Genomic DNA, 207,769 nt, shown 5'->3' on the forward strand with positions numbered 1-207,769 from the left:
CAATCCAACAGGCTCAGGGTGGGCACCATGGAAGAGACGTGGGAATTACAGGGAGATGACAGGGACACAGAGGAAAGCCAAGCTGATGTGACAAGCAGAGTCTAGAAGGTACATGGAGGAGCTGGTTGTACCATGGGACCTGGAAATGCAGCCCTGGGATTGCTAGACTGTAATGGGAGCATCTAACAGGACATGGGTAGGAGATTGGGATCACTGTGGTGAGGAGATCATAAATCCCTGGGGGAAAAAAGCATCATTGGTTGTGCTGCTTGTGAAACAACTTCTATCAGTGTTGCATCATGTACTTTAAGATGTGATTGGGCACCAACAAAGAACCCAGCACCCATTTGCACTCTTGGGTGACAAAGCACACAGTCCTGGCACAGCCAAAAGAGCAGATGCAAAGTCCATATGGGAACACTAAAGAAGTTAAACCTAGTGTCCACGCTCTGCCACAGAAATACAAAATACCTCTGAGCACCTCACCTGCAGTGTGGCACTGCCCATCTGCTCTGCTCCGAATGGGATGAACCCCACTCCACACAGGATGGAGTCAGGATGCCCTTGGGGGGCTGAGGAGGCAGGGACACGTCAGCTGCTATTCCCTGCAGCCAGGGCAGCCCAGGTGCAGTACATGCAGGCAGCCACGGGCACCTCGCAGCAGATGGAGAGGAGACAGGACAGCGGCCGCGGGGAGGGCTCGGCACCACGGGCTCGGTGAGAGGGACTGAGCAGGGTGGGGAGCACAAAGAGCTCTCCCTGCACTGCAGGCAGGCTTTAACAGCCAGCCCAGGCACAGACCCAGCCCGTCTGCCCGGTGATATCTGGGGCAGCAGGGCCTCAATCACACTGCCCATACTGTCACTTCTCCATGTCTCACCCACTGCACTTCCAGACCAGGGGGATGTGGCCCTGCTTCCTCACATGTCTCTGCTGCTTCGTGGTCGTTCAGGCAGCTGCACTCGCCCTTGTACAGGCAGCTGAAGGTTTGCTCAGCCTCAGCACAGCCAGGGCTCTGCTGTGGCAGGCTGAGCTCACGTGAATCACTGCCCACAGACACCACACTGCCACCCCACCTGCCTTCCGAGGCAGGGTACAAGGCATATTACCTCACCCACACACTGCGGACAAAATCCATATATACTGATTCTACCACTTTGGTAGGACACCAGACACGCTCCTCCAGACTCCTTGTCCTCAGTGCCATGCCTCAGAGGTCTTCCAGTGCCTCATCATTTCTGCTTCCTCAGGGGAACCCCACCCCTCTTTTCATCAGCAGACTTGAGCAGGGGAGTGGCACTGATCTCCTGTGCTTGCACCAAGCAGCATCTCTCTGAGCACAGCACCAAGCATTTGGGGAGATGGCCATCAGCCCCCGCCCCTGGGTTCAGCAGGACCTCGATCCTCACTGTGGTTTCTCATTGTTTTGTCCTTCACAGTAGCTCAAAGGGGCATAAAAATCCACCAGCTCCTGGAGGAGGCACTTGGCACTCACTGCATTGTGGGGCCACTATGGCTGTGCACTCAGGGTTTACATGCCCATGCCCCAAGAGATTCACACTGACAGAAAAGCCAACCCCAGCAGGGAAAATGAACAGATGGATAACCACCTGCTGAAGAGGAAAATGTTGAGACAACTGGGTGATATGGCAATTCATACCCTTTCTTTGATCTCAGCAGTGTCTTTGTACTGCATATAGAAAGCAAAGAGGAGAACAATAAAGCTTTATGCTAAGGCAGTGACTTTCTCAAATTCACTTTCCTGCTCTGTAATGGGAACAGAGGATTGAACCCCAGCTTTTATTAATGAAAAAACAAACAAAAGCAGAACTTCATAAATGATGAAAGTTGCACTTCCAGCCATTTATTTATTTGCATTTGCCTCTTAAGAGCCTATCTATGCATTGCATAGGAGTCTGTTGGAAGCACCTCAGTAAAAGGTAAAAGTCTTTAGTCCATTTGTCTAAACTCTTATCATGATAAACAGCAGGAAGAAGCAGCATTTCATCAACTTGGCCTCATTACCACCTCCTCACTTGCTCCCATGTCACATTCTGGAAAAACTCAGAGCACTTTGGCCCAGAGTTCAGGAGATTCAGGCCCTGTTAATCCATGGCTAAAAACAAATTTCAGAAGAAAGGCCCTGGGAAGGTGATCCACCTGCAGCCCTCCAAAGACTATTTCAGTGAGCACAGATAGAGCCCTTCCTTGTTTTTTTATCACTCCATGTACATCCTGCAAGGTAAAATGACATGGGGAGTCTTGCAAAGTGCAACCAGATCCACTGTTTGTAGCATCCCAAGGAAAGCTGATGGCTGAAAATATGATGGAGATTGAGATGTACCACTTTCCACACTGCTGCAGACAATCTGTGCCATTCTCCTTTCTGAGACAGAGGTCACCTAGACTGTATGTGACCTCAAAAGTGGTGGCATGGCTGAAAAGAAAACTTGGGTAGCCAGTAACTTTCCCAAAAACTAAATTTGTAGTGTCCTTCCTCCAATGCATCCTTGGCCATTTCAGTCTCCTGTGTTATGTAGGGGAAGGCATGGTTTACCCAGACACCCTGAGAGGCTTGCAACAGGGTTCAGGACACACACTAATGTTGTTAAGGCCAATCTTTGTGGGGATGAAGAGCTTCACAGTGTGTAGCCATGCAGCTCCCCCAAAGCCATCCTGCCTTCCACAGCCTCTCCAGGCCAGGTGTTAGCATGGGAATGCGGGCAGAAATCCAATCTCTCTGTTAAACCCCGCTTTTGAAGTAAAGTTACAGAATGACTGCTGAGGATCAGCGATGTTTTCCAGCTCAGAAACCACACTTCCTTCTCACTGCACAGCAGTACCCCCAGTCCTGAGAGAGCACCTTAAAGAGTTTCCTATGCAGCACAACAACTTTATTTCCAGTGCCTGCTGCCCACCCCCAGCACTGACTGCAGGCACTGGGGCACAACTTGCACAGGCAAACCAGCAGCACTGGGAAAAGGGTGCTGCTTCTGACCCTTGTTATGTCAGGGATGCCAAGGCAGGGTGGGAGTGATGCTGCATTTTCCTTTTCTGGGACTCCAGGTCACCTATTCCATGACTTAGCTCTGGCGCCGCAGGTCTAAGGAGAGCACAAAGCTGGTTTGTTTTGCCATGGCCCCCTGCCAGGCTTACCCTGCCCATGGCTGTTGCAATGCCAGCCCTCCCTGGCCCGAGGGAAGCAACTCTGTGCCTCCTTCACCAGCCTCAGCCAAGTTCCTGCACCACCAAAAGCAGCTCCAGGCCTGCTGCTGCAGGGCCCAGGGCCATGGGCTGTCCCAGAGCCCCATGGCCCCCGGGGGCTGCCCACCCTCGGCAGTGCCCTGCCCACACAGGAGCTCCAGGATGGGAGTGTGCTGGAGGTTTCTGCCACAGCAAAAAACACTCAGGAATCATCCTACTGCAAGGCTAAGGCTGAACCAGAGCAATGCCACCCCCCTGCAGAGACAGGGATTTTGAGGAGACTACTTAATATTCCCCCTTCTTGCAAAACCAGTGTTTTCATCCAATGCTAAGGATTCCATAGAGAAAAATAATTAGGTCAAAACTTTGCAAACATTTGGATGCTGAATGACTTCTTACCCGGAGCACCTCCTCACATAATTGCAGTTCCAAGCAACACTGGGAGACTTCCCAACACATAGGCAGCAGGAAGCTCATGTAAGGTTGCCTGGTGTCTATCACATGTTTAGCATCTCCAGTGACATGATTATTCAGCGTTAAGTGAATCACGCTAATATTCTGACTATTGCACACCAGTTCCATAGCACCACCTGCAGGCAAACTCCGTCCTTCGCCCCGCTTGGCGGAAACTGTGCCTGCAGATCCAGGAAAAGGAACGGCTCCAACTCCTCTGGATCAAACACTCAGCAGAGATCCAGGTGTTTGCTGCTCTAAATACACGTTGTGGTAGAGTCAAATTGTGCAAGTTTGGTTGTTTGCTGCAGGCTGAAAACTGTTTAGGAACACGTGTTTCAACTTAGTAAGCTGCTTCTAGTCAAAAGCCAGAAGAGCTGTTCTGATCAAAGCAGCACAAAAACCTCTTGACAACATGGTTTTAAGAAACTGAGGAAGATGAGGTGAAGGAAAACAAAATTTTAGGATGGGGCATCACTTACACTGCAAGCTTTGGCCCCTTCTCCCCTCTGAGGTCATGATCTAAGTTAATGCTTGTGTATTTTCTTCATTGAGCTGGTTAAACTCCCCATAGTGAGAGAAAAGCTCCACTTCCTTAGTGGCCGTCAGAACAGTTGGGTGCTATATAAAACCCACCTCATTCAATTGCTGGTTTATAATCAACAAAGTTTTGATCAGTATTTCACAGGCCCACATTGACACAGGTGCTGTGAGCACCAGATTCAGCTTTAGGACACTGGACAACACAGCTGAATCCACAGAGACCACCTTGAATATATCACAAAACTGAGCTTTGTCTCCCTTTCACATCCTGTGTCTCCTGATCCTGAGCAGTCAGAAGAGTGAGTCCTTGAACTAAGACCAAACCCAGGCTTTTTGCTTTGAACACAATTGAGAAAATAAAGTATTTTAAAAATCCAAGAAAATCCATCTTAAAGCAGCCAAGATCTTAGCAACTATTACTCTATACATGGGAAAGGACAGGAGCAGAAGGGCTGTAATTCTTTCCTTCCAACTGTATTTTGAAAAGATGCTGCTTCTGCAGCACTCAGAGTCCAGCCAGCACAGAATACAGAGAATGTCCATCCAGCTGGGTTTTTTAATGGCTCAGAAAGGGATGTGCAGTCTGCCAGTTTTAACAGGAGCTTTCTTATCATGACTGGATCCACAACTTGTGACTCAGTCAGCAGAAACAAGGAGTGAAGGGGACATCAAGCACAGTACAGTGGCCATCTCCCACAACAGGAGCAGCAGGCAAGCAGTCTGAGAAACTAAACTGACAATTTTATGGTGCTCTCCTTTACAAATTATTTGTTTAGAGACATGAGAGATGCAAAGGAACAACGTGTGTCTTTATCACATTCACGAGATTATTACGGTGCACACCAAAGGCCTTTGAGAAATTCCCTATTTTCATCCTATCCAGCTATATAACACTCCTTGCTTCTCGAACTTATGTGAAACTCCACTTTAACACAAGATGTTGGTTTTATTAATTACACCACAAGTAATACTTTCTGCAACATCATATATTTCAGTTTCTGAATCTATATCCGAATAAAGTGCTGAAGTTTAGGGAATACTTTTAGTGCATTCTGTGTAGTCACTTCTATAACTTCTCCAACTGGAATTCCTTTAATTTTGGCAATGTATTCAGCAGCAATGTAAATATTCTTGGGTTCATTTCTCACCTGAAAAACAAATAAAACCAATCAAATTACACACCCCTAGAGATCATAAGTGTTTCAGATTCCCTACTTTCTGACACAACTTCAGCCACATTGTGGCATGTGTGGCATAAAAATGACATGTATCTATTCCTCTTGGATTAAGTTCCCTTGGTAGCCATTTTCCTCTCTTGTAACCACACTTAAGACTACTTCACTATGCTGTGCCAGTAGCTGACCTCCACAAGGTGTGGGTTTGGATACAAATACACAGAAGTCCCTCCCTCCCATCACCTACGTGTTTTTCAGGCCCCAGTGCAGGAGAATCAGTTTCCAAGCACATATTTTCCAGTGGCAGCTGTTTCACTAGCTTCTGCTTCTTGAAGAAAATAAGACAGCCATTAAATGCTTTATGCACTTAAAACTGTGGGGAAAAAAACATGAAGGGAGAATATTCCATACATTTAGAGGCAACATCAAAAGACTTTGGTGTCACTGTTTACATTTTGTCAACAATTTCTGAATGGAAGCAAGAACACCAGGAGCTGCTCAAGAAGTCCCTTCAAATTAGGGTTCTTCTGTTCTCTAAGTATCCAAAGTACTATTATCTCAAAGCTGAATTCATTGTTATTTATTAAATCATGCAGCTATATTGCAGTTATAGAGCTGCCAGTGCAATTCTAATTTGCTGTTTTCTGTGCATATAATATTTGTGTACCTTTTCCTCCTCTCTGCTTTACTTCTCAACCCCAGTTTGTTTTCCTTCCTCCTAAATACCAACCCTCATCCCCATTTATATCCACCCCTTATGCTCCCTCCCTTTAATTCAAACTTTTTCCTCTCTTACATTTTCTGAGCTTATCACAGAAAGCAGTCTTACCACAAAAACTACTCCTTCTCTACATGTCATGTCCCTGCTGTAAAACAGTGCAGTGACAGAATCTTCTGAAGAATAGTTCACTGGAAACCACAATAAAATGAGAAAAACCCCCCCTTGTTTCTCAGGAATAGCTGAGCTGTTTTAGCCAGAATTCCCCCTCCAAAGTCCAGCTAAGGCAAAAGCCCCAGGCAGAAGTTCAGCCAAGTAAAAATGTGCAATACATGGAGAAGGAACAGACCCCAGCCAGAACAAAATGTTACCTGTTCACTCCTTATAATGGAAGGAGGAATGGAGAAGTAGTATCCAGCTCTCACCCCTTCCATGGCTACAGACGGCTTCCCATCAAAGGCATGGAGCAACACCTTGGTAGCACCTTGGAGAAACAAAGCAAACCACATCACCAGCAGGGTTACAGCAGGGCTGCCATGTCAGCTTCCAAAGGCACCTTGGTCCCATACAGAATTAGCACAGAAACTCTGCACTATTGCTCCTGAGTTAAACACACACAAAATGATGTGAGGACATGGCACAACTGGAGAAATCCTGTTGGCAAAAGGCATGGCACAGGAAATGCATTAAGAGCATACCTTGTTCCTTCAAGAGATTAATGGTTGGTCTTCCAGCTGAGCGAGAATGAACATTTCTGCACAGTAAGGAGAAGCCCAGCATTAGGAAATTTAGCCAAATACCCTTTTCTTGCAAATACAAACAAACTAACGGTATCTTGGGATGAAAATAATTAATTTACAACTTGTATCAAGAAAAAAACTCAGGGATGTATATATTAATCTTTTCAGCTGTGGTGAAGATATAGGGACAACTTAGCATAAACAGGGAACATAAGATGTCTGTACAGAAGTGCAAACATAAGGAAAATTCTACAATTTAATCTCAAACTGGAGATTGATAGAACACTTAGGCCAGTTTAATCCATCTAAGGAAAGTTCTGTGGGCACCTAATAATCATAAATCCTGGGAAGTATTTTGACATGTTACTGAGACCTGGCAAATCCTCCTTCTGGTATAAACAAAACCTACAATGGCAAATCCAGTCTTCTTGCCAGCTCAATCTGCTTGATCAAAACCTGTCTTTGTCCTTCCTTCTGTTCATCGGTGCTGGCAAATCTGGGAGTGAAATCTAGTCCAACCTACAGTACAAGAAGAGAATGGAAAAGTTTTACAGTCCTAACACTTAACAAAACCATAATTGAACATACAAAGGCATACCTTGCTTCAAAACTGCAAAGCATTTCAAAATATGTATACTAGAGACTGCAATTAAAATGAGCTCAGCTGCAGCTAAACTCAAAAAAAGAATGCATTCTCAACCACAAGCTTTTCAACTATGAAAGCATTTGTGGGCAGACAGCTACTAATACTAAAAAGGGTATTTAGTCTGTAACTGGTTTTCTGGGGGTTTACATTCTAGTGAATATTATGTCAGATTAAGTCTCAAATATGGATCTCCAGTATAAGCAAAATTTCTGACCTGAACCCATAGCTTTTGTCCAATCTCTAGCAAAAATTACCCATCAATACTTTTTTGATCTAAACATGTTCAGGCAAAATGTAATGTTTGTCAAAGCAGTCCTATTCACAGTTAGATGAAGAGAAGTTCTTCATACACAGTACAACTTGGCAAATTTAGCTACAAAGCTCTGCCAAAACCCGCTTTTCCTAGGCAGTGCAGAACCTGTAAGTCCCTCTGCTACTAACACAGTAGCCAGAAAGTCCCTCTGGTACTAACACACAAATTGAGGCAGACTCCATCCTAAAGCCTCAATTCATTTATAAACAAATGTAAGACAGGAGACAACAGATGGATACAGACAGATGAAGGATTAAGAAAAAGAACTGTACAAGTCACTGTGGTGTACTGAAATCACAGCTTAGCCTAACTTGGTCAGAGGAGAAGGCAGGAAGGACCTGCCTTTGGGTATAACATGAGAGAGCATAAGTATGTAACCTTCCAACAACTCCAGCAGCATAAATTCCATCTATTTTTTAATAGCAATAACAAAGGAAAAGAAGGAATCAAGCAAAGCTATAAAGGAAAGCACATTAAGAGAACTACCAATCAGACTTAGTGCTTGTTCAGACTGATAGCAACTCTTATCACATACAGAAAAACAAGCATTGACTCAGTTTTTGTAATTCCAGTGACAGCTGCTGCTGGAGAGGTTTAAACAAGTTTTAGAATTCCACTCACTTCTCCAATCCCCACCAATTTGTCTTTGTAAAGTTCTATAAGAGGCAGCGCAGCGTCCAGATCCTGGAAGAATAAAAGATGCAACTCTCACTGCCCTTACAAGAGGAAAGGGTTATGAACCCAGCATTATGATTAAATTGGCATTTCCTTCACTGTTCTGAAACAGTACACTGTTCTGTACTTCACAACTTGCCATTACTGTGAGCTGTGCAGATTTTAGAAGTCTGAAGGATTTATCTTCTTTACTTAATAACCATTTCATGACATATATTCATTACACATTATTATTACATTCTATATCTATATCTGTCTCTCTCTCTCTCTCTCTCTCTCTCTCTCTATATATATATATATGTATATCTTGAAACCTTATTCTAAATTCTCCTGAGCTAACTTTTCACAGTAACAGCAGAGGTAATTAAAACAAGGCCCAAAAATAACTTGGTAACATTAAATAGATGCAGACAGCTCCCTGAGATTTTAAGGATAAGGCCACAAACAGTTGCCTTCCAGTTCCCATGTTAACAAAGGAATATCTGCACATGTTGTTTGCTGTAAGCAAAGCACGCTTGGGATTTCTAAAACCATTTCACTGCAGTAACACAGCCAGATGACTCCAGAGAACAATTGTGCTTTAAGAGCTAACAGGGACAAATGGATATGCTGAGAGAGCTTGGGATTTGGTCCACTGGGTCTCCTTGCATGACAGAGGGCAGAAAAACCACTGAAGGTAAATCAGGCAGACCGGAGCATCCTGTCGTCTGTCCTGAAAAGTCCCAGCAGTATTTCAGAGGCCGCGTTTTACCTTCAAAGTAACACTGCGTTGCTCCTCTGGAGAAATCTCTTGAACGGGGTGAACTCCCAGGCATGGCAAGACAAATCCTGGAAATCTAGGCACGGAACAGATAGCGAGAGTGTGAAAGACCACAGAGAACTTAAGTCTAACGCCAAGAGCCCACAGAGAGCGCAGGTTTAAAGACAAGAAGGGCCTGACTGAGGGGGGCAGCGCATGCCCCCGTCAATCCCCAAGGCGCGGACCCGCGCCCGGGACACGGGTGGGCGCCAGGATCCCCGCCGCCCTCGCACCTGTCGGACAGCTCCACGACGCTCCGGAACTCGCCCGCCTGCTCCGACACCACCACCAGCGCCGACACGGCCGCCTGCGGCACACAGAGACCCCCGGCCCGCTGAGACCGGCGGGGCCGCGGGCAGAGGGTCCCCTCAGGCCGCCCCGCCTCACCTGCTCCGCCGCCCGCACCACGGCCGCCACGTCCTGCAAGAGACACGCACCGCCTCAGCGCCGGGGCCGCGCTCGGCACTCCCCCCGCCCGCCCGCCGCGCCTCACCGGCTGGAAGCAGGCCGCGGCCAGGTGGCACTGACAGTCCACGGGCCCCGCCATGCCGCGCCCGGCGGGAAGGCACCGGGCGGCCGCGGGTTCCGCTTCCGGGCCGGCATTTTCCCCGCGTCCCGGGCGGGAAATGGAGGCGCCGCCGGAGCCGGAGCCGGCGGGCGCGGGGCCGGGGGAGGCGGGCGCGGGGCCGGCGGACGCGGCGCGGCGGGACCCCCGGGTGCGCTGCTGCTCGCGGCGCGGGCTGGGCGCCGTGCTGGAGCTGTGCGCGCCCTTCGTGCGGGCCCTGGCGCAGGGACAGCCCGGCGGGGCTGCCGCCGAGGCAGACGTGCTCTGGGTGAGCGGGGAGCGGGAACGTCCCGCGGCGGCACAGGGCCCGGCGGGCCCCGCTGGCAGCGCTCGGCCGCCGGGCTGAGGGGGCGGCTTGACCCGGGGTGGCCCCCGGGCTGGGCAGGGCGGTGAGGGGGGACGGGCTCTTCCTGCGGGAGGGATGGATGGATTCACGGATGGACCGGTGGATTCTCAGTCTGCTCCGTGCCTTGCAGAACTTCGAGACAGCGGTGCGGGAGAACGTCACCATTAACGGGCAGCCCTGGGAGGAGGCCTCGGATGACTCCCGGCTGCTGAGCGGTAAGTGTCGGTTTCCATTCGCTTCCCGCTGGCTGGGTTTGTTTTGGTTTGGTTTGGTCCAGAGGCAGAAGGGATCCGATTGAAAGGGGAGCTTCTGACTTGATGTATGGAAGTAAAAACTCATTCTTAGGATAACAGAGCATTGGAAAAGGCTGCCCAGAGCTTGTCTCCAGCACCGGAGGCTTCCAAAAACCCTCTAGACAAAAGTGCTCTGAGCAACCTGTTTTGAAATGGGTTTTGACACTGCTGTGACCACGAGGCTCTGGAGGTCCCCTCCGGCCTGAGTGTTGGGGGCAGTCACCAGGATCTATCAAAAGACCCTAGGAGACTCTCTGTTGCTGCTATTGAATATACAGATGTTGAAAATTATTGCTATGAAAGTATATGTAATAGAAACAATGTATTTATAATTACTGTCTTTTGAATAGTAGTGGAGATTCTTGGTAGTCTGGTGTCCAAAGAAAATTTCAGTGTGGTTCATTCAGTTACCTGTGTTGGCTTTAGGTGGTCTTTGCCTGCAATTTAATGCTTTTTGCAGTTACTTAGAGCTGAAAATACATTGAGCTAACTACGGAGCTGTTGAGCTCAAAACATTGAACAGTTTTTTGGTCGGGTTGCTCTGGGCAGTGTGATCTAGTTGAAGATGTACCTGCTCATTGCAGGGGGCTTGGACTAGATCACTTTTAAAGGTCCTTCCAACCCAGGCTATTCTCTGATTCTGTGAAGTGTCTGCAGTTGTAGTTCTAGAATGATAAAACTCCAGCTACTTTGACTACAAGGTCAAAAATGCATGGAACTCATGATGCAAAATGCAAAACTGAGACACTGTCATCTGCCTACAGCTGCATAAAGCAGGTTTAAGGACTGTATTGTGCTTTTAATTTGATATAGATTTACTCATGTGCCTATCGCTGATCCAGTTTGAGTCACCAAGAGATCTGTCAGTTTGTGCCTTCCATATTTATGTTGATCAGTGGCTTAAGTCTTTCCTGTCTGTATTTAAATGGTTTCATGGTGATCTTAAAACAAATAACCAAAACAAACTCACAGACTCCTAAAACTTTGGCTTTTCCTTTCTGAGTTTTGCAATCACTTGATTCTGCACAGAGTGACCCAGAGAGGGTGCTCAAAAGCCATTCTTTACCACTAGATTGAAAACATTGCATGGCTTGCAAGTTGTACTCAGCACATTAGTGGGAACAGTGAATTCAAATGTTAAACTGCTTATTTTTGCACTGTGTGATGTAAAATCAGTTAGGCTTCCAATTACTGTTTGTACAGTTGGAGTTTGTTTAATGCTTGTAAATCACACAGATAAAACCATTTTTCTCCTTAAAAGATAGCTATTGCTTCATGAGAGTTTCTTCACAGATTCAGCATTCATAGGGAAATACGTTTTTTATTTTTTTTCCCTGGATGGTTCTCTGCCTCTACCCACCCCAGATCATTTAATTCAGAATAAGTGGCCAACATCAAGTTATGCTCCAATCTCTATACTCTCTTAGCAAGGAGATTCCAGACATACATTTATTTCTGTGTTGATAATCATGCATGATTTTTTTTTTTTTTTGAGATCTTTTTTCTTGATAAGTTTGTCTCAAAAAAGAGAAGGTCTGAAAATTCCGTAGTCACTATGTGTGTTTGTCACTTTCAGATTCCAATATTAAAATTCTGGAGGATGAATTTGATGAATTAATAGTAGAGACAGCAACTAGGCGTAAACGGTGGCCTAAAAAGATCCTGGTGCATGCTATCCAAACCATGAAAGCAGAGCAAGAGATGTTGGTGAGTAGCCCAAGACTTTCAGAAAACCTTTGCATTAAGAAATCAATCATCCAGTGTTGATCTTTAAGCTCCTTCCCATGGTTGCTTTTGATTCTTTATCATAAACTGAAATAGCTTTTTTTCATTAACTGGTTCTGCAGTAACTAAGGGTTAAACTTAGTAAGTTTACTAAGGATTGCTACAGAGCATTGTGACTGTATCTGAATTGGGTCTGTGGCACAGAGGAACTGGAGCAGATTGCCTCAGCCTGGTGACTCAAGATTTACAAAGCAGTAGGCACCTATTTATCTTCTGAGTTGCTGAAGTCCTTGCCCAAGGGCTGGACTGGTTGAGGTTGAGGTGCTAAATGTTACACTACATACAGATAGTATCACGTGCAGTGTTCCACTTAAAAAATGTCAGTGGCTTCCTAAGCTCTTTTTTGGAGCTTGTAACTACATTGAGTAATGACTTTCAGTAAAGCATGGGAAAAAAGGCAGTGTGAATTAAGGAATCAGCACAGTCAATTCTGTGGGATTTTTGACACACAGTGTGAAGTAATTACTGGCATTAAACAACCCAGTCGTGTCCTCAGCTGATGGATTTCTTCCCTGAAGTTATGTTAGGCCTCCCTTTTGCTTACCTCCTGATTAATTAGGATTCCTTTGGCAAAAAACAAGAGGCTGAGACAGAGTCAAACACTGGCACAAGCTGCCCAGTGAAACTGTGCAGTATTCATCCTTGGAGAGATTAATAGAGATGCTCAAAAGTTGACTGGATGAGGTTCTGAGCAACCTGCCCTAGTTGCCCCAACTTTCAGGAGGGTGTTTAGAGGTCCTTTCCAACTTCAGCTATTCTACACTACTTCAGCAGACAGGGAATTTTTTTAGGAAGTTGTGTAGGAGCCTGCATTGTATTTCTGAGGACTGAAATTGACAAATGTTATCTCTCTGCTTATCCAGGCAGAGATGATTTACAGCAAGGAAAGGCACACGGGTGCACTTTCATCTTACATCTGAGATATTTTCTGATATATATTGCCTTTTGTGATCTCTCTGTTTTGTCAGTATATTAAGTATTTAAAACAAACAAAATCAACTTAAATAAAATATGTTATTGAATAACACCAAGATTTACCAAGGCCTTTTAATGTTTCTGCTACCTGTGCCACCGTGGATTAGTTATTTGGAATGCCTCTCATGCTACTTTTTTTCTCTTGCTGATCTCTTCAAAGTTTACACCACCACAGCTAGATGATTATTTTAATTAAAATTGTCTGCAAAAGTTTAGTTTGTCCCTGTAAGAATATGTAGAATATATGTAAGAAATATGGAAAGCTTACTTTATCTCTGTAAATGGTCCTTTTTTTTTCATCTCTCAGCTATTTCTGCAAAGGTACCAGTGGTTTCTTTGGTTTTGGTTGAGGATTTCTTGTGTTCTTTCATCATCATAACTAAATGAGTGATGCTTTCTGAGACATAAAGAGCAGCCATGAAGATGTGATTTATCTGGAGAGAACCAGTCATTTATTGTGGTGATTTCCTTGTAATTGCCAAAACAGGAGATCGTCCTGTGGGTTTTCAGTCAATATGGTCTGTAGAGTTTGAGGCTAATGCAAGCCATGTTTGTTCTCCTGCTTGGAGTTGTTACTGCAAACTTGCTAAGTTGTGTGAACTGTGAAAAAATTTCTCCCAAAACTACAACAAGGAATAATTAGCTTTCCCCTACTTGCTTTTGCTTGAAGAAGGTTGGGGGACAGCTCCTGAAGTGGAGAACACTAACTTGCAGATGATCTAACTTCTGTTCCCTTGCCTTGCTTTGTTTCCTTCTTCCCTGTTAGCTGCTTCTAATTCCACCTTTAATGGAACTGAGTATGGGTTGTATTCAGTTATTACTAGTTTACTTCATGTCTCAGTTAAATGATATAAGGTCACAAGACTCACAGTTTGTGAAGCAGAGTGTTCTTAGTTCTGTATAAGTAATTGCAGGGCTAGAGTTGTTTAAGCACTTCTCTTTTTCTTAGCTTTTTGTCTTAATGTACCTTTTGTTGGAGTTTGTGGCTCTGTAAAAGCATGCTGGTTCTGTGAGTGGCTCTTGAGAAGCTAGAGCAGCTCTTTTTCCTCAGTCATGCAGCAGGTGGCAATGCTTCTTCCAAAATGCCTGGATGTTAGTTCTCATGCTTTAATAATGAGAATTCTGCTAACTAAAGCAGATTTCTGGAGATGTCTTTACAGTGAGTATAACCATGTTAACCAGAATGCTGTTTTCAGTAACTAAGTATCTATAATCTGTACCTCTAATACATTCTTGATCTCAATAATTTCACCACAATCTCCATTGTTCTGACTGATATATATATATTAGATATCTATTAAACCAAGGGGGTATTTAACTTTTTTTTTTTTTAAATATGCAGAAGCTCTACCAGCCTGTGGTAAAACCAGCAGACATAAGACCTCAGCCTTCTCAAGGTAAAGATTTTGTGGGGAGGGCAGCTGTACTGAGGAAACACTGCCTCACTTACTGGCTAACTGTAAATGTTTGAAAAGTTTTCTTTAAACTTGTTTAAAATTGGCTGTTTATAAATTAACTAAAAAGCTAGAAGTTTGTCATAAGGGAATGTATTGCTGCCTGAGTTTTACTATGTTCATTTCTCTCATTCTGAGTGCTGCCTGCAGTTAGGTGCTGTTCTTGAAGGCAGAAAGCTCTGTGTGTGTGTGTTGGGGTGAAATTGTCACACTTCTTTCCTTCATCACTGGTGGAGGCTAGGTGGGGAAGTGGATGGATCACTGGCATTGTACTTCGTCTGTTCTTGTGTTCATTTTATACAAGTACTAGAAATGCTTCAGCCTCTCTTCCTAATTAGTAATTTCCTTCAGGGAGTTGAAAGCTGTTGTGTAGGACTCAGTGGTGGCAGTGTTGATTCTCCTAACTTGCCAAGTAAGACACAGATTTCATCCTGCCTCTGTCACTTGTGAGGGTTGATGAAGGAACATAGCTGCAAACAACGTTGTAAGTTTGCTGCATGGTTTGGAAAGATGCCTTGTAGAGACTCCTTGGAACAAGGTGTTAGATTTTGCAGTGGATGATTGGGATGTCCTCTTTTGAGGCTGGCTTTAATAAATGTGAAGTTTTGTGTTGCCTGTTGTTAAGTATTGAAAAATTACAGAATTCAGCAGTGCAGTTCTAATTTGAAAAGTGAGCACCCTCGCTATGAATTACTGCACATGATGTAACAAGCAGTGGTGCTCAGAGTTTGAGGAGCTGAGCTGAATCTTCCAGTTCTCACCCTGCTGATCTGACTTCATTCTAAACATCATTTCCTCTTTGTAGATGTGAGACATAGCTTTTAGCAGTGCCAGGCTGTGCAGCAAAGCAGCCAGTAGGAGCAGTACAGTGGTCACTTTGTATCTGAGTTCCTTTTGGTTTCTAGTGTCCAAATCCAGGCTTTTCTCCTGTCAGTCAACTACTTGCAAGTTAGTAGCAGCTTGCACTATGATATTGTGGTTTTGGGTTTGGTAACAGCAAAGTTGTAGCAAAGATACCATGGAGTTTATGGAGCATTTTGGTATTATGTAGTCTTTGGGAAGTTTATGTATCCCAGTTTAGCAAGTACAGTGGCCAGAAACCAAAAATGTTTAGATTACTCAATACCTTTCATTTCCTTGTTTCATTTCCCTATGTTTTGGAAAGCCTTGAACACTGAGGAATATAATGCCATCTATGTCAAGCCAAACTCTTGCAGGCAAATTTCATTTAACTGTGTGTCGGTCTTTCTGTACAATATTCCAAATAATTATTTCTTCTTTCACTTAACTCCATCCTTACAATTTCATAAGGTCACCGGCCTCCTCGTCCCAATACTTTATTGTAAGAATGTTTCATTGTAGAGATATCCTTCTTTTAGAGAATGCCCTTCCATAGGGCTCTGAGAGGAGTTTAAAGAGTTTGCTTCTGGACTGCTGATTCTTCCAAACTGAATGATGGTGCATTTTAGTGTCCATGTTCATGTAGGGATCATGTGTTCCTAAAGCAGCTCTGACCAGCACACTGGATACATGGACAGTTCAACAAGCACGGTTCCTTGATGGTTACCACGTTTCAGCAGGGAATCACTGTAACCCTGAGCTAGAGTGCAGTGGCTGACTTCTAAGTACCTTCAGCAGCACTAATAAGATTGACTTCAGAACAGAATGCTGTGTTTAACCCTGACAGGGTTTAGGGGTGTGTGCACCACCTGACACTGTGTCCTACTGCAGGTACTGGTGAAACCCTACAAAAAACTATTAGTAGTGGAGGTGAGGCTCCTTACTTCCCAGAAGCATGCTAGTCTGCTCATTTTAAGTTTTGTGGATGGAGAACATGCAAAACAGTTTCATAATAGGCTAGAGGTTAACTCTTGAATACAGAATTAAAGTATTGGTGATCTTATCATATTGCTGTTACAGTCAAATATATGCTGGTGTTCTGCACCTGCTGCCTGCTTCAGTGTTCCTGAAAGCTGGGTTTTTTTCTTATTAGCACAGCAGAATTAATACAGTTCATGTTATTTATGCTTTGTTCTTTTTGGTGTTGATGTTTGATAAGTTAAGCCAGAAGGAAAAAAAACAAAACCATCCTTTATTGTAAAAGCCAACTTGTCAGAGACATGGGAAGATTTATTTGCCCTCCTGAAAATGGGTTTTCTAAATCTTATGTTTCCCACAGTGGTGTCTATTCTCTGTGTTCTGTGTGAGTTTTATCAAATATAATAGGAGCTTAAAAGTTTTAAAAACAAATCTTTCTGTGTAGTTATTTCTTTACAACTGTTCTCTTATTTCAAATACTGGCTTTGTGTATTTTAGGTAAGAACTTTGGGGCTTTTTGTAGTTGGGACTGCTAGCCTCTACTGCAATTTGAGTGATACAGAGTGAGACATACCACGCCAACTCTTGTTCTCAGTGTTACAGTGAAAGCGATGTGCTGCAGGTTTAGGCTTTATATGTGACTTTACTGGTTTTCAGTCCATTTTCTGATAGTGAGTAGTGGGGGAAAGAGTTCTGTTTGAGAAGTTGATTTGGGCTGTGTTTGTCTGTAGATGCTTACATCGCAGATCTGAAGCAGGTGACGGAGGTGGCATCCAAACAGATCAGCGAAGCAATGCAGGTGAGACCTCCGTGCGCTCCAAGAGAAATGTGTTTTATCTTCTTAATCTGGTAATATGTCACAAAACAGGAGTTCTAACTCATCTTCCTTATAGTTTGGTAGAAAAAAGCCTGTGTGTGTACCTAGGAAGCAGGTAAAGCATTGTGTTTGTAAAGCATTTCCCCTCATGTGGTAGTAAGGGAGATTACTCAGGAAATATTTCTACTGAGATTTTGGAACCTGCAGCATCTGAAAAGCAGAACAGCTTTTGAAGACTTGTATGACTTCATGTGGAGTATGACTTTTGTTACTTCAGTACCTGCTTAGGCATCAGCTGTGGTGTTCCTGTGATATTGCCTGAGCTTAGTGATGTCACGAGGGAACACTTCAACTTGGCACACTCATAGTTTCTGAGTGCACACACCTCACTGTTGGGGTGGTAGCTCTGCATTCACAACCCTCACCCGCCATCCTGAGCATCATCTCTGCAGGCACTGAAGCTTTTGTGCCTGTCAGAATCTCATTAGCATATTGCATGCCTTATAACCATTGTTTTTCCCATGTAACTTCAGATGCTGGGGTTTGTTTTTGCAGTCTATTCCAGCACTCATAGAAAAAGCAGAAGGTTTTTCCCAAGCATTGACTTTGCAACCAGCCTTGGAACTCTGCAAGCTGCGGCAAGAAGTCTTTTCTGGTTTCAAGGTGAAGGAGGAAAATGATGTCCAAAGTTCAGTACCACCAGGAGAAGTCACACCAACAGGAACTGTTCGCAGTAAAAATCCTTATGTTTTGCTGAAAAGAAGAAAAGCTGCAGATTCCCCTGAGAGAAGGCGCTACCCACTGCGGCGGAGGAAGATCACTCTCAGTGCTTGAATTTCTCATTTTGTGTTTTCACATTGGAATCTCAGTTGTACTTTTGTTCCATGTGTTCCATTTTTTTCTTAGAACTCATCTCCCCTCAGTGCTATGCATAGGAGCTTCTTTAATTTGTCTTTGACCTCTTAAATATTTCTATTTTTGCTGACATGCTGATGGTGTATGGTACATGTACCAGTAGCATCCAGTATCCAGCAAGTGTATTAGCCATTTAACTCATTTTTTGCTCTTATATTGCAGTTTTTAGCTTGAGTCCTTGTGCTTCTCAGAGTTCGTGTGCATGCTTTATGTATGTGGGCAGTCTTTTAGGAAACCACTAACTGCTCATTTATATTCAGCAGGTCTCTAAAGAGGTTGGAGAATGTCTAGTTCTCCTAATGCACCTTTATTAATTACTGAGGCATGTGGCTTTTATATTAAGGAATTAATTTACACTGCAGCATATTGAAATCACCAAATCTGATGCGATGTTGGAGTTTTAAGGAAGTCCATGCACACATGTGACATTAGTCCTTGCTATTCTACCTTTCCTGAATGTAGGTCATTTAGGCTTATTTATAGTCATGTTTGTTGAAACTTGGATTTTTAGTAATTGTATGTATTTACTTGCAGTGTGCTCTTCTGAACATGAATTCAAGCATCAACATCCTAGGGTCTGATATATCATTTCATGTAATCCAGTTATGCACCTGAGGTTTTCCTGAGCAATATTTCTACCCAAGAAAGGATCTGGACTTGGGTTATGTTTGCATTTTGCTGTTTGACTAAGCTTTAAAGATCAGTAGAGGCTACCAGTTAATGATATTCACTTGAGCTAGCTTACTTTTGTTTTCTTCACTCATTAGTGCCTAGAATATTGGAAATTAGTACTAAATTGAGCATTGTGCCTTAACCATTTATAACTTTTTCTAGTTTGTGGTTGCATGTGCCTGCAGTAAATACTACTGTGTAGTGTGTAACGTATTTGTTACACAGTAAATAGAGGGGGGGTTTTAGAAGCTTTATTAATGACATGTTTGGTGCTAAGAAAACAGATTTTAGCATCATTTATTTTGTAAAAGTGAGCATCTGTACTGAGACTTTGTATATGTAATCATATGTAAATATTTTTCCTGACCTTGTATATAGAAATGTGTGTTTTTATATGAAGTAAATTAAATCAATTAAGGAAGATCAAAGCTTCAGATAATATTGTCAGTTCTAATCCTAGAATGGATGGTGGCTGAGCAGTGAGCGTACTTCAGAGGACATCTGTGTTAAATTCTGGCTTGAGTAACTGAAGTAGTTCCATTTACTGCCTTTGAACTCACAAGTGTTATTAATCTCGGGGCTGCAAAGCTTCTCGTGTGAGAGAGGACAGGATGTGAGGGACTGGAGCTGCAGGGCTCTGGAGCGTGTGGCTCAGACAGCTTCTCACACAGCCACTTGCTATTTTGAGTGCCCGCGCTCTGTGCGGCGTTGGAAATCCCTGCTGCAGCTTTCTTCACACAGATCCTGGGTGATGCTGGGCTAAGGTGAGCCCTGCAAGATTCTGCATGGCAACTATTACAGTATTTGGCCATTTCCTCTGTTAATAGGAAGATTCTCTGCTCTTTGCAAATGATAGGCAAGTACAGAAAATAGCTAGGAATAGGTATCCCCTTGAAGAAATTCTGCCAGAAATAGCTGGGGTCGGACAAACGTCATAAGAAATAAAATGGGAAAGCACTGTGGTTTAAGACTTGATAAATAAATTCATAGATTCACACTACAGTGCATGTTTCTGTTTAGAGACCAGGGGATAGTTGGCTTGCACAGGATTTCAGGTAAGTGGGAATGGATGCCCTGAGTTAGAGCAGTTGGTCTTCTGTTCCATAGCCCGTGTTGCAAGTGCAGCTGGGTGGAAGAAGAAAAATGCATCTGGAAATGCTGGCCAAGTGGACTGTGTAAGAAAAAAATAAAGCAATCAAGATTCCAAGTGCAGTGTATAAACTAGGAATTTAAAAATGTGATGGCTACTTTTGGCCAAGCAGCACTGGAAAGAGAATCTTCCTTTAAATGCAAGTTCTGTGATGAGTTAAATTTAACATGAATGTTCAGCAGTTTTTCCAATGGTTATTAAAAAATTCTACAGCCAGTGATACCTGCAACTAGCTGTTCTTCCCACTGGCAGAAATGCATAAAACACTTCATTTTTCCCCACTCCGGTAGCTTTTTGTCCTTCAGTTAACTTTTCGTAGGAATTGGCAGTGTTGTGCAAGACATGTCTAATCAGGCTTCTACTGAAATGTCACAACAGCCAAGCTTCTTATTTTTAACTTGGGGTGAATTGGTATTGCATCAAGAAATGTCTGGTAGTTTTTCTTTATATAGCCTCTGAATTTTGTAAGACAGCTCAACAGTGATGGATGCTTGGGTTCATTTGCAAACTGAATGTTTGAATTTCTTGGCTTTTGGGGGTGAGACAGAACATCTCACTGTTTGTTAGTGTGTCCTGTCTGCAGTGTGCTTTTTGCTCATGAGGCTAGGCCATCCCCAACCAAGAAAAACTTGCAAACTGGAGCAGCATCCACGCATGCTTTTGCTGTGTGTGCTTTCTGAACAAAGGGGATTACAAACTCTGAAGGGGAAGCTCCTCTTCCAGAAATCTTCACATGGACCCTGGCATCTGTTTGGAAGCCTGGGTGCTCTGAGACCCAGTTCTGACACGTGCCATTCTCCAGAAGAGCCATGCTGTGCTAAGCTGTGATCAGAAACTAGTCTGCATGTGTGTAGGCTGCTTCAGTGCACACAAAAATCACTGATAAACTGCCATTATAAAATGTAAGCTAAGCTGACTAAGCTGCTTTCTGGGCTGGTTTTCTCTCCTGCACAGAAAGACTCTGCCTTTACTGCTACACTACCTGGAATTACTGTGTAGGCATTTCTACAGATGTACCAGAGATAGCTTTAATACTAAGTAGAAACTTGTTCCCACAAGCAAATTTTGACTTGTCATTTCCTTTGTCATTTGTTCTGAACAAGAACAGACTATTCAGGCTCAAGGGTACTGTCCCCTGGCTTGTCGCATGCTCGTGTTATCCTGGAAACCTTATTCTGCTGCTGCTGGGAATTACTCAGTGAGGTGGATATTTACTCAGGACTAATAAATTCTTGGTGAGCTGCTCATTATTTGATGCTGTCAGGTAGCTGGTGCAGGTGCCATTTGCAGCAGCATTGCTCCTGCAGCATGGAGTTCAAAGTCCCTCTGTGGAAGGGGACTATCTTTCCCACAGATCACTCCAGAGGCTGTTGAGGTGTTTTATCCACACGGTTCATAGCAAAAGAACATACCTGTTCCCTGAGCTTGTGAAAATACTGGCTTCTAGTCCTGTTTATTTCAACTGAGCTTAAGTTTCAAAGGCAGCAAGATCCCAGTGCTCTCTTTTTAAGCAACTAAGTGTCTGTGCCCTGGTGTACTGCTTCCCTTTAAGTGCATGAGGTGTAGTCAATGCAAGATTAGGCTGTTTCAAAGGAGCAGTTGAGAGCAATTCTCCCTGTAATAGCTCTCTGCCTGGTGGCCAGGGCTTCTTTCCAGGAGGTGCTGGTTTGGATCCCGTCAGCTGGAGAATGGCACTGAACCCACACCTTACTGCTGCCTCCATGAGCAGCCCTTGGTGAACATCCTGCTCTTGGCACATTAGATGACAAAGGGAGAAAGAAGCAAGACTGCTTTTGAAGAAACCAGGGAATGCCCTGTGAGATGCTTGGGAGACCCAGCACAGTCTGGGGCTGCAGGTTGGGTCAGTGTATATTGGCCAGAGTGTGCTTCCCAGCTGTGGTCACCAGCCACCTTCCCAGGGCTGTTAGGGTGGCAAGACTCACAGGGACTCAAGTCCTCCAGGGCTGGAGAAGCTCTTTGAAAAGGCAAAATCAAATAAATTCATGGATAGCCTGGAGGGTTGAGACACAAGCTGCTTTGAGGTGGAACAACTGGGGAGAAGCACTTCAAACCAAGGAAGTCATGCTCAAGTCTTTTAGTCACAGTCCCAGAGCCTACCAGGAAACGTGGCAGAGCACAGGTTTGACTCTTGGACTCCAGGGAACATGGTTCCCTCACCTTTAGCATGAACTGTTAGCCAGATCTTCCTGGAAGGATAGTCTATATTTACTCAGTTTGTCAACTCTATAACCTCATCTAAGCTGGATGACTCAAGCTGCTGAGGAAACCAGAAAAAGAGGGAAGTATCTGATTTATGGAGATACCTGGGGCTTTGTGACTGACTGCCCTGCAGTTTGGGGGCACATACCCTCCTCTCATGGTCATGTGTTCACTTCTGTGAGTTGAGCACAGCCAGGAGGGTACAAATCCTTTTGCAGAAGAGCAAGGATGTTGAAGTAGCTGTCAGTACAAACATTCCCTTTCAGAGCCCAAGGCCAACTGCAACTAAAATGCAGGAAGGTGTTCGGAGAGGTAAAAGAAACAGCGTTCTGTTAAAATACTCTCGATAGAATAATGGAAGAGAAAGATTTTTGTCTGCAGCAACTGTATTCCCAGCATTCTTTTTCTGGCTTTGCCTTTACAAGAAGTCTGTCGCATTTCCTTATTATTTAAAGGAACAGAGTAAGTAGCGAAAGTGAAAATCGCTTTATCCCAGCACGGATGCCGCGTCCTCACACCCACGATCCCGGGCTGAGCTGGCTGTCTCCCATGTGGAGCTGCCGCCGCTTCAGAGAGCCGATGTCTCAGGAGCGCGGCGTGCAGGAGCGGCCGGAGGTGAGCGGCGGGAGACCCACGGGGCGAGGCTAGCTCCCGGGGCAGCCTGGAGAGGAGAGAAGCTGCGGGGAGTTTATTTCTGCAGGCGAAAGAGCGAGTCGGGCCGCCCGGGGGGGCGTCGAACCCAGCCGGCCCCCGGGGCTGGGGCTCTCCGGGGGGATTTTCAGGCAGCTCTTGCCCGGCAGCGCCGTGACCCGGACTTTCCCCCGGCTCCCGGCGGTTGACGAGAGCCGGCGGTCCCGGGGGGCGGTCCCCGCGGGGGAGCAGCGCGGCCCGGGGCGGCCGGGTGGTCCCGGGTTCCCGGTGCAGGCGGGCGCCATGTGACGGCCATGTGGGCGGCGGCTCCGCCCGGGGCCGCTCCGGCACCTGGCGTCGGCACCCCCGGCCCGGGGCGGCGCGTCCCCTGCCCCGGCCCGCCCCGGCCCGCCCTGCCCTTGTAGTCCCTTCCCTCCGCTCCCCGGTAGTCGCACCCCGCGGGCCGGGGGAGCCCTGCGGGCGGCTCGGCGGCGCCGGGATGTCGTGCGCCGTCCCGGCGGCGGCGGGGGCCAGCGCGCTGTCGCGGGGCGCGGCGGCCGAGGGCAGCCAGCAGGTAGGACCGGGCGGCGGTGGGCGCTGCGGGCGGGCACATGGGGCTGAGTCACGCCGGGCAGCGCCGCGGCGGGGGCGCCCGCTGCCCCTTCTTTTCCCGGGAGGCGGCCGCCGTGCTGGCTCTTCCCAGGTGGGAGCGCGGGCGAACCGCCGGCGGCGCGCGGAAAGCGCCGGGGCACGGCTCGGGCAGCGGCTTTTCCCCAGCCGCGGGCAGCCCGGCGTGACTTCCCTCCGGGAAGGGAGCAGGGCTTTCCTCCCCGCTGCTCTCACCTCCGCCCCGTCGGCCGCGCTGAAGCGAGGCAGGTGTAAAGTGCTGCCCGCCGGGCAGAGCGGGAGCGCCGGTCCCCGCTCGGGTACCCAGCTCCCCCCATCAGCAGCAATGCCCCCGCCCGCGGGGCTCTGCGGCATCCCCCAGGCAGCCTGCCGGCTTCCACCCCTCCGCTTCGGGTCCGCCTGTGCAGCGGGGCCGAGGGATGCGCTGCTCTTTGCAGGGACCATGCGGTCTCTGGGAGACCGAGGATCAGCGCTGTAAAATTGGAAGTGTTGGTTCTCAGAAAGTTACACACCCGACTTCGGGCATCTTCTGTGTGCACCTTGCAAACTAGCGAAGTATTTCTGGCTGATGTCTTCCAGAGTCGTGAAGAAGATGACAGAAAAGTAAGAAGGAGAGAAAAGAATCGAGTTGCTGCACAGAGGAGCCGGAAGAAGCAAACTCAGAAAGCAGATAAACTTCACGAGGTGAATGGGTACTTAGAGCTTTGCAGGCATGGCTTGGGTACCAAGCACGGGACTTTGCAATAAACAGGATTTCTTAAGCAGGCGTGGGCCTGTCTTCACATAATCCTGCTCAGAGAGCTGTGGGTGTGAGGCACAGAAGGTGTGCTGTGGGATGCCTGGTCCAGAATTTGAACTAATGCTGCTCCTGGACAGTGCAGCTCTGCCTTCAGTGACACTGCTAGGAAGTGAGAGACATGGTCCAGCCCTTGCCTCATCCTCCCTCTTTTGCTCTTCCTGTGACCACCCAAAGAATGGGATCACAGGGCTCCTTTGGGCTAAACCAGAACCATATTCTTCTGTAACAGTGTTAAGCTTGTCACGTTTGCTGTGACAGTGGATGAATTCTTGCTGTCTTACAAGGTAGAAGGTGATGGAAGAGGAGGGAACCATGCAGTGGCAATGCTGGCTTAAATAAATTCTAGAACTGTGGTGTCAGCACTGCCACTCAGCAACGGGGTTCCCAGACATACCCAGTTGAAAAGGCTTCTAAGGAACTTGGGGACCTGCAAGTGTGAGAGCTCGGCTTGGCTAGCTGTTACACTTGTATACTTTGAAAAGTAGCAGTGGGTGTTCAAACAGATGAAATGAAAGTAATTGATTCTTCCAGAAGCTCTTAATATCACAATGTGGTGTGCTTTTCTTGTGTCCCCAGTGCAAACACTGGAGGACAGGGATCCCTTTTCTCTGGTTTTGGATGCTACCTCACAACACAGTGGTCTTGTAGCCAGGAGGCAACTTTTGGGGTAAGCGTCAGTTTTGCAGCACAGTGCCACTGTGGCTGAGTCAGTTGCTCAGCTCTGAAGGTTCATCACAGGCTTTTTTCTTTCTCACTGTGGAAGGATTTGCCAGCAGTTAGCAGAGACTAAGAGGGACAGTGTGGGGAGTTTTGGGCTTGGTTTTTCCCAGATCTCCTCTGAGTCAGCACCTGAGAAAGCCAGGTGCAGGGTAGTTCTGAAAAGGGGTAACCCCTGGCTTTTGTGGAATCACTTTTGGGCCCTTGTGCCATCCTGCAGCCTCTCTGATGTTCCTCCTGAACTTGAGGATCTTCCTCATGCTGGGAATCTTCATTTTGAGGCACACAGGTTTTGCCAGCTGTAGGCAGATCTAGTTGAATAGACATTAGTTCTTAGCAAGAACAACGTGACAGTTTCACCCCTGAAAATGAGATTGCGCAAAGGGACAGCAACATTTATTCCAAAACCCAGGACCATGGGGTTTGGGGCAACAAGAGATGAGCAGAATGACAGTGGGGGGTCGGACAGCTTGGTTGGAGTTTGGCTCCATTGCTGTGTTAAGAGGACTGTGCCTGTTTTACTCTGTGAGAGGTGGCTCAAGGGTGTGAGGGGGGGCCAGGAGCCCAAAGTTCTGCAGCAAAGGGGAGCAGAGGCAGTGCCAGGCTGCCCAGAAGAATGTTGCATGAGAGGCTCTCCCTGCTGCCTTTTCAGGCACGTGTAGGCTTTGAAGTTTGCTCTGAAGCTTTCCCAGGGAGGTGAGATTGAGTGGGTGGATGTTGAGCCTTGAGCCAGCAGCGAGACATCCATCTGCAGGTTTTCAGTGGGCTGGCTCTCAACCTCTAGCTCTCTGCTCTTTGGGATGGGAGGGCTTATAAGCAGGGACACTTGAGACACACAGTTATCAAAAAATGTGACACAGGAGTCTTGCATCCATCACATGTATGCTGCAGAGCAACTCAAAATTCCTCTGCAGTTAACAGCAGCTGATTTATTGCCAGAGAAGCCTTAGCTCAAAGGCAGCCAGGTCAGGGATAACCAAAGGCAGTGGTCTGGCCTTCTGGTGACAAAATGAGTCTCAAGCTGGCATGATGCTTCCCTCCTACTGAGTTCTCATGCTTCTGAGAAGGTGGCTACAAGCTCTGGCAGGCCTGGAGGAGAGCACTGGACATGCTGTGCTAGCCTGGATAAATGGCTTTTCCCTGCACTGCCCTGGGGCAGGGGCTGCCCTTCTCTCACCAGCAGTGTCAGGCACAGGGTTTTCCCAGCACCTCTCAGCAGTCAGTGCTTTCATTTTCTCTGATCTCACCGTGCAGAGTCCATTTTGGCCCTTCCCATCAGAGGCAGCCCAGGGTGGAAGAGACCACCAGGGGCCACAGCCATCCATGCCTGCAGCCCTGGGCTCCTGGGGAACTCTGAGGGCAAGTGGCACCTCCTGGTCTCTAGGGCCATGAAAGGAATCCCAGTGTGGTCAGGGCACAGGTTGTAAGCACTTGCCCTGTTCCAGCACCCAGGCTGGGTCTGTCTTTCCTCTTAGCACTTTGAAGGTTGTAGTAAGAAACCACACTGTTTTTCTACTGTTATGTGAATGTACTAAAGGTGGAAGCACTGAAAGGAGTGTTTTGACTGTAAGTTGTTGGGTTTTTTCTTTCCCCTCCTTCCAGGAATATGAGTCTCTCGAGCAAGAAAATACCTCCCTAAAAAGAGAAATTGGAAAGCTAACAGATGAAATGAAACACTTGAGTGAAGTGTTGAAGGATCATGAAAAGATCTGTCCACTATTGCACTGCACCATGAACTTTGTGACCATACCAAGGCCTGATGCACTTGCCAGCTGCCTACCAAGATGAGTGCTCTCCTCAATCACCTCTCAATGTGATGTGTGCAAGTGCCATTAACAGGAGGTTTCAAGAACTGCCTAGTTCTTTCATTGAAGAGGGCTGGGGTCCACCACGCAGCTCTACTCCACGCTGAAATGTTACAGTCTTCTGAATCTCAGGAAAACACCAGTATGGAAAAAAAGACAATTTGAACAGCAGCTTCTAACTTGGTAGACTCTTCAAGCCATGGTTTTGCCTTTGGAAATGTCAAAGTGCAGTGCAGCCCACTATGGAGTGATGGAGTGTAGACAGGGAAAAGTACCGACCTCAGCCTGGGATGCCTTTCTCCCACACATCCACTGCCAGTAGCCCTTTGTCACTTGTCACCCATGCATGTCATGATCTGGCTGCTGGGTTTTATCTCTCTAAACAGTTTTGGTTAATAAAAGCAATGTCTCATCTCTATAATGTTCTCCACCTTCTTCAGTAATCGATGTCTTTGTAGCATCTCTGCTTTTCATTTGCTGGTCTATGCCAAAGTCTAATGCTAATCTTCCTGTTAGTTCTATTTTGCTTATTGCCTCTTCATTGGTTCCTCTTTTGAAATGTGTGTAACAAAAGAGTTTTCATAGTCTTTAATATTCCAAATCATCAGCCCTGCTAGCATTAGTCCTTGGAGTGTTTTATATCCTAAAATACGGCTTGGTCACTTTCTGATGGTGATTGTCTGCTCTGTGTGGAAGAAACAGAGTTTGATGGTTTTAAACATTGTTTTAAAAAGCAGATTTTAAAATTTACTCTTTTAATGCACCCACTGGAAATGAACAAGTTTCTTCATCCTTCCTTCATCTTGCTTATTACCTCTGGAAGATTATGTCTGTGGATTGAGTTTTTGCTAAGCATTTTGTACTATGTCCACACTGAAGGTGTTTGATAATTGCTTGAAAGAAAAACATTCTGTTTTCTTTTTAGTTACAAAAGGGAAGCACGATTGCAATGTTATTGAGAAATACACAGAAAAATGTGTTTACTTTCTCTGAAGATTCCTTATAGTGTCAACCTCTTGAAATGTGGATGCTGTAGCTTGGGAACCAGCAAAGAGTCTTTTTCTCACAGTATTTCACAGTTAAAAAGCACCTTTGGATAATAAAAATCTCCTCCCCATTGCCAACTCTCTCACTTCAGCATTTGGATTTTTTTCAGATAAACTCATGGGATTAATTTCTCCCCTCACCAGGATCACAGTATTTATCAGCAGAATATGATTTGAAATATCTGGATTTTAATTTTTTCAAACTTTTTGGTTTTTAGATTCTTTAGTAGAATGGTGCATTGCTGATCACTGCCAAGACAGAATTTGGGAAGCCGTGTTGTCAGCTCTGCCTTCTAAAGGACCCTCTTGTACCACTGTCTTAGGCTAGAAACTCCAGATGAGCTGTTGGCTTCTTTAAATTATGTGTTAGGTTGTTCCCAGGAGAATTTCCAGAATTTGCATGCTGTCTTCAAAGTTCCTTATGGTCCCATAAGAACTGGGTCATCTCACAGAGAGAATCTGCTACAGTCCCTCCCCAGGAAAACAAAAGTCTCAGTACAGTTCAAGATTCGCATTTTGGGAAATGTCCTTGAAACTATTCTGTGTGTCACTCTTAATAGTGGAAGCTATCCTATGAATATTCATCCACACACCCACATTGCCTCAGGCACTGGATGCCACTGTGTAATTTGGGCAGAGTAGAGATGTAATGGAGAAGGAGTAGCATGGTGGAAATGAACAACATTCACTCTGGGAAAACCTGTTGCACTTAAGGATGAAGGGAGGGAGGGAATGTTTCATATCTCTTATCTAGGTATGTGCAGCTGACTGGAAAGTGTCTAATTGAGGTCAGGACTGTACAAAGCTGGTCTCACATATGGAGCCCTGTGGACCCTCAAAAATGGGAGGAAAGATCAACTAGTCCAAGACAGTGACTCCCACAGAATCCTTCTAAAGACTTTAGATGCTCTCTTCTAGAAGTAGAAATCTAGTTCCCTGTGTGAAATCCTCCTCCTTACACACGTATTCTTCTAAACATCTCTCTAGAAACTGACTCCAGCTCATCACTTGGTGTCATATGAAAGTTCTGTGGTAGACTCCCCATCAGTAAGCCCTGTTCTTGTTCTGCAGTTGAAGTTTTAATCCATGATGTCTGCACTGGAGTTCATTGCTTTATTAATTGTATAATGTTTATGCAGAGTATACAGGGGAAGACAGCAGAATTGTCAGCAATGTTGTGTGATGGAGCCAACAGTCTAAGTCCAAGAATATGTTGCTGTTCCTTGGAAGGGCTGGGAGCCCTGTGGGAGCCCTCACTGTCCCCACGTTTTTTCCACAATCTCAGGGTACAGCTCCAGCTCCTTCCTGTGCATCATGTCCATTAGTAACAGTAGGGCATGGGTTGCTTCTTCCTCCATCTCTTGCATCACTTTTTTTCCCAGGAATATTTCCAAAGGGCTTTTTGCATCATTCTTCTATTTGATAGAGGCACTAAGGCACTTCAGCAATCAGTATGTTGTGGGACTAATGTTCAAAGGCAGCTGGGAGCCTCAAGTAAAAGAAGTGAGCAAAATTAGTATCCCAAACCACTTAGGGCCAACATTCTGATATATTTATAGAATTAATGTGATAGCTGAATCATGAGTTGACAAAGACCATGAGCTGTTAAAGCAGAGGCTTCTGTGTCCCTACACATGCAGGGATTACGCTTTTTGCACAAGCTGTTTGTAAGGATATTGATTTACAGGAACCTTCAGAACAGAAAGTATGTCCTGGAGCCTGGGATAATTTTTACATGAATAGGGAACCAGAAAGGAGAACAGAAAGGGAAAAGCCCATTTGTTAAGGAAGCAACAGAAAATTCTTTTTCAGATCCAAACCTCTCCTTTTGCAGCAGTGTTACACCATGAAAAAAAAAGTTTCACATCTATATATGGCTAAAATCCCACTTGAAGTACTGTAGCTTCAAAAAGCTTTGACTTGTTCCCCACAAAAATGTGGTCTGTATCACATGCACATGATTTTCAGATGCAGGTAAATAGGGAAGATCTTTTCTATATTCAGATCAGGGTTCATGTGAGGTGCACTGTGATCTGCAGTCTGATTTGTGGATGTGTCATGTAGATGAGGGCTGCTAACAAAGCTGGATTTTGCTTCCTAGGTTCACAGTGAAGGTTACAGTTTGTCTAGATTCAGTGTGGATTTCTTTTTTTTTTTTTTTTTCATTTTCTCAGAGTCTAATGAAGAAGCAAAGTGCTTACTGCAAACTTACAGACAAAAGTATTTCTTTTAGGAACAGACTGGGTCCAATTCAGCTATTTATCTATTATTTTCTTTTGGGTTTAGTTGGGTCAGATTGAAAATGATTATATTTTAAAAAGTAAATTTTAGCCTCCAAAGCTAAAAAAAAAAATCAACAGAAAGGCAAGGTCAACCTTCCCATTACTGCTCATGTAACAGAGATCAATTGTTATACCTGAAGAGAGCTTGTTAGAAAGTCTTGCTCCTTCCCACTGGTATTTTACATTCCTGCCTGTGAACATTTATAAGTGCCTTCATGTACTTATCCAGTCTCACTGAAAGTACATCAAAAAAAAAAAAAAAAAAAAAAAAAAAAAAATTAAACCTGCCTCTTCTACAGACTTTGTGTTCTTTGCCCTGGTACCAGTTACTGTAGTTTGGTGCTCCTTCTGCAATGCCTCCTGATCTCATCTGCATTTGGTACTTTCACTAGCCTTTGTAGTCTCATTATTTCAAATTCCACTTTTTTTTCCTTCTTTTTCTTCCTGTGTCCTTCTGTTTCTACACAGCTTGGTGAAACATGCCTTAATGGAATCAGTTTTAGAGGACCAAGGCTAATCTGTAGGGCCATATAGAAATTGCACTTCATTTGTATACCCTGCATGTGCTTAAAGGCTCTGATGTGTGCTTTGTTTTGTCACTCAAGTATTAAGGAAGGTGTCTGTGCAATCTTTTAAAAAGTACTTAAAGGTGGCATAACCTTTACTGTAGCCTATCAAACCCATACTGTTTCCTGTCCATAGATGAATGCTTTGCTGCATGGCATTTGGGGTTTCCATCTGTGAATCAGTCTTGAATTTCTGTCTCAGTGAAAGTGATAGATAAAACAACCATTAAAAAAAATCCCTTTTCTCTTCTTCCCATCAGTGCAGTGATACAATTCCTGTTACAGGAAGGAAGCATGGCTGATTAGCAGGAGAAGTGGGGGGTCTATCTTCTGTCACAAAGACTAAATGTTATTCTCTTTACAGGAGGGTAGGAATTTTCTGTTTGTAAACCCTGGGTTACTGTCAAGTGGTCATTGGAGAAACATCTTACACGTACATAGAGGACGGGGTATGGGCACACATCCAAAAGGGAGTGAAAGAATTTGGATTCATTCTTTGCAGAAATGTGGGATTTACATTGACTTCACTGGAGGTAGAAAGGGTCCTACAGCTACCTCAGAGGACATGCAGTCCTTTGCTTACTCGCTTGGGTAATATTTAACTCAAGAATAGCTACAGGCTCACTGGAAGTGGGTACTTCTTAATAAAGAAACTGTAGTAACAATCATCCCTGGGATTGCATGCTCCATTTCTGGCATTCATTCAGGTATTTTTTCCCTACATAGCTCCTATGGAAAAAAAACAAACTGTAATGATAGAGTAGGAATCTTTTCTCACTGTAGAATTTTGAAATCATGACATCACATGTATTGTGAAAATACCTGGCATAGCTTTTGCAAATAACTTTTTTCCTGCTAATTATGAGTTTGGTCTGCTGTAAGGGAATCATTACTGTTCTCTTTAGAAGTGGAAAAACTTAACCACAAAGGTCTTGATGTAGAATAAAAACATTGGTTCGTGGAGTCAGTGCTGAATGGCTACCATGCTCCAGTGTCACAGCTTATCTCTTCCTGAAGCAGCTTCTTCATGGAGCAAAAGTGAAAATGACATCTCTAAAACGTGTGTTTGCTTTAAATTTGCAGTGGGAGAGCTTTTATTGTATGTGTTTAGAAAGTTCTACAGACTGCTGGTAGAGCTGGCTACACCCATCTGGCTGCAGGCCAATGAAGCCTGCCTAGACCATTCCCCTGGAACACAGTGTGGGTACATCTCCAGTCAGGTGGAAAAGATTTCTCCTTTAACTGTCACAGCATGAGCTTATTGTCATGTTTTCATTATTCTTAATTATTAAAATATCAAAGCTCTTGACATTCTCAGCAAGGGTTGTAAATAGTCTCTCTTGGGATAAGCAGATTATTAAAATTTGTCTTCCCATTGTAAACTGAATCTTGAGAGTACTAATTTATTGTCTGTCTCAGGTAAATAATTGACAACAAGGAATAAGCAGCAAGACACTGCTTCAATATTTGATGCAATGCCATATAAGATACAATTGCTTCAGCTGGAGAAGTCGTGCAAGAATTGAAAAATAGGACTAGCTATTGACAAAGTAGAATTAGCTGAAGAAAAATGGCTAAAGTTATTTTTGAAGAGCAAGCTATTCGGCTAAGAAATTGCTTATAAGTGGAGGTTCTCAAGGACTGATCACAGACCTCTTGTTTAGTATCTTTGGTAAAGACTCTGGGTACAAAGGGACCATTACTACAGAAGAAGACTGAAATATCCTGCAAAAGAGACTGCATGACCTTGCAGAAGGGAATAGAAATGCCATTATTCATAGAATCATGGGATTCTATTGGAAGGAACCCTGAAAGATCATCTGCTCCAGCCTTCTGGGGACAAGGGAACCTAGATGAGATTATCTAGCGTCCTGCCACAATGCCAAGTGTACAGTCACACACTTGAAGAACAATTCACAAGAATTTCTGTCACAATTTCTGTCTCCTGAGTTGGAAATGCCAACAGAAGGAACGAGCAAAAGCACATTAGCAACTGATGCTGAGGCAGCAGTGCAGTGGAGCAAAAAGAAGGGAGAACAGGCACTCAGATGCATAGTGATGAGGTTATTTCTTTATTTGTGTATCTGTGATCTTAAAGAGAGAAATATCGATGTAATTATGTGAGACCCTGACCAGACCTCATCTGAAATACTGCATACATTTCTGCTCAACCATGATAAAGAAAGGTGAACCAAAACTAGTACAGATACAGAGAAGGGCTACTGGGAGGGTTAGTGTAATAAAGAATCTTTTTTTTTTTTCAGAGAAAAGGTCTGAGAAGTGGTGGGATCATTGTCTATGTAATAATATCAGAGTAAAGGTCATGTAAGGGCTGTCATAGAGAAGTAGTAGTGCTAGTAGAGGAATAAATAGGTCTAACCTGTTCTTGTTTTTGAGCTTTATACGTGAAGAAGTTTCTACCTGTCAGAAGAAAGACATCAGAAAGTCCTCCCGCAGAAATGATGCGCATGAGCAACTTTGTGTGCAGCCCACTTAGTTATCCCACTTAGTTTTGGGATGAAGGTCATGTATTTCATGTGGGATGAATTGAGTACACTGCTGATCCAAAATAATTCTTCTTTCCCCATGTCCTTATTCTCTTTGGACAAGGCTTGCAATTCAACTTTAAAAGAAAGCAGATCTTAAAACAAACAAAGCAATCCCCTAAGATTTCTTTATCCAGAAAATAATTTTCACAGGAGGTCAGATGTAAGGTTTTGTCAGAGGCAGAGTCTCTTACCAAATTGACTTCTTTGATTAGATCCATATAAGGAAAGAGCAGAAAAAAAGGGAGTTTTCTAAATGCCTACCATTGAACCATGATATGTTCCCAGAAAAAAAAAAAAATAGAACACTGTTCACAGAGAAGAGAAACAAAATCTACCAGGAATTTGGGGAATTTCCCAAGCTGTTTAGCTGTTTACTTTAAAAGCTGAGTTACTCCATCTCTGCAAATATGCATTTCACAGAAGATTGCAGGCCATTTTTGTTTGTCTTACATCCAGTTCATTGATTAAATATATAAACAGGATGTCTTTAAGAGCAGAAAGTTTTAAAACAGGATTTGATACTAAGCAAGAGCTTTTTTAGTTCCCTTTTAGCTATTTGAGTTTCATCTTTGCTTATCAGAGCTGTTTTAGGGCACAGTAATTTCCAAGTGCACTATTGGGTGCGAGGTAAATAATCTCTAGAGATGATTTTTTTTTTCTTTCATTTCTTACAGTAAATGACAATAGTACATAAGCTAGAAATTTCCCTTGTAAATTCTGGTCATCCCATTTGTTTGCTAAGTTCCAGTATGGACCCAGGACCTATTCTGTCAGTGCACTAAGAGGTTAAGCACCCTTGCTCATCCCTCTCTGGGGGTAGCTGATTCATCAGCTCTGTTTAAGGACTTGATTAATAGCCAAGAGCAATCAAATTTGAAAGAGTCCTTTTAATCATACAGGTGAGGAAATTACTGACCACAACTTAGGTATTGTCCTGTTTTCCAGGTGAAGAAATTGTTGAGGGAGCCTTCCTGTGTGTGAACCTTTGTCTTGCTGGTACTTCCACCCTGCTTCCGTCTGGGGTTTCAGATCAAAGTCACTGCAGTCAGCCCACGCAAAGCAGCTTGCAGCAAGAACAGGATCTTCCTGTGGACACAGTTCAAGTAGAGGAGCAGAAATGGGGATATGGGTGATTGAGGGCTGTAAAATAAAGGTACATAACCAGTCAGGCTTTTTATGAGAAATGCTGAATGGCACTCACACCCCAACACGCCTGTATTTTTACCATCTTGTTAAGAGACTGTGTAATCAAAATATTTTCACTCTAAATTATTAGATTATCTGCTTTTTATATAATTTTGGTTGATATTTTGCAAAACTCCATATATTCCACTTAATTCATATGAAGAACAATTCTCACAGTTTCCACTAATTTGTTCTCCATCATTATTTGTTCAGGGTTTTCTTCTGTACACCTCCAACTACAAATTCACAAAAGAACATATATTTGTAGATATTTACTTTGATACCAAATTATACATTTATAATGTTCAAGAAAATTAAATTATTTTATTTTTTAATTGCGTGGTGTATATATTCAAAAGAAAAACCAGATGATGTGTTTTCAATTTCACTTTTATCTCAATATCTGATATCAGATGCATATGCAGAGACTCTTAGCTGTCATTTTCCTGGTTTGCTCTCAAAAATTTGAGGTATATACTATCACAAATGGTAACACAAGGATATTAAACTGTTGCATAAATAAATTAGTATTTGTTAATTATTATTAAGCAATATTTCTTAATAAAAATATAATTGCACATCTGCTGCTTGTTTTATACTGAAATAGTGTTTTATATGAAAGAGTAACATTTCAAGAGCAGTGATTCAGTTACTGAATGTAAATTAAAAATAGTAGTGAGTAAGAAATCAAAAATCTATCCTAAGTCGATATGCAGAGTCTTTTCTTTCTGTGCACAGGAACATTCCAATTTCCCTAACAAATTGGACTGACTTTTCTTTTATTTTATGCTATGCATTTTCAACTCCTGTTTAATAAACAAATGTTCTTCATTTAAGCCCACTGTGCTTCACATGGTGCATTTCTGTTTGTCATTTATCAGGTTAGATACATCTCTTCCCAGCACCACCTGCCCATTTTGCCTAGTAATACAAGTTCCTCAAGGCAGGGGGTTTGTTGCACTGAGTAGCAATTCAGGGAAATGCTCCTGTACTTTCCTGGTTTTTCCATGCCCTGATACACCTGAACAAAACTCCTCTGCTTTTACTCATGCTTTCTCATGCAATAATGATGATTGTGGGAACATCAAGCTGTATCGTGTAACCTGGACAGGTTGGTTCTGTGTTTCATGGACTGAGGCTTCCTAATAATTCACTGATGCCTTCCAAAGCCTCTTATCTTTTTATCAGCCATATGCCCTGCCTGTAACAGCTGATCCCCTCTATGAGTGTGCTTTGATTTATTTTTCCTTACTATCCCTTAAGAATACATAGTGTCTGTTCATGCTTGGCTCAGGCTGTGATATTTCAACTGTAAGAATTCATTGGGATTTTGTTTTTTCTGTACTGAAATATTTTCTTAGCTACAACAGAATCACGTCCATATTATGCACAAATAGTGCAAATTTCCTCAAATTACCTCTGCTTTTACTTGGATCCTTTTCCTTGGGTTCAGCAAGACTCTCATCAGCCACATGGCACCCAAAAGGCAGGCCATGGAATATGGCATCTCATTTATAGAAACTACCACGTGTTAAAAAATGTGGCCAGTCCTGCAGCACATTGAAGAAACTCGGCACATCCATAAGGTATTGTGAGACCTACTGCTCTGTTATAGCAGCAGAGCCTGGTGGGTTATGCCTTAATGTGAGAAACAAAAAAAATGTAATTTTCTACTTTGGGGTTCCTTTTTGTTGTTTAGAGGCTGGATTTCCTGCATTATATCTCTTCTCTCACAAATGATTTTATGGCATGCAATGTTTGCCAGCACAATATTAAACGGTCCCCAGACACCATTTAAACTCACTCGTCATATTTTCTGCACTATACCTCACTTTGTAGTTACTGCCTCCCACTGCCAATAATTCATGCCCTCCAGAAGGCCCTGTTTAGGTCTGAGTAATAAAATACTGAGAGTTTAATATTCAGTTGATGACAGATCATTTAATGCAACTCTTGACAAAGCTCTCCAGCGTTTAGGAAATTGGCAGAACACGGCTGATGGCTGCTTTCTGACGTCATTCAATTAGCAACCCAGGGTTAGCTCTCTGGGGTTATTCTCTGGAGTTTAACGAAGCAGACTTCTTTTCAACCTTCAGTCCACTCAGGGAGTTGTATGAGGCAAGTTTAATTAATGTATATTTGGCAGGAAAGTGGACTTTCTTAGGTTGCAAAAACAGATTTGCATTACTGTTATAGCACTGCAGTTAGCAAATTTAAATATTTTAATTTAATTGTGTGCTGGTATTCCCAGAGAAGGCGACAGAGTTTGCATGCACAGATTCATATTCAGGCTGTGAAGCTGCACATTGCAGTCTAGATTTTCTCAAAATCTTGGGGGAAATTGCAAACAGCTGTGTATGTTGTTAAGTGCTTGAATGATTTGCCTTGCTGTTCTCAAAACCATGGTCCTACCAACTTAACTAATAAAATGAAACATCACTCCTGCTTTTTTTCCCTATACCCCACCTTTATGCCATCTTGGCAGTACAAAGGAGTTTTAAAATGGATGTGGATGACAGCTAGTTTACAAACTGATTTCAGTAGGGATGTTTATGTAGGTACATTCCAGCTGAGTAAGAGCACTGAGAAATAGCTTCTGGTAAGTGCAGCTGCCACAGTTTTGACTGCATGGATGTCACTCTGCTCCTCTGCCCATTGATTACCAGAACTGACAGAAAGGGACAAACCTTTTCTTAACCCACTTCAGTTCTCACTCAGATGTCTTGGTTCCTTTGAAAGGCCACTGAGGCTTTAAGGTAAGCATACCACAGTATGCTTACTTGTGGTTTACTACTGGTGCAGTCAAAGAGAGAGAAGTTTTGGTTTTAATCTTGTGAGAAACGCCAGGGTGAAACCTGCTCCTCTCCATCTCTCAGCTCAGTGGCATTTGCCATCAGGGAATGCCTTTCTGCCAGGGTTTCAACCAAGATGCTCTGCTCCTACTCAGAGTGGGGAGAGAGAAAGGGAAAGGGAAGAGACTTCAGCCATCCAGAGGAAAAAATGAACTTTGTCTCTGAAAACTACCTAGCCTAGAATTTCAATCCTTTGCATGAGAGAGTAGGTGCACATGCAGTTTTCCAGGTGGCAACACCAGCTAAAGCAGGTTTTAACCTCTCTCTCCCACCCTTCTCCCATATTGCTGCTCTCCCCCTGTTGGCAGCACACTGTTTATGGGCTGTGTAATAAACTTGGTCATTGAACCGTAGATGGCTGAAAAGAAATCTTGTGAAAAAAGAGCCTCTTTTGAGCAACAGTTGCCTGATTCTGTTTGGAATGACTTGGCAAACAACAGACATGGCACAGCTGAAAAGGGGGAGATGGCTATGGCAGAGAGACAGAAGTAAAGGCTGTGGAATGTCTTGAATTAGGAGGTCATGCTTGCTACTGAACACATTGTATTATGAACCCCTTCGCCCTCATTTGGCATCCAGCATTTGTGTACATAAACTGGACAGATCATCTGTCATTTGATAGCTGCACAAATATCTCAGCTGGCTTGTTAACAAGCTTCAGGAATAGCTGAACTCTTGGGTGCTGATGGGCGGCCGTGGTGCTGTCACTGATCTCCTGAACTGCCCACTTTGACACAGAGCACTGAATACCCTGAGCTGGAAGGGACCCACCAGGATCATCCAGTCCACCCCCTGGCCCTGCACAGGACACCCCAAGAGTCACACCATGTGCATTGTCCAAAGGTTTCTTGAGCTCTGTCAGGCTTGCTGCTGTGACCACTTTCCTGGGGAGCCTGTTCCAGTGCCCAGCCACCCTCTGGGTGAAAAGCCTTGTCCTGATACCCAACCTAAACCTCCCAACCTAAACAAGTTTTCTTGAGTCCTGTCGCTGGTCAGGAGAGTGAAGAGATTGATGCCTGCCCCTCCACTTGCCCTCATGAGCATGTTGAAGACCACAATGAGCTCTCCCCTCAGTCTCCTCTTCTCCAGGCTGAACCAGCTGGTTACTCAGAGCTATGTTCTTCATGATCTGTGTTCCTCTGGAGTCTTTTAAATTCAAATGTAATAACCTGTAAAAATTCCTTTCCTTCTCCACTTTCCTTTGGGAATAAGCAAGGTGGAGATTTGGAAGTTTTCCTGTGGCTAGAATGATGACTTCTTTATTTCATATATGGAGATATTTTTCATGGTCGTGTCTTCTTGGGTAAGCTGTGAAGCTTTGGATGTCAAACACAGCTTTATTTTCAAAGAAATTTGTGCCTTCAAGAGAAAGCATGAAGTGATAAACCCTTTTCACCTCTATAATAATGCTTGCTATAGCAGTACAATTGCAATACTCAGAGATTACCCTTCACAATTGTTCATGGCATTTCAAAACTCTAAAGTAGCCTTTGCAGTAGTGTGAATGCAATATGCACACTGCATATGAGTCCCATGAATTAGGCAGGATAGGCAGCCCATCCATATGCCACTCTGCAGAAAGGGTTTGCCAGCACCAATAAAATGGAATAAGCTCATTTGGAACTCAGAGCTTCTTGCAGTTTCCTCACACAGTTTTTATTACAGAAGAAGTTGCATAATGCACAGTGGAAAAATCATGTCTTACACAGCATCTGATGTACAGAACAGTGTACCCAAGCAATGAGTCAGGGCTTCCAGGTGAGACATGAGTCTGTGTCATGCAGGAATATGTTCCACACTATTCCCTTGGGAGCTGCAAAACATTAAAAATTTTCTCAGGTGACGTTTAGCTCCCCAAAAAGGCACTCAGAATACTGTTTTTACAGAATCATGTGTACTTTCCCTTACATATCCCATATTTCACTTCTCTCTGATTTTTTTCAGGGACATTCATGTACAAAATAAAATCATTTGTCTAGTATAAATTCCTTTAGGGCTTGGCCTCTATAATATTGTGTAAGGGACTGCAGCAATCACATGGAAAGCAGTGCCTAGGGAATCCTTCCAGAGTTTACACCAAGTTTGCTGCCTCGGGGGACAGTGCTTTAGCCCCTGAGTGTTACTCTTGCTGACTAGGTGTGATCAGTGCAGCCCAGGATCTGTGTCTCTCTGAGGGAACTCCAAGCATTGACTGAAAAGCAGTGAATGAAATGTTGGCTACAGATTGTACAAGTAGCTGTATGAGTAAAATACTAAAAACATTGAGATAAAGCTGTTAAAAAATGAAATTGCACTTGATATGAAGTACATTCTGCTTCCAAATGAGAGAGAATTATTCGGGGTAATGTTTTTTCCATTTAACCATTGTTTCAAAAGCAGATACATATTCCTTTGGTCATAATTTCAAAGACAATGTAGCTTAAGTTGTGGGAGACCACTCCCCTCAAGATGACTTTGGAGATGTTTGCTGCTCCCTTCTTGCCAGAAGTTTCCAGTTCTATAGCAGAATCAGCAGACCAGATTACTGTTTAGTTATGACCAAACTATTCCTTGAGCTGCCTCCCAATCTTTGTACTAAAGTGACTACCGAGGCATGATGTGATTTGTTACATACACTCTCTTCTGTGTTGCTCATAGAATCATGGTGCAGGCTTGCTCTCCGAGTGCACCAGAAAACCCAAGCTCAAGTGTGTGTGGCACAATGCAGTGTGCAATAAATGAAAAACCTCTGGGTGGGAAGCAATGCAGATGAATTGACAGGATGGGGTAGTTAGCCTTGCTGAGCAGCAGAACTAATAATAAAGGTTTTTTTCTTATTCAAGGCTATATTGGAACAGTGCTGGAGCACTGCACAACTGTGCAGTGCTTTCAGTTTTGTGGCTTTGGCAAGATCGATGTGCAGCAATCCCTGTGCTGTTAGAGTCGTTGTTTCCTCTGATGGCCATCCCACTAGGGGGATCTGTGCCGGTGCTTCTGTGCGTGCTCTGAGGACACACATTAAAGGTGTTGGCTCAGGCTTAGCAATTATTCTGTAATTCTGGCTCACAGCTTTGTTCAGCGTGTGCCCGCAGCACTGGCTGTGCAGCTGTCATTGGAGGTGCTCAGTGCCTCACGAGCTGTTCTGGTATCTCACCCATGCAGTGGAATAGGCTCCATGGACACTGAGTGTTTTGCTGGCTGCCACCACTGTCATCTTCATGTTCCACTCTCGTTAAGGCAGCTTGCCGGGCAACACCTGAAAGCCTTCAGAAAATCCCAGTGACCCAGTGACGATCGTTAGTCACAATTATACAGTCTATAAATTGCCCTCGGGGACTCTCCATCCAAATAGCTAGCAGGCTCAGAATTTTCATTTACTGGATCCGGGCTCGCTGAGACGAGGGGAAGTCCCCGCGTGTGACATGCCTGGAAGTCCCTGGCTGGGAGGCGCAGCCCGAGTCCGTGCGCTCCCGCACGGCTGCTGCGGGTGTTTCCCGGGCACGACCAGCTCAGCAGCCTCGGGACACCCGCCCAGAGCCCCTGGCAGGCGCAGCGGGGTGACCGGGCCGTGGTGGCCCGGGCGGGAGGCGACAGCAGCGCCTCCAAGCCCGCTTTCCCCTCGGGCTGACGGAGGGGCAGCAGCCCCTTCCCCGGTCTGGGGCTGTGCGGGGCCGCTCGGGGCCCGTGGTGCGCCGCGGTGGCCGTGCCCGTGCCCGCAGTGTCCCCAAGCTGTGCCCGCGGTATCCCCAAGCTGTGCCCTCAGCGTCCCCAAGCCCTGCCCGCGGTGTCCTCAAGTGGTGCCCGCGGTGTCCCCAAGCCCTGCCCGCGGTGTCCCCAGGCCATGCCCGCAGGGTCCCCAAGCCGTGCCCGCAGTGTCCCCTGGCGGCGGCGCGCCCGCCGGGCCCCGCGGCAGCAGAAAGCGAAAGGCTTTCGGTGCACGGAGGGAGTTTCGGAGCCACGGTGAAGAGCTCGACACCGATCCCGGCTGCATCCAAAGCAGTGAGGGCAGCGGGGCAGGGAAGGGGTTCTGTCCCTCTGTCTGCTCCGCCCAGACCCCTCCCGTAGTGCTGCACCCAGCTCCGCAGTCCCCAGCGCGGGCAAGACACGGACCTGTTGGAACGACTCCAGCGGAGGCCACCAAGTGGATTAGAGGGATGGAGATCTCTCTTAGGAGGAAAGGCTGAGAGAATTGGGATTGTTCAGCCTGGAAGAAAAAACCAAACAAACGGCTTCGGGGTAACCTGATTGCAGCTTCTGGTACCTGAATGGAAGCTACAAAAACGATGGAAAGGGACTCTTTACAAGAGCATGCAGTGGCAGGACAAGGCAGAATGGATTCAAACTAAAACAAGGGGGAATGGCTTCAAACTAAAAGAAAGTAGGTTTAGATTAGATGTTAGGGTGAAGTTCTTTGCTATGAGGGTGATGAGGCACTAGAACAGGTTGCCCAGAGAAGCTGTGACGGCCCCACCCCTGGAAGTGTTCAAGGCCTGGATGGGGCAGCCTGGTCTAGTGGAAGGTCCCTGTCCATGGCAGGAGGTTGGAACTAGAGGATCTTTAAGATCCCCTCCAGACCAAGCCACTCTGTGATTCTATGATCCAAATGCCCTTTCCTTCTTCTACCATTCTACAATGATAGAATCAAAGAGAGGGAAAGCTTTGGCCAACCCCTGCCACCCCAACTTAGGGGCAGAGGGTCTCCCTGCCAGTGAGGGAGGTTAGCACATCCCTGAGCTGCTGTAAGGAAACCTGCTGTGGGATTTGGGCCAAAGTAACCAAGTTTTTATTATTGGATAAAAATAGAAAATGTATAAGCCGCCTTCCAGCCCAGCCAGTTCAGTCTGACTTTTGGGAATGTGTTGAGCGTTAATGATCTGCTTCTGATGATTCTGCCCAGCCTGCTGCAAGCAGCCAAAACCAGCACTGTTACAAGAGAATAATCCTCATTCCAATAGAAATTCCAGGAGCCTTGGTGTGGGTAGACTGAGTATCTGCTTAATGTTGGCTTACCATTAAAGAGCCAAACTCCTCACAGCGTACTGCATGCAATGCTGTTTCAAATTAACTAAAACACTAGAATCACATCCAGATGACGCAAAACAGACTTATATTTTAGTGCCAGAAATATGTAAAGGTCCTGCACAAGCCATGCATAATAATTGCATCTTTTTGGCGCCAGCACTTGTACTTGTCATTTGCTGACACAGTGCTGAGTTCATCTGAGAAGCAGAACGCTTCAACGTTTCAAAGAAACGTTGTTGTTTGGAGGATGGGAGGGGAAACGGAAAGGCTACTTACACTTGGATATTAAGTGTTAATGTGCTGTCCTATCTTTAGTCAGTGGGGGAGAAGGAATGGGGCTGCTGTGAGTGAAGTGCACTTGAAAACTTGTTTCACTTCTCCTTGGTGCTGCTCACTATGCAAGCAGCGAGTATCTGGTTACCGTCCTTGAGCTGTTCACACAAGCTGATCTGCCAATGGTTTGATTGAGAAACACATGCTGGAAACGCCACATTTCATAGAAGGAGACTGTGACAGAAACCCTGCGTTTGGGTTCGATCGTATTTCTCATTATCCTTACTAGAAATGAACCAGCCCACAGCTCTGTGACTCAGTGTTGTGCTGCTCATTGCATGCTCCCAGCTTGTGTTGAAGCAGTGGAAGTGCCATGCACACATGTGAGTTAAAAGGTCTCTGTGTGAACCAGGCATTTCTGGGTTTGGGTGACCAAATACGCACAAGAACCAAGCCACCTGCTAGAGGATCAGTGGAAGATTAGGTTGCACAAACTGAATTTTGCCTTTTGTTGTATCTCTTGAAATCAGGCATCAGTGTCATTTATGGAATCTTACTAGGAGCAAAAACCTGCATCCCTCATGTTGTCTATGAAAAGAAATGATTCCACATTATGTTCTGTCCCTCTAACTGTCCACAGTCCTTAACACTTCCTTTCCCTGTCTTCGTTCCTGTGGATGGTGACTGTTTTCCTTAACAAAGTCAAAGGAGATGCAAGAAACTGTCTTCTTCCCCAGACTGCATATTCTGATCCATGATTTATCAGAAGTGAGGATATTTCAGGGAAGTGTCCCAGAATCATCTTTCTGGGAATGGCAATTTCTGGGGGGGGGGGGGGGGGGGCCTGAAATAATTTTTCTCTTTCAATATTTTCTCATATATTTCTGTCTGTAGATTATGTTACTGTTAATGTCTGTTCCTATTTAAAAAACAGATGAATATATTTTCCTCTGCCTTATATAGTCTCACAGCTTTTTGGCACAATTTCCCATCTTTAGCAGCTCAGGATTGTAGGATATAAACCCCAGAGCCAAACTTCAGTTTCTTGAATCTTTCAATCTAATAAGTATTTCTGGCATTTCTCTGCAGGGGATGTTTGCCATCATTTGTCTTGTTTTTTTATTCTGGTTAAATAATGTTCTCTGTTTTGCTGTATTAGGTAAATGGAAATTCACAATGGTAGAATCAAAGAGAATCCTCTTGACTCTCTCTTTATGAAGAAATGTCTACCTCTGAGCTTTTTATGGAAAACAAATCCAGATTTTCAGGGACTGGGACAATGAGGAACTTCCTGCTCTAGGAGAAGTTCTTGTTCAAGACCATCTAAGGAACCTGATGGTGCACAAGTCCCTGGGAGCTGATGAGATGCATCTGCACATCCTGAAGGAAGTGGTTAAGCACTATCCATCATACTTGAGAAATCGTGGCAGTCCAAACAAGTCCCCACTGGCTGGCAAAGGAGAAACATAACCCAAATTTTAAAAAGGGAAGATCCAGGGAGCTACAGGCCAGTCTGCCTGACCTCCTTGCCTGACAAAATCATGGAGAAGATCCTCCTGGAAGCTGTGCTAAAGCACATGGAAAATAAGGTGATTTGCCACAGCCAGCATGGTTTCACCAAGGGCAAATTTTGCCTGACAAGCTTGGGACCCTCTGCTACACGACAGGCCAAGAGGGCTGGGGCTGTTCAGCCTGGAGAAGAGAAGGCTGTCGCATGCCAGTACCTAAAGGGGGCCACAAGACAGCTGGAGAGGGATGTTGTGCTGGAGCAGGTAGTGGTAGGACAAGCAGCAATGGCTTTAACCTCGAGTACCCTGTTCAGTAAAGCAGGGCTCAGTGAGGTGGGGATCGGTCTCTTCTGCTGTACCTGCACTGAGGGAACAAGAGGCAATGGCCTTAAACTTAAAACCAGGGATATTCTGTGTGAATATTAGGAAAAACACTTCACTGTTTGGGTGGTCAGGCCTTGGAATATGTTGTCCAGGGAGGTGGTGGAGTCACCATCCATGGAGGTGTTCATGATGTGCCTGGATCTGGCACTGGCTGATGTGGTTTAGTGGTTTCAGTGTTGCTGGGCAGACTGGATGATCTGGAAGGGCTCTTCCAACCTTCATGATTCTATGATTCCATGAAAGAAGATGGCCTCAGATCAGTTATTAGGAAGAAATTCTTTACTGTGAGGGTGATGAGGTGCTGGAACAGGTTGCCCACTTCCATCCCTGGAAGTGCTCAAGGCCAGGCTCACTGGGGCTCTGAGCAACCTGGTCTAGGGGGAAATGCCCCTGCCCGGGGCATCGGGGTTGGAACTAGATAATCTTGAGGGTCCCTTCCAATCCAAACCATTCTTTGATACTATGAACAGTTTACTGATCAAAATTTATTATTTGAGCTCTATAGTTCTGTGTAACTATCTAAAAACTTACAGTCAAGAGAAAGGTTCAGATACATACTAGCAGGAAAATACCATCACCTTCTTGGGGATGAACAAAACCACAGATGCTCCAATTAAAGCCCAGACTGATCAGAATTTTTGTGAAAGGCTGAAGAGCATAACTTTGCTTTGGTTTGTTTTTTATCAGGTTGATGAAAGATGAGGTAGCAGGAAGCTTTCTGTCTTTTCCAAGGCTTAAGAAGCTGAGCTCGAGCTCAATGGGCTGCTTGCTCCTGGTGAAGCCTTGCATTACAGGGGTTTGCTCACCCGTGTCCAGTGGGAGCAGTCATGTGGCAGTTAGACTTCACTGAAAACTAAAACTGGTATTGGAAAACAATAGCAATAGGTTTTTAGTGCCAGAAGTTCGAAACAGACTCTTTTGCTAATTACTTTTTTTTTTAATGAGTCTTTATTTTCCTTATTTAAAAATAAAACAGTTTTCACTCTTAGTTATGAAATGTTCTACTGAATAAGAATGTGTGGAGTTCTATAGATCTCCCAACAAGCTTCTTGTGCTGGGCTTCCTGTCCATGTAAAATGGGAAAACTACCTTGTGACTGAACTCATTGGTTCTCACTCATAAATTGGGAATTGAAGCAACTCTCCGTACCGTGTCTGGTTTTTTCTAGACTTGATTTTAGCTCTTCGAAGAATGGCCCATGACTTTGTATTTGTCTGCTGTTTGGTGGCATAAGAAAGCAACAAATTTATGTGTGGTTTCTCAGCGGTGTTTAGCACAATGAAGACAGAGACAAGCTTAACAATGACTTATATCATGGTGTAAGTTTCTCATTGTCTGTAAATTATTCCTAAAAGAGGAACATGTGACAAAATGCAATAACTGCAGCTAATTCAGCCCTCAGTAAGCATGCAAACAAGTGTACTGGAGATGCTTAAGGGGAAGAAGTGAGGGAAGATGCCCTGTATATTTGGGGAGAACAATTAAATCTTAAACTCTTCTGTTTGTCATCCACGTCACCACAGGCTGGACATCAGGTGCTTTTGAAATAATTGCTGGTAACCATGAACTCGGCCTTCCTGCAGAAGCTGAGGAGCACGTGCTCAGAGCAGCATCCCTGGGAAATGTGACTGAGTTTGAAGGAGCTGGTTACACACTAGGCTGAGTGGGAGTCTTGGGAGCTGCAGGAAAGAGAATTGGTTGATAGATGAGTGGATGGTTTGTGTTTTGAGTAGGGAGGAAGGGGGCCCAGAGTAGGAGGGTAGGCTACCATAAAGCTAGGGCTGAAAAAGAGCCAGAGAGGGAAAACTGTAGTTTCCTAATTTCTCTCATCCTTTACTGTAATACTTCCAAGTTCTGCTTATCCAGAAAGACAGAATGTAAAAGAAATGTTTTATTTCCCTCTTGGCGTTCATCTTTGTCTGCCAGAACAGTTTTTGTGGCATTGTTGTAATGAGACAGAATTTTTTTCAGCTTCAAACTGCAGTTTACCTGCTGAGGAGGGTATATATATATAAATATATAATAGAGAGTTTGAAAGGAAAAACTTCCAGCCCAGTGTCACAACGCTTGCTATTGAGGTTGCTATTGCCATGGATATCATTGCTCTCTGTCATCAGGCAGATAATACTGTATTAATTTTATAACCTGTACGTGTTAAATTTGTGCAGTTCACTCTGCTCAGCACCTATCTGTGAACAGTTTGTTGTCTTAGGTTGATTCTCATCTTACATACTCTGAAGAATAACCACTGAAGTTGATGATTTGCATTTCTTGGACACCAGCATTGTAGTTTGTACCACTATTTAGTCACTGCTAAATGTGACCCATGCAGTTTTTGGAGATGCATATTCCTACCCTGCTTCTGAATTTAGCTTGCTGCACTCTTACTAAGTAGAAGTCTGGAAGAGACAAAAAGAGACCTCCCTCTGAAATTTAATCCAGATCACACATGTGGTGTGGTACGGAGCAAGAACCACAGAGACCTCTGCCAGCCCTAGATCTTATAAAATCTAAACACACCAATAATCACTGAGGTTATTTTTAAATGTTTAACACGACTCTCCAAAGCACATACACATTTAACATCTGTATCTCTTTAAAGAGTTATTTATTCTAATATATCACAGCTCTGGCAGTAATTTTGTGTTAATTGCTCAGAACAGGCTGAACTTCAGAGGGTTATAAATTTCAGTATGACATGTACTGTGGGTTTGTTTTAGTTTTGCTTTTTTTTCCCCCCAAATTTACATATACTGAATAGCCAACTAACCTGACATCATTGGGAGCTCAGGATGGTTGGTGTCTGTCCATTTCACTCCACAAGTGTGGATTTATGGCCATGAGTCATGGAAGTAGAATTACCTTTTCATGAGGTTAGCGTGATCTGTCTTTCCATATAAGATGCTTCCATGGTAATGTTGATCATGTTACTAGGGTGATGTAAAAACATTAACCAAGTGTTTTACACAGAATTCATTTTAAAGGAAACTGGGAATTAACTTCTGTTCCCTTACTAATGCATATGCTTATCCATACTTAGAAATACACTTTAGTGCTTGAATTTTAGTCCGAGCACTAAAGTACCTTGGTGGCACTGAAATCCCCAAAAAGATTTAAGCCATAATTGCAACTCCCTGCTGCCTAACCCCAAATTTCTGTTCTGCTTCTGCCCATGCACAAACATAAGGATTCATCACTTGCATTTTCATTCTGTGTGGTTGCACGCACCCGCAGCTCTAGGAATGTGCTCTGAGTGGGAATCTGCCTGCCTGTCTGACCATCAGGATCTAACTTGGCTTTTATTTCAACCACACACACATGTCATGAAGCCATGGAATGGTTTGGATTGGAAGGGACATTTGAGACCACCTAGTTCCAGTTCCCCTGCCATGGGCAGGGATACCTTCCACCATACCAGGTTGCTGAAGGACTCAGCCAGCCGGGCCATGAACACTTCCTGGGAGGGGCATGGAGCTGTGCCACGGGAGCTGTGTGTTTATTTAGAGGGCTTGCTTAAAAAATTCACACTCCAATGGTTTTTCCACCCTGCTTATACGGATGGCACGTGCTAGTCAGAGGGCTGTGGGTGTCAAAATCTCTCTTTAAAACTCAAGGTTCTTTATCAGCTCTGGCAGGGTTTTTTTTGGCAGGATGTCTTGTCCAGCCCCTGCATTCATATCCTTCTTTCATTTGCGTGCACAGGAGTAGTACATTAATGCTTTACTACTTAAGGAGCAGTCTGGAATGCCAGACATAACTGGATAGCCTCTCAGCAGCTACAACGCTGATTAAATGTCTGTGAGCAGCAGAACTAGAGGCTTGGCAAAGAGAAGAGGATCCTACAGCGTGCTCAGTGTCTGTGAATATTTAGAGTGAAGGGGTCAGTTGTGAAAGAATTTAATTTTAACATTTTTTTCTGCTTTTGCTTGTGGCAGGTTGGCTTTCAGAAGGAATCCATTTCCCATATTTGCATTGCTGTTTCTGAGCAAGTAGTTTCCAGAATGACCTTTCCTGTGCTTTAGGAAATTGTTAAACAACAATTGTGAATGCTGGTGGGGGACTGTGCAAGCAATTTGGATAATGAAACAATGAAATGCATCTTAAATTACCTGGAAAAAACCACCAATCTCTAAATGGCTTTAAAGGATGGCACTATATTTTTGGGAAGAGATAGAAAATGGTTCTCCATCTATGTCCTGTGTCCTTCTCTGGTGCACTTATTGCTGTCCATGGACATTGTACTAGGTTTGTGTGGCCAGGTTTTGGTAGCATTTCCTCCTTTTGAATAAGTGTTTGTGCAATTTAATATCTGTTTTAGCTTCCTGTGGAACAGTTTCCCTTCTCTTTAAGGGAAATACTTTGCTGTGTGCTGCAATCCAGTTTTGTAACATTCTGCTCATCTGAGTATCGACTCCTAGAAAGACAGGAAATGTCAGTGCAAGAGGGTAGGAGGGGGGAAATGCTGTGAAGAAACTCAGATAAAAGTAACAACAGATAAACAGAGTGCTTCTTGGTGCTTTTTGCTAGATGCAGAGAAGGATGGTATTACTTGAAAGGTGGGTAAATTTTTAAAAATAAATCACTCCTTCCTTTTGTTACTAATTTTAAGGATTTCTTTTTTTGAACCCAGTATTGGTAAACCCTTCAGATATTAGAATTAGAGCAGATAACTGGTTTCTCTAACCACCTTTTCCTCTGTCCATAGACAGTTTTACTGCTACAGGGAAATGTGGTGTGGCCAAGCTCAGACATTCAAACAAAGACACCTGACACAAACCCATGCACAAACAAACAAAGCAGAACCTTTGATTCTAAACATGAAATGTGGACAGTCTAATACATAAATTTATTTTCTTTTCTATTGGTTTCTGAAATTAGTACACACAAGTAATTTCTCTAAGTCTTTTTCTACAGTCATGAGGAATGAGGATGTCACAACATCAGATGTGGGGCTTGGAGAATGGGTGACAGACCCACGGGGGTTAGCAGCAAATGTGGGAGTTACAAGCCCTGTGTGATCCAGTTTCCATGGTTGTAGTGGACTAAAATAAGAGGGGAAGTTCTCACCAGAAGCAGAGGACTGTGCTTCCAAGGCAGGTGAGAAAGGATCCCTGGTTTTAGCCAACAAAAGGTAGCAGCACTTCATTCAGCAGAGAGGTTATTGTACATTTACTTGTTCCCAGCTAATTCCTGTTCTCATCTCTCCTCTCAACCAAGTAATTTGGAGAGTTTAGACTGTGGTAGTGGTTTGGATAGCAGCATCCAAGGCACAGAAAAGTGTCTTCTGGGTGTCCAGGAGAACTCCGACTGAACTCTTTCAGTTCTACACATGGGCAATTCTGCGTGTAAAAAAAATCCTTTGGAGGCAGGAAAATTGGCCAAATGTACATTTTCCACTTAGGTTACAAAATAGCCTGTAACTGTTCTGTAACCTGGGTGTCTGATATTCTTTTTGTGTTATGCAGAGGATTCTTTTGTCTTTTAATGCATATTTGGTTCACAGATTGTTTACACTTGGGGTGTCGATATTGCTGGTAAAGATAGAAAGTGTAAAACATAATAACAACAAAAAACTCCCCACCCAAGTTCCCAAACTCAATCAAACAAATGAACAAAAAAGAATAATAAAAGAAAACAAAACAACAAACAAACACCATTCCCCTCCACCAAAAAGACCATAAAACACTGTGAGTTTTCCGGGGGTTGAGAGGAAACCATTAGTTACTGGTGTTTTGGATGGTTTCACTTGGCTGTCAGTGATAATCACACGGCATATTGCTCTTTATTTTACTCTTCTGTTCAGGAGCTTTCTAGTGACTTAGCACAATTTGTGAATCTTCTTAAGGCTTGATCAAAAGACTCGGCCTTCAAAAGTAAGGGATTTTATTTTCCTTGGGATGAAGAAAGGTTAGAAAGAATGGTATTGGTTGTTTTCCTTGTCTTTCAGATGGAGGAATTGAGGCATTGGGTAGTTTGTGTATTTAAGTCACACAGCATGGCAGGAATTAAAATCTGATAATTAGATGTGTAATGACTCTTTAAAGCCACAGAAAATCTTGGAGTAGCTGATAGACTCTAAAAGCTCCAAATGTTATTGAGGATGATGAAGACCCCATTGCAGGGGACATCCAGGAGATGGCACTTAGGTCAGCAGCCTGTCAGAGGGAAGCTGGAGAAATAGAGCAGCTAAAGGAACTGAAAAGAACACTGAATCACCCTTCAGATGTGTTGGTAATAATTAACCTGTTAGAAAGTGTAGCATTCACATTCTCTGAAAAAATCCCTTCGCCCAGGATTTTTCTCCTGGGAAAATGAGAAGCCTCAGAGAAAAAGGAAAACAAATCTTATCTCATTTGCTTCTCCTTTGTTTTGCTCATGTGGAATGTGTTTGGAGATTGTTTACCCACAGGTGACTTGTTTCATTGGGTTCTGTGTGAGCTGTTTTGACTCTGGGTAGAGTCACGAGTTTTCATTATCAGCTTTTTAGCATTCTGTAAGTATCCTTTCTGTATTCTTTAGTATAGTTTAGTTTAGTATTCTTTAAAATGATATAGTACCATAAAGTAATAAATTAGCCTTCTGAGAAGATGGAGTCAGATTCATCATTCCTCCCTGCCACCGGGGTCGCTGCAAATATAATAAGAAAGTCTAGTGAGAACTGATGATGAGGGTAAAAGGGAACATTCATAGGGCTGAGAAACTGAAGAAATAGAGAGAATTCCCCAGCCAGAACCCTCTCCAGGACAGGACAAAGTGAAGAACACAAGCAGAGGATCTTTCTGACACTGAAGTGACTATAGGTTGAGTTTTTGAGAAGAATCAGCATTAACCAAGTGAGTTTTCAGTAAAAGGCTCAAACAAAATGGAAAAAGAAAATTGCTCAAGTACTAAAAATTATGCATAACACTCACTGTCAGTCTGGCTTTGTTGTCTGAGGACTGGAGTGTGGCAAATATGCCACCAAACTTTATGAAAGGTTCCAGGAGAATCCAAGGAACTATAGGTCTGTAATCTGAACAGGCAACTTAATGGGGATTAAGATAAAGGAGCTATCAATTAATAGGTACCTAGAGAAATACTTGAAGAGAGTCAGAATGGATTTTATAACATTTAATTCAGGCTTACAGGCACATCTGGAGTTCTTGGAAAGAGTTGGCAGATATGTGGATCAGGGATCTTCAGTAGGTGCATTTTATGACACCTCTAAAAAGGTTTCAGTACATTCACTCAACAAATAATTACTTCAAGAAATGGAATAGTTATGAATAGAGAAAATGCATATATGTGATTAAAAGGTAGAAAAGGGAGTAAAACTAAGCTATGAACTCTCCCATGAGGGGCAGCTCATCCAGTGATGTTCCAGAGGAAACTTTACTGGGACTTGAGAGCTCAACACTCTCATGAATGATCAGGTAGGAGTGTGAGTAAAGTAGCAAGAAGGTTGATGATGGTGCAACTTTACTCAGGACAGACAGGAGAAAGGCAGTTTCAGAAGACTGGAAGGAAGACTTTATATTTACATTTTGGAAAAGAAAATGGCAGATAAAATTCAATGTAAGTAAACATGAGGTAGTGTATATGGGAAAAATCAGTCCTAGCATCATCTATGAAGAGTTGGGCTTGAGTTTATCATTGCTACTCAGGAAGGAGATCTTGGGATTATGATAGATTGTTGGGTTGTGTGGGACTTGATATTTGCTGGGCAGTCATCAAAACTGCAATCCTATTGGAGATCTTAGGAAAGGGACAGTGAACATCAAGATCCTTCTGTATCAATCCATGGCTTGACCTCAATTTGAAAACTGCATGTAGTTACAGTTCTTTTATGTTAAAGAGTGAGGAAATGGTTAGGGCAAGGGTTTCTTTTGTCTTTGGAAAAGTCACGATATGGCTGCCAAAACAAAAAAAAAAAAAAAAAGAAAAGAAAAGAAAAGAAAAAGGAGAAGACTGCTTAGGCTAGGACAAGCAGAGTTACTGGGAACAGGGTCAAACAAGAAGTTTTCTTCTTCTAAGTGGTGATAGCCCTATGGAACTTGCTGCCAGAAATTACTGCAGATGCTGGTACTGTGGATGAGAAAGTGGTCAAAACATTAGACAAAAGATCTGTGGAAGGGTGCTACCTAAAGAATTCATGGAAAGCTTGTGTGACTCACAAGCTGAAAATAGTTGGTGTGGGAAAGCACCCAGGGGAAGCATACTCGCCCTGTTCTTATTCTTCCTTGGACAGCTGCTTTTGATCAGAGCTGTAGGAAGAGAACTGGGCTGGGTGGGCCCTTGGAGGGAGCTGCTGGGGCTGCCCAGCAGGAATGCAGGCAGCTACGTGCTGTGCTAACCTGGGCAGCAGGACGAGAGCCCAGCTGGCTCCGGCTGAGCCCCCTCAGATGGCAGCAGCAGCCCCAGCCCCGCTGCACGGAGAGCTCATCCAGGGCTGGCCCCCATCAGCCTGAGCTGGGATTCCTGCTGTCATCGCTGGGCGTGCCCAGCTCTGGGCTAGCTGATATAAAATATTGCTGTTCCTCGCTGCTATTTGCTGCCTGGGCATTCCCACCAAGAGGGCATGGTCGTGCACCAATTATTTCGGTGGAGTCTACAAATATAAAGGTGCTAAATACTCAAAGGAGGAGAAGTATTCCAGCTTTAACTCTCTCTGTTTGTTTCCATTTTCTATTTAGTCATTTCATAGATCTAATGATTTTTTCTGAGTGTTAGCTCTAGTACATTTACATTGGGGTCTGAAAATCATTAGCTTGGGGTTTTTTTTGTTAATGGATCACTGTCAACAATAGTAAATATTTGCAGCCAGAACTGATGCTGTATTAAGAATAGATTCCAGTGTATTCTCTTTTTAACTGTGATGGCTTTGAAGATCTAACAGCACTGAAAATTAGCAAATAACTATTTTTATCCCTAGAGTCAGCAGTTCTGACTCAGAGTGTCCATTAAGGAAATGAATTTTAAACAACAGGATTCTTAAAAATTATTGTCACTCATTATCTTAACTACACTTAAAAAGGAATGGCATCTATTATAGAAATGAAAATATTCTATTGGTGTAATTACAAACTAATGAAGACCGTCAGAAAGTCATGATGTTAATTAATATCATCGCACATTTAATCCCGGGATGATTCTCAAGGTCTCCAGCTGGGGGCACTGGGCAAACACTGAAATCCTGGCAAATGCCAGCGTGAGTGAGGCTCGCACCTAGACCACAACTGTGCTGGAGGGGAGGAGGGAGGGAAGCCAAAACCACCAAGGAAAATGGATGTGAGGTGCAGTCATCACCCCGGATTTGAGAATTTTCTAAGATGAAATACACTTTATTTTCAAAACTCTTTTGTTAGTGACAAACAGTTGTACGCTTTTCATTACTCGTAAATCATCCAGATTCTTTAGCAAAGCTCTCCCTTTAATCAATAACTTCAAATTCTAATGGACCCAGACAGAAAAATTATTGTAAATTTAAATTTTTTGCCATTCAGTTTCATTAAACATTTCCAGCCTTGTATAAATCATTGTCTCTACTTACCTTTAATATTTCTATTTATTCATTTATATCAGGAAACGAGCTAGAAAAGAAATAGAAGATGCCAGTGTGAAGCCCAGCGTGCTTTGAGGTCTACATGGGCCTGGAAAGAGAGATTTAGCATCTAGAACAAGACCTGGGCAGAAGGTGTGGCATATAATTGCTCAAGGAATACCAGCTATGCTATTAGGAATATGTCAGAAACCAGTGGTGGTTTCATGCTTTCAACACATACCATTTAAACAAAAAATTACAAAATATTAGTTTGGGAAATCATAGCCCTAATTTTGTTGGTAAGGTTCTCCAAAGCAGGCCAGGCAGATGATTTTTAAGTGAGCCAATTTAGTGTTGAACTGGGTACTCAGAAGCAGAGTTTGATAGCAGCTAGAGGAGAATGTATGAAAGGGTGAATATACTTATGGGGACTGCACAACTGTAAATGGATGGACCAATAAGGAAAGCAAACATTCAACATTGCCAAGCTCAGAGTAACCTAGATCTTCCTTCCAGATATTTTTAACTGGATTTTGCAATAGAGCAATGGATTTCCTGATCCCTGGAGCTCCTGGCCTTCTATTTGGCCTCTGTGTTACAAGTTATGACTGCTTGCAATGGATTGAAGCCAAAAGTTTGTGTCCACATCACCGGCTGTCAAAACACAGGGACTTCTGTCTGGGTGTGTAGATACTCAGTTTTGGAAAAGCAGGAGAGAACATTTTGTTCATCTTTCCTCATGTTTCTCCCCAGACACACCAACACGTAGACACAGAGAAAAAACCAAAGCCCTCGTCATGCCACACTTCCTTAGTATCTTCCATGTAATTATAGAAAGCAATCTAGAAATATTAAGGCTTCAGAGTAGCAAAAGCATTAAACTCATTAAGGGATCAGAAAGCTGAAATAACTATCAGCTGGTTGGTTGCAAGGTTAGGAAAGGTTTAGGAGCTCTGTTTTCTAGTCCTTTAATCTAAGCTCTAGGCCACGAATAAATTAGCTTGGAATTCACAATCAACCTTGCAATAACAAAATTTTGTTTACACCTCTACAAGCAGTGAACAGTACCGGTTTCACTTTTTTAAGATGCTCATTGTTGCAAACCTGTAAAGAGTGTTTGCTTTTTAATATCTCAGTGTTGTTTCAAGAGCATGAAGTTGCTCTTGGACCTTGACATGTAGAATGAATTAAATGACACGTGAATAAATATATATTAATTCTTTTTTATTAAAGTATCAAAACAAACTTGAGAATAGAAAACAAACTGCTTTTTAATGCATTTTAAGGGTTCTCCTGAATAAAGTATACTTTGAGAAAACTCATGCAACATACTGTGTAGCTGTTGAAACACTCTTTTCCTGGGCACATCAAGTGACCCTGAGTACCATCATTTCCAGATCAGCGTGCAGGAGCACGCACACACACACACATATACAGAAGGAATACAGAGCAGCTATGACTGCACACGTAAAGAAATAAAAATAAATTCTCTTCTGACAATGGTAATGGTACCATGTTAACATTTGGCATGCCGAGTAAATAAGATCAAGCAACAAAAGCATGACGCCTGCGTCACCGGTGATATGGTTGAAAGGAACCATACAAATTCCCTAAGGGAGACACACGAATTCTGTCATTACAGTCTCTGTGGTAACACTTTGTAACCAATTATGAGACAAACAGCCCTCTCTGTTGGTATTTGAGAGGCAAAAAGCAAAGCCAAGGTGCACGATACTGGGGCGATGCCTTGGTTTTGTATTTCCACATTACAGAAGTCAAATTATGAACATTGTTTGAGAAGTTTATTGTACACACTCCATGTAGATCTGTTGTTCTGGTAAACAGCTGGCCCAATTACATGTAGAACTTGCCCTTTAAACCAGAGAAGTGGCCACAGAGGCTCCAAACTCTGCTTACAGGACATGGGAAAACTCTCACTGAAGTCAATAGAACCTCCTTCCAATATACAGAAAGATCATGGATTCTTAAGACAGAATTGGACCTAGAATGTCATCTTTGTAACACATTCACTTTTCAGATACATGAAGTACATACCCTTGACACGTGATATAGGACATTACAATATATCCAGATCTTAGGAAATGGTACTAAGTAGTTCTGTTGCAGAATATAACAATCATATGAGGACCAGGTACAATATGTGATGGACTCATGCCAGACTTGCAGGGTAAGAAGCTCATGGCTGAGGTATCTTCAAGTTTAGCCTTTAGAATAAAAACACAATTTCAACACTGCAGAACTGGTGTAAAATATTATGCACTGTAAGCTCCACTTGTATTTTGTTTTGTTTAAATTGAGACATTGAACAGTCAGACACTGCTGATGGAGGTACAGAATCTTGCAAGGTACATTATCTGCACCCAATCATTCAAGACACTCAGTGCCTCATCTTCAAAAAAGATGAAGGATAAGTGTTTTTAATAGTGGTGTCTCAAGTACAACTGGTGAAGTTTAGGAATATATAATATTAAACACCAAGAGATAAAAGTAAAAAGACAGCGCAACACTTGTGTTTTCAGTTTTATCTTGCTTGCAGTATTTATTAGCTCTACTCATTATGATATTAGTGATAAATAAGGATAATACTTTCTTTTACAAAAAAAATTGTAAGGGTATATTTTATAGAAATAAACAATCTGAGAATTTCACAGAAACATCAGAATTTCAGCACTCATAGCTCCAACTGTTTTGTCCAGCAGCTCTTCTACCAGTTCAATAACATCCAAGGTTAGTATTTAATAAAAAAATTAAACAATTATTCACTACATCAAAACTCTTGCCTCCTTTAGATTCTAAATAACACTTTTTATCAACTGTAGTTGCCACTCAAATGGTAAAACAAAAGTAGCTACAATCATAATTTTTCCCTCTGAGTCACCTGGCAAAAGGAAGTAATCCTGACCAGGATGGAAAAAGCCTTGCCAAGCTCCTATGCCTGTAAGAGCTATCTGCACAAGCAGACCCACTGACATCCATGGAACCTCTTCTGTGACTGAGGGGTAATAGCATGAATTAAGGCTTGCAGGATTAGATCCTAGATGAATTTAAAAAAAAAAAAAAAAAAAAAGTCAAGGTTCAGGAGTCTGGGATTCACTCCTGCAGTTCTTTACTTGAGCAAAACCTCTATCCATACCCCATGCACAGTTAGTTTCTTCTTTCCAATTCAGTGGGCTCAAGTCACTAAGTCAGTAAGTGATGGTAAAGCTGCTCTTCAGCAATTCAAGGAAATATTGTAGTCCCCAGGGGGTAGTATCTGGGGTGATAGCTCATAAAATACAAGCTAGGCTACATAGATGTTTTGCAAGGAACTTTTCTTTGTCACACTTACTAGGCCCTTCAAATTCGCTGAGATGAGTCACAGAAAAAAACCCACGTGAGTGCTGTGAAAAAAAATGACAAAGCTTGGTTGGAACTACAGGGTTGGTGTTTTTTTTTTTTTTGTGTGTGTGTGTTTTAGGTTAGAATGCAACATTACACATCAGTACATTCTGCCAGAAGCCATCCTCCCAGAAATTCAAAACCACTCAGTCTTCTTTCCCTACCAGCAACAAGGAAGAGTAGTGTCCATCCAGCAGAGCTGTCTGTACCCCGTGCATCGCTGGAAGTCATAGTGCTCTAGCACAAACCTCGTGAGTGCAGATACTGTATGCTAGCAGAGCTAAAACTTCAGAAGCTGTTGTCTGTAGCTCCTAGGAACAGCAAGTATGACAGGTGCAAACCCTACATTGGAGGCAGGAGGCTCTTCAGTTTGATTGAGACCAGATCTTCCAAGGGCAAGGATCGCTGTCAAGCCAAAATGATTCTTTCCACTCATGAAAGCAATCTGCCCTTCCTAAAGGCTCTTGACTAATAGAATCCTACACATTATGTCAGACTCCCCCACGGATTCTGGTAGCTGTTAAAAACACTCTAAATATTTCCACCTTTGCCGTATCACTTAACCTTGTAACGTGCCTTCTTTGATCTGTTGAATAAAAAGATTTCTTTCATCTTCAGGTGTCCTTCCGTTCTGCGCACGGACTATGCACGTGGGCCTGTGCAGATTGAGCATGTATATCAAATGCTGCTTCTCGTTCTTCAGCTCCTCGATCTGGGCTTTCAGCTCCGCATTGATCGTCTCCAGCTTCTCCGATTCCTAGCACAAAGGACACACACAGTTTTACACTGAGAAGTTCAAGCAGTAAGTCACTGGGTTTTTTTCTTATAGTTGCTGTGTTTTATGGGTGGGAAAGCGTATGGCTGGCAGAGAAAGGAATCACGTGTAGTTAGTGTGCTGTAATGATGAAGCTGTACATTCCCCAGTCAGTCATGGCCTGAAAACCAGATTGAGAGTTACCTCCTTAGGCCTCCAGAGAACGTAATGGAAGTTGAAAAGCAAAATTCAAAGTTGTATTCACTTATGGTGACAGATACCAAAAGAAGTATTGCCATCTTCTGCAAAATTATTCCGAGCTTTTTTGTGTCAAAATTTGACCCAAAATTATCTACGCTGCTTCTTAACTCCCTGGAACATCAGCTCACATATCTATAAACCCATGTTAAGCTAGCAAAGTGCAAACACAGCTTTTTCTCCCTGCCCCTAGATACAGGCCTGGTGCTACTGAAATACAGTTTTATACCACAGCACAGGGGGTGAAGATGTGCCTGGGCTCCTAGGGCAGAGAATTCAAGCTTCCTCACCACTCTGTTCATAAAGAAGTCAGAATTACTTGTAGGTGCTTGTGGGCTCTCCACAGTGAATATTTTATGAAACATGACTTGACTTCTTTTTGTGCGCAGTGTACACATTCAAATTAATGTTATCCCATAGACAAGATTGGTCACTGAAACAGCAATCTCTTTTCACTTCTACCATGCTTCCACTTTATGCCAGTTTCAACCAGGTTTTGATTTAATATATGGCATGTTTATTTTTCGTAACTACTGTTTTTAAGGGTTTACAGAGTTTTGGGGGACATCTTTCTGATTTCCTACTATGACAGTAACCTATGCTATCTGTTTGGATCCTGGCAGGATGACAGATTAAGAACAATTCTAGCCAGTCACTTACTTTTTGCAAACATTCTGTTTTTTCCTTCTTTTTGTTTCGGCACTTTGCCGCAGCAATTTTGTTCCTTTCCCTTCTTCTCTTTTTTCTTTCATCCTCTTCAGGAGAAAACTGTCACACAAAAACAGATACACACAATTCATAAGATGTTGTAAACACGTGAACTATTTTGATAACTTCTGGATTTTTAAAATCAACATGGAGAGTGCTGTCAGTGCTCACATCATGAGTTACCCACAAATGTGATTCTGACCTTGTTTGCCATACAGTAGAAGGGCAGAAACTTCATTAGAATTGGCAATAAAAACTTGACTGGAGCGGGGTTGTATGTAATCTATATGATGGCTCACTTAAAATCAGTGGTGCTCAAAAAACTTACTGAATGTCTCCCCAGGCTCCCACACCTCTGTCTCTCCTCCATTTCCCAGGGAGGAAAAGGAGGAGGGGCACAGGGAGCAGAATGGAGGATGTGTCAATGAGTGAGGCAGCGAGGAGTGAGTGCATTAAAGGCAGCACCAAAAAGGGCACACTGTCACACTTCCTTCTGTTTCCTGAGGAAGCTCAGATCAAGGTGTAACTCTTTCCTTAACCAAGGCTATTTCTCCACTTTCAAAGAGCAATGTTTTTCATGGATAGTGTCATCTTTAAGCAAAAACATAGTGTGAACATAGCAGGTCCGTCCCTTAACACCTACAGGTTCTGCTGGACTGTCCTCAGGGAAACAGAACTTCAGCAGTGACTTATTCCAAGTTCAGCCACCACTGGGCAGGGAAACCAGATTAGCACTTGCTCTAAGCACTGTAAAACATCGTCTTGTAGTTCATAACTGAAAATCAAATATCCAGCCATGAGAATTACCAGAGGGTTTGCCCGAAGCACTCAACAGAAAGCCAAGCAGCTGGCTTAAGAGGAAACAGGTATGGTACAGGGGGCTGTCTATAGTTAATACAATTAGTGGTCTTATGGCAAAACTTTGTTAGAGAAATAATCATCCACACCACAACTCTGTTTAAAGAGCCCTACCTCTGTTTTCAGCATTGATGTTTCAACAGGCCTTTCAGAAACAGTCACCGTGTCCAAAGTGGAAGACATCCTGTGGAACTGACGCTTGTTCTGAATGGCAAACCTCAGTTCCTCCTTCACCAGGGGTGTTAAATTTGTGAAATCATCAAACCCCAGTGACCCTGCAGGGGACAAAGTGGGAACAATTGCGGAGGCGCTGACTTCTAATGCAGATACCTGGCCTGAGTGTTGGACCATCATTTTGCTGAAAGATAAAAAGAGACAATATTGATAGTCTTTCAACAACTTCAGACAGGCAAATAATATCTCTTAGAGGTATATTTCATACTGTGAATAATACTGTAGTTACATTGCTTCAGTCCCCATTCCTAGTCTAGCCCAATCTCTCAAAAGAGACAAGCAATTAAGAATTTGGAACTCAAAAAACCTTCAACTTTATGTTAAGTCAAGGTTAGTATTTAAAAGTAAGAATAGTATCTGCACGTGGCACAATTTTTTAGGTCTTTCTAAAACTTAATATTTAAAAAATTGTGTGCAAGTATGTATACGGTTAAGTTTTAAACTGGTAGTGTGTGGCAAATGAGAATTGAATGAATAGGAAGAGAAAGGAAATAAGAACAAAAATCAGAAAGCAAATAAGTAGTATTATTTATTTAAAACATAGAAGGAGAGTAAGAGTATCTTCATCTTCAGAGCTATACCACCACAAATCCCAGCTTCAAATGGACAGAGCAAACCTTGTTCTCAGCTACACTTAGCTCAATGAGTTTTACTCGAAGCTGAAACTTGCTAACCACAACAGGATCTTCACAAAGTTATCACACTCAATTTTACACACAGTTGTAAATTTGGCTATAAACTCCAAAAAATTAGTTAACAATAAGAGCTGACACAAAGGCAAAAGTCTCTAAATGGTCTGTGGCTCCACAGCACAGGCTGAGTTGGAGGGATTGACTCATGAAAAATGTGAAGCCGTTTTTTTCATTCCTTTGCTCTTGTAAAATTCGAAACTGTCCTTATGTGCCCTCTACGAGAGGCTTGAAATTCTTAAATATTTATGGCTGGATCTTCTGCTGACATAAAACAGTGTGATTGAAGAGTCTTTAGGGGAATTATGTAAATGTAAACCCATAGAGAAACCACATTTCTAGTAGGTTTCTGAAAAAACAAACCTATCCAACAGCGCTCTCTACTTTTCTCGTTTTAGTCATTCTTATTATTTATTTTTAGCCAGTTTTGAAGGGAGAGAGGCCCCATGTGCTCTGTGAAAACTGTGGCTGCACTGAGGGAGAAAGAGGCAAAACCCAGCGGTCAGTCATCCAAACACAGTGGGTTTGCTGATGCATACATCCCTGCAAGTCACAGCCCATCTCTCACCCAGCAGAGGTGAGATAAGAGGTCTGGAAGAAAACTGAGCACCTTTTGCGTATGATCCAAGGGACAAAAGGTGCAAATCCACAAGAAAACAGATTGTAATACTTCCCTCATTCACAAAGTGACTTGTGTTCAATTGGATTTTACTATGTTGGTTTTCCAGCTATCGTTGGTACGTAGATTTTTGTTGTTGTTGTTGTTGTTTTGGGTTTTTTTAAAAAGCGGTACGGATAACTACAGTATGTAATTATCTACTCTGGATTAGAACCACAGTAATTACAGGAAAGTCAATTGTAATTAACTTAGTGCAGGTAAGCAAACAGCTGCCTTGGGGTAGCAGTGTGGGTAAGCTAAATTTCCACATGGTCAACCCAGAACTGCACAGTTCCCTGTACGTTACTTCTGTAACCCAGCAAGAAATGTTTGGGGTCATGTGCCTCGAGAAGAAGATAGAATTTGCTCAGAGATATCTAAAAATACACTGTAAATCCACACTGGTGCAAATGAGAATAGAACCTGGTTCATCGCTGTGAGGCAAACGTAAAAATCAGAGGAGTGTGAATTGCCTGTTGCTGGAAAATATCAGGTCCAGCTGCAGTCTTCCTCACTTCTTCCTCACCCAGTCACCACAGAAGAGCTGAACATTTCCCAGAGTCTCCAGGTGAAATCCTGACCCAGTGAAATCAAAAGGACTTTTTCTGTTGACCTCAATGGGGCCAGGATTTCACCCGTAGTTATTCAAGATGGGGAAATTATTTGGAACAATTTGTTATTCAGAAAGACCTTGGGAAATTTATGTAATTCTCTTCAGAAAGCCCCTGCTCATGAGTCACATTTAAAGTACTGATACAGTTTAATCCTATAATCTCAGAAAGCTAGCAGTTACTCTTTTCCAGCAAGTCAGAAATGGCCCTATTAATTTCCAGCTGAAGTCCTCCCAGTATTATTTACCATTTACCAACATTTAACCATTCAACTAATTTAAACAGGCTAATTCCAGATGACACTGAACCCCTCACTGCCAGCAGAAATTTCAGTTATTTTCACTGACTCAGTGTCCTTGAATGCTGATGATGCCTTCGTTCAACAAAGTTAATTCTGTATAATTCAATCCAACCAGGATTCTTAAAGTAACAGTAAAACTGTTTTTCCAACCTCCAAGATAATTAGTTGGGCTAATAATTTTCAAGCTCTGCTGGTTTATTCAATTATTTTTCGGTTTAGGTGAACTTTTAATTAAGGTCAGCAGCAGCACCAGAGGAAACCAAGAATGTGCCTGAGAAATTGTGTTAATTGCGGATTTCTAGTAGTTAGTGCTAAGTGTACCATAAACACCACCAAAACCCTACTGTAATGGCTTCAGGTCCTCTCACCCACCTGTCACTAGCATGTAAAAGAGGAGTGGTCAGGTGCCCAGAGCAGGAGAAAGTGGAGAGGAGTGGTCAGGTGCCCTTGACCGTAGGAACTTGCTGCTCTCCTGCCCAGACAGCTCACTGCCCTCCCAATCATCCTGAAATGCAACTCTAGTTGCTCCAACAATGCAGATGTTTGGCAGTTTCTGAGGAACAAATCTGTTTTCAGAAATGTTTTACAAATACGAAAATTAGATTTTACTATTAAAAAAAAAAAAAATGCAACAGGTTGCCCTTTCTTGTACAATTTGTCCGTCTGTCCAAAACCACGCAGAGCACTATCTCGTTTCCTCTGGGTTGGGGAAGGCTGGGGAAACAGTAGGAATAAGAGTATCAAGCCTTAGAGCATGATTCCATCGTGGCCTCTCTGATACAATCTCTGTTTACCGTGTTAGACCACGCACATGTCCTGCAGTTACTGCCGCTGGAGGTGCTGAACACTTCTCAGCCCTGCCCCGCTCCCGGCACAGCTTGTTCCCGGGCTCAGTTAATGCTTCATTGCTTTAGCCTTACTTCTGGAATTCTCAACAGTTTTACCCTCCCAATTCAGGTAGGTTCAAACAGCTCTATTCATTCGTTCTACCCCTGCTTTTTGTTTGTTGTTTTGAAGATGATTCTTTTCATCTACAATGAACTTTTACATCTCCTCTGCCAAGATTTTAAAATCCAAACAGACTTCCTAGCTGCGCTCTTCTATTATTTAAGGATATGATTGTTTAATTTTAATATTGAAAGTGACTACATTCAGTATTTTTCTTGTTTAACAGCAGATGGCTGACTGTGCTTCTTGGTTTTATTTCTTCATATGAATTCCTTTTCCTCTGGTGCTGATGCAATAAACCTTGATAACCACCGAGGTTAATCTTAAACAGCATTAAGAGCAATTACAGTTCACAACCTCTGTGCACGCTAGTTGACCTTAAGCTTTCTGACATCCCACATCGCTCCCGAAGCATTTTCTGCTGCCTTTCAGTTTCTCAAATGCTGTTACTAGGAGGAAAATCGATTTCCAGCAGGAAACCTGTTCTCTGAAAGAAGTTGTCCGTTGTGTCACGCCTGATTTGCTTAGGCAACAGTTCAGCAACTGATCTACTGCGCGCCAAGGAGGGACACCGGGACAGAAAGGAGAGCGGATATCCCTGGCTGTCACAAGAAGTTCCCGGTCCGTTTACGGGAATATCAGAGATAACTCGCGGCAGTGCGGGTTTGTCATCGCCTGGGCTGTCCCGCCGCAGCTCCCCCGTGCCTGTCCCCGCGGTGCCGCCGCCGGCTGCCCCCAGCGCCGGGCGCGGCCGCTCCTCCCGGGCATCCCGCGGCTCCCGGGCTGCCGGGACCGCGTCCCCGCCGCGGCCGCCACCGCGCGGTGCCGAGCGGCGCTGCCGGCCCGGGGACAGCCGGTGCCGGGCGGGCTCCCCCGGCGCTCACATCTGGCGGCAGCCTGGACAGGGGTTCCCCCAGATGTGAGCGCCGGCACGGGGCCGGGCGGCCGAGGGGCTCCGGCGGAGCTCGGCGGGGCAGGAGGCTCTCCCGGAGCTCACGGCCGGCGGCGGCACCGCCGCGCCAGACTTAGCCCGGGGCGGCGAAACTTTTGCCGGCGACGCGGCGCGGGTCGCCCTGCGGGCATCCATCCATCCCTCCGCGGCGGGACAACCTCCCGGAGCTCAGCGCCTGGTCCCGAAGCTCGGGCAGTCCCGGCCGCCCCTCTCCGGCTTCCACCTACCTTCCTCCCGCCGCCGCCGCTCTCCCGGCAGGAGGGAAGGGGCTCCGCAGCCCCGGCGCGCTGCGATCCGCGGCGCTCAGCCGCCTCCCGCGGGAGAGCAGCTCCCTCTGCTCCCCGCTCCTCTGCCGCTCGCCCGGGTTGCATCACCCCCCTTTTATAGCCGAGCGGGCAGCGCTGGTATTTACTCTGGCGGCGAGTCCCTGGCTGATGTCATGCTATTAATAGCCTCTCCGAAAGAGAGGGAGGAGGGAAGCGGGCCGTGGCGGTGATGCAAGGCTTCCCCGCCGGCACGGCACGGCACGGCACCGCACGGCACGGAACGACACCACCGCGCCGAGCCGAGCCGAGCCGGACCGGGCCGAGCAGCATCCCTCGGCACCCCGACAGACCCCTTCGCCTTCCCTCTTCACCACTCTCCCCTTTACTTAATTATATATTTATTTATTTATTTTTGTTAAGACTCCGAGAGTTTCGTTCTCCGGGCCATTTTGCTTCTGACAATAAATCAAAGTCCCTCTAGCGACCAAAAAAAAAAAAAAACAAACCAAAAACAAAAACCAAAACAAAACAAAAAAAAAAAAAAAGAGAGAGAGAGAGAAAAAAGGGGGGCAGTTGTGTATTTTTCGAAAGGACTGAAAAGTGCGATCTTTCTGTAGAGGAAAAAAAGTTGTTCATGTCTCCCCCGCCTCCCCCGTTTCTACCATTCTCCCTCCTCCTCCCCCCGCTACTTTAGATGACAGCTAAAAGCTCATCTCACATAAAGGACAAAGCTTCGTTTTTTACTCTGAGGAGGAAAGACCCGTTTAATTAAATTATAGAAAGCTAAAAATAGCACTGTTTGGGGTTTTTGTTTGTTTTGTTAGGGTATTTTTAAAAACTTTTCTTTAAAACACAACAGCATGCGATTTCCTTATGATCTCATGAAAAAACAGGGGATTCCTACAGCAGAGAGGGAAATATGGTTGTGGCTGTGGTAAAGGGGTTTTTGTTTGGTTCTTGTTTTTCCCTCTGGCTTGTAAACAGATAGAAATTCCCTGCTAACAGCCTTCAAAGTGCTAGAAAATATGACGTTAAAAATCCAAAAAACAAAAACAAAACACCAAAACAACCATTTAGCTGGGGAAGACACAGAAAGCTTACAAAGACAGATGCATGGGATTATTCAGTAGGAAAATAAATCATATATAATACATGCAAACTTGTTACTAAGCCAGTCTTCAAGTGTCTGTACTTGACTTGGAAAGACCAGGACATTTCATGCCTGAGTACATTGTAACTAAACCAACATAAAATGTATATAAAATGTATATCCCAATCAAGTGATCCAAATGGTTGATTATTTTATAATGTTCAATATGCCAGTTTTGATAATAGGTAGTAAGTCTTGAGTGGTATATTCTGGGATATTTTAATTACTTGGAACATTTTGTCGAGAATACAGATTAGTAGTAGAATAGTACTTTACAGAATTAGTAGAATAGAGAATAGCAATTTGAAAGTTCCTCTGTATCTCCCTTCTGTGTGCATGAGGTTGTATGGACGTATATGTGTGTGTATAGATAGACAGATGATATAGATATAGATGATATAGATATAGATGTAGATATAGATATAATATTGGCCACACAGTCTGGAGTAGTAAACTTAGGGTTTTTTAATGTCCAAGTGCCAGTAACTTTGCAAAGTTAACACTCCTATTTCCCATTTAGGTGCCTGCTCTTGAAAGAAAAGTACCGATGTGGTGGGAAAGGAAGGAGTCTGGAACAGTGACGTGGGTTTCCCTCCTGTGGAAGGTGCAGTCGCACCCTGTTCTCTGCAAACAAAGAAGTGCATTTTGTGAGGGCAGCAGCAAACTCCTCTGACCTACCTGGCAGTTCTCCATTTACAGCTCCTTTGAACTGCAAGCTTTTTTTCTTTTTCACTCACCTATAGATAAATCATTCTTAGCTCTATCACAACATAGTTATTGCTGCGTTTTTATTAATCTAGCTAAATCAATGTCAAGTGTAATGCCAGGCAAAAACTTCGCTCTTGAAGGGTCTAGAGCAAGCTTTTTATTTCACCTTCGTACAGCCTAAGAAATTCTTTTTACTTCAGAGGCACAATTTTATAATTCATGCTGTGCTCAAGGACAGCCAGCACAGTTTTTCTCAAGCCTAGAAGAAGAAAAAAAAAATCTTCTCAAGCAGAAACCAAATGTGGAAAATTTCTTCCCAAAAGATAGTTGGTTGGAAAATTTTAAGCACTGTGTAAATGTGTTAGCAACATCGGTTTTAGTGGCCAAGAACAGGTGCCTGCTGCAATTATGACAGAAATTTAGCAACTGTCTGTCCTTATTTATTTAGGTAGCTGTATCAGAAGTGGGAATGTATTTAGAGTGTTTTTAGCTAAACAGAGCAGTGTTGCAGAATAATGGGAAAAAAAGCAGCTCTCTCCTTCCATGTGGGTAGAAGTACCTTGGAAATTCAAGTGTTGTTATCCAGTTGTGGATGGTCACTGACATCTACTTGTTTGCTACACAGTGCTGGTCCCGTTAGTGCCCATGAGCTGCAGCCAGCACTGAAATCTGACAGCAAAGCAGTTGTGTTCATTCTTGAACTTCTCCTGAAGTGAGGCAGCTCCTCCCTGCAAAGCAAACAGAGAAACTGTTCCTGTGCGCATTTGAGATTAGGCCACTGAAACATGTCCTGGCTTGAAACTCTTCAGTGAAAAAAGAAAATGAAACCATAGTGAAAAATAAACCCAGCTCCACTGGGTCATATAGGTTTTATCCAGATCCCTTTTGAAACCAAAGTTAAGTTAATCTCATTTGGATCACACCCCAGTTTAAAAAAATTAAATTAAAAACTAAGACTATCAGGAAGCTAAAGTAACACCCAGCACAGCCACCAGATGCTCTGATGTTCTTGCAAGTTTAATTTTCCATCTCATAAAATATCTTTCATTTGCCTCCCCCTGAATGTTTACCAGTCCTTTTCCAATCCATCTCTCTTTCCTCCCAAACTACAGGGACAGATCCCCTGCAACAGCATTTTTTTGACAGAGGTAACATCCATGTTCTGAAGTTCAGTTTCCCTTAAGCCAGGTACACAGTTCATCACTCAGACTGATGGGCACTGGGTTCTTTTCCCTCTGCAGAGAAATCAGGCTGAATATCACCCCATGGTGTGGTCCTTGCAGTCTCCAGAGTGGAGAAAAGAATTCTTTCCTTCATTTCTTTCTGACCAAGTCCTGCCTCCACATCCCTTGACACTACTTCCCACACTGTGGCTATTTGATTAAAATGAAAATAAGGCTGTCTCATTTTTACCATCATACAGAGGAACACACCCCCAGTCTCACAGCAGAAACTTTCTCCTGTCCTAACATTTATGCTACTGCAGGACATCAGTCAGAGCAACACAAATAAAATCTCAATGTCCCATCCAGATCCTGTGCTGGTTTCTGCTCACACAGTTCCATTAAACCTGATCAGTCTGATGAAAATACAATGAGATGTAAATAAATCAAATGTGCAGTGATAACATGAGTAAAACCTGCCTCTCTGTGTTTTGTGGTTTGAAGTGTTTAAAGTTTTGAAATTACTGTAACCCTGACAAGACAAATCTTTCCCTGCACAGCACACATAAGAGAAATAGGTTTCCATAATTCAGAGCTATCAGGTGGTAAAATCTGCAAAGAATCAGGTTTTCTAACTCTGCCTGAAGTATTCCTCTCTACTTCTGCCATGGGAACTAACCTTCATTATAACTTTTGCTATGTGGTACATTCAGGTCTGAATCTATGTGGCAGGACTCCCCTGTTCACCAAAACATCCACTAATTTTGAGATCATTTTCCCATCTGACTGGACTAACACCAGGGGTGAAACTCGGGACTAGTTTTTCCAGCATGTGGGTTGGTGCTGCTGGAACTATGGGAGCAGCCAGCAGCAGAAGTAGCAGCAGCCACCTCCACCCAGCCCAGAATTTTTCAGCAGCTGTCTGGGGGCTACTTCCAAGGCTTTCTACAAAAAGTGAATGAAAAACCTCCAAGCCTACAGTAGCAAGGACAAAATTCACTCTGGAAGGGTTGAATTTTTATGGACCTTAAAAGGTCCAAAAATGGGAGTTAAAAATCACAGGGTTAGAGAACTGACTCTCACTGAGACTGTATGGCAAACCCCGCCACTCTCTTACATTTAATACCTCTCAAGCAGATGAGCAGATGAATATATGTTTTGTGGAGGGAAATAGGTGCTCTGTTTTGACAGCTTTTATTCTTTAACACTGAAGATTAAATTATTTTGCTCCTTGTTTTTCTCCCCACAGTTTACCTTTCTTTCCTTACTGCCTTCTCCATCACAATCCCTCTAAATCCATTTACTCTTCATTTATTCTCTCCTTTAAAAATCCCATTCCTTGGTCTCTTTTGCTTTGTGTCCATAAGTTACATTTCCCATTTCTTTAAAACAGCAGCTTCTCCTTTTATTTTGCCACTTCCCTGTTTCCACTCTTCTCACTTCTCTCTTTTCCCTCCCTGTATCCCTGGATTTCATCATTCCCCTTTTTTCTGTTCCTTTTTTCCTAGAAATCTTTTTTTTTCCCATTGATCCTTCTGGTTCTGCCTGGAAGCTTCCTAAATTTAACTGAGTAATTTTTAATTTCTCTTTTGCTTTCTGTCATTTTCATTTTTGCTTCCCCCTTAACGAGATGAAGGCACTGATAACAAAATTACCACCGGGTGCAGCATGTACATTTCAGGACCAGGTTCTGGGGCACAACATTACCACGAATTTTAGTGCAACTTTACTAAATTAAAGTTCCAGAAGGTTGTCAGTCATTGTTATAGGCAGTGTTTCAGAAGGTGCAAGCTCTACAAACATCCATTCTCCCTAAGTGAGAGACAGCTCTGACACTGGCCCAGCCAAGTACACCTTTAGTTCCCTTTTGCTGAAAGTCTTCAAGGCTTTTTTTTATTAGATGGACTTTGTGCACCGGCTGAGAAGCTGGCCAAACATAATAACCTGCAATTAAAACTTGTTCTCTTTGGATACATCCAGGCAATAAACAGCAAGAAAAATGGATCCCACATACGGGAGAAACACATCTTAAACCAGACTGAACATAGCAAACTCCCTGACTGAACAAGCAAAAGAATGGTCAGGTATATTAACTGCCCTCAGGCAAGTGCAAATGGTATCTCCTAAAGCTCCTTTATAGTCCCTTCCATTTCATGGCAAGAAAACTGCTTGTTCACAGATCCTGCCCTCCATCTCCCTCTCCACCTCGAAAAAGCATCCCAGATTTTGTTTGAGATCAGTTACAGGCTCATTCTGAACTTCATCAATGTCTTCACACATAAAAAAATGATCACTGATGAAAGCACTAAGACCTGATCCAACTGTTAATTACGTCAATGGAAAGATTCCCATTGACTTCAATGAGAGATAAATTTAGCCCCCAGGGACTATGAAAAATCAGCATTCAGTCACACTGGTTCTCAGCATACAAAACTCTCCTCCTGAAGTAACCTGAAAGAAAGGCTAGGAATTATTTCCTGAAGGTGTATGCTTCCCTTGGGTGGACTAATGTAATTATGGTTTGTGTCCCTGCTGTCTTCCAAGTGCACACCAAGGATGAGAGGAAGTAAGAGAGAGAATATATCTATTTTTACTGTGCTAAGTTACAAGCATTTTGGACACATTATGGAATTAATCATGCTGCTTCACACAAATACAAACACACACACACATACCCCCTATAAAATCCAGTTCTTCCTATTGATTGTCCTTGGAACTGTACACATATATAAAGAATACTCTGGAATTTAATATCATTTATGACACTTTAAACAGCTCTTCTCCTCTATCTGGTAAATATGTAAATTACAATTTGTCATAATAATTACAAATGAACATTTTAAATTATTAAACATTGATTCCTACATAAATACCATTTCAAATAAAAACACTGTATGGCACAGATTGCAACCTACAGAAGACAGAAACAAGGCTACCACTGCAGCTTTCACTGTGCTTATCATTTGTCCTCTCACCTACTTCACATGTGCCTTGCCATGAAAGGAGCACATGAATGATCATAACGTTCATTCAGCCTCTTATCTTCCTTGGTTTATTTTTTTGGCTTTGACTGTAAAGGAACTTGCCCAGAAAATGAGAACAAAGTGTAAATAAAATTAAACCAATAGAGCTGCACCCAGCTTTAAAATGAGACTGCCCTGATTGCAGTCACCAAAGCACCCCCTGAACCCAACCCCTGACTGCTCTGTAGGCACGTGAGGCTGCTGCTGAGGCACCCCAGCAACAGGGGAAGTGCAGGGTGCCCCTACACCCACCTGGGCTTCCCAAGTGATGCCAGTCCCGTGGGGAATGCTACCCATGGTGGGGTAGGGTCCACCTTCTCTGCAGTGACTCTCAGAAGCAGAAGAGTTACAGAGAGAGAAAAGAGGACTGCGGGATGCCCCTGGTCCAGGGCATGTCCTCACCACAGGGCTGAAAATTCAGGCACCATCTGGTTCCCTCTCTAATCGGCTCGAAACTTCAGCACAGGACAGCTTGAGAGAGAGACATGCAGAGTAAGAGTCCCCAGGCAGCACAGATGATCAGAGTGGGCTGAGATCATCTCTCCTGAGAAAGAGGAGGCACAAGTTTCACCGCACACCGCCAGCTGTGAGAATCTAACTCGGGTCTGTCTCTCCAGACGCAGTGTTCTTGCTGATGGGGTTTTATGAAAAGCCAAGCCCAAGTTTAGAAGGGAAGTTTGGGGCCATGAATGTCCTGATTCACAGCAGTGGTCGACTCCACCTTGCAGGTTAGATGGTTACATGGGGAAGAAATGGGAATTTATTTTCACCATGCACAGCCTCCTTCTGGGGAGCTGGGCTTTAGTCCTACACTGGAAATAACATCAGCATAGCTGGGAAATGAGAGGGTTCCTTATTCACCATCTTTGTGAAGATAACCTGATGATCTTCCTTTTGTTCTGTCTCCCAGTCTGCTGAAATGGATAATATTTAATGCTTTAGGGTAAAGTAGCTGAGATTCCCAAATGGATATAATGGATGAGGCTGCTGTATTTTATTTTCATTTCTAATTTAAATTAGCACTCTTATAGGCCTTTTTTTGCTGTCTTGATGTGTTATTATCTGCTCTTACTACTGAATGTGGTATTTAGCAGCCCAAGTAAAGATTCTTGGTGTGTTTTTATGACATATACAAGAGTTTTATTATATATACAAGAGTTTTATACTGAGCTCTAAAAATTATGACAATATTTCAACTGCCAAACAGAAGCCCAGATTCAACACAGCAATTAAATGCATGGCTAAATATTCTCTATCCAAAAGCACTGCCTAACTTAAGACTTGCTGTTAACAAAGATCTCATATAAATAGCCTCTATAAATATTATTTCTTATTTCTGTGGAATTATATTTATTCTAACACATTTGGTATGAGACCACCTGGCAAGGTCTAATATTGTGGTGTCTTGTTAGAGAGCCATTTTCTTAAATGTATGGGCTGATTAATTAATTAATTGCAGATTTTTGAAGAAGAATAATTATTATTATATTTCTAAAAACACAAATGTTTAGAATTTTGGTAGATCCTGATTTTTTTTCTGACAATGAGAAAGTGTAGTTCAATACCATTTAAATTTATTGGTTTTTTTTTTTTCCTCATAAATTCAAAGCTGATCAAAGGAAAATATGTTCTACCATTCCATTTTGAAGAGATGTTCTGAAGGGGAAGGTAGTTTCCTTGTAAATAAAAGAAGAAATATTTCTTGCCCTTGCATAAGCCAAGATCTTCTACATTGTATCAGAAAAAAATGTCAGATAAATCATCAGCTTCGTGGCTGGAACAAAAAGTACAGATAGGACAGACTACCCAAAACAAGCCACAAATTCCCCACAGATGGCATAATTAACTTAATTTCATCACCCAAAGATTTGACTTGGAATGGTCTAGCTTAATATTTTTTGTTGATGATTTGTTTTATGATTAAAGAATCTGTATGATGTGGAGAGAACATGATAATCTAGCAGGCAACACTTCAGTTCACCAGGTCTTTTTTTACAGGTGATTTGTGCTTTGTACAAAGTGGATGTTTAGGCTCCAAAATCTTCTCAAAATTTCCTTAGTGGTCTGTGCAATCTCTTGAACTCAGGCTGTAAATCAGCCATGAGCTATGCAGCAAGTGCTTGCAGGAAAAAAGGGCTCTCCCTGCAAGTATGAGGTGCACACTGTTTTCTTTGCAGGCCAGGGGCATTAAACTTGGACTCAAATTGCTGGGGGGTTGGTTGACAATTATTAAAGGTCACTATAATAATATAATATTATAATATAATATAATATAATATAATATAATATAATATAATATAATAATATAATATAATATAATATAATATAATATAATATAATATAATATAATATAATATAATATAATATAATATAATATAATATAAATAGTTATGTTTTATTATGTTATAAATAATGTAATGTTATATATAAATTCATTTTTCCATAAATGTTCCATATACTTAAAATATTCATGCCAATGTCTAAGCATTTGTAGGTTTTGTAAGTTTCATCACCAACTTGAACATATGTTCAAAGAGCAGCCCTTTTCTTGATCTAAAATGCCTGTTGTGCATATTTTTACAAATAAATAAGGGCTGTAAAAGCAGCATTCCTGGCCACAGTCCTGTCCCAGAACACAGATGTAGCTTCTCCCCCTTCATGGGTGCTCCTTCCAGTGGGTATTGGTAGGACAGAGCTCTAATGGATCTTCTCTCTAAACTCCTCCCTGTGTAACAGAGGGACTACAGCATCCTTTGCTTTCCTGACAAAATCCATTCCTTGAGTCTTAGTTGTGCATGTGCCTGCCCTAGAGGGACTCTTAGCAAACCAGGGAGTTGTGATCATCCTTCTCCTATGATCTACCCTAGCCAAGAGCCATCTGTGTCTCTCCCAGTGTCTGCTGCAGACCTCCCAGAGCTCCACTGGGGCTTGCTGGGTGAAATTCAGCAGACACGGGAGATGAGATGAAATGAGATGGATAATCATCACCAACTTTTATCATCATGATGACTGCTAGCACCATGATTGCCTACCAGCAGAGTCATCACCTATTTTTCAGATCCCCTCTTTGGTCAATATTAGATTCTTTGCCCTCAGCTCCCAGCTCCAATTCATTTTGTCCCCAATTCCCTTTTCACTTCCTTACGTGAATTCCCGGACTCCAGCTCAGCTGCAGTTCACCTGCAGCCACGAAGAGTTGAGCTTTGAGTCCAAGTTCTCCAAGAACTTTGGCCTAACATCCACATACATTATGTGATAAGACATCTAAATATCCTGCAAGGTAGGAGAGATAAGCATTTTCTCGAGGCTATCCTTCCTTCTACAATAGCCTGGATTATTTTCGACTTTACATGTGTACCTTATTCTCTTTATGATCTGTGAGGCCACATTTCCATCAATGTAAGCATGAAATCAGTGGCAGGGTTAGAGCAAGCCCTAATTATATGACAGTTTAATAGGGAAAGAGATCATGTCAAGTGGGAGGTCAGCAGCATATTTTTGGAGCACATCTCAAAGTTCACCCAGTACACATCCTTTCCTTATACTAGAATATTTATAGTTTGTTTGTTATACACTGGAAATATTCCTTCTGTGAGCTCCCCCTAAGAGACTCCTCCTCCTCCTTTTCAAATTCTCCTGTGATGGATTAGAATGGGAGCTTTAGAATGGACCAGCTGTAGTAACCCAAGGTCCCCAGCAAATCCAAGGTCCATTACACAAAATCCTTTCCCAGGGCTATCAAACACCCTGGCACCAGGACCCCAAATGTGCAGCAATGAGCAGCCTTCATGTTCCCATGCATTCAAAAGTTCCATTTCTGCATGGGTGCTCAAATACACCTGCTACCCAGTTAGGAGCCTTCCTCAGGACCATGTCCAGTGGGTTCCTGCTATTAAATCTTTCCCTAGGTCCTCCAAAGTGTGTTTCCTGGTGGTGCCTATCCTATGCCGGGGGAGTGAGCAAGTTCATGGTCTTGTCATGCCTCTCAAAGACCCGGTGCCTTTTCAGGCACTTGCTTTAAAGGATTGAGAACAGGGCTATGTTTCTGCTCCTAAAAAACACTTGTGTAAAATCTTGGAGCAGACCTGGGACCAAGAAGGGTCTCCTCCTCCTGAACCAACAGCCCTCTCTCTATTTTCTGTATGGCCTCAGCAAGGAACATGGAGGGTGCTCCTGTCCTCATTTTGAGCCTGATAGCTCAGATAACCTCCCAGATCAATGGAAGTAACATATGAAACCTTGTCAGGCAGCCACTGGAATTGTATCTGGCTTTTACATATCCCTACTGGATGCTTAAAGGAAGCAGCACCACCTCAATCCTTCCTTCTTGCAAGCACTTCCAAGAGAGGAGTGATGCCTTGCTAAACTAAAAAGAAGTGGCCAAGGTACAGGCAGGGATCTCAGGTTTGTGTCTCTCAAGAGGACAGGGATGCCTCCCTACGACACGAGGGAAAAGTGGTTCCTCACCTCCTTCTGGGAAGGCTGAGCTGCTGCACACCTTGCTGGCTGATTTGGGAGCCACTTGAAGGGGCTGAAGTCTGACAGCAGAGAATCAAGTCATGTAAGACAGAGGATGTAGAGACAGGTATTGCTGTGACTGGATTTTGGGTGGCTGGGGTTTTATCGGAACTCTATTGGCCCCTGAGCCTCTCCAGCTGGTTTCCACTATACAGTTAAGAACAGCAATTATTAATAAGGTGTGAGAAACCAATTTGTTTTCTACTGTGATGATCTGAGTGCAGCATGACCAGGGACAATTCTCTTTTATAAAGAGGTGGGGAAATGTTCAGAGAGCAGAAAGTCTCAATACTTTCCCAACCATCTATTTTGAACTTGTAATGTGACAGAGCTACCATGTGAACATTTTAATGAGTGATTTAGCAAAGCTCAGTACCACTTGTAAACAAAGTGCATATTTCCATACCAAAATAAAATGCTGTTCAGAGTTTTTCTGAAAACATTAAACTCATGTTGAGAAAGAATGAAATGTACACATTAAAAAAAAAGTTCATCTCTTCTTAAAAACATGTCATCTTATTCTGAAATAATCTTATTCATCTCAGCTGATACTCATAGTGTTAGATAATCAATTTCTCTTTCCCAGTAGAAAAGACAGCCACTCAGGCAGGTAATCACAGTGTGGGAGAGTTTAGTTTTCTTGAGTAAAATTTGTTTTATAAGCTACTTTGCCTATCAAATGACATAAGTCCATTGACATAAATACCACTGCAATTTTATTACATGAATGAGTGGTTACTGTTTTGGGTTTTTTCTTTACTCTAAACAAGTGAAAGAATTTGGAAATTCTGACCTGAAAGGGTTTCACACAGTGCTTGATTTTAATTGTGCATGTAATCACAGTGAGTTCGGTACCACTCATACACTTAAATTTAAGTGTGTGCAAAGGTGTCAGCAGGATGGGGCTTTAAAATAGCACAAAATCTAATGTCTGGTCTTTCAGTGTTAAAATTTATGCCTCAATAAATTAATTTTTCCAAGAGAAGCTGTTCTGTGAAACAAATTATAAAAACAAATCTGTATATAACATCAATTTTAATGGAGACATATGTTAATATATTTAACATTTCTAACTTAGAATAATATATAACATATAATAATATTATATAATATAATAATATATATAATATATAATATTTCTGAAAAGTACTGAGTCACACAAGGGACCTGACATGTGACACCATAGAATAAACCCTTGGGGAGAGCGTTACTGAGCGCCAGGTAAGAATGGGATGGAATTATTTTCATTGCTGTTGGCATGGGTATGTCCTTCCAACTGTTTTCTGCTGCTGCTTTGGAGTAACATATTATCATAACATCACCAAAATAGTGATTTTCATTACAGAAATATTGGGCCTTGTTACTATATATATATATATATATATACTCTGAAAATTCACAAAAAATTACTATCAGCTAATTTTCCTATATTTTAGAAAATAAGCCAAGTCTTGATAGACCTCTTTACTTTTACTACTTTCTGTACTGAATAATTGCCTGTGAAAGTTTTGTTTTGGAAGCTCAGCTTGAACAACAAGCTAACAACAAAAGCCAACCAACCAGTAAGGGTAAGCAGTACTTGCAAGATGTTATCAGTTCCTTCCAGTAAATCCCCCTTGGTGCCTATTTCACTCTGCTATTTTAAGTTAATTTGCAAAGGTTTGACAAGGAACAAAGGTTAAATACTTGGAATTTGCACAGGTTGTACTGTTCACCGCAGAATGGGAAATAAATGTTACAAATAAATGGTAGTTCCCCCAAGAAGAAAAAATGTGGGGCATAGGTACAGCTGATCTTAACATCATTAAAAGAAGACAATTCTTCTAGAGCCAAGTGGGAAAGGAAGAGGTAGAAATGCAGAGTATTGCAGAGGTGTTGCTTTCAAGGCTGCTTTATTAGGAGACTCCAGGTAGGTATGGAGCTGAGCAGAACTGTGTTACAAACATCTCCTGCTGTGTTACTCTAAGGAATAACACCTGAAGTACAGGAACCTGCTCTGGTAATATTGGAATACATTTCAGCCACCTGAGCTGAGGGCTGAGCTTTAGTAGTTAGGGATATTTGTAATTAAAAACCAGGTGTAAATCCAGCGGCACCACATGCTACAGAGGTGGATGTTTGTAGTTATAAAACTGCAGTCCTGTATGAGCTTATAGCAAATCAGATTAAATTTAAGACTGCTAAATTTTGCTGTGAGAATTTACTTCTGTTGATAGGGCATGGCTTGTTCTGTTTATGTTTTGTTTGGGTTCTGCTGGCTGATTTTATCAACATTGTTAAATACATTCATGCTGGTCATTGCAGTAGCAGCTGGGATGCCATCTCCACCAAGCCCTCCCTTAGCAAGTAAGAGGTGGTCGAACTGAAGGAAACAGATTTAGAGTTTGCCCATTGTCACACAGCATGAAAACCACAGCAGAGAAAACAGAAAACCTCCAAGTCCTGACTCTCCTGGCAAATGGGGAATGTTGTAAGTACAAGGTAATGTGGCAAACCTTTCCTCCTCCAGCTTTCCTCAGCCATGAAAAAATTTTTTCCCCATTTCTGGTCCTCATCCAGCTCTGAGAGCCAGTGATGATAATCAGAGCATGCCAAGCATCTGACCTCAGCAGATTTTCTTGTGAAATAAAGAACGCAGTGTGACGTGCAATTTTCTTCTGAATTCTTCAGATACGTCTCCTGGAATACATTCCTTCTGCTAACAGTTCTGCTATCAGCACTGTTTTCTGCATTTGACCCTCTCCCCTGCTCGTACTGCTGTGGTATTTTATAAGGAAGTTGTTAACGGGTTATTTTCCACTCTAGCACTCTAGCAAATTGTAGTGGGTTTGAGTTGGTATTTCAAAATTAGCTTTCCACCTTCACAGCTAATCCTCACAGGACGGATTGAACCAGCAATGTCCTGGGTGCTCTGCACATTACTGAATTAGGCCTCATCAGAAGGATATGCAGCCAAAGTTGACAAACTTATAAGTACAAAGTGACCCAGTTTCAATCAAGAATCTACTTGTATGCAAACAAAGAAACCAAGTTTAAAAAAAAAATTAACCTATTTCTCAAATTACTTTTTAAAATCCTGAGAAGTCAGTAATTTCTAAAAACTTCAGGAAACACCTGAAACAAGTCTTGACCACTAAGATTTCATTCTTAATTTTTTCATATAGCTAGCACATTCTGTAGTTACTGTTTCTGCTACTCATCCAGAATATATTCATTACACTTCTTCTCTGTACTTTTTATCACTAACCTGCACAGATACTTTAGTTACAGAGAAAAGATATCGCATTGTGGTAACAGCACTCAACTTTGCCTTGGTTGGCAAAATTGGTTTTCTTCTTCTGTGCTATTCCCATACACAAGGTTCAAAGCACTTGTGAGATGATCTCATTTTTTGGTTGTTGCTGTTTCATTTTGATCTTGTTTTCCTGGCTGAGAGGACGTGTGTCACTTGTGTTTTGAAATGAACTCTGGTAAATACAGCCGCTTCTTGAAAAGATCACTGCTCCCCTTTGAGCACAACTCTTCCATAAATATGCAAGTGGGAAGAAAACTATGAAGAACTTGTTGTGTGAACTGCCCACGGGCTTGCTCTTCTCCTTGTTACAGCCCTGCTTCTGGATCCTTCCCCGCGGGGCACACGACACCTCCCAGCCCTGCGGGACACCGAGTGCCAAAGCAGGGTAATTGTGCTAGAAGACTTTTTAATTCCCCAACTTAGTTCAGCTGTTATCAGCAGCTGGTTACTTCAGCTGGCTGATATGCCTCGGTGTCCTGTAAACATTCGGTCTAGTGCTGTGCATTACTCATAGTTGGAAAATCACTTTGACTCCTGTAGCATAATTATGTTAATGTCAAATGAGTCACAGGGAAACAGAAAACTTTTATCAGAACTGCACCTCAGTGCCAGTTTCTGAATGCTCCTGTTGGCATGACAGAAGTAGGTTAGGGGATTTAGGGGAAAAAAAACAACTTTCATTTAATGAGTGACATGAAACTATGATAATAATTACTCACAAGGAAGCTTAAGTGACAATCAAACTTAGGTTCACTGAAACATAAAATTGGTGAGAGAATAGCCTGCCTGATTATTTATACAAGCAAGAATGAAAAATACTGAATTTTTATACAATTACTTTTTCAAGAAAACTTCAGATCTCTTTCACACATAAACAGCTTTTCACATTCATTATTTAGTTTCAATAGCAGTAATTGATTTATTTAAATTGACATCCTAATTAGATTGCATTTCAGAGACAACCTCTTTTGATATTTCACTATTTTTACCTCTTTCTTGGTTTAGTTAATGCCAGTGATGAGCTAGGAAAAAAAAAACAAACAAAAAAACCCCACCCTTTCAGCTCATGTTTGGATCATAATGCAAAAAGCCAGAAGCCCTTCAACAAGCAAAAAGTTCTTGTAACACATCTCATCCCAGCTTAAAGCAGACAAATGGCCAACAAGAGCAGAATTCGTTCTAGAGTTTAAAGACAAGGGGACAAACATCTGTGACACACTGGCTATCTCAGGGCTAAGAACCAGCATTTCTTTTTTTCTGGAACATGCAAGTTCCTCTGGTATTTGCCTACCAGGAGCTTACATGCTCAAACATTTATCAATATTCACACGTGCCATCCTGATGAATAGGATATACCATCTGAATGTAAAGGTAAACTTTTTTTTTCCCCAGATGGCTGAAACATCATTCTCAGAACACAAAAGTTTAAGCATTCTGACAGATTCCCCTGTGCTATTCAATAAAAAGGCTCAAAAGTAAGCAAAAGGCAAAAGCTGAATTGAAAATCATAACCATATAATTTTAGTCAGGAAAAAAAATAAATCACCTAGGGCAACAGAATAAAAATTTCTTATTGATAAGTGACTGCATTTCCATTAATGTTCTATTTGAGAGGGAGACAAGACTTACATTTCTTTGGGAGCTCCATCCCTCTGAGCATTTCCCCTTCTCATCTCATGCCTTTTCTGAGTTCCCCCACTTATCCTAGAATCTGTTAATAAATTAAATCTCACATGTCCTAAAAGAAACCAACTGTTGTTACTAAATTGAGTGGGAATATAAGGTCATGCCATAGATGACTAAGTACCCCCCAGATTTCCCTACGAGCCATGATCTAAATATGATGGTACGGCATCATCTCGACCTTATAATGAGTGAGGGGCTTTATTTCAGAGCACATCCCCGACCCAAAGACAACCTACTATGGGCAACACCTGTAGTTTGAAGCCCTCAGCTCCTGGCTGAGTTAAAATTGTGGTTTATTATGCAAAACAGTTGATGCCTAACACATCCCCAGAAAGCCTTCAGTTGTAGTATTTGGTTCTCTCGCGTTTCGCGTGGGAACGTATAGGAAATACACCAAGGCACTCCTTCTCTGTAAACTAGCATCGCTTTATTAGCGATGCGCCTTTGTGGGTTTGCCCCACGGAGGCGGCCAGAGGCTGTCCGTGCGCTGCTGCTGCCGCCCCGGGGCAGAACCTAGCGCCCCTTCTCCCCGTGCCCGCCACGCTCCGGGGGAAGAGCAGCGACAGAGGCGGGAGCGGTGATGGAGAGAACCGCACCGGGAGCATCCCCCGGGGCCGCCCGGGAGAGCCGGGGCGGGCACACCCCGGGGCGCTGGGCACGGCCCGAGGATGCCTTTCCGCGGTGCGGGAGAGCCCGGGCGGTGCGGGGCCCGGCGCGGCCGCCCCGCGCCCCCCCGGCGCCGCAGCTGCGCCCGTCCGTCAGCGCCGCCCCCCGGGCGGGGCCGCCCCGCGCTGCCCCTTTAAGGCAGCGCAGCCCCGCGCGCATTCCAGCGGCCGCGTCACCGTTCCGGGAAGCGGGTGGCGTCACCCCGCCATCCCTCCCTCCCTCCCTCGGTCGCCCCGTGCCGCTGTCCACGCCGCGGCGGCGGGGCGGGCCCGGGAACAAAGGCGCGATAAAAATAGAAGGTGAGCGAGCGCGGGGAGCGCCGTGCCCGCCGGGCGAGGCGGGGCCGCGCTCGCGTCGGCCGTGACGTCACGCCGCGAGCGCGCGCCTGCGCCGCCCCGCGCGGCTATTTATAGGCGCCGCCGGCGGGAAGCCGGGCGCGGTGACGTCATGCGGCGCCGGGCGTGGGGCGTAACGTCACGTGCTGGGCTCCGTGTCCCCCTCAGGATGGCGGCGGTGAGGGCAGGAGGCCGAGCCCAGCCTCGGGGTGCGCCCGCATGGCCGCCGGCAGCGCCCCCGCACTGATGGGCCTTGAAACAGCGAGGGCGTTCTTTGCGTCGTACCGGGGATTCGCCTTTCTTTGGCACGAGCAAGGCAGCCGCTGCCGGAGCTCCCTTCGCGGGGTGCTCTGTGAGAGGATAACTGTGTGCGAGGGCGGACAGCACCGCGGGCTGCTCCTGTCCGTGCCCGGCTCTCCCTGTACACAAAAGCTATGCCTTCCCCCGGGGGATGGTTCCTGCGCCCGCTGGAACACGACATTCCCCGCAATTAATTATTACATAAGTGCCGTGTCAAGGATGCCATTGATATTACGGTGGCTCTCTCAACTACGGCAATGACAGCAGCAGCTTCTATCTAGAATGTTAAAAGGATGCTGGCTCATTTCTGGTCCACTGGCCAAGTCGGCCTCTCAAGAGCAGCCCGAGGATGTTCAGAGCCTTTGTGGTCATGGACTCTCTGACAGGCTGAGGCCTTGGATTGTTTACAGTCCCCTGCTTTAGCTGGCCTCGTCTTTTTTCTAAGAATCAGATAATGTGAAAGGGTATTGGGGCACATGTGTAAGCTTTGAATAGCAGTATTTGGTAGACAAGGCTTACATACCCTTTACTGTAACTCTTTGTATTTCACTACTGGGTGTTAAAAAGCTGCTGGGTCCTCTTTGATCCGTTCTGAATGGGCGTGGGGGGGTCGTGGTTTGTGGTTGGTTGGTTGGTTTGGATGGGGTTTTTCTGTGAAATTATTCATAAAAGTCAGTGACTGTCTGTCTGTCTCCCAAAGCTGTTGCTTTCTCTAGACAGACCAGACAGCAAATAGGTCTATAATTTGAAATGGCATTTTCCCAGGCTGTTCATGTTCAAAGAAAATATGGTGGACCACGTGAAACAAGGAACTATATCATCAACAAGTAACTTCTGGTACACTAGTCACTGTGAGCAAGTGAAAGATCTAGAAAAAGTTCACTGAGAGTTGCACAATAAGCACCAAATAAAACACCAAATCAAGCACCAAATAAAGGTCCTTGTAGAGGCGCTGTAAAGTTGGTTGAAATTTCTAGAAGGCAAAACTGAGTGTGCCAAGTTCTGTCCCCATAGGGCTGATGTGTCTGCATCAGTGTGCTCTCACCCCTAAGTTTGGAGTGGTTTTTTTATTTGAAAGATAAGTGTTGAGCTAAATATAGACTAAGCTAATCTGAACTAAATCTAAACCAGGGATATTTTCATTCCCGAACTTAACCAAACAGTTAATTTGAGATTGTTCCCAAGTGGTTTTCAGTAGGCTTAGCCAAAGTCTCAGCTGAAAAATTGAAGGACGTAGAGGTTCAGCCCTTTTTGTGTGCACTATTCAATGTTAGCAGTCCTTCTTTTTCAGCCTTTCTTTGTGATACAGTGGCATCTGTTTGTGAAGGTTGAATGTGGCATTTGGAGGGCTTTCTTGTGCAGAGTAGTGATGTCTGGTGCAGTGCAAACCTGAGCAGAATTGTGCTGTCCCAGAGCATTCCAAGGGAGGATGGTGTGGTTGTTAGAGTGGCTGTGTCTTTTATTAGATTGAGTCATACAGAGGAAGAAAGAAGTGGGCAAGCTTTCAGGAGCACAAGCCTTTCTCCTTCAGCTGCCTTAAAAAAGAAATTCTGGAAAATGGTATCAGTAAATTTGTGCTGTTCTTGAAATAGTGGTCTCCATCAAAACCCTTAATTACTCATTAGCTTCTAGAAATGTAATAGTTGCTAATTTTCCACGAAGGTGTTCCTGGTTACATGCTGCTAGGGACACACCTGTCAAACAGAACTGTGTTTGGGGCCATAAATGTGTAGTTGCACAGATAACTGCTTGAAGTGCAGCAGAGCAGCCCTGGGATGTGCTGTCTGGAGATTACACTGCATCTCCTCTGAAGAGGGAATTTGCAATGCTTACTTCACTGTTTAGTCACCTGGATGACTGTAAGCTGACAATAAAACAGGCTTCTGAATGAGCCACCAGAATAAAATTTCTAAGCTTACTGTAACCTGCAGAGAAAATCTGTACTGAGTGTACATCTCTGCAGTAGTGTACTAGCCAATGCTAGAACCTCCGTGCAAAATACTTAAATAATCTTCTTAACCTAGAAAAAAAAAATCCTGTGATTTGAAGTGAAGCTTTCCTGGAATTTTCCATGTGCCCTTCATGGCTTTGAGGTGGTGCCTCCTATCAGAAACAACCTTCCAGGAAGTCTGTGAGCGCTGAGCAGTATCAGTCTGTGTGTGAGTCTTGCATAATAAATGCCCTCGACTGCAGAACTGTGGATTCTGCTCATTCTCATCCCAGAATGGGAGGCATTTGCTCACTGTACTGAGTGTCCTGATGGAAGTTATTGGGATGAACCCAAGCAGCTGCCAGGCATGGGATGGCTCCCACAGGCTGAAGGGCAGAAATGGCCTGTTGGCAGCTGCAGAATGTTTTCACAAAGCAGTCCAAGTGGACTAATAGAGCACCTCTAAAACATAAGCTCAGAGCTTAACTTTTTAAACCCAGGTGGACACCTAAAAACTGTGGTTTCAGCAGAAACATGAATTTGGCACCTAATTTTGTCTTCCTGTCAGCCCTTTGCCTTCTTGCAGGCAATAATTAACAACTGTTCAGGTTCCATGATGGCCCCTCTTCACTTCTAAGTGTCAGTTACCCTTTTATCTGAAAACATCTAGCTTTTCAGCATAATCAAGGCATTCTAATTCTTATGAGACTTGTGAAGGTCCACTTACATTTAACCGATCTATTGATCTTATTTTTAAAAGGCACCGTATTTTTCTATGCCTGGAAACCATTTTTTAGAGCAGACTAGAAGAAGTTTCTGGTGGAAACTGGATTCCCTGACTCAACAGGGCTCTTTGTTTTCAAGGAATAGAAATAAAGAGGATCTCTTTTGAGTTTCCTTTAATTATAAGCCTGAGGGTAGAGGGAAAGGAGGAGTGATTTCTGTTTCTCAGTATGATGTTTGTGATTTTGTTCTGGCTGGAGGAGTTGCTGTTTTGTTGCTGAATTATGATTGTACCTTTCCTGTGGCTGTAGAGGAGATTTGGCAGTGTTGCACTCCTGTTTTGTGGGAGTTCTCAAAAAAATTAATTGGGAGTTTCTTCTGTGACTTGAACACGCTACTCCTTCAGAATCCCAAGGATTTCTTTGTGGTATGATCCAGGGCTGAATGTCAAGTCAGTTCTTGCAGTCTGGCTTTTTCGTTCTGGAGGAAACGTGATGCATTTGAAATGTATTTGAGATCCCATTTTCTCATTAGGTGGTTACGTTATGCAAGGTGGGGAATGGCAGTTACCCTTAGAGCTATTTATTACACTCCTGCCTCTGGAGCTAATGAGGGAAGATGGGAGTCAAGAAGGGACATGACAGAAGTTTTTAGAAGTAGAAGTGGGGATAATCTGGATGGTGAAGGCATATGAGAACACTGATGTTTAAAAAAAGATTTTTAAAAATGTGTGCAGTTGTGCTGTTACTTATGAACAGCCCTTGGTCAGGCGTAGGCACTAAGTCAGTTTCCTGTCACTTTCTTCAAGGGAGTCTCCTGTGTTTCTAGCAGCACCAAAGCAAAGAATTCATGGCTTTTTGAGAAATAAAGGAATTACCTTATCTCACTCCTTGGATGATAACTTCCTTTTTCTGAGGGAAGCAGAATTGTCAGTGATGATGATAACTCCTCTTTTCAGGTAGAAAAGAAGAGTAAAGATGTGAGCAAGAAATTTAGGGTATGTGCAGTCTGCCACGGGGTGTTTTGGGTAAGCTGTTCAATGCTTTCTGTCAAAGACAAGGAGGTGTATCATGCCCACCAGGGCAACGTGGTGAGCATAACATTAAGGCTGTTAATCTTGTAAGTACCTGAGAGAATTAGAAAATGCACATTAGAGGTGTCTCTTGTTTCTTTTGAACACTGACTGCTTTCTGCAGAACAGCCACTGCAGCATCTTAATGAACTGAAACAAGGTCGCTTTTCACAGATTCAACTGTGGTCAAATAGTCTCACAAATGTATTTGTTCTGTTTGTGGCATTTGTTGCATGATTGAAAATTTGGATATCTTAGCAAAAAAGGTGCCTTTTTATTTCCCTCTTAAATCTTGGTAAGAGTTTAAAGCATTCAACTCTAAAGATTTTTCTGATGGCTTACTGTGAATTAATCAGTTTAATTCATATAAAAAGGCAATCATAGCTTTTTATGTAATATGAAACTATTTCAAAAGTCTGTGAATTTCTAATTGACATTTTGTCACTTGACCTATCCCATGTTCAAGGTCAGTGCAGAATTGTTACCTGATAATGTTTGTCATGACAGGATGAATTACAGAATTTATGAACTTTTTGTTGTTGCCACTGCTGCGTACCAGCAGTGCAACTTGAAAACTTACATTAAATATGGCTTTCAAAATTCAGAAATAGATTAAGCCCTCTGTTCTCCCTTCTAATCCTTCCTGTCCTCACCCACCTCACTCTCCACCCAAAGATCAAAGTTTCTAAGAGGGTAAAGTCAAAATGTTTCACATAAATCTCCTTGATGCAGCTCAGGCTCTTTGAAACTTTTGTTCTCTTCTGTTTGTTTCTTCCAAAACTTCTTGTTGCTTCCTCTGTATCCACTGGGTCTTTTTTTTTTTTTTCCTCTCTTCTCTGGAGTGTTACTTGCCTTTATCTAGGACTGTCAGTGGATTGGAACTCTGGTGTTCAGCTGTTATTTAAAAAATGTGGATAACTTTATTAAGTTCACAAAGAAACATCTGTGGTATACTGTAAGTCACAATGAGAAATACATTTTGCAAAGCAGGCACAGTTGTGTAAAGAAGTTTAAAACAAGCAAAATCTCATTGTTTTCCCCAAAGGCTCCTGTTTTTGTAACTGTTTAGGTTAGTAAATTCTTTGGAATTTGTCTTTTGCCTTGGAATGCCTAATTACATGTGAGATGTTGAAAACGATCTCAGTAGATCATGACTACCATTTTGAAACTTCCATAAACAGTGGGGCACTGTGCACTGTGGAACATTTCTCTAGAGAACACAATGCTTAGCAGAAATCCTAAATCTGTTGCTCATTCAGTTGAAAGCACAGCAGAGGCAAAACCAATGCATGAACACGTGTCATGGCAATAAACTTAAATGCTATCAGAAGTTGCCCTATGAGAATTTAATCTTTAATTTTGTTGGCTTTTCTACATGCTTAGATCTTAAATTATTTTTTTAATTGAATGGTTCTGAGATGGTATCTTCTTTTTGCCCTACATTTAGAAGCAATGAAGGTAAGGAAAAGTTGTTTTGCAAGTGGGGCATGACCCTGTCCCTGTGGAGCTCAGTGACATTTCTTTCTAACTGAAGTGATGCACGACTGGGTGTGGAGGTTTTTGGGTGGCACAGTTTGCTCCTTCTTGGTTTCCTTTCTTCACACAGATTGATTGTTATGTCTGAGTTGTTGTAAAAACAGAGTGTTCAAAGGCTTTCTAATGAGCTTCTGTCTAATTTGGCATACTTTCTGGAACTGAGAGATTTCCTGCAAAAGCTTGGTTCCTCTCCCATCCCAGTAACATCACTAAATTACTTTTGAAAAAGCATTTCGATGCTGCCACATGCCTAATTACAAGTTGAATTTTTTAGGCTTTTAAATTTGATTTGTGCTCCAAAAATGAAATTATTTTTAAGGATTGAGTTGCATACTGCTTGAATGTTGCTCAAAACTCTAAAAAAACCTTCCTTTGATTTAATTTTCATACAATCTATAGTTTTATTAGCATTTTAGAAAGATTAATTGCAATAACTTGTCATGGTAGCTTATGTCCTAAAGGCCCTTTGTAATCTGGAAAAAAACTGATTTTTTTTAACTTTTCTAGTACACTAAACAGATGACTTAAAACTAACCCTGATTTTGCTTTAACTTCTCTGATTCAGATTGCTTTTAATAGCTGTCGTTACAGTGTAGTACTCTTCCTACCTCCTGGGTAGTCTGCAATCTTTGTAAGGGCTTGAAAATGCAGATGAGGAAAGCCAGGTTTTATTATTTTGCTTCTTGAGAACTGCTGCAGAGTTTTGTTGTTTCCTGATTGCTGTTGTGTTTAAATGCTAAGTCATTTTGCACTGAGAAGAAACAGTTTTCAGCTGTTGAAAGTAAGAGTGCATCTGTAATAAGGGTTATTATGATTAATTTTTATGCTTGTTGTCAGTTCTCTGAAAAATATAATTTCAAACCTAAAAAGGCACGGGCTTGTTTACTTAATGATCCCTTAGCATATATTGCTGTGTTGCTGAGATCAGTGATAACAGGATGAGGTAAGAATTGATTATTCAAGGTAAGATTTTGAAGTTCATTGAGAGTTTTAGCACTAGGGGATGATTTTCTCCACCAAATAAAGTAGAAATTATCACTTATTTCAGAATGAATTTGTGTGAAGCTGAATTTGCTGAAAAGGTCTGTTTTCACTTGTCTTGGAATATGAGGATTGTCTGTTGACATATGTATTTAAACCAAACTGGTGTGAATACAAACCAGATGTTTCTTGGGAACATTTTTATAGTACATTTGAACCATAAAACGAGGTGACACATTTTTTTAATCAGTATTCCTGATTGTGCATTGAGGAAATGTGTGTTCTAAGTGTTATTTTGCTATTTCTAAGGGGACAAGAATTTGCAATCTTGTACAGCTTTAAGTGCTGCAATGAAAATCTAGATACAGTATAGAATGACCCTCTGTATAAAAGAAAATAAATCATGTTTGATTTAGATCTTTAACACAAATAAGGACTCTTTTAAAATTATTTTCAGCAATCTTTTTAAAGGCTTGGTTAAATCTTGATTTCCATATCCATTCTCACTGAGCACACAAGAGGCTGTCAGCAAGCAGCTGGTGATGTGTAACAGTGATTCTAGGACTGAAAAACGCGTTAGTGTTGTGGAAGTGTTCCACACTTGCATTGATTCAGGAGTACCTTCATGTTATAGAACTTTCACTGTCCCACTAATTTCTTCCTGCAAACCCTCCAAGTGGAGATAACCTGTGTCCCCAGTCTTAGTCTCTTCTCCCCCTGTGAACATTCTACACAAGGCCAGGGCAGAGGTGGGACATAATGGTATTGGAATGTGTTAAATGCCATAAGTGTAGATTTATATAATTTCTAATAACAGCAGCAAGGAATGTTATCTGCAGTTGTTTTCACTTTTCAATTTCACACACATATATACAGGCACAGACACACACACACGCGCACGCACACACACACACACACACACACACACACACACACAGGGTCAGTGTTTCTCACAGATGAGCTTGGCAGTTTCTGGTTAATTACATTTTCTAGCATTTTGTAACTGATATTTTATTATGATGATATTCTTAATAAGACCTACAATTTGGACAGTTCATTCCTGTAAACTGTCCCTTTAACGTGTTGTATCATTAACTCTGGAATCATTCACAGTCACAGGAGTTTTGGTGTTTATAGGATTGGGAGGATGACTCGCATGGTCTTTGCCTGGTTTTGCTAAATACTTAGATTCATCAAAGAGCATTTATCTCAGAACTGAAGTAAATAGAAGGAGAGAAGTCACAAGGAGGAAGAAATAGTTTCTACCCCTTCTTCGGGTCTCCTTTTGTTTTCATTGTATGAAACAATATACAGAGAACATGTTGAAAGCCACCCTTTTTGGGTATCTTCAGATAGCTTTTCTCAAAAGCTTTGTGGTCTATGAAGAGTCCTTGTTACATCTGACACTGGAAATTCATTCAGTCCTTTTCTGAAGTATGCTGTGGATGCCTGTTCCATCTTATTGTGCACATGGAGAGATCCCAAAGTTATAAATAAATTCATGGTAGCCATATGTCATGACAGTGTGTATAGTTTGGGCCTTTGAGGCACAGTTGGGATATACAGACAGTATAAAAGCTCATGTTACATTGTATAAATGTAAACATTTTTGAAACTGGCAAGTGCTTGTTCTTTGCCTCCATCATTTTCTAAACATGTACAATAGTCTCACCCTATTCCATTTAGCTAAATTTGATAAGAATATAAACTGACCATAAAAATGTAATTACAGCTTAAACTAGAGATACAGTAGTTCAAACTGCAGTTGGCATTTAGGTGCTTGTATAGCTTAGTCAGTGCAGTTCAGTTGCACAGAGGGTGTGTTCATTTAGCAAAGGCTTCAGGCTGCTTCTTGTTTAGGTTTGTTCATACATTTTTTCCCCTTTATTTGGTGGTGTTAACCCTTTGCAGAAAGTCAAGAGTATGTTAAACAGCGTCAGTTTGTTGGGTGAATAGACCATAGGTGTTAGCAGATGCACTGACAGGTCTCTAACAGTGACAAGGGTTTCTAGCAGTGTTTGCAAAGCCTGGCTCTATAAAAGCCTGGCTCTATAAACTCTGACCTACATATAGCTGAAACAGCTGCCAGATTTACTGGCAATTAACTCTATTTGTGAGTGCTCACAGGTCTGGGTATCTGGTGTTCACAGACGACGTGTCAGTTTGGGAACTTCAGTCATACTCATTTAGCACGCACCCAAGGGTTTGATATCAATTGTTTTGGGGTTGGGTTGTTTTTGCATTGTGGCTTGTTTGATCCAAGTGCTATTGAAAGCAGCACAAATCTCTCCATTGACTTGGGTTAGTTGGTCACTGTATGACATAACAAGCCTGTGTTGATTAATTCCCTGCTGTTCCTACTATGAGCCCACACATAATAATGGAGAACCATTAGTGGCCGTTGTCACTATTAGTCAGTTCCCAATAATACCTCATTTTTATTTTCAGGCTGAACCTCCCAATCCTACACAGTGTTATAAATAAACCCTTTAAACAAGACCTCCTTGTCACATTATTAGAATAGTAGATGCAACGTTTGCTAAACTTAGAACTTTCTCCAAGTCATGGTCACAGGTTCATGTGACCTGTTACAAAAGTTGCTGATTTCATTGTTTGGTTTCTCAACATGACTTTCGACTTGCAGCCTGCTGAAGGTTGCTGCAGCCTGTGACGGGGAGGGCACAAAGGGCGGGGCCCTTATTGCGTAAAGGTTTGTAACTGTGACTCTGTTTTTGCAGAAAGTAACACTCATTTGGCTTCTCCTGCCTCCTCCTGCTTATCAGGAAATACCCTACAGCACCGCTGTAAAAGAGCACTGCCGGATCAAAGAACACCTTCAAAACCTACTAGAAACAGTGAACTGTGGCAAAGCAAAGCAGTAACCTGTAGTGTTCATTTCTTAGTTGTGACATCTGGGGGAAGTACCCATGAGACAGTTTACTTCATATTTTAGGAGCAAAATGTCTGTCACTTCTTGTACATAAATGTCATATAACATTGGACAAAGTTGAAAACATCTAACAAATATTTGCTGGACAGTATTGTCTTACTGAGGAAATAAAGTGTCAGCTTGTCATGTGTTTTTAGGTTACCTTATTAATACATTACCTAAATTACCTTAAAATTTATGAATAACATGCACAATATAGTCGGGAAGTCACCCTTTCCTGTAGTTCTGCAAACCAATTACTTGGTCACCCACTTGTATCATTGCAAAGCACTGTCACTTTGAGGGTTGGTGCAGGTTTGGTAATGTTTGTACCTCCTCAGTAGTCTGTAATTCTCAGGATAGATGAAGTATGTTTTGAAAGTCATATAAAGAAGAATTATGAACATGATCAGAATATAACTTTTTTTCCTTTTTTAGAGTTTCTTGCTCTGTGAGGTGTCTTCTGCCTTTTCTTACATTTCACTATGTGCATCCCTCAGTAATTTCACATGATGGAATAGAAAACAGGTCAGAATAGTATACAGATAAAAGTCAGTATAAGGAATCATTATATCTCTTAGGGAAGATGAGCTACTTTTTCTGTAGTAGAATTACTTACTATCTCTTTGATTAATGTTGCTGTTGTCTTTAAGCCTAGGAAAAGAAATGTATTAAAGTAGATTGTAGAGAGATTGTAGGGTGCGTTTTTGTTCTGCACAGTAATGTCACTTTAATTCTTTATAAGAGGCAATTAGACAACAAAGCATGTCTTAGAATATTGCATTGATGTCTCTACTCACAGATTAAGTTTCTAGAAGGAAAATTTTCTGATGGATCTTCTTTTACTTCAAGTATCAGTGTTTTTCTTGCTTAAAGTCTCATTTCCTACCTGAGGAAAAAAAAGAAATAGCTAATAACCATAATGTTTTGGGGGTTTTGTTTGTTCTTATTAACATGGAAGCATAATCCTGTACTGATTCTCCATTTAGGAGTGTTTTTTTGTCTGCTTTGTCCCCTGATATCTGCACATGAGGCAATAGACCAAAAAGGTTTTGTCCTCCTCCTTGTTCCTCCTCCTTTTTTCATAGCCACTACAGCATCTCTGCATTCCTGGCCCCTGTGCATGGCCCAAGCACAGGAGTCACTTGAGCAGTCAGAATGCTTTTATGTGCAGACAGCCTGGAATGGCTTTATGACCAGCTCTCCTGGAATAATTTATAAGGACTGCATCAGGAGCAACAGTGGGAATTTGGAGGGCTGCCCTGAGTTGTGCTGATGGTTGTACCTGACCCTGACCCTCACTGAGGGAGGCACAGGCCGCTTCCCTTACGTTGTTCTACCACTGCTGGCATGGAAGAGCAGTGGATCTGAGTTGGTGTGGGCAGTCTGTAGGTGTTGAGAGAAATCACACAGTAAGGAAGACCACTGTGACTCCAGAGCATGGTACTGGGGTTTTTCCTGCTGTGTAACTCATGTCCTCCTGTTAGCCCAAAGAGTCACCACAATGCAAAGTGGTGGTGAGATAATGTGTCTGTACAAGAAATCCACTCATTTTGTGTGGCAGGGTGGACTCAGGTGCACATTTCCTGGTTCTTTTTATTATAGTGGATTTTGCTGCTGTCATAGTTATTATTAGTGGATTCTTAGAATTATTAGAGGATTGCTTATTCTGGAGAGGTGCTAGGAATTGTGAATATCTGTGAAACTAGTAGCATATGAGTGCTGTAAGCAGGAATTGGTGGTGTGAGCAACTGACAACTGTGTAAATTGATCTTTACCTGTCCTTTAATTTTCCTATGCTGTTGGGTTTTTTTTAAATGCATAGATAGGACTTAAATTAATGACAGTATTTAACTTGCAGCTTGAGCTAGGATTACAACAAAATCAAATCTAATATTGAATTTCAAAGCAGCCTGAAGGAGATTGTGTATCTTGGATCAAATAGCAATGGATGATTGGAAATTCCAGTCTCATCCATGTATGGGCCTTTTGAAGAATGAAAGTATTAATTCCTTAATAAAGGCAAAACTTAGGGAAGTGAGGGCTCTGATCATCCAAGCATGTTGAAGACTAAGAGGATGTGTAGTTGTAAATTTGATTTGTTAATCTTGTGTGAGGATTCACATTGTATTTTTGTTGTAAAGTACTGCTGTTGCAAAGCTTTCAATTCCATTGAGCTTCCGACTGCCCAAAAGAGACCATTTTGCCAGCCATCTCTGAGCTCTGTGCTGCCCCACCTAGATCTCTGCAAGTATCCCAGGAAATTATTCCAAAGCTAGAACAGGCATGTCTAGATTATATTGCAGCCAGTGTTATGACTGCATTAATAATTACTGTGAGTTAACATAATTCTTTCCTTTATGAGGACAGCTCTTGGAGAAACTTCTGTTTCTCTTTGATTTTATTGTTTCTGTTGGTGTAGGATAAAAGCCACTCAGGCTAAAGGAGTATAAAAGCTTTTTCTTATGAAAAAGAATGGTATGCCAGTATGAACACATCTTGCATGAAACCAGAAAGTAAGTCAGTTGCAATCTACACTTTTAAAATTCTAAACTGTGATGTACACCAGAGGTTGTAAAGTAACTTTAGAAGGACCTTGTGATGCATGCATCTTGTGTAATTCTGAACATTCTAATTACAGAATTATTTTTGCACATGCCCAGATTTAGTCATGTGTGGATCAACCAGAGATAGCTCTGCGGATGTTTTTTGGTAGGGAAGTGACCAAGCAGTACAGGATGTAAAACAGAAGTGGGCCATATTGAATTAATCTTTAGTGTTTTGCTTAGATTCATAAGGGATTTAGTTACACTCTTAAATTCACTCATTCTCAACAGGTAAGAATTTGAGCATCACTATTTATCGTAGAAAAAAGAGGCTTGTTAGAATTCTAAGTGACCTGAAGTTTTCTAGTCTAGGTATAATTTAATCTAAATGTACCTATTAATGGCTGAAAAACAGTCAAGTGCATACAGCAGTTTGGCTTCGTGAGAATGCTCTTCTGGGAGCTAATGGAGTGCAGAATTTCCCATGTGAAAGTGGTCTCTCTCTTCCCTTCGTTGCTGAGTATCTACATCCATGGCCATCCTCAAGAATTTTATTTTACCTCTTGGCTCCATGCACTGGGAGGTTCTGTTGGCATAAGTATAACTATGCCCTGGGAAAATAGGATTTATGGATTCTTTTTGTTCCCTGTGCTGGATGTACAGTGCCACTTCTTTTATTGCTCTGAATGCTGGACAGACATTTTCTTCAAATATTAATCCTGCCCAGATAAATCTTCCATCTAGAGTTCTGCATTTCTCCTTTTAGTTACTGTTCAAATGGCCATCTCTTTTAGCTGACAATGTTAGTTTTTCACATGAAAGCAGGCAGTTCTGTTCCACTGATGATATAAGTTCAGGATTTAAATATTTTTCTTAACACAATGTGTTATACAGTATTCATAATAATAAAGTATAGCTACTGAGTCAAGTACATCTCAGAATATATACAGAACTGCTCAGGGTAACCATCCAGTAATGCACCTTGTGTGCCTATGCTAATCTAAAACCTTATCTCTTCTGCCAGGTTTTCCACAAAACTAATGTCAAAATCACTGGATTTCACTTGACAAGTTATTTGGTTTTTTGAAAAACCACTATATTGATATCCATTCTTTGCCAGGCTGGTGCTCTAGATGAGTACCAATCATACAGTTTAGTAATAAGTAATTTATTTTATGCATATGTATGAATACATATAAAAATATATTTTTTTCTATAACTTACTGCTATTTCAATGGATTTGAATTTCCTATTGGTTGTAAATTAAATTTATTTAACAGTTTAATATTTTCTATATAACTTCCTAATCAAAAGTTCTATCATGAAGAAAAAGAAGTTATTAAAAACTACCTGGCAGAGATAATGGATTTATTTCCTTGTAGTGGGTGTTGCCCCATATTGTCATGTGCAAATGAAACATTTTTTATAAATGATTGATTTATAGAATGGCAGAGCATATTACAAAAGCAACAGTCATTTACAGTAAATATTTTGTTTTCGGTCTTGTGTTCTAGTAAGACTTTTTGGAAAGAGAGCAAGTATTGGGATTTTGAGTGACTCACTGTGGTAGGTAATTCGTAATCTCTGAAGAATATACTTTCTACAGTCCTTGGGAAGTACACTGTTGATTGTATAGCAATTGCTTAATGCATTCCCCAACTCTTGATTAGTAAATATACTCTATCTGAGTGAATGTTGCTTATGGAGAAATTCCATGCTAGGTATGGTGTACCACAGACTGAAATGTAAATGAGAGCTTGTTTTGTTTTTCACAAATCTGTGATCTGGAATGACAGCATAGAATGGAGTTATGCTGTGCCAGAAGCTCTTGGTAAAACCCAAAACCCCCACAAAATACATTTCATGATTTGTTATGCACTCTATGTGAGCAATACTCATCCATGCTTGCAAATCTTTTAAGAAGATGTCACTGTAATTGCTGATGTGGATGTCTGGGAAATGTGTGCTAACTGACATACACAAACATGCAGACTATGTATTTCTGATCTCAAAATAGTACAGTTAATGAAATTGCATGATGTTGCGGCAAGACTAGCATCAATGTGATTATTCAGGGTTGTGAATTATTTTGGTGGGTTTTGGCATTAAACTTGAAGTTTCACGAAGCAGAAAGTCTGCTTTTGGAATGAGATATGTGTAACTTGTTCACAGTATTTCCTCTCACTACCAATCACCCTTGTACCATGTGTTCTAAACTAAATAGTCCAGATTGCAAATGAGAGCTGATGTCTACAGTACAAACATCTGCTTTATCATCCTTTAGTACTGGTGAATTATTTCCTCTGCACAATCATACAGTTTAGTAATGTATGCCTGTGGAAAAAATGTTCTGTCTATGAATTGATCAGGTTCTGTTACCCTCAGTAACTCTGGCTGCAGCACAGTACTTCACCATATAAGATGCAACGTGGGAATTTTAAATCAGGCCTTGCTCTGTTAATAACATATGAAGTTGCTACTGGTCTTGACAGAACTGTTTTCAGGTTTTCATAGGTCAATGTACTAAATAGGTTTTTAGGTTTTTATACTCTGCTTTACCTAATTGCATAACACATTAAATATATTTTTGCCTTCTCTGGGTTATTCCTCCTCCTCTAATGCTGTATATCTGAAAGTAGGCTGTAGAAACCTCTGCTAAACTTCTCCTAGAGTGACTTTCTTCATGGAAGTCACATGTCATATTTAGTTGCTTACTTCATTAGGCTTACTTGCTTAAATGCTCTGCTCTGTCAGTCCTTAACAATTTAATCCTTTGCAACACTTAAGTATTGCATCACCCATATAAGATTTTAAAAGCCAGTGGCCAGGCTGGATAAGTCTAGGAACCCAATTTCTGTATTGATCTGATGAGAACTGTGAGTTAATGGAAGTTCTCTCAGACAAGTTAATTTTTCCTCCTTGTTTCATTTCTGGTTTGAGCCTTTGAGAGTTTGGAATTTTCTGAAAGGAATTGTAAATGGGTTGTTCTCTGATAAACATGAAGAAGGCAGGACCAAAGTCTGTAAATAAGAGTTGTGAACAGAATCAAATTCAAAAATATTATTGGACTACTTTTTGAGGTTTTGTTTTACAGTTGTGACACAAATCTCTATCAAATGAGAACTAAATTATAGTCTCTTTCATGTGACAATCTGTAATCCATATATAAGCATAGATCATGTCCTTCTCTGAGCTGAAATCCAGTGGGTTTTTTGTCACACTTTTTGTTTCCTGCACTGATTATATATTGAGAAGGGTATCATTACACAGGCTTTCCAAAGGATTTCCTTTTTGCAATGAACTTGCTGCCAGGCTTCTGACAAAATTCAGTAAACATATTCAACTGTATTTATTAATTCAACAGAATGATATCAGTGATACTCTCGGAGCAAAGTAAGGTCTAACATTCAAGACAGGAGCATTTCTGACTGCAGTGTCTTAATATTTTAATGAAGCCACACTGTTTATTCCGAAACTCCAAGGAATATCCTCAGTATAATATATAAAATTTTGAATTTTTCAACTGAGTGTTTTTATATATGACAGATCTAGTTTCTGTTAAGTTGATTTAATTTCATGTATTTTAGCTCCTTGGAGCATTTCGGGATGGTCAAGCAAAGAAAGTGAGAAGCCACTACGTAAACAGAAAGACAAGGACTTGTGATTTGGGGGTAAGGAATAATGAAAGACGAGAGAAGTAACAGTTGGAGAAATGGATGAAATTAGGAATGGTGAAATGAGGATTCTGGTAGGATTTTTTGGATGTCAGAAAACGTGATATTTGAAATGTAAAATGTTTTCTTAGAATGAAAGGAATTGTTGTCATCTTGTTGCGAAGCAGATGAGCTGCTTCATTTAATTTTGTTTTCCAGCCAAACAAGCAAGAGCCTGAGGGCAGTATGGAGGTACACAGTTATTTCATTTACAAAAGTGCAGCTATTATGTCTTTTTTTTCCAAGGCCTCCTTGTGCAGGAAGCTTCTGCATTTAAAGATCAACTTTCACTAAACAACATTCAATAAAAACTTGGATTAGAAGCATCCACTGACCCTGTCTGTGCTTTAGGAATTGGTGTTAGAAATTCAGTGTTTGGGGAAGATGCAGTGGAAAGCTGTGATACAGAGGTGTCTTGGAAAGAAGCCATTTGTGGTGAGCAAAGATTCTTTTCAAGGTTGTTAACCTCTGTATCCCTGAATTGTGTTTACATAACAGCCTGAAGGATTTCTGCCATTTCAGTTGGAATATGTTCCCCAACCAAAACGCTTGTGTGACACAGCTGTTACCATTTGCCCCATGGATGCTGCTCACCTTTCAGTTAGAGCTGAAGTAACCTCTGGCTAACTTCTAAGATAGCTGCACTGCTTAAAATTCTTCATACTCGTGTGTTTCAATATTAATTAGGCTTTTAGGCTTAGTAACGTTATGATTACTGCATTTTGTCAAGACATAGGGCTGTCACCCAGGAAGTCTGATCTGTTGGCTTGCAGTGTTGCCTAAGGCATGTTAGCCTGCCAATTGTATTGCTAGAATTTGGAACATTTGTTGTAATCAACTGTTGTTGCTAAAATGTTAAATTCTGTAATGTAAATGCACAGGAAGGCTATGAAAGATGCGTAGTTTTCTATTAGAAAAAACTAAATTTCAGTATTTAAAAAAACTTTTACATGTTATGTGCAGCTAAAGATACATAATCATCTCTTGTCTTTTTTCATTTTCTCTTGGAAGTGCTCATGTATTTTCCTCCTCTCATAGGAATCTTAATTTTTCCATTGAATGGCGTGTTCACTTTTGAAAAGTTTTTCAGCAATGCTTTCTTTTTTTCTAATTCATAGTACTTGTATCTTACCAAAATTTGTCTCTCCTGTCCAGAGAACAGGAGTGCATGAACTGACACAGCCCATTACAGTTCAAATCTTTCCAAGGTTCATGTTCCTCACTGAAGAGCCTCAACATGATGAAATATTTTGAGGTTAGTGAAGGCTGATATTTTGATGATAAATACCAAGTCCAGATTTGTACAGTGAATCTGCCTCTTACAAAAGTCTGTGTCAGCTCACTTTGCCAGTTTTTGCTGTTATCACAATCCAGGTGTATGAGAATAGGGACTGATTTTTATCATGCAAAATCTTATGGAGTGTGTCATATGAATTAGGGTAGTATTATTTTGGTTCTGCAAATTGTGTTCGTGGCTGGAGGGACTTGAGAGAGCAATGACAGATGTTCCCTCTGAACACAAGAGGAGATAAAACTAAGTGCCCAAGCCAACAGCATAATAAAAAGGAGGCACTTCAGTTTCCTAAAGCTCAAATTACCTTTCAAGAGCAAATTCCAAACTCTGAACCACTGGAGTTTGTGTAGTAAGTGAGACACTGACAATTTGTACTGCCCATGATGAGATGAACCCACAATTTAGAGCATTGTCCACACCTACCTGTCCTGTATTTGACCTGAATCTGCCTATCTTGGATGTGTCGTTTTCAAGTGGGAAAAGATGTTAATCTTAATTTTGATACTCTGGGCAGGCTACCAGTCCTTTCCCAGCCATACTGGTGGTGGACAGCTCTTGGGCTTGCCAGGGGAGTAGCCATGAGTGGTATTTGTAGGAGCTGTAACATCTGTGGGACAAGAAGGGGTTCACCACCTTGCTTGAGGCAATAGTGAGGTGGTTGCATTATGTCCAGATGTGCTGTGCATGCTGCTTTTCCATATCCCTGATCAAATCAATGTGATTTAGCCAGAATAATTTTTAAACTGCATGAGTAAGAACCTTTCTGCAGTATGGGTCTTTAAGTTCTCTTCAAATAGGGAGGTTTTTTGCCCTTTGCTAGGCCTTTTTATTTTAATGGCTGCTGAGGTTAATGGGTCTTGTGTTCAGATTTTAATGCTGCTTTCATAAGGCTGCAGAAAATAGCCTAGACACACAACCCTTATCCTTGTAAACCTGAGGAAGTACAGGATCTGTGGATTTATAGGCCGTTTGCAGTATGTAAAGGATCTTCACTCAGAAGCACTAAAATGTTAATATTTTCAATATTTGCATGTAAGAGGTGCACAATTTCCAACTTTTGCTCCTCCCAACCTTGTTATGATGTGCTGTTGAGCTGAAAATAAGAGCTGATATTCCCTTTTGGGCTCAGTTCCAGCAGTGCTTAGGTCCTTGGGAACAGACACATCTTTCTCCTGCTGCTTGCCTGCAGTTGTTTCCCAGCTCTTTAAATCACAGCATTGAGATGCCAGCAATCCAGATACCAGAGGTTCTGCTTCATTTCTCCCAGGCAGAAATATCATTTAGCACTTACCTACCTATTCTTTGACTGGAGCTTTTTAAGACACCTTAATTTGATGTATTTGGGATTTCTGTAAAAGACTTCATATGCTGTAAATGAAGATGTATCATCTCAGAAACGAGGGTCACATGTTTAATTGCAAATGACTTGGGTTTACTGCATTCTGGTGTAATTTTGTGATGTCCTCACCCAAGAAACAGCACATGATTGTTTGTAAGCTTGCCATTCCTGGGAGGGAATTTGATAAGGCTTTCAGGATCTGTGTTGTAAGGCCAGTAATTGCTGTGATCCAATAAGGGAGAGCTCTGTGGTGGCATCACTCGAGAGAGTAAGCGTGGTGTGACTGCTGCTGCTTCTCGGATCCTGCTGCCTAATGAAAGATTAATGATGAGATGATGCTCTGTAACAAACATCCAGGTCACAGGTTTGATTTGAACCAATCAATAGAGCTCATTCTCCTAAAGGTAGCTAATGATAGCATGCTTATGAGAAATGAAATGGCCTGCAATCTAAGACAGCCTGCTCCTTCTCACTGTGTCAGCTTTAAAGAAACAGCATTCCTTTTATAACATCATCTAAACCTTGGGAAGAAAGGAGAGTTTAAATTCTGGGGGAATATGTTAAGAAAACTTTTATTAAAAAATGGAACTCAAGAAGGGAATCCTTTATATTAGAAATAAATTAGAATTAGAACTCAATGAAACCTAAGTTGGAAAGAAAAATGTCTCATATTCTCAAAGTTAATAGTATCTGAAAGAGAAAAGAGTTTGATTTGACCCTGGTGTTTAAAGATGTATATTTATGTGTGTGTTCTTAATCCTTGGAGTGACTCATTTGCCTGTGAAAGGCAGGGGGTCCAGTCCCCTCTATGACACATTGACCCATCTGAGGAGAAAAGGCAAGAAATTGGAATATCATTCTTCTTCTTTTGGGCCAGATAAATACAGATGTAACCTACTGAGTACTTTTTAAAAGATTATAGCAGCTGTATTAATTCCAGAAGGCAAGTTTAGGACACAGAGGAGGGTCTGTATTCAAGTAATTCCCTCAAAGATAATCCTATGAGAGGCTGAACAGTCTTAGAATTAGAAGGCAGAATGAGGAAGCTCAAAAAGTTTTCCAAGATTTCAAGATTCAAAAAGATTTTCAAGATTTTTTCTTGAACCTTTTTCTAAGCCCTTTGAAGGAGACTTTGCATTCTTGCTTTTGTCTAAGTAATAAAGTACTGTGAAAGTGCTGGCAGTAAGATACTGTAAAATATGAATAAGGGAGTTGACTTTTGAGCTCTTGGTTATGATACTTCAGCTTTCCAAGATGCAGAGTGGGAACTCCCTACCTGTCTATTAAAAAAAAACCAAACCAAACCACGAAAAAACTCCGGAACTCAAGCTTAAATTCTCTAATGAAATATTCTGATTTTCATAGCAAAGTAGAATTGCTGTTCTTTAGGTATGAACAGAACCATACTGACCTGGCTTCAGTTACTTCTTAGGTACAAAACAATGGTAATTTATTTCCTAGATGAAAATAGTATTTGCTTAGTACTTAGGATACTTGCCTATGTGGTACTTTCATTCTAGATTGGTAACATCTCAGCTTTGTAAGTGTTAGCATTATTATAATTAACAATGTCACATTACTAATACATGGAACAAATTGAAATTGTCATCAAAAATATCAATTTGTAATCAAAATGTCAGTACTAGAAAATAATTAAATGTAAACAGAATTTCCATGCTAACATCATTTCCCAGGAGCACAGATGCACTGAAACACTCCCTTGCAGTGACTAAGCAGTGTTTGGTGAGTAAGGCACTTCCTAAGATCTGAAGAGCAATTCTAATAGCAATTTCAGAATTGCATTTTGCCACTCTTAACACAGGTGTAAGAAAGATATGTCTTGATATTAGATGGCATTTCCTAATGTTTGTCTTTCTAGTTTTCATCATACAGCAGGGGTGAGCACAAATTAGTCACCCCTAACTGCAATCTGAGCATCTGTGCCTCAGTCACTGGAGCTGTATCTGTTTTATTTGATTTCTTCCCCTCTGTATTGATTACATTTTCTTTCCAGACTGCACTGTGATCAATTGTCATTGTGTTTCTTGGATTAACTTGGATTTCTCATCTTTTGTAGTCCCATTTCCTTTTTTCTATTCCAGTAAGTGCTTTAAAGTTTTAAATGTTTAAATAGAGCCTCTTTCCCATAAACCCTGGAATTTGCCAGGATCCCTTCTTACAAGAGGAGCATGGTCTAATGGTGAACAAGCTGAGAGATGGACCCTGCTGTGTTTTTATCCCAGTTGGTTTTCCTTTGTGGCCTTAGGCAGGTCTTTCAAATACCTGCCAGGAGAGCTATGAGGATTAATTCAGCAGACAAAATGCTGTGTAATGCTTAGCATTGTCTGACTTTAACAACCAGTGTACATTTAGTGCCAGTCTTGAAAACAAAGTCTGTGAAGTTAGTGGGTGAAATTGTTGGGTTTGGGGTTTTTTGAGTCATCTTGCCTGTAGAATGACAGTAGGATTCTTGACTCCAGCCATACCAAATTCATAGCTGCACATACTTCAGGGAAAAAACTATCATTTCTGTTTCTCCTTGGTAACTGGTATTTTTTCTAAAATTTCCTGCCAGTTTTAGAGAAAAATATAAGTTTGTCTGTCTTTGTGAGATTCATGTTGAAATGAAATTCAAACTTGTTGCTATCCATAGTTCTGGAACAGAAGAGGGAAAAAACCAATATCCAGAAGAAAAATATGCTAAAACTGATGTCTAGACAAATAAAGTAGTATGTAATGCTGTTCATTTGAAATTGTAATCATTTCCATATAAAGGATATTGTAAAAGAAATACTCAAAGTATTGAATTTTGTCAGCTTGTTAATAGTCAGATCTGACTTCTTTTTCATAAGTTGATTTATCTACATTCTTAGTGTTTATCTTATTTTTATTACTGTGTCAAACTTCTCTGTAATTGCACTATTTTTACTTCATTTTTCTTGAATATGAGTGGCAAGATCTTGCATTGTTTAATTCTGATTAGCACTTTGTATCCTGACACTGCCTTTCCTGGCAACATCTCACCCAGAATATCCCACTGTTCTTTATGATTGCTCACAGTGATTGCTCACAGTCATCCTCTGATGCACTAAATACGCCCTCTTCTTTCTCCTCATTTGTGATTTCCAGCTTGCCACAGGAATTCTTACTCCTATGGATGATCATGCACTTCACTTATTTTCTTTCTGTTTCTGTTATTGCAGAGTTCTCTACTCCCCCTTGGTGTGGAATACAGTCTTTCTTTGTACTGAGAGCTTATCACAAAGCTAGTTTCTCTGCCAAGATCACAAGGGAAAATATTAAATATGTCTCATGGCAGCTACTTGAGGAATTATCCTTACAGTTTCTCTCTAGCCTGGTATTGGAATTGTTTGAATGGCTTTCTCTTTAACCACAGTGTGGAAATACAAGTGCATATATTCCAAATTTTCCTGTTAATTATATGCATGCATCTTAGATATTATAAATCATACTGAAGCATAAAAATTGGTTGCCCTACAGTAATCAGAGAAGTCTCTGAGAGGTTCTAGATGTTCTTCAGATATTTGCAAAACAGCTCTACTCAGTCCAGCGTGCCAGCACAAAGATTTCCAAGCCAAGCATCACATTTAAGAAAGCATCTCTGCATTGTTACTTGCTTTCAGTCTGCCCTCTGTGTAACCAGGGCTGTGATTTGGAGCTGCCAGGGCTGGCATGTGTTTTTAAGCACCTTTCAGTAGCTGAACAAGCCAGTGTTCAGTGAACTGAAGTTCAGCTTATGGCATCCATACGCACTCTGAGCTTTATCTAGTCAGGTCTGGAGTACTGCCAAGGATGAAGCATATGCAACCTCTTTGGACAACCTGCTCACCAGCTTGGCTGGTGAACCGTGCTCATTCTGAGCTCAGGCTTGCCTGAGAATCATTATAATCATACTGGTGTGTTGTTGCTTGGGCCTGATGTACTTAAGCTAGCATGCACATTTTTATTTTAGGTATCTGTGCCCCTGTGTCCTGATTTGTATGTAAAACAGGTAGCCCTCCCAGAAATTTGACCGAGTTTTTGGCTGTGGACTGACAGTGGGCCTTTTAGTAACTGGATATTTGAGTCTGAGCACATCTTCAGTTCATACTTTCCAAGGCAACCTCCTGCTTCTACTTGGCATGTGATTTGGGAAATATAAATCAAATCATTTGGCAAACTGTTTTTCTGATGTCATTCACAAATGAAGCAGATGTTTAAATGGTCCTGTTTACCTTAATTGTAGTATAAAAGGTGAAGAAGGAACCCCTTTAAAACTAGGCCCTGAATATTTTGTTCTTGAGTTTCAGTTGAAGCTGAAACTTTTGGAAAATTTGTCTCTGATGTCAATGGGAATGAGATGGGGCATGTTTATAGAAAAAAGGCATTATGTTGGCCGTTAGTGGCACAATGTGTATGAATAAAAAGGGTTTATCTCACTAAATGTTCAGAGATTTGCCTGAAATCACTTTCAGTATCCTTTCTTGTTCTCTATACAGTAAACTATGTAATTAGGGAACATGTTATACAGCAAACTCAGTTTAAAAAATTGATTTTTAAAGCATAAAAGAGGCAGTGACTGAAATGCTGCCAGGCTCTATTGAATACTCACATGTATTATATTGTAAACATAATATGGTTATACTGTATGTTGTCATAATAATTGGCAATGGTACTGGAGGCAGTCATTGAGTGCTTTGTTCATGTGGTAATAGATGACAAGAGCTACAACATTTGTTGGCAGCAAAGTTGTTTTCCTATCTCTTTCTCTTCGCAAATTGGTTTCAGAATAGTTTTGTGGGGTTTTTTTCAAACTGACTGTCTTAGGATCCAGATGGCTTTATCTCTTTTTAATGAGATTTGGAATATTTTCCTTACAAGTGGTGTTCACTCAGTGCTGCCACAAAGGCTGCATTCTTCATTTTTCTTAAAGCATGGCACTGTGATGTGAGAGGGAAGGCTCAGCAGTGACCCACAGCACAGAGGGGTGGATTGAGACTCAGTGGGATCCAGGGCTGAAACATAGCCTGAGTCAGGAAAGACCCTAAAATACTAGTCTGGAGGCCAGCAAATGGGTTTAGGTTTGAGGATGGGAACAGCCTAGTTAGTCTGTGTAGGCTTGATTCCATGATCCTAACTCATGCTAGCCATGTTACTGGTGTCCAGCAGGCTGACATGGGATGGGATGTATTCCTTGTGAGTAACTAGGAGAACTGCCCTATCCACTTGCAAAGGTTCTGAAGGGGCACTCAGAATAGAGAACAATTGGAAAAAGTTCTCCATGCAGAAACTCCCAGAGGGTTTTTTTTCTGTTAATTGCTGGACTTTCACAGGACATTACCCTCTTCAAATTATTTCTTTTAAGATCCAGACCACAAGTAAGACAGGGCTCTGCAGGATCCTTAAAGACAATTTGTGGTGGCTTCAGGCATTCACAGTAGGCATTCATTTCAGTTGTAAGGGAGTTAATTTCACCTAACACAGGTTTAACAGTGGAAAAAGGTTGTCTGTACCTTCCTAATTCAGGCTATAAGCCTCAACTTAGCTTCAGATTCTTGTTAAATCTGCACCAACACACAACCTGTTCATCACCATGCTTTTACCTCGATGTATATCTTTCACTTTTCACAGTTTGAGTCAACTCTTCCTGACTTTAGTTACACATGATGTAGAGATGTGCTTCTACCCTTTTCAGGCTCCCATGCCTTCCATTGTACTGTTTAGGTCCCTGTCCTGCTGTCCCTGTGCCATCATTTTATCTCATTTCACACTGTGCACCACTCACTGTCTCAAAGCCCATTTGTGTCTTGTTTCAATTCTCAGTGTCTTTGGTCTTCCTGCTGCAGAATGTTCCACCTGCACGTATCTCTACTTCTGCCAGCAGGACAAGAGTTGCAAAAGAATCAGTTCTACAAGGATGTCTCATTCCTACAAAGCAGACATAACTTGATTATGTCTTGCACTGATGTGTGGGATTTGGCTTTCTCTGTTGTCTACACAGGCATTCTGGATCTGTAAAGATGCTGCCAAAAACCTGAACCTAAGGCAGGGATTGTCTAAAGCTCTCACTCAATCCATAGGAATATCTCAACAATTTCCATTTAGAAAGCACACAAATTAACACTGTTATGTTTTCTCAACATTGTAAAGATTTTATTTAGTGGGGTCTGATGAAATTGTAGCATTTTTTTTCTTACTGATATGTAGCAACATGTGCATGTGTATATTCTATTGCACAGTGGATTCTCATGTCAGGCATAATCATTGCAAACTGCAGTTGTCCCAAGTGCATTTCTCATCAATATTCTGATTGTTTGTTGTGTGACTAATCTGTATTTAAAAACAATATTTACTCATAAAGAATTATTGATTAGGACATGCTAACAGGTCCTCTCCCTACATCAGTGCTCTGCACAGTAAAAGACATGCATTGGCTGCATGGGATCAGCAGAGAATCAGAACAGGAGAGTTTTTACCGCACACAAGGGAGCTGAAAATTGTTTTTCAAAACCACAATGAACTTTTCTTGGTGTACTTTATACCTTGTGAGGGGAAATCTTCATGCAACAGTGCTTAGTACTGTAATTTGGACTGACTTAGTTTGTACTTTAACCAACAAAAAAGTCCTGATATCTGCACAATTTTTTTTTACTCTTTTCCAGTCTGCTGCTTTAGCAGTCAAGCTTTACAAACTATGAAAAATCTTACAGGTAGGGCTGTATTTACCCACACCTCTTAGTCTGGGGGAAATGGCAGAATCTGATAGAGAGGTTTCTGTACTGGAGTAACCAGAAGTTGGGTGTGTTTATATCCTCTACACTGGAAAATTCAGAAAAGGGTAGTTTTGCCATTCCTGAGATTCTAAGGTGATATACTTGAAAGCACACAACAACCTAGCCATAGGAAAATTGCCTCTCCAGCTGTTTTCCAGCTTTATCAAACCTTGTAGCAAAGAAGGAAAGGAGAGCACAGACACAGCTTTTCCTTGAGTCATCTTATTTATTACAATTCTCCCATTTGATAAAATTATTTGCAAAGAGGCTTGGAGCTGTTGTTTTCTTCAAAGTGGCACTGTTTATTAGAAAGCTGAAAGATCATGTATTGCCTTGTACATGTACATCTTCCATGAGAGATCATGTAAGCTGCTGCTTCTTGCACATTGATAAATTCACACTTGTCTCATTCTGGAGGCTGCCCAAAGAAGGGTGCAGGTGAGCATGAACTGGGTGCTGCAGCCCCTTGGAGTCATGGCAAACTCTGTCCTTTCTAGTACCCTTCCCTTTATACGAGTGCTGTGGAAAGTGTTGGCTGTCATCCTTTAAACAGCACAATGTTTGCATTTCCCTTGATCATCATCTCAGGGCAAAGTTCAGTAGGTTGAGGAAGTGTTGTTTAAGTGCAATTGATCTAAAAATATATCAAAAGGAAGGCTGCTGTATGTGAACAAATCATGGAGAGGCTTTATATAGGCTTCTTGATATCTGTAAATACATAAACCAAGGGAGCAGCAGCCTATGACATGGTTATTTCTGGAAAAGCAGAAGGTCTGACTGTTACTATTTTACCATGCACAGAGCCAAGCAGTTGCTCCCGAAGAAATTGTGTGTGGAATTAAGAGCCCCAAAATTAGAACAATTTCCATAGGGTTGTGAACACTGCTCCAGATCTTGCTGCTGCAAATCGATGGCAAATCACATATTAATGTCAACGGGATCAGGCTTAGGATTTCCACTTCCCTCTACCTGCACCCTTTTAACAAAACCCTTACCTTTCCAGGGAATATCTGTTCTGAAAGGAGCCTGAGGATCTGATAATCTTTAGTGAATGGTGGCAGATCTCAACATAGAATATTCCAAAACCAGTGAAGTGGTGTGTTTGTGTCAGCTCAGTTCTTCAGACAAAGAGATAAAAATATATTTACAGTATCTGCATGGGGGAAAAAAAGCTGTAAGAAACTACTAGGTCAGTTAGTTTGCTTTCTGTGTCACCGGTCATTATTACCAAGTTACCTCTGTGCAGATTATTTTATGTTTAACTGTGGTGCTAAGCAGGCAAATACACACTGACCTACAACACTCCACAACCTATCTAGCCTTGAACTGAAGAGGCCATTGAGATTTCCCATGGTAATTTCAGCTATAAATAACTTGTTGTTTAATAGGCCATGTTTCTACATGAACTTTGTGTTTACACTAAGCAAGCATTAGGAACCAGACTTTTCTGTTCTATTAAGTCAAGCTAGTTAATAATGTTAACACATGAGTCTTTTCTTCGAACATGTCACTGTAAGAGGTTTTCCTCTTCAAATAATTTTTTCTGATTTTTTAATGTTTAAATTCTATTTTGAAAGCATTCTTTCTAAACTGTGCAACCTGCTGTGGTGATTCACAGCGCCTTTCACCAGTGAAAAAGCTGGTGTTGCTTTTTGTCTATACATACAAGGAATGTATTAAGACTGGTTTGGATTTTTTAGCTACAATGTCAGCTGTTTGTCACCTGTAATTCTTGGTACTTTTGGGACCATGTGTTTTCCAGGGAGAAGGCTTGGCGAGTAGTGGAGCTTTTATTTCTATTCCCCTTGCAGTTTTCTGTATAAAGACATGTTTAATTAGAACTGACTTCGTTTATGAAGTGCTTCAAATTGTCCTGCATTAATGTCTTCATCTTTCATCCTCGCAGTTATTGATCTCACAAACCTTGTTATCATGGATACATATATTTATTTTCTTCCCATGAAAGCCCTAAAGTTTATGTTACAAGTCTCCATTCATTATTACTTTGTTAGATCTTTCAGTTTTCAGTTCATTTAATACATTTTACTGATGCTGTTGTGCCAGTGTTCATAATGAGAATGTCATACACTATTAAGTCAAGTGCTCTCCACAGATATATTGCAAATATACAATTACTTTCATCATCCAAATACTTGTCTCATCAAACAATGCAAAGACTTGTTTTACAAGATCTGTTTGCCACAAAACTGCATTCACTGGGATGATATTAATTATATTCCATCACTTCCATTCTTCATTAAATTTGTAACAGCTTTATTACCTGGAAGGAAGGTCAGACTCTGTCCATTAGCTCTGAGTCATCCTGCTGGCCTCTGTTGTTATTGGCACAACATTAGCACTTTTTCAGTCAAATGGGATTTCCCTGGAATGCCTTAATTTAGTAAAATAAACATGATTAGCTCTCAAGTCTTCTCTCTCTTAGTTCTTAGGTGTGAGGTGGATGAATTGGCTGACTTTAATATGTTGATTTCTGATGCATGTTGTATAACATCCTGCTTGGTTACCAGGGGACTGGAAAATAGTTAAACTTCATCATGTGACATAAGAACAGCTGTCCAAATATGGAATAAAAATATTTCTAAATATGTCTGTCTCTTCTGCATCACTATTCAAAGTTTTATCATTTCCATCTGGCAAAGGGTTTCTATAGCTGCTAGGGAATTGTAGTCTTGATAAGTTTGAGAGTTTTTTAATTCTTCATGTTACATTGGTGGTCAGCTGTGGACTTTCTGCTGATATTTATAACTTATTGATATTCTTCCCGTTCTAACTTCTAACCCAGAGGGATTATTATTGTTTATCTTCATTAATATATAGTGCTTTTTTATTATGAACTTCTGCTTGCACTTGAATTGTGAAAGAAAAGAGCATTTTTAGGCAAAATTATCCTTCCCTCGACTGTGGAATTACAAATTCATGACCATCCTAAGATTTCTTTAAAAAACTTCTCACTTCTGACTTTTAATTCAATTTCAACCATAATTTTAATTACTTTGATAGGATTCTGAAATTGCAGGTTACTGACAACTGCAGCACATGTATCACACTCATGTCTTTATGCAACAGTGTCTCCCTCATCTCATCTACTCATTATGCATTGTCAGTGTGATTTGTTGGGTTTTTTAGCACTTAAATCACATTTTAGCATTTAAATCACATTTTACATCGTTGTGCAGTGTTCACTAATAACAATGGCATCATTCTCTTGCATTGGTGGTAATTTCATGATCTCTGGTTCATTACCTCTTCCAATCTCAGTATGTAAAGGACTGCAAAAGTCCCATTTTAACACTCTGCCATGCTAGTTCAAGTTTGTCCCACATATCTGGAGGATGTGTCAGCATTTTGTTCCACACCAGTGTATATTTTTCTTCTTTTAGAGTAGCATGTTGTAAATTAAAAGGGATGATATAAAGGGTGTTGAGGGAGCTATAGCATCCAGCTGGTTTGTAAGTGATGCTAAAGGCTGCTCCCAGGAGTGCAGCACACTGCATGTTTTACAGTGAGAATTCAAATTCAGCATTCTGAAACAATAGCTGTTCAGAGGTGATAAAGCAAAAATGTGCCTTGGGCATGCCTCCTTGCTTTAGTATTTTAAATCAAATGCTTTCCCAGGGCAGGGCCCTTAGCACAGTTCTCCCCTCTGACTTCCTCTTTCCTTCCTGAAATATAATCACTGTAGGTTCTCCTGCCTCCTGTACTCCCAGGAAAAACTGTTTCCTTAATGCACATACATTGCAATTAAACCCCTTAAACATCATTTTAGTAATAATTCTTTTAGGAAGATTCCTGATTAAACCTGCCAATTAGCACAGACTAGGAGGAAACTAGAAGTAAATAATGCCTTCTTTCAGTATATTTTCCTATCCAAAATAATAATAGATAATGAGCAGAGGAAAGACAGTTGGCAAAATGGAACTGTACCTCTTTCATGGGCTTTCAGTCTGGTTTCTAACTAAGGGAGGGGAGTAACAGAAACCAAGCAGAATTAGGATGTACAAGGGCTTTTTAATGCAGGCTTTTCTTTTTCTAATTCTTATATATTTTAGACTGTATTAAAGTGATCATCTTACACATACTTAATCTCGTGTTCTCCAGTGATAGAGACAAAAAACTTAATGATGTCTGAGTGTCACACGTTTAGCCTGTGACCTTGATGTCATTTGTCCAGATCATGTTGCTAAGGAAATCTTTAGGGTCTCATCAGTACATGAGGACACTTACTTCCTTCTGAATGATGATCATGGAAGGAGCTTCTGTGATAAACCAGTACAGTCCTACTGTAGGAGCAGTGTTAAGTTGGACATGATAAATGCAGAAAAAGTCCTAAGAGTCACAGTGGTTGAGCCACAGAGTCTTTCTGAATCCAGGCTTGTTTGGATGTTTTGAAAGAGAAAATGAAATTGTCACATGGTTGCTGATTACATAGTGACTGAATTGTTTGAAACTTGTGTGCTTTGGGAGTCTGCAGCTGGGAAATCCCCAGCATGTGACTGGTACAGCTGTGTTTGATAGCATGATTAAACTTCACTGCAGGTATTTCACCACATTGCATCTTCTACTGCCTGTTGCAGCATTCCAATAACTGCCAAACATTCCTTCTCTTGCAGAATTTGCATCAGGTTTGAACATCTGAGCTGCTTGAACTGTGCTAATCTTGTGTTGATAAAGCAATGGGGAAACAGAGTCCCAGGTGAGGCAAAGGCAGATTTCTCATTAAGGGTGAACACATTCTCCTTCAGTCATCTGCATTTGTGCCACACTGCCAGAAGTTATAAATCAGCCGTTAGGAAAAGGGGAACTTCTGGACTTCTGCTTTTCTTCAGGCTATTTTTGTGCTTATCCATGCCCATCTTGTTCCTGTGTTTCATCCTCCTGTGGCATCTTGTCAGCAGTGGATGTGGTGTGTTGTTTGGGATGGGAGCTCTTCGTTACTTATGGTACAGTGCCAAGAATAAAGAGACAAAATTCCTTATGGGGTTCAGAAGACTTTTTAAAATACAAATCAAATATCTACTATTGGTTCCCTGCCACCACATTCCCATGGGAAAAGGGAGATGCTGCACTGTGGCTTTGAAGTGATCCCTCAGAGGCCTGCAAGACAAGCTTCTAGCTACTTCCTTGGAAATTTGGATCATTAATCACTGCAAACCATCCCTGTGGTGACTTCACCTGATAAGTAGTCTGCCTTTTCCATGCTTCTGCCACTCCCTGGAGGTTTCCTAACACTCCGTGGGCTCCACTGTCTCTCCCAGAGGGGAACTCATAGCACAGCCTGGCAGCAACCAGCAAGGAACCACCTCTTCTGGAGCTTGGGGCATCAATTATGTGATCCCTGACCAGAGGAAGCTACTAAGAAATAACTGATCTGATTTAGGAGAGAAAAAAAAAATTAAAAAATCAGTGAAGGACCAGGTAACAAAGTCTTACATACTCAGAAAAATGCACAATTTTTCCACTGTTTGCAGAATATCTGCAGGATAGTGTCCCTTGAAAATGTGTTTAGCCTTTGCTTCTCAGATTTACCACATATTTCTTTCCCATGTGTGATGTCCAGGCAGAATCTAGTGGGGCTCTGATATTTCTGCTCTATCTCAAGTCTGCCGGTTTGGGGTTTGGAGGATGGTGCCACTTCAATCTTTTTGCCAAAGCTTGGCATAACATTTAAAATACATTTTCCTCTTGGTGTGTATCACCTCGTGTTTCTAGAGACCAGATAAGGGCCTTTCCTCTGCTATTAATGAATTATTTCAAAATGCCTAATAGAATGATATATTGCCAGTAGCTTCCTGAAAGGATTTTGCTGGTGTTTAATTTTATGCCTGAGATTTTTCATTTGTGGTGGCAAAAGCAGCTGTGGTGCAATACTGTAGCCTGTTAACTTTGCCTTCTCTAATTCTCAGTATGAGTTGTGTTTGTTGATAAAGTTCAGTCTTGGTGCTCAGGGTTGCTTGTTACCAGCTTTACACTGTAAGGGGCAGAAAGGAAAGTTGTGCACATGCAGTTGTGCATGTGTTGTTACTTTTAAAATACAGAACAAGATTATCTGCAGATTGGTATATTATGTATATGATATTGTTTATTTTTATAATATTTTTCCAAAAACTTGTCACTTTGAGAGGCCTTTGGGTATTCTCTGCCTTCACTTCTTTCATGACAAAGAGCAACCTCTGCTTTAGTGGATCTGGTTAAGTAGTCAAAGGGTAGCAAGAGATGACAGAAATGTTTGAGAAATGCAGAGCATGGAGTAAGGATTAGCACAATAGCAAAAAAAAAAAAAAAAAAATCATGAGATGAGCTATTATTATTCCCCCAATTTGTTGGTTCCTGGTTTCCATATATTATTAATATTCCTCTGTATTTTGTTTGAGGAAGTAGTCAGATGAAAGGTCACAACTGTTTTATGAAAGTGGGTGAATCATTTACTGAGTCACTGTGTACAGGCAGTGAATGCTCCATGTATTTGTGACTGTGCATTCCTCTATTAGTTTGCCATCTGTTCTGTTCTGTGGAAACCTAAATTACTAGAGATGAAGAGGGCTGCAAATCACTTACACAGAAATGGTGTTGCAATACAACTTGATGGACTTGGATAGGAAATTGCATAGTTCATTTAAATCCCATGCTCAGTGAAAATTTAGGCTGCATCCTCCCATGAATATTTGAGATAAAAGTGAGATGAAGAGGTATTTACTAGGCAGAAGTAGGATGCTCAATCATGCCCAGTGGTTTGGTCATGAGGTGGAAAATGTGCTCGCTTCAGACTTTTGTGACCGTATGCAAGGGCTGTAGCTTAAATATGTTGCCTCCCCCAGTTGGGGTTTGGGGTCAGGGTCTCTGTTACAGATCATGTGACCCAGAACAGCACTTTTGCTCTTGCTTTCCCATCACTGGCACTGGAGATGGGGAAATTCCCACAGCTGAGGTCGGACAAAGACAGAGAGGGAAAAAATCACATTGCAAACAAAAATTCAGAGAAAAATAATCACCAGAGATTGTAATCAGGATGATGGAAGGGTCTGGGTTAGTCTTGTTTGTTTTTTCTCTAAGATTGTCCAGGGGCAAAGTTGACACATTTTTAAATGCCACATCTGCTCAGTCATTTGGCAAACACGCCCACTTCTGTTACCACCAAATTATATAACGTGGTGGGATGGAGGCAGCCTCACGTGCTTCGCCACAGCCTGGTGGGTCACTTGACAGGATGAGGAACATAACATGATAATCAGGGTATCTTGTCTTTCTTTCTTTTTTCCCCCTCCAACAGAGACAATTTCATGCTCGTGGGAAGGTGCTGTGCTGGCAGTTCTGGGAAGTGACACACTGTCCCCTGAGCAGGCACCGCGCACGTGGTCACACCGCGCTGATCCCGCGCGTGCCGCCACACTGCACGCTTCCCTTGTCCTCCCGGGACAGCAGCCTCATTCCCACGTGCAAAAACAACCTTTGGGGCTGAAAAAGTACATCAGGCCAGCTCAGGTGTTTGGCCTTTGTTACTACACCTTCTTGCCAAGACTGGCAAAACTTTAAAACTGGAGAATTCCCTATAATTTGAGCCAGAGCGGACAAGAATCCATCTTATCAATACTGATGGAAATGTGGCCCATCTGCTAGAGGTACTACCTTTTACTTGAGGCAGCAACTATAATTCTCACAAATCATGTAGTACAAACCTTTAAAACTGCCTAATATGGCTGCAGGTGCAGCTGTGATATGGGCAAGGGGCTGCATGGGCATTAAGCAATCCATGGCTGAGTACTGCTGCAAGGAGTGAAGTAAAGGGAGAAGCAGTCCTGCTAGAAATGCAGGTGAATCTGCTGTAAACTACTTGGAATCCCAATGCAAATTATGGATCCTATCTAGGAAAGTACTGCTTACCTTCTGTATAGGACTCAAGCAATTGAAAGCTAAGCAATTCCATTGATACGTTTCTGGAGTGAGGCCTGAGTTTCTTCTAAATGACAAGTTTAATTACAGCTCCTCTGCTCTGACCTTTAGTTGGCTTTCTGTAAGCATCCAGGCTTGCAAGTTTTACAAAGGGACTTCAAGTTTGGTTTTCTCTTACTACACCTACAAGTGGAATGCCAGTCTGATGCACTCAGAAATGAAAACAAACACTGAGCAGAGCAAGCAGAAGCACTGTGGCACATGAGGGTTCAGTATAACTGTATAACTTCACTTGTCTAATGCCATCCTGAAGATTGATTTTTTTTTTAACAGAAATAAGTCTAAAAAATTGCATTTTTCAGTCTTTTCAGGAGATAAAGAATTAATTTATATGGAACTGAGAACATTTTGTAAGTTTTACAGTGCACATCTTTGGAGTTATCTTACAACCATTTATTGAATATTGCTTCATTCTAGCAGCCACTGCATTTTCTGCTGCTAAATGAAGGCTTTAAAACCTGATTGGAAATATGAACTGAAAAAACTGTGAATAGAGAGAATGTCTCTGTAAAATACCTGTAACTATTTACCTTTAAATGTGCAGGTATTATGCAATGTAGGATCATAGATGTTTTATCCCCTCTTGATAGGCATGGAGCTTATATCTTTTTGAGAGCAAAATGTACAGCAAGCAAAGGGGAAAACTAGAACTGCTGATTCTCCCTAAGTCTTTTTTATTTTTACAATTATTTGTGTAAAATCTCCTTTCCTATGACCATTTTAAGCTGTTTCATGTGTGACTTGACTGTATGCAAGGGGAAGAAGAAGGTGGGCTAAAGAGATGTCTTTGTGTGTGCCTAAATATTCCATTATTGACTAGTGAGGTACTTTCCTGAAATCAGGAGGTTTTACTGATGCCCTTTATTTCTTGTAATTGTATGTTAAAGAAATGGTACTATGTTGTAAGTGATACTTAAGCATGTCATCAGTTCTGGGAAAAATTAGCAGAGGCTATTTGAATATTTGAACAAATTGTACTGATGGGCAATATTAAGTCATCTTGCTGGGGAAGCATGTTTACAGAAGGAGCTGGGTTTGGGAACTTAAACAGAAAAACCACAGAGTGAGTAGGAAGCTTATCTTGGGTAAGAGTAAAGAAAAGCTGAGCCAGAGCTCCCAGAGCAGCATCCTGCTTTACCCGCTGGGGGCATGTTCAGCTGTCTGATTTGTTTGATTCTCGCACAGCTGGGGAAGATCTGACCCTGTAAAAGGCTTGTTAGTTTTATCTTGAAAGTAGAGCTGATAAATAAATTGTGAGGGGGGGAGGAAAAAACAAGCAAAGAGTAAAGTCGGTTGTTGTTTGTGTCATCTCTGTGTGGGAGGCTTCTCACTCTTCAGCTGGATGCAAGTAGTCAAGGAGGCTGAGTACCTGGAGCTGGCACAGCTGAGCAGCTGAAACTGTGGTGTGGAGCACAGCCTGGAAACAGTGTCAGACACCTCCTGAGAGCAGTCTGGCACTGAGGAAAGTCGCTGTGCTTTCAGCAGCTGAGCTACTACAGAGGAGTCCCACTCCTTCCCATTCCTCTGCTGTGGCAAAGGCTGATCCAGCAACCTTTGCAGCTGTGCTGTGAGGGATGGGCTGAAAAGCCCAGTGAGCAGGGTGGAAGTGGAATGCTTTGAAATTAAACATTAATACCAGTTATTAAAACTAACAATTAAAACTAATTATTATTTGGGAACTTAATTAAAGCAGCACTATTTTGGAGTTCGATTCTATACCAGTATCTTTTAACTGGAAAAACCACCTGAGTTTTGGTGAGGCACTTAGGTTAAAATGTTAACAGCTGAGTAGTTTGACTGGTGCCAAAGTCAAGTGTGTTTCCTCAGTGATTAATAATCAGGCTCAGCCTCCATGAGAATGTGGTTTCACAAGCCCTTCTTTCTCACAGTAGTGTCCTCTGCGTGTCACTCATTCCTGCCTGCTGCCACCATCACCTACATATTCACTTGTGCCTGTGTAACAGCTGGTGGGACTGCACAGTGAGTTAGATGGGGAAGCAAATTAATTCTAGAAACCTTTACTGGGGGAAGGAGAAGGGGTAGGAGATGTTAATTTTCCTCACTACAGTTCAGCATGTGCCTGTACCAGCAGTTGTCCTGGCACAGGTAAGGTTGTGATGTCAGGTGAGAGTAAATTGGAGGAACCAAGTTGTTAAAGCCAGCACTGTTACTGAGAAGTTTGTGAAAATACACCTTGTTTTCCTGCAAAGCAGCAGGAAAGAGGATGTAACCAGCTCTTCTGGGAATTTCTGGGTTACATGTGGTTATTTTGCTCAGAACAGAGACTTAGCTTTGAGTGCCTATGAATCCCCATTCAGATTTCTTTTTTCTGTAGGAGACTAAACAGAAATCATCTCGCTTCTAAATTCTGGAAGAGCAGGCTGTGCTGGAATGGAATGGATGTGACTTTATTCACTGGTAGAGAAGGAAAAAAAAACCTAACCAACCTGAATTTTCCTGTATGGTATTGTTGATCTTCGGTGCAGTCATCTCATGTCCTTTCCTCCCCTGTTCCCTGGGCACTGCTGCCACAGGAGAGGGTGCCAGTGGCCTGTGGTGCTGTACAGATGTGTGTCCTTTCCAGGCACTGGTCTCAGATCTGCCCTTTTTTGTGCTGTAAATCAGCCCTCCTGGACTGTCTTCTTTACTGCACTCCTTGCCTGGGTATCTCACAACTTTCCCTGAACTTTAGTTCCCTCTGGTACAGAGATTCCTCACCTTCCTTTTCCCAGGGGTAGCATAGTCAGATTTTGCTCTTTATCCAGGGCTTTCAACTAAGAGTTCTCACAACTAAGTGTGCACCTCCTCATTTCTTACACAGGAAAATAGCTCTAGGTGATGGTAGCAGCGGAATACAATCACAGCCTGCTCTCCATCAGGGTGTGCAACAGCTAAGTAGCTGTCCTGGCTTCAGTAAGCTGTCCTTGCTCAAGTAATCTGCATTTTAACCATTTCTTTTGGCAGCTTGATTTGCTTATTTTTGTGTATATATATCATGTTTCTGTGGTATGTGAATCCAACCAAGTCCTGCTGTATGCCTGCAGGCATCTTACACTGCATACCTGAGACCACACTCACCCGTGTCGCTTCTGTTGTTCCAGTCCCAAGTTCTCCCTGTGCTGTTGCTGCCCGAGCACACAGCGCTGTCCCGGGGCAATGCAGATGGATACCTGCCCGAGCCCTGCGGTGCTGTGAGGCTCCCTTCACCCGGGATCTCGGGAAACAGGCTCGTCTCGGAGTCAGAGATCAACAGCAACCTGCGTGTTCAGTGACGTGATTCCGAAACCTAAGTGGGATCAGGGTTGTGCTGTGTGACACAATGAGAAGCTAATGATGTTAAAGAATAAAGAGCAGTAATTATGCCCTGCTGTTGTAATTTTATTATAAAAACTCATTGATGCCTTCCGTTCTGTGTATGAGCTGTTAACTGGTCAATTGTCAGAAGCCTTTCTCCAGATTTTATTCAGTTCTCAGGCAGTTTTCCCATCTTGGCCCGAGAAGAAGACCAGGAGGGAGCATTTTAGGGTCTGTGCCACGCAGCAGGGTCCGGAGCCTCCAGGACTCCTCTGTAAGCCCCAGGCTGACAAAGCAGCAAATCCACCCCGCCAGCTCTGCCTGCCCCCTCCCCTCACAGCCAAGTGCCTGTGCTTTGTGTGCGTGTCCCAGTAAACCAGCAGTGCGCCGTGTTCTCTGCCCCTCACTTGCCTTCGGGAGCTTTCTCTGGAGCTTGCCGTGTTCCCCGAGCGGGCTGCAGCCCGGCTGTCCCTGCCGCAGGTCGCCTGTGCTCTGCCGCCTTCTCGCGGTCACCCAGCGCTCGCAGCCTTCGCTCCCTCTGCGCTGCGCACTCCTTAGCGCCGTCCCTGAAGGGCCGTGCTGCCTTCTGGCCCTGGAAATGTTGCTAAAAGTAACGAAAAGCGTTTAGGAAGAAAGCGAAGAGGAGAGCCGCAAAGATGCTCAGAGGGCTGGAGCGCCTTTCCCGTGCAGACAGGCTGAGAGGATGCGGCTGTTCAGCCTGGAGAAGGGAAGGCTCCAGGGAAATGTCATTGTGCCCTCCGGTGCTTAGAGGGAGCCGATACAATCAGGGAGAGCAACTTTTTACTCGGGCAAGGATGAACAATTTTCTGCTGACACAGGAGGGACTTAGAATAGATATTAGGATGAAATTCTTTAGTGAGGCACTGGCACGGGTTGCCCAGAGAAGCTGTGGGTGCTTCATCCCTGGAAGTGTTCAAAGCCAGGTTGGATGGGGCTCCGAGCAACCTGGGGTAGTGGGTGGCATCCCTGCCTGGGACAGGGGACTTGGCACTTGATGATCTGTAAGGTCCCATCCCAAACCATTTTATGATTCTCTGATAAGTTCTTAACAGAGGAACTTCATAACAAAGCCGATTTGAACTGGGACTTGGCTAAAATAATGCAGTTTCAGGTTTATTTGTGGTAAACAAATACTGGGACTTTGCTAAAATAATTCCATTCCAGGTTTAGCTGGCTGCCTCAGCAATCATTTTGTTGTTCCTTGAAGTCAAATGGAGGAAAATTTGTTGAAAAAGTGCAAAACTTTCGGTCAAGAGGTCTGAGTTACTACTCTGTTTCAACTATAAAGTGTTGATGAAACTTGGATGTAGCTTTTTTCCTGCCATTTTCTGTAAGGAGAACGGAGTGACAATAACAGCTACTTTATCACAGTGTTTGATTGAAACAAGGTCCTCAGTGCAAAGATTATGTGGTGTAAAAACCAGTAGGACATTTCCCTACAGAATAGGACCCAAGTTCTTTCAGAGTATCCTGTCTCAGGAGTTGTATTTTTTAAATACTTGTACAAAATCAGGGTGACCTCATGCCAAATATAGATCACCATTTTAAAGTTTCCTGGTAAATTCTTACCAGGAAGCAGAAGAAAACTAAGGAAAAAGATTTACTTTTCATGTAAGCTTATAAAAATATGTTTTTCAATTTGTTTATACCTAAGTGATTAAATAATTGATTATTAATCAGTTGTTGATTTAACCTTTAAATTAAAAAATATATTGCAATAACTAGAAAGTAATAATAACTTCATTACTGTCTGGTATCCATCCATCTATAGTGATGTACAGGTGAAAATTCTACCGTGTACCCTCTTGATAATTAATAACTCTTCTAATAGAAGAAAATACACATGCTTTTTTCTGCACTCCTCCCAAGGAGTAAGGAGAGAAATAAAGAAGTTCATAAGTATTGTTTCCAGCCATGTCACTTTTTTCTGAACAGAGCAGTAATCTGAGGGACTTTATATCTCCGGAGTACAGCAGTTAGGGAAGACTTGATGATTTTCATGAGTAAAGACAGAGGAAGAGGTGTCTCTGGTTTTGTCTCTCTTTTCAGAGGCACTGTTCAGCACTCAGCAGATGGACAGCTTTAGTTCATTTGAGTATCACAACTGGGCAGCAAAATTAGCACTGATTAAAGCTGATTTGAGGGCTGGCAGATTTCTGTAAGTGGGCTGCAGCTCAGTGTGTCGCTGTAAAATCATCTGTGATGGATTTGCTGTGGAGGACATGGCAGGAAATGTGACTGCTCAGACAAGGCACATCCTTCTGTGCCCCTAGCAAAGAGCTGCTTGCAGGGCTGGCTTGCTTGGCCTGGGACAGCCCCCTGACATCCAGGGTTTGAGCCACTGAAGAGTTGCTTGAACTTCTGTCACCATCATATTTTCTGAAAAATCCCCTTGCCCAGGATTTCTCTCCTGGGAAACTGAGAAGCCTCAGAGAAAAGGGAAAACCATATTATCTCATTTGCTTCTCCTGTGTTTTGCTGCTTTGGAATGTGGTTGGGGATTGTTTATCCAACATATGAATTGTTTTTACTGAATGACCAATCACCATCCAGCTGTGTCAAGGCTCTGGGGAGAGTCACAGGCTCTGTGACTCTGTTATTATCTTTTAGCCTTCTGTAAGTATCCTTTCTCTATTCTTTAGTATAGCATAGCATAGCATTCTTTAATACAATATCCTAACATAAAATAATAAATTAGCCTTCTGAGAACGTGGAGTCAGATTCATCATTCCTGCCTTCATCTGGGGGACCCCAAATATACCACAGACTTCAATACACTCTTCTTCAATACACTTCAGGGTGGTGCCCCACCCTTAAGAGTAAGGAGGCACCCAAGATTCATAAATGCTCATGGGCAAAAGGAATGACAAAAGCCAGAGGGTCTGCAAACAACCAGGAAGTTTAATTAGTGAGTTGCACACTTGGCAGGGAAATTGGTGTGTTGGTCCCTGACCTATTGTATAAGCACGTGGTGTGGGTCTGGGATAAAGGGCTGGGGTGAAAGGGAAGGCAGGAAGGAAGAGATTAATTAAAGAGAGAAAAGGAGACAGAAAGAGATCACCAGTCCTGATTTCAGCGTTGACTCCTCTCTGATATTAATTGCTAATAATTATTTGGTATGTCAGTTTTTTTCTGATAAGTAGCATATCCTGATAATTTTGGCTCATATTATCTGGTGTTACCCCATGGACTGATGCACTTTTCTCTTTAAAAGCTCTTTAAACACATCCCTTTACTGTATTCCTAACTCCTCATCCTGCATTGTTGTCAGTGAAGTCAGCAATTGCCTGCCTTTAATTCTTCTCTAAATATGGAAGACCTAACCCATTTCCTGCTCTTTTCATATAGATCTATCAAGTTTGTAAGGGTCAAGCCTTTTAAAAAATAATTACTCAACATGTAGCAGTGATAAAGTTGATTTTTCCAAATAAATTACTTCTAAATCAATATTGCTAATATTTACTTTTAAAATGTAACACTGCGTTTCCCTTCTTTTTCTTCATCTTGTCTTCAGATTTTTGAGTTTGTAAGCCCTTTTATTGTGGTTTAGACTTCCAAATAAGCTTTATTTTTATGGACAAGAAATAGTTTAGATATGGCAGGAAAGACATGGAATTTTTAATGACAAATACTGTAGATACTACTAATGTCTACTAGTAAAGTTAATAATTTGTTTCTCCTTGCTCTTACATGAAGATCAAACCACTTAATACTAGGATTTACAAGTGATTCTCTGTAATTTTTATCAGTAATCACTGGGAGCTCTATTTACTATGCAGATAAAAATAAGTAGTACAAATAGAGTTGAGGTTAAAGAAAATATTTGAATAGAAGATAGATGTGAAAAATACATGTCTGAATGGCAAAGCACTGGAATGAGGTCCTGGGTTGGCACAGAACATTGTGGCTTCCTGGAAGTTAATAGACTTGTTCCAATTCACATGTAGAGTTCAGAAGCAAAATAATGGAAGTTAAGCTTTAGGGGGAAAAAAAGGGAGAACCTTTTTCTCTGAGGCTTGACTTCATTATTTTTGGGGGTGGGACTTTGGGAACGCAGTGAGGAAGTCTGTAGGTTGCATGAAAAATGCACAGCAGAGATTAAAGTAGCGCTTCAGCCACTGGAATATTTTTTTTCTGTTTCTGTATGTCTGGTAGGTGGCTCATAAATGTTTTCTTATGCACGCAGGGTCACGGGCCGGCTCAGAAGGTGGCGGAGTTTGTCTCCAGGTCTGTTCAGAAGCGCACACAGATGGAGCAGCCGCTGGATGTCCCCCTTGCTCCGCTTTCCTGCACAAGGAACAGCCTGCCGGAGGGACCAGCCTGCAGCTGGCAGGGACAAAGGGGCAGTGTGCAGGCCAGCTGCTCGCTGCTGCCCAGCTGCCTGCCATGGTGTGACACAGCTCTCAGCACAAGAGATGGTGAGGTATCGGCAAGACTGACAGATGAGAAATGCGTTTTTCTTCCATTACAAGAGCACTTTTTTCCCCCCACCCCATTCTTCTCAGCTGTGCTCTGTGCCGCTCTACTAAACCTGCTGCCCATAACTGAAGACTATTTGAAAACACAAGTTAGAATTTTTAATGCCTTTCTCAACAGTTCCCATATGTAAGCAAGTTCTCTGTTAGGCTGGATAGAAGAGAGGCATCAGGTAAATGTTCTTTTTTCATGCCAGGGGGTTCTGGCCCAGATCAGTAACGCTGGGAGCACGTTTATATCAACAAGAACTAGATTTCCCCTTTCTGGAAGTGTCTGCACTCTCTGCTTTCTCTGCTCTGAAACAGAATTGAGAGAGACTGCAGAACTTCCAGTGAAATCCTGCTCTGAAGAAGTGGGCATTAGGACAAAATTTTGGTTACCTCTGTAAATAAAGGGTACAGGATCAGGTTCTTTGTGTTGCTCAGCTGCTGTGTTGGAAAGGCAATGGAAATGGTCAGCCCTTGTTTGTTAGGGGCATCAAAATACCTGAATGCAGCAAAACTCTTCAGAAGCTCTGTGGAGGCTGAGAACCTCAAGGTGTCTGACTTGTGTAGGACCAAGGAGTTCTGCACTGCTGCCCAGCACAGAGCTCTCAGGGATGGGAGCTCAGCGGAGAACACAGTGGTGCCTCAGGCAGTGCTTTCAGCAGGACCCATGAAGGTGAGTGCAGGGAATTTGTGTTCCAGTGATCTAGCTCGGCTAAAATGGGAATTTGGGGTTAGGTTGGAATGTAATAGCTCAAAGTTTCAGGGTAATGTGATGACTAGATCATTTTTTACATTCCTCAAATCTCCACACTATTTTCAGAATGCTTCATCTGTATATTGTGAAATAGTATGTTTCCTTATATTCATATTATATCTTCAATTCTTTCAGTTAGAAAACAACTTAGATTCTGAACAAATTCTGAATACTAAAAGTCTGATATATTTCAGGATTTTGCTGGATTTTTTTTCCTGTGTATTTTTTCCTCAGTATAAATGAAAGAGGAGTTACATAAATTTTGACTTTAGTGGTCAGCCAATATTTGATCTCCTCTAGTTTATTTATGTCAGAAATGTTTATACAAAGTGATGTATCTTTGTGTACATTCTTTGTAATCAAAGTAGGATTAAACTGAGGTCCTGTTTTCCTGAATGTAGCAGGAAAAAAGACAATAGGAAGCAGCTCTTTTGGCAGTAGCCCAAACCTCTCTCTTCAATCAGGGCTGCACTCAGAAAATCCTTGCTCTCTTTCTCTTTTTGTGGTAATTCAGGATCATTCCACAAACTGCTTCACTGGTTTGGGGGGTTTTCTTACCTACATTTGTAACATTCCTGACTGGGCCACACAATTTTGCTAAAATTACATACACACACTTCTGTGTTTGCATCCACACGGCTCAGATGACTTTTTTATTTGCTTGTCTTTATTTGCTTGGCTGGTGCTTGAGAGGTAAATACCTATTTGTCTGCATCTTCAGCTGTATTTCAAACCCATTTTCTTCTCTAGGACTACAAACTGGTTTCATTCCACTCCATTTTCTGCTGGGTTTCTCAGAGGCCATTCAGGAAAACAGGCAGGAAAAGACATTTTGGTCTCTCTTATCTCAGACAGTGAAATTTAAGGAATTTCAGACGTGCTATTTAACAGTCTAAACTAAGCATTAAACAGGGGAAGTGCTTATTACAATGTTTTTAAAGTCTGGGGCAGACAATTCTGCATTTTGCTATGCTGAATATTTAAAAGCCCTTAGTCCTTCTGGATTTTAGCTTTCCAGGGTTGTATTGAGAAAGATGTTTGCCTAATCCTGACTCTGCATAAAAACAATAATCAGAAGTAGTTATTCTATGCAAGAGCCAAAATGCATGGTTGTTATCTTAGACTGGCAGTCAACCCCCTGGAGAGCTATTTAATTATGTAAATTAGCATGAAATTAGAAAATTATATTTACTTTGAATTTGGGGGGGGTGGTGTTGGGATGTTTGGTTTTTTCCCCTGCAAAACCCAAAACCAAGAATAAGTGTTATCAAAACATAGTTTGTTTCTATAGCTTTTAGCTACATTTAGCAATTGCTTCAGGTTCATAAGTAGTTATCTCATCTGTATCTTGCAGCAATATTTGTCAAAACTCCCAGTAGTGTGGATGTCTTAATATTCTTCAAAAGGAGAAATGAAGGAAAGGGATAATAATGTACTCAGATGTACAGTGAAGTACAGAGCTCTGAAGTTCCAAAGTTGTTTTTTTTTTTAACCAGAAGCAAAGTCCATTTAAGTCTAGAATTATGGAAGAAAAATGGATATGTAATTGTGTTCATAATCAGAGAGGTGCTTTTTTGGTGCTTTAAATAACGTAAAATATGTAGGGTTTTGAGCAGCATAGAAGACATGAAAGTTGATAATATATAGGAGGTTACTGTGGTCTAAGGAAAAAAAGGAGGACTGGATTCCAAAATAGTGAAATTCAGCATAGCTCAGTTGGAGCTCTGTGTTTCTATTGATGTACACTAGTTGAAAATTGGTTTATGATTTCAAGTTGCATAGAAACAAAGCAAACAAACAAAAAAGTTCTGCTATGAAAGCATCCATCTAGGAAAACATTTGGGGGAGAAAAATACAGTGAAAACAGAACTCTTTCTAAATTAAATTTACTATTGCATTTAATAAAGTTTCCTGGTAGGGAGTTCCTGAAAAATGGGGACTGAAATGTGAAGCAAACTGTCAATGCTCTTTTATTTGCCTTGGTGGTATATTTACAAGAATACATTTCTTAATTTTTTTTTGCATTACTTCTAAAGAAAAAAGAAATGCTTCATAACCATCTGGAGGAGCATTTGCTATAATTGTTTCCAAAGGGGCAGCCTAAGAGTTTCATAAATATCAAAGTTAATAGGCTCCTAGAAACAAGGAAAATTGCCTGTAGGTGATTTCTACTCATACAGAAACAGCTCCTCTCTGAACTGCAGTCTTCTCTAAACTTTCTCTCCAGGCCTGTTGCCCATTACTGTGCTGTCCTGTTCCTACTTCCTTTAGCTGTTTTGAATCAGCAGTGGGTAGAGCAATGCTTATATGAAATGTACTTGAGGGTGAAACACAATCTCACAAATTACAGAAAATCTACAATGTTAAGTGTAGCTCGTGGCTATAGGCAGATCAGAAGCAGTCTAATGAGAACACACTGCTTTTTGGAAATGAAACAGCTCTGCCACATTGTCAGAAAGCCATAGTTAGGGCTGGGTTTGAAGAAGAGAAAATCTTTCACAAAGTGGCTTCCAGAAAGAAGTCTGAGAAATAATTCTTTTTTCATGTGTTGATTTGCTATTTGGTATGCAATAGGAGATGCTTCTCCTTTATTTTTGCCCCTCCTGATGTTAAGGCACTTAATTGATAACTTTTACTAAAAATAGAAAATCATTGTTTCTGCATGAACAGGATAATGTATAGATGCCTCATGATGGTCATACTTGGAATAAGAGCTCTTGCCTCTCCTTAAAGGTGCAGGAAAACCTCATCATCATTACCCAGCTCACAGACTCACGCTTAGGAAAGGACGTGCACTATGACAAGATGTGCTAGAAAATGGGCTCTTCCTGTTGGGCTTTCATCAGGCTTTGAGTCCTCATGGGCTCTCTGCTGGCAGAGCCTTAAAGCAGCCTAAAGGCAGCAGAGCTGGTTCTACAGAGGGCAGCAGGAGGCTGAACCAAGACTGAGCAGTGCTGGTTATTGCATGGGAAGAGACTGGTGACAGCTCCTGGGGCTGTCCCCATGAGGGCTGAGCTGGTTCCAGCCAGGAAGGGCTGGTGAATTGTGATTTAGTTCACATTGTTGCTATTAGCACCCCTGGGGGACTGCCTCCCTCTAGAAAATAAATGTATGCTTCCCTAGCAAAGATGATGTTGTAGTCTTGATTAAAGAGTGAGCTCTTAATTCCTTCAACTGCTGGTTTTTAGCAAATCCATCCCTGATTCTCTCTTGCAGGGTGTAGAGTACTATAAGGAAAAACATTTTTCCTCCTTCAGGCAGCAAGTAAGCCTCTCCCTCCCTCCTTCTGTCCATCCAGCTGCAGCTGAACAAAAAACATCACAGGAACTGAAGGGGAGAAATATAATCCAAGATCTATTTCTTCTAATCACTGTGTACAATATAAAATAATACTTAATTCCCAACAGCTCACTCTATAGCATGTGTTTCTTCTTCCCCCACTTCACTAGTCTGAAATAATTCCTGCTGTTTCTGGCAGGAACCAGCCACACAGTGAGGCTCTGGACTTCTCTTACTCTGCTGTGTCTGTCAACATCAAAATTTCCATTACCTCTCTCTCCCTTGATTGTGGGGGTCCTTCTCTCCTATTACTCTCTTTTTATCACTCATTTCTCCCTCCTCCTCATGTCACTCTTTTGTTTTCTTGATTCTCCAAGAGCTTTTCAATTTGCCCCACACTGACAGGATGGAGTCCTACTGTGTATTTTGTTCTGCCTGATTGGGGAAGCTGAAATTTAGCAACCCTTGGACTTCTCCAAACTGTGTAATTGAATTGTCTAGAGTGTTAATCATCACTGGATTGTTCTGACATTCTTGATGCAAAAATATGTACATTAAAATAATAATGTAATTACAGAATTTGCTTTTAGCATGAATATATTTCTTCTTAGTGATGCTGAAATGATTTACTACCCAATATTTATATATTGTTTTGACAGATATGCAGTGGGCTGTGAGTAATTTTAAAGTAGTACAGTTTACTCCATGATGCTTAAAAGCAAGGATTTCCCCCCTCCCCTTTTACCCCATCACATTTTATTATTAATGGACACATTTGAATTGTCAGCTTTCCCAAAACCTTGGTGTATTGGCTGCAATGGTCAGAATAATTGCTTAACCATGTCATCACTAACTAGGAGTACTGAACATGCTCTTGCTTTATCTTTTCCCTAGTAGTTCTTCTGGTTTGCTTTTTTATTTATCCTGTTAGTTTAAATATAAGAAATGCAAGCCAGAACAGCCAGTAAGGTGGAAATGGAGGCTGCCAGCGGCTGTGTGGGCTAAGAGCAAACTTTTGGCTTTGTCTGGAGGCAGGATTCTAAGGCAGCTCAGCTGGCAGGTTAATGGTGATTGTCATGAATATTAAATGACAGAACCAAAACAAAACTCCCAGAGAGACACTTGTGCACAAATCTTACATAGCAACGCAAGCAGCTCAGACAGCTGGCTCTCTGTAGGCTCTCTTGGAAGAAAACAGTGCTGAGGTGTATTAGGATGATTTTTATCAACCAGAAAGCCAATCTGTGATGCACTGGTTGAAAGTTAGAGGCCTTAATGTTTTTCAGCTTGAGGCAAAATTCTGTTTTCTGAAGTAGATAAATAACAGGTAAATTATATCTGTGCTGTTCTCCCTTGGATTAAGTGCTTTGTTATATTTTTGGGGGTTTGTGCTGTCTGAAAATGTGTAAACAAATGTGTACCAGCCTGACTGTTAAAGTTCATACCAGCTCTCTGGTGTGCAAGTACAGTCTCACTTTTCCCTCTTTTTCTTTTTTCTTTTTTTTTTTTTTAATTTGGTTTTTGTTTTGGTTTGGGTTTTTTCTCTTAAAAAAACAAAAAAAGCCCCAAACAAATAAAAAACCACATTGCAGGGCACAGAATAATGAACTACATTTGAGTTTGTTTCTGTTTTGTGATTTGTCCCAGACAGGGTAAGAACTTGCTGTTCACAGAGTTCCTCCTTTGGCTCCTGTGGTGTAAAGGTACCTGTTCCTCCAGCTATATGAAAAAAAATGCAAAATAATTAAAATTCAAGAAGCCTGGATTTATATGAAGTAACACCAACGGAGATCTGGGATGATTCCATCAAAAGCACTGCAGTCATGCTGTTTCTGAAAGGATATCTAAAGGTGAGATTCTCCAGGGCCTAGACAGTAATCTTTGTCACATTTTCAAGTGGGGATCAAATCCTTGCACATACCTTCCTTGACTTTCATGGTTATTTAAATTTATACCAACTTAATATGTCGTTCAGTGATTTCCATACTCCAAAAGGAATGAGCTGAAATAACAGAGTAGGTTTCCTCAGATAACTGCATGTTGGCATGATCCATTTTGTGGTGTTATTCTGAATATAAAAAGATACAGTAAATCTAAACTATTTTTAGGTGCAATGAGTCAGTCTAAATGAGTTGATGGAAAAAGATAAAAATGAAAGGACAGTCCAGTTAGAGGAAGTTATGGAGAGTAATGCTTTTATATAAACATTCTACAGAATTCATTTCTTTCCAAACTCTGTCTATAAATCAAGTGCTTTCCAGTAGTTCATGGAGACCTCTCAGGTCTAGCTGTCTACTTCTAGTTCAATTTCATTGAAAACAGAATTCTTATATATATATTTAAAGTAGATTTTTAAAAGTATTTTTGTAAATAATTAATGCAGGTATCCCAGTGATTATTATGTGACTACCAGCAGTGTGCACAAGGAAAAATACAAGTGGCCAGCAGATTCCCAGCTGTGAAGAAAACACATTCAGTGAAATTATTTTTCAGCTAGTACCAGGAAAAAACATGATTTATTTCTGTTGTTCTTAAATCAAACAGCCTAGTGGAGGAATTTTTTTAAGGGTAACATAAACCAGATACATTTCGAAGGCCTAGACTAGCTTATATTTGTGTTTTCACAGTACCGTGAGGAATTTACACACACTGCCTCCGACAGGCCTTGCAATAAAATGAGCTGCAGTATTGTAAAAGAATGGTTTGTAACTATTTTCCTTTGTATTAAAGCTCCCCATAAATACATATTACTTGGATCATCATGGGGTAAACCTCACTCACTTCAGCTGAAAGATGAAGCACCATAAAGTGATACCTCTTTGGAGTGAGGAAAGTAAAGTAGCATTCTTGATGCTATAGTCATCTGGGGGTCCCAGTAGCCCAAATGTCAGGCCAACATTACCTTCCTCAAGAGGCTGGAAGTCACAGCAGGGATAAAAGTCACAAGGAATTCAAGGAAAACACCAGCTTATTTAACAGCTAGGAAGCCATTAAGGATGGCAAAGCTGTAGTGAAGCTGAGAGCTGCAGCCTCATTTCTGTGTCCCAGGTCACTTCTTCACGGGCTAAACTCCAGCCTTCTTTCTTAAACTGCAATGGGCATCTTTTAAGGACAAAATGGGAAAAATTGATAAGTTATGGTCTGAACAGCAGCAGTGTGATTTTCCATAAATCCAGGCACCTGCAAGGTATCAAAGCCAAAGGCATCATATTTTTGGAAAATGAGACTGAGGTTGTCAAGCAAGGAGCCAGCAGTATGAGCTGTTTAATTCCTGCTGATTTCCCCAGAACTGTATCCAAGAGATGTCACACTTTTCTGTTCTCAAGTTCAACCTTATCTCTGAGAGCATCAGCAAGTTTCACCTTTTCTGAAAGAGCACTCTCCTGGGATTTATTTATAATCTCCTGCTGCTTCTTGTAAGTAAAGTTTCACTCCCCTTCCTTTGCTCTTCCTCACATCATTATATTGCACTGGTAGGCTGCTGCTTCACATATGAACCTTTCAGCAGCCTGTTGTCTTCCACCTGCAAGACATGCTAAGCTCAAAGGAGACCATTCAGAGGAATGGGAAGCAATTTAGGGACAATAATAGTATTTAATGTGTAGAATCACAGAGTCTAAGCACATACCAAACATCCCTGCTAAGCTCATGTTCCTAAAATCCTTTCAAGTTCACTAAAATTGATAGGTTGGTCTTTACACACATTAATACTGAGAGTTTTTCAGCTATCCCTACAAGCTTATTTCTGCCTATCATTTTTGTTGTGTCAGAGTGTTATTTGTGACCTGGTCAGTTTAAGAAATAGATGGAATACATGTTTTAAAAGACTGTAAGATTGCTGCTGCATTTGTCTAAATTGCTGGATCTGTTGTGTATCTCAGGTGCACATGTATCTTTGTGCAACATGAAAATACTTCAGAAATGCCTTGGAAGTCCTACTGCTCTATTCTTAAAAAGTCTTGCATCTATTTTAAAGTACAGAGTATGGTGAAAGAATAAATAAGAAAAAATCCTTGAAATGCCTGAGACACTTCCAAGACATGTTACCTAAGAATGTGATCTCAATTTAAACACGTAATCCCTTTGATTATCTCTTTTGCCTTAAGTATACTTAGGTGTGCTGCACAGTTCAGAATGAACACTTTGCTATTTTGTGGAACCATATTTATTCTTGTTAGTAAAGTTTTTAGGAGTTTTGCTCAAACTTAAAAATTAATAAAGGGATAAATGTAATTAATAATTTTGAGTTTACCTGGACTTTTATCTGCAGTGTAAAATAAAGGCTATGGAGCCACAGCCCCCAACAAGGCAAATAACCTTCCTAGGATACTCTTGATCTGGCATGGCTATTTTGAACCAGTTATCAGTTTAATCTATAAAGTTTCCCTCCAGGCAGTGACTTGCTTGGTAACTAGTTCTGTGTATCCAACACAAATGATTTTGGAGTCCCTGCAAAGCAGCACAGAACAAGGCACGAGGAAGTTTTCAGTCACCATCTAATTCTGTCTGCCCAAACCACCTGAAACAAGTGCCACCTTTAAGGATTATTTTTTCCATTCAATGCTTTTGTTGTCTACAAAAGAAGGGTGAAAGCTCTAAGTTTCAGCTCTACCTTCAGATATTCCTGCTAGTTTAGACCTGGCTTGATTCAGTTCATGTGTTTGACACTTTGTACGCCACTGTCTGACTTGTAATCTTTAAAGCCCCAGGAGAAGTGGATTAAAATTTTCACAGTGCAAGGGTTTAGATTTAAGTCTTTTTCAAGGCTTTATCTGCTGCCTTTGCACAGTATGGAAAAACTTTCAGCAAAATCTGGAAGGTAAAATATAGACCCTGGGACAATGATTTCTTTTCCTTTTTCAGAGAGGTTTCTTTAAGTAGGGGGAAACGAGGTCATATTTTGATTTCTCTTGGCTGGCTTATCTCCGAGATGGCCTGCACCCAGTTTCTTCTAAACTTTTCACTTCTCAGGAGATAATATCTCATGTCTGAATGATAAAGACTTGTGTCAAGAAGTACTGCAGAACATGGTAAGCTGAACATTCATCAACAGTACAAAATTTCTGATGGCAAGAGCTACAAATAACTTAGAGGAAACATTAAAAGAAATTGTTTATTCAAGAGTACTTCCTGTGGCTCTGCATTTCATCCAGGTGCACAAGCTCTATTTTTCACAGAACATTCATCTCTGTTTCTCTTAGTTTGGATTTCTCATCAACAGATTACTCAAGCCAAGATTTAAGTGTAAGTTTTGTAAACAAGTAAATTAAGACTCACACTTTCTACTGAACAGAAAGAAAAAAGCTAAACCAAAAGGTGTTATGTAAAGCCCAACAGATGGATAAGGGTGCAAGTTTGCATTGTTATCACTGGCCATATTTGACAGAAACAAAAATAGGAAGCACTGCTATCAGACCTGCTCTGCCAGATCTACCTTGCCAGTATCAATTGTCCCAGTAGCACACTAAGATAAATTCTCATTTCCCACCTATTTTCTTTTCTGGGTTTGGGTTATTTTGGACATGCCAAGGTCAAAATCATTGCTATTAGAGTACTTCTAGCAGTGATTCTCACCTATCATACACCCAGGTCTTTGACATTCTGACTGACTACAGAGGGGAAAAATCACCTTTTGATACAGCACTGTTTTCTACCAAAGCAGACAGACACGCTGTACATTATAATTGCCTGAACTGGCACTCAGAGACAGAGCTCCGAGCAAAGTGCTACAAATCTGAAAGTTTAGTGATTTTTTGTTTGTTTCAAAGCCTTCACAGACAAGTACTAGTTTGTTTGAAAACTGCCATTCTGTATACCTTGTAAATAGCTTTCAGGTTATGGATGCATGTGCACTTTTATGAATATTACTTATGGGGCACAGATTTGTCGTATGTAAATTGCATGGTTTGTATATTTTTTCCTGTATGGAGAGGAAAACATTAGGCAAAGGAATAAATGGATGATGGGTAACAGTGTGTGATTGTCATCACTTATGTCAGTTCTGGGATTTCAAGATACCCAGTGTTTATCTGAAAATATGCAAATACTAATCAGAGCTGCTCAGCACATCTTCCTGATGTGCAGCTGAATCCTTCTGAATGGCAGCTTTTTCACTCATAGCAGTAGGCAGATGTGGGTTTTTTTCACTTTTTTTCCTTTCAGTTCAACCAGATTAGCTGAAAAATTAGCATTGGGCTTCCTATGTGGATCTTTCCACATCTCTTCCATTTTCTCTTGAGCAAATGCAAATTGCATTGAGCCCATTTCAGATAAATATATTCATCTATAAGGGACAGAATACATATATGAAAGTCATCTAAACCATTTTGTCTTGTTCTACAAGTTCTTGGGAGTCTCACAGGGAAAAACTACAGCGATTTAATACCTTTCCAAGCTATTATTAGTTGAATGTATTGCCTCATAGTGGTTTTAGAGCAACAGTAAAAGGAGGTGATTTACAAACTGTTTTAAGTCTTCCTCCATTCCAGAGCACAATCCTTAAACGGATAAGCATCCTCTTTTAATTTTTACTGAAACATGGAAGTCTGGCAGGTCTGACAAGTGCAGTCTGAACTGTGATCCTACATTGATTCCTACACTGATGTCGTGATGAATTCACAGTCAGTGGTACCAGCAGACCACAAAGTTAGCAGCCTATGCTGTGGTTTTCAAAGGATCACAAGGCCTTTTCTGCAGAAGAAAACTAATACAAAACCTGATTTAAGTCAATGAAAGACTCATATTTTGGCAAAGGGTTACAAAAAAAGGAGTGGTGTCCATATACATATTATGGATAGAAAAGAAATAACTTTATGTCTTATACTAAATTCCTGGAAAAATCTCAGCTGCTCAATCTGCAGGATTCAGAGCCTCTGCATTCCAGCAGGTGGTCTTGTTTAGATTAGGATGCAGTAATTAATAACACATTCTTAGGAGGATTTCTCTTCACTGCACTCTGTACAACTGCAAAAAAGTAAAGAGAATACTTGGATTTGCATTTCATAAACCCTTTACTGAATTTTTGTTGCTTACACTTGCAGTCCTAATGCTTCAGTTAGTAAGAAAGATCCTTAAAGTAGGGATGATAGAATTTATCTTGTCACAAACGTGTTAGGGTCAAAGTGAGGGACTATTGAAAAGAGTGCCAGCTGGGAAACACCAACTCAGATTAGGCATCATCTAGGTAAGTGAGCCCATCTGATAATTCTTAACATTCTGAAGAGTAAACTATTATTAAATACTAAAGGAAGGCAAATCTTGGTGCAGCCATTCATTAAAACCTTGGACTTCAATTAGCAAGATGGATGTTGGAAGCACACAGCAAAAATAATGACATTTGCAATGCTATCTGGAAGCAGCAAGCAAATTGAAAAGAAATTCTAGACTCTCCAAAGGAGGTGTGGAGTAGGAGGGCTACAACATGGCTTTGCACAGCTTGCTTGTTTTGAGTGCAATTTATAGATCATGAGGGCACCTGTTTTACTGGAATAATACAGAGGTCAGGGAAATGCAGCTGCCTGAACAAAGCAGCCATAGCTGATAGTTGGCTTTTAAGCAAAATCAATTTCAGGCCATTGGCAAATAAAACAACCTTAGACATAAAGCAGTGTTGTTGAATTAACACTAAAGGAAATACTGTGGTACTCTGAATGCATTTTGAAACAGCAGTCAGTGAAAACATGTCAAGGATGTGTCCACTTAAAGCCTTATTGTTGTAACACTTCTATTGAGTGGAAACCCCAAGTGAAATAGCCTAGGAAGCGACTAAATGCGAAACCTTCAGTTTCCAGATGGAAAAAAAAAAACCAAAAAGGAAATGTTTTGCTTTCTAAAGTGCACTCAGTTGTGATAACCTTGTCTTTCATAACAGAAAGGAAGGACTAAAGCATCTCCCTCACAGACAAGGGCGAGAGCAGGTTGAATTTGTGAGGACCTTGCAATACAAGAGGGGGGTTTATATCACCATTTCCTGTTGCAACAGGAGCACCTCCTCATTGAAAAGAACCTGAAATTCAGTACAAGCAGAAGCTGAGTTACCTGCATTGACATCAGCAAAGGTGATTTCACAGAGAGAACAGGGACACTGAGCCACTCAGTGGTGGTGAGCTGCAGTTGAGCTACAAAGGGTTTATTTTGAAATGCAGCTGGATGTCATGATGCCAGATGAAGCAAGGACTTCTACAGTAATCACAGCAGCACAACTACTGAAGCTGCCCCACCTGGAAGCATGCAAGGAAAGGAGGAGAAGGGCAAAAAAAACCTAGTAGGCACTGAAAAATTTGAGAAATGTTGGCAAACTACCAACCACCATAACCACCAAACCCACATGCATTCCCACAAAGACAACAGGTATCATCAAGGAGCAAACTCCCAGCTGCTGTTGGTCTCTATTCAAAAGAGCAGCAGTAATAATAATAATAAATAGTAACACAAAATAATAATTATCTGAAGCAATAGTCATTTCTTAGATGCTAATTTATTTTTTCTGCTCAGAGCACCATCCAGCAGTGGGAGGGCCCATGGAGTCCCTCCTGCAAATGAAGTGGTCTAATGGTCTAACAAATCTAGAATAAAATCTGTAACATTGTGAAAAAATGGGCAAATACATAGAAACAGCTTTTCTAGTTATTCAACTGACAGGCAGCTGTCCCCTGCAAACTAGAAGGTGGAGAATCATCTAATAAAATCTTCCCTTCATAGAAAGTTACCAAAATGCTTAAGAACTAGAACAGCAATGCAGAATAATATTTTTATTATATCTGTATATTAATACAGAATTGGGAGCAGCTGCTTAGTTTTTCCCATATCAATCAAAATGGTGACAGTGACAGAGAAATCCACATACGGGACAATTCACATTCTACTTAAGTTAGTGAAGGTCAGGGGTTAGCAGCAATTCATAGAGCTCAGGCTTTTACAGTCCTCTTGCTGCTGGAAGGCTGCCAGGGAAATGCCATCAAGGGGGTCTGCTTTCACACTGCAGGATCTGCAGTTTTGTATCAGGTTAAGAGGAAGAGGAACATGGCACTGCACACTTCATTAAAACAGCAGTGGTGAAACCAGGGTAAGAACAAAGAAAAAAATGAGAGCTGAAATTGTTAATATAAAAATGTTATCAATGTTCACAGGACACTAAGCTGCTATAATAAACCTGTGATGTAAGAGTATGTGGCAAACAGTGAGGTATTTCCTCTTTTTGTCAGAGAAAGATAGAAGGAAATCATCATAATCTAATATAGATGACATCTTTGATGATTATTTTTAAAGAGTAAAGTGTCATTTAACCAAACCTAACATAATAGTCTTATTTAAAATGTCACTGTAGTCCTCACGGGGGAAAAAAAGATTTCTTTTTCTCAGTTTACAGCTGTAGGCTTTGCAGAAATACTCCACAGTAACTGCATTTGAGGAGACTGAGTGGCTTTATATCCAGTATTCTCAAACCCATCAAATGTTAAACTCCATAATGCTTTTGAAAATGTAAGCCTGTATATAATGTATTGCACCTGTCTGTACTTGTGATTCACATGAAGCAGAGAATTGATGTTAGCTTGTCCGGATTATTCATTTACACTTTTCCAAGGAGTGGGAAACAACTTGGGATTTGCAAAAAGACCAGTCTTATTTCAATTATTAAAAGCTTTCTTCTTTCTTCTAAGGACTGTAATTTTACATTATACACTTCTTAACGGAGAAATCCTGGCAGAAAGAACTTGCAGGTTAAATAATTCCTGTAATTCCCAGCAAACAGCCCAGGTGTATGACACTACTTCAGATCTGTTTGTTTCCTCTATGCTGTGTGTACACATACACTTATTTTCTGAGCAGAGAACTGACTCATGGCAGCTAATTGTAGGAATGAACTCTACAACACAGGGAATTAATTTAATATTCTGCTGTGCCTCTGCCCAGGCATTCTCTAGGCACAAAAATGTTCCTCAAAACTCATCTTTAATGCTGAAATGTGGCTGATCTTCAGGTTTAAAGTCCAGGTTGGGGCTGCCATCCTCATTCAGAATGCGCCGAGAAGTATAGCCAACAATTGGATATTTGGCTTTATAAACATTATTGAAGATGTCATCCAGGGACTTCAGTTCCTCCTCTGTGAGTCCTGTCTAAAGGAAACAGGGAAATGAAAGTCCTGTCTCAAAGAAATAAAAATAGAGATATTTACATAGTTGTTCTGGTTTTTTTTAATGACTACTGTAAACCTTAGGGTCAGCTTTTGGGTTTACAGGCAGAGCATGATGAACAAAATTGATAGTACATCCTGCAATTGTATTCTTTCCATTCAAATTCAGCCTTGACAAAACTTTAAGGTATTCAGGTCAGACAAGCAACAACCCATCACCAGAGCTAGCATTCACTGCCATGTCAGGATACACCAAACCAAAAGAAAGGGATTTACTGTCTTTGTGAGCATCTTTTTAAATAGCAAGTGATTCCCTTTTATATGCTTACAGAAGTTGTATTGATTCCAGAAATGAAAAACTTTCCTCTTGAAGGCTGTTAGCACCTTTCATGACCAGTAAATATGTTTTATGTATCTAAAGAGAACTAATGCATTTTGATTTTAAATATGTGAGTCAACTAATATAAATTCAAACAATTTAAAATCATCACTCATCATCTTGCATAATAATAAAAATTTGCAAAGTGGAATTAAACTGATGGCCCATTTTCTTACTGTGTCATGTGTAAGATCTGCTGGATCCAGAGACATCTTTGCAACTCCTCTTGTTGAATCTTTTCCAGCCAAAGCATTGTATGGGGCTCCTTTTCCATAAAATTCTGTCAGATTAAAAAAAAAAAAAAAAAAAAAATCCACTGGTGATCTGACAATGTACAGGGTATGTTCAGCCTCTACCCTTCACCAGACTGTGAACTGAATGTCAGTGAACTGAAAGCAACAACTCAAGCTTCTTTCCAGAACTGACTTTGGATTTCCTACTTTTTGGGCTTATACAGCTGTTGAACTTCCTCTACAGCATTCTTAAAATTTACCTATTATTTAGGGAGTTGTGCTTTACAATCTCATGAGATGTTTGTAGATCCCAGAATTTCCAAGCTCTGTGTAATTTAGGATTTGAAGATCAGCCAACCCAACGTGTATGCCCAGGCAAGATTAGTACAAACACAGTAACAAGCCATTAGTTTACTTATGATGACATCCAGGCAAGTGTCTAAAACCCTCATGGTCCCTTCAAACTTTTTATATAGCAAATCTGGATCAAGTAGCAGGAGCTCAAATTAAAACATTTGTAGTTCTCAGGGAAGGCACAAACAGCAAGGGGAGTGAACACCAGCACAGAAGGAGAAGATGCAGCTGCAGCAGCATTGATATTGTACAGTGGGTCCATCCACGTTAGGTTTGATCTGCTCAGCTCATGTACCCAGGGCAGTAAAATGCTGGAGCTTCCATGAGGCCTGACCCCACATCTGGCAAGGACTCAGGGACCTGGGAAGTTCTTCCAGTTTTCATTAGTATCAGGCTAGTTTTCATTCAGATCTGGCCAAGCTACCTGGACAGTAGTTTGTCTGTCTACATGTTGTGATCTCAGACCAGGGTAAGTTCTAGACAAAACCTTAGTAGGGGAGCTCTCAGAGGAGGAAAATCAAGTTTTTTAGAAGAGGAAAAAGTGTATCTTTTTGTTGCAATTGAACTGCAGGCTTCCAATGCACTGGGAATGTTTAAAACCAAATGTCTGAACAATAGCATGAAAGCAAAGTAGACAGCACTAACCTTTTCCAGAGGTGACATCAAACACTACTCCCTTCACTGCCAGGTAGATGGGCTGTCCTTCCTGGAGGGAAAGCCATCAATACATCCTCAGCACTTAAGCACAGGCAAAAAGCAGTTAAGTTTCAGCTGTGAAATCCACAAGCTCTTAGGACACACATTCTTTGTTGTATGTTTACTCTTGTTATACCACCAGACACTTCCCTCTCTTGACATCTCTTGCTTGTGCTTTAAACTGCCCCTAATATTCTTTGAGGGTTCAACCATAAGGAATGACAATATTTTTAATCTAAACAGCACAACCATAGAATGCATGTCCCTTCTGCAAGTCACCTCTTATCTGCACACTAGACTGCCTGAAGATTATCAGCTTCATCTTTCTATTCCTAATGCAGATGGATAGTGCCCAAAATAAAACAGTGTGTGGCCAACAGCATTATTTGATTAAGAAACAAAGATAAATATATAAACACATGTAAATCTGATCTGCTGACATCTGTTTTACTTAATAAGCCAGTGCTTCTGCTTTGTGTTTTATACCTAAAATGTCATTTTAGTCTGACATTGGTTAGTCTCTTCTAAGTATCTAGAGAAGACCCTGAGAAGGTCAGACAGCAAGTGTTTCAAAAGAGAAGCAGATGTGTATCAATACAGGACCTTATCATTTTGAGTCTGGAGTTCTGCTGAGCCTTCTGAATCACAGGAAGCTAAATAGTCCTAAGTTAACCCTGTCTTGTTATTTGATAATCTTGGTGAGTTTTTGTTGTTGCTGTTGTTTCTGGATTTTTTTTTAAGTCTAAGTACATGGTTTAATGAATTACTGAGAGAAAATGACCTTTGGCTCCAACTCAGGGTAATCTGAAATTCTCTGGCAGGAGCACCTTGCCAAGCAGGGAGCGATCAGAATGGCACATGGCACCCAATTATCTGATGGTGTGTGCAGCATCAGCCCCGGCAGCTGCCAGCCGCACCGGGGGCAGAGGCTGGAGCGCACGGGTGCCGGCAAACCTCTCACAAACCGCTGCCCGAGAAGCAAGAGGTGCCCAGAACGACAGGGCGGGAGGGATGGCGGGGCGGCACAGCAGCAGAGCACGAGAAACCCGAGCCTGGCGGCGGCTCCCGCGCTCGGAGCGCCGGGGAAGGCGGCAGCGCCGGGGCTGCGCGGGCCCTGCCCGGCCTCGGGCACGGCGGCGGCCCGGCCCTACCTGGTGCCCGTCGTATCTGGCCAGCTCGGGCTCGGTGAAGAGCCGCACGGGGGCCTCGGCCGGCGGCCTGAAGCGCAGCTCGGGCTCGGCGCTGGCGGCCGGCAGCAGCAGGAGCAGCAGGCCGGGCAGCAGCAGGCAGGGCAGCGGCAGCGGGCCCCGGGCCGCAGCGCCCGCCATGGCGCGGAGCGCGCACCGCCCCCGGCCTGCGGCCCGGGAAGGGAGCGGGGTGGGACCGGAGCTAGGGGAACGCCGCGGAGAGGGCCCCGGGAACAGCTCGCACAGCGCTGAGGGGCATGGGAGGGCTTAGGCTGGGGAAAAGGAGGCTCGGGGGGAGTTTATGGCGCTCCACGACGGCCTGAAGGGAGGCTGCAGCCAAGTGCGGGTCTGCCGCTTCTCACGGGTAACCATGGACAGGACAAAGGGAAATAGGCTCAGGTTGTTCCAGGAAGGTTTGGATTGGATATTAGGGGAGGCTTCTCCACAGAAAGGGTTGTCAGGCGCTGGAACAGGCTGCCCCGGGCAGTGGCGGAGTCACCATCGGTGGAAGTATTTAAAAGAAACATGGATGTGGCACCTAAGGATGTGGTTTAGAGATGCACTTGGTGGCACCATAATAGATACCTAATAAGAAAAGATTTCTCATTTTTCCTCCTTCTTCCCCCCTTAGAGTTTCTCTGCTAGCTGTTTTCAATGGTTATTCACAAAATCAGCACACATAGTGCAGGCTTCATCTTTGTGACTTTAAAAACCCAGACATTTTTAGCCTAGGAATGGACTGAATAAACAGGAAATTTTCAGATTACAGTTTTCCCCATGCTATAAATACGGCATGGGGAAACCTTCAGGACTGGCAGAAGAATAAGCTGGGTGTTTATCATTCCATATAGAATTAAGAAAATTTTGCAGTTCAGATGCATATATCACATGCCTCGCTGAAGCGCTGACAAGTGAAGATCTGAAGGATTTAAAGCCTGGATGTTTGATCTTGCAGCATCCAGTCTTTCTGACTACAGTGCTGTAATTCAAATGTATAATAGGATTGTTATTGCCAAAGGACTTCAAATCTTCGTTATTAACTTACTAGGCGTGGGCCATAGGCAGAGGGAAGTGATCAGCAGGGACTCCCTTACAGTGTTGCATCTCAATGCAGGAAAAAGTTGCACATGCTTTTTCTTGATGATGCAACATTAACAATTACTTCCACGCTGGGGAAGGAAAAAAGTAAATAGCTGTGTAGGTATTTGTGGCTCATGAATCAGCCCTTACTTGGTTTTGGCTTTTATTTTCCTGCATGCCCCATTGCTGCGGGCACAGCGTGGGTGGGTCACCCCAGGAGTCCTGCAGGAGTTCTGTCTGCTGGTCAAGCACGCCTGGTGTTCTGGTAACAGCCTTGAGCAAAGGAAAAATTAAAAATTAAAAAAAAATTAAAAGGTAGTATTTTTTGCAGCTTGGGGGGAGCCGGCTTTCCAAGTCTGGCTCATGCTTGTGTTAGCAGAGTTTGCGTTGTGAAGCAGAAAAGTCTCATTTCCCCGTCAGTACGTCTCAGCAGGGAGAGATGTTCCCACAGACCTCCCGGGAGCGCAGCGCCCTGCCCGGACTACGCCTCCCGGCAGCCCCGGCAAGGGGCGGGCGCCGCCCGGGGACGGGAAGGGCCGGGCCGGGCCGGGCGGTCGGGGGTCCCGGCCGCGCCTGCGTGGCCCGGCCCGGGCGGGGCAGCTCGGCTCGGCTCGGCTCGGCCCGGCTCGGCTCGGCTCGGCCCGGCCCGGCTCGGCTCGGCTCGGCTCGGCTCGTGGCTGCCCCGCCCCGTGCGGTGCCGGCGGACGCTGCCCGGCGCCGCTCCCGCCGATGCTATGCCAAAGCCAGAGGTGTCCGCATCCTACCAGGAGGTACGGGGGGCCGCGCAGCGCTGGGGGGGCTCGCCGGGCGCTGGTGCCCGACCCGGCGCTCGGCGAGCGGGGACAGCCGGCGCTGCCGCCTTGAGCTCGGCGCGGCGCTGGGTGCTGGGGCGCCAGGCGGCAGCTGCACCCTGCAGAAAGCAGCGGTGGCTCGGGTGCGCACGGTTCCACCTTTGAACGGGGTTAAAAGAGTGGGCAGCCGCTGTTTCGGCTGTGTGAGGTGGGTACGGCTGGACTCCGGAGCCGGGGTTTGGTAGCAAGGGGATGGTCTGCCGGGTGGGAGAAGCGACTTGGGTAGCAGAGCTCCCGCATCCGAAACTGAAGGACGCTTTATCACAGTGCCAAAAGCCCGAGGCTGCGCCTGGTCTGCATATCAATGTACAGGCTCAGCAGCCCGGCTTCCTTGGTCGTTCCTATCTCTCCCAGTAGACGCACAAACAATTTGTGCCAAGTAAAGCACTTTTGTATCTTGCAGGCAAAAGGAATGGAGATATCTTCCTTCCTCTACACGTGACGGGCGGTTTGAGGCTCAGTTTTAATACAGTTTTGGTACAGTCTGTTAAGTTTCAGCTTCTGGTTTTCTTGCCAGGCTAGAAGGCATTGGAAGGTGTTGAATCAGCAGATCTGCAAAAGGCCTGTATGAGCAAGTTCTCCTTTTATTTAAGGGAGTTTTATCCAGTAGGAAGGTTTTAGCCTGTGACTATCAAGATGGGGTTGATTTGTGTGCTTGTACCTAGGGGAGGTACTTGTGAGAGTTAATGAATCTGCATTGATGCCTGAGGTGTGGACATGGGAGATGCATGTTATGTGTTCACCCTAAATATCAGCTACCACTGACACTCTCCCCATATGTTTGGTTTTATCCCAAACTGTGGCAGGAGTCAAGATAGGATGTGTGTGTAAGTGGAGCACCTGTGTGTCCATTCCTTCTACAGTACCTGCAACAGGCTTTGTTGCTTCTGCCCCTGGCAGGAGTGCTCAAATGTCTGGAATTGCCTTTTCTAAGCTTCTTTTTGTCCAGTGCTTTTACAGTGTATAGTACTGAAAAAGTACTGCTGGTACACGGGTAGGCTCTGGTGGTTGTTTCTCCTTCAGCTGTGTGTGCTGAACCCAGAGGAATGCTGAGCGAAGTTCTGCTTCATGCTCTTCCTGCCCTTGACATCCTGGGCTGTCTCTGCATCCTACTGCAAGCTCAACCACCCTGCAATCTGTGCCCCTTCTCATTAGCACCATGCTTCACCCCTTTATCAAAAATACCACATGGGAAGGGCCGGCCTGTGAGGGTGAACCTGGCTGGCATGCTCCAGGTTTGCTCTTGGCAGAATCCCTGAATCCAAGGGGAGTGGCAAGTGTGAACTGGAATCAGCTGTCCCGCAGTGTCCTGTGCTGGCTTCCCAGTCACTGGGAGGCTGTAGTAGGGGGTGTGGGTGTGTGAGGTGTTGGGTTTGTAGCTCTGTACTGCCCTAGAGGTCTGTGTGCTGCTCAGAACGCAGTGGCTGAGCCATGCACAGCGCTGGGATCTTGGTGGCCTTCAGGATCTGCAGTAAAATATAGCTGGTTTTAGCTGTCTTACACATCAGCTCAACCTGCTTACTGCATCTGAAGCACTGTTAGTAGTCCTGCTTTTACCTGGCTGTCTTTCTCTGACTTTATCTGTGAAAAGCTGATAGAACATTGTGAACAGAGATAAGAAAACATAGTTGCATATTGTTTGGGATTTTTTGGCTTGTTTCTAAGGAGTGCTGAAAGGTTGTGTTTTCTGAGCTTGCCACAGAATCTTTTAGATTGGGAATTACCTCTAAGATGATTTTTCTTCCACTTGTTGGAAAAAATTGCCCTCGGTCCTCTTGAGAGGATAGGAAGTGTTGCTTATTTTGTTCTTTTTTAAACTTGTGTTGAGATCTCTTTGCCATCAGGAATAGAATTCAGTTACCCTCCCAATAACCTCAGTCACTGAGGTGCCTGTGGCTGGGGAGTCAGAGGGGTGTGGAAGTCAGCTGAGGAGCTGCAGTGCCTTTGTGACTTACATTACATTTGTTGGATCAGCTCTGGTATCAGCAATTTGCACAAGTGTTATTGGAACTTGTTTCTTAGCTGATTTAGTGTAACTAGTACAAGAGGTTCAGTGAGTACTTTTCTTGGGTCAGAGTAGCTTATTTTGGGTCAGATAAAAAGAACCAGCATGTTCCTCCAAAAAGGAGCACAGTTTTAATTTTCCCTTATTTTATCGTGATCATTGAAAAAGGTATCTCTGGTTGGACCCTGGTAAGAGTCTTGCACGTGAGCTGAGTTTTTAGCCTACAAGTTCCTCTTCACTTCTTGCCTCATGCTATGGGAAATCATGCTTTATTTATGTACTAAGCATTTAATAACAGCTGGGTAACTGCTTTCATCTTGCCTTGCATGATGGAAGTGAATACAGAAATACAGCAGGAAGTGAAGGAGACTTTACGTCAGACTTTGAAGATGTGAAATGAGTGGACTCTTTCCTAACAGGTGCTAATGATGAAATGATGACCTGGTAATGGCATAGTGATGATTTCAGTACTGAATTAAAGCTGGGTGAAATAAAAGCACTCCCCTATGGATACATTCATGTTACTGTTGTGTAAGTTAGGGGTGTAGTGTTTAATAGCATTCAGTGCAGCTGCAGCATTAACTGTGCCCCCGTTTTCCTTGAAACAGGAACAAGGCTAATGTGGTGTGCTGGAAGCTCATGCCTTGGTTTGCAATGCTGTAATCTCTCTGCCACTTGCCATCACGAAGGAAAGCTTGGAAAACATACAAGGGATACTTTCAATTTATGATGTATAAAGTCTGCAGTGCTCCACAATGTCGTGTGACGCCTATCTGCTGTGACAAGCTTCTGACTCTGATGGAAGTGGTCTGGCAGTTTGAGCTCAGAGCTCTGAATAACAAAACAAGAAAATATCTGGTCTCTGTTGTGTTTCAGAAACACTAGAAGACTAATTAGTTGCATAACCACTAATACATAATAATCTGCACAGTGAGATCAAATAAGGACCAGAAATATAGAGATGCTTGACTGGTGTCTCATAATGACCCAGCCACTGTGGCTGAGACTGTATTTCAGTGCCTTGCCTTAACACCTGTCAAAATGCATCTCCTGCTTTTTGTACCTCTTTATTAAGAGGTGCTAGTGCTCTGTTTGCTGCTATGTGCTGTGGTTTCTTTATGCCTAAAAATATATTCTTCAGTGACAGAATGAAGTTCCTGCTTGTCAGAGAACACGGTTCTAATTGTGGGGTTAAAATGTGTTGGAGCTGCTGGGGAAATAATTACTATGAACTTGAATGGAAAGGTGATGTTATTATTGAAGCAGCAGAGTAGAAGTAGGTTAAATTTGTAGCATGCAAGTCACTTAATTTGTGGCTTTAAGTCTACAGAGCTGTGGCTTTTGTCTTGTGAACAAGTGGGACAGATGTTGGGTGCTCTTGGACTGGGGATGTGTTTTTGTCTGTTTGGTTAGTTGGAGCCTCTTTTATTTGTACCATAGAAATTCCAACAATTGCGAGTTGAGAGCATGTTTGGAAATTGAACCACTGTTTTAACTACACAGCTGAGTGAAGATGTGGAACGAGTATCTGAAAATCCAACAGAGGAGAGAGAGGAAGATATGGAAGTTCATGAAGATTCCAGCTCCGTTATTTTACCAGGTGAGAACTTTGACTCAAAAATTACTGATTTTTAGGGCCTGTTACCCGCTGCAGTGGATGGCTTTGGTTGTTTTGGTTTTGCTATTTTATTGCACTTCTGAAAGTAAACAAAACACTAACTTCACTACTTATTTCCCTTACTTCACTAATTTAATTTACTTGTTTTACGTGAATCAGTACTGATGGAAAGCCAAGGGGTTATCCAAGGACTGATAGGAGAATATTTCTTTGTCAGGAACTGTGCTCAATCAAAACACATTCAGCACATCTGACTCTGAGATAGCTTAGTATGTCATCTTCCTCGATGTTGTGTCTCACATGAGTGGCAGTGGGTTGCAGGCAGAGTCTGTACCAGATTTACATAAGCAAGGTGCCATATTGAATAGATGCTTTAAAATAAATTCTTAGTTAGACTGTTCAGGCTGCTTCTGGAGGGCATGGAGCAGTGTTAAATGGGCTTATTGCAGCTCAGGTGTGGGCACTGAGGTTAGCCAACCTGAAAGGAGCATGGCCTAAATGCCTTGCAGCTGTTTAAGACATATTTGTTTCAGCAGTGTAGTTTTGTGCATATTAATGTCCTAATTGCCTTGGCTGCCATCTCCTGGCATGGAGCTTGCCCATGGACATTTGTAAGTGGTTCTGTGTGCTATAGGGTTCACTAAAAGGCTCCTGCTTGCTGTGGGAAGGCACAAACACCAAACTGTAGAGTTGGAGAGCAGCGTGTGGCATGGCCTGAGAGGGCCTGACTCTTTAAATGGCACCACACAGAACAGTCAGCAGGAAGCATGGCTGCTTATCTCCTTTCTTACACTGAGTTTTAACATAAAATTTTGTGTGTTCAGCTGTTATTAGTCATGACAAAACATGATGTGTAACTCAGGAGTACAGGAACCTTTTCCTTAGAAGTATTGCCAAAAGAAATGGCAAATGCAAGGGGTATGGGTAAAGCAGTGTCTCTGTGTGAGTGAGACTACTGAGAAGATCTAAAGAGAACAAGATTTGAAGGAAAGGAGACTCTGGGAGAGTTGGGTCAGTCTCTTTCTAGCTGTAATTGGAAGAATCCTTCTATGGAAGTTTTTGACGTGCACAAGGAATTATGAACTAGAGGGTAACAAGTATCTAGTGACTCCTACCATGGTGGAGATGCAATGCATAGATCTGGGCACGAGTATTAGAGTATTCAGTCACTCCACTGATGTCTATGCTGAGTGTGTAAGAATCACTTCCGACTTGAAGTGGGGGGAAGAAGAGGTTTTTTTTCCAGAAGCAAAGATTGACCATCAACAGACTGTCTTGTGGACTTTCAACTTTGTTTCTCAGTTGTCCTTGAATACAAACCTTGTTTCCTGCCTGCAGTGGCCTTAAGCAGAGTGCCAAATTCTGGCATGTGAAAAGGAGGCACAATCTTAGGTTGGTTGTACCTCATACTTAAGAAGGAAGTATCTGCCTAGCTGATCATCAAAACTAGAATTAGCTGTGGTTTTTAAAATCAAGCTGAGTTTGAGGCTTACTTTCCTCTCACATGATTGATCTTTAAATGCAAATTCAGTAAAAATATCTGTATGTTCAAGTCCCAATCCATATTCTGTTTGTTTCCAGATGGTGAGCTGGGTACCACTACCCCTTCTTTGCGTTTCAGCAAGACCTGCCTAAAGAATGTTTTTTCAGTAATACTCCTGTTTATTTATCTGCTGCTCATGGCTGTAGCTGTGTTCCTTGTCTACCAAACCATCAGTGACTTCAGGGAGAAGCTCAAGCACCCAGTGATGTCTGTCACTTACAAGGAAGTGTCCTTGTATGATGCACCTGGTAAGAGCAGTAACAAGTGAAATGGGTTAAATTCTTGTTCCTGTTTTTCTTGGATTGGTTTAAATTTTTTGGTGTTCATTCTTCAGAGCCCAGAGTGCATATAATACTTGATCCAGGTCTTTCATTTACTCAGTTTAGATTAAAAAGTTGTGTTGCTTTGCACAGAAATGTAAATGTTGTATGGGAGATTTTTGGGAGCTGTCATGCCAATAAAGTGAATGGCAGAAGCTGTGGAGAATTATGCAACATTTCATAGATAAGAAGGCTCTAAAATGAGTCCTCTTTTAGGGGAGAAAGTGACTTCCTTTTGGAAATACTCCCCAAACTGTGTCATTCAAACAGAGTAACACAGGAGCTCAGTGCTGCACTGGGCAATGAGATGCCATTCACAGTAAGGAGGTGAATTTCTCAAACCAACCACAAAATAACCACAATGCCACTTTCTACTTCCACCCTGCCTTGTTTGCAACATGGCATTACATCAGTAGGCAGTGAAAATCTGATGTGACTGCAGGGAACAATGTTGGCACAAAAATGCAGCGTGGCAGCAGAAACTGTTGCAGTTTGCAGGAAGAGTTGCTCCACAGGGGCATTTTTGATTAGTGAATAGTTTTTTTAATTGTCCAGTAGTCACTCATAAGTAGAGCCATGGTAGCAAATGCAGCTCAGTCAGTCATCAGTGAGTTTCCAGTTTAACAATAACACTTCTGTTTGTAGTGTTACCACATTTTCCAAATACCTGCTTCAGTAGTTGTGGCTGAAAGGTATTTTGTGAGGTGTTGCCATATTACTGTAGTTGTTTTACTCTATGGCTAGTTAGCCCAGCTCTGGAAGTAGTGCTTTATGTTTGGGCCATATGAATCTGACTGTAAGAGCAAGCAACCTCAAGCTTTTCCCTTTTTCTTTTTCTCCCCTCATGTGAGCATTTCATACAGCAACAGGAAGAAAATAAGGAGATTTTAAATAAGCAGAGCAGCATACAAATAAATCCAAAAGTATTGTTGGAGATCCTTGCAGATCAGAGAACCTAAATCAATGAAGTCCTTTATTTTATTGCTCTATTAAAATGATGAGATGGCAAGTTGCAAGCCTGGAGCTCTGAAGAAAGAAATAAAGCATTTGATATATGCTGAGTGCTTTGACATCTCACATTTTGGTGGGCAGATCATCTCAGTGATGAGTTAATTATATCTAATCAATCATACTATTTTTTTCTTTTTTTTTTTTTTTTCCTAAGTTGGACTAGATTATCTTCCAGCAAACTTGTTTCCAGTAATAAATATGGGCATAGGTGGTGTAAAAGGAATTTGAGGTTTGGCTCTTGTATTTTGCTAGCCTTCCAAAGCTGAGGTGGCTGAGGTTGCTTGAATGTGCTGTTGGGCTGAAACGGGGGTTTTTGGCAAATGTGGGTTTCCATCCAGGTGGAGCAGTTGCCTGCCCTACCTAGTAAATAATAAGGGATGGTAGCAGTTATTGCATGTTTGATGGCTTTGATTTTTATCATGATGTCACATTCAGTTAAAAGACATTGTATTCTGAAGAGCATCTTTTCACTTCTGTTAGCTCAGCCAGTGATCTTTGAACTGTCATGTATGGTATATACATTATTTCCAATTAACACTTGATGTGTTAAATGCTAATATCTGAAAACTAAAGCACTACATGTCCCATTTGATGCTCCCTAACATATTTTACACATTCATCTGGGATTGAGAGGGACTGATTGATTAGCTGCTGGCTTGTGGGAAACTTGGTAGCTTCTATGAACCTTGAACTGTTGTAACAGAATATGAGCCCTGATTTTTTTCAATGCATCGTGGGGGTTCTGTCCTGATGCAGTTGGTGTTTTTGTCCTGCTCCAGAAAAATGTGGAAGTGCATAGTTTAATTTGATTGTTTTGTGGCATCTTAAAGATAGCTCAGTATCCTGTGGGATTAAATTCCAGAATGAAAATCGATGTCCTCAGGAAGGAAATGAGTGCTCTCCAATGTCTTTTCTCCCCAAACAGGTATTGCCTTTTACCCAGGCAAGGCTCGGCTGCTTAGCTGCAAGCATCATTACTACGATCACATTCCACCTCTGATAAATCCAGGTCAGCCAGGAGACATTGAATGCACCACTCAGAGGATCAACTACACAGATCCTTTTACTAATCAAACTATGGTAATAACAATATAATAGAACAAAGCTTATTCAGTGTGGGGTTTCTGCTCATAATCTTGTTGGAAAGTAAGAGTATGTACTATATGCTGTAAAAAAATCCTTGCTTCTGGATTGGATTTTTTGTAAGCCATCTGTCATTTTGTTTTCAGAAATGTAAAAGACCCCAGTCAGTGTTTGTATGTGTTATGGAAGATGAGCTGTCCTGTGGGTGTGTGCAGCACAAAACCCTTAATGGGATAAAATAAGTAATTTTTCACAATGAAGCTCTCACTTCATTCTTCTCCTAAATGAACTGGGAAGCATTTTCCTTGATATGGTAAACCTAGCTGTGATTGAAGGCAATATCAGTATCCATTAAAGGAGGATAGCTAATCTCTTTTTTTATGTTTGCTGGGAATTCATACATTAATTCCTGCTGGGAATTACACACCATGTTTGTCACACTTGGAAGAATCTTAAATGGGCACCAAGTGCTTCATTACACTGAAATGCTTTGAGCCAGCAAGATGGGTACACTGAGGAGTGACAGTCTGTCTTAAATTGCCCTTAGAAGTGCAGGGAAGCTTGCTTCTTGATAAACAAATGTCCAAACCCCACAAATTACCATATTCAATACTTAAATATTAATATTTAAACACTGAATCTGGATGTAAAGACCTCCTTTTTAAACTGAAAGGAGGGACTGAAGTGGCATTCTTGTTAGGTATTTTAATAGATATATACTTAGAAGCAGCCAAGAAACTTTGTGTATGTGTGTGTTAAATTTCTACAGAGTATTAGTGCCAGATGGTAAATTAATGAACAGGAAATGAGGATTCCTTTGCTCCTCTCACCATCTCTGTTTGCTTACAGAAGTATGCTTTGGTTGTTCAAGGCCCTCGTGATGTGAAGAAAAGGGAGCTGGTGTTTTTGCAGTTCCATTTAAATGAAACAGACCAAGATTTCAGTGCCATTGACTACCTGCTGTTTTCTTCTTTTCAAGAGTTTCTCAGCAGGTATGTAAAGGGGGGATGAGCCTGTGGCTGCATTGAGCTTGCTGTCACTATCCTTGTGAAAGCAGGGCTGTTTGTGAAAGCAGGGCTTTTTCAGTAAAAAACAGGCCGGCTTTTATGATTTTTTTTAAATGTTTGGACTATGTTGATGCTCTTTCATGTCTTTGTTTACTAATCTGACCTTTAAAAAATGTATTGAGTGCTTTTTCAGTGACAAAAACTGTTCTTCAGCTGTGCTTAAACCATTTGTTGCTGCACTTTCTAAAAGCTTGGAGTTTGTGCTGGCTTCCTGCTGTCTGCTGCTGTGGGTGATCAGGAAGTGTGCTGTCCTGGGTAGTGTGTCAGGAAGTGCACCAAGAACACAAATATTTCTGTACCGTTTGGGGGGTTTTAAAGCAATTGCTGTAAAGGTCACATCTCTAGATTGCTTTGTTGTGATTTCATTGAAAGATTAACCCAGTTTCTTTGTATTACTGGCTATATTTAAGATTCTGCAGAATGATGTAAATTCATGTATGGGGTTTTGGGAAGTGCTTTGTGTTGCTTTGACATTGGTATCATTGGAGTATCTAATCAACTTTCTGATTTTAACAAGAATGAAATTAATCTTGTCTTGAACTTTCTTGAAAGTCCCAATCTTTTTTCCACCTTTTGAGAATAAATTTCATATTTAACAGTTTAATTTTTGCTTTAATTTGGATTCAAGTTCCGTTCTTCTTGCTGAGATCCAGATTAAAAGTTAGTCAAGAAATATTGGTCATAGTGACACCTGGTAGAAAACCTTAATTTTATAATAGATGCTCAATGAAAAAGGGACAGGGGATAGAGGACCTGTGCAGAACAAAATTAGGTGAGGGAGGGAAGAGAACAGATTTTATTGTAGCAAGGCTTCTCCGAGGCTTGGACATGGTCATACTGATGCTTTTCAGGTGGATCAAAGAGTGGAAGTGTTCAGGCATGCTACCTCTGGGTGGGCAAAGACCAGTTAGGTGGAATTGCCTTTTACACAACATGTCTGCTTCAGTGAAGGCATCCTAAGTCTTTAACTGTTTTCTTTAACTATACTGAAGCACCTCATAAAATGCTAATGTTCTGGGTGGTTTAGGCATTGATATTTTAGGGTGAGAGAACTCCAGTTAAGAGTAGTGGTGTAGAAGGTGCTGCTTGTTCCTTGTGTTGTTTTTTTCTGGTTTTATGACTTGTGCTTACAGTGGGATCACTTACAGCAAGGTTCTCAGCTCTTTCTGTTCTGCCAGAGGCCACTTTCTGCACTGTCTGAGGCCACCCCTGGTGCTGCAGCTGGCTGGGGACAGGATGAACAGCTCAGTCTGTGCATCCTCAGGCCTTGGAAGCCACGTGGGAAATGGGGATGTTTGTTTGGGGATGCATCCTCTGTGCTTGCTTAAGGCAGACAGTAGGAATAGGAGTTAAATCTGGTTTTGAGCTGACCCAGGTGAATGGTAACATTGGCAAGGGGATGAAGGCCTTAGTGGTGAATGATCTGCATGTCTAGATGGAATAAAGGAAAAGAACCAGCTGTAGCCAAGAGGCCAGTGGTGTCTTTTCTGCAGCATCCTCCCAAACTTGATACAAATGGTGTGGCTTGTCTTGCTCAGTGCTGTGTTTGCTGTCCTGGCATGAGCTGGCTGGGCTCAGGGCAGGTTGAGAGTTTATACATTTCTCCTGACTATGAAAAGTGCATGTGCAACTGCACTGTGTATGTGGAGAGCACTCATTCTGTCCAGCTTCCAGCAGAAGAGAAAATAGAAATGATTTCTTGTTCATCAGCAGATACTAAATTTAGCTGATGGGAAGTCTGGCTTAAGATATCTGTAGAAACTGTTGTGTGTCCTTCCATACAGCCTCTGAAAACTTCAATTACTGGCCTCTGTTAACTACTTCTCCTGACCAAGTGTCTCACTGGTTATGAGGGCCCAGAATAACACTGTGCCCAGCAGTTCATCTACAGTGTTATCAGAGGTGCCTCAAGCAATAAAAAATGGCCTCAAAGACTTGTCCCTTTAAGAGAGTTTTTGTGGTGTAGTAAGTGCTGAGGACTCGAGCAAGGCCCAGTTGTTTCTGTCAAGGGCTTTATTCTCTGCAGCCCTTCTGTTAAAATTGGATCAGACTCCATGAAACTGGCACTGCTCACTGGTTTTGTTCTGGGCTCCACAGAACACTGCTGCACTGTGTGCTCTTGTTGGCCTCTGAGCTGGAGGAGATGCTGATGGCCTCTTTTTATTTTTCTTTTTTTTTAAGGTAGTGGCAGCTGCTGTCTGTACCGTATTAATTGGGGGGAGGGAAATAATGAAGCCCTTGCAAATTACCCAAAATGTGTGGCTAAAAATGCAAGTTCCTCTCCTGAACTGTCATTAGGATAATCCATGGGGTTTAGAAGAAAATCTTGAATATATTCCTGACAAAACTATTGTTAGTGTAGCATGGCAAATAACTTCTGGTCCTGTGAAATGATGGATACCAGTGTGAACAGTTCAGAGATGATTTCAGGGTCTAAAGTGAGCTCAGTGTTCATGTCTCTGATCTGGATTGCTGCATGCAGAAAAATACAGCATAGAAGGATGGAGACTTTTGGTACCACACCAGCCTTTATTAGCTGCCACGGCTGTTTGAGAGTTTCCTGCTCTGGGGAAACACAAAAGCAATAAACACAGATTGGACTTGAACCATCAGTGGGTTTGGCTCTTGGAATCTGCTGGTGGGATGTCCTGAACTTCTCTGGCTCTCCTGGGGTGGTCCATAGACACTGGTGGTAAAGGATCTATTGCAGAACTACAGCCCAGTCCAGAAATAGGTTAGTGACTCCCACAGATTAAAAAAAAAGAGAGAAAGGAAAAAAAAACCCCAAACGGCAACAAAAAAGAGGTGTAGCCTGTGTGGGTTGTCCATCTTTGGTGTGAAGAAACTGCCTGGAGAACTGTTTTTCAGCTTAAAATGCCTCTCCTGTCTTGTGTTCACTTGTGTGTGTGGTTTTAAAGCTCTGTTATTTGCCCTCTGCTATAATTTGTGCAAAGCTTGTTCCTCTGTGCTGTGCTTCTCCTGTCCACCCCCTTTTTTTCCCCCTCACTCTGTGGCAGTGGTCTGGATTACAGAGATGCCTCTCAGATCACTTCTCCACAGCTTCTCCTAAGATATTATTAATCCTTCTTGTTCCAGCCTGCAATTACTGTCAAAGGCAGAGCATACTGCTGCAGTCTGCCTGCCATGGAAGTTGTGGCTGTAACGTTCAGCTCTGTGTCATAACTTCCTGCCTCGTTTTTCCATGTTGGCTTGGAAAGCTTTTCTAGGATGCTGTATTTAGCCAGCCATTAGGCATATGACTGCCTGGCAGAGTGCTAATTCTGTGTGTTCCTCTTGAGTGGCAAAGCACTCCAGTGCTCCCCTGTGCTGTCTCCTCAGCTGCTGCTCTGCCCACATCCCAGGAGGGGAAGCAGCTGTTGGATTAGGTGTTCCTGTGCTGCTGGTTTGCTCTGGTGAGGAGCAGGCAGGCCATGGGCTTTGTCCTTAGGCTCTGCCCACGTCTTTCCTGTGGGAGGCAGAGAGGTGCCATCCTGCTGGGGTCACTAAACAGGCACCTCATGTCAAAATAAAGGTATTTCTAACTTCCTAGGACACCCTGGGAACAGCATCTGCCTTGGTAGGTAGCAAAATGTTAGTTTTTCTTTGCAGAAACCCTTCTCTTTTCTGTGCATGTGCACAGTGGAATTCTGTGTCTGAGTCCTTTGCCTGAAGCCCTGACTTGGGAGAATGGCTTTGCTGGGTTTTGCCCTGCCATGGACACGTGTGTATTCATCTGTTAAGCCTGAGCAGGTGCTGTGGTACAGAGTAGCCATCAGTTTGATATTTATATCAGTGCAGTCCCTTTGGTCCTTGTAGACAAGGCACCTTGGTTTGTAGAAAGAAAAGAAGCCCTGAGTTTGAAAACTAAGAAAAAAAGACAGGAAAAGTGCAAACCTGGTCAGCTCTGGACAAATCTTCCTGATTGGCCTGTTCTGGAACAAGAGCTTGTTTCTTCACCTCTGCTTTTCTCTACTTTTTTGCATTTTTCTCCTGAAGGATGAAAACATTTTCATTTCCTAAGAGACGTGGTTATGCACACCTTCTTCCACAAAAGCAAAGAACACCCTTTCCCTTCTCCTAGGCAGATGGATTTAGTCTGGATCAAAACCCTCTCCCTTCTTTTAAGGACCAGCATACCCTGGCATATCTCTACAACCTGAAATCTGTCTTTATAAAAATAGCCCTTAATGGTTCCTGACTTCTCACAGTGGTTTACCCTTTCTCCTCAAATGAAGCCTTATTGGAAAAGCAACTGCAGGGCTGGGCTTATTTCACAAGGATGGCATGAAAATGGCTAAAATCACAGTACTGAAGAGCTCCAAGTAAATAGCATGGTTAATTCACTATGTCCTGTGCAGCTGGTAGAGGAGAGATGGAGACCAGATATGCCTTAAAGCTCCCCCTTTACTACTTGCAGCATGAGGGGTTGGAAGCCTTAAAGATTTACAGGCACAGTATTAAAAAACAAAACCCCAGCCAAAACACACGAAGCAATCCTGTTCTTCTGGGGGCTGCAAATAGCTGGGATTGCATATTGGGATAACAGTTACTGCAGGTGGGAGCCTGACACCAAAGCTACAGTGCTTCCAGAATAATAGGATTATACTGAAGGTCAATTTTGAGGCATTTTAAGCATGTATCCATTTCAACTGGTTTATTTGGCAGCCAGAAATTAGGTGAAGCACCCTGTCCTTCCTCTAGGCTCTTCCTGCTGTCTCTTGCTTCCTGACATGGTGATGGATTGTTTCCTGAGGTCCTGGCTCTGCTCCTTCCTGTCCCAGGGGTGGCTGATGATCAGAGCTAAACTCCCTGTGGGGCAGGACAATTCCTGCAGGCAGGCAGAGCTCCAGGGTTCTAGGGCACCAGGTAAGTCCTCTGCAGTTAAGGATGCACCAGTGAAGTGCTGCCATTAATGAAAACATCACTACACACAATGTTTTAGATGTGTTGAATTTAGCAGGTGGAGCATAAAAGGAATTGTGAACATAGTTTGAAGTGCCTAGGTCTGACCTTCTGCCTGCAGTGCTCAGTTTGGTCAATAAAGTAATGCTGCTTTTTTTTTTTCCTTTAGTCCAGAAAAAGCAAAATTCATGAAGGACTGTGAAAGTTCATACTCCAGCTGGAAGTTTTCTGGAGGTTTCCGAACTTGGGTCAAGATGTCCTTGGTCAAAACAAAAGAAGAAGATGGTAGTGAGACTGTTGAATTCAAACAAGAGGTAAAAAAAAAAAATAGTACTCATAATGTTTTGGGAGTTTGGTTTTGTTTCATTGCACCCATGATGCCACTTTGCACTGAGCAGTTTTGGCTCTCATTGATCACACTGTTTCTCAAGAAGGAGGAATCGATTCTGTAGGAATGAAAATGTCTTGATGTGCTCAGCTGTTGGTATGGCCTCGTGGCAGAGCTCAGGAAAACATCTCCATACAGGGAGGCCAGAAATCCAGGCCTCACCTGGGTTATGGCCCCTGTAGTCTGAGATAAGGGTCCCAAGAGACTGACATAGAAATATTAACACAGCTACCTACAGTCCAAGGTGGAGAACAATTGCCAAAGGAATTGTCTAAATAACAGCTACTGTTGGAAAGAGTATTGTTTAGGCTGCCACTGATGTTAGGATGAAGAGGTAAATGTAAGTCTTGTATCCTTTGTACCATTCTTATGTCTGCTTTTTGTTTGGGTTTGGAATTTTTAGCTGTTGAGCGTCTTTAGAAACATGGAGTAACTTCACTTCTTGCATCATTTAAAACTAGAAAATATGCAGGTGGAAGATGCAAGCTTATCTAAAGAGGAAATGAGCCTGACTTTCACTCCTGTTCTGTTCACATTAATGCACAGGAAAATAATTATGTTTTGAGTTTGTTTTGCTTCCAGTGTTGGTTGGAAAGGAAATGTCTCCCAAGTGGTGAGAAATGAAAATTTTGAGAGCTGTCCTTTCCAGAGGGTGTCTCTTTCAGAGATGATACTTTCTCTTGGTCCTTGGTACTCTTGGGAAGAGTGTTCTGGGGAGAGCAGAATGAAGCAGAATCTTCAGTTCCATCCCTAGTTCTCAGAGTTAGGTGTTACATGGCACAGCCTCAAGGGAAGCCCAGAGCTGTGACTGTGAAGGGAGTACACTCCTACTGCACTAGAGAAGGACAGGAGGCAAATCCCAGAGTCATGCAAGTCCCAAGTCAATACCTTGGTGTGGAGGAGAGGAAAGAATGCATCAGTCTGCTGCTGCCATGTAAGCACTGACAGCAGCTGTCTGTCTGTCCTTCTTCACCTACAGCTCTGCATCTGCCATTTGGTGCTTACCAAGTATAGGATTTTTGAAAGTCTTCTTTTGTGTGCCCAAGTCTAATGTGTCTCAAAGTGGAAACAAAAGGCTGGCTCAAATTCAGGGAAAAAAGAGCTTTTTGTGACCATAAACATTTATTTAGTTCAGCAGTTATGGACTGATCATCTGAATAAATGAGCACTGTTGCTGGTTTGGGTTTTCTGTTTGTTTTGTGGGTTTGTTTGTTTGTTTGCTTTTAATAAAACCTAGGAACCAGGAATCAGATCCCTATTAATAATACAACAGAAATTGAAACAGCTCAGACATAATTTGCACATGCTTTGTTTGACAGTGCAACATCTGCTCAAATTGCACCAGGAAATCCATTAGCCTTTCAAATCCAAACCTGGGAGCTGGCATACTGGAAAGATGGATACAAATACCAGGTCAAACAGAACAGTCACTCACTCTGCTAACTAGCCCAGCAGTCATTCATTTGTATTTTCTTCCTTTCCCATTGCCTTTGTTTTGCCTTGTGTGCTGTTTGTTTCCTGGTGTGCAGTTTTCTTGGATGAGTGTGGTTGGGGCACTGGTACCCTGCAATAAGGAATCAGCTGTAGAAATGTGGGGCAAGTGTTGGAATCCAAAATGCAGGGAATTCTCAAAACTTTGGGCCTGTAAGCCAAAACTTAGAATTAAACACTGAATTAGATCTCAGGCCTTGGAAAAGGCTTCCAAACTTAGGTTTGGAAGCAAGAATGTGGATTTATAGTTTAGAGCAGAGACACATTAAGCTAAGTAGAGGAAAGTTCAGAGTTTTAGGGTACAGTAATGTAGGTTTGTGTGTCATAACATGACTGGCTAAGAAAGCTTACACTGTAGTATGAGTCCAAAAGACAAAATATTTAAGGATTGGGTGAAAAGCGTAAATATCCTTGTTAGCAGTGTTTTATTGGTTAACAAAAGGTCTTGCAACTGGAGGTCTTGTGACCTTCTGATGAACCATGGGGTAAAGATGTGAGCTGAACTCACCCTTCCTGGCTGTGTAGAAGATAAGGAAAATAAATTGCACCATCTAAGCAGCTCAGAGGTCTTGTCTCTGACTCATTCAAAACTCCTCACAAATCCTCACAGGCAAGTCTGCAGCAAAGGTGTTTGACCAGAAACCACAAGCTGGGGTAGCTCCATATGCTCTGAGTGGCCATGAACAGTGTTCTAGCTCCTGCTTCTTCTTGCCTGCAGCCTAAAATCTGTTCAGGGCTGGGGCTGTGGAGAAGACTGAAAGAAACCCTGAGGTATTTGTAAAGAGACTGCACCATGGTGGATCACAGGCTTTTGTGGCAGGTCATCCCTCATGCCATGGGAAGGCTTGTAAGGAGTGGTCTCCTTAGAGACTTCCAGTGCTGCCTGGAAAACTGGGCTCACAAAACATGGAGAAGGCTCTTGCATCATCTCTCTCATCTTTGTGTCACAACCCTGATGCAAAGTCACAGTGCTGCTGGACTCATTGCTTCCTGGACAGAATTAAACAGGATGAGCAGCAGTATTCTCTGCACACACCGAGATGTAAACACTCCTTTGAGGCTTGGACAAGGGAGAAGTCCTTCCAGCACTGTGCTTTCCTGAGCTCCCTGTGTGGCTCTTGGGCAGTTTGTGTTATGTCCTAGGAGCAGGGGGCTGTTCATACTGGTTGTGTTGGTTACTGCCTGTGTACAAACCCTGTGTAGTTCCCCCCTAGGCTGGGAGCAGGTGGTACAATACAAGTGTTTTCCTGGGGGCCGATGTCTTAATATTTTCCTGGTTGTGGTTCTTGAGACTCTGGCTTCATGTGGCTGTAACATAGTCTGGTATCCTAACCCAGTTCCCTGTTGGAATTGTGTTACAGCTCTCTGCTGGGCAGCATCAGTTTCAAGTGGTGACCTAGTTAATGGGCAGTACTGGGAAGTATGGATTTGGTTGTCAATACCTGGGCTTCTTTCCTTCCATGTTCATTCTGCACTTGCCGGAATGTTCTAGTTTATTCTACAAGCTGTTTTCCAAATAGAAGGAAACTTCCTGCCACCATTATGTGGTTCTGTGGCAAATAAAGCAAATTTAACCTTCATTCATGAGAACTTTCCAAATGTTGTATTACTACAAGTAAATGAATTTTGGAAGTAAATTGTCCCCTCTTGAGAGTCAATGTCGAAATGGTATTGTAGTGTGATACTGAGTGAGAAATAGGAAAATAATAGGAATGTGAGACAGAGGGAGGAAACTGCCCTTGCCATATTTTGGCAGCCCACTGTTCTAGGTAGAGAAAGGCTGCAGTGGAAGTCTCTAAAAAGTCTGGTATTTTCACCTTCTTACCGGCCTTTTCTGGTGCACAAAAGACTCATTGTACTGCTGAAGAAAGTAACCTGCACTTTTCTTTCCCTCTCCCCAGACCAGTGTGGTTAACTACATTGACCAGAGAACTAAACCAGGGAGTGACCAGCTGTTCTTTGTGGTGTTTGAATGGAAAGACCCTTTCATACAGACTGTTCAGGATGTGAGTAACCCACCAGTCCCCTCCTGAATCACTGTCTGACTCTGCATGCTCGTGCTCTGTGTGTGCATGCACTTGCCTCTCTTACCTCACCCCAAGAAGAAATGCAGAGAAGAGTGAGGATGCTTCTGAAATTTCAGTGTAGGCTCTTCCTTATGTCCAGTAATGCATTCCGTGTGGAGGTCAGGACCGTGTGGTGCTGTTCCTTGGGCGGGTGACACTCAGCATTCTGCTTGCAGCTAGAGGTACCACGTAGCTAAGAAAAGCACCTGTCCCTTGTTCTAGCAAAGAGTAGCTTCAGGACAGGGCTGAAATTTTTGCTTTAGTAAGTCTGCTGGATAATTTGATTTAATGACTTTTTTATTTTAATTGACAAGAAACCTAGGCTGAAATAAGAATAATAAAAATAGCCTAGTGTATTTTTTTATCCATTATTAGAATACATTCATTGTAATAAAATGTGGTACTGTATTTACCCAACAAACAAGGTCTGGCAGCAGAAAAATCAAGAGTGTTGGTGTTTTCTTGCCCAAAATCAGTGTGAATGCAGACTGTGTGGGACAGGAGTTGGTCCTTTGCACTCTTGCTGTCCCAGCAGGACCCAGGCACCTCCTTGGCCTTCAGAGCCCAGTCCTATTCCCACAGCTCTCGCTCCTCTCTACCTGTGTGGAATCAGATGAGGGGACTAATATTTGTCATCTCTTTCAGATTATCACAGCAAATCCCTGGAACATGATTGCTCTTCTCTGTGGTATCTTTCTGGCCCTGTTTAAGGCAGCAGACTTTGCTAAGTTAAGTGTTAAGTGGATGATCAAAATTCGAAGAAGGCACCTGAAGAGGACTCATCAAGTAACAAACCACATAAGCTGAGACTAAGACTGTCTTTTAACTGCTCATAGCAGGAGGGATAGAAAATAACTGGAATAAACTGCAATCAGCAATTAAAGCTGAAAACCAGGTATGTTTCCTTCCAGAGAGATGCTGGCTGGAGGAACAGCCTAGTGAACCGGCCTTGGAACTGCAGAAGGCGCTAACTCTAGGACAGGTCTAACAAACTCATGCTTTTCTAGTCCAAGTTTAACAAGTTTACCTCTGTGTATGGGGGAACCAGGGGGAAAGGAGGGAACTCAGTAATGTTCAGAAAGTCATCACTGTAGTAAATTGTGAAAAAGTGGACAGTGTTTGAATGTTTCTCCAACAGACTCTTTAGTTTCTGCATCAGCTGTGAGCTGCTCCCTAGCACAGTCACTGCCTTGATGGTGCTTAGTGGAAGGTAAAGTGCTCTGAAAACATCCTGGCCTCTCTTCTCCAAAGTATATTTTAAAACAAAATACACTGGAATTCCATTACATGTCATCTTTAAATCAAAGTACAATGACTTAATTATTAAAAAATACTTCAAGTAATCTATTGTGTGCCTTCTTTGAAACTACCTGCTCTCAGGTTGGGAAGGAGCTTTACAGGAGGCAGGAGTGCTGTGGCATGAGGATAAGGGGAAAACCACTGATCAGTCCAGCTCAAAGGAAACTCAAGCAACAGGACAATGTGGGGGGCTGAGCTGGTGGCTGATCTCGAAGTCAGTCTCTGGCTCTTGTTTATCCCTCTTTCTGGCAGTCTTTCCTAAGTTAGTGAAAAAGTCTTTCATCAGCAGGGCATGGAACGGTGATTCTCTGTTCTGTGGGGAATGCCTGCTCACCAACTGTGCTGGGGTGCTGGTGTCTTTTTCTTCCTTATAAGTCCCTTGTTAGTTGAGATGCCTGACTGGGACGTGTGGAGGCTGCAGGGAGCAGGGCACCACTGTGTGTTTGCTCTGAAGGCTTTGCTGCAAGGATGCCAACTCAGTTTGCTTCTTCCTTCCTCTTCTAGCAGAGTACTCAGAGGAGTAAGTGTATCCAAAGTACCCCCTCACCTTCCTTCCTTGTTTTTGGCATCTGAGGAAGCCTTCTGGGACAAAATTTCCTACTTTCAGCTGGCTTCCAGAGCAAATTAAGGCACTGCATTGACCAGACAGCCTTAAACAGGGGAGCAACAACTCATGGCAGTAAGATAAACAAAATAGCAGCACTGGCTGTTTGGGGGAAAATGTTTAATGAGGGGACAAAGGTGTTTGTATGGGTGAAAAGGTAGGGACTGGACACCCCCTCTCTTCAGCATCTCACAAGGATGCCTCCTGTGCACTACTGCACAGCAAGGGAATGAGATTAAACTGGACAAGACCAGCAAAGGTCAAACATGGCTGAAGCAAAAAGAGCTACTCCATCCCTGGGTGATGGGGAACAGGACAGAAACCAGAATCCCTCACACTTAACCCTTCCACATCAAGAAAACCCCCAGACTTCACTACCTTACACCCTGTGCTATGACTACTGAGCTTTCTTGACCCCTCACTGCCAAAGGAACATCAACTCTTCCTTGAACAAATGATATTTCTTGGATTTTCCAAAAAATATAATTTCCTGTTCTTAGATTTTACAAATAACAAACAAACAAAAAACAATAACAACTAAAAATTAGAAACAATGGGAACCAGTTCTGATGGATCCTACTGCATTTTTTCTTCTTTTTTTGCTAATGAGGTCAGAGAGGATAAGTTGGAAGACAATGTAGCTTCAGCTGTGGGGGGAGTAGAAGGCATAGTTAAATAAAGGATAAACTCCTTTTTGCAGTGTGTACTATTTTTTCCCCTCAATAAACTCCCACAGCAGTCCACTTCAGTCACTACATCTCAGCTGTCAAGATGTTTTGTTTTATAAGGAAATGTTACAAGAGCAGACCAGTGATGCCAGCCAAGAAACCTTTCTTTTACATACCTATTTATAGGACAGCAAGTGTTGCACAATTTGGAAGGCTATCTTACAGCTCCTCTGTTGTTTTTTTCTATTACTTAAGCCTGATGTCCCTGTTTGTAACTGTGGGAAAAACTTGTCACAAGTACAAATGGCAGTGATTTGTTCCTTGAACCCCTGGCAAGGCGTTTTGTTCCCCAACATTTGTGTTAGTTATTTTCATTTAGGCTCTGGGACAGCTGAACAGAGTTTGTCACACACTGGGAACTTTATTTTTCTAAAGGCAAAAAGGCACTGAAGCACTAAACCAAGGTGAGCTGTGCTTGGTGACTGTCCTTTCCCTTCAGGCACTGCTAGTCCCATGCCCGCTGTGAAACAACTACTTAGACACAAAAATGAAGCAACAAGTAAGTGTAATACAGTTGACTCAAACAGTGGAGCAGGGACTTCCCCACTTTTGCCACTCAGTGAAAAGCCACACTGGACAGTTAAAAAGTTGTTTGTAACAGCCATTCTGATTCTCCTGGTCTTCAGAAACACAAAGATGTGAGGTACAGCACTAAATACAAACATAAAGACTTTATTGAATGCTGCTCAATTCCCCAAAGATCTTTCATTACAAAATTTTTCCACACAACTGCAATTTAAGAGATTGGAATGGTACTCTGATAAAAGATGTGAAAAAATACTTGATCAAGTAAACAGACAAGACTTCTATTGTCAACTTTCCACCTTTAAAAAAACAGACTGCATTTTCTTTTAAGAAAACGAGGAGTAATTTCTTGCCATTCTTCCCTCCTTACTTAAAAAAAAATAAATGTTAATGCCAATTTTGGTCTCATTCTTCAGTCCATGAGATGCTAATGCAGAAACATCCAAGATGAATCTCTCTTGGATACTGCACCACTCTGGAGGGCCCTTGGGCTGATGAGGAGCATCATTGATGGGCTCTCCAGAGGAAGCTCCATCCTCAGCTGTAGCAGGAGGAAATCCCTAACTAGCCCAGGACCCAAGAGGCAGCAGGAATGGGGTAGAGGCCCTGGCCACCCCAACCTGTTGCAGCTGATTCTCTCCCTACCCTGCCTCCTTTCTGATGTGAGCATTGTGTAAATCTAACTCTGAATCCAATCAGGAATTCAAGGACAGCTCTGTATCCAAGTTCCTTTCAAAGCTGTCAGGGGCATGTACTGAATAGCTCAAGTTACTGGGAACGTACCTTGGTTTTATTTGAGAAAATACAGCACAACTAGAAGCCTTTTCTATCATCTTAACCAAAGTATGCAGCAATGTGAAAAGCACATATAAAACAAGGAAAAATGTGTACGTAGCAAACTATACCACCTATGTGCAACACAATCAAAAATTCAAGTCATAATTCTCACCACTCCCGTAATTATTTCACTCGTTAAGGATGAAAATTCAGTTCTATGAAACATTGGAAGTGACAGTATATCAATAATTAGACAAATTTACAATATGTTGTGGTAATGACATCACTTAACTGCTGTATTTAAATTCAAATCTTTACATTTGCCAGAGAAAAAAATTGGCTGTTTCTATTATACTGATGAGGTTTCTTTTGCAAATCCTTATATATTTCAAAAGGGTACAAAAAAAGAATGTCTGCCGAGTAGAGGTGGTCATTTCTTTTATTTGGCACTTGTATTGTGTGCATTGAGCACGGTGTGAGTGCTGTTCTGCTTTTCTGCCATCGCCTTCTTAAGCTTTAACTCCTCCAACCTTCTCCACAACTCTTCACGTTCCAATTCTTTCTTTTTCTCTCTGAAGAAAAGAGTGAAAGATCAATTTCAGATGTGTTTTAAGCACAGTCTGGAGACACAGTGACTTGACTGTGATTTGCATCTACTAATTCCACTTTAAAGTTTTTCTGCAAAGCTATTTTTAGAGGCAATTACAGTTTCCTCAATTAAAAAGAGAGCATAACAAATAAGTAGTGGTGAGTGGTGAAACTGTACCTTTGCTCCAGCAAATGCAGACAGTTGCTGTAGGGTGGCTTTGCACAGCTGGCTGCTGTTTTAAGGAGGTTTCTTATCACATGCACACAAATTAAGGGACTGAGCATCTTTGTGGGGGAGGAACACAGCTACCACAAGGAGGCTTGGCAGTGGTCTCAGCTGGCCAAGGGTCCCCTGTGCCCTGCCTCCCTGACTGCAACAGTGCTGCTCAGTAGGTTAGTAGGGTAAGCACTGGTTCTGCTGAGCTAAGAAGAGTTCTCCAGCTCCAATCCCTTCAGACACCTGAGGCAGCACAGCCAGCAGCAGCTGAGACCCATTTCACTACCCAGGAGGGAGCACATCCCCTGCCCAGGAGGAGGGGAGCTGGGGCCCTCCTGTCTCCTCCCTGGGCTAGCTCCCCCAGGGCACTGCCTCACTCAAGGGACACCCAGCACCAAGCAGCTCCACCAGAGAGCCCCACAAGAGCAAAGCAACAGCCACAATTACAGCTTGGACTTATTCATCAGTGGGAGCTTGGGAAAAGGCTCAGTACCTTTGCCTTTCTGCTTTGTATGAGCTTGTGAGTTCATCAAAGAGCTTGCCATTCATCTCCATCAGGGTTTTCAGCACGTTGTACACCAGTGCCACAATGGTTCTGAAACAGAAGGAGCACAGCCAGAAGATTTACTAAGTGACAAAAGTAACTTCAGAAAACAAGCATTTGATTTCTTTTTTGGATTCCAAGCTTCTTATTCAAGATACTACTGTAAGGTCAGGGAGTTTCTGAAACAAAATCCTCTCAATTTTATTAATTTACAGAGGAAATTATAGTATAGTTAAACATTTTTTGAAATGGCTATTTAATCCTAAATTCCTGACTTCTGTAATTGCACAGGATATAATTACTCATGCTGTGGCTGTACTTTAAAGCCATTCAATTATGTGAACCTTTAATAAACCAAGTTTTAACAACAACTCTGTAACATTTGAGCAATGAAATATGAGAGTCTAGAAAAATAAAACTTCTGGCCTGTAGCCTCAAGAAGGCAGCAGACAAACCACAGCTTAGTGTGGTTTAGCACAGCAAAGCTCTCCTAGCAGTGATTTTGGGCAGCAGGAGTCTTGCTAGAGAACTAGAATCAAGAACATCAGAAAATGGATTTGGGTACCTCAGTTTCCTTAAGAAACTCACCAGCCTGAGCAACACTGGCTGTGTGTTACATGGCTGCCTGTATTCCTGCACCACCCTTGTGCAGGAATACTTTTGTGAAAGTATTCACATTTCAATAAACCATCTTAAATGTTATCTCCTTTAAACCTACTCATATTTATACAAAGAAATAAAAAACCAATAAATCAAATATGAAAATGCCTGTCATTAAGCTTAATCGCTAAGCAAAAAGCAGGTAAACTGTCTTTTCTGTCTTCTCCCTCACTAGCACTGACTGCAAAGCTGCAGCCCTGTGACCTTGAAAAAGGAGTAAAAAAAAAAACCCTAAGGAAATAACCAAAGAACCAGGTTTGCCTTTTCAGTGCACTCTGTCCATCATGGCACTAGGAAATCTCCCAGCTGTTCATGAGAGCCTTGTGCTCATTCCATTCAAAATGCACAGCATCCTTGGCCTGTTTATACACTTATTTTTTTAATTTGATTTTTTTTTTTTTGTACCCTGGCTTTCATGTGGTTTAAAGTCAAAAGCTTATTTAAGGTTTTGGTTTTCTGAGAGGAAAAGTTGGATTTTGAGCAAGAAGTTGAGTTCCTATCAGACAATCAGATGGATAAAAGCATATTTTGCTACCCTCCAAAACAGATTAGAATCAAAGGATTAGACTTTCTTCCCCAAACTTCCTTGTCCTCAAGTAGGCAATTATCCTGTGTCTTCTATTTCCTTCATACAGGGCAACTGCTGCCTGCAGACAGGGAAAGAGGGACATCCTCCAAATTTGCTGAGGTCCCAAATACACTGATGGTCCAAGGACTATTTCCCAAAGTTTATATTCAGTCTCAGCTGCTATGTTTGCAGCTAGACACAACATCTAGATAAACCCAGAATAATCACACAGCCTCCAAGGCTTAAAACAGGACTTGTGTTTTACTGCAGGGCTGTGGGAGGCTCCTGCTCACCCTGGCTTTTGCCAGTACAAGCTTTATATTCTCCATACTAACTTGCAACTTCATTCAGGGTGCTGGCACCAGGAAGCTTTGCTTTTCAGTATTTCAATACCGTTACTGCTTCTTTCAAACACAGGAATACCAGTATTTAACTTGTGGCACCAATATTTAACTCTATAAATATAAAGTGAAGTGGTCACTCATTTCTCAGCCCTACCATCCTTTACAAGGGTTGCTATTCTCTGATGGGATCTTTTCCTCTTCCTATCTCACTGATCAACAATAAATACTTATGAAGACACAGACAGCTGTATTCATCTGAAGAATTAAAGGACAGCAAAGCATAAACAGAAGCAACCCTTGGAAATGGTTTTGGCCTAAGCAGCATTAATTTGCATTTTGAACTAACAAGAAGGATCAGATGTGATTACAATATAAAGATCATCATCCAATTTCCTCACACATTTTCAATAAATTTCAGGTCTCCATCATAACAGTGCAGAATAGTGAAAGAACAACACAGCTGAAAGTGACATTTGATTTAACACCCAGAATGTCATGGATTTCATCTGATTTAAGTAAAAATGAAGTCACATTTACAAGCTCCCAATGCAAACCTGAAACAGGTGACAATTTATTTATGGTGCTACAGATAAAGTGAAATGTTACATACGGATTCCAGTGTTCTTTGGAGATCTTGTACAAACTGCCAAACATAATTGGTAGAATTTTATCAATGTTCTCTTCAATCAGGCTAAGAATATATTCGTTATTCCAGAAGTACAAAGCTCTTTCTGCAACCTGAAACACAAAGTTAAAGGTTCATAACAACCATAAAATCAGTTACCAAGAGGTTTGACTGGGGTTTTTTAATACTTATTTTATTTACCTGAAAATGTGAACTTGACACACTCTTGGATATTTGCTTAAATAAAGGCTCTTCTATTTTTTTGAATTGTGTCGGTTCTATAACATCTAAGATTTCTTCAATTTCACCTAAAAACATTACCTGTTTGTTTAGAAAGGAAAAAAGGATGAGAGTGTTTCATATCACCATTGAAAACAGAAGCACACAAAATACAGCTTATACATTAGCCATGAATCCTGCAGAGAACACTGTGCCATTACAAGGCATTTAGACATTCACAGGGTTTTTTTGCAGCCTAAAAGAAGTCAATCATCACTCTCAGCTAACAGGTTACAGCTCTCCTCTTGGACTTCTGTTAAATACTGAATACTTCTGTTGTGTAAATACTGAATACTTCACCAAACTGCTTCTGCAGAAAATGGGATTTTACAGTTACAAAATACAAAAAAAATTAGGGCATCTTATTTCAAGAATGGTTGCAGAGATTATCAGAGATCACCAAAGTAGCTTTTCAAGTGATAAGCAGTTAATTCCCATATAAAATTGCAACCAGCAGAACTTTGTGTAGCTGGCACAGAAAAACTTATCACCACTTGCAGAAAAAAAGACAACAATGTTAAGAGACCCACTTTTAAAGAGTTGTTGAGGATAGAATCTGGTGGGATAAATCAAACTCCTGGTTTTCAAACTCATTTTTAGCTACATAGAAGAAACCAGACTGTGCCACATGACAAAGGTAAGTGCCTCAAGGAGCTTCAAGAACTGCAAGTTTTCTGCAAGCTCTCTTGAAGAGCACAGCAGAGAGGTTTGTGAATGTGCCCCACGAGATTTTACACCACAGCAGACACCAGAAGTGAGACACGAAACCAACCTCTTTCTGACTGCACGTTTTTGGCCAAAATTTGAGCAATCCTCTGATTACCTGTATGAAAAATACAAACATGTTAAAGCAGGACAAGTTTCTACTACATACTAGATAAGAAAAAAAAAAAAAGTACTGGTTTGCTTTTCCTTATCCAGAGGTTCAATGAAAACTGAATAAATGTAATTTAAATGTTTGTCTTGTTTAGGTTATCAGAATAACTCAGGCCCCTCTTGCTTTGTGTGCCTGTGATTATCCATCCACACTCTGCCCCCATCCCAGTACTCAGATGAATTGACAGGATGCTGATCACATCAAAGCATCACAAAGTGAAGTTAAACTCCCTGTAGCTAAATCTCACAGAATATTTTTTTGTCTTCTACTCATCCATACTTTGGGGAGCACCTGCCTTGGCATCAAAGGTTTGAAGCCTGAGAGGAAACAATAAATGCTGACAGGGCTCTACAGAGGAGCCATGGCCCCCAACTCTTCCTTTTCTCTGCTACAGTTTGACATGTTAGACTGGAAACTAAAGTAAGAAAGATGTGAACTTACAGAGAAAATGTATTCTAGTATCTGCATTTGAAACTACCTTACACAAGACTGGAAAAACAAAACCTTTGGGAAAATTAATTGGAAAGTACAGCCCCCAAGAGGAATGGAGGAAATACGGCAAAGAAAGGCTGGAGGCATTTTTCCTAGAAATAAACATCTCACATGGCATCTAAATTACAAAATGAATTCTGGCTTTAAAAAGGGAAAAAAAACCCAAAACTGTGACTATATTCCAGAAGAAGAAACATTCTCAGAGCCTTACAAACTTTCATTCTGAAGAAAGGACTTCTACTTTTTATGATACAACAGCACCTAACTGATCATATCCAAAGGGAAAACTTACTCAATTATTTAAATACCTTCCATATTTGCTTTTTGCCATGTTGATTTTTTCTTCCTTCAGCTTTCCAGCTGGCTGCTTATTAACAACTACATGGACTATCAAAAGTGGCTTTCCAGAGAAAAAAGTTAATAAGACTAAAGTGCACTTCCCAGCACAAATTACTGCAAGAATTCAAGAATTTTTAAATATATTTTGCTAGAGAAGAAACCCATATTCCCAACTTGATAAAGAAATAACGTTCTGAGTATAACAGTGCACACCTCAACAAGATACCTATTCCTTGTTCCTCCTTGGAGTATCAGTTTCCAGCTTGACTGTGCCTTATATTAAAAAGCTGATACCTGCACATTTATGTTCATGGATTGTTGCTTTTACTACTCAGGATCAATATTCTTCCCTGAGCTACAGGATTCCCATGAAGTGGGTTAGAAATGCAGGCACCTGCTGGAAAACTTAACTGAGGTACAAGGACTGCACATTTAGCCTGATTTCTTCCATGGAAAGGCCATTGCACTCAGCAGGGTTAGGTAACAAACTCCTCTTGTCAGCTCTGCAAACATCAGGACTGACCTGAGGCAGACTACCATAGCTACAAGAGCTTGGATTCAATGTCCTCCAAATTGACCCTGAGTGACAATCCCTGCCAGAAAAATAACAGTAAGGTATGTGTGAAGACAGCCTTCTGATGGAGTTCTTAAAATATTACTTGACCTAAAGTCAAGAAAAATTTCCAATGCTATCTCATCAGTTGACCCAAATTTTACCATTTACTTTTCAAGCATTTCAGGAAGTTTCTTAGAGCTTCACTTCTTATCTTACTAACTTTAATTCCTTTATAAAACAACTTTTACTACACACCAGATTAACAACCAAGGCAGTGACTCTGCAGTGAGTTCTTGTGTCTTCTCCAGCCTGAATTCACCTTTAAGTGATTAAGAAGCAACCACAACTGTATAGAGCACAGTCCAGATGAGGCTCAGAACTGCTCTGTGGCACTGCTCCAAAGCCCTGCCTTCTTCACAGCAGTCTGGGCTGGGATCCTGCACCACACTTCTGTAAACTTGTGTCAGGAAGTTCTGACCTTGTCAGGTTGTCACTTCATTCACTCTTGCAGGTTTTTATGTAACACAAGACATTTTCTGCTCACATGCCAGCTTTAACTGACAAAAATGCCTGGGTTGTTTCCTCACTTGGCTTAAGGAATACAGGTTACACAATTCCTTTCTCCTCTCCCTATCCCACAGAGTAAGCTTATTGACTAGTGTGGCTGGGAACACTGCAGCACAGGGGGAAAAAGATGCTTCAACACACAAGGCAAATCCATAGGCACCCTCCACCAGCTACAGAACATGACCAGAATGGTCAGCTGAAATGGCTGTGCAGAAAACAAGCTTCCTGAAACAGCACTCAGTGAAGATCAATGTTATTTTCCCAAAGCTGTTTATCTTTTCTTTTTTTTTAACAGAAGAAAATTTAGGTCTTGCATAAGCTCTTCATTTTTCTGTCACAAAAGGGGTAAAGTATTTAAATACCAACATACCCCTAATGGAGATATTCCTGATTATCCAACAAAACCAGTTTCTTTTCTAGCTGGCCTGACATCACTCTGTGTCCTCATGAGCTGCTGCAGTGCCCTGAGCCTCTGCTCTTCCTGGGCCCTGCCAAAGCCCGTGCACAAACCCTTTCTAGCTGAGCTGTCAATATGTATCAGGGAGACTCAGCCTGGCAAAAGCCACAGATGCCTGAAGCACCGGAGTTTTGCCTGCCAAGAGGCACCCCAGGAACTGAAGAGGGCAGACAGAAACACCACATTTGGAATCTCAGAGTTCCTTGTGTCTAAATGAAGTGTTGTTATTCTTTTCAACTTTTATTTTGGGATTGTTTATTCCCTAAAATATTTCAATTTCATGCACTGGCTAAGCACAAGCAATCTGTACCAAAACCACTGAATTTTAGTTTTTATGAGGAGAGAATGCATTCATGACATGCTTTCTAATTTGGGGTAGTTTGGTCGATACCAGAAGTTCAAACTTATGGTTAAATCTGTGCTCTATCTTGGCCACAGGTTAAGAGATAAGTGTCCTTTCAAACTCGGAATTTTCTTAACTATTCTAGATTTCATTTCCACCCCCAAAAAACTTCCTACCTCTCCATCTTTCATCAGGATAACACAGCACTGCTGCACAATTCAACAGGTTACACTGCAATATTTAATTGGAATTAGAAATAGAAAGACATCCAACTGAAGAACACTTACAGGCTCTGTTAAAGTTGTATCTTTTTCCAGGAACTGTACAACACAATAGGCCAGCTGGAATGTAAGTCATACGGTTATTTAGTTCAAGCAGACACTGTTTGGACATTGCAGCCCTACTAAATATCACACCTTCTAATGGAAGCACTTCAGATCATGGGGGGGGAACCCAACCCAAGACACCCCTACACAGCCATTTCATATTAGTCCAAACTAAACAAAACAGCAATTAAAGCAGCAAGATATACAGACCTGCTCCATCTTAAAAAAAACTTCCTGCATACCAAAAATCAACTTTTCTTTTCAACCTAGAAAATTATTTTTAAGCTTGGCAGATATTTCCTTAACTCAGATCCCACATCCAAACACATTTTTCTTAACATCAACCCCTATATTAACAATACAAAGCTACCACTTTCAAACATCTATACTGGGGTAAAAAAGGCCACACTTCCAGTAAAAACCAAGCTGTGACACAGGTTTGACTGGGCACACATTGCACATTGCTCAGGTGACATCTACAGCACACAACATTCAGGGGTAAGATTACAAGTGAAAGAACTTGAACATATTCCAAGGCCACAGGAGATGAGGCAGCTGCTGCCCAGCTGAGTGTCCTGTCCCAGAGCAGCAAGGGCCAGCAAGTGCCTGGGGAAAGGTGGAAGAAGTGGGGAAGCACAATGTAACTAAGGCACCAGCACTGCTCTCCCAGCCTCTCCTGGCTTTTGTAGAGGGCCTGCTCAGGCCAAGGATATTTAATGTTATATAATTACTTAGAGTTTAGTTACTGAGCACACAGTTGAGTAATTAAACAACCAGCCCATGCAGAAACCATACAATAATGCTACTACTGACCTAGTTAAAATCTTTCTTAGATTCCATTAAGACTGATTTTAAAAAGTCACAGTGTTTCACAATATAAAGCAAAGACAAATATTATGTAATAGGCATTACATTGCAATACTCAGCATGCTTGAATATAAGCATTACCTTTTTTTTTTTTATTATGCCAAAGCAGATAATTACAATGCTGTAATTGCAACAGGTCTAATTCATTTCTTTTGCCCTTAGGCTACTGATGCATTTGTATAGACTCAAAAAATAATAAATGTCACACATTAATCTCAGAAATCCCATTATATGTGTATATTCAGTACAGTAATGCTTTACTGTTCAAAGACACAAAGACCCAAGCTTAGTTCATCTTTAAGGCTTTAACTTTTAAGGGTAGGCTCTACTTTACTCAGCAACAAAGCAACCAGGCCACTTGGGATTGCAAAGCAGATTTAGCACTGGCTTAGCCCTCTGGGATAAAATGAAACACACAGTGCTGTGTGTGCACCTGGCACCAGTGCTTTATGAAGGGTCAGCAGGAAAAATGTGACTTTCAGGTACAGCTGAATTGATAGGGCCCTTTCAGCAGCCATGAACTGGATTAAATGTATCCCAGAAAAAAGGGGCAGCTTGCTGCACTGATCTGTCAGTGAGAACACCTTTGGAGGTTTCATTTCACTGACTCATTTCATGGAGCAGCAAGGCAATAAACCACAAAGACAAGTGATTTGCTTAATTTAAAACTTCATAGGAGAAGGAGGAATTGAGTGAGCTCTTCACTTGATCCTGTTTGTAGACTCCACAGTCACAATGATTTCACCTTAATTAGAAACCCATTTTCTTGTATCTTCAGTCTGTATGGAGCTGTATTAGTGAGCTAAGTTAAAAAGCAAGTTTTAATTAGCCACAGCAGAATGCATCAACCATATTCAATACTTGTAGTGCCATATGTCTGGAGAGGATACAGATTATTCCTCAAATGAAATGCTGAATGTCTGTGGCAAGTATAAGAATCAAAGTCAGCTGAAGAACTGCAGCATTCTGACAGCGTGTCATGGATCTACATAATTCCTGCCTGATCCACAGAGCTACTGTGCATTTCTGCTATTTATAAATGGCAACAACATTCTCCCTCCCACCTCATCACTGGTGCAGCTTTAGAAAGAAAAAAACACTTCTGAAATAAATACCTGACCACACCCAAGGTTCCTTTACACACAGCATTTAAGTTACATAAAGGAAATGACAACAGCACAAACCCCTGGGATTAAATGAAGCTTAAAGTGTGACAAGACTACAAGCAAAAAAGCTTCCAACTTCAGTTGATACATCTTTGACTCACTGGTACATTCTTTCACTTGTAATATATGCCAAATATCATCTCAAAAGTAACACTGAGATAGAAGATCGGGAAGACATTTTCTAAAAGTGACTGAATTTGCAAATATTTTGGAATATTGATATTATAACACATAGTGCTTTAAATTTCATTAGTTTCAAATGCAAATACAAAAACCCCACCATTCTTAAAAATAAGCAAAAGCTTACCTGTGCATGAAACAAAGCTAATCCCTTTGCAGTATGCATGGGAATCAGAACTTTCATAAGGAACTGTTTGTGTTCTGCTTTCAGTGGCAGTGCAAAACCATTGATAATACTGAAAACATGAATAAGCAGGATTTATTTTTATTAAAAAAATAATTTTTTTCCTAGCAAGTCAAGAATTTATGTAAGTTCAACTGAAACTCCATTTCTGATTCAGTTTTTAAACCTGATTATTTTGAAGCCATAAAATAGCTCAACATGTGCACAATCTTTGAAATGCCAGTGTAATGAGAGTTTAGACTCTTGGTAAGGAACACCAGAGAACCACACTAGAAGCTTAATATTACCCATTAGATGAGCTGAAGTATTTTTATCATCCATTAAATAAAATCATCTACACTAAGTCCTGCTGTCTAATTGCAAAGCTTAGACAGATGTATCAGGAAGCTGATCCATTTCACCCATCACTAGCAAGGTGCAGAGAAAAAAAGATTATACAATTTTAACAGTGCTCTTTAAGCACTTGTTTTGAGATTGTTGAACAAACTTTCCCTTCAAAAACAAAGTTTAAAAGTTGTCTCACTGATTCAGTCCTCTTCTATTTAATTGATGAGCTATAGACAAGACAAAAGTCCTTCAGGAAAAGGTTAGTTTCTCTTGCCCCTTACATTTTAGGCAAAACTGAGAAAATAATGGGATCCCTATCACTTGATTTTTCATGAAAATTTGTTCCACAATAGCTTCACCATATTTGTATTTTTAGTTAGACCAATAATACAATTTTCTACTGTGAAATGTGTGACGGTTTTGGAAAGACAGTAAAAAAACTACCAGAGAAAAACTTCAGAGTTAAATTGAAGTCAGTGAAATAACATTCCAAAAAAGGGTAACTAAAAAACCCTAGCACTTCCAAGGCTTTCCTGAATAGAACTGAAGGAAAACCCCCCTGCTGAAGATTAAAACATCTCATTCAGCACAAGGGCAAAAGTTAACATTCATTTTCTGAATCAAAGAACAAGTCATCTATCAGGCAGAAGATAAGCAAGAGTAGATAGGTCTGACAAACAAGGACCCTTGAGAAACATTTTTTGCCTGTTATCTTTAAAACTTGCACTGAAAAAAGAGTAATTTATTCTGTGTCCTAATTTGATATTCATGTGGTAACCCAGACAGTATCAGATTATCAGTGACTGTACTTCATCACTCATTACTGTAATAATTCTCCTCCCCCCTCTCCATTCCCAAAGCAGGAAAGCTGAAGCAAACATTCACAATAATGTTTTATATTTTTCTGTGTGAAATCAAACTTACCTTCCTAATATCTCAAGGAGTTCAGCAACACCATTGAAGTGCTCTGTTTCATATATAAACCTGTTACCAAAAAAAGACAACCATCAAAATTTGCCACAGAGGCTCAGAGATTCCAAAGAAATAACTTTTACTAAGCTTCAAATATTTGAAAGCAAGATCACAGACCAAACACAGGTCTTTCATTTCAAGAATAAATCACTGCAGACCCAGACTGTGAAGGCAAGATAAAATATTCCTCAACCTGGTCACACACAAACACAGCATACCTGAGGAAAATGTTGTTTATCTGTTTCCTGATGAATGCTCTTAAACCGAGGAATTTTCCATAAATTCTATGAAGAACTGTCTTTAGGAAATCACGTTCTCGTGGGTCTTCACTGTCAAAGAGCTCCAACAGCTTTAAAAATTAAATTGAAATGTATTACTTTTGAAAGACTTAAAGTTTTGTTTTGTTACTACCTGATTTGAATTTTATCTTTAATTTACAAATTTACATTAGGAAAAAAATAGAATCAGTGTAACTGGACATTTTGTTTAGATGTCAATAGTAGATTTTCAAAATTACATTTTTAATAAAGTTGATTTTTTCTAATAAAGTCATCAACTTCAATTCTTTCCTGTGTTCAACAGACATCAAAGTCATTCCAATAATTATTATACCATCAAAATAAAAATGCAACTGCAAACATGAGATTATCAAGCTATAGGTAGGTGGCTTACACTTGTTATTTAAGAAACCAGAATTAATCAAATCCACATCCTCTATTCACAATTTTGTAATTAAAATCCTTTACTGCTTATCTCAAAACTTGTGTCTTGATGGCCAAGCAAAAGCACTCCTATACAAGAAATTTTACAATTAAGGAGGGGGCCAGAGAATAAGCACAAGGTATGTAATCACTAACCAATTCCCCACTAATACAGACTAAATGCTGCAAGAAGCTAACAAAACTTTCCACAAACTTTTTTCTTGTGCAGTCTTCCAAGGATGCAGAAAAGCCCATGCTCACTCAAAGACATTAAAAAAATACTCCAATCATGTTACAGACCATAATTTTTGTTGGCTTTTTTAGCCCTGCATGGCCATGTTAGCTGCCTTGAGCAAGTCAGTGACAGCTCAAGCAGTCCCCAGAGTCTCCTGCTCAGGTCTGAGCTTAGGTATCTGTACCAAGCAGCACAAGGGACTGGAAACAGCTGCTCAGGAACTTGGTTCAGGCTCATTTCAATTTTATATTTAGCAGGAATTTCTCAGGGTCACCACTCCACGTTTTTTCCCATATATAGCTAGCTGTTGGTTGCATTGTCTCTATCTTGTACTCTAGAGAAAGATCAAGTGAAATGTCAGGAACAAACTCTGCAATGCTGCTCTCAAGGACCACAGGTCAATTTGTGAAGTGGACACCCATAGCAAATAGCTCACCAGCAGCCTCAGGCTTAAATTTTGTGTGTAAGTTGAATAAATCTGAGAAGAAAACACATATACAAGAACAGTAGAACCAACTGAGGGGAAATTAAATGAAGGTAGGGAGGGAAAGCACCCATCTTGTGGTTACACTTTTCCTTGCTGTATTGTGATGGCCTGCCAGCACCCACTCTTCAGATACTGAGCAAACAAGTATTTTGACAAAATTTGGCAAACAAACATTTCAACAGAGTGAAAAAAACCCCACTGAATTCACCTTGAACCAAAAATTGTTATTGCATTTTACACTGTAATTCCCTAAGAAGTCATATTTAATATGAAATCTCACTTCATTTCCTTGCTCATAGTTGCTTTGCATGGTAAAGCATGACTTTCCTAATTTCTTACTTGATTTTCCTTCTGTGGTTAATACACAATAGCAAAGAGAATTACACTATCTAGGCACAAGTAAGGTGTTGAAACACATTTCATGTACAATAAGTACATGAACTTTTTACAAGAAAAAAGCTTGCTGTAAATTTTCCCATGGTAAAAAAAAAAAATTAAAAACAATCATAGAAGGACTGCAAAAATATAATTACCACATTGTTGATTTGGCTGGAATTAAGTTACAAATCATGAAAAACAGAACTTTACAAATCCCAAATATCTTGCACTGCAAAGCACTGAGGTTGATATCTGAAAACAAAGTGCTCCTGAATTTACTAAATACATATAGCCTCTGTGGTATGATGTGTTGTTTATTTAGTGTTTGGCACCAAACCACTGCTGCAGCAACTGAAATTTACCCTGTGTCAGCAGGAAAGCTGATAAATTCAGCTTGAGAGGTGATCTTTAAATGCCTCTTTTAACTTTACCACTCCCCCCTTACCTGCTGTACAAATCTCTGGTCAATGTATCGCTTCGCAATGCTGGGCTGAAAATCCGGGCTCTCCAAAAACCTCAGGAAAAACTCATACACCAGCTACAAATATGGAAATGAAAATTCTGCTGTTAGGAAGTGCACCATAACACAGATCTCAGCCTTGTCACCACCACCAAAGGCAGTGGTGGTGGTGGTTAATTCACATGCTTAAAAAGTACAAAAGGAATCAAAGCCTAACACATCACTGCTTAACCACAGATCCAACTGGAATTTAATGAAATAATCACAGTAAGGACCCAGAACATTTTAATTCCCAGAAGAGTTAAAGCTTAATAAATAATCAAATAATCAAAGAGTCAAAGCTTAATAAATAATCTACTGAAAATACCACTAGTGGACAAAAAACAAGTTCTAAATGTTACACTCCTACCATGTTAAGAACTTATTATGCAGAAATAGGTTACCAAACATTCAGCAGCACTAAGAGTTAAATTAAGTGCTCTAACATTACATAATCCCTTAAAGAGATGAAGAAACGTCTACTAAGTGCTCCTGAAATGAAGTTTTGACCACAAACTCTGAAAACGAAAAGTTGTATTAGAACAGCTGAATAAATTCACAGAAACTGAGAGAATTCAGATTAAAATTAGGCTTCTACATCCTGGAAACTCATTTGTAGCATATTATTTCTACTTAGTTCCAGTTCCTATTTGCTACAATGTCACAATGCCCAGAGATAAAAATCCTGACGAGACAGAGCTACCAAAGGCCTGGGCTAGCAGAGAGTGGCACGAAGAGGCCAGAGCACAAGTCCCACATTTTGGGGTTCATCAGAAGTCCAAGACAAAACACTGCACTTGCACAACAATGGAAGATTAATGAAGTACACAGAAGGCACCTCTTCACTAAGACAGAACTGAGAGGAAAGATGCCTGATGTTTAGATTACATTCAGAGTTGCTCATGCTCTCAATGCCTATTTCAAACTCCATATAATTAAACAGCTGATTAGTAATAACACTACAATGCAATTTAGGTACATAATGCCATCACTGACTGGGCTTCTAAATAAAACCCATGCAGAGCTGTGCTCATACTCAAAGGCATGAATTTCAACTATTACCACTCTGAGTACTTAACTAAACTGACAGCCAACACCTGAGTAATTCATAAGTGCAATTAGGAACCTCACTTCAGAAAAATGCATGACAGTAAGTACTTTTATGTAAAACATTTGAGCTGACAGTTACTTATGCATAGCCTCTAGGAGGGTGTGCTGTATCTGCAAAGCAGAGGCTCAGAAACTCAAGCTACCCTTCATTTTGTCCCCCTCTGACAGACTGCAAGAAGAGCTTTTCATACCAGCAGTTTACATAGAAAAACAGGATTGTTAGGGTTGGGAGGGATCTCTGGAAATCATTTAGTCCAACTCCTTGCCAAGGCAGGGTCATCTAGAGCAGGTGACAGAGGAACAGGTGGGGTTTGAATGTCTCCAGAGAAAGACTCCATGACCTCCCTGGGCAGCCTGAACCAGTGCTCTGCCACCCTCAGTGTCAAGCTCCTCATCTGTTCCAGTGTATGGCCATTCCTCCCTGTCCTGTCACTGGCACCATCCTCTTGGCACCAAAACAGACAACCCAAGAGCAGAATCTTAAATGTTACCATACTCCAGCCTCTGCCTTAGAAAGAGCTCAACCATGGCTGTTTAACACCTCCACAGGCAGTGGAACTGACAGCACCCTCCGCACGTTTGCAGGTGACACCAAACCCAAACTAGGCAGGTGCCTTGAGCAACCTCATCTCATCTAAGGGGTCTCTTCTCACGGCAGGGGGCTGGGACTAAGGTGATGTTCAAAGATCCCTTCCCACCCAAAACATGCCCCTTCTACTGACCTTTTTCAAACTAGCAACCAGATAAATTTGTATAAAAATGGGCAACATATTGCCGGGGGGGTTATATACCACAGCTTCATAGGGATTAATTTTGGAACTTAATTCAAGATTTCTGTAATAAATTCCTATATGAAATATTTCTATCAATGACAACAATAAAGAACAGCCATGTGTGATAACTGCCACAATATTAGAGGCCACCACCAGAAGGAAAAATAGAAAATAAAAGTATGTCATGTTACCCACAAGAAAGGACAAGTTGACCCTGAAGCTCTAGAAGAATAAATACAGGATGAAACTCAAAGATTGCAAAGTGCCAGTTGGAGTTCTAAGAAAAAGCTCTGCTGAGCATTTGCAAGCCCTTAAGGTGAGAAAGGGTTAACCATATGATGATTCAGATCCATCCTCACAATGAAGCTATGGAAGTGACAGATGAAATCCTAGGATATTCCAGGAAGATACTGACAGCACAGAGATGCACAGACCTACATGTGCTTGAAGAAATTTATTAAAACCTGGAAGGATACAGAGAAAGAGCCACCAGAACTGTCATGGGATAGAACACTTTCTGAGAGTGAACACTATATTGGCATATTCTGTTTTCCCTAAAGGACAGGGGAGGAAGGATAATTACAGCTTCTTTCCATAAACAGATATACTGACTGCAATAGACATCAAGCAGATGAACTAAGTGAAAAGCACAATGCTGCAACATCTTGTAACAAGCTGTCCAAGATTAAATTCAGGATATCAACTGGGTATGGTATCAAATAACTTTGGAAATCCTTGTGAGATACATGAAAGCCTCTTTATCCAGAGCATTTCAGAAACCAAGTTGCAGTGGCCATTTCTGGGTAAGTCAAACTCTCCCTTCTCCTGTGTGCTAATGTTTGTAAACTTAAAAGCATAACAGCAGCAATCAAACTAGGGACACCAGAACAGATTCTGGACACAGCTTTCTTAACACAAACATTACTTTTGGAAATAAATCAGGGGAAAGATATTGGATTTAGTATTTTTTGTTCTCAAAACTGGCCTGCTCGGGTCAAAGAGCCATGAAATACAACTCCTAATGCTTTAGTGATTCAGTCTTGCAGGGACCACTAGAATATTATTGCTTTAAACTACCAATTCCACCAACTCTGCAACTCCCTGAGCTTCAAAATGCTTTAAATGGTTGGTTTTAAATGCCAACCCGTTCAACCTACTTTGGCTATTACAAACCATCCTGAGCACTGCTTTAAAGCAACATCTTTCAAGCGCCACTCGTTTTACTGAAGGTCTGGAGTCTTTTGTTGTGGCTACACACACTGGTAACTTACTAAGCAATTATGTCAACAGATTCAAGCAGAGAAGAGCAGAGGTTCAGATTCTTTTTCTTTCCTCTCCAAGAAAACTGGCTACCTGACTGCCAGATCAGGACAGAATTTGGAATCTGTTTGTAATTGATCTGTCACAAATCACAGCCACCAAAACATCCACACCTTCCCTCCTTAAGCAGTCCTTTAGACTATGCCAAAAATAATAGTGTATTTTGCTGGGGAGGAGAATGGTTGTGTACACATTTTATTCCACACACAAAATCTGACATTTCCAGCAGCTTTGTGGTCCTGAAGGGCAATGAGCAAATCATCTAACTCAGTCTTCTATGGTCCAGTAGCACATCAACTGTAAAAGGACAGAGTGGGAAACACAAACTGTTGCCACTGTGCTGCAAGGAGTGATCTACTCCAAGGCAGGATCAACAACAGCCATGGGAGAGGGAAATCCACAGCCAGTGACCAGACAGCCTGGCAAAAACTCCCTTAGAAGAAAGCAAGGAGAAAACCTGAAAATACAATTTCAAATAATACCACAGGCTACAAACCTCTTTCAATTCCTGTCAGGCAAGCCTAAGGCACAAGGAGCTGATCACAAAATGCACAGGCCCTTTTCTATGAGCAGGACCAGAGTTTAATTATGACCTAAAGTGAACTGAGGTAGCATTTACAAATTTTACCTCTGAGACACAGGTATTTAGAAGTCAGATGGTGCTGCTGCTGACTACAAGAGACATTTGCTTAGCTCTTGCACCCTCCCACCCAACAAAGACAAGCCTCTTACCCAGTTCAGTTATAGGCATTTCTCCTATGAATTAGAACTGGCCTTACATAAGAAAATAATTATCACAGCCTTTAACCTGCAGAGTTCTTTTCTGTGATAACATAATTCTTGTTTGGTTTAGGTCTGAAATACTATGCTGAATACATACCTTTTAGAGTCAATATTAGAAGCCCAGTTTTGAAAAAGAGTTTTTAAATAAGAGCATTTGTGGATGCATTAGAACTGTAATGTTATAGGGGCAGAGTAGGATTTTAGCTCTTGAGAGGAGAGAGCAAATGGTATGCAGATGTGCAGCAGCCTAATCTACCACTGCTAGGAGCTGCTACTTCACTCTTCTTTAACAGATACTAGTCACATAAATTCAGCAATGAACTACCTGAGATATGTGCTTGGACATTTACAGCTTCTAAGAGTTAATTGAAAATAAAATAAAATTCAGCAGCATTTCAAGTCAATCACGTGATTGATACAGCAGAGCTATAAAAATCAGGAGATGGCCAGGGAAGTGCAACAATGGAATAACAATGCAACTGTTACCAAACAATGATGAGATTGTCAAGTTTTAGCACGAAGGGAGGGAAGAGGGTGGGGAAGAAGGAGGGGATTTCTATTTGCTCAAAGGACAAATAAAGGCTATTACTCCAATTTTTGTTATTGCCACAAGAAACAGAACTGTTAATATTAACTTATATTTTATTGAAGCAACACTAAAAAGTTGCTCTATTGCAGAAAACAAACCCCATGGGTGAAGAACATAATTACCTGAAGTATCCACAGTTTTAAGACATACATACACCACAATTTAACAGTGCAACCCCTCTGTTTTAAAAATAGTATTTAAGCCACTTAGAAGAGTTACATTCAGCCATATTTATACATGCTAAAAAAAGCACCACTATTTTTCCCTATCGAGTATAAAAACCTCAATTGTATTATAAAAGCAATTTTCTTGTTCTTGTCAAAGGCACAAAATGACTGAAGTATCCACATTTCTTGCCTTACAAGAAGGCTTTAAAGTAAAGAATTACACACCTGTATGTGGGGCCATGAGGCTTCAAGAGTTGGTTCATCTTCTTCTGGATCAAAATCTGGGTTATCACTAGGTGGAAGTGTTCTGAAAATATTAGAACTAATCTGCAAGCAAAAAAAAAAAAAAAATTACTTGTATCACTGTTTATGCTTTCACAGATCACACTCATTAAGGTACTGCATTTATCCTGAAATCAAATTAAACAAAACCATGTAAAAAAAGTAACATAAGAATTCACCACCTCATTTTTCCCAACTGCAAAATATGAACAGCCAGAAGTCTGTAAGATGTCAGTGAAAATAAGAATTAGTAACTTTTGTCTCAACTGCTTTACAAGCTTGGAGCTAGACATGGTCATATTCCAGAATCTTCCCTGAAACCATGGAAGTTTTTAAATAGATCAGTTTACCTATAAAAACCAATTTTTAACTACGTGACATCAAGAGCTGTTTTAATATAAGACCACAAATAAAACATAACTAATCAATTATGATTTAATGAGAGCTCTCTCCACATAGGAGAGAGCACGTCTGTCATGTAAGGCCTACAATTCCAAAAATGTATCTTATTTCTACAGTTCTTTACTTGATTTCAAGATACTTCTCTTTACATTTTTCACCTTTGACTATTTCAAGATGTTTCAAGGGTTTGGAAAGTTAGAAGCACATAACCATTCTAGATTTCCATTTCACATAGTAGCTATTTTTTCTTAAAGTTACTCTAGGTTACTTTTAGTATGATACAGTCACATCAAATCAATTTCAAAAGGACAAGTTTAAAAAGGTTTCTTCCAGGATTTTTGAAGTATATTGAAGTATGGATAGAAGACCATTCAGATGTCAAAGGAAAAATGTCATCTCTAGCACATACTGGATTTAAATCCCTAACACAAACAAAAGAGAACATGCAGTTCAGTTCATTTCTGCACTTTGTAAAATTCTTTCAGGAACAAGTTTAACACCACTTTTCCAATCACCTTTTTAACTCTTTTAGACTTTTTGATCAAATCTGTTTCAAGCAGTTGCTTATCACCCAAGCACAAAAGAAACTGTTGGACAGTTTGCAGAAAATCCTCCTGCACATACTCCAAGGAGTCTCCAGGGTGTTTGAAGAATCTAGCAAAAGGACTTTACAAAGATCCTGAAGTCACCCAGCTGGCTCTGCACACAAGAATCAGCTGCTTCATTAAACAAGACACACAGCTATTGCATAAACTGACTTTTCATTTCCTCCTATGCCCTTTGTTCTCTGTCTCCTGTTGGGACATGGCAAAGCTCTTCTGGATTGGAAGGGCAGTGAAGTTCTGTGTGGATGAGCTCAGCTATCTCTGAGCTTAATGCACAGGAAAAACAACAAAAAAACAAAACAAAACCCCAAACCAAATAAAACCACCCAAAGAAACAAACAACGCCACAAAAACAGTTGTCCTGTAATGTTGTAAACAGAAGGGACCTGGGATTCCAAAGCTCAAGAACAAAAGACAGGCAGGGGGAGGGAGGGGGAGAGGAAGGGGAAATAGGAGTCAGAGAACATTAATTATAATCAAGTTCAAAAACCAGCAGTACAATCCTGGTTGTCTTATTTGCTTTGTTTACTCTTACCACGTATTCAGTAAAACCCTCCAGCTTATGAATCAGGCTCCTACAAAGAATGTTCTACCACTGCTCACAAGTGTTCTGGTAACATCTCCTGAAAACACTTCTTTTTCTTTCTAGATGCATCTTGCTGAACTGAGCTGGTCAGCCTTGAGCACAGAACTCAGAGTAGTAAGCTTCATCTCCAAAACAAAGCTACTAAATACACTTTAGTAGGAGAAACAATTAGCAAGCCTCTCAGCCAGGCCTTTGGAAAACCAATTGTAAGATTTTCAGAGTATTCAGACTTCCACTAGCATTATTCATCTCTCAAGGATATATGAAACTTAAAATAAACCTTGCACCCTTTTTACCTACTAGTCTGTCTTCCATAAAAAACCAAAACAGTTAATTTACCTTATGTTTGCAATACTTTTGCAAATTCTTCTCTATATCCTCTCATATTATTTAAAACATTCTTTTTCTTTCCTAAGTGGTGTCTTAGCCCAAAACTGCAATTTCAGAAACACAAATCATAAAAGGTTGTTAAAGCTGGATAGATTTCCAGATAAATACAGCATCAGTTTTTCTAAATAAAAGCCTCAAGTTTCCCAAAAATGACATCAGAAAATGTGCCAGTTAGTATACTGAGATACAGCAATTATATTTTAATAAAACAAAAAAGAAAAAAAGTGCCTTATTATCTTTTATCTAAACATTTGAAAGATACTAGGTTCAATTCTAGTTTCTGAGCGTGCAGATTGAGGATAGCTGATTTCTTTTAAATTCTGAATTCACAACTCATACAGCCTGTGAGGACATTCTCATTACATTAGATTTTTATATGCTGCTGGGGAACAAGGTGAGGTTGATGGGCACAAGGAGATGAAGAGTTACATTTACTGAAGAGGCACTTCTGTCATGTTCCCAAAACTGATACAAGCTAGAACTTTCTAATTTCCCAGGAAGTTTTAAAACTTAAAATATTCACAATGCCAAACTCTAATTTCCTTTTATCTTCAGAGTGCTTTTAACTGAGAATTTCCAAACAGAGAAGACACTAGTTTTGGATGACCCAGAACAGAGGTGCACTGAGTGCTGTGCTACACCTTCAAAGCTATTTGTAAGCAAAACTCCTCCTCAGCTGAAGGAAAATGAGGTTGCCCAGGGCACCAAAAAGATAACCTACACTGTGTCCTGCACATCTGTTTAAACAAAGACTTTTTTAAATGATGCTGTTCCATCCTCAGTGGCTTGAAATGATACTGGTATCACTTCAAGCTCCCTGCCTGAGGATCCAAGCAGAGCAGAGACAACCACAGGAGCCTTGGCTCAGCAGCTATCCTGGCAACAGAGACCAGTGAAGGAAAGAATGCCAGACACCTCCACCTCACCTGCACAGACCTTGCCCACGCACTGGTCAGAAAGAACATTTTATTTCCCTTCCTGCTATCTTTAAGGCATTGTTGACTTTGCCTCCCCACAGCTCAGGCGACTCCAAGGAAACCTGTTTGAAACCTGAGGCTGTTTCCTCTGTGAGCTGGAGAGAAGTTGTCTCAGGCCTTGGGAAAGACAAGGGCTTTGGAAAGAAATTGTTTCTGCTTCTGCCACTGCTGCTACTCTGGCTTTTCTCAGAGAATTTTTTAGACTGCCTGTCCTTTACCACCAGCCAGATTATTGCTGGATTTTATTAAGGCCGTTTCTACTTTTTCATCCCAAAACCACACTTCAAACTCTGCAGCAAAACACAATTTTTTTTTTTTTCTTTTAACGCAGGAACACTGAACAGCCTAAAAACTTAAAACCCAAGAAAACAGAAGTGAAACAGTAACTCTTCAATCTCATTCAAGTTTTGCTACCAAGAAAGACATGAGCCTGACACAGGTGTTATACGGAGGGAGAGACAAACCCATGCAGATTTTTTTCTGAAAGCTGGTACTTCGTCCTAATTCACAGCAAAGGCCTTTGCTGCTGCCAGTTGCCAGGGAGATTAGAAATACTATTCAAGCTTGGAGGGATCTTTTGTCTCAAGCTCTCAAAAAGCTCTCACTGAGCATTTAAAGCTCTCACTGAGCTTCTTCACTTTCTGTCATTTTAGGGGAGGAAAGGAGATGGAAATTTGTTATGGAAGGAAAAACAAGCATCCACAGAATCCAATCATTTGCACAACAAAAAAACCTCAAAAGAACAGCTCAACAGCACCTTATCTCCAAGAAAAGAAAACAACTCCAATATAAAAGAAAACCTCCCTTCAACAAGCACTATGGGCTAGTTAGTATATTCTTTCTTCTAACAAGGGGCTACAGAGGGCACAGAGAATGAGAAAATACTGCAAGGATTCAGGCTTGCTGCCACCAGCAGCAAGAAAAAAAAAGAAGCCTAAGAAGAGGTGAACATACTTTGTCCTTTATTTTCTTATGCAAAAAACATTTAGGACAGAAAACCAGGTCCTTTAAAATACAAAACTATACAAAACCCCCAGTGTCCTAGATTTTTCTGTAAAACTTAATAAGCATCTGCTGAAACAGCCAAAACAATTAAAAGGGTTCCAATAATCCAGCCCTTCAGTATAATGGCAAAACTTCCACACTTATTTACATCAAAGATCTGATCTTCCCTATCAACTGCCCAGAAAAAAACCAAGCAAACTCCCCAACCAAGCAAACAGACCACCAAACAACAAACAAAATGAACCCTAGGAAAAAACTAATTTGTAATGTATAGAGAACTACACAAGTTGCAGGCTGTATATGTGAACTGCTCTGCTTATGCTCCTGAGAGCTCTTTTAAAGTCAGCATTTTATCTATGTAAACTTCACCAAAGTGTAAATGCATGGGCACTAAAGCCATTGTTTTTACATTTCACACTTCTAGGAAAAAAAAAAAATTCAGATTATTCTCAAATTTCAGATTATTCTCAAGCGTCTTTCAGTTGCACTCCCTGTACATGGGGTATAGGCAGATCAAAAACATGACTTAAGTAGCATTTGAAACTGTACATAAACACCTGGGAAAGTCAGCAGATAACCACAAATATTTTGTTCATTATTCAACAAGCCATTAGCAGCAATTGCATGGGACAAGTCATCCTGTGGTTTATAACTTCAGCAAACCACTTGGGCTACTCTAGTACAGCTCTCCAAGGCCAAAATAATAACAAACAGCCACAAAAAGTATTTACAGAGTAGAGTTGCTTTCTTATACTGATAAACCCTTCTGCTGTTGCCAGCATCTGCAGCAATCACTACCAGAAAACTTTAGCCTAATTCTCCATTGCTACTAGTAAATAAAGGTAGGCAGCACTGAAATACTGCCATTTTCTGAAAGAGAATAAATTAAAGCTTACCCAGACTGCAAGTAGCTGCAGTATACCAGTTCTTTCACTTTAATTAACCTGAATGCATCATGTTTCAGCTAATAATTAAAACTTGCAAGTTGTTTGTTTTTACAAGCCTTTCTGAGCCAAGTTATCATTAACAAATTATATTGTATTGTATAAGCAAAATAACCAACCACAATTCTGAGTTAAATGCCATTAGAGTCATAAACTGATTTTATTAAAATACAAACTATAACAAGAGCATTCTACTTACCATTTTCACTATGTCAGCATAAGCTGATTCAACAATCACTCCACGATTTGTTGAAACATATTCAACCAGTTCATTCAGTGTTGCTCTCTTGATTTCTTTGCTTTTCAGGTCTGAAACAGAGTCCATGAAGTCAAAGAGCACACAACACTGTTGCAACTTCTGACAAAAAAGATCTTGCTGCTCATTGAAGGTGGCATCTAAAAAAGAAAAGAAAAAAAAACCCCAAACACTTAAGTCTGTAGAAGCAAACAGGATTTCTAAATCTATTTTGTTGACAAGAATTTGCATAGTTATGACTTGTTTTTTTAGTGGGGAAGAGTTGTGCTTCAGCCAGCAAACTAATAGCAAATTATTAAGCAATTTTGCCCAAACTGAAAATATCTGTATGTCAGAATGGAACACCCACCATCCCCAGCTTTTGGTACATGAAAGAAATAATGGACAAAGACATGGCAGTAAATTTATTTACCAGCAATGAGTTGTTAATTAACTCATTATTAACTTTATTTCAAATACATAAATATTAATAAGTCTCAGTTTTCCATCACCAAAAGTCACATCCAGAAGCAGTGCATCAAACTAACCTTTCATTCATCCGATTTGTCTCATTCTGTTCCCTAATCCTTTATTATGTAACCTGCTTAAAAGCTGTAAAATCTGCTTTGAAGGAACCTTGTCTTTTTACCCCAATGCAAAATGTTTCACATACTTTTGACATCATGTGATCAACGTTTCTCTGAAGAAAGAATTCCAGTATTTCGAGAGGATTAATCCTGAATTTTAATGCCTTAGTCTAAATAATTTATGACAATCCCAGTCATATAAGGGTTTTCCAGATTTTTTGGCCTATTAAGACAATGTGTTTGACTGTGACTTAGCATTTTCATTTTAGCATTCAGTACCTCTGTAATCTGATAAGCAGAATTCCTCCATTAGCATTTCACATTTACTCTAAAAGAGAAAGATTATCAAGCACTACACTCTTCAAAAATTTAATACATCCTTAATATGTTGTAGCTGTTCCAAAGCTGCATGATCATAACAATCATAGAAAAGTCATGGCTTTAACTGAAAATCTGGTTTGTGTCTTTTGTTCTAGTTTTAAACTGTTCATAGGGGTTCAAAGCCACTGGACCAATACAGCACCACCTCAGCTATCAGCCAGCTGGCATTTCACTCACTCTGGTGAAAAAAATCGTATTCCCAATTTTATCTCCAAATAAAGAATGCTCTCCCCTGAAGAATTTTTAAGAGTGGTCTATGGCCTGAGTACATCCCTTAGCCTCATTCATTCACTGCAGTATGGCTATGAGCACTGCTGTTTCAGCACCAAAAACAATTACCAAGACAAGAAAATGCAACTGGGTACTGAAAATCTTAAGCCTCACTTTAAAACCTGAATAAATCACGAAAAATCTCACACTTCTCTTTAATGTTTTAGAATTATTCTAATTCAACAAACTTCATGAAGTTTATACCTTTAACAGCATAAATAAAGTATAAATACGATTATCAGTTCACTCTGATAATGCCTGTTTCTCAAGTTTCCTATCAAAGCATCTTTCACTTAATGGCTGGAATGACAACAGTCTACAGCAGGTGTAATATTCAGCAGTTATCTGATAGAACAGCTTCGTTTCCATAAGCAAAAAGTAATTGCTGAAATGGACTGACACACCTCCACTGTAAGCCATAGTGCTTGCTGTGCCCTGGAAACCCAGGCACCAGAATACTGCATTGTGCTCCCTTTCCCCACCTGACAGGTATGATCCTATTAGCTGAGCATAACAACTTCAGGGAGCTTTTGAACCAGCCGGCAATTACTACTCCCTCATGAAGAACGATTCACACTTCTGAATGTCAATTCTGCCATTTGAACCGTTCTTCTTTTGAAGAAAAAACCTTGCAAGATGCTTATTTCACTCAGATAACTACAAAGACACGAATTGTTACACTCTGCAAAATAATGAACATCAGCTGTAAAAACATTTGTAAGTTACGTAACATTTCAGCTCAGATCTTCTAATATTCTACAGCGGATTGCATGAGTAAGTATTGTATCATAGCAACAAAGCAATAACAGTGACATGCTGAGGATAAAATCCAAAAAAACCTAATTTAAGGAACCAACACAGGGAGGGCAGCTTTTTTCGTTGCTAGCCCCAAGCTGATAGCCAGACTGACACAGGAACCAAGCCTACTCTTATTTTCCCTCACTACAAACTCAACTATAGTCTGAGTTACAAAGGTCCACAAGTGGGGCACAGCTAATACAATACAGTTAGCTGGTGATAAAAATTTTTCTTAAAAATTATAAATGAAGTGTCACTAAGCAAAATTTACTTAGAACTTTCAGAAACCAGCAGACAGCACCTGAATATTTCTAACCATGGTTCAAACAGACTGAAGAGCTCAGGTTAAAAGCCAGTAACTGGAATTCATACAAAATAATTAAATCATGTATTACCTTCCCTAGGATACCAAATAAATTCCTGCATTGGCCACTTCTGGTTAGACACCAGAGTAAAAGAGAATCTCTCCCCTGCCATGCATCAGAGCAGTCCATTCCAATTCATTCAAATAAATTCCTGCATTGGCCACTTCTGGTTAGACACCAGAGTAAAAGAGAATCTCTCCCCTGCCATGCATCAGAGCAGTCCATTTCATTAGCAATCTGATCTCTTTCAATTGGACATGTTTCTCCAAATTAAAAACCCACCCATTAATCTGTTTTGTTACTATTAAAACATTTAAAGTAAAACCAAAGTATCTTCTTTTAAGCAAACATCCTTTTTTTGGACTTGCAAGGGGAAACACAATTATTTTATCAACTTATCATCTCTAGTCATCTGCAAGAGATGAAAATTATGTGCAACCATGGCAAAAATAAGGTAACAAGAAAGCCAGCTCTGTTCTATCAGCACAATCTGTCTTCATGTGCTCAATCCCTGCTTGACACATTGCACATTTGTCCCAGGAATGTTATGAAAGGTACCATGGGAACAACCAAGTGATTGAGGAAAATTTGTCATATAGGGCTCTCAACTTTTCAAAGCCTTGCCTTTATACCAGCACAGTGAAAGCTAGACAATTTTATACCACAACAAAATCATATCACAATAGTTTATTCTAGTTCTAGGAATAAAATAAACTGTGCCACCATAACTGCATAAATACTGGAGCTTTTAGCTTTAGTAGTTGAACAACCCACAGCCATGATTTTTAACCCAGCTTTAATCTAATATTCTATGAAGATTTACATCATACATGTGGAGTTCAAGATAATTGCTATTCTTCAAATACCCTAAATACCATAAAGACCACAGAAGATAAATTAGGTTCAAAATAGACAGTGGATGCCTCAATGAAACAACCCTGAATCAAGCATAATGATGGGAAATCCTGAAGACAAAAACTTAACATCCAGCACCAAAAGAATTATTGCAAATTATGATCCACTTTAATCATGACTTGCCGCTGGTCATTTCCATGATAGATAGTAGACAGCTTGTACCTGATTAAAATACTTAATTTAATTGTTGCACTTCATAATACTTAAATTCTCCACAGACTATTTGTACTGTTTACAAACCCCCACTCATTACAGACAGTAGGCACGATAATAAAGGACAAAAAGTAACAAGAAATTTGACTTGGAAGTTCTTCCTGAGCAGAAGTTTTAAACGTTGAAACTGCATGACCGTACAGATTTGTCTCTAAATCGAATGCTTTCAGACTTAAAAGGTCATCAATGCAAATCTAAGCACAGAATATTGAGTTAAGAGACTAATCTTTCTAGGGCAGGCCCAAGTAAAATATGGAAAGAAAAAGAATTGACAAGAGCTACCTCAATAGTACATAAATGGAGACAAAACCACACTACAACCATGTCTTCCTACCATATATTTATCTCTTACATTTACAGGCCTTCCTCCTGGAAGGAAAAGAAAGACAATTCTCCTTTCTCCTTTCTCAACACAATTGTTTACCCAAGACCTTTGGTACAAAGCCAGAGAACCTAACATAATCCTTGATTCATCAGCAGAAACCAGACTTTAAATCCACAAAAACTCTCTCAACTACACAAATGGCAAGTTCAAAATTCGTAGTCTTCCTGCCAATACAAAAAAAAAAAAAACCTCAAAAATTTGCAAACATTTTCCATTTATTTTTTTTAACTCTCACTAATTTAATATTTCTAGTTTTTCCTGAAACAGCTACTCCAGGAAGATGAAGAAGCCAGAGACACAACCAAGGAGCTTTTGTCTGACAGCCTCTTAAAGCAGTTCACACACAGCCCTTTCAAGCACTTAGAGGACAATGATATTACAGAATTAAGTAACACCTATCTCCTTAGAAATTTGTGACAATTCTACGTAATTCCTTGACAAACTGAACACATGAAGAGGATCATGTCACAATTGTGTTGCATTCCACAGTGCAAAGTTTAAGATTTAGGCTCTGCTGCCTGGCTACACTTACTGCACTGTTTTCAGCTCAGTGGTGGAAGGATCTGCTGGAACAGGACAAAGCCTTAACACTGACGTGGAGAGATGAGCATGGGGACTGTGAGACACCAAACCTCTGGGTTTGTTTTTGGGGCTTTTCATTTATAGGAAGCAATGCTTTTGAACAGCCTGCTCCTTTCAGAGACACCATTAGTCTGAAAAGGAGGTAGTGTGATAAACTCTGCCCCACTTACATAAACCAAGCATGGCGAGTCCCATTTGACCTAAATGTAATCTTTGGTTTTGTCCCAGGGAGCTCTTGTGTATGTGATTGCTGTGGTCTCTCCTAGTGAGTGTCAGTGCTGATGTCACAGGCATGGCAGAACATTGTTAGGAGATGCAGTTTTGGTGCAGTTGATGTTACAACAGGGCACAGAGTGTTTCCAGGTTCTCAGAAGTCTCCATCTGCAGCCTGACAGGCAGCAAAGCTGCTGGCTGACAGAGACTGAGAGAGGTCTCTCTCCCTGCTACCCCCTTTCCCATTTACTCCTCCCTTCCCCTTCTCTGTTCCAGTCACATCCATCCATCAGCACTGGCTCTGGAACTCGTCAGGCTCCTCCTAAGCTGCCTTAACTCAATAACATGGTCATATTAGTGAGGTTAAATGGCTTCTGGAGGGGCCTGATGTGCATCAGCTCTGGCACAGGATTAGAGACAGGAGCAGAAGCTCTCTGCAGTGAGCTGCTAAGTTAGTTTACCATCTCCTCTGGAACCCTATCACCCAAGTACTGAGGCATGAGATAATGGGTAGGTAAGATTTTTCATTGAAGTTAGAGACTTTTGAGAATAACACATTTTGGTTTTTGTGTTTGTTGTGAGGTTTGGTTATTTTTGGGGTTTTGTTTTGTTTTAAATCACTTTAAGCTCCTTTTTAAAGAAAAAATGTACCCCCATAGGAGAAGTTCCCACAATTCCAGCTCTTGGCAGCTCAACAACCCCACTGAAACTGATGGGGTTACTCAGACGAGCTCTGTGCAGCACCACAGGCATCCAAGGAACTTTTCATCAATATTTTCAAGTTTTCCACATTAAAAAAATCTTTGTCACCCTAAAGAATAAGCACTATTTTTTAGCAGACCAGAGTTGTAGGTTTTCCCTCTGCCCCCTCCAAGAGTTCAAAGAATGTATTTTCAAATTTCCTGTTACCCCAAAATCTACAGCTGTTGCTAGGACTCCAGAAGGGGCTGAGTGAATTTTTCTCCATGTTGCCAGTAAACAGAACTCTGACTTTCCAGGACACATAAGGGAGTCAGAACAACATCATGCATCCTTAAAGTTAACCAGCTCCTTATTCAATAGTAAGCTTGTTCACTAGAGAAGGAGATTTGTAAGACAATGAAATAAAAATGCATTTTCAATCATTATTGAAAGGAAATTTATACTACCCATAGGAGATAAAACAAAAAACAAAATAAAACAAAAAACTCACACAAAACAAACACAAAAAGGACTTGGCACAGAATTACCAAGTTGGTCAATCCGTCAATCCTATCTAAGACCTAGGTACTCACACTAACATTTAACCTCTTCATTTCAGAAATCAGGACTGCAAAGGCAATCAAAATAACAAGCTGAGCTTCTCCTGTACTTCCATTTTTAAGTCAACTATTCTGCAGATGGTCATCAGGCAAGACTTGCACACAGTGGCACCTTCCACATGGTAAGTCTCCACTCTCTTTTGAAATAGTAAGAAAATCAGAAGTTTTGCTCATTGCAATATTCTCAATTTAAGATTAATTCTGTGATACATGCCCGGGAAGGAAAAAAAAAAAAAAAAAAAAAGGAAATCGCATGTTAGAAGTAAAACTAGATGAGAATAGCAATCAACAATTCCTTTTATTCATATGCAGCACTGTGATTTAGAGGGTTAGTTACAAGTCTAGGCTACAGATAATTTTTAAGTCATTTAGTAAAAAGTACTCCTGGAAAGTTGTCTCCCACAAAGTAAGATATTGTTTGTTCAGAGTCTCATCTGCTGCTCCACGTGGCCAGCAGTTGACCTCAACAAATCAGTCCAGAAAATCTGAAAAGCCCACGCTGATCTAACAACATCTGTCACAAATTCTGTGACAGGGCTTCTTGCAATGATAATGAACTGCAAGTGTCTTATCTAGATTGTTTCTACCTTCTATCTTCCAGGCTTTCTTATAACCTCATAAAGTTAAGAGTCTCCAGCTACTACCATGTTAAATCCCTTGATTTTAATTAAGATTTGAGTCAACCAAGACACTTCAGAGAGTAAGAAAGTACTGAAATACTTTCATATTAATAGCCCTATTTCTTACTGTTTAATTACAGAAGACAACAAACAGTTAAGATGCAAAAATACAAATTATCCTCTTGGTCCTTAGACTCTAGTAACCGGGCCTGCCACAATTCACCTTATTTCTACCACACTTTCTAAAAAAAGAAGAATTAAAGCACCATTGGTTCTTTAAACAAATAAAAACTCACCCAGCATACCAATCACTGGAACAGGAACAAAAAAACAGCCTAAAGTCACCCTTAACCAAAGGTACAAGTTTAACAATACAAAGGTTACCTCAAGAGCACGCCAGCAGTTCAGAATCTAGCTGAAATTCAGTTCCATGCAACAACAAGGAAAAGCAGGGGGAAAAAATGTCCACTGGACTGACACAGTTGAACCAGTGCTGCTTTTGACAGTACTGAGAAGTTGAGGAATTTGCACATGGCTAACCATATGAAGTTTTGTTCGAGTGAAAGTATTTATTAGAAAAGGCAAAGAAGTTTCACTTCTCACACAGATGAAGTGTTATATTTTCAAAAAACAATTACCCCCTCCCCCCCCCCCACTGCTCTTGTACTTGAAACAAGCTTGCTCCCACCTATAAGCCACTATAATGCTCTCCAACGCATTCATTTATGGCTTTGGCACACACTGCTACTGTATTTGCTGTCATCATTTAAAACCCATAAAGCAGTTTTAGTGACTGATCATGTGGCAGGGTAAGCCTTTTTTGAACGTACCCAGAACCTCTAAAAAATTAATTTAAAACAGGAACTTGCCTCTTTAATGAAGAGACTTCTGAATTTAAGGGTGATAAATCCTATAGTGGAATTCATATGCATAGCCAGGTCATTCAGTCAGGAAAAGAGAGCAACTGACTTTTTGAATGGGAAATTGTTTCTCAGAAGATGTGAATATGGGATAGATAGCACCTTTAGCTTAAAATTACAGAAATTGATACACAGGCCCAAGAACTGAAACTGCTTTCCCAAACAGCAAAGACAGCTCCTAAACAGCTTTTTAAATAATGAAATGTAACAAAGGTTTTTGTTATGGTAAAATAAGAGATGCTTTCAAGAAGTCCTCCTAACAAGAGAACAAATAAAGATTAAGGTAAAGCCCTAGGTATGTAAACAAGTCATTTCTTTAAAATCTAAGGTTACACTGAATGAGCCACAAGGTGAAAGCACTCAAAGATGCTGCACAAGCAACTTGTTACTCCAGGTAATTCACTCTTGTGCCAGGAAAATGAACCACCAGCAAAACCCAAGGGACTACAGAAATGGAAGGACACTAGAGACCAAGCTTCTGAGAGTGTCAAATCGAAAAGATCAGAAGGGACAATTAGTATGATGCTCCATGTTCCCAAAATATGACATTATTTACACTTTTCCACAAATTGAAGCACTTGCCCTTACAGAAACGCCATTTATCAAAGTGTAATGGTTCAACAAAACACTGGATTTTCACATGTAATTCTGAATATGCAATAAAGCCCCTGAGGGTGTGATGAGGGTGAGGGTGTTACATCTACCCTGCTAAGAATTAAAAGAATAATCTGAGCAGCTCTGCTCCCTGTTTTGCCCCTCAAAAGCTGTAGTGCCCTGCACAAATTTTACCAGGGCACACAGCCAAGAAGCAGGTGACAAAGTTGTGTGCCACACAGGCTCAGTAAAAATTTCAGATTAATACCTGTTATCTTGGACTGCATAAATAACATTTTCAATTCACAGGGACCTAAACACTTTGCTCGAACGAAACAAATTGATTTGTACCTTGTAAGTCTGAAGGGACAGCAAATGTATTTACAATTTAAGTTCCCTTTCCATCAACTGCAAAACTCCTGTCTGACATTATGGGAGTTTATAATTAATGAGTGGTAATTATGAAGCATGCCATAAGTGGATCTCTGTTGCATATTATTAACAGATTAAAAATCTATTAACTTCCCTATCATTTCCTCACCATATCTAAATATAAAATTAATTTTGAGTAAGATGAAGTTGCTCCAGTTTGACATCACACTAGAACATGCAAGTCAACACAAATCAAGTTTATTTTCCAGAAACTCAAGAAACACTCATGTAATTTTCACATGGCAATATTAGTGCTAATAGAAATATTAAAATACCCTTTATTGAAACCAAGGGTAGCTGTTATACACAATTTAACAAGAGTACAGAAACTTATTTTGTAATTAATTTAGCACTTGGCTTTTAAACGTGAAGGAAATGCATAGAGAAGTAATTTAATATGAAATGTGTGCCAGAGGAAACAGCAAATCTAACTTTCCAAAACACAACCTCCTCCTTTGAATTCCTGTGAAAATCTGTGTGGAAGTTACAAGTACTGGATTAACTCCTTGGATAAATACATAGTTTACAAATTGGCTAAACAAGTATTTCTTACTTTTCGAAATCTTCTTGGATCAATAATGAGACACTTTATAACTACGTTGCATTGGAAAGAATTATGATTAAATTAGACAGGGAACACAGGTGAAATCCTGGTTGTGCTGCATTCAGTGACCCAACTCCCAACCTGAACAAGAACAGATCATCCTGAGCAGACAAATACCAAACATTTGTGAGATCTCTTTGCTTAATTTAAGTGAAGTAGACATTTAGCCTCATAAATAAAAGGTTGAGGTAATTTTTTCATCAATTTCAAGCATACTCGAAACAGTTACACTCTACCAAGATCTCTAAATATGTTCAGTGATGAGGGAACCTGCAATTTAAGTCCTCTCCCATTTGGCAAAATCTCTTGGCTATTTTTAAACTCAATTTACATCATTTTGATGTATTTGGTTTATTTTGATCCCACTTCCTACTCTTAAGGGAAAATGAAGAAATATGTATTACTAAACCTGTCCTTCCTGACTTCACTGTGGGACCAAGCCCATGTCTCTCAAGAGGGTGCTGATACTCACATCTTCATTTTTCTTCTCAAAGCAACAACTGCTTTCCTACAGAATCCAACTATGCTGAAATGCTCAAGTTTGTTTCCCATACATAATTCAAGACCTAAGCTCAGTTCTCACTATTTGTTGCTTTTTCATAGACAGGGAATCAGAATTTTGCAGCTTAACAAGACTTCAATCTTAGATGTATGTCATATTTCAAGCATAGAATTTGTAATGGAAAACACAGTAGGCTTTTCAAAAGTTTTACACAATTACACTAAATTAGAACCTTTTTCAAAAAGCCCACTTTTTCCTCCCCTATACTCTCCCATACAATTTTATTTGGGATGAAATTAATAAAACAAAAACTGTGCCTCTGTATTTTGAAGGACCAAGCATCTACAGAAATAAGCCTATTAAATCACTTCTAAAAGCTCACTTGTTCATGCAGTGGTGCACTCTGCTAATCCTTTAATGCAGCTATAGTAGAAATGAAGCTGTTTCCCCCTTCATATTTAGAGACATTGCTGTGACTTTTAATTCCTCATCATTTTCAGATCAGCCTTCCAGCCCCATGCTATACTGTCCTACTCTAAACTTACTCAACCCACCTCCTCTTTCTGTTCTGAGAAAATCAACTGTGCCACTCTCATTGTCTGTCACCCACAGCTTGCCAACTCTCCAAGTGTGTGATGGTCTCAGATACAAACTTCTAAACAGTCATTTGAAACTTGTATAAAATGTGGAAAGCTTTTCTCCTATTGTAAGGAGCAACTTTATCATCTTTTAAATTCATAGTGTTTTAAAAAATGATTTACTAGAAATAGAACATCTTCCTTTTGCAGCATTGTTCTTGAATAGACATGCACAAATATAATTTTTGCTGTTACTCTCACCTCAACCTCTCAACTCCTCAGCAAATTTTGTACTTCTCTTCTGGATCCTATCATATCAACAAAGCTGACAAAACCCATCTATTTCACCAAAGCTTTGTTTGGTAAGATCAAGATAAACAATGGAAAAGAGAAGAAACTTAAGATGAGAATGAGACAGAAATCTTTTCCTAACAGTAAAAGGCAACGCAACAGCACCATTTCTATTTTTTAATCTATAGCCTCTTTTTTTCACCATGTCCATTGCAGCAGTACATGCTACTCTTTCAGCAGGATACAGGTCTGCTGAATTCTGATCAGACAACTGTTTGTTCCTGTAGCCTCCATGCCCTGAAGATACTGAGGCTTAGTATCCTGCACTTACATTTCAGCAGCCTTTCCCAGCTTCACTTCCCACCCCTAAATGTACAGTAATGCTCTCCTCGACTTTAAATTCTCAAGGAAAAAACCTCTCATTTGATGAACCAGCTAATCTGCAAACAACTCCTGATGTACAGAACAAAAACCCTAAGCCTGTGAAGTTTCAGGAAGATCATGGGAAGTTCAAAGTCCATGGCTGCAACGAAAAGTTACAAAGAAATTAGAAGAGAACATGTTAAGAAATATTTCCAGAAAGTTTCACAGCCAACAGGAGTGTTGGGACTCCAAACACTGAGCTTTCTGCAGCCACTGGAGAGGACCTGGCTTCTGCCCTCTCTTCCCACTTCAGCTTTTCCATCATCTCAGCAGTTCCATACCACGTCTCCACCTGAAATGTACCCCGGGCTCTTGCTTGTAGAAATGACAGGCTTTGCCTACACTTGCTGTCTGACTTTGCCTACTGCTGTCCTAGCAGGACTGCAGACAAGAAGCCCAAAGAAAGGCACACAGAGCAGCCCCCCAGAGCGTGGCAGATGGGAGCAGCACAGCAGATCCTGAAGGAGCTCTATGTCCCAGCACCAACTCATCAGTCCTGCTGCTGAGCTACAACAGCTACAATTGGACCAAACAAGAATTTAGACCACACGAGCTTCGTTTTCATTAAGAACCACGTGCTAAGCTCCAAAGTACAGCAAGGATTAAACCTCAACACAATTCATGGTTTGGGTTTTTTTTAATATTGACATTATAGAATTTATATTTCCTCTAGTGCTCAAAGTAATTTTAATTGGTTTTGCTGAAAATAAGAAAATTAGCCCGAAGAAGAGTTGCAAATAAAACTATCCATACTTGGCATGGAAAACTTCAGTCCAAACAGTTCAGCAATGTTGTGAGCAGCTCAGAATAAGGTCTTGTGGAGGAAAACTGAAGACAACCTTAACTATGATGAACTCAGCTTTCAAGTCAGAAACAAACTATGAAATAGGCATCTTATAGACAACATTATTCACTGGCCACAAATTCAGCAAAACTCAAGAGAAAATAGTTCAGTAATTCTCTGATGGAATCAATAATTCAGACTTTAAAAAGAAGCTGTCACCATCCAGTTTCTAGTAGAGCATTTTGCCAAGGGAGTCTTCTAAAACAGGTGTTATTTACTACCTATTAATCCAATTGGGCTGCAGCTCCAACCCTCCAAACCCACGTGCTGCTAAAGCCATAATTTTAACCTGCTAGATTAAAACAAGAGTCAGGACAAGGAGGGTATAGAAGCTAAATTTTATAGCCTTCTCACTGGAAGTGTCTTTTTTTCATGAGAACACAACACATGTCCCCTCTGTGCTTTAAAAGAGTATTAATCTGTCCAGAACTGTTAGTATGACACCTTTCCAAAAGCACTGAATGTTTTTAAGATAGACAGATGTTAAAAAAACCTCAAATCTATAGACTGAAGTAATCATCTTTTGATCAGATAGCCTGCAGCAATAACTAATTCCATTTCTATTTCCTACAGGAGCTAACATTAAATTCAGCACCTGCAAAACTACTATCTGACTAAACCAGAAAGCAATGAATATGGAAAAAGAAATCTGATACTAAGCTGGCACACGGAAGATGTGAAAGATTGAAATAGAAAAGTTCATGTGAAGACAGTCAATAGGCTCTATATTTAGGAGCTGCTTTTGATGGAAGTATATTCTAAGACCAAAAATTCAAGTCTACGGATAAAAAGGTCAATTTGTTAAGAATAAAAACCAAAATGTTCCACTCCATAAACTAGGAACAGTTCCTTAATATAGAAAAAAATTCAAACAGCTCGTTTTTCATGGAACTACCACAGCTTTTTCATCTGTTGTAGGTTGTTTATTTCTCAAGACTGTAACTTCACTAAAAAGGAAGTTTTGACTACTTTATAGTACGTCCTGCTGAGATTATAGTAAGAGGTAAACATAAATTCCTCATAGAACATCCTCATTCTTCATCTGAATTAAAGAGTCTCACTTTAAGGAAAAACTCATCCAAGATGATCACAGTTGCAAGGGATGTTGAATACAAAAGGTGGAGGATGGAGGATTACAGAAGAGGAAATAACAGTGAATCATGAGGGACACAAAAAAACAAGTGCAAATCTGAGAGAGAAAGCTGTCCTTTCACTTATAAATATTTATTAGGGCTGTAGTAAAAGTAAACCATTCTAAAACTCTGAAGCATATTTTCCCTTGGGGAGCAAAGGCAACTTAATAGGACAAGAAAATTCCTCTCAGCTGTTTTTAATTCCACTTATTTATGTCACTGAAGCACACACTATGTGAGTCAAAACCACTCAAAGTGTGAGGCTTGAACTGATCCTCAGATTTAATAACATTAAAATTTCACCTATCAGCAAGGTTACCAGGCCTCGCTGCAACATTCCCACAAAAGCTTGGCTTTAACACAGCATCCAGTTTTCAGCCAAAGCCAAGCTCTCTCTCAAGGGTTTAAGTAAAGAAAGTAACCAGAGTTAACACCTATTTTACACCTTGTATTTGAATGCTGACACTACATACTGGGAAGTCTTCTTAAAAGTGTCTTCTCATTCCAGTACTCTCCACCTCTGTAACTCTCAGCCCCACAGAGATCCCTCCAACTATTGCTAGTCCACGGCTGAAAGATTTTGGGACCACTTTCCAATTCTTCTCTTGTGAGGGTAAGAGGCATCAGGAAATGTTTATTCTTTCCAGCTGCAGTTGACAAGTTTGGTACACAGAAGAAAAAAAATCTATTTGCTTTACAACCTGACAGGCCATATTAACTGTACTAAATAAAAGCAACAAGTTCTGTTTTCTGTTCACCACTTTCCACCTGTATTTCTACAGGCTGCTGCAATCAAAAGTGACAGAGACAAGCATGCATACATCTACTGGAGAGAGTCAGATCAGGCTCCAAGGTCAAGCTGCATCTCTTTTTCAAAAATGAAGGTAATTGCCATGTTCATGAGAGAGTTTAAGAGACTGCCATTGCAGTCTCTTAAAACAATCTCCTATTGGGACAAAATTATCACTTCTTAAGACAACAAAAATAACACTTCCGTTGCTAGATTTCTTTAAAAGCAACACTCTCAGAATTGTCCATGAATTACAAAATCCTGCTGTGTTCCAGCACATTAGTCTGGCTGAAGATTCTTCAAAATTCTTTTTATTACACAAACTTTAGGTAACAAAATGAAAAGAAGATGGGGGGGTGATTAAACAATCTTTTTTTCTCTTAAATATAATCACTGTGTCTTCACTATTTCTTATTCAGTTGTTAAATTATACAGTAAGATGGACACTGTCCTGAATAACAATGCTTTAGGAAATCTCCTAAATTAACTGAACAACAAATTACTAAATTATTTTGAGTATCCTGCCATCAGTCACTTTTTGCTGAGCTTTCACCTACACAGGACAGGTATCATCACACCCAAAGATAAGCTGAATGCTAACCACAACACACAGGCTTACCATCCCTCCTCTCCACCTCACTCCCCCAAAAACACCTCTGAAGGGAAGAGTTCCTGCTATTGGGGACTGTTACCCACCAGAAGAGATGTGATGCAGGAGAAGAAATACACAGCCAAAGCACAGAATTTTGGTAATTCAGAGCAGCAGTACAATTAACTGCAGAAATATGTAATTTTTAGATTATCTGTCTAAAGGCTTTGAAACAACAAAACTCTGAAAGTGTGTCTCACCCTCTGAGCTGGCCATTCCAGTGGCAAACAAAACAACCCCTACAGAAAAGGAAAAATCCCACAACACTCTCTACTCAAGAAGGTACTTTCTAAAGTGATGGGTAACTTCTGTTTTTCTTCTGGAACATCTCTCCCTCCAGTAAAATAGATGCAAGTGCTTTAGGCCAGTCTGGCAAACCTACTGGGGAGTTTTAAAATACTGTTTATACTTATTTTAGAATATTATCTCTTAAAAGTGATGAAACAAGACAATACCTATAAAGAAGATGAAATATTTTACACCAGCATAATACCAAACTGCTTTTTAATCTAAAAAATATTCCATTTTCTCCCAATACACATTTGAAATACCTCAGGTTTAACATTTATTTGAAGAATGTCTGTATAAGTAAAAACTTATTCTAATTACTAAGTGTATGCTGAGCATCCATAGGCATCATTAAAATGACTGTACTTTCCTTTTCTAGCCCATCCCTGGGAATTCTGGCTCATGATTCTGTAGATAATACTACACTGGCAGCATCAAAACTATTGCTGAATTATCTATCAACTTTCAAGAATAAAGCAAAGATTTATCTTCCCAAGACACATGTGATTAGATCATATAGTTATATTAAACAATCCATTTTGTAGAGAGAGCAAGCTCTTTCTAGAACCTTTTTTTGTTTCAGGGGCAAGGAAGGTTTAAGAGAAAAAGGGAGAGAGGGAGCATTATGAAAAGAAACCATCCCATGCCCACAGCTACATTCAGGACAAATCTAACATCACAAACCTAAGGGAGAAAAACAAGCAAAAGGAGTGCTGCTTGACTTTCTGCAAACTGGCTACTTGGGACACTACAGCTCATAAAAGTATATTTTGCCCACAATTTCTGTTCTGAAGCAGGTCTCCAAGGCAAGACTTCACATCTGAATCATAAGCATAAAGACTGAAGGGATTTTCCTTTAAGAACTTCAGGCAATAAGGCGATTCAAACTACTATAAAACCCTGCATAACTGAAGAAATTCCTCTGCTGGTTTATGGCTTCACATTTCCAAACATCTGAGCTGCTGATGCCATGCAAAATTTCTCTGTGTTACAAGTAAAAAGCTGTAAAACCACACTCACAAAACTACAAGACTTAATAATGCAGAGTTAAAAATTTAATATTAAAGTCCCAGCTCAGCAAAGAATGTAAACTTGGACATTTTGCTGATTAAAGCTGGAATTGCTCCCTGCATAACACGTATGTTTAACTGTTTGCTGGACCAGGACTCAAACTTTCTGAAGTCTGCCACCTATGTGCAGTATTTACCAAGGGCCTTTACAAAGTCTCAAGTGTGGTTTCTCAAATTCAGCCCTGAGGAAAATGTATTGTCTGAACAGCATGGGAACAGCACAAACTGAATCTTGATTTCAAACAAATTATCCAGGTTGTCAATCCCGCAAATCAAAGCAGTGGACCAAGACAGGACACAACTTCATAGAGGAAGGAAAGCCCAAAAGAAGCAGAGAGAACATCCCTGCTGTTGTTAAAACTAACACCCAAAACCACTGCAACAAGCACGTTAAAACCAAACACACAACCCTGCCCTTGTTACTCCCCTGCCTAAGCTTATTTCTAGTCAATAACATTTCTGCTAAGAGCCAGATTTATGATTCATGTACATCTGTCACTCAAAGAGCAGGAAAACGTGACAGCCTTGAAATACTAGAGACATGATTGTAAATGGCATAAAAATCAAACAGAAAAAAAAAACAAAAACAACTTAGTACCTAGGAATATTTTAAAGTTTGTTATGTCTTATTCAGATTCTGGATATTTGCTGCAAATCAGATTTTTTCTTTTTCCACCATCATATGATGCAGCTTCAAAAGCCTTAAGACTTTAAAGCCAGTGGAAGTAAAATTAACATGCTAGGTCACGTTAAGGTAATCGCTCTCCCTTATTTTCCAAGTCCCTGACAAATGCTTTAATAACAAGTTTTGTATTCCCTCCCCAACATATCCTTCTCGTAATTTTAAAAATAAACAGAAATGTACTCTGATGTTCAAAGATGTAGAAGGTTGCAACGAACTATGCTTCATTTCTGTGACCTAATGAACTGAGCCTTCTCAAGGAAAAGGGGATAAAACCTTCACTGTCTATTTTCTGTTTCAGCAATGCCAGCATCCAGAGTTTTCATTCACTTGTGAGTGTCTCCACACAGCACCGTGCTGGAGGAAGTCTCCGAGGCCACTCCTGGAGAGCAGCAAACGTCGCTGCACGCTGTCCGAGAGCGGTGCAAAGCACGGAGCAGCCGAACGCGAACTCTCGCCGCCAACTCGGGATGTCACGCCACGGGCACAGCTCCTCTCCGCAAACCCCCCGTGGGAGGAGCCACCGCTCTCTCCCAGCTTTTAGCGCTCAGTCGCCTGCACTCCTCAACTCAACTTAGGGTCTGCATTTTCCTCAATAAGACCTTATACCACACGCGAACCAGCCAGAAAAGGGGGGCGGCGAGTTAGTGGAGTCAGCAGCGCCCGGGACAGCGGCGCTGGTTTGTGCGAGCAGAGGAGGAATTCCTGCCGCGGGTCCTACCTGGAAAGCACCGGGGGCAGGGGAGGACACGGCTAAAGGGCAGAGGGCGCGGGGCAGGGGCCAAGCCAGGGCAGGCGCTGTGGGCAGCGGCACCTGCAGCCGGAGGGGAGGGCAAGCTCGTACCTTTGAGCTGGGGCAGCGGCGAGAGCTCCACCGGGCTGCCCTGGCTGCGGAACTGCGAGGAGCCCTGCGAGCGCTTCTGCCTCTGCGCCTTGCGCACCGATTTCCGTGTGAAGCCATCCACCTTCTCCGCGGCAGAGATGGCCGCCGACATGGCTGGGCGGCGGGGCGGCTCTCCACGAGCATATATTGTACCGGAGGGAGAAGCGGGCGGGCAAAAAACAAAGGGGCTTAAAAAAAAAAAAAAAACCAACAAAAAAACAACAACGAAAAACACCACCAAAAACGAAGTCCTGGCTGCCCTCACACACCGCAGCGACAAGGAGAGGAGCGGAGCGGGCTCTGCCGGGTGCTGGGGAGGCTCCCGGGTCGCTCCTCAGTTCCTGCTTCCCTCGCCGTTTCCTCCCCGCGCGGAGCCGGCGGGGGAGCGGAAGGGGGGAGTAGGAGGAGGAAAGGGAAAACAAACAAACAAACCCAAAGACAACTTTGCCCGGCGGGACGGGGGCGGGCGAGCGCCAAACTTTCCCTCCCGAGGTCCCGCTGTCCTCAGGGCAGGCGCGGCGCGACCCGCCGCGGGACGGGCTCGGCGGCGCCGCTGCTGCCCCGCTCCCGCTTCGTTCGCTCCGCGTCCCCTACAATCGAGCCCGCTGTCATCGGCCGGACTCGCTCCTGAGCTTCAGCCGCTTGCCTCCACGAGCCCCTTGTACACCTTCAGCCGCCGCCAGGCGCTCCCCGCGCCTCCGCCGTCATCCCGCTTGGTCGCGCTCCGCCGGGGGCCGCCGCGCGTGGCGCCGCCAGAACCGCGGAGCCGCCGGGCAGCGGCCGCGCAACTTGGCGGAGCGAGCGGAGTTGAGCGGAGGGAGGGGGAGGGGCGGGGCGGGGGCGGGGGCAGCTACGGCGGTTGGCGGTGACAGGTGATTGACGGCCCAGAACAACCAATGAAGAGAGAAGAGCGCAGAACGCCCCCCGCTCCGCCCGCGGCGGCCTGGGGAGAACGCGGGAGCTGGGCCGCGCGCCGGGGACCGGATGATTGACAGCCGGTTCATCCAACCAGGCACGGGAGAGGCGGGGCGGGCGGTGTTTCCCGGCGAGGGGAAAGGGAAGGGGAACGGGAAGGGGAAGGGGCGGGATGGCGGGCGGGGCGCGCGCCGGCCAATCCCGCGGCGGGGAGGGAAGCGGCGCGGCGGGCACGGCGGGTCCCGCGCCCTCCGCAGCGTGCCCGGTTGTGCCGCTCGCAGGGACACCGCGAAAGGGTGCTTGATCGTGAGCCGGGAGCGCCGGCAGTCGCGCATCTCCGTGTGCCATCTCCCCAGTGCTCCCGACTTTTTTTTTTTTAATTTTCGCCCACCGTCCCGACGCCTCAGCGCTTTACGTCTCCTTTCCGTCCCGCTGTGCTCGGTTGTTGGGCGGCCGGCGCGGCCGCGGTGCTTGTCCTTGCCCGCAGGTGCCGTGTCGCGCACGTGCTGCGCTTCCCGGGATGGGTGCGCTCGGGGGCTCGGGCTGCAGCCTGGCCGGGAGAAGGGAGATCTGTGACAGCCGCTGCACGCAAAGGCACGGCTGTGGGTGCGCTGCGGGGCTGCACTAAAGTCTTGATTTGCCCTGTCCCGTTTCCATATCCAGTTCCACCCTCCCCCGTTCGGAGCTGCTGACACGTGGGATGCCTTACCTTGTAGCCATTCACGTAGAGCTAAGTTTTAAGCACGTCAGCACATTTCTTTTTACTATATAGGCTGGGTTACCAATTCAGCAAATAAGTATTTGTAGTATTTTAAGCACACACTCAAGTTTCAGTAGCTGTAGTGGAGCATAAGTATAGTAAGATCACAATAAATGTTTGTAAAATGCCTTCATGATATGAGTTGGACTTTAATCTTTGTATGTATAAACCATAAATCAAAAGCCAAATGATTATAGCTTTATGTGAATCTAAAAGACTAAGAGTGTGGAAGCCTGTTCAGTAGAAACTGATCTCTCTGTTTCCTTCTGTCTCTTTTCATTTTCCTTTCCTCTGTCAACACAGTCTCTAACTTGTGCACTTCTCATCTTCTTTGCTTTTGGTGAAATAATCTTTAGAAGAGAGAGGGAGGGTATGGGCCATTCACTTAAGAGTTGAACTCAATGATCCTTGCGGGTCTTTTCTGGCTCAGAATATTCTATGACCCCTACCTGCTGAGCTGAGCTCAGAGAATCCTTTTCTACACACTTTAGATTCAATCCTGGGTAGAACATATCTAGAAATTATAGGGTACTAGTGTAGTATACTTTTATCATTCTTGTAGGTGTTGTAGACTTTTCATTTAATTTCTTTATATTACAAAATCCATTTTACAGACAACATAGCAGTCTTTAGGCACTTGTCCTTTAATCTGCCAGCTCCTGCATTGATTGCAGTAGAGGAAATCCTTGCATTCCTTACCTGGTTAATTCTCACTTCACTTCAAGGCCCACAGCTCTTACTGAGAGATCACTGGGGCCAAGCCCCTGTATCAGTGTGTTCCTCTGTTCCTGCCTGCCCTCCAACAGCTGTCATTTTCTTCTGCACCCATTTTTAGAAACTGACACTGCCCAGCATGTCCTGGGTACTGTTTATTGGCAACTCAAGCCTTGCTGCCAGTTCCCAGGGTAAAAGAGTCTACCTTGGAGGTTCATCAGTATTTCAGTGTTTGTTAAGGAACCTTTATGCAAGTTCTAGTTAATGTAGAAATGGGAGTTTTTCTGAGGTTTAAAATGTTTTCCCCAAGGTGCTTAGGCTTAGAAGTGCTGTTTGAAAATGTAAAAAATCTGATGGCAGTTGAAATTCATGACACCAAGACCTCCTTGCAATGATGGGATTTTCATATTGACTGCACTGAAAGATATTTTCAGACTGCATCTTCGTATATCATTTGTAAAAGAAACATTGGTGAAATCTGAGTCAGCTACACAATACAAAACATTTATTCACTCAAATAAATGAGAAGTACTTTTAGCCATTGAGTTTTCTTTAGCCTTTTTAATGTAACTCTTCTGTTTCAGAAAAGAATGAGCAGCATCTCTGGTGACCAGCTATGGTTTCCCAAACTGAAATGGTAATGTTTGCTTTAAGTAACACTTGAAGTCAGTGGAATTACATCAATGTGTGAAATCATTGGAACATACAGGCCTGCTGGACTGGGGTATTTGGAGATAAAAAAATGAAAGCAAGAGCTGTGAGTGGTAGTCTGAAATAACTGTGTTTGGGAGGGCTGGAGATTGCCCTTCACTGCTTTCTGCTTCCTACACAGCTGTCGTAGCTGCTCTGAGTCAGCTTCTGAAGGCCCTGGTTTCCAGAGTGTATTTAAAGGCACACAGGGATGATGCCAGGTTACAAGCTGCTGGCTCCAGATTCAATTCATCCAAGTCTGCGGTGTCCACAGAGAATGTTGTGAATAGTAATTTTATGCCAAGTTATTCCCACTCCTAAATCAGGGCCCTCAATATGCACTGAGGCCTTGATTCTGCAAAACCTCTCACGTGTCTCTAGCTTGGAAGAAAGCTCAGTATCATTCATAATCGTTATTCAGAATGGAGAAGCAACATTCTGGAGCAGATTTTACTGAAAGTCACATTTACACTTCTTTTCATTTAGGCACAGACGATTATTTCCTGCACTTTCTTATCATCTTTTTACCCAGAAGAGAAACCTTTGGAAAGGTGAACAAAAACATGATGCATCATTAACTTGCAGAATCCTGGCCAAGTTGGCTTGCAAACCTAGTGCTTCAAGTACTAGGTTGCTACCAGATTTTTGCTGCAGGGATTTGCCTGGCTGCCAGCAGATGAGGAGTTAACTACAGCTCTGCTTTCCCATTCATCTATAGTGAAGCTTGGAGGCCAAGCTGCCAGAAATCTAGCTCTTCTCAGAGACAGTGGGAGGAGTATTTTTGTAAAGAGGATGCCCTAAGTGGGTGAACTCTCAGCCAGGAAAGGTTGTGGAGAAAATTTTATATCCCTCTCAAAATGAAAATGAAAAGCCCTGTTGACTGCAACTGTGCTTATGTTTACTACTGCACAACCCCAGGAGTTTTTCAGGGTATTTCATAGAATCATAGAATGTCCTGGCTTGGACTGGACCTTAAA

At 41.6% G+C, this 207,769-nt stretch overlaps 7 protein-coding genes and 1 long non-coding RNA gene across 13 annotated transcripts; 4 read left to right on the forward strand and 4 right to left on the reverse strand.

The window, feature by feature from the left end:
- Window positions 1-4,564: 4,564 nt before the first annotated feature.
- On the reverse strand, window positions 4,565-9,850 carry TATDN3 (TatD DNase domain containing 3). 2 transcript variants are annotated; one of them, XM_059841071.1, is made up of 10 exons: window positions 9,760-9,850; window positions 9,654-9,686; window positions 9,500-9,573; window positions 9,219-9,303; window positions 8,414-8,476; window positions 7,243-7,352; window positions 6,792-6,847; window positions 6,465-6,577; window positions 5,623-5,703; window positions 4,565-5,348 (listed from the first exon to the last, which is right to left on the reverse strand). In XM_059841071.1, the coding sequence occupies exons 1-10, from the start codon at window positions 9,811-9,813 to the stop codon at window positions 5,205-5,207; spliced, it is 813 nt and encodes a 270-aa protein (XP_059697054.1). In that variant the 5' UTR covers window positions 9,814-9,850; the 3' UTR covers window positions 4,565-5,204. The 2 variants fall into 2 exon arrangements, with proteins under 2 accessions (XP_059697054.1, XP_059697056.1); XM_059841073.1 differs by lacking the exon at window positions 9,654-9,686 and having other exon boundaries at window positions 9,760-9,828.
- Window positions 9,812-19,334, forward strand: NSL1 (NSL1 component of MIS12 kinetochore complex). Its single transcript, XM_059841070.1, has 6 exons — window positions 9,812-10,099; window positions 10,308-10,392; window positions 12,047-12,177; window positions 14,573-14,627; window positions 17,234-17,301; window positions 17,875-19,334. Exons 1-6 carry the CDS (start codon window positions 9,812-9,814, stop codon window positions 18,151-18,153), a joined length of 906 nt encoding a protein of 301 aa, XP_059697053.1. The 3' UTR covers window positions 18,154-19,334.
- Window positions 19,335-22,454: 3,120 nt separating this feature from the next.
- Window positions 22,455-27,275, forward strand: BATF3 (basic leucine zipper ATF-like transcription factor 3). 2 transcript variants are annotated; one of them, XM_059841074.1, is made up of 3 exons: window positions 22,455-22,891; window positions 24,113-24,217; window positions 26,652-27,275. In XM_059841074.1, exons 1-3 carry the CDS (start codon window positions 22,778-22,780, stop codon window positions 26,835-26,837), a joined length of 405 nt encoding a protein of 134 aa, XP_059697057.1. In that variant the 5' UTR covers window positions 22,455-22,777; the 3' UTR covers window positions 26,838-27,275. The 2 variants fall into 2 exon arrangements, with proteins under 2 accessions (XP_059697057.1, XP_059697058.1); XM_059841075.1 differs by lacking the exon at window positions 22,455-22,891 and adding an exon at window positions 23,349-23,480.
- Window positions 27,276-55,229: 27,954 nt separating this feature from the next.
- On the reverse strand, window positions 55,230-64,775 carry ATF3 (activating transcription factor 3). Of its 2 annotated transcripts, XM_059841077.1 has the most exons (5): window positions 64,618-64,758; window positions 62,863-63,056; window positions 60,112-60,355; window positions 59,092-59,199; window positions 55,230-58,176 (listed from the first exon to the last, which is right to left on the reverse strand). In XM_059841077.1, exons 3-5 carry the CDS (start codon window positions 60,349-60,351, stop codon window positions 57,979-57,981), a joined length of 546 nt encoding a protein of 181 aa, XP_059697060.1. In that variant the 5' UTR covers window positions 60,352-60,355; window positions 62,863-63,056; window positions 64,618-64,758; the 3' UTR covers window positions 55,230-57,978. The 2 variants fall into 2 exon arrangements, with proteins under 2 accessions (XP_059697060.1, XP_059697059.1); XM_059841076.1 differs by lacking the exon at window positions 62,863-63,056 and having other exon boundaries at window positions 64,618-64,775.
- Window positions 64,776-81,027: 16,252 nt separating this feature from the next.
- Window positions 81,028-132,085, forward strand: LOC132324690 (uncharacterized). The gene is made up of 4 exons (XR_009485700.1): window positions 81,028-81,164; window positions 121,806-122,042; window positions 127,763-127,965; window positions 128,499-132,085. It is a non-coding gene; the product is annotated as an uncharacterized LOC132324690 (long non-coding RNA).
- Window positions 132,086-134,572: 2,487 nt separating this feature from the next.
- On the reverse strand, window positions 134,573-139,252 carry NENF (neudesin neurotrophic factor). Its single transcript, XM_059841083.1, has 4 exons — window positions 139,061-139,252; window positions 137,859-137,919; window positions 136,803-136,906; window positions 134,573-136,230 (listed from the first exon to the last, which is right to left on the reverse strand). The coding sequence occupies exons 1-4, from the start codon at window positions 139,235-139,237 to the stop codon at window positions 136,054-136,056; spliced, it is 519 nt and encodes a 172-aa protein (XP_059697066.1). The 5' UTR covers window positions 139,238-139,252; the 3' UTR covers window positions 134,573-136,053.
- Window positions 139,253-140,789: 1,537 nt separating this feature from the next.
- Window positions 140,790-159,864, forward strand: PACC1 (proton activated chloride channel 1). 2 transcript variants are annotated; one of them, XM_059841082.1, is made up of 8 exons: window positions 140,790-140,946; window positions 144,536-144,632; window positions 146,232-146,441; window positions 148,450-148,604; window positions 149,457-149,599; window positions 154,746-154,890; window positions 158,357-158,461; window positions 159,167-159,864. In XM_059841082.1, the coding sequence occupies exons 1-8, from the start codon at window positions 140,911-140,913 to the stop codon at window positions 159,326-159,328; spliced, it is 1,053 nt and encodes a 350-aa protein (XP_059697065.1). In that variant the 5' UTR covers window positions 140,790-140,910; the 3' UTR covers window positions 159,329-159,864. The 2 variants fall into 2 exon arrangements, with proteins under 2 accessions (XP_059697065.1, XP_059697063.1); XM_059841080.1 differs by having other exon boundaries at window positions 140,805-140,946; window positions 144,473-144,632.
- Window positions 159,865-161,808: 1,944 nt separating this feature from the next.
- PPP2R5A (protein phosphatase 2 regulatory subunit B'alpha) lies at window positions 161,809-204,507 on the reverse strand. Of its 2 annotated transcripts, XM_059841078.1 has the most exons (13): window positions 203,675-204,505; window positions 186,365-186,561; window positions 181,200-181,301; window positions 176,179-176,271; window positions 174,151-174,281; window positions 173,885-173,944; window positions 172,577-172,685; window positions 170,198-170,251; window positions 167,052-167,102; window positions 166,202-166,321; window positions 165,986-166,113; window positions 163,753-163,854; window positions 161,809-163,026 (listed from the first exon to the last, which is right to left on the reverse strand). In XM_059841078.1, exons 1-13 carry the CDS (start codon window positions 203,823-203,825, stop codon window positions 162,894-162,896), a joined length of 1,431 nt encoding a protein of 476 aa, XP_059697061.1. In that variant the 5' UTR covers window positions 203,826-204,505; the 3' UTR covers window positions 161,809-162,893. The 2 variants fall into 2 exon arrangements, with proteins under 2 accessions (XP_059697061.1, XP_059697062.1); XM_059841079.1 differs by lacking the exon at window positions 170,198-170,251 and having other exon boundaries at window positions 203,675-204,507.
- Between the last annotated feature and the right edge of the window lie 3,262 nt (window positions 204,508-207,769).

Source organism: Haemorhous mexicanus, chromosome 3 (assembly GCF_027477595.1).
Source record: "Haemorhous mexicanus isolate bHaeMex1 chromosome 3, bHaeMex1.pri, whole genome shotgun sequence".
Taxonomy (NCBI): Eukaryota; Metazoa; Chordata; class Aves; order Passeriformes; family Fringillidae; genus Haemorhous; species Haemorhous mexicanus.

Excerpts from the sequence above, each read along its gene's own strand:
- ATF3 (XM_059841076.1), bottom strand. The coding sequence starts at position 60,351 with ATGATGGTCCAACACTCAGGCCAGGTATCTGCATTAGAAGTCAGCGCC. Across the intron at positions 59,200-60,111 it reads CATCAATGCTGAAAACAGAG|TTTTCTCCTGAAGAGGATGA; the intron begins GTAGGGCTCTTT and ends TTTGTGTGACAG. Across the intron at positions 58,177-59,091 it reads AAACAGAATGTTTGCAAAAA|GAATCGGAGAAGCTGGAGAC; the intron begins GTAAGTGACTGG and ends CCTTTGTGCTAG.
- PACC1 (XM_059841082.1), top strand. The coding sequence starts at position 140,911 with ATGCCAAAGCCAGAGGTGTCCGCATCCTACCAGGAG. Across the intron at positions 144,633-146,231 it reads CAGCTCCGTTATTTTACCAG|ATGGTGAGCTGGGTACCACT; the intron begins GTGAGAACTTTG and ends GTTTGTTTCCAG. Across the intron at positions 149,600-154,745 it reads TTTCAAGAGTTTCTCAGCAG|TCCAGAAAAAGCAAAATTCA; the intron begins GTATGTAAAGGG and ends TTTTTCCTTTAG.
- NSL1 (XM_059841070.1), top strand. The coding sequence starts at position 9,812 with ATGCCGCGCCCGGCGGGAAGGCACCGGGCGGCCGCGGGTTCCGCTTCC. Across the intron at positions 12,178-14,572 it reads AAGCAGAGCAAGAGATGTTG|AAGCTCTACCAGCCTGTGGT; the intron begins GTGAGTAGCCCA and ends TTAAATATGCAG. Across the intron at positions 14,628-17,233 it reads AAGACCTCAGCCTTCTCAAG|ATGCTTACATCGCAGATCTG; the intron begins GTAAAGATTTTG and ends GTTTGTCTGTAG.
- BATF3 (XM_059841074.1), top strand. The coding sequence starts at position 22,778 with ATGCCGCGTCCTCACACCCACGATCCCGGGCTGAGCTGGCTGTCTCCC. Across the intron at positions 22,892-24,112 it reads GCGTGCAGGAGCGGCCGGAG|AGTCGTGAAGAAGATGACAG; the intron begins GTGAGCGGCGGG and ends GATGTCTTCCAG. Across the intron at positions 24,218-26,651 it reads AAGCAGATAAACTTCACGAG|GAATATGAGTCTCTCGAGCA; the intron begins GTGAATGGGTAC and ends CCCTCCTTCCAG.
- NENF (XM_059841083.1), bottom strand. The coding sequence starts at position 139,237 with ATGGCGGGCGCTGCGGCCCGGGGCCCGCTGCCGCTGCCCTGCCTGCTG. Across the intron at positions 137,920-139,060 it reads CCAGATACGACGGGCACCAG|GAAGGACAGCCCATCTACCT; the intron begins GTAGGGCCGGGC and ends CTTTCCCTCCAG. Across the intron at positions 136,907-137,858 it reads TGATGTCACCTCTGGAAAAG|AATTTTATGGAAAAGGAGCC; the intron begins GTTAGTGCTGTC and ends TTAATCTGACAG.
- PPP2R5A (XM_059841078.1), bottom strand. The coding sequence starts at position 203,825 with ATGTCGGCGGCCATCTCTGCCGCGGAGAAGGTGGATGGCTTCACACGG. Across the intron at positions 170,252-172,576 it reads TAGCTTTGTTTCATGCACAG|CTGGCCTATTGTGTTGTACA; the intron begins GTAAGCTTTTGC and ends CTTACATTCCAG. Across the intron at positions 166,322-167,051 it reads AAACGTGCAGTCAGAAAGAG|GTAATGTTTTTAGGTGAAAT; the intron begins GTTGGTTTCGTG and ends CTAAACAAACAG.
- TATDN3 (XM_059841071.1), bottom strand. The coding sequence starts at position 9,813 with ATGGCGGGGCCCGTGGACTGTCAGTGCCACCTGGCCGCGGCCTGCTTC. Across the intron at positions 9,304-9,499 it reads GTCGTGGAGCTGTCCGACAG|ATTTCCAGGATTTGTCTTGC; the intron begins GTGCGAGGGCGG and ends TTCCGTGCCTAG. Across the intron at positions 6,578-6,791 it reads TAATCTCTTGAAGGAACAAG|GTGCTACCAAGGTGTTGCTC; the intron begins GTATGCTCTTAA and ends TGTTTCTCCAAG.